At 44.5% G+C, this 258673-nt stretch overlaps 2 protein-coding genes across 4 annotated transcripts in view; one reads left to right on the top strand and one right to left on the bottom strand.

Annotated features, from left to right (window-relative positions):
• GTF2A1 (general transcription factor IIA subunit 1) overlaps positions 1-12746 on the top strand; it is a 61302-nt gene extending 48556 nt beyond the window's left edge. Inside the window, exon 9 of the mRNA XM_082275292.1 lies at positions 11069-12746. Within this exon, the coding sequence (XP_082131418.1) occupies positions 11069-11176 (108 nt within the window). The 3' untranslated portion in view covers positions 11177-12746. The remainder of the gene's footprint in view (positions 1-11068) is intronic.
• A 98002-nt stretch (positions 12747-110748) lies between these two features.
• On the bottom strand, positions 110749-236972 carry TSHR (thyroid stimulating hormone receptor). 3 transcript variants are annotated; one of them, XM_082242869.1, is made up of 11 exons: positions 236761-236972; positions 186103-186348; positions 171528-171599; positions 162365-162439; positions 153039-153113; positions 151929-152003; positions 146518-146595; positions 137102-137170; positions 118232-118309; positions 115945-116133; positions 110749-112775 (listed from the first exon to the last, which is right to left on the bottom strand). In XM_082242869.1, the coding sequence occupies exons 2-11, from the start codon at positions 186273-186275 to the stop codon at positions 111377-111379; spliced, it is 2283 nt and encodes a 760-aa protein (XP_082098995.1). In that variant the 5' UTR covers positions 186276-186348; positions 236761-236972; the 3' UTR covers positions 110749-111376. The 3 variants fall into 3 exon arrangements, with proteins under 3 accessions (XP_082098995.1, XP_082098996.1, XP_082098997.1); XM_082242870.1 differs by lacking the exon at positions 236761-236972 and adding an exon at positions 213398-213443; XM_082242871.1 differs by lacking the exon at positions 137102-137170.
• Between the last annotated feature and the right edge of the window lie 21701 nt (positions 236973-258673).

The raw sequence follows: 258673 nt of genomic DNA, 5'->3' as shown, positions 1-258673 counted from the left end.
GAAGTGCCTGAACAAGGACCTCCATGGCAGGATCGCCAGGGATAATTTACTGAAAGCTGCAGATTTAGAGAGATTGGAAATTATTTTTGAAATGACATTAAAGCGGAGCTCCGCCCAAAAGGGGAAGCCCTGCTTGTTTGCATCTTTCCCCCCTCCGCTGCCACATTTGGCACTTTTTCATGGGGGGAGTGGGTACCTGGTTTATTAGGTACCTGCTCCCAATTCTTGATAAGATTGCTGCACATGATCTATGTCATGTCTGCACCCTCTTCCAACCCCCCTTCCCCCCCCCCCCCCCGCTGCCTTCAGGGACCTGTGTGTGTCCCAGAAGACGGTGGGACAGTTTAGAGAGTGCATGCGCAGTAGGCCTGAAGGCTTCACTGCCAGTTTCCCTTACTTACTGCACCCGAAACTGATGGGACAAATCGGCTTGGGGTGCCGACATTGCGGGATCCCTGGACAGGTAAGAGTTTTTAAATTAAGTCAGCAGCTACAGTATTTGTTAATTTTATTTCCCAAGCGGTTTTTACTGATTGGGTTTAAATCTACATCCTATGTTTCATACTCCCCCCCCCCCCCCCCCCCCCCTTAGTAAATAGTTTAGTCGGGCTGAACACAATGCAAATAAAAATGATTTATGCCTATCCACACTGCAGTGTCCTGACCCTCTCTGATAGAGCCCCCCCCCCCTCTTTCTGCATTTTGCAGGTAGAGTGGCTGACGTAGAGTCTTTTGTGTCTCTTCCAGGAACAGTCAGCTGTGACCGTCTTGTGATCACACATTGCTTGTGTTAGTAGAGCAGTTCAGAGAGCAATGACACGTTCATGGCTGTAACCCCAAGCAACCAGTTAGACTTCAGTTAGCGCTGACCTCCAGCCTTCTCTTCAGTCTTGCACAGTTGTAGCGGCTCCTCTCCTGTACAGACATTGCTTCCTCTGATTTCACTGCACACTGTGAGCTTCTCACAATGTACATTGTATGTATGTATGTATATATATATATATATATATATATATATATATATATATATATATATATATATATATATATATATATATATACACACAGTACAGACCAAAAGTTTGGACACACCTTTGAATTAACACATGTGGAATTATATACATAACAAAAAAGTGTGAAACAACTAGGGGATTGGAGGACCTTGACTATGAAGAGCGTCTGCAATCGCTTGATTTATTCTCCCTGGAGAAGAGACGTCTGAGGGGGGACATGATAGCAATTTATAAATCTCTTAATGGGGATCCCAGCTTAGAAAAAAAGCTGTTCATTCGAAGGAATTGCATGAGGACTCGAGGACATACAATGCGATTTAGAGGAGAAGCCTTTTAACCTCAGGCAACGAGGGGGGTTCTTTACTGTTAGGGCTACAAGATTGTGGAATTCTCTACCACAAGAGGTGGTTTCTGTGGGAAGTATGGTGGCTTTCAAAAGACTCTTAGACTTGCATCTCAAGGATCAGAACATTCAGGGCTATGTGAGATGATTACGGCCACACACACCTACACAGGTTGAACTGGATGGACTATTGTCTTTATTCAACCTCACCTACTATGTAACTGAAAATGTCATATTCTAGGTTCTTCAAAGTAGCCACCTTTTGCTTTGATTACTGCTTTGCACGCTCTTGGCATTCTCTTGATGAGCTTCAAGAGGAGTCACCTAAAATGGTCTTCCAACAGTCTTGAAGGAGTTCCCAGAGATGCTTAGCACTTGTTGGCCCTTTTGCCTTCACTCTGCGGTCCAGCTCACCCCAAACCATCTGGATTGGGTTGAGGTCCGGTGACTGTGGAGGCCAGGTCATCTGGCGCAGCACCCCGTCACTCTCATTGGTCAAATAGCCCTTACACAGCCTGGAGGTGTGTTTGGGGTCATTGTCCTGTTGAAAAATAAATGATGGTCCAACTAAACGCAAACCAGATGGAATAGCATGCCGCTGCAAGATGCTGTGGTAGCCATGCTGGTTCAGTATGCCTTCAATTTTGAATAAATCCCCAACAGTGTCACCAGCAAAGCACCCCCACACCATCACACCTCCTCCTCCATGCTTCACGGTGGGAACCAGGCATGTAGAGTCCACCCGTTCACCTTCTCTGCGTCGCACAAAGACACGGTGGTTGGAACCAAAGATCTCAAATTTGGACTCATCAGACCAAAGCACAGATTTCCACTGGTTTAATGTCCATTCCTTTGTGTTCTTTAGCCCAAACAAGTCTCTTCTGCCACTCGTTTTCCTGTACTTGGCTCCTTTTTTCTTGCTATAATACAAATTCTAACCAGGGCCGTCTTTATTCTTGATTGGACCCTGGGCAAAAATTTTCTTGGGCCCTCTTGAATCCACTTATCAACTATTTGGAGGCTCAAGGGGCAGCTGCTTTGGGCCCCACAACAATGACTAGACCCAGGGCAGCTGCCCCTTTTGCCCTGTGTTAAAGACAGCCCTGATTCTAACAGTCTATTCAGTAGGACTATCAGCTGTGTATCCACCTGACTTCTGCACAACACAACTGATGGTCCCAACCCCATTTATAAGGCAAGAAATCACACTTATTAAACCTGACAGGGCACACATGTGAAGTGAAAACCATTTCAGGTGACACCTCTTGAAGTGTGACTCTACAATTTTCATAGTCATGAAAATAAAGAGAACTCTTTGAATGAGAAGGTGGGTCCAAACTTTTGGTCTGTACTGTATATGTGTGTGTGTGTGTGTGTGTGTGTATGTGTATATATATATATATATATATATATATATATATATATATATAATATATATTAGGGCTGCACGATATTGGGGAAAAAAATCACATTGCGATATTTGTTCCCCAACGATATATATTGCGATATTACCCACCTCTTCACCTCTTCCTGGTGTACATGGTACAGTCGCCTCCCCTCCGTATTTGGTACCTTCTTGGCAGCCTCGGCCCAGGTGCGCTCCCTCCGCCTCTTCTGTTTGTCCCTCATGATCGGGCTGTGAAGTCAGGGGGGGGGAATCTCTCTGGATGGGGGCAGACGGACACACAGGAAGCGGGGGTAACGCTGGGAGTTGTAGTCCTCTTCACCAGGCAGCTCCTTCGCACCGTAAGCACACTCCCAGTTCCCCACAATACACTTCCGCCCCACAGCACAGCGGACCAATCACGTAGTGAGTAGCGGCACAGCGAACCAATCAGGTGTGCAGGCACGCTTGATTGGTTCCCTGTGCCACTGCTCACAGCGTGCTGCTCACCGCTAAGTCAGGAGAGCTGCAGAACACCGGAAAACATGTGGGACGGCTGTATTCTTCTGCCTTCACTGTGAGTCCCCAATATCGCATGATCCGGCGATGTGAATATCGCCCACGGCCGCAGCACGATATTAGATGTTACATCGAATATCGTTCAGCCCTAATATATATATAAGACCTCATCAGCATATGCTGCAATCTTATGCTCTTTTTGTCCCACTTTTACTCCCCCCCCCCCCCCCCCCCCAATGTCCCTATTTTGCTTTTTTTTTTTTTTTTTTTGCTAATGATGGTTCTAACGCTAAAACGAACAATATGGGTGAGAGAGGGCATCCCTGCCTCGTCCAGTTGCTCATTTCAAATTTTGATGCTAATTTCCCGTTTACCTTAACAGTTGCGGTGGGGTTTTTATATAGCGTGACTATCCACTGTATCATCTTTGGTCCCATTCCAAGACCTTTTATTGTCTTGATCATGAAATCCCAATCCACCCTGTCGAAGGCTTTCCCGGCGTCTATTGACAACCAGGAGGGCCGGGACTCCAGAATCTTTTGTTTTATGTAATAACATTAAGGTTCTGATTGCATTATCCCTTCCCTCTCTCTCCCTGGGACAAAACCTGTTTGGTCTGCATGGATCCAGTCCTCCCAACAGCTTTTTTTTTTTTTTGTCTCGTTGCCAATACTTTTGCATATAATTTTCTGTCTACATTTAACAAGGCTTTTGGCCTATAACTGGAGCATAAAGTTGAATCTTTTCCTTCCTTCGGTATTACCCTCTTGTATGCTTGTAAAGATTCTCCCCTCATATCTCCTTTTATCCCAATCCCATTAATGTAAGAACATATCTTTGGGACTAATATTTCTCCAAATCTTTTATAGTAATGTACCTTATATCCATCAGGCCCCGGGTTTTTCCCATTTGGTGTGTATCTTTTAATGCCTCCCAGATATCAGCTTGGGAAATTGGTGACTGGAGCGCTGCCATTTTGTCCGCCGCTACTTTGGGTAGTCTTTAATATGTTTTTGTATCTCTAGTATTCTTTTTTGTTTTACCTGTTGTGATTCTTTCTGGCGAACATTATATAGGGCATTATAAAAGCTTTGAAAAGCTCTAGCTATTTCCATTGTTGAGTGTACCATTTCTCCCCTACTGTTTTTCATTCGATCTATAGAGTTTTAAAAATTTTTCTTAGTATTCTTGCTAAGAGCTTTCTTGGCTTATTTCCAAATTTATACCTATACCTGCAAATCTATTAAAGCTACGCCGGGTCTCGTCTTCCAATGGATCTTTCAGTTCATCCCCTTTTTAGTACTAGGTTTTCTTTTATCTCCCTAGCCATTTCCTTTTTATGTTTCCGTTCAAGCTCGTAAATCTTTGTAGTTATTCTATTTGTCCTTAGTCCTTTCCTTTTTTTTCTTTCCGTAAGCTATTGCTATTAATATCCCCCTAATACAGGCGGTCCCCGGGTTACGAACAAGATAGGGTCAGTAGGTTTGTTCTTAAGTTGAATTTGTTTGTAAGTCGGAACAGATACATTTTTTAAGTTTAGCTCCTGCCAAAAAAATAATTACGTTTTTTGGATAGCATTGGGAAGGGTTAACATCTCTGTAATGCTTGTTTTGCGGTCTGTACCCCTGTTCAGAAGATTTCACCTCACTTTCTGTCCCTATGACAATTGGATTTTGAAAATTTTGGGTTGTTGTGGAAAGAACGATTGGTGATAAAGCTTCAGTGGAGACAACTTTTTCCCATGAGAACTCTTACAGGAGTGAATTTCCCTTCCTAGGGGGAGATTTCCTCTCACTTCCTGTTGTCTCCCTCCATTTGTAAGTAGGAGTCGTTTTTAAGTCGGATGTTTGTAATCTGAAGGGGCATGATTGGATATAGTCATAAATCAAAAAAAAACCATAGTGAAGTCAGTTGTGAAAGAATTTAATGCTCATATAAAAAATTACTCACAAGAAGTACGTGAAAAAACGGCTTGTAGAGCACACAGGCTTTTCCGGGAATGCCGTCTAGCATGCGTTCCATGGAGGACAGGAAGTGACGTCAATAGTTTGGCGTAACCCGAAATATGTATGTCTGGTTACGCCGTTGATGTCACTTCCTGTCCTCCATTGAACACACACTAGACGCCGTTCCCAGAAGAGCCTGTGTGTTCTTCTACAACCTGATTTCACACGTACTTCTTGTGAGTAATTTTTTATATGCGCATTAAATTCTTTTAAAACTGACTTCACTATGGTTTCTCTCCATTTTATTTGAGCCCCAAAGATCCTTTGCAAGTCAATGTACAGCAGTGGTGTGGCGGTATCCAGCAGGTGTATTGGCATCCATCTCACCAGCTTTAAGCCTTACTGACCCCCAGACTGAAATACCTGAGGGTCCATTATTTCTGGTGAGTGGGGACACAGGAGGAGAGTGAAGCACTCCAGCACTTTTTAATCTTGAAGCACTTTAGCACATTCTGTGGATATTTTGGAGCACTTTCAGTGCTTGAATTAGCAATTTTATGAGATTTTTTAGAACACTTTAGCACTTTATTAATGTTATGAATAGGGATGCACCGAATAATCGGCGGCTGAACATTATTCGGCCGAAAATAGAAAAAATAGCACTTTCGGTGTTCGGCCGAATAAGTCAAAAGGCCGAATAATTTTGTGCCGAATAATAGGGCTGAACGATAGTCGATATGATATTGACTATCGTTCTGTGGCCGTAGGCTATATTTACAGGGGGAAGGGACTCGGAGGAGGACTCACAGACTTCCGTGTTAGGCAGGGGAAGCCGGGACACTTCAGCGGTGAGCATACATTACATTACTCACTCGTGCACTGCAGCCCGCCCCACACATTCAGTGAGTCTTACTCTCCTCCCTAGTTTTTTCAATGGCACATTCAGGAAGCCAATCACGCCGTGATTAGCTGCACAGCGAACCAATCACGCGTGCCTGCACACCTGATTGGTTCCGCTGTGCCGCTAATCACGGCGTGATTGGCTTCCTGAATGTGCCATTGAAAAAACTAGGGAGGAGAGGAAGACTCACTGAATGTGTGGGGCGGGCTGCAGTGCACGAGTGAGTAATGTATGTATGCGGCTGTGCTCCTTTCCAGGCTCCTACTAGTCCACCTCCAGCCTCCTACTACCACCACTATGAGAGACTGTCTGTCACTGTATAATCTGATCGAGTCCACACTGACACTGACTGACTGTCACTGAGTAATTGATGTTACCACATTAACCCTGACCTGCCCAGTGCCCTGTATCTGCAATTAAAATTTACAAGGCTGCCTGCATGCTTCCTGATTTCCATTCCCAGCATCCTTCCCAATCCCTACAGTGTCACTAACATTAACCCTATGGTACAAGGCTGCAGTGTGCACTGAATCCCATTCCCTACAGTAACATTTAGGGAGAGAGACATGAGAGGACGAGAGAGAGAGAGTGAGAGGACAAGAGAGAGAGAGAGAGAGTGAGAGGACAAGAGAGAGAGAGAGTGAGAGGACAAGAGAGAGAGAGAGTGAGAGGACAAGAGAGAGAGAGAGTGAGAGGACAAGAGAGAGAGAGACGTGAGAGGACAAGAGAGAGAGAGACGTGAGAGGACAAGAGAGAGACATGAGAGGACAAGAGAGAGAGTGAGAGGACAAGAGAGAGAGACACACGAGAGGACAAGAGAGAGGACAAAAAATTGGCAAAATAAATGGAAAAAATGCAAAACACCGCGTTCGGTATTCGGCCTTCGGCCAAACATTTTATTATTATTCGGCTTCGGCCAAGAATTTCATTTCGGTGCATCCCTAGTTATGAATATATTTTTTTGCACATGAACACTTTATTGTATAATTTCTATGATTGCTATTTTGTATTTCTTGTAAGGGCAAGCGCTGTTAATATTACTATTTTATATCTCTGGTGAACAGCAGCTTCACATTTTATTATAATATATTTTGTTGTATATGCCTAGCGCGGGTTTAGATTTGAATATTTTGATTAGCTGTGCAGTAAAGCCACTCGACCAGGCAGTTTGAGCCGGATGGTTGGCCGTGCAGAGAGGCTGATTGACCAAGCCGTCTTTCCGTGGGGATGAGAGGTATCCGGGGGATAAGGGCGAGAGCAGGCTCATACAGCCGCAGTGCAGAGCTCCGCCGTCGCAGCATCCGTGGACGGCATCTCCGCTCGCCCTGCTCACCCCGCCCTCACGTGCGTGTCGCACTGGATCTAAAATTATGGTACACCATGTACAAAAAGTGATATCTGCTCTGTGTAAGATCTCTCTGGTATGGCTGCTTACACCCAAAAGCAGTGTAACAGTGCTTCAGTAAAAATACACTGCTCAAAAAAAATTAAAGAAACCCTTTGAAGATGCATCAGATCTTAATGGGTAAAAATATCATGCTGGATATCTTTACTGGTATGGACTGGGCAATGTGTTAGGAATGAAAGGCTGCCACATTGTTTGATGAAAATGATCAACCTACAGAGGGCTGAATTCAAGGACACCCCGAAAATCAAAGTGAAAAAATTATGCAGCAGGCTGGTCCATTTTGCTGAAATTTCTTTGCAGCAACTCAAAATGGTACTCAATAGTTTGTATGGCCCACACGTGCTTGTATGCATGCCTGACAACGTCAGGGCATGCTCCTAATGAGACAACAGATGGTGCCCTGGGGTATTTCGTCCCAGATCTGGACCAGGGCGTCACTGAGCTCCTGGCCAGACTGAGGTGCAACCTGGCAGCATTGGATGGACCGAAACATTATGTCCCAGAGGTGTTCTATTGGATTTAGGTCAGGGGAGTGTGGGGGATATTTAATGGTATCCGTTCCTTGATCCTCCAGGAACTGGCTGCATACTCTCTCTACATGAGGCCGGTCATTGTTGTGCACCAGCGTAGGGTCTGGCAATGGTCCAAGGAGTTTATACCGATACCTAATGGCAGTCAGAGTGCCATTGTCTAGCCTGTAGAGGTCTGTGCGTCCTTCCACCATGGATATGCCTTCCTAGACCATCACTGACCCACCACCAAACCGGTCATGCTGAACAATGTTACAAGCAGCATTACATTCTCCACACCTTCTTCAGACCCTTTCACGTCTGTCACATGTGCTCAGGGTGAACCTGCTCTCATCTGTGAAAAGCACAGGGAGCCAGTGGTGGACCTGCCAATTCTGGTGTTCAATGGCAAATGCCAATCGAGCTCCATGGTGCTGTGCACCCTAATGAAGTCTGTTTTTGATTGTTTGGTCAGAGACATTCACAGCAGTGGCCTGCTGGAAGTCATTTTGTAGGGCTCTGGCAGTGCTCATCCTGTTCCTCCTTGCACAAAGGAGCAGATACCGGTCCTGCTGATGGGTTAAGGACCTTCTATGGCCCTGTCCAGCTCTCCTAGAGTAACTGCCTGTCTCCTGGAATCTCCTCCATGCTTCTGTGACTGTGCTGGGAGGCACAGCAAACTTTCTGACAATGGCACATATTGATCTGCCATCCTTGCAGAGTTGGATTGCCTGTGCAACCTCTATAGGGTCCAGATATCGCCTCATGCTACCAGTAGTGACACTGACCCTAGCCAAATGCAAAACTAGTGAAAAACAGTCAGAAAAGATGAGAAGGGAAACAAAATGCCAGTGGCCTCCAACTGTTAAACCATTCCTGTTTTGGAGGTCGTCTCATTGTTGCCCATCTAGTGCACCTATTAATTTAATTAACACCAAAGCAGCTGAAACTGCTTTAACAACCCCCTCTGCTACTTAACTGACCAGATGAATATCTCAGGAGTTTACCTGACTTGATACTATAATAGTGAAGCCCCTCACGGAGCATAAGCAGCAAAAAAACATAAAGCATAAATTAATCCTAAAATTAAAATCCAAATAATAAAACTGAAATTCCAATATTAAGTCCAATATAGTGACAAATATCCAACGATAACACCAGTGTTGTTGCAGCAATCCTCCTTAGAAATATTTTAGTGAACTCCCACCACCAAGTGAATTTCAAACTCACCAGAGCGAGTAGCTGCCATTACAGCAGCAAAAATGCCCAGAGAAGCATGTTGATCCAGCAACGAACATTGATGCTTAGGAACTCCAAAGACCTCTCCTTTGGACAGCCTCCAACTGTAGATGAATGAAGCTCACCAATAGCCAGGGAGAAAGTTCCTTCCCATAGTGTAGTATGGTTAAAAACATGCATACAGCAGGTAAAGGTAAAAAGGCCGCTGTTGACCCAGAATCGAGCAGCGGTTTGATGTCGGTACCAAAATCTCTGCTCCGATGCGTTTCGTCCAATAGGACGTTATCGATTCCAGGTCGACAGAGGCTCTTAAATGAGTTTATTGATTCACTATACTTTACCTGCTGTATGCATGTTTTTAACAATAAATACTACACTATTGGAAACTTCTCTCTGGCTCTTGGTGAGCTTCATTCATTTTTGAGGCTGCCCAAAGGAGGGGTCTATGGAGATCCTATGCTGCAATATTCCTTACTGGTTCAACGTACTGTTTTGGGCATTTTTGCTGCTGTAATGGCAGCTATTCGTTCTGGTGAATTTGAAATTCACTTGGTGGTGGGAGATCACTAAAGTATTTCTAAGGATGGCTGCAACTACACTGGTGTTATTGTTTACTTTTGAATTTCAATTTCATTATTTGGACTTTATTTCATGATTCACGTATGTTTTTTGCTCTGTGAGGCGCTTCGCTATTTTACATAATACATCATGTAATAGATTTTTTTTTTTTTTTTTTTAAATATTAGCATGGCGATGAGCGAGGAACCAAGGAAGGCAAAATATAGGCACATGAAACTTCAAATGAATGACCTAAAAGGGATAATAAAGCCTTGTGGTTTTTTTTTTTTTAATAAAAAAATATAAAAAACATGTCATACTTACCTGCTCTGTGTAATGGTTTTCACAGAGCAGCCTAGATCCTCCTCTTCAGGTCCCACACCAGCGCTCCTGGCTTCCCCCTCCTGCTGGGTGCCTCCACAGCAGGCAGCTCTGTGTTTCCATTCACACATGGAGCTTCGGCTCGGCCCCGCCCCTTCCATCTCCTGAATGGCTCATTGGATGTAATTGACAGCAGGCAATGGCTCCCCCTGCTGCCAAAAGCCAATCAGGAATGCGAGTCCCCAGACAGGAACGGCTCTTGTGTAGATCGCTGGATCGAGAGGGGGCTCAGGTATTAGGGGGGGGGGGGCTGCTGCACACAGTTTTTTTTTTTTTTTTTTTTTACCTTCATGCATAGAATGCATGAAGGTAAAAAACCTTGTGCCTTGGCAACCACTTTAAAGTCTCTTCTTTTTCTTTTTATTAAAATAAACATTTTATATTTACCTTCTCTGTGCAATGGTTTTGCACAGAGCAAGCCTGATGCACCTCTTCTGGGGTCCCCCACTGGCACTCTATGCCCCTCCTCTTCATCAGGTGCTGAAGCTACTTTCCACGGGGGCACCTGTGCATGCTCGCTCCCAAGCCCCGCTGCTGCGTCCATTGACACAGACAATGGGACTCGGCCCCGCTCCCATGTCAAAGCATTTGATTGACAGCAGCGGTAGCCAATGGCTCCCTCTGCTATCAATCTGCAGAATGAGGAGGAAGACAGCGGCTGGAGCCGCTGCTCCTGTGCACGTCGCTGGATCGGGCTCAGGTTAGAAAAAGGGGCGGGGGGAGCTGCAGCACTGAACGTTTTTCACCTTAATGCATAGAATGCATCAGAGTGAAAAACCATGAGACTTAAGAATGACTTTGAGCTTTAGCCCATACCTGTGAAATGCATTTTCTGATTTTTATTCCATGTTCTTTTTTTTTTTCCAGATCCACAGGAGTAAAAACAAGTGGAAGTTTCACCTCAAGGATGGAATTATGAACCTGAATGGTCGCGATTTTGTCTTCTCTAAAGCCATCGGCGATGCGGAGTGGTGAAAAACCTCCCCCCCACCCCACAGCCATCCCAATGAAGGGTGTTTTTCGAGTGGGGTGATGAAACTGAAAACTGGTTAAACTGAAACCAATCCCGACAACGTGGGAAACGCCCCTTTCCCTGGTACCAATGACAAGAAACTGAAGTGGCATGTCCCTGTGGGATTGGTGGATGGGCTGCACTGCAGGAAGAGACTATGCGGGATCGCTGCCCACCCCCCACCCCCCTTACATTTACATTACAGTCCCCGCCCCTTCCTCAGGCTTCACAAATATGGCTCCGGTGCATCGTCCGAGGAGTTTTTTACTGTTCTCTTTGCCTGATCCTTTCTGTCCTGTATATTTTGACTAATCTGATCACATGGTTTTATCTCCCGCCCGTAACCCCCACAAAGACCTAAATAAGTGCTTTTATTGGAAGTATTCTTCTCTCCCCAGCCAGTCATTGGTGTTCCAATGTTTTGTACAGACCGCTCTCGTCTCCCAGCAGTTCACTTTTATCCTTCCTGTCTCCCAAAGCCGATATGTTCTTCTCCAAGGTGTCACACCTCCTCTGGTCCTGACCCCCTGACATCTGTGTGTAGTTTCTGGGGTTGGCTGATTTCTTTGCCTTCCAGTTGATGTAGCTGTCCCCTGGGGAAGGTCATCTGGGTTGCACTGTGAGGAAAGGGACTTGACTGCTGTGACTTCCCTTGGGAACCCTACATACCCCCCCAGCCCCCCCCCCAGCCCATTTCTTGGTTAGCGGAAGTTGCAGCAGAGCTCGTCGAGCAGTGGTTGCCTTACGCAGTACTTTACTGTCCTGTACATGACGCATCACCAGGGGGGAGGGGACGGTTGCAGGGGGGGCATTAATTTTACTGCCTTGTGACTAGTGCCTATGCTAAAAAGACGGAGGCTACGGTTGACCAAAGCCCAGCTTCCTTATCGCTTATTAGAAGCGAAGCCCCATTTTTGCCTGCTGGGGGGGGTGGGTTGGGGGGGTTGTTGCAGTCCCAGAGCTGCCCCCGAATGGCCAGTGCTCACCTTACCTTCTGGTTTTTATATGGACTTTCAGAACTTTAAGGCCGGGCATGGCAGGTGGTTTTGGGGGAGCGCTCAGCGCATTGGGTTCCGCCAGCACAAGACACCCTAATCTTCCTGTTCTCATGCGGTATTCGATTACCTATCTTCTGCTTTCCAAAATAAAATGCAATCGACGGGGAGCTGAGAAGAAGCAGGTTAAGGTTTGTTAAATGTGAATTTCTTTGTACGTGGGCCCGCTCCTGTGTGACATGGGGGTTCCTAGATTTGATTTTTATAGGGGACTGACTTTTTTTTTTTTTTTTAATTTACGAATGTCAACTGCTGTTGTACATACAGTTCTGTGGAATGGGGAGGGGGGGGGGGCAAAGCTATTTATTATGTCTGTAAAATTCTGTACAATGGCAGACGGAGGTTGCTATTTTTTTTTTTTTTTTTGTCATGTTTTTAAATGCCACGCTTTAGACTCTGATTAGACAACTTATTTGATCTTTTATGTTTTAATATTTTACCTTTGCAAATACCTTTAATTAAAGTTATTTTAAAAACATGGTTGTGTCTGTTGTGATGAGCGGCTTCATGAAGAAATGTTGGGGGCAGCGTGAGGCCAAAATACGATGCTGATGCCAAGGCGTGCCTAGCACCCTTTTGCATCAATGACCGCTTGCAATCTGTTTTAAATGAGGCCCATGATTTTGAATCTGCCTATTTCTCTTGATGAAAATCCTCCAAGTCATGTAAATTCTCTGGTTGCTAGCATGAACTCCATGTCTGAGATCTCCTAAAAACAGTTTGAATGATGCTGAGGTCAGGAGATCCCTGATGACCTGACCACTACAGAACCTTCACTTTAGGAGATCCTGATGACCACTACAGAACCTTCACTTTAGGAGATCCCTGATGACCACTACAGAACCTTCACTTTAGGAGATCCCTGATGTCCACTACAGAACCTTCACTTTAGGAGATCCCTGATGACCACTACAGAACCTTCACTTTAGGAGATCCCTGATGACCACTACAGAACCTTCACGTTAGGAGATCCCTGATGAACACTACAGAACCTTCACTTTAGGAGATCCCTGGTGACCACTACAGAACCTTCACTTTAAAGATCCCTGGTGACCACTACAGAACCTTCACTTTAGGAGATCCCTGATGACCACTACAGAACCTTCACGTTAGGAGATCCCTGATGACCACTACAGAACCTTCACGTTAGGAGATCCCTGATGACCACTACAGAACCTTCACTTTAGGAGATCCCTGATGACCACTACAGAACCTTCACTTTAGGAGATCCCTGATGACCACTACAGAACCTTCACGTTAGGAGATCCCTGATGAACACTACAGAACCTTCACTTTAGGAGATCCCTGGTGACCACTACAGAACCTTCACTTTAAAGATCCCTGGTGACCACTACAGAACCTTCACTTTAGGAGATCCCTGATGACCACTACAGAACCTTCACGTTAGGAGATCCCTGATGACCACTACAGAACCTTCACGTTAGGAGATCCCTGATGAACACTACAGAACCTTCACTTTAGGAGATCCCTGATGACCACTACAGAACCTTCACGTTAGGAGATCCCTGATGACCACTACAGAACCTTCGCGTTAGGAGATCCCTGATGAACACTACAGAACCTTCACTTTAAAGATCCCTGGTGACCACTACAGCACTTTAAAGATCCCTGATGACCACTACAGAACCTTAAATTTTTTTCTTCTGCCGCAAACACTGAAGGGTCGGTGTGGCCTTATGTTTTTGGTCATTGTCATGTTGGAAAGTCTGCGTATGCCCAATGCACAACTTCCATGCCAAAGAATGCAAATTCTCCTCCAGTATTTTACAGTGAGGAAAATAAGTATTTGATCTCCCTTCATTTCTTTGTAAGTGGGCAAACTTACAAAATTTGAAGGTCTACAATTGTTATCATGGGTGTATTTTAAATGATAAAGACAGAATATCAACCAAAAATCAAGGAAAAACACATGATACAAATGTTATAAATTGAGTTGCAGTTCAGTGAGTAAAATAAGTATTTAATTCCCCTACCAACCAACAATAATTCTGGCTCCCACAGACTGGCTACAGCATGTGCTCATGTTGTTCACAGATTGGTCCTGTCAATTTAGGAAGGTGCTCCTAATGACAACTCGTTATGTGTATAAAAGACACCTGTCCACAGAATCATTCTTCCATTCAAACCTCACTATCGTGGGCAAGACCAAAGATCTGTCGAAGGACTTCGGAACAAGATTGTAGACTTGCACAAGGCTGGAATGGGCTACAAGACCATCAGCAAGAAGTTAAGGAGACAACTGTTGGAGCGATTTATTCGCAAATGGAAGAAATACAAAATAACCATCAATCGCCCTCAGTGTGGAGCTCTATGCAAGATTTCCCCTCATATGGGGTAAGGATGATCATGAGAAAGTGAGGGATCAGCCCAGAACTACACAGGAGGAGCTTGTGAATGATCTCAAGGCAGTTAGGACTAAATTCACCAAAAAAACATTGGTAACCTAATACGCCACCATGGATTAAAATCCTGCAGAGCCCTGCAAGGTCCCCCTCCTCAAGAAGACACATGTACAGGCCTGTCTGAAGTTTGCCAATGAACATCTAAATGAGTCGGAGAAGGATTGGGAGAAAGTGCTGTGGTCAGATGAGAGCAAATTTGAACTCTTTGGTGTTCGACTCACTGTGTTTGGAAGAAGGAAAATGCTGACTATGACCCTAAGACCACCATCCCCGCAGTCAAGCACGGAGGTGGAAACATTAGGCTTTGGGGCTGTTTCTCTGCTAAAGGTACAGGCCCACTTTGCCGCATTGAGGGGCCAATGGATGGGGCCACTTATTGTAAAATCTTGGATGAGAACCTTCCTCCCTCAGCCAGGAACACTGAAGATGGGTCGTGGATGGATCTTCCAGCATGACAATGACCCAAAACATACCTCCAAGGCAAAAAAGAAGTGGTTTAAGAAGCACATTAAGGTCCTGGAGTGGCCTAGCCAGTCTCCAGACCTTAATCCTATAGAAAGTTTATGGAGGGAGCTGAAACTTCGAGTTGCCAAGCGACAGCAAAGAAACCTTTAAGGATTTAGAGAAGATTTGTAAAGAAGAGTGGACCAAAATCCCTCCTGAGATGAGTGCAAACTTGGTGACCAACTACAAGAAACGTCTTGCCTCTGTGCTTGCCAGCAATGGTTTCTCCATCAAATACGATGTCATGTTTTGCTTGGGGATCAAATACTTACAGTATCTCACAAAAGTGAGTACACCCCTCACATTTTTGTAACTATTTTATTATATTTTTTCATGTGACAACACTGAAGAAATTACACTTTGCTACAATGTAAAGTAGTGAGTGTACAGCTTGTATAACCCCTCAGTGAAAATGTCCAAATTGGGCCAAAGTGTCAATATTTTGTGTGGCCACCATTATTTTCCAGCACTGCCTTAACCCTCTTGGGCATGGAGTTCACCAGAGCATCACAGGCTGCCACTGGAATCCTCTTCCACCCTCCATGATGACATCACAGAGCTGGTGGATGTTAGAGACCTTGCGCTACTCCAACTTCCGTTTGAGGATGCCCCACAGATGCTCAATGGGGTTTAGGTCTGGAGACATGCTTGACCAGTCCATCACCTTTACCCTCAGCTTCTTTAGTAAGGCTGTGTTCGTCTTGAAGTATGTTTGAGCTTGTTATCATGTTGGAATACTGCCCTGCGGCCCAGTCTCCGAAGGGAGGGGGATCATGCTCTGCTTCAGTATGTCACAGTACATGTTGGCATTCATGGTTCCCACAATGAACTGTAGCTCCCCAGTGCTGGCAGCACTCATGCAGCCCCAGACTATGACTCTCCCACCACCATGCTTGACTATAGGCAAGACACACTTGTCATTGTACTCCTCACCGGGTTGCCGCCACATGTGCTTGGCACCATCTGAACCAAATCAACTTCTTTGGTCGACCATGGCGAGGCCTGTTCTGAGTGGTACCTGTCCTGTTAAACCACTATATGGCCTTGGCCACCGTGCTGCAGCTCAGTTTCATGGTTTTGGCAATCTTCTTATAGCCTAGACAAGGGGTCTTCAAACTATGACCCTCCAGTTCTTCAGGTACTACAATTCCCATCATGCCCATGTCTGTGAATGTCAAGAATTTTACAATGCTTTATGGGATGTGTAGTTCTGCAACAGCTGGAGGGCCGTAGTTTGAGGATGCCTGGCCTAGGCCATCTTTGTGTAGAGCAACAACTTTTTTTTTTTTTTTTTTTTTTTTCTATTTTTCCTCTCAGATCCTCAGTTTTTTGCCATGAGGTGCCATGTTGAACTTCCATTGACCAGTGTGAGAGAGATAACACCAAATTTAACACACCTGCTCCCCATTCACACCTGAGACCTTGTAACACTAAGGAGTCACATGACACCGGGGAGGGAAAATGGCTAATTGGGCCCAATTTGGACATTTTCACTTAGGGGTGTACTCACTTTTGTTGCCAGTAGTTTAGACATTAATGGCTGTGTGTTGAGTTATTTTGAGGGGGACAGAAAATTTACACTGTTATACAAACTGTACACTCACTACTTTACATTATAGCAAAGTGTCATTTCTTCAGTGTTGTCACATTAAAAGATATAATAAAATATTTACAAAAATGAAAGGGGTGTACTCACTTTTGTGAGATACTGTATTTTACTCACTGACCTGCAACTCAATTTATAACATTTGTATCCTATGTTTTTTTTTTTTTTTTTTTTCTGGATTTTCGGTTGATATTCTGTCTCTATCATTTAAAATACACCTATGATAAAAATTATAGAACCTTCATTTCTTTGTAAGTGGGCAAACTTACAAAATCTGCAGAGGATGAAATGATTATTTTCCCCACTGTATGATATGCTGCTTTTGTCATTTCATCAGGTTTTAACTGAGTTCCCTGTAGCTCACACCCCAAAAACAGCAGAAATCCATCGTCATGCTTCACAGTAGAGGTCGTGCTTCTCTCCATAGTCTTTGTTGACTCCTCTTCAAACAGCAGAAATCCATCGTCATGCTTCACAGTAGAGGTCGTGCTTCTCTCCATGGTCTTTGTTGACTCCTTTTCAAACTTTGTATTTGTGGATGTGGCCAAAAAATGTAAATTTTGGTCACATCACTTCAAACTGACATTCTGTATTTTGCATAACTTTACAGTTGTATTGCAAAATGCATAAAATGCTTCACACTAGATTTTCTCTTAAGGTGCACAAGGTTCTGAAGACAACTGAGTTATATTGCCGCCCACAGGAGCATTTGATACTGAAAGACAAAAACTATTGGCCAGCCCAAGAGATCTCCTTCAACACCCAGCATGCGTAGTTTTTGTGTGGATTTTTATTTTCTTAGCTCTGCTGATTTTAGGATGGATTGCTTCATACCATGTTCTGAGGGACTGTTTTTCCTATGATGCCTTAAGTGGAACTTTAGTCTGAAAATTTAGTCCTGCTACATCCCTTCAGGCTGGCCCCTATTGCAAGTATAGCTATGTAAAACATTAACCACTTCAGCCCTGGTAGGTTTTACCCCCTAATGACCAGGCCATTTTTTGCGATTCGGCACTGCGTTGCTTTTACTGACAATTGCATAGTCGTGCGACACCGTGCCCAAATATAATTATTGTCCTTATTTTCCCACAAATGGACCTTTCTTTTGGTGGTATTTGATCACCTCTGCGATTTTTCGTTTTGCACTATAAACTATAAATAAAAAAGAGCGTCAATTTTGAAAAAACACCAATATTTTCTGCTATAAAACATTCCCAATAAAAATTTTTTAAAAATTTTATTTTTTTTATAAGTTTAATTAGGTCTGCTACATATTTTTGGTAAAAAAAAACCCCAAAAAGCGTGTAATAATTGGTTTGTGCAAAAGTTATAGCGTTTACAAACTACGGGATAGATTTATGGACTTTTTTTTTATCAGTAATGGCGGCAATCAGCGATTTTATCGGGGCTGCGACATTGCGTGGACAAATCTGACACTAAGTGACACTTTTTGGGGACCAGTGACAATACAGTGATCAGTGCTAAAATGCACTGTTACTGTATAAATTGCTCTGGCAGGGAAGGGGTTAACACTGGGGGTGATCAAGGAGTTAAATGTGTTCTCTAGATGTGCTTTCTAACTGTGTGGAGGGATGGATTGAACAGAGGCAGAGAGAGATCTGTGATTCAGCTTAGCTGAATCACACAATCTTTCCCTGCCTCTCTGACAGGAGAGCCGTCTTACATTGTTTACATTCCAGACGACTCTCCTGTCAGTTTTGCAGAAGATCGCGCCTGCTCCTCCCGCGGTCTGCAATCACAGCGGGGGCGTGACGCGCACCGCCAAAGCCGCGTGCACATAGTCCCGTAGATCTACGTGTTTATGCGCAGCCGAGCCGCCCTGCCGCAGTAAATCTGCATGGGGCGGTCGGCAAGTGGTTAAAAAAAAGTGTCTATACTGTTTAAAATCCAGTAATGCTTTGTCTCACCCTGCTCTGCACTGCTGAGTTTGTAGAGGCAGTTCTGCTGACAGTCTTAAAGAGGAATTAAACCCTCCTATCCTTTACAGCCAAGGAGCTGCTTCTGTTTGATCTGCAACTGCCATGGTGCTACAGATGTGATCAGTTATGACTCCAGCCATTTGATGGTTTGACAGTTTGGTTGAGGACACAATCAAATGTGAGGGTTTGCATTTCCAACATTACCGGAATATAAAGTTTTTTTGAAACCGGTAAATTGGCCCTGGGCTTTAGCAAAATGGCAGCCACCAGGCAAGAAGAAACCGGAGCGATGCTGAAGGAAATTTACAGCACACACTAATTTAGGTAGCATAATTATTAACGTGGAATGGATTTTTGCACTCAACCGTAAGGTCCCTTTTCTCAGAGCCCACTGAGGGGCACAGATCCCACTCCTCTGCACTTATTGCAAGTTCTTCTGGTACTGCTGGCTTACAAGGTAAGCATGCTGAGTGTGAGAGGGGTTTTACTGCAAGGGGCTGCTCTACAGATTTCTTTGTCTTCTAGTTTCCAATCCTATAAGCCGCAGGTTAATCCAGTGGTCTTCAGAACCCTGTGTCCTTCAATGGATGCTGGGAAAGATTTTATGGGGAGTACAAAAAGTTATTTTCCGAGTTGTAAGGGGATTAATGAACAGAGTTCTGTTTTTGGTAAAGCGGAAAGTCCATCTTCTGAGAAATTGGCAAGTATTACTGCCGTATAAAACTTGTTTGTAGTTCTAGTAACATTGTTGCGGTTTAGAAACTGAATATAAAGACTTCACCATTTTGTCTCAAGGCAGCCTGCCTATCCCATAATAGTGAGATTCCTTGAAGTAGTTTGTCTCTGACCCTCCCACAATGGTGAAGTTCGCCCCAATATTTTATCTCTGCCCCCTCCACAATGGTGAAGTTCCCTCCAATATTTTATCTCTGCCGCTTCCACAGTGGTGAGATTCACCCCAATATTTTGTCTCTGCCCCGCCCAGAATGGTGAGATTCGCCCAAATATTTTATCTCTGCCCTTTTCAAAATGGTGAGATTCACCCCAATATGTTGTCTCTTCCCCTCCCACAATTGTGTCTCTTCCCCTCCCACAATTGTAAGATTCACCTAATATTTTTGTCTCTGCCCCTTCCATAATGGTGAGATTCCTCCCAATATTTTGTCTATGCCCCTTCCACAATTGTGAGATTTCTTCCAATATTTTGTCTGTGCCCCCTTCACAATAGTGAGATTCACCCCAATATTTTATCGCTGCCCTTTCCAAAAAGGTCAGATTCACCCCAATATTTTGTCTCTGCCTATTCCACAATGGTGAATTCACCCCAATATTTTGTCTCTGCCCCTTCCACAATGGTGAATTCACCCCAATATTTTGTCTCCACCCCTCCCACAATAGTGAAAACACCCCAATATTTTGTCTCCACCCCTCCCACAATGGTGAAATCAACCCAATATTTTGTCTCCACCCTTCCCACTATGGTGAGTTCCCCCCCCCCCCCATTATTTTGTCTCTGCCCATTCACAATAGTGAGATTTCCCCCAATTTTTTTTTTTAAGATTCATACTTACCTTGGTGGATGCTGCATCTGTCCGCCGCCGCCTCTAACACTGAGAACTGAGCGACCAAACACAGCTGATTGCTTAGTTCTCACAGCTTCATAAACAGAGAGCTTCTGACTCTTTGCTCGCTCTCCCCCCCCCCCCCCCCAACCACACACACTCATTGGGGCACTGGGCTGTGGAGGGGGCGGGAGCAGCCTGCTCCTGCTCAGTGGCTTGCTGAGAGGCTGAGCCGGGTGCCAGGCCAGGCATGTGGGTGGCTTTTGACTCCATTGTCGTGATCTTGCCCAAGCCTGGACCGTCTCTATGACGGCAGCGGACTTCAGACCACTGTTTGATGAAAACGGGTCACAGGAGTGCAGTTCGTTCTGCATTCCTGTGATCCAGAGGCGAAGTACATCTCCTTTAAGGTTGATTTACATTAGCTTCTTAAGAGCAATTTGCTGTGGATCACTGTTCAAAGGGCATTTGACAGGTGGTGAGGAAGCAACAAATTGTCTCCTCGCTGCCTGTTAAATGCCCTCTGGATAGCAACCCACAGCACCATGCCACAACTGCATGCATAGCCCGTTGCTGGCGCAAGCGCGGCATGTGTCTACCCCTGTGTAAGTAGCCTTTGCAGCTTGGGAAGTGGGGGGAGGTTAAAAGAAATTGTTTACCTACCTGTCTTACAACCCCCCCCCCCCCCCCCCCCAATTGCAAGTCTAATGCCTTGTACACACGCATCGATTATTGGCCGGGAATTTTCAGCCAACGTCCGATTGGCCGATTTTCGGCTTGTTAGTATGATGCTTCCGACAACCGACTCCGACTTTTCGGCCGAAAAAAATCTGGTGTGCAGGCTATAAAATTTTTGTTGGCCGTCAACACAACGGCCCATTTTCCGTCAGTCAGTACAGATTTCGGCAGACAAAAATCTGATGAGCAAGACTGGGCATGCTCAGAGAAGAAAAAACACACGGAAAGTAAACCAGCACATGACATCACTTCTGAAGTTGGTTTTTGTTGGCCGAGAAAATTCGTGTGCAGTCTAGGCACATTTCAACCAACAAAACACCATTCTGGACAAAAGTCAGACGATCGGTCGGCCAATAATCGTTGCGTGTGTACGAGGCATTAGCTAGGTCTTACAGCTAGACTCCAACTATTTGTGTTTGGCATTATGGAGAATTCATCCATGGAGGATGGTGCCACCATTTGTCTTTTCCATGGGTGCAGGAGTTGGCATAATAACAGATCTATGATGGAGTCCCTGAGAAATAGCAGATGCCAGCATTGGATTCAGCACACCTGCAACCACACAAACCCAAAATATCAGATTTAGGGGAATCCACTTGCAAATTGAGTCATATCCTCATGTGCAGTCTGATAAGCCTAGAAGATAATGCAACCCCCCCCTCCATTACTATGATCTGGGATGGAAGGGGACAGAATTCGAAAAAAAAAAATACATCAACGGATAGAATTCAGAGTTTTGTTGCATTTATCAGCAAAAATTAAAATCACTTCAAGGTTTCAATAATTTGCCCTTTTTTTTTGTGTTGGATTAAATTTCAGAAAAAGTTTTGACTACGAAGTGTTGTTTTTAAATGTCTAGTAACTGTTCATTGTAGATGAGCCGGGAACAATAATGAGTGAATTCTTGAAGAGGTGGCCACTGGCTCTCTGTTCTCCTCTCATGAGAAACTCTCCTTCCTTTCTTTCCTGGATCTCTTATGAACAAAGCCCAGCCAAATTTAGAAGCTCTTCAGCATGGCCCAGCAATTAGTCATTGTAAACAAGCTTACTGGAGGACCCAAGGATGGGGATTGCTTCTTTTCTGTATATTCCTTTCTGATCCAGCAGCATCGCTCTGTCCTGGATAGAAGTTGGCAAATAGAAGCAGCTTTTAAATTTAAGGAGAATCTGCAGTTGCTAGAACTGGGACCAGTGATTACTTACCGGTCTATGTCCCCACTTTGCAGTTGCCTTAGTCACCAGCATAAGTTGGCCAGTCTGTGGCATTCAGAGGAAAAGGGGCATGGAGGGGTGCATTGGGCTAAACATTCCTGGGAGGAGAATGTGCGAAGTCTAGGCATAAGTGTATGCTTTTGGCTAGGCGGGGGGGGTGGGTGGGGAAAGTGTGCACTGGGCAAGGCATTGGTGGAGGGTATAACTTTAGACCAGTGTTTCTCAACTCCGGTCGTCAGGACACACTAACAGGCCAGATTTTAAGTATTACCTTGGGGAGATGCAGACTAGATTACTGCAATCACTGTGATGTATTTCATTTTTCTTGCAAACATAGCCTGTTAGTGTGCCCTGAGGACCGGAATTGAGAAACACTGCTTTAGACTATGCATGGGTGAGAGCAGTTGTATTGGGCTATGCATGAGGAAAGAGGATCCATTGGCCTAGGCATAGGAGGAGGGGTGTACTTTGGGATAGGCATGGGGGAGGGGGTGCAATGGCCTAGGCATTGGTGAAGGGTATACTTTAGACCAGGGATATGTAAACTGTGGCCCGCTAGGTGCTGCAAAACTGCAAGTCCCATGAGGCATAGCAAGACTCTGGATAGCCACAAGCATTACACCCAGAAGCAGAGGCATGATGGAACTTGTAGTTTTGCAACAGCTTGAGGGCCACAGTTTGCATATCCCTGCTTTAGACTATGCATGGGCAAGAGCGATTGTATTTGGATAGGCATGGGTGGAGAGTATACTTTGGGTTAAGCAAAAGGAAATAGGGTACATTGGGCTAGGCATAGAAAGATGGGTATACTTAGGGATAGGCTTGGGGCGAGGGGGTGTAATGGGCTAGGCTTTGATCAAGTGTATACTTTAGACTATGCATGGGGGAGAGCGGTTGTATTGGGCTAGGCATGGGTGGACTGTATACTTTGGGCTAGGCATAAGGAAAGAGGGTACATTGGGCTAGGCCTAGGAGAAGGTGTATACTTTGGAATAGGCATGGGGGAGGGGTATGCTTTGGGATAGGCATGGGAGCATCATGGGAGGGGGTGCATTGGGCTAGGCATTGGTGGAGGATATATTTAGACTATGCATGGGCAAGAGCGGTAGTATTAGGCTAGGCATGCGTGGAGAGTATACTTTGGTCTAGGCATAGGAGAAGGGGTATACTTTGGAATAGGCATTGGGGGAGGGGTGCATTGGGCTAGGAATGGTGGTGGGTACACATTGAATGTGGGGAGGGGTTGTATTGGGCTAGGCATGGTTGGAGAATATACTTGGGGCTAGACAGGGGAGGGGTTAGGAATAGGGGGAGAAGGTGCATTGGGCTAGACATGGATTGATAGTATACATTTGGCTAGGAATGGAGGAAAAGTGATACATTGAGCTGGGCATGGGGGGGGGGGGGAGTATAGGCATATGGGAAGGAGAGGGGGGGGGTACATTGAAATAGATATGGGAGGGCGTGGCGCAGGGTGATGAGGATGCATTGAGTTAGACTCATGAGGGGCAGGTTCTTTGGCTCAAATATAGATGGTCCATTGGTGGAGGAAAAATCTCATGCTGGATATCTATATTTATATGGACTGGGTAATGTGTTAGAATGAAAGGATGCCACATTTTTTGATGGAAATTAAAATTCTCAACCTACAGAGGGCTGAATTCAAAGATACTCCAAAAATCAAAGAAAAAATGATGCAGCAATCTAGTTAATTTTGCTGAAATATTATTGCAGCAATTCAAAACGGTGCTCTATGGGCTATGCAATGGTATCTATTCCTTCATCCTCCAGGAACTTGCAGCATACTCTCGTCACATGAGCCCGGGCATTGCGCACCAGGAGGAACCCAGGACCCACTGCACCAGCGTAGGGTCTGACGATGGGTCCAAGGATTTCATCCCGATGCCTAATGGCAGTCAGAGTGTAATAGTCGGTGCATTCCTCTATGGATATGCCTTCCCAGACCATCACTGACCCACTACCGAACTGGTCATGCTGAACAATGTTACAGGCAGCATATCGTTCTCCATGGCTTCTCCAGACCCTTTCACGTCTGTCACATACTCAGGGGGACCCTGCTCTCATCTGTGAAAAGCACAGGGCACCAGTGGTGGACCTGCCAATTCTGGTGTTCAAAGGAAAATGCCAATCGAGCTCCATGGTGCTGAGCAGTGAGCACAGGGCCCACTAGAGGACGTCGGGCCCTCAGGCCACCCTCCTGAAACCTGTTTCTGATTGTTTGGTCAGAGACATTCACACCAGTGGCCTGCTGGAGGTTATTTTGCAGGGCTCTGGCAATGCTCATCCTGTTTCTTCTTGCACAAACGAGCAGATACCGGTCCTGCTGATAGGTTAACGACCTTCTATGGCCCTGTCCAGCTCTACTAGAGTAACTGCCTGTCTGCTGGAATCTCCTCCATGCTCTTGAGACTGTGCTGGGAGACACAACAAACCTTCTGGCAATACCTTCTGGTATTGATGTGCCATCCTGGAGGAGTTGGACTGCCTGTGCAACCTCTGTGTAGGGTCCAGGTTTCATTTCATGCTACCAGTAGTGACACTGACCCTAGCCAAATGCAAAACTAGTGAAAAACATTCAGAAAAGATGAGTAGGGGAAAAAAAAATTCAGCAGACTCAACCCGTAAAAACCATTCCTGTTTTGGATGTTGTCTCATTGTTGCCCATCTAGTGCACCTTCATTAACACCAAAGAAGCTGAAACTGATTAACAACCCCCTCTGCTACTTAACTGACTAGATCAGTATCCCAGGAGTTTAACTGACTTGATGCTATACTCTGATTAAAAAGTGTTCCTTTAATTTTTTTGAGCAGTGTATAAAGATTGTCCCCCAATTGTTTGGGACTTTAATGGCAGAGATACTCCAACTGTTAAAAAGTTACATCAATCTTTGTTTATATCCACAATAATAAAAAAATATATAATTATAAATATATCTGTCAACTGTTATTTCTTCAAGTAAATACATTACACCACCATAGTGATAATACTACATTTTATTTATAGGCGCCTTTCAGAACACCTAAGGTCAACCGATTGCGGGTGGCCGGCAGATATTGGCTCCCCCTCTGGCCAATAGGCGCACGCACGCCCGCACTGGCTGTTGCAAGAAGCTGCGTACAGGTACATTGTTTCGTGCAATAGAGCCAACGTCCCGCATTATATGTGAGGTGGCTGGTCGGCAAGTGGTTAAACAGACAAAAGTTGACAACGCTGTGCTGGTGTTTGACATAGGTGTTAGCCGATCTAGTTAGGCTGCCGAAAACACTGTGGTCAACCCCACATCTGGTATTTCTTAAAGGACGATGAGATGATGACCAGATGGAGTGAATGGTGTAATGGAACCGCCGACCCACACTGTGTTTGTGGTCTTCCGTCAGTATACGGCTTCCTTGCAGTCCTGAACATATATACCAGATTTTCCCAGCCGCCCTCATACAAAGCTAGCCAACAACTTAGCTTGTACTGGAATCCCTCTTTATTGAAGAGTCACACGGAATTTATATACAGCATGGACCTCCCCCTTCTGATCATATTACCACACGCAGGTCGGAGGTTGCCTGATTATATTATCATATGCAGATGAAAATTGTATACAGAAACAGAATTAACCTGAACTAATTATCTAGCCACCTGGATAGAACAATGTGGGCTCATTAACCTTTAACAATGGGACCGGCAGACTTAACACAATCTACATTCCAAGTCAATAGATAGACAATAGGACCAGACTGCCAATGACAGTCTGTCCATCTCCTACATTGAAGCACATGGAATACACATCTACGTATTGCTATGATTATTTAGGAGTCAGACTTCATGGCAACAGGCTATAGGTCTTATAATGTAAAGTGGTAATAAATCTTCATATTTCTTGAGAGATATTGCTGACAAATATTACTGTCCCACTTGAAGCAATCCAAACCATTAAGTATCTGTCTTTCACTCCCAGTGATGGTGAGGACCGTCACAAAGGGGGTTGGAGCAGTTGATATAAAAAGCTCCATCGGGATCCACGGTGGGTGTATTTCTGACGGGCTGGATGCGCAATGTCACGATATAGATACAATGTCAGAGATGGGCTAAACAGGTGAAACCGTAGTTGCAGGAGCTCAGCAGCTGTGTATTGGAGTATTACTGTTGAATACAAAGCACAGGACAGTCCAGGCAAGCATGTAGGAGCATACATAGTTGTTACATGAAAATGTGAAATACAGAATTTATCCTATAGAAACCTACGCGTTTCAGTGTCAATTGGCTCCTTTTTCAGGGGTGGCTCTGTAAGCGGAGAGGTATAATCTACAAAATTTTAATTACATTTTTTTTTGGAACACATAATAAAAAAGTACTGTATCCTATTACATTTGTATGAGTGTATTATACCCACACTGTATTCAACAAGAGAGTAGAGAAAATAGAAAACCAGCTGTATCATAAAAACAAAGCAACCATTCCTTTGTCCGCACATGCATAAGGTCCTGGTCACCTGTGGCCCACCAAACAGTCACTAAGGCCACCTGAATGTCAACATGTGAGGAGAGGTGTATTCATTTTGAGGTATAAAAAAACGGAAAAATGGACATAAAATTTCTATAAGTAACCCACTAATGGATATCAATAGAACAGGTGTCTTCACAGATGGGGTTGTGATGTATCCATATGAAGTAATTGTAGCACCCTGCTAGGTAGGCGCTAGAGTGAGTGTACAGTCAGGTCCATAAATATTTGGACATCTACACAATTCTAATCTTTTTGGCTCTATACACCACCACAATGGATTTGAAATGGAACAAACACAATGTGCTTTAACTACAGACTTTCAGCTTTAATTTGAGGGTATTTACATCCAAATCAGGTGAAAGGTGTAGGAATTACAACAGTTTGTATATGTGCCTCCCACTTTTTAAGGGACCAAAAGTAATGGGACAATTGGCTGTTCCATGGCCAGGTGTGTGCTATTCCCTCATTATCCCATTTACAAGGAGCAGATAAAAGGTCCAGAGTTTATTTCAAGTGTGCTATTTGCATTTGGAATCTGTTGCTGTAAACTCTCAATATGAGATCCAAAGAGCAATCACTATCAGTGAAGCAAGCCATCATTAGGCTGAAAAAACAAAAAAACCGATCAGAGAGATAGCAAAAACATTAGGTGTGGCCAAATCAACTGTTTGGAACAACCTTAAAAAGAAAGAGCACACCGGTAAGCTCAGCAACACCAAAAGACCCGGAAGTCCACGGAAAACAACTGTGGTCCATGACCGAAGAATTCTTTCCCTGGTGAAGAAAACACCTTTCACAACAGTTGGCCAGATCAAGATCACTCTCCAGGAGGTAGGTGTATGTGTGTCAAAGTCAACAATCAAGAGAAGACTTCACCAGAGTGAATACAGAGGGTTCACCACAAGATGTAAACCATTGGTGAGCCTCAAAAACAGGAAGGCCAGATTAGAGTTTGCCAAACAACATCTAAAAAAGCCTTCACAGTTCTGGAACAACATCCTATGGACAGATGAGACCAAGATCAACTTGTACCAGAGTGATGGGAAGAGAAGAGTATGGAGAAGGAAAGGAACTGCTCATGATCCAAAGCATAACACCTCATCAGTGAAGCATGGTGGTGGTAGTGTCATGGCGTGGGCATGTATGGCTGCCAATGGAACTGGTTCTCTTGTATTTATTGATGATGTGACTGCTGACAAAAGCAGCAGGATGAATTCTGAAGTGTTTCGGGCAATATTATCTGCTAATATTCCGCCAAATGCTTCAGAACTCATTGGACGGCGCTTCACAGTGCATACTGCGAAAGCAACCAAAGAGTTTTTTAAGGGAAAGAAGTAGAATTTTATGCAATGGCCAAGTCAATTACCTGACCTGAATCCGATTGAGCATGCATTTCATTTGCTGAAGACAAAACTGAAGGGAAAATGCCCCAAGAACAAGCAGGAACTGAAGACAGTTGCAGTAGAGGCCTGGCAGAGCATCACCAGGCATGAAACCCAGCATCTGGTGATGTCTATGCATTCCAGACTTCAGGCTGTAATTGACTGCCAAGGATTTGCAACCAAGTATTAAAAAGGGAAAGTTTGATTTATGATTGTTAATCTGTCCCATTACTTTTGGTCCCTTAAAAAGTGTGAGGCACATATACAAACTGTTGTAATTCCTACACCGTTCACCTGATTTGGATGTAAATACCCTCAAATTAAAGCTGAAAGTCTGTGGTTAAAGCACATCTTGTTTGTTTCATTTCAAATCCATTGTGGTGATGTATGGAGTCAAAAAGATTATAATTGTGTGAATGTCCCAATATTTATGGACCTGACTGTATATAGCTATTGGTTTCTCTGCTTAACAGGAAGACAGCTAGGCAAATGTACATGCTGTCTGCTTACCGGGGAGCTGTGATTTATTGGTAGAGTCTGCTCAAGGTGCTCTGGTGCTGCTCATTCTGTCTTGAAAGTTTCACACTGGTCTGGTAGCAATGCAATGTACTGGACAGTGGGAGGAAACCTTGCAGATTAGACATAGATGTCTATACAGCCTTGGCCAATTAGAATAGGGTCTGCCCCAAGGCATGCTGGGTAACTGTATAAAACTCTAAAAAGCACATGGGCTCTGGGTTTTCCTCTAGAGAGAGAGGTCCAGGTAAGGGGGGGCTGCCCCACCTCAGTGTAGGCTGCCATGCGGCCTGAGGTGGGCGACCTACGGGCCTGAAACATTGAAGCTGCAAACAATGGTTCTTGTGAGGGCTGACTGAGGGAGGATGTCAAGTGATCCTGTCTGGTACTACTGAAGAAGGTTGCTGCTGGTGCTTCAGGAGCCTTGTGAGTACAGACCCCCACAAGGGATCCCTGGGACTTGTTCTGCTAGATCCTCCTGGGCGCTAGAAGTAAGCTGCTGGGTCCGCTTAAGAGGACACTGGCTAGTGTCGCAAATAGGCGAAGTTCACTGAGTTCCTTCTGCTACAAAGGGACTTGTTCTTTCTACACAGCTGCTGTATTATTGTCCTACTGATAATCTGCTGCACAGTTCTACTGAGAAAGTTGTCCTTACCTGTGAATAGGTAATTTGAAGTATCCTACTAATACCCTTCTTCTATCCAAGTTCTCCAAATAAAAAACAAAAACAAATCCCCTGGACTAGTGTAGCACTGCCCCCTTGAGGACTGCTGGATTTTTCACCTTGGGATCCCCCTGGGTTACCGACAGCAACTGCAGCATGCACAATTTAACTCTTCACATTCTGGCTCAGTCAATGAACAGTCTAGGGGATGTAGTTGTTTTTGTGGTTTTATTTAAAATAAGGGATGGGAGAAGGGAAGAGTGGGATACTCCAACTTGAACTATTCACAGCAAATGAGGACTCCTGTCTGAAGATGCAGCCAGGCTGCTGATTCACCTTGCCACTTAGATGAATTTAAGATTAAGACTCTGTGTATATGACTTGTTAGGATGAATTATCTTCAGGATACACACCTAGTACCCCCTTTCTCTCTACACTGCTAACACACGTCCTCTGACTATTCTACACTGGGAATGCCCCCCTCAGGTCAGGCCCCTAGACACGATCCCCTTTACTCATGATACTGTTTTTCGAGGGTCTCCAGTGTCTCTACCCCTCCAGTCAGCTCTCATAGACCTCTGGGTTCAGCTCCTTCCTTCTGGTCCCCAGGCCGACTGCCTGTGACCACATGCCACTGCTGCAGAGGAGGAGGCAGCCGTCATCCTCCCTCTGGGACTCTGCTCACCAGCCAAAGACCCCGCAGCACATGTGCTCCTGGCTTTATACCACACCCCACAATGCACCGAGACAATCAGTCTGTGCCAATCACTGGGGCTGTATTAAGGCCTGTGTACCCATTGGTCAGATTTCCTCCACTGTCCAATATGCCTCCCTATTGGACCAGTGTGAAATACTCCCTAGACCAGATGAATCACACACTGAGCACCATAAGTAGACCTCACTCACAGATCCTGTTCTCTGGTATGCAGAAAGCAATATAGATTTCCCTGCTGCTCCTCTGATAGGCAGACAGAGCCAAAACTATACTCACTCTCTAGTACCTACCAAGGAGGGTGCCACACAAGTCCTTTGAGATAACGAGCAGAAAAGTGTGTGACTGGCTGTGGATTATTCAGTGGGGGACCCGAGCATGAAACTTAAAGCGGCTCCTGTGGGGGTAGCGCTACACAGTACTAGAATAAAAAGTTATCTATAGAGAAAACTGTATAAATCACGGCCACTTTAATAGGTACACCTGTTCAATTGCTTGGTAACACAAAGTGCTAATCAGCCAATCACATGGCAGCAACTCAATGCATTTCGGCATCTAGATGTGGTAAAAACGACTTGCTGAATTTCAAACTGAGCATCAGAATAGGGAAGAAAGGGGATTTAAGTGACTTTGAATGTGGCTTGGTTGTTGGTGCCAGACGGGCTAGTCTGAGTATTTCAAAAACTGCTAATTTACTGTGATTTTCACGCACAACCATCTCTTGGGTTTACAGACAATGTTCCGAAAAAGAGAAAATATCCAGTGAACGGCAGTTGTGTGGAGGAAAATGCCTTGTTGATGTCAGAGGTCAGAGGAGAATGGACAGACTGGTTCCAGATGATAGAAAGGCAACAGTAACTCAAATAACCACTTGTTGCATCCAAGGTATGCAGAAAACCATCTCTGAATGCACAACACATCAAACTTTGTAACAGATGGGCTACAGCAGCAGAAGATCACACCGGGTGCCACTTCCATCAGCTAAGAACAGGAAACTGAGGCTACAATTTGCACAGGCTCACCAAAATTGGACAGTAGAAGATTGGAAAAACGTTGCCTGGTCTGATGAGTCTCGATTTCAGCTGCAACATTCAGATGGTAGGGTCAGAATTTGTCGTAAACAACATGAAAGCATGGATCCATCCTGCCTTGTATCACCGGTTCAGGCTGGTGGTAGTGGTGTAATGGTGTGGGGGATATTTTCTTGGCACACATTGGGCCCCTTAGTACCAATTGAGCATCATTTAAATGCCACGGCCTACCTGAGTATTGTTGCTGACCATGTCCATCCCTTAATGACTGCAGTGTCCCCATCTTCTGATGGCTCCTTCCAGCAGGATAATGCACCATGTCACAAAGCTCCAATCATCTCACCACTGGTTTCTTCACCATGACAATGAGGTCACTGCCCTCCAATGGCCTCCACACTCCCCACATCTCATCCAATAGAGCATCTTTGGGATGTGGTGGATTGGCATCATGGATGTGCAGAGATGTATAGTAACTATGTAGAACTACTTCACTACTGTACTTAAGTACGGAAAGGCGGTATCTGTACTTTCCTAGAGTAGAATTTTTTTCTCCTACTTCCACTTTTACTTCACTAAATTTTTTCAATGATTTCAATACTTCTACTCCGATATTTTTTTTGTGCTGCATAGTTACTCGTTACAATTATAAAAATTACCACTGCCAGAACAGTAGATGGCAGGTTTCATGAAGCTCAAAACGTGTATTATCAGCGCATACGAAAATAAATGCTACTGTATGTATAAATAAAAGCTGCATTTGAAATAATAAAAAAACAATATGATGTTCAAACTTTTGACTTCTTTCTTTAATAACTACATAACAGTACTTGTACTTTTACTTTCAGTACTTGAGTAGCAATTTTTTTTTTCAAAACTACTGGTACTTTTACTTTCAGTACTTGAGTAGCAAAATTTTTTAAAAAACTACTTGCAATACTTAAGTACAAAAAATGTTGAATACTTTAGTACTTCTACTCAAGTCACTTTTTGATAGAGCACTTCCACTTCTACTCAAGTATGGGTTTCGAGTACTTTATACAACTCTGTGGATGTGCAACCGACAAATCTGCAGTAACTGCGTGACACATCATTGAATCTACGCCACGAAGAATGAAGGCAGTTGTGAAAGCAAAATTCCAACCCGGTACTAGCAAAGGTGTACCTAATAAAGTGGCCAGTGAGTGTATATGTACATTATAAATTCTCATTTATTATTTCTTTATTACAGGTAGTTACATAGTGCCAACAATTTGCACAGCACTTTTACATATATATATTATACATTCATATCAGTCCCTGCCATCAATGAGCTTACACAGACTAAGGTCCATAACAAGAATTTATAATACACATGTTAGGGCCAACTTAGACAGACAGGAGCCAAACTGAGGGAGGAAACTGAAATACCCGGAGGAAACCCACACAGGCACAGGGAGAACATGCATACTCCAGGCAAGTAGTGGCGTGGGTGGGATCCGTTTCCAGAGATGCCATACAAATAGATGAAGCTTGTGATGAGAAGAAGCAGATGGAAGAGAGGTGCAGTGGGTTCTCGGCGGCGAGCGTCTAGGATAATATTTGTGCACAGAAGACGGCACAGACATAATAAGAGGTTGTAGAAGCACCTGAGCCGGATATCTTTCTCTATGCGGCGGCAGTTAGACCAAAAGGATTTGATGTCTTTTCTGACCCTGAAAAGCTCTTGGTCAGCAAAATGAGAGTTTGGGATCTTAGCCATGTTATTGCTCGTACCCAGCACAAATGAATCAAATTCTCCATTCATAGTTATTACAGCCCAAATCCAGACATTTTTTTGTTTTAGTGTTGAATGGATTTTGGAAGGATCACAAATGCATGGCTTAACCATGGGGTTCTGATGCCTCTCAAGCCCTAATTGAACAAGTCCTAACACTCCTCTCCCTTCTGTTTTTTTCCCTGATACATATTCCCAGGGCTTTTGTTCTCAGAAAAAAAGGTGCTGGAGCTCAAACACGACCCCCCCCCCGAACTGGTCAAAATTTCACTAACAGTGGGAGGGTCTTAAAGGGCCATCAAATATCAGGAATGCATTATGTACAGAGCGAAGAGTTTGGTGGGGTTACACACAGAGTGCAGAGTTCAGGGGTGTGCTATGTGCAGAAATCGGGAGTGTGATACGTATACGGTGCAGAGTTAAGGGGTGCGCTACACACAGAGTGTAGAGTTCAGGGGTGCGCTACATAGTTACATAGTTACATAGTAGGTGAGGTTGAATAAAGACAATAGTCCATCCAGTTCAACCTGTGTAGGTGTGTGTGGCCGTAATCATCTCTCATACCCCTGAATGTTCTGATCCTTGAGATGTACGTCTAAGAGTCTTTTGAAAGCCACCATACTTCCCGCAGAAACCACCTCTTGTGGTAGAGAATTCCACAATCTTGTAGCCCTAACAGTAAAGAACCCCCCACGTTACCTGAGGTTAAAACGCTTCTCCTCTAATCGCATTGTATGCCCTCGAGTCCTCATGCAATCCCTTCGACTGAATAGCTGTTTTTCTATGCTGAGATCACCATTGAGATATTTATAAATATTTATAAAGTGCTATCATGTCCCCTCTCAGGCGTCTCTTCTCCAGGGAGAATAAATCAAGCGATTGCAGACGCTCTTCATAATTAAGGTCCTCCAATCCCCTAATTTATTTAGTTGCCCTTCTCTGGACTCTCTCCAGCTTCAACACATCCCTCCTGAGGACTGGCGACCAGAACTGGACAGAATACTCCAGATGTGGTCGGACCAGAGTTTTATAAAGTGCACATAAAGCTACACACAGAGTGCAGAGTTCAGCGTTCTTCCACAGCTGCTTAGTTCTGCATCCCCCATCCACATCTCACTTTTACACCTCTTCTTTTCTAGTACCTCCCCTCACACTGTAGATGGCTTCACCTCTCTCACCTGCAGTAAAATCATCCAGTGTTATCAGTATCAGTATTCTCACTGCACCCCAGGCACCGGCCTCTCCTTTGTCCCCCATACTGCACTTGGAAAACACAGGAAGCCAGACCTCTGTGTTTACAAGTGATAGTGGTGAGCAGGAAGCAGAAGGCCCGAGCCAGAGGTGGTGGAGCTGAGTTCCACCAAGTTCAAGCTGAAAAAAAACCCCCTGCATTTTCTATTGAAATTCATTGAAATGCATCAAAATGCATGTCAATGCATGTGCAATAGGACAACAGCTGTAGGAGACTACTGCAAATATGTGTGGACTTTAAAGGCACATCATGAGATAGACTAAGACAAAAGGTATATAAAAGAACATATTTATTAATTCAATAGTTAAAATCAATGAACCATGACCGAACATACGGTCTAATCACCAAACATATATGTAAATTAACATGACTAATAACCATAAGTACATGTATGCATAAAGAGATGAATACAATACATATCAAGAAATGTGTGGATATGAAAAGTGCGTCTGCTCAAGGGTCAACGTGTTTCGCAGTAAGCTTCGTCAGGACCTTATACAGACAGTAATTTTCTTCAAACAAACAGAAAACAGTATTAATGGTTGTATATAATATCATTTGTATACACATCAGATCAAAAAAATGGTAAATACACATAAATGTAATTCTAACGTTGGACACGCCTCTTCCAAGCAAGCAAGACAAAAGATTGGCTTTGGGCGGACACAGGGAGTAAGTGGAACCAATTACCGATTGCTATCTTCACTAATATAGAATAAAAGGAAATATATGTATCTAGTGTAAACAAATTCAATAATTTATATAATCAAAAAGAAGAGAGGAGGATACAAAAAATAAAAATAAGAAAAAAGTTACCTTGTGAAATTGAGAGATGAGTATATCCCACTTATACAAATAAGTTATATAAGGGATCTAGTTGCTAGTCTGGTTACTAGGGGTAAACAAGTATCCATTATTGTAAATGGAGATGTATGTTGACATACATCACGATGTCTGTTTAACCTAGTGATCGGACGATATCGTTTTTTTATTGCCGATACCGATATTTTGGTCATCGCATATTGGTATCGGTCGATATTGGCAGATATTTTCAGACACTTAAAAAATATATATATTTTTTTTTTTACAGGTACTGTTGTGGAGGGATCTGGGGGTCTAAAAGATCCCAAACCCCTCCTCTGCACTTAAAAGCATTCAAAACTCCAAGCTTGGCTGTTTTGAATGCTGTAATTTTTTTTTAATTTGGCACCAGTACAATGGAAGTGACGTCATGACATCATTTCTGGGTTTTTACATAGAGACCCAATCAGAGCCGAATGTGGTTTTGATGGGGTCTTCAGCGGCCGTGCAGGCTGGTTGCCCGGGTCTCCTTGTGGGACGGGAGACCCGGGCGAGCCGCGGAAGGCGGCGGGAGGGGGGGTTTGGGACGTCCCCTCCCGCTCCTTGTAATGACAGCCAAGCGGCTTCTCAGCAGCATCGGTTGTCATTACAAGACAGCCGACCCTCGGCTATGGACGCCGGTACCGGGGTGATGCCTCTAGCTGCAGCACTTTCCCGAAATATCGGTAACCTCAGGGGCCGATACCGATATATCGGGGAAAGCACATATCGGCCCCTGATATATAAGATAATCGGTCGATCCCTAGTTTAACTCCTTTGCGCCTGAGGGTAAAACAAATCTTAATGCCTAAGCACAATTTTGAAACTTTGAAATGTGTTAGTAAAACTGTAGATATCATCACAACTACTATGTGTATCCAGGTGGATTATACCTCGTTCCTTGTATTTTTTTCAGCACGAATTGGGCTTTCATTTGGTGGTAAATGGTAGTAGATATCTCCTGGTTTTTTTTTATTATCAAAGGAAAACCCAAAATATTTAAAGAAAAATATCATTTTTTTAAACTTAGCTGTATATTTCTTACTACTGCCATAACCTTCCACCCAAGAGCAACCCCAAAAAAATGTTCCTGCTCCTGACGATCGCAGCGACACCACACGTGTATGTTAGTTGTTGTTTGTATCCGTAGTACTGCCCAGAAACAATAATGCGCAATATGCTTTTTTTATCCTCCCTAAACCACACTGATATTAATTATTAAAAAAAAAAAATCCTGACCCTGACTTTTCACCCTGATCTTTTACCCTTGACTTTTGATCTTGACCTTGACCCAAACAAAACCCTGACCTAGATTAAACCTTGATTTAGGTATTTTGTGTATTTTTTTTTCTTTTTTCACACTTTTTTTTCTCTCTGCAAGGAGAGAGAGATACAATGTATCTCTCTCCTCCATTCACAGAGAAAGAAAACATGTGGGAGGGCTTCAAAGTGACTGATCACTGTGGTAGCCAATCAGAGGCTATCACAGCGATCAGGTTACCTAAAATCGGGTAGGTCCTGATCGTTAGTACGGGGCCCGGGGCTCTTTGGGGGACCCCAGTCTCTGTCCCGGGAGTGCTCCATGCACAAAGGTGTGTTTTCAGCCTCAAAGTCTTTGTCCCTCCATGGTCAAGGTGGTGTTCAGGACTAAGTGATGATATTGGGGGCTTATTTATAAGGGAGTTGAAACCAAAATTAACCGCTTGCTGACCAGGCCATAGCCGAATGATTGCTACAGCGCGGTTGGCTTACTCTGGGAGGGCGTACAATGACGTCCTCCCATAATCGCGCTTCCCGCGGGCCCCTGGAGCGTGCACACGTAAGTGTCTGTGCATCACGGATCGTGGTAAAGGGCCAATGACAGCGGCCCTTTACCACGTGATCGCTCTGTCCAATAATGGAGCAATCACTTTTCAACAAACCGGCGCATTTCCAGTTCATTTATCTCCTCTCCTCGCACACTACACAACGATCGGTGCAGCGTGCGAGGAGAGGAGAGAAACTTTAGCTGCACCCATCCTTTGCCTCCTCCATACCTCAATTATACCCATCCGTGCCACATCCATGCCACATCCATGCCCATCCGTGCCACATCTGTGCCCACCCATGCCATCTCAGTGCTCATCCATCCCACATCCGTGCTCATCCATGCCATGCCAGTGCTCATCCGTGGCACATCCATGCCACGTCAGTGCTCATCCGTGCCACATTTATGCCACGTTAGTGCTAATCCATGCCACATCAGGGCTCATCCGTGCCACATCCATGCCACATCAGTGGTCATCTGATCCTCATCCATGCCACGTCCATGCCTGATCAGTGGTCATCTGTTCCTTCATCCATGCCACGTCAGTGCTCATCCGTGCCACATCCATGCCACGTCAGTGCTCATCCATGCCACACCCATGCCACATCAGTGCTCATCCATATCACATCAGTGCTCATCCATGCCATGTCAGTGCTCATCTGTGCCACATCCATGCCATGTCAGTGCTCATCCGTGCTACATCCATGCCATGTCAGTGCTCAACCGTGCCACATCTATGCCCACCCATGCCATCTCAGTGCTCATCCGTGGCTCATCCATCCCACATCCGTGCTCATCCATGCCATGCCAGTGCTCATCCGTGGCACATCCATGCCACGTCAGTGCTCATCCGTGCCACATTCATGCCACGTTAGTGCTAATCCATGCCACATCAGGGCCCATCCGTGCCACATCCATGCCACATCAGTGGTCATCTGATCCTCATCCATGCCACGTCAGTGCTCATCCATGCCACATCCATGCCTCATCAGTGGTCATCGGTTCCTTCATCCATGCCATGTCAGTGCTCATCCGTGCCACATCCATGCCACGTCAGTGCTCATCCATGCCACACCCATGCCACATCAGTGCTCATCCATATCACATCAGTGCTCATCCATGCCTTGTCAGTGCTCATCTGTGCCACATCCATGCCATGTCAGTGCTCATCCATGCTACATCCATGCCACGTCAGTGCTCAACCGTGCCACATCTATGCCACGTCAGTGCTCATCTGTGCCATGCCAGTGCTCATCTGTGCCACATCCATGGCACATCATTGCTCATCCGTGCCACATCCATGCCACATCAGTGCTCATCCATGCCACATCAGTGCCACTACAGTGCTTATCAGTGCCCTACAGTGCCTCACAAAATTGTAATGGAAAGTCAGGAAATAACAGCATGTTGGGCCTCTGTATGTGGCCAGGCTGTGTAAAAGTGTCACACATGTGGTATCGCCATACTCAGGAGGAGTAGCAAAATTTATTTTGGGGTGCAATGTTTGCTATGTACATGCTATGTGTTAGAAATATCTTATAAATGGACAACTTTGTGTAAAAGAAAAATGCGTTTTCATTTTCTTTCCACATTTTCCAAAAACTTGTGGAAAAAAATTACATGTTCAAAAGACGCATTATGCCTCGTAGATTGTGTTGGTGTTTGCTTTCCAAAATGGGGTCATTTTGTGGGCGTTTCCACGTTTCCATTGTCCTGGTGCTCTGGGGCCTTCAAAAGTGTGATAGGTTGTCAGGAAATTATCTTGACCTTGACCCAAACAAAACCCTGACCTAGATTAAACCTTGATTTAGGTATTTTGTGTATTTTTTTTTCTTTTTTCACACTTTTTTTTCTCTCTGCAAGGAGAGAGAGATACAATGTATCTCTCTCCTCCATTCACAGAGAAAGAAAACATGTGGGAGGGCTTCAAAGTGACTGATCACTGTGGTAGCCAATCAGAGGCTATCACAGCGATCAGGTTACCTAAAATCGGGTAGGTCCTGCCATGTCAGTGCTCATCTGTGCCACATCCATGCCATGTCAGTGCTCATCCGTGCTACATCCATGCCATGTCAGTGCTCAACCGTGCCACATCTATGCCCACCCATGCCATCTCAGTGCTCATCCGTGGCTCATCCATCCCACATCCGTGCTCATCCATGCCATGCCAGTGCTCATCCGTGGCACATCCATGCCACGTCAGTGCTCATCCGTGCCACATTCATGCCACGTTAGTGCTAATCCATGCCACATCAGGGCCCATCCGTGCCACATCCATGCCACATCAGTGGTCATCTGATCCTCATCCATGCCACGTCAGTGCTCATCCATGCCACATCCATGCCTCATCAGTGGTCATCGGTTCCTTCATCCATGCCATGTCAGTGCTCATCCGTGCCACATTCATGCCACGTTAGTGCTAATCCATGCCACATCAGGGCCCATCCGTGCCACATCCATGCCACATCAGTGGTCATCTGATCCTCATCCATGCCACGTCAGTGCTCATCCATGCCACATCCATGCCTCATCAGTGGTCATCGGTTCCTTCATCCATGCCATGTCAGTGGTCATCCATGCCACATCCATGCCACGTCAGTGCTCATCCATGCCACACCCATGCCACATCAGTGCTCATCCATATCACATCAGTGCTCATCCATGCCTTGTCAGTGCTCATCTGTGCCACATCCATGCCATGTCAGTGCTCATCCATGCTACATCCATGCCACGTCAGTGCTCAACCGTGCCACATCTATGCCACGTCAGTGCTCATCTGTGCCATGCCAGTGCTCATCTGTGCCACATCCATGGCACATCATTGCTCATCCGTGCCACATCCATGCCACATCAGTGCTCATCCATGCCACATCAGTGCCACTACAGTGCTTATCAGTGCCCTACAGTGCCTCACAAAATTGTAATGGAAAGTCAGGAAATAACAGCATGTTGGGCCTCTGTATGTGGCCAGGCTGTGTAAAAGTGTCACACATGTGGTATCGCCATACTCAGGAGGAGTAGCAAAATTTATTTTGGGGTGCAATGTTTGCTATGTACATGCTATGTGTTAGAAATATCTTATAAATGGACAACTTTGTGTAAAAGAAAAATGCGTTTTCATTTTCTTTCCACATTTTCCAAAAACTTGTGGAAAAAAATTACATGTTCAAAAGACGCATTATGCCTCGTAGATTGTGTTGGTGTTTGCTTTCCAAAATGGGGTCATTTTGTGGGCGTTTCCACGTTTCCATTGTCCTGGTGCTCTGGGGCCTTCAAAAGTGTGATAGGTTGTCAGGAAATTATGTGTATAATTGTTGCTCCTAGAACACCTTGAGGTGCTACTTGGATGTTGAACCTCTGTATGTGGTCAGGCTGTGGAAAAGTCCCACACATGTGATATTGCCATACTCAGGAGGAGTAGTAGAATGTATTTTGGGGTGTAGTTGTAAGTATGCCAATAAAGTGTGTGAGAAATAACTTTGTAATATGCCAGTTTTTTTTGTGAAAAAAAAAAAAAATCTTCATTTTGCAAAGAACTGTGGAAAAAAAATAACTTAAAAAAACTCACAGTGCCTCTAACGAAATACCTTGGAATGTCTACTTTCCAAAAAGGGGTCATTTGGGGGGTATGTGTACTTTACTGGCTTGTTAGGCCCCTTTCACACATACGGTTCGTTTGTCCGTTTTTCATCCATCCGTTGACGGATGAAAAACTGACATCAATGTATCTCTATGTAAAAACGGATGACAACGGATGATCATCAGTTAACATCAGTTTTCATCCGCTTCCTTCAATGTCCGTTTTTTTGAATGTATGAATGACCTATTTTTCATCCATCAAAAAACGGATCGGACGAAAAACAGATGACAACGGATGAAAAACAGATAACAACTGATGAAAAACGGATGACAACAAAACAATAGGGATAGAAAAAGATGGGGCTTTGCGGGCCAGTGGGAGTAGAAGGATCAGACAGTCTGATCCTTCTACTTCCCACTGGCCCGCAAAGCCCCATCTTTTTCTATCCCTATTGTTTTGTTAATCTCTCACAGGGGTAAGGGCCTATACTACACGGTAATTTTATATAAACGGATGACAACTGATGAAAAAAGGATGAAAAATGGATGAAAAACGGATGAAAAACTGATACATTTTGACGTGACTGAACTGATGAACTGAACGGACCGTATGTGGGAAAGGGCCTTAGGGTCTCAAGAAATGAGATAGGTCGTCGGTACATCAGGGTGTGATCAATTTTCAATGATTTGCACCATAGCTTGTAGACTCTATAACCTTCACAAAGACCAAAAAATGTATACCTATTTGAGTTATTTTTACTAAAGATATGTAGCAGTGTAAATTTTGGCCAAAATTTATGAAGACAAATTACTAAATTTACAAACTGATACGAAGAAAAATTCATTTTTTTTTTACAATATAGCGCAAAAAATAAAGAAAATCAATGATTGATTAAATACCACCAAAAGAAAGCTCTGTTTGTGTGAAAAAAAGGACGAAAATTTCATATGGTTATAGTGTTGCATGACTGAGTAATTGTCATTCAAAATATGTCAATGTAAGTGCCCAGTGGGTAAGTGGTTAAGGACCAAGTAACTGGAAGACAACAGACTCCGACAGTTTCCATGGTGACATGTCTTGAAAACTTTTATATATTAAATAAATAATATGATGGAATCTAAAATTGCAGAGCTAATGGTTGGAAATGGATTGGACTTAGCTCAACCCTGAAACAAGTGTTTACTTGAGCGGGCTGAAAACCCTTGAACAGGCTGAATTACGAAAAAGAGGAGGAAAATGTCAAAGTTACCACTTAAATTTTTTTTTTAAGAATTATGTAGTAGAATTGGAATTTTTAGTTCTGTTGTATCTGGCAGCAGTCGTGTTCACCACCAGAGGCAGCACTGATCTTATCTTCCATTGATGGTGCCTCTAATAGTCCCATAGGTACAAAACGGAAAATTCTCAACAAATACTGCAATTTTCCTTTCCTGACAAGCTCCACGTCCACACACTCAGGGTAGGTCCCACCCACCCCTACACTGACAGGGTCAAAGCTATAAATTTAGCTTCCAGCCAGACCATCATTCCGTAAGTACACTTGGACTAAAAGGGAAGCTGTGCTGCCATGGAGCTCATCAGAAAAGTAAAATTGCGCTAAGTATCTGTTGACAATTTTCTGTATTTCCTCACAGCTCCATGTCAACACACCGGGGAAATAAGTAGCCACAAAAGGGAGAGATACACACAGGAAAAACCTGGCACTAAGAGCTGACAAGTCTAGAGACCAGAAAAATTATTAAAACAGTAAAAATGGTGATTGATAAAAATGACCATGAATCACGTCAGGGATGCAGCTGTCCCATACTCAGTCCCAATTAGATGAACGACACAAGGAGCAAAAATGGGATAGAAAGCACTCCCCCAAACCAAGGACAAACCTTGCTTGAAGATTTGAAGTACAAAAGTCTCAGTTTTTGGAAACATCACAGCAGAAATGATCCAACTAATAAAATAAGAGACGCTGGCGAGATGTCACAGGAGATGTCAGCCCCAGCAGGGGATAGGATGGAACCTTTGCCTGGCACAGATGGAGGAGGACTTGACCAGAGGGATGCCCACATCGAAGAGGAAAGCCCGCAAGTGCCGTCCTGCCCTGGGGAGGAAATTTACAGGCACTTCTGTGTAGCCGCCGGCAGTATCTCCAGAGAGCGCTGGCGTCTCGTGCTCTCGTAGTCCCGCAGCTGCGCAGGGAGATGACGTCACCGGGCAGCCAGAGACCAGTGAAGGTGAATGCGGTGTCCACACTAAGCAGCAATGGTGTATTAGTGAGGCGGCCAGCTATTAAGGAGGAGAGAACACCAAATGAGACTACATGTATCGGGGTAGACCTGAAGAAAGGCATCAGTGTTGACCAGTCTTGCGGGTAAGATTGTTGGCTTGATTGCAGCATCACATGGCGGGAAGAAACGGGATAGATCCTCTTCACCTGAGCCACCCCCTGAGTCAGTTCAGGATTGGGCAGAGGATGTGGAAGAAGTAGCTGTAAATGACCCTATAGAAGGTCAAGCTGAGGTTTCCACTTCTAGGGAGTCAGGACCTACGGAGTCATACTCAGCCTCTCAATCCCATAGATTGTTGATTCAATCTCGAACTGCAAATGGTCCGGTTTGGATACAAATTACCTCCCTTAGAGATGTCTGAAGTCTCTTTTTCCTCTCTAGGCTCATTGCGCCCTCCTCATAGTCCTCAGGCTTTTCCCTTACATCCGCTCTTGGAGCAGGTAATGTATGCTGATTGGGATCATCCGGATAGGATTTTTGTTCCTCCCAAAAAGTTTTCACTATTGTATCCTTTGGAGGAAAAATTCAGGAGAAAATGGAGTATACCTTCTGTGATGCAGCCATTTCTTCTGTTAACAAAATTTTAACATGTCCTGTGGATAATGCCCAGGTTTTTAAAGATCCAGCTGATAAGAAGTTGGATTCTTTGCTAAAGGCTTCCTTTGCTGTTGCAGGGTCTGCGATACAACCAGCAGTAGCAGCTATAGGAGTTTGTCAGTCTTTAAAAAACAGTATTAAGTGAGTTTTCAGGATGGTTCCTTCTCAGGGAGAGTCTGTGGAAGATTTGACAGATCTACCTCGCACTTTATGGTTTGCAGTGATGCTCTTAAAGACTCCATACAACAAATGTCACGGTTTGCTCTTTTAATAGTGAATACGCGCAGAATCCTATGGCTAAAAAGCTGGTCTGCGGAACTACCGTGTAAAAAGTTGCTGGCTGGCTTTCCCTTTCATGGAGAACACCTATTTTGTGATGATCTGGATAAATATATCAAAAAGATTTCAGGAGGAAGAGTGCGTTGCTACCTGTTAAGAGGAAAAGCAAACATCCTTCTTTTAAGATTCCCAGCACTCAGACTCCCAGTGCTTCTAATCCCAGGCAGTTGCGATGACCCCAGCCATCTGGACCCTGGGCCCAGAGATCTACCAAGTCTACCTCTAAGCCTACCTTGTGAAGGGACGCCCCCACTCAATCGGATGGGGGGATGGCTGCTACGGTTCTCGAAGGTCTGGGTAGAAATAATTCAGAACAACTGGGTTATTTCCAATATATCGCAGGGATACAAACTGGAATTTTGGGTGTTCCCCTCATCCTCTGTGTCAGCGAGTCTGTGGTAGTGAGCCCTTGTAGATCCCCAGCTCAGGATTCCCCAGGGCATGGAATCTAAGCCCCAGCCTGCTTCTTCAGCAGGGCCCCTGATGGTGGGGATGGACTTGCAGCAGGCTGGAACCAGGTCGCGGCCCCCAGGTAGGCCCAGCTGAAGATGCGGAGACCACTGGCGTGTGCAGAGTAAACAGCAGACAAAAGAATATCCAAGAGACAAGCCTAGGTCAGGACAGGCAGCAAACAAACACAGACAGGAAAACGAAGCCGGAGTCGGTTCACAGTAAATCAGATACAATAGCCTAGGGGTATACAGATGGAAGCTCAGAGAACAGTGAAGTTGCTCAAGCAATGAGGGTTACATTGAGCAAGTCTTATATAGACAAGCCAGCTAGGAGTCGGGCCAGGAAGTGATGAAGGGACGGGAAATAAAAGCCCACAGGATAGCAGACGACACCCATAGGAGGTCACAGCCACATCACACAAGTGAAAAGAAGTAAGGTAGAAGCACTGCAGCAAGGAGGTAAGAGTATACAAACAAAAACTACAGGCTAACTTGTGACACTCGGTTTGTAAAATCAAACATACCTGCAGATCCTCTAAAAAGAAGATCTCTTTTTTGGGCTCTGGACCATTTAGGGTCTCAAAGAGTGATTACAGAGGTTCCAAGGGATGAAAGATTCGGAGGTTTTTACTCAAACATTTTTGTAGTAGCCCCCAAGCCAAACGGAGACGTGAGACCTATTCTGGATATCAAAGACCTGAACCAGTTTCTAAACATTCGTACTTTCCGAATGGAGTCAATTTACTCAGTCATTGCCTCCTTGCAGGGAGAGGAATTTCTAGCATCCATAGACTTCAAGGATGCATACTGTACCTTCACACGCCTATATTTTAGGCCCATGAAAGGTTTTTATGCTTTGTAGTAGAAAAACGTCATTTTAAGTTTGTGGCCCTTCGCCTTTTAACCAGGGCTCCAGGAGTGTTCACAAAGATCCTAGCTCCATTATTGGCCACTCTAAGGTCTGAAGGGATATCAGTGGTAGGATATCTAGATGATGTATTACTAATAGATCGATCTGCTTTGGCTCCAAGCCGGAATGTTTTCCAGACAGTTCAGTTCTTAGAAAGTCTGGGCTGGATTCTGAGCTTGGCAAAGTTAGCATTACAGCCGGTCCAGTGTCTGGAATATCTGGGTTTCCTTGTGGACACAATGCAGACAAAGATATTCTTGTCATCAAGAAAGGTCACAGACCTGAAGGATCTGGTTAGATCTGTAAGAAGGCAAAAGTATCCTTCGGTATGTCTTTGCATGAGGTTATTGGTGTCCTCATTCCTAATGAGGAAGATGGTGTCCTCATTCGGAGCAGTTCCATATACTCAATTCCATGCCATACCTTAACAGAACAACATTCTGTCAGCATGGACCAGAAAGGTCCAGTCCCTAGACTGGTGCATGTCTCTGGTTCCAAGAGTACGTCAGAGTCTAAGTTGGTGGTTGATGACCAGAAATTGGGAGAAAGGGAATTCCTTTCTTCCACTAGTCTGGAAAGTAGTGACTACAAATGCCAGTCTCTACGTCTGGGGAGCAGTTCTGGAGGAGGCCACTGTCCAAGGGAAAGTGGCCCGGGGCAGAAAAGAGTTTTCCCATCAATGTCTTGGAAATCCGAGCAGTTTGTCCGACTTTAAAGTACTGGAGCCCAGACTTCGGGATACCCTGTCAGGGTACAATAAGACAATGCCAGAGCTGTGGCTTATATCAACCATCAGGGAGGCGCCAAAAGTCAGTCAGCCCAGAAGGAGGTGGATATCATCCTATCCTCGGCAGAAAAATTTGTTCCATGTATATCAACAGTTTTCATTCCAGAAATAGAAAAGTGTCAGGCAGACTTTCTAAGTCGTCAACAGATGTTTTCAGGAGAATGGTGCTACACCCCAAGATCTTTGCACTGATCTGCCAACACTGGGGGGTTCCAGATGTAGATCTATGGGTATCCAGGTTCAACAACAATGAGATTTGTGTCCAGGACCAGGGATCCACTTGCAGTCAGAGTAGATGCCTTGGTGAATCCTTAGGAGTTTTCCCTGATCTATGCCTTTCCTCCAGTTCAGCTGCTGCCGCGTCTGTTACACAGAATCCCAATAGAGGGGAAACCAGTAATCCTGGTAGCTCCAGCATGGCCGAGGAGGATTTGGTATGCATAAATTCAAAAATTGGCAGTGGCAAGTCCTTGGGTTCTTCCACTGTGTCCGGACCTGCTCTCTCAAGGTCCAATATTCCACCCTGCTTTAAATTTGACGGCTTGGCCATTGAAGCCTTGATTTTGAAAGAGTGGGGTATATATGGCCCTGCAGTTTCTACCCTGATAAATGCTAGAAAACCAATCTCTAGAGGCATTTATGACAGAGTCTGGAAATCTTACATTACCTGGTGTGAGGCCAGGAAATGGCATCCCCGCAAATATATTGTCGGGAGAATTCTAGCCTTCTTGCAAGTAGGGGTAGATATGAAATTAGCATTAGGCACTATTAAGGGTCAAATTTCAGCCTCATTGTTTTTTTTTCCAGAGACCGATCGCTTCACATTACTTGGTTCAAACCTTTGTTCAAGGGGTATTACGTATGATTCCACTAATGGAAGCCACCATTGTGTCCTTGGTATCTACATTTGGTGCTGGCAATTTTACAGAAACAGCCTTTTGAGCCCATGGGGCATATTCCCCTGGTTCTTTTAACCAGAAAATTGGTCTTTTTGGTTGCAGTAACTTCAGCCAGAAGAGTATCAGAACTATCAGCTCTTTTTTGTAAACAGCCACTCTTGATTTTACAGGTTTTTTGCCCAAGGTGGTGTCCTCTTCTTATTTGAACCAGGACATTATCCTGCCTTCCTTCTTTTCAAATCCTCAAACAGCGGAGGAAAAGTTATTAAATTCTCTTGATGTAGTATGTGCATTCAAGATTTACTTGAAAAGGTCAGCTCAGATTCGAAAGACCGATCTTTTGTTCATGCTGCCAGAAGGACCCAGGAAAGGACAGGCAGCATCTAAGTCTACGATTTATCAATGGATTTGCCAGGTTATTATCCAGGCGTTTGGTTTGAAAGAGAAGATTCCACCTTTTCTGGTAAAGGCACAGTCTACCAGAAGAGTAGGTGTCTCTTGGGCAGTTCGCCATCAAGCTTTTATGGCTCAGGTTTGCAAGGCCACGATTTGGTCGTCAGTGCATACGTTCACTAGATTCTCACAAGTGGATGTTAGGACCCGGGAAGAGTTTGCATTAGGCTGCAGTGATCTGCAGGCAGCTATGTAGATCTTGTGGTCTGATGGCGGTATTTATGGTGTCCTCCTCCCCTCGAGTGCATTGCTATGGGACGTCCCATATGGTAATGAATATGACTCTGTGTCCCGTGATGTACGATAAAGAAATGCAGATTTTTCTTACAGCTTACCTGTAAAATCCATTTCTTGGAGTCCATCATGGGACACAGAGGTCCCTCCCCTCTTGTATGGGATGTTTATTGCTTGCTACAAAACTGAGGTACTTCCTGTGTAGGAGGGGTTATCTAGGGGACTTCCTGTCTGATTGGTTGCCAGTGTCGTGGTGTATAACCCGTATGGTAATGAATATGGCTCTGTGTCCCATGATGTACTCCAAGAAATGGATTTTACAGGTAAGCTGTAAGAAAAATCCACATTTTCTTGGCACACTTTGGGCCCCTTAGTACCAATTGAGCATTGTTTAAATGCCACAACCTACCTGAGTATTGTTGCTGACCATGTCCATCCCTTCATGACTACAGTGTCCCCATCTTCTGATGGCTCCTTCCAGCAGGATAATGCACCATGTCACAAAGTTCAAATCATCTCACCATTGGTTTCTTAAAAATGACATGGAGGTCACTGTACTCCAATGGCCTCCACAGTCACCAGATCTCCATCCAATAGAGCACCTTGGGATGTGGGGTAATGGGAGATTCGCATCATGGATGTGCAGCTGACAAATCTGTAGCAACTGCATGATGGTATCATGTCACTATGGACCAACATTTCTGACGAATGTTTTCAACACCTTGTTAAATCTATGCCATAAAGAATTAAGGCAGTTCTGAAGGCAAAAGGGGGTCCAACCCGATACTAGCAAGGTGTACCTAGTAAAGTGACTGGTGAGTGCAGTTGTTACATTGAAACTTGAAATGCAGGGTTTATCATATAGAATCCAACGTGTTTCAGAGTCAATTAGCTTCTTCTTCAGGGGTGGCTCTGCAAGAGGAGTGGTATAATCTACAACATTTTAGAACACACTTAATATAAATGTACTGTATCCTATTATCATAGTTGTATGGGTGTATAATACTCACACTGCATTCAACAAGAGAGTAGAGAAAATGGAAAACCAGCCGTATCATAAAAACAAAGTAATTTCCAACCATTCCTTTGTCCGCACATCCATAAGGTCCCGGTCACCTGTGGCCCACCAAACAGTCACTATGGTCACCTGAATGGCAATGTGCGAGGAGAGGAGTAATAACATCAAAGTATAACAAAATTGAGAAATAGACAAAAAAAAGACTATAAGTAACCCACCCATTGATATTTATATGTAGCAGAATTTCCAGCATTGGTCCTGGGGATGGGTCTACCAGGGTTACCGTTAACACCAACAGCACATTTAAGCTTGTTGCCCAAGTGTGAGAACTGAGACAATGAAAAGCCGGCATCTTTGTTTTTTTGGTTTATTTTATATGGGGATGGGAGAAGGGAATGAGTGGGATACTCCTCTGGCTCAACTAGTTACAAAAATGGGACACTTGAGAAAAAATGCCTTCTAGCGCTGACTTGCTGCCGGCTGAATGCCGGCCAACGCTTACTGGTGCTTGTGAACACTGACTTGCTTTTACTGAACTGAAACTGACGTCTGACACTTCTGTTAGCTCAAAAGTCCTTTGCATTGCTTCCTCCAGTCCTCCTTGACTGAGGTAGCCACTTGTAGCTACTGCTGCAACTCTCAACACTTTAACACTTCAGGGCCCAACCGCTGGCGCCCCCTTTACTCTTCAGGGCATACACTGGCACCCCCTTTGCTACACTTCCACATCGGCTAGCTAGCTCCTGGATCCCTCTGACCTTCTCCGGGTGGTCCTCTCTCCTAGGCAGACCCCAGGGGTAGTTTGCAGTACTCACGACTCAGAATGCTTTCCTGAAACTCTTCCCTAACAGCTCCGCTGGTCCTCAGCACGCTGGATCCTTCTCTGCAGCTCAGCTCTGTATCCCCTTAGACAAGCCACCTGGGACACCCGTTTCTTCTGACAGGAGGAGAGACAGCCGTCACCTCCCTCCTGGGACTCTGCTTCCTGCCAAAGACAATCTGACATGCGCGCCCCACAGACTTATACCGCCTCCCAGAATGCTGCACGGCAGAATCTGCCCTTCCAGGACGGATACAAGCCCTGGTGTACTATTGGCCAGGTTTCCTCCACTGCCCAATGAGAGCCCTCATTGGGACAGAGTGGGGAGACTCCCCAGCACAACAGTCACACCTGAGAGCACATGTCAGCCTAGCTGAATCATATGTTCCTGCTGATAAGCAGGCAAGGCCCCACTATAACTTTACCTAGCACCTACCTTGGAGGGTGCTACATATAGTAGTAGGTGTCTTCACAGATGGGGCTGTGAGGTATCCATAAGAAGTAAAGAGCACATTGATTGTATCCAGTAGTAGAGTAAAACGTTATCTACACTATAAAATTATATACAGTATACAGTATGTACATTTTAAATACTCATTTATTATTTATTTACTAGACATTAAGCCCGTTAAATTAACGGGCGCTAGAACATATGGCTGACTGAGCGGCTCTCGCTTATCTCTTTTTTTTTTCTAACAACGCGAGAGCCGCATGACATAGCCAGCTCTGCACATAGCGTCCCTGTTGCCCGAGCAACAGAGACACGCGCAAAGCTGACCGAGCGGCCCTTGCGTGCGAGCGCGTACCCGCCGCATGCCCGTGCATGCAAGAGTTTTGGCCGGCCGCCCTACTGGGGTGTATGTAGGATATCTATTCTATATTAATAATATGCAAGTGTCTCTGCGTCCGTCCCTGTGTCTGTGGGATTGCGCTACTGCGCATGTGCCCCACGGACAGCCGTTGGGACTGGGGGCGGGCACCAGGTCAGGGGCCCCAGAAGTAAGTCACACTGACTTGTGTAGGATGGGGAGCTCCTCGGTGTTGGGGGTTACCCCGATAATGGTGCTCTTCAAGGAAGTTCCTCTGAGCAGGCGGCTCCGGACCAGATCCATATTCCCCGGAGAGTCTACACTCACCCGCATGCTGGAGCCAGGCAGGAGCACCCCGTCATGGGTCAGGAGAAGAGGCAGGTGCCGGGGGATCTGGATAGAGCTGCTAGAGGCCATGACTGGCCACACACACAATCCGCACACCGACCGACCAAACTCACTGACAGCTCAGAGTCCGGGCAAAGAGCAGCAAGACTACAACTACGGAGAGCGGCCGGAGACAAATCATCTCCGCCTGAGGAAACCCAGTCCCAACGGCTGTCCGTGCGGCACATGCGCAGTAGCGCATTTCCACGGACACAGGGAATCTGGACGCAGGGACACTTGGGTTTTATTAATATAGATTACAGGTACTTATATAGTGCCATCAGTTTGTGCAGAGCTTCACATATACAGTATATTATACATTCACATCAATCCCTGCCGTCAATAGTTACATAGAACATAAGGTTAAATAAAGACAGAAGTCCATTCAGTTCAACCTATGTTGGTGTGTCAATGAACTTACAAACTAAGGTCCATAACTCGTATTTATACATACACACACTAGGGCCAATTTAGACAGGCGCTACTTAACCTACCAGCATGCCTTTGGAGTTTGGGAGGAAACAGAAGAACCCGGAGGCACAGGGAGAACATGCAAACTCCAGGCAAGTAGTGGTGTGGGTGGGATGCGTTTTCAGAGATGCCAAACAAATAGATGAAGCTTGTGATGAGAAGAAGCAGATGGAAGAGAGGTGCAGTGGGTTCTCGGCGGTGAGCGTCTAGGATAATATTACTGCACAGACTTCACAGAAAGAATAAGAGGTTGTAGAAGCACCTGAGCCGGATATCTTTCTCTATGCGGCAATTAGATTAAAAGGATTTAAAGTCTTTTCTGACCCTGAAAGGCTCTTGTCAGCAAAGGGAGAGTTTGGGCCCTTAGCCATGTTATTGCTCGTACACAGCACAAATTATTCTGCCTCCCTAAAATCTCAATTCATAGTTATTACAGCCCAAATTCAGACATTTTTTGTTTTAGTGTTGGATGGGCAGGATCACAAATACGTGGCTTCACCATGGGGTTTTGACGCCTCTCAAGCCCCAGTGTGAACAAGTGATAAAAATTATACAGTGATATATAAAAGAGCTGCGCTCAACCAATTTTGTACACTAATTATATAAGTAAATTCTTCAAATCATACATACTGTAATTAACAGGTGCAAACCTATTAATAAATCATATAGGCAAAAAAGCTAATAGTGTATATAAATATAATAGATATGAATTAAAATGCTCTAATCCAGTGCAATATAAATAAATGACACACTAAAGTCAATAATAACAGTCCTGAAAAAATTGGTGGAATATAGGTGCAATGTGCATAAATAAAAAACAAATCAATTGCTGGTGTACACAACCATAAAGCAAATTGTTGAATCCAGTGACACCATCCAAAATAAATCAAGTCTCTGGAGGGATCTCTCAAAAACACTTCTAAGATCTCGGTCAGTTCAGGCTGGAAAAGTCACCCGTTGTTCCCACCCCCAGATAGAGGGATCCCTCCCAGCATACAGTGCGGCGGACAGTGACGTGTTTTGGGGGAACTATTGTCACCCTTATCCGAGGAGAGAGAGAAGGAAGGAGCGGTCACTGCTCGCCTCCTATGTACTGGTGGATGTCTTATATTGGGTTGCAGCTACTTACTGGAAATTGAACCACTTGCCCTGTATACAACTTTTCCAGCCTGAACTGACCCCCTATAATTAAGGGGTCCGTTCATTCCGGTAAGCATTTTTGTGCACACCGGGTGGTCCTGTGTCTTGGTGGAGGTATTGAAGATCTTAGAAGTGTTTTTGAGAGATCCCTTAAGAGACTTGATTTATTTTGGATGGTGTCACTGGATTCAACAATTTGCTTTATGGTTGTGTACACCAGCAATTGATTTGTATTTTATTTATGCACATTGCACCTATATTCCCCCAATTTTTTCAGGACTGTTATTATTGACTTTAGTGTGTCATTTATTTATATTGCACTGGATTAGAGCATTTTAATTCATATCTATTATATTTATATACACTATTAGCTTTTTTGCCTATATGATTTATTAATAGGTTTGCACCTGTTAATTACAGTATGTATGATTTGAAGAATTTACTTATATAATTCGTGTACAAAATTGGTTGAGCGCAGCTCTATTATATATCACTGTATAATTTTTATCACTTATCACGGTTTCCACGTTTATGTTGCAGCTCCCATTTAGGATTTATTTCCTTGCACTTTAATTTAATAATCAGGGCTTTTTTTCTCAGCGAATAGGTGCTGGAACTCCCCACTTCTGAGTCACCCATCGTCTCCGCCCCTACCCACCTCCGAGCACCGTCCCTTGGTTCCACCCCCTACCCACCTCCAAGCACCATCCCTTGGTTCAGCCCCCTACCCACTTCCGAGCACCATCCCTTGGTTCCGCCCCCTACCCACTTCGGAGCACCATCCCTTGGTTCCACCCCCTACTCCCCCCCCCCTCTGAGCACCATGCCTTGATTCCACCCCCTACCTACTGTACCTCCCAGCACCAGCTAATTTAGAGAATACAGAACCAAGTATCATTTTGTTGTGCTAAGTATTTTGTATGGAATCTGTTAAATAAACAAGAAAAGCAGTAAAATAGATCCCCTGGAATCAGAAACAATAGACCCCCCCGACAATAGATCCCCCCAGCAACAATAACCCCGCCCACAACAAAATGCCCTCCAGCAACAATAGATTTACCCCAGCAACAATAGATCCCCCAGCAGCCAGCATCAATAGGCCATTCAGTTCATCCCACTGACCCCAGCACCCCTTTGCCATTGCATACATTCAGACTGGAGGTTCCGGAACTGTGTTCCCCCGCGTTCCCGCTGAAAAAAAGCCCTGTTAATAATTTCTCTGAGTTTTTTGATATTATTTACTGTTGCGTGGGTACTATTGGTGCTTAACGCCAATTCCTTTTCTAGTGTGAACAAGCCCTAACACTCCTTTCGTTTTTTTTTTCCTCTGATACATTTTCTATTAAGAGCAATGGAAATGCATTAAAACACATGTCAATGTATATTGATTTGCATCACGATGTGTGGTTTAACAAATTAGAAGGTGTATTGACTTGCATTTTGATGTATTTTAGGGCTCATTCACACCACACACTGCACAGTATTGTGCACACAATGTGCGTTGGACAACAATGCCCAATGCGGCTGGTCAGAATGAGTCCTTCATCAGGCAGAAGCAAAAACTCTTCATCCCCTGCAGCCCTGAAAGTGTTCAGGGCTAAATTATGATACTAGGGGTTTATTTATAAGGGAGTTGAAACCAAAATTAAGGACAGAGGAATTGAAAAGCAGCAAACAGTTTCCATGGCTATGGTGACATGTTAGTCTTAAAGACTTTTATAAATGAAATAAGTAATACTGATGGAATCTAAAATTGCACAGCTAATGGCTGGAAATGGATTGGACTGAGCTCAACCCTTGAACAAGTATTTACTTGAATGGGCTGAAAACCATTGAATAGGCTGAATTATGAAAAAGAGGAAGAAGATGTCAAGGTGACCATTTTAAAACATTTTTTACAATTTTGCAACAGAATTTGACTTTTTAGTTCTGTTTTATCTGGCAGCAGTTGTGCTCACCACCAGAGGTAGCATTGATCTTCTCTTCCATTGGTGGTGCCTCTCATAGTCCCATGGGTACAAAATGGAAAATTGGCAACAAATAAGTACCTCGATTTTCCCTTCCTGATGAGCCCCATGTCAGCACACCCAGGGTAGGTCCCACCCACCCCTACACTGACAGATATAAATTTAAGCTCCCCCCACCCAAGGCCAGCTCTGACTAAAGGTCTCCCATATGGGCCCATAGAGTAGGCACTTGTATATGCTCCGACCGGGTGTCCACGAACGTCCTCTCCGGATGGACGTTCGTGGACACTCGGTCGGAGCATATACAAGTGCCTACTCTATGGGCCCATATGGGAGACCTTTAGTCAGAGCTCTCTATCAGCACTTGCTTTGTTGATGACAGCCAGGCACATACTACTCCTTGGCGGCTACATGTCCAAGGCCCTTCTACCTACCAATTGTACCAAGCTCCTATAAACCCACGACATCCTCTCCGTTAATTACAAACATTGTTGAGACATCTGTCTCGGTCTATATAAACTGTACAGAGTTTTTCCACAAATAAGCTCCAGATGAAGTTTTGAAAAAGCCGAAACATGTTGAGCAATTGAACATATACATAAGATCTATTGAATACAGCATCGGCTGGTCTATCTGGACGGCTATTGTTCCCTCTGCAATCCGTCGGCAGGACTTTCCTGGTGCCAAATATACTGACCCTTTTAAGGATTTGTATGAATTTTCTTTACCTCTGTATGGAATTGATACTCCATTAACTGCTACATAGCTGTACATAGCTTTGGGCTTGTTTTCAAGCCATATGTTTTATACGTAATACCCTTCTTTCCTTGTTTTTATATGTATTGAAATAAAAAGTTATTTTATTAATCTGAAGTGCCAACAAAATCCTTGTCTCCCAATCCTCCATGTTCTAATTAATATTTAAGGATTTGGCATTAGTTAATACATAATTTATATGCTCAGATTGCTGCTATCCCTCTCAAACACTGCCTAGCGGTATTCCCGAGTGTGGCTCGGGGTTAATGTTGGAAAAACTTCAGGCTGGACACCGGTGATTTAGGAAAACAAGTAGATTAGCTTTATTTCATGCGCATTTAGGAGACACGATACAAACAAACATTCAGTCTGTGTGCGTGCAATCCTGCCAAAACAAAAGAGCTCAAAGTTTTTATAGTAATGAATATGCATAAGCCATAGGTGTGTTCTAGGTGTGATCGTATAATCAATCCAATCAGCATCCATATCTTCTTATGGTAAGTTAATAGTTAAATGGGCATTAACATCATGTGACTGACACAAAAAGGGAACTAGCAGCAGTTCGCAATGACAGTTGTTGGTTCAAACTGGTTCTGACCACAAATGTCTATTCTTTGATCAAACAGGAAGGTAGGTGGTTGGTTTTCATCAGGCGGCGAGCGTCACATCTTCCGCTTGAGATGATCAGACCTTCTCTTCCCGTTCTCAGATGTTTTCTCGGGTAAACACATTCATTAGTTTCATGCAAGCTTAAAGCATCCCTCTAGATATATTTTAGGTTCACACAAAACATGGTTTATTCAATTTACTTAACAGTTAATATAGAGTACCAAAAGCGGTAACCCCCGAGCCACACTTGGGATTACCCCACAATAAAACTTACCTTTCCCGGCGATCCCCCCGCCGTCCTTTCCCTGTCCACCAGGCATCCTCACGCTGTCCTCTCGCTGTGTGTTTGGCTGGCACCTGTCTTCCGTTTCCCTTCCCTGCGAGCGCCGCGATGCAGGGGGGTGGAACCGGCGGCAATTTCAAAAATTGTAAATAAAACAAATGACATGATACAAAGCTGTGATCCTAACGGATTACACTGTATCAAGCCATTTCACCACAGGATTTCACCTGGTGGCTTTTCCAGTTCTTTGTGCCTGGAAAATTGAGAATGACCATGGTGTCCAAAAAGCGTTCTTTTTGCTCAAAAGCACTTTTAGACAAAATGGAAAACAGCGACAGCGATACTGAGTTACTTGAAGAACTGAGCGATAGCGATTCGTGGGAAATTCGTCATCAGGTACGGAAAGTGACAACAGCGACGATTCTGCGACTGAGCGCAGTTATGTGCGGACCATGGGAGGTGTCGACAGAGCCAACCAAGCAATGACATTCTACCCAGCTATGAGGAAGCAGCAAAAAAAATACTATAAGAAGATCTTCAGACATCTTCTTGAGCAATGCTTGTGGAATGCATACATTCTGCTAAAATGAGTGAAAAAGCCTGTGATTCATGCGGACTTTATTTGGAAAGTTGCTGAACTAATCTTTCTGAGACACCACACACCATCAATGGCTGTGAACAGATCTGGACGTCGTGCTGTTGGCGTTGTCAACCCGGAACGCCTGACTGGTCGTCACTTCATGGAATACATCCCACCAACTGAGAAAAAGTCAGCACCTACATGGATGTGCGTGGTTTGTTGCTCGAAGTGAGATGACAGTGGAAGGAAAATAAGAAAAGAAACCAGATTCTATTGTCCCGATTGTGATGTCGGACTTTGTGCAGTCCTATGTTTCAAAATATTTCATACCTGAGATGTTTACTAAACCCTTATTACAGTGACAAGTAATATCGCACCCCTTTTTTGTACACATTTCAGTGTTTTTGGTTTGATTATGTTATTGAATATTATTTCCTGTTTCAAACTTTATCCTACCCGGGATGTCTACTAGACTCTTGTTTGGACAGATTTAATTGAGTTATTCCTAAGAATTACAGGCTTAAAACATAAAACAGATTTCCATGCAAAACAATGTACCGCATTTAGCACAAAAATTCTGACATAATCAGACCGCCAGGGAGGTTAAGTGGAACTTTGAGGCCACCTTGGGTACAAAGCCAATCATCATATACAAAAGCACTCTCTGACAAAAGTCATGAAGGGTTCTTTAAGTCTGGGTAAACACTATTGGGAATACAGACATCGCATGTCATTCACACTGCATTGCTGTACAGATCACATGCAATGTCTGTGCATTGAGAATTCAGCTGTACAGTATGTAGGGCTGAACTCACATTGCATTCGCATGAAAATGCTGCAGGAACCTTTTTTTCCCCCTTCACTGGAATCGGATCGCATGGGTGTTCTACAGCCATGGAAATGCACTGCAACCCTCAAGAGAGCGATTTACGCGCCGTTAGGCCGCCCCAGCAGAGGGGCTTCCTGATAAACAAGGCATTTAGCAGGCGAACACAGGGACCTCATCCCAAGCAGGATGGATGGCCTAAAGTTTTTCCCAGCCAGTTCGGAGATATGTGCCCATTTTCTGGAACCTGTCACATGCAAGGAGGGAAGAGAAGATAAAATGAATAATACAGTATAACGTATATATGCATAATACCTATCTATGCATCAGGTGGCGCTGTAGTATGATAGTGTAATGTACAAGTATGCTCCTTCCTATTCCATGAAAAGATATGTTGTGTTCCTGTCTCCATGATGCGAAGTCATGTATTGCTGTCCTGCATATAAGCTATATGTACCGTATTTTCACTACTATAGGGCGCACCGGATTATAAGGCGCAGTATCAGTGAACGGTAAATTTTCAAACTATTTTCATATATAAGGCGCACCGGATTATAAGGCACACTTTTTTTTTTTGGAACGTTGATCCGCGCGAGGTTTACTGGCAAGTGCTCATCGCGAACCCTCGGATGACAGTTCTGGCGGGTACTTTATGCCAGGCATCCACTATCCACTGGCACACAGTGGCATAACTGGCCCGGCGTTGCCTCCCGATCTTCGTGAAGGAGTGCTCTCCTTCCATTATCCAGTTTTCCAACATGATTCGCAGTTTCGCCTTGAAGGAACGATTGACACTTATGTCCAGTGGTTGCACCCCTTTGGTCAAACCATCCAGTTAACGGTAAATTTTCAAACTATTTTCATATATAAGGCGCACCGGATTATAAGGCGCACTGCCAGTTTTTGATCAAATTTTAGGATTTTCAGTGCACCTTATAGTCCAAAAAATAGGGTATTCAAGAAACTTCCAACCCATCATTTCAATACTCAGCCAACAGGTTATGGGCCCAGGCACTGCCGAGAATACTAAAAGTCAGTGAGTACTGACTGTATACAAGCTGCTGAAAGATAGCAAGCGGTTGAGATGTGACGTTTGGAATCACAAAGCTGAACAATGCCAATTACCAGCTGTGGAAGTTCAAGCTAGAAACGCTTCTCAGCAAGGATGACTTGTGGCAAGTGCTGAATACAGACAGACCACAAACGGAGAGACCGAGACATGGGACAGAAGAGATAGACACAGACAAAAGCAACTATAAGCTTGCTAGTGGAAGATGACCAGTTTATCTTATTAATGCTTTAGAAACCAGATCCGAGCAGGAGCTAACACTAGACTATGTCAAAGGCAAAAAATTGAGGAATATGATGATGAATATGACAGAAGTAAAAAAAATATGCACCATTAAGATGTACAAAGGCACAAAGCACAACAAAGAAAGAAGAGCCTGTTTTTGCTGTAAAAGGGCCAGTCACTGAAAAAAGGACTGTTCTATCTGGAAAGCCAAGCAGCGAAAGCTAGAGCTATCCACAAAAGAGTCAAAGCAGCCACAAAGGAAACTGCAGACACTTCATGGAGTGGCACCTATAAAGTGAAACAAAGCGGCAAGCCACATGGCTGGTGCATAGACTCAGGAGCGACAAGCCACATGACTAGCGATGAGACCTTCTTCACAAACATTGATTACAGTGTAAAAGACCACCTTTTTCTAGCAAATGGGAAAAGCATAACATCAGAAGGTAAAGGCCAGGGCTTCTTGAACTGCATTACACCATAAGGAGGCAAGCATAGTATTCTTGTAAAGAAAGTGCTGTATGTTCAAGAACTAGATGGCAGCCTTCTATCATTGAAAAGTCTGGCAAACAATGGTCTCAGTTAAATTCCAGGGTGATGAATGCAGAATTCACAATAATAAACGACTCCTCGCAAAAGGAAAACTGGATGATCACCAATACAGGCTCATCACCACAAACCAGCAAGCATTATAGTCTCTAATGACCCGCACAGCAAATGTATTAATTTATGGTACAGGCGACTGGGGCACAGAAGTCCAGGTCCAGCTATACAGGACATTATAAAGAGAGGCTTGGCAGAAGATTCGACAATAGTGCCTAGCAAAGTGCTCATGAAATGCAAGTGTTGTATAGAAACAAAAGCCACATGTGCTCCTCTTCCGCAGGCATCTCAAAGAAAAACCACCCATCCCCTGCAGTTCATACACAGTGACGTTTGCAGTCCAATGAATATCGCAGGGTTAGGCAACTGACTAGGTATCACGTTGGCCAGATTCTCAGAGACGTATGACATTTGATCCCTCAAGACAGTAGGCATCCCAACGCTGGGGTACCATGTGTCATCCACAAACTTAGCCCTGGGGTCATGTGACAACACCACTGGAATGTCTGGTTACAATTTTGTAGCTTGCCTGGTTTCCAGGACTTGTTCCACACATCAACGACCATCTAGGTTTCCCCAAGGCACTGGTTACCCGACCCAGGTTCCCTAATGTACCTGGAGTTGTGGCAATTGCAACCAGGTCGTGGCAAGGCACAAATGGTACTCTGCCACTCCCCTGGAGCTCACTACTACCAAGGTCGTGAAGGAAAATGTAACTAACAGTTGTGAAGGGTATGTCCGGACCACCAGGCTTCAGGACAACATACTGTGAGAGGGACCCAACCGAGGCGACTTGAAAAAAGAATCTCAGGCTAAATAGGTAACCCATACAAGGTTAACGGAGACTGAGGTGTCAGACCGAACGGAGGATGGAATCCGACCCTTAGCAGGACAATCCAGCTGAGCAGCAGGCACCGAATCAGCAGGCTGGTAAGCAGGCACCGAATCAGCAGGCTGGTAAGCAGGCACCGGATCAGCAGACTGAGCAGCAGGCACCAGAACGGAAGTCACCAGATCAACAGGCACTGAATCAGCAGACTGGGCAGCAGGCACCGGATCAGCAGATTGCGCAGCAGGCACCGGATCAGCAAACTAGGAAACAGGCACCATATCAGCAGGCACCGAATCAGCAGGCTGGGCAGCAGATCAGCAAACTGGGCTGCAAGCACAGAATCAGCAGACTGGGCAGCAGGCACTGAATCAGCAGGCTGGTAAGCAGGCACTGAATCAGCAGGCTGGGCAGCAAGCACTGAATCAGCAGGCTGGGCAGCAGGCACCGAATCTGCAGGCTGGTAAGCAGGCACCAAATCAGCAGGCAATGAATCAGCATGCACCGAATCATCAGGCAGGGCAGCAGGCACCGAATCAGCATGCTGGGCAGCAGGCACCGAATCAGCATGCTGGGCGGCAGACACCGGATCAGCAGACTGGGCAGCAGGCACCGGATCAGCAGACTGAAAAACAGGCACTGGATCAGCAGGCATTGGATTAGACTGGGCAGCAGGCACTGGAACAGATGGCCCCAGATCAGCAGGCTGGACAGCAGGCACTGAATCAGCAGACTGGGCAGCAGGCACCAGATCAGAAGGAACTAGATCAGCAGGCTGGGCAGCAGGCATCGTATCAGCAGGCTGGGCAGCAGGCACCGGATCAGACTGGGCAGCAGGCACCGGATCAGAAGGAACCTGGATAATCCGACTGGGCAGCAGGCACCTGATCAGAAGGCACCAGATCAGCAGGCACCAGATCATCAGACTAGACAGCAGGCAACAGATCATCAGGCTGGGCAGCAGGCTGGCGTGGAGGCAGTCTGGAGCAGATCGGCTGGCGTGGAGGCATACTGGAGCAGATCGGCTGGCGTGGAGGCAGACTGGAGCAGATCGGCTGGCGTCGAGGCAGACTGGAGCAGATCGGCTGGCGTGGAAGTAGGATTGGATAGGGGCAGGATTGTGCGAGTTGGAAAAAAACTTTTGTTTCTTTTTTGGTTTGGCCAGTGAGATTCAGCATGTGAAGGCAGGGCTGTAAATAGGGGGAGCAGCAGATAGAATAGAAGAGCTGAGGTATGGTGGAAAAGAGGGAGCAGTTGTTAAGGAGGATTTCTGAGGAATTGCTGCAGGCAGAGAAGAGGTAATCTTCAAGGGGTTAAAGGCAGGGTAGGTGCAGCAAGTGGAAACAGGATACTGACATAAACAGTGAGGGGAAAAAGTATTTGATCCCCCGCTGATTTTGTACATTTGCCTACTGACAAAATGATCAGTCTATAATTTTAATGGGAGGTTTATTTTAACAGTGAGAGACAGAACAACAAAAATATCCAGAAAATGCATTTCAAAAAAGTTATAAAATGATTTGCATGTTAATGAGTGAAATAAGTATTTGATCCCCTATCAGTCAGCAAGATTTCTGGCTCACAGGTGTCTTCTATACATGGAGCCCCATGTAGGGAGTGCTCCTAATCTCAGCTTGTTACTTGTATAAAAGACACCTGTCCACAGACGCAATCATTCAGATTCCAATCTCTCCACCATGGCCAAGACCAAAGCGCTGTCCAAGGATGTCAGGGACAAGATTATAGACCTACACAAGGCTGGAATGGGCTACAAGACCATCGCCAAGCAGTTTGGTGAGAGGGTGACAACAGTTGGTGCGAATATTCACAAATAGAAGAAACACAAAGCGACTGTCAATCTCCCTTGGTCTGGGGCTCCATGCATGATCTCACCTCATAGAGTTTCAATGATCACAAGAACCGTGAGGAATCAGCCCAGAACTACACAGGAGAATCTTGTAAATGATCTCAAGGCAGCTGGGACCAAAGTCATCAAGAAAATAATTGGTAACACACTACAAAGAAAAAAATATAGTGCAGCGCTAAAAAAATATAACACAATAAAGTGCATATAAAGTGAAAGCAATAGGAATAAACAAAAATCATAGAAATGAGTCCCATGTGAGAGTGAAGCATCCAAATTCATAAGGTGACAGTAGACTGGGAAGATCCCCGCACTAGCAAAATAAACATGAATGCGCTCATCGGAGGGTATGGACCCAAGTTACCATATAGTAAGTGGGTCATACAGATTGGATATCAACATAGATGTCCCCTTGTGTGACTGGATCATCGGATGTTCACAAAAGCCACGGAGTCTCCAATGAGGATGCCAGAAGTTCCCATTCAAATTTGCATGCATAGGGATAAGCCAGACAACACGGACATAGTGTAAAACTGCTTTTAAAATTTATTAAGAATACAGAAGTACACTTACAGACATCCAAGTGAAACAGTGCAGGGAGTACAAAAATATGGCACTTGTGACATTACTGACGCGTTTCGTTACAGTTAACATATTCATAGGAAATTGCCAAGTGCTTAGGATTATATCCAGTGTATTTTTAAAAAGTAAAATAAGCCACAAATTGATCACAGCTGTAGGAAACACGCCGCTGCGTCATCCAAAATGGCGCTGGCGTACGTATCAAGCCTCTGTTTGAAACCGGAAATAGTCATAATAACCGCGTCACTTCCGGGTCTTGAGAGGAGGCGGCGGGTCGCCGGAATTCTCCACCTACAACTCCAACGGCATCTGGCAGGTGCCAAACCAACACAAGCTGCTACACACAGCGATCCTCACCCCTTCTGAATCCGGAAGCGCAGACAGCACAGCCGTGACAACCAAAGCAGTGCACAGCCCCAGCTGCCACTAGCAGAAACCAGAGAGGCTGATAGTAAACATCTTTGCAGATTGTTATGGGATGATTATATCACATCAAGCCACTTACGTATCATCAGTTAAACGTTCATATATAGACAAAGCTTGAATCAAATCCAATCACAAATGGGATCAATTTTGTAAATGAATACAAATATCAATAAAACAAGTAAAAATTAATCCAATCTGAAAATAATCTAGATTTGGATATAGTAAAGGAAAATAATGAGATACAATAAGTTAAAATAAGTGTAAGTAGAGGAACGAGAACTATGAAATGTGATATTAGACACTAGGAACAAAATCCAGCCATTCGGGGAGTGAAAAAAAAACCCCAAAATAATAGTCATAAGACATATAACCCCCACGAACAGTTACATGGAATAAATACAAGAAAAAGCCACATAACGAATCTATAAAAGCCAAATTGGCAAGCATAGATAATAGAGATAATACCAGGATATCAGAAATGAGCTCAACATGGAATAAAGAGCTGGGGACAGCAATGTAATCATATCTAATCAAGAAGCATTTATGAAAGCATTGATGTCCCACTCCACGTTGAGCCCGTACGGTGTGTAGGATTGCAAGGTGTAAATCCAGTATGTCTCTAAACGTGAAACCCCACGTTTACTGGAACCACCTCTCCAAGGGGCTATGAACCGGTCAATAATTTGAAATAGAGTGCCCTTTGGGTCCTTATTATGATGAAATAGGTAGTGCTTAGGGACAATATGATTGATTTTGCCCTTGGTGATGTGTTCATTCACCCTGACTGAAAAAGATCTAATAGTGCATCCGACATATTGGTTTTTACACAGACATGTGATCAGGTAGACCACATGTGTCGTTAAAAAAATTGATGTAAAAAATGGAGCTAGTGATCGTGGACTGAAACAACAAAAATGTCCTCCCACGATCGCAATTCCATCTACAAACATTACACCTTCTGCACTGGAAAAAACCCAATAGATCATGGAAAAAAGTTGGGCTTAACTGGTGGATCAATCACATTAGGGGCTAATTGGCCCTTCAAAGATGGGGCCCCTCTGAAGGTAACCAATGCTCGAACTGGAAGGACAGGGCCCAGGACCCGATAGTTTTTGATTATATCCTAATGTTTGCAGATGATGTTTTTGATCAATTGATGTTGTATGGAAAATTCGGTAAAAAACAACCACTTAGGGAAGTCGGAATTACCAGATGTCTTAGTGGTATCAGATAGAATGGATAGGACATCACATTGGGATACCCTATTGATCTCCACTTTAAAAAAGCAGTCGACTTGCACCCTTTTGCTATAAACCTCTTTTTGAGGACCTTAGATTGTTTGAAAAAATCACTATCAAGGATACAATTCCGTCTGAGTCTAGTAAATTGACAAAAATCCTGCAATGCCCGCAAGGTCCCCCTGCTCAAGAAATCACCTGTACAGGCCTATCTGAAGTTTGCTAATGAACATCTGAATGATTTAGAGGAGACCTGTGTGAAAGTGTTGTGGTCAGATAAGACCAAATCAAGCTCTTTGGCATCAATTCAACTTGCCATGTTTGGAGGAGGAGGAATGCTGCCTATGACCCACAAGAACCCCATCCCCACTGTCGTACATGGAGGTGGAAACATTTATCCTTTGGGGGTGTTTTTCTGCTAAGGGGACAGGACAACTTCACCACATCAAAGGGACAATGGAAGGGGCCATGTACCTTCAAATCTTGGGTGAGAACCTCTTTCCCTCAGTCAGGACATTCAAAATGCGTTGTAGATGGGTATTCCAGCATGACAATGACCTAAAACACACAGCCAAGGAAACAAAGGAGTGTCTTAAGAAGAAGAAGCACAATAAGGTCCTGGAGTGGCCTAGCCAGTCTTCAGATCTTAATCCCATAGAAAATATGTGGGGGTAGCTGGAGGTTCTAGATACCAAACATCAGCCTCGAAACCTTAATGACTTGGAGAGGATCTGCAAAGAGGAGTGGGACAAAATCCCTCCTGGTATGTGTGCAAACCTGGTGGCCAACTACAAGAAAAATCTGACCTCTGTGATTGCCAACAAGGGTTTTGCCACCAAAGTCATGTTTTGTGAAGGGATCAAATACTTATTTCACTCATTAAAATGCAAATACATTTACAACTTTTTCTAAATGCGTTTTTCTGGATTTTTTTGTTGTTATTCTGTCTCTCACTGTTAAAATAAACCTGCCATTAAAATTATAGACTGGTCATTTCTTTGTCAGTGGGCAAATGTGCAAATACTTTTTTCTCCTCAATGTAGTTGGTAGTAAGGTATACTAGGCTGCAACTGTGGTTGCTGTGGGCGTGGCGAGAGAGATACTTGGGAAGGCAGGTGTCTAACAGCAGGAATAAATGGTTGCAAGCTGACTAAAGCCTCGTACACACGCAACGATTATCGGCCGACCGATCGTCCGTCTTTTGTTGGTTGGAATGTGCCTAGACTGCACACGAATTTTCTCGCCAGACAAAATTCTACTTCAGAAGTGATGTCATGTGTTGGTTTGCTTTCTTCGTGTTCTTTCTTCTCTGAGCATGCCCAGACTTGCTCATTAGATTTTTCCCTGTAGAAATCTGTACTGACTGCACGAAAATCGGCCGTGTTTTGACGGCGGACAAAAATTTTATAGCCTGCACACCAGATTTTTTTCGGCCGAAAAGTCGAAATCGGTTGTCGGAAGCATCATACTAACAAGCCGAAAATTGGCAGATCGGTCGTTGGACGAAAATTCCCTGCCGATTTTCGACGCGTGTGTACGAGGCTTGAGGATGAGGATATATCTGCCCATGCTTGTAGTAATGGTTGAACAAAATTCAGCTTACACTTTGCTTGTCTGACAAGAGACTGCACTGCGTTAAGACACTCCACTGGCACCTGTTGGGAACATGCTGAATAGTGCTCAAAGAAATAAGCTGAGTCATCCTCCAATAACTATACCAGTGATTCTACCTGAGCCATACTGAAGGGGGGAGAAAAGTCATCACTGCCTTTACAAGTACTGGACAAAGCCAAACTCAATGGCTGAACGTTGGCAAACAACATCCTGCCCTGATCAACTAGGGAATGAGCAAGATGAATACATTTAATCAGCTGGTCACTGGCCCACTCCTTCAATATCCGACAGCAGTATTCTCTTTCCTCTGTCACTAGCAAAGCAAAGTATATAACCTCCTCAGTATGCATCTTGCCACAAACAACAGCAGAGCCTAGATGGCTTCCCTGTGCACCCACTTCTGGTCAGGACTGGCCTTGGTGTTATGTTAGGACCCGGTGTTACCCAAAATGTGTGGACTTCCACAAATATTACCAGTGTAAAATAATATAATTTTTAAAAAATAAGTGAACATAAATGTAAACGCACATCCAATATATTGCACTGTGTAAAACAAACCAGAGAACCAAACCAACAGTGACACACAATGAACAACTGCATAAACCAAATATATACAGCAAGTACGGAATGCAAAGCTTAGTCGTAACAAGCCAGGGTCATACACAGAAGATCAAGCAGAGGGAGCTCGGAGCAAGATAGGACAGAGAGGGGGTACCCGGAGACAGAGAGCAGGTGGGAAGGGATCAGGCTGCAGGGTCGGGGTCAGGGTCCAGGAACTGGAAGCAGGTTGCAGTAACACTGGAATGCAGGTCAGGGGCACATGGAGACAGAACACCAAGATAGTAATGAAGAGTATTCTCGAGAGGGTTTAAATACACTTCCTGCAACCAGCATCAGGTGATGACTGATTGCATGAGATGATGTTAGCTTCTGGTTGCTGAGGGACACCCACGGGTTGACATCGGAATTGCAGCCTATAGATCTGAGAGCAACAGTGCCACTAGCAGGTGAACACTACTTCCCTGACATAGAGGTTAAAACTGCTTTCCTTTATGGAGACATTAGGGAAGATAACTACATGGAGCAACCACCAGGGTTTGAACAAGGAGACAACCTTGAGTGTAAACTTCAGAAGAGCATCTATGGTCTTAAATTGATTGTAAAGTCTCGTTTTTTTTCCCCTATAAAAATAACAAACATGTTATACTTACCTGCTCTGTTGCTGTGGATTTGCACAGAGCAGCCCGGATCCTCCTCCATTTTGTTCTCATGGGACTCTGAGAGGTACCATCAATGGAAGAAAAGGTCAGCGCTGCCTTTAGTGAAAAACACAGCAATTTCTGCAAGATACAATAGAACTTTGAATTCCAATTCTACTGCATAATTCTAAAAATGTTTAAATTGGTCACTTTGACATTTTCTTGCTCTTTTTTCATAGTTCAGCCTGTTCAAGTAAATACATGTTTAAAGGGTTGAGCTCAGTCCAATTAATTTTATATATCAGAAAGTCCATATACACCAACCTCAAGCGTCTTTCATGCTACCATTAATTATATTATTCACAAAAAAATGTCTAAAGTGACATTAATTATTTTATTTATTAATCATTTGTTATACAAACAAAATTAATTTCACATTACAAGCCTTTTTGTATGGTGTCATCTTAATTTGGAACTAAACTGTAACTGAGTAACTGAGCCCCACAAACCGAAAACACTATTTAGTTAATTTTAATATATGCAGAGCAACCCCCCCCCCCCCATGTCTTCATGCTTTATTTTCACTCTGAATCCCCCCTCCCCCTGGCATTTCCAGCCACAGCCATCTTGAGTAAGAGCAGATGCTTAGTGTAGCATTTACTTCTTGGAATTCATCTGCCCTTAGTTTAGGCATGCAGGCAGAAGGGTGTGCTTGGCTAAGAATCCCCCCCCCCCCAAAAGACTCCTGGGATGTATGATATAATTTGCCTCCGGAAACCAGGAATGTAAAAAAAAGAAAAGGAGAAAAGGTAAAAATAAATACATATAGTATACTTTCCAATCTATTTACTAATACTAGCAGCATAATGATAAAATAGTCACATTTGATTGAGAGAGTGAAGCTGTGCTTTTCAAATTATATTATTGCTCATTTCAATTCCCCAGTTCTCCCACCTGGAGGCACTCCAGCATTTTTATTTTCTGTACACATAGCTTTCCCCCATGGCTCTTCCACCAGCGCAGCCATCTATGAAGATCCAGTGGATGCGTCCATGCACAGAAGGGACCTGGCAGATCCCTGTGGCACATCTGCTCATGCTCCAAGGTTTCCCCACATTTGCACATAAAGAAGATCCGGGAACTCCTTAGATGTGCTGTTTTCACACATGCGTGAGGGGAAATCCCACGTGTGTGCGGATGTACAGAACATCTCTGCCAAGTCCTAAAGACCATCTAATGGAAAAAAAGAAAAATACTGGAAGTTGCACATCTCTGCAAAACTCCGTAAAAAGGTGTATTACTCAGCTCGGGCTCCAACCAGGCCCACCGGCTCGAATGTTCATATTTGTCTAACAGGCGGGGCAGATTCAAATCCTTCAAGATGTTCATGGCCATCACCGCGGCAGGTCACCACTACTCTGACCGACTCCATGTTCTCGATTTGAATCTTCACCCACGTGATGCCTTTGACTAGGATAGGCAGATTATTGGCAGGTTGGAAGGACAGCCAACAGGGGTCCAGCTGTTCCTGGGCTCCAAATCTCTGCAAATAGAAATCCTATTTCATCACCGTGACCTTGGACCCAGTGTTGATGAAGCTTGATACCTCTTGCCCATTGACTAGGGTGGATATCACTGGGCTCAGAGTGACCATGCCTTCAGACTTGTTGAGATTCTGAACTGACTGTCCCCGCACACTGTGAAAGGAAATAATGGGCTGTACTTTAACTTCGGACCGAGCCTGCCTTAAGACCAGTTATGAATTGGTCCCTCAGTATGTGATCTGAATCAGTGTTGTCATCACAGCCACGGACATCCCTCTTTTCTAGGCCTCTCCAGAGATTCTGCATGGCCACCATATACTGGGTGAGGCTCTTGTCTTCCTGCTGCTTCCTTAAGAAAATTCTCCACCGCAGCTCCGGCAGCGGTAGCTTCTCCCCAAACAGTGTGACACAATCAGCTCTAGGATGGCCTACTTATTTCATGGCAAAAAGAGAGAGAAGACCAAGCGCCAATCTAAGTGTAGCAATGCAGTTGATTTATTGGCAATTTAAAAGAGTATTACTCACAAACGTGCGTTAAAAACAGGCATCTCAGATAGTTCAGGGCATCTGGGCGCTATTCATCCAGGGTGTCATTCCGGATCCCTTTGTGGAGCTGACGCTGTGGGGGATGAGCGGCGATCTCCTGTTGTGAGGCAGGGGACGTGCAGATCCTTCCCCTGCCTCACAACAGGAGACAGGAGATCGCCGCTCATCCCCCACAGCGTCAGCTCCACAAAGGGATCCGGAATGACACCCTGGATGAATAGCGCCCAGATGCCCTGAACTATCTGAGATGCCTGTTTTTAACGCACGTTTGTGAGTAATACTCTTTTAAATTGCCAATAAATCAACTGCATTGCTACACTTAGATTGGCGCTTGGTCTTCTCTCTCTTTTTGTCTTGGATTTATACAGGGTTGCTTCACCCTACAAAGCCTGCAGCCATCAAAGTGTCTAGCAATTCCACTGGACTCTATCATCTGCAATTTTGCCCATATCTAGATTATCGCAGCAGCTCGTGCAATCCGATTGCGCCAATCTCCCCCCCCTTTTTTACTTATTTCATGGGAGCACTATCACAGCGTGGAGGACATTGGCCTCTAAAGAGTTTTCTCACCTGGGTGCGTTTGGCGCCATGGGTCTATCCAGCCCATCTCCCCAGAAGGGCTGTGATTAGTGTCAGTAGATCAGTGGACGGTGTCAGTAGAGCGGTGGATAATATCAGTAGGGCAGAGTTTGGTGTCAGTAGGGCAAGGGACTATATCAGGGACTATATCAGAAGAGCAGTGGACGGTGTGAGTAAAGGAGAGTTTGGTGTCAGTAGGGCAGTAGACAGTGTCAGTAGGGGAGAGGTTGGTGTCAGTAGAACAGTAGACGCTGTTAGTAGGGCAGAGGTTGCCATCAGTAAGGCAGTGGATTGTGTCAGTCACAAGAGCAGTGGATTTTGTCAGTAGGGCAGTAGACGGTGTAAGTCGTTTTTTTATTTTTATTGTATTTTTTTTTACTATTTTTTTTTTTACAATTTTTTTTTTTAGCCCGTTGGGAGGATTTGGTAAAACATTAGGGATCTAAACAGACCCCTGATGTCTCGCTTTTAAGACAGAGAAAGGAATTAGGGACACAGGTTCTTCAATTCCTTTCTCTGCAGCCTGAGCTAAATGAATGGGAAGTGCTCTGTGCTGAGCAGCTTCCCATTCATTCACAAACTGAACTATAGTAAACGACACAGTTTACTATGCTTCAGTTATTAATAAACAGAGTGAGTGATTAGTACAGTATGTTCATTCAGAAAAGGAATGGGCCAGCAAATGACACATTTTCCCTGCTCTCCATCCTGAAAGATACAGCAGGAGTCGGTGGGAGAGGTGAGAGGGGGGAGCCAGCAGTGCTGTGGGGGGGACAGGGGGGACCCAGGCAGCAGAAAGAGAGTAGAGGAGGGGCAGAGGGATTACATTTACCTGCTACAATCGCCATTGGCTGTATTTTCCACCTGCAGCCACTGAATCTGGCTTTCAGCGGCTTCAGGAGGAAAATACAGCCGATTGGTTCTAGCAAATGCAACCCCCGTCACCCCTCCTGTCCAGGTCTGACTTTAGGGTAGCAGGTGGAATCCCTGGGGTCCAGATACTGGCTCCACTGGCACCAATGGCAGTGCAGGCTCACAGAGCCACCGGTGATGTGATTGCAGCTCAGCGGCCCAGCCGGGTCAGTCCAGCCCGATCCAACCTCCCAAATCCCAGCTAGTGTCAGCACTGCAGGCAATTTTGTGCCCCCCCTCAAGTTCGCACCCAGGGCAGGTGCTCCCCTGCCCCCTCCCCTCCCCCACCCCCCCAGTTTCAGCCCTGTCAACAAATGTGGGTATGAGGACATCGGTGTGGAGTGGAGTAGTTTGAAGACACAATTGGTTACCTGGGGTATTGGAAGTTTAACAGGCAGCCTGTTGGTAGCATGTACCTGTTATCTGCTAGCGGTCTGTCTCCCAGAGAAACAAGAGCGATTCACGCCACAGAGGTACCCATCCTGTACAATGGTACGGAAGCTAAAGAGTTAAGTAAAGTGCACATGTGGCCAGGTGGATGTGGACAAGGCACAGCGTGTCCTTCATAAATGGAGATTACAGAGAAGAAGTACATGGTCACAGGGAACTGCGGGTTAACTGGAGAACAGTTACAGTGCAAGTGTACATGGTGTACAGAGTGGAGGCACGCCTTAAGGTCAAGTTTTCCCCCACGGCACCCTCAGCCTTGGCCCAGGGCACAGATGAAGGTGGCACAGAGCAAAGGTACCCATGTGTAGTAGTAAAGGTACCCTGTACAAGGTGCCCGGTGGAGCCCAGAAGAACTCACCCTGGGGGAAGGCCTCTCATGTAACCCTTCTTTGGCACCCACCAAGGAGGGAAACACAGGATGTGATGACTAACCACCCTCCTACCATTACACGCAAGTCAAAACTCCCGCCGGTAATAACCATGCATCGGCATCCACCCGCATAAAGTGTGTTTACACTAATCCACTGCTACTGCCATGGAAATGCACTGCACCCCTCAAGAGAGTGATTTACACGCCATTAAGCCTCCCAGGGATTAGCAGAGGGGCTCCCTGATAAACAATGCATTTAGCAGAACACAGGGTCCTCATCCCAACCAAGCAGGATGGATGGCCTGAAGTTTATTCCATCCAGGTTGGAGACATGTGCCCATTTTCTGGATCCTGTCACGTGCAAGGAGGAAAGCGAAGGCACACTGGCCTTGGGGGACCTAACATTTATAGCTACAATCCTATCAGGCTGGTGGGACCTACCCCAGGTGTGCTGATATGGAGCTCTTTAGGAAAGGAAAATTGTGTTAAAGTGGATGTAAACTCCATTCATGAAATCTGACCTGGGCACATATATAAGTAGTGTTTACTTATCTCTCTCCAAAGCACTAAATCCTGTGTCTTTCTGCTGCTCCATTCCTCTGTTATTAGCATGATAAATTCTAACAAGTTCTACCCACACAGGAGATAAAAGCAGCTGAAAATTTGTGTTGGGGGAGGGACTTAGAGACAGATAAACAGAGAGCTGGTCTTTTCACAGTACAGCTCTCCTAGTTTCTTTGTTCCTCTGCCTATGTGGAGGGGGGGGGGGAGGGGTGTGCCTTTCCTCCAATCAGCTCACACACAGTGTATTCCCAGACTCTCCTACCACTGCTGAAACAGGAAGAAACATTTCTAACACGATGTGCATTTTCTAAAGAATATAGAAAGCTGAAGACTGCAGATATGCATGTAAAACTTATGTAGGGAGATTGTCTTATCTCTGTGTATCATCCAAGGCTGTTCACTTCACTGGGTATATGTGAGGGTTTACATCCACTTTATGTATTTGTTGACAATTTTCCATTTTGTACCTATGGGACTCTGAGAAGCACCATCAATGGAAGAGAAGATCAGCGCTGCCTCTAGTGGTGAATATAGCAACTGCTGCAAGATACAGCAGAATTACAAAATACAATTCTACTGCATGATTCTAAAAATGTTTAAATTGGTCACTTTGACATTTTCTTTTTCATAATTCAGCCTTTCATATAAAACCTTGTTCACAAGGGTTGAGTTCAGTTTAATCTATTTTATATATCAGACAATCCATATTCACCAACCTCAAAGGTCTTGAATGGTACCACTAATTATATTATTCAGAAAAATAATTCTAAAATGTTTTTATTAATCATTTATTATGCAAAGAACAACATTAACGATAAAAATAATTTTCCATTGCAAGCCTTTTTGTATGGTGTCAAGTGGAACTAAACTGTATCGGAGCACCACAAACCAAAAACGCTATTTAACCACTTTCACCCCCTCCTCCCAGGCCAATTTTCAACTTTCAGCGCTATCACATTTTGAACAACAATTTTTTTCCCTAAACAAACAAAAACAAGACCAAAAATTTTGAAAAAAAAATGTTTTTCTTAGTTTCGGTTATAGGTTTTGTAAATAAGTAATTTTTCTCCTTCACTGATGTGCACTGATAGGCTGCACTGATGGGCACTGATGAGGTGGCACTGATGAGGCTGCACTGATAGGCGGTACTGATTGGCACTAATGGGCACTATCGAGGTGGCACTGATGAGAACTTAGGCATTGATGAGGCTGCACTGATAAGCAGCACTGATGAGGCTGCACTGATGGGCGGCACTGATGAGGCTGCACTGATAGGTGGCACTGATGGGCACTGATAGGTGGCAATGATAGGCGGCACCGATTTGCACTGGTGGGCAGCACTGAATGTCTGCACTGGTGGGCACTGATTGTCTTAGATTTGCAGCACTGGTAGGCATACATTAGCAGCACTGTTGGGGTTACACAGATAATCAGATCACTGATTACCAGTGCAGATGTCCCCTGTGTGGATTTGCTGGTTTTTGTCTCTCCTCTCCTCACGCCCTGTCAGCATGAGGGGAGGATTGCTGATAACCGGCAAATCCTGTTTACATCCGTGATCAGCTGTGTTTGGACACAACTGATCACGTGGTAAAGTGCACCTCGATTGGCTCTTTACCAAAGCCATCACATGCCGTACAGTGTCATTGCATGCCGTACAGAGCTATCACATGCCATACAGTGTCATTGCATGCCGTACAGAGTCATGGCACACATGTTTCAATTTCTTTGAAAATATATATTACAGTATCTCACAAAAGTGAGTACAGCCCTCACATTTTTATAAATATTTTATTATATCTTTTCATGTGACAACACTAAAGAAATTAGACTTTGCTACAATGTAAAGTAGTAAGTGTACAGCTTGTATAACAGTGTACATTTGATGTCCCCTCAAAATAACTCAACACACAGCCATTAATGTCTAAACCACTGGCAACAAAAGTGAGTACCCCCCTGAGTGAAAATGTCCAAATTGGGCCCAATTTGCTATTTTCCCTCCCCGGTGTCATGTGACTCGTTAGTGTTACAAGGTCTCCGGTGTGAATGGGGAGCAGGGGTGTTAAACTTGGTGTTATCGCTCTCACTCTTACCGGTCACTGGAAGTTCAACACGGCACCTCAAGGCAAAGAACTCTCTGAGGATCTGAAAAAAAGAATTATTGCTCTACATAAAGATGGAGGAATTGATACCATTGAATAGCCCCACACGCTCGCCTGACCTAAAAACAATAAGACCAAGGTTGACCAGTGTTAGCTCAATTCTCGTCAGGAGGCAATCACGATGATATTACAGCCCTTCAGTTGCTAACGCCCCCAATCAATAATGGATTTCCCCTCCAACCAGCTGGGAGTTATGACGACACACAGCACTCAAACTTGGTGCAGTCACAACTGTTTATTTCAAGTTTCGTGCTCCCATTTAAAGGGTATTTCGGCGGCAAAAACGGCTTGAAACTGGTTTACAAGCCGAAGTCAATTGAACAGTACAACATCACTCATAGAAACAGTTACATGAAAAGGATTTTGTGTCCTATACATCTGTGACAATATGTGGGGTGTCGTGTGTTTGGAGATTGTGTCTTGTGGGGCAGACACTTGGTCTGCGTTCAGCTGTCATGTGTTAATGTAAGCAATTGTCAAATGTGTACAGGTGGAGTCCGTAATTTCCATGCGCAGACTTAACTTTGTCAAGTGTCCCAATGAATGAATGAACAGGTGTTTACATGTCGTCTAAATGCAAAACATAGCTGTCTGCTGACCAAGGTGGATGAATGGCTGTCAGTGCCAGCTCGTTAATATGTAAATGCAAGGGCCTACACTTCATCACAGAATGGGCACAAACCGAAATATATCTAAAAAATCATAAGGCATATTAATACAACCTTTCAACCCAACCTTTGATCCCAGCTTATTCATAATGGTGGGATCACTTAGAGTCTCTGAATAGCACAAAACAGGTGACATTATATTCCAAGGTGTATGTAGGCTGGTGACTTGGTTGTGTGCACATAGGGCTATAACTTCTTAGAATTCTATCAAATCAAAACAGACATGTTCAATGGGGAGGGCCATAGCTTGCAAGAGTCCATGGCCTGAAAAATCCAACTCCATTATTATGGCAATAAAGTCACTACAAAATAGACCATGGCAGCACATACCACCTGTTGACGATGGCATGTGATTTTTCAACATGTCCTAAGGCCTTTTCCAGGAAAGGGCAAAAAATAAACCTCCCGTTTTTAATGAGAGGAAAAAAATTTCCTTTCAACCCTCATTCAGAGCGCTCAGACCATGTCCCTGGCGGCTATAACGAAAAAACAATGTCCTTTGTGTCCAATCGGCTTGACTTTGACTGTAAAGTGGAGACATGAATGTCTCGTGTTTCTCTCTTTTCCTGGGGTGAGCAAGGGCAAAATGAGGAGAGGTTCTCGAGTGGTGAGCACATGTTGCAAGTAACCAGACAGTGGCTACTAGTGCTCAGCTTGCTACAAAGCATACCACTGTCGCACAAATGCGAAGTCTTCCAGGAGTAGGGGTGTCCGTTGGCATTGTACCAATGCGTCTGTCTGGATCCAACTGGAATTCGTCTGGTGCGCGTCACAATCTCCGGTCCGTCGTCGTGGGGTCCAGGGGTGGGGCTTCCTTCAGTCGCGATGCGTGGATCCAAACCGGGGAGTCGTCTGTCAGTACCGCTGTTCTGGTCACTGCTTGAACTATTGCAGGGGGTCCGTAGGATCGGTCTAGCGACGTCAGCTTATGGAGGGGCCTTCACCAGGATTCTGTCACCAGGCTTGAATGGGTGGGTTGGTGCACCTGTTGGCAAAGGAAACGAGAGCGAGAGATCACCATAATCACTGTTTAATTTTCCAATTAATTAATTCTGCCACATTTTCCTCTTGCAAAATCTCTAGATATGAGAATAAATGGACTCATGGGGTTGAGACGGGTCTGAAGTCATTCTGACTTTAGCAAGAATAGCAGGTAAGTACAGAGACAAAAATACAAGTTTTACAAGAATGGCAGGAGTATTTTGCGCCACTTGGCGTCTGGCCTATAGACAGGCAGCAAAAAATAAATGCTAGTGAAGCTACTCGCAGCACTGAGGTTTAGGGCCTACAGGAAGGCAGGTAACAGGAAGGATACTTAATGGCACTGTTGTGGGAGAACACAGCATGTCTACACATGCAACAATGGTGAGGACCCTTGGAGGGGTTGAACTGCCTTGTATTCCTCCAAAGGTGGAGATGGGTTAAATTGCAGTCCTCTGACTCACCCAAGCAGGAAGCTACCTAGAACTGAGTATCCCTTGCATGGCTAAGATGCTGTGATCACTGAACAACAGGGAGTGAAATTCAAGCTGTCTTGTGTACATGGACACATAGAGACACACAAAACAGCTAGAAGTCAGTACTCATGCAAACATAAATTTATAAGAGATTGCACAGTTTGCTTGGTGACACCTGAACAGGAAATTGAAACCAAATGGCCCTGGAGACACAAAATCTGACTTCAAGAACCATTCATATGCAAAACCTGGGCAGTGAGTCACTTTCAGGATGAAAAGAGATCAACTAATTGAATTCACCGCAGGAGGTTTACCTTTCAAAGTAGTAACGCTGGCATAAATTCATTTTAATTCTTAGCATACTATCAACAAGCCAACCACTTCCATCCTATTTTTTTTTTTTTTTGAATGACAGCTTTCTATTCTACTATTTAACAATACAGATTTAACATACTGCACATCTGATAACGTGCTGTGACATATAAGTGACAATCAGCTCACTAGTTTCCAGAGCTACATATGGTATATGTACACAAATCTGTAAAATTTCATTTGTATCCAAGATCATAATATAAGAGTAGTACTACAGTATCTGCCTGAGCACATTATCCCATACCAATAATCTTGTCAAGAGAAAAGGTAGTAAAAGCATAAGTGCATAAATTCAAAAATTAGTGTTTAGCACCAGAATACAAAAGTATGTACCAATATACCAAAGGAAAACTCTAAAAAAAAAGACCAGAGATGCTTAATTATCTAAAGCATAGCACCTCATTTATGCCAGAGCTCATATATGTCAAATTAGAACACATCAAATATCTGACACCCAATAAATAAAAACTTTCTAACACCCATAAAAATAGTCTAATCAATCAGAAAAAAATCTATTTGGAAACAATACTCCCATATGATTGGTTGTTGTTGAAGGCTGTGCTTGGTCGTTCTGAAAATCTCAAATTTCACTTATCTGAGGAATAAGCATCAGAAAGGTTTAGTAACAAAACATTTTACTTTTCCTCCTAAAAATAAACCAACGGTTAGAGGAATTGAGCATACAGTAAGCATATCAAACATTTCCTTCCTAACAGTGCACTTTTCTAATACCAAAAATTGTTGACGTCAAATTAAGTATTACCACGTGGATTTCTATATTTTTTGTTATTATTATGGTATACCATAAACTTAAAGAAAAAAATTATTATTGTTCACCATGGTTGAAAAAAAAAATGAGCAGCTCAAAACATTAGTAATTTCTCATTTGAAATACAAGAACCCATACGTCACCCATTCTTTAGCAATTCGGAACATTCCTTAAAACTTGTTTTCTCTAAAAGGCAAAACTGATCGTTAATTTGTATGACAATACAGCTGTTTACAGTCCCTTTGCAGTTACCTGTGTCACAGACCAAAAGAGGTGGGGGGGGGGGGGGGGTTTGTTTGCTAAAAGGGCACTTAGAAAATATATATATTTTTTTTTAAAAAAGCCAGTGAAGAAAGAAAAGTTGGTGACACAAAACCTTAATGATGAAAGTTCAAAATTGCTTACGATTTTTTTAAGGATAGAGATACAATTTTTAGTCCTTAAGGTCACACTTTACACACCAAATATATATTTCCTTGCTTCTAAAAGCTGCCATGACCAGCATAGTACGGCAAAATCACATCACTTTTAAAACATAAGTAATAACCACAAAACAAATTATTATGCAACCAACATTCATTCAATGTTATGAAATGCTTTGTTGATACAGCAGCACCTATAGGAACAAATGTTAAAACAAACACAACATAACGATTTATGGATCTAAGGTTGCCCATACATGATACAATTTTCATACAATCTTCCTAAACGTAAATTTCATCATTTTCCCGGAATTCTCCTTACCTTGAAAATTTCCCATTATCTTAAGCTCAGAATACAACGTGAGATCAGCTGAGTTTGAAAGTTTATATATCTATGGGTAGTGACATCAGTGTTTTATACTTTATTGGAAAAACCTAGTTTCCCAATTTATGTGGTTTGCTGCGCCTAAATAATCAGATTTATACATATCCAACTCATGGTCTGCTGATTAACTATCCTTGGTGGGCAAGACTATACCTTCAAGCTCAGCTTAATATCACATACAATTTCCACATACATCTATACAATGGCATGCAATCTTATATAACGACTAAATACACTTAAGTGTCTATACAAATATATACAAGGTTTTTGGAGGGGGAATCCACCATCACACACAGTACTGCTTTGTAACCGGGTTCCAGACCCCTTTTTATCTTTGGCGCTCCAAGCGCTGGAGTATCAAACCCCATCTTTGGGAATTTCAGATTCCCGGGAGTTGCTAAAATTAGCGGTTAACTGGGTACCGTTTATCTGCTCTGACAGTATAGGGTAGTAATAATAATAATAGAAAATATAATCACTTACCCCATACTGTGTTTTTTGGCAGATCCAACTTTCTGACACCAAACTGTTAGCTCAATTCTCGTCAGGAGGCAATCATGATGATATTACAGCCCTTCAGTTGCTAACGCCCCCAATCAATAATGGATTTCCCCTCCAACCAGCTGGGAGTTATGACGACACACAGCACTCAAACTTGGTGCAGTCACAACTGTTTATTTCAAGTTTCGTGCTCCCATTTAAAGGGTATTTCGGCGGCAAAAACGGCTTGAAACTGGTTTACAAGCCGAAGTCAATTGAGCAGTACAACATCACTCATAGAAACAGTTACATGAAAAGGATTTTGTGTCCTATACATCTGTGACAATATGTGGGGTGTCGTGTGTTTGGAGATTGTGTCTTGTGGGGCAGACACTTGGTCTGCGTTCAGCTGTCATGTGTTAATGTAAGCAATTGTCAAATGTGTACAGGTGGAGTCCGTAATTTCCATGCGCAGACTTAACTTTGTCAAGTGTCCCAATGAATGAATGAACAGGTGTTTACATGTCGTCTAAATGCAAAACATAGCTGTCTGCTGACCAAGGTGGATGAATGGCTGTCAGTGCCAGCTCGTTAATATGTAAATGCAAGGGCCTACACTTCATCACAGAATGGGCACAAACCGAAATATATCTAAAAAATCATAAGGCATATTAATACAACCTTTCAACCAGTATCACAATTTTAATACTCGCGTTATCATAGAGGAACATTATACATCCGATAATTTGTGTATCTCATCCCAAACTTTTCACTAATTCTGAAAGGATTTCATGCCTTGGTTACTAATTGCTAAGAACCCTTCGTAATAGAAATAAGCATGGACCCTGCTTATGACTTCTGAAATATTGAGTGCCTTGGAGGTTTTCTATGCGGAAGTTATATTTAGTCTAGCTGCTATTAAGATATGAGATACAATTGTTCTATATTGAATAGGGAAGGAATCTATTTTTAAGCCTAGTAGTGCTAAATGCAGAGGCGGATTAGTCAATATTCCAGTGACTCTGGAGATCAGGGAGAACACTAAGTTCCAAAAGCTTCTAAGGGATTTGCATAACCATAATATGAGCATTAGGTTGCCCGTGTGGCCACATTGGCGCCAGCACAAGGGAGATGCTTCCTCGTGCCATTTGGATAGTTTGTACGGAGTGAGGTAGCTTCTATATAGGATTTTTAAGGCGTTATCCAAGTGGTTTGCACAATGCGTGACCCTAATTGACAGTGCCTTCTGCCACTCATTGGGAGAGAAGAATTGATGAAGGTCCTCCTACCACTTGAGCATCTGTGAAGATTTTGCAAAAGGTTCTGAGTATTGGAGGTATCCAAAAAAACCAAGAGATACCTCCTCTACTAGGACCATCCAGGGTTAGGTACTGCCACAGTTTGGTATCTATAGAGATACTAGTAGTGGGGTGTATGCAATGAAAATTGGAATGCCTTAGAAAGGTAAACTCCCTATGGTACTTGCTATTCCCCAATAGGTGTCAAGGCCCCTATTGAGGGCAAGAGGTGTTCATAGGCTCTCAAGGGAATCTCTATCTGTTCTTTTTTAGGTGCCTTGTTACTCTGCTTTTTGTGTTTGCATAATGTTATGTATGAAATACGCTGCCTTTTCCCCTGCCAAATAAAGCTCCTAACGGCTGAGTCCAAAGAACGGAAGAAGCCGTTAGGGACAGGTATAGGGACCTTTCGGAAACAATACAGCAGTTTAGGCAGAAGTAGCATTTTAAATGCTGCAGGTCTTCCCAACCACGAGAGTGGGAATTTTCCTATCTGCCTCAGTTCATTAAGGGCCGTACACACTTGACGAAAATCGGACGAAATATCCTCCGATTTTTCTCTGTCTTCTCAGCGCTCATTACCGTTTTAGTCGACAGTGCATAGATGTTCACGAAATTTCTCGTCCGATTTTTCTCTTTTTTGGCACATTTGTTCCTAGACTTCCGGGTTGTCAGCAACTTCAGATCATGCGCGGTCTTTCGTATCCGATTTTTCACGGACGTACTGCATACACATTAAACGAAAATTGGTCGTCTGGGGACGGACGAAAAAAATGTTGGTGTTTGTCCCTCCGTTTTTTTTCGTTGAAAATGTCGGCATCGGCTGCTGAAAGTTGTGTACACACTAGGCGAAAATCGGACTATTTCACATCGGGCGGGAATTTTCGGCAGATTTTCTACTGGTGTGTACCCCACTTTAGTTATAGATTTCAGTAAGGCACCATAATTGGTTATATAGGTCTGTGATGAAGGGTAGGTAAGTTTAGTTCCTAAATAAGGAAGGTTGCTAGTCTCCCAGTCAGGGCAGCCATAAGAAATTTTGGGGCCCCTTACACAGCTTTAGGCCTGGGCCCTCTGGGCCTGACCACCAGGTTACATCCTCCTCCTCTGCGGGGGCCTGTGAATGCATATGATTGGCTGCTAGGTTGCCAGGCGGTCCTAGCAACCAATAATTTTGACAGCAGTAGCCAGCGGCAGGATGGGAGTCAGGAGCCAGTGCAGCGGGTGGCACCAGTGGGAGTCAGACTAGTTGTCAGTGTAGGGGAGGAAAGGAACAAAAGAGGTGCCAACTTGGAGCACGGGGCATCCCGAGGGACTGGGCCCTCCGGGACACCCGGGCCCCCTACATCTGTATGGGCTGTACCCCCCTGATGGCAGCCCTGCTCCCAGTTATAGTTAAACTGTCCCTTTAGCTCTTTCAGAGCTTTCTCCCTAATTTCTACCGGTAGTACCGAGGATTTAGGAGGTCTCAGTTGCTTTAATTGGGAGTTATTAAACGTAGAATGACTATTTCTTCTCCTTATTCTTAGTGAATTAGACCCTTAGTGTCAGATTTGTCCGCCGCAATGTCACAGTCCTGTTAAAAATTGCTGATCTCTGCCATTACTAATAAAAATAAAAAAAAAATCCATAAATCTATCCCATAGTTTGTAGACGCTATAACTTTTGTGCAAAGTTGCAAACCAATCAATATACACTTTTTGTGTTTTTGTTTACCAAAAACATGTAGCAGAGTACATCTTGGCCTAAATTGATGAAGAAATTTGATTTTTTACATTTTGCTATTGGGTATGTTTTAATGCATAAAGTAAAAAATGTCTTTTTTTTTTCAAAACTGTCTGTTTTTGTTTATAGCGCAAAAAATAAAAACCGGAGATGTGATCAAATACAACCAAAAGAAAGCTCTATTTGTTGGAAAAAAAAGACTTAGCTTTTATTTGGGTACAGCATTGCACATTCACGCAATTGTCAGTTAAAGTAACGCAATGCCGTATGGCAAAAAATGGCCTGTTCATTAAGGGGGTAAAACCTTCTGGGGCTGAATTGGTTAAGGTACAAGCTCTTCCCATTCACATAGATCCCAACTGTCCCTGATTTCGAGGGACTGTCCCTGATTTGGATTAAAGTCTCTGTCCCTCTTTCCTCCTCATTTGTCCCTCATTTTGGTCTGATCTATATAGTTGTATATAAAATGCTCTGTTTATGTTACAAAAAGTCTTTCCCAGTGCTAAACCTTTCATCCAATTTCTAAATTGCTGCATTTGTAAATTTCAAAAGCCAATATAAAGGAATAGTAGAGGTAAAAAAGCACTTATGTGCTTAAAGTGCTTGTAAAATCGTGTGTTTTTTTTTTTTTTTTTTAAACTAACATACATGTAGCAGGTTTTCCAGGCCTGATGTGGGTCTGCCACTGTTACCGGTTACCTTTCCAGGCCATGTGAGCTGCGGCCCTGGATGTAGAGACTGAGACATGGACAACTCCGGCATCTTGGTTTTGTTGTTTTATTGTAGATAAAGGGGATGGGAGAAGGGAATGAGTGGGATAATCCTTTAGGCTTCAACTATGTACATTGGGACTTGGTTCCTGAAAAATGCCCGTTGGCGCTTCCTTGACGCCAGCCAACGCTCACTAACTCTGAGAATGTTCTGTAGCTTAATAAAAGGTCTGAATCCTTGACTTAAAGTCCAAAAGATCCAGGACTGTGAAATTGTAGAACCCCCGACACTGCTACACTGCAACAAGTCACTGAATACTTCCCTCCCGCCTTGCTCTGGCTTGAGGTAGTATTCTGTAGAACTGTAAATCCCAACTGGCACACTCTGTACAATTCAGGGCCCAATAGTAGATTCCCCCTTTAACCTTGAATTCTTCGGGGGTTCACGGTCTATGCACCCCCCTTTGTAATTTCAGGGTCCTCAACCTAGGTACCCCCTTTCCGCTAGCTGGCCCTGGATCCTAGAACCTCTTCCGGAGTGGTCCCCTTTAACTCAGGCAGACCCCCAGGGGCAATCCTCAGTACTCACGACCTGTGTAGGCTTTCCTGGGACTGGACCCCTCTCTCTCTCTCCGCAGGCTCTCCGCACACCGGATCCCCCTCAGCTCAACTCAGCACTCTCTGGACACTCAGGCGACACCTCGAGACATCCTCTTTTCTCAGACAGGAGGAGAGACAGCCGCACTCTCCATCCTGGGACTCTGCTCCCGCCAAAGACAACCTGTCATGTGCCATCCCCAAAATTATACCCACTCCCAGAATCCTTTGCAGCACAATCTGCCTTCTGGGGTGGGGATGTGTCCCCTGATTGGGTTTCCTCCACCGCCCTATGAGAAACCTCTCACAGGTGCCAGTGGGGAGACTCCCCCTTCATCAGGCACACCTGGAAACCATGACACCCTGACTAATAAATCACAGCCCTGCTGTTAGGCAGATAAGGCCCACTATACCTTTACCTAGTGTAAGGGATGTCAGGTACCCCATTAAAAAATAATACATTTCTGTTTTATGGCATTTCTATTAATTTACCAGTAGATGGCAGCACAAAGCACAACTGCAAGCAAGGCATGGGAGGAACTAAAAAGTTCGACGTTTTGTTCCTGGGGGAACAGAATAGCAGTTCCTGTCCTTCAGAATAAAAAGTCACCTCACTGATGTCCTTGTATTTGCAGGTAAGAGGGAGTATATTTAGGGTTATAAACAGGGCAAAGTCGATTTAATGTACATCCCTGTGATCAGTAAAGGCTCCTGTCACTACTGTGTGATTGAATAACAGACTGCACAAATGTTAGTGGGTCACACTGTCGCAACATGACTACAGTGTACCAAGAATGGGGTTATTATAGTGTTATGTGTTTATATCTGATATTAGATTGTTTTATGAGACCCCTGTGATGCAGAAGGAGTAACAACATTTCAGCACATGTTTAATTGGTTGTTATTTTCTATGAGGACGTTATTCCTGTATATCAGAATGTTGATATTAATATATATATAGTTATGTAATACTGTAGTATGTATGGACAGAATAGCAGTTCCTGTCCTTCAGAATAAAAAGTCACCTCACTGATGTCCTTGTATTTGCAGAAACTTCTCAATAAAAATAATTCTGATTTCACCCGGTCCGATCCCTTCGCACATTGGAATTATTGACCATACTTTCAGCATATGTGCAACAAAATTGGCGCCCGAACAGGGACCGGGTGAAGGAAACGCAAAGGTCACGGAAGTGGAAGAGAGCGGTTACGCTGTCCGTGGCGAAGCTGAGAGAAGATTTGATTATTAACCGTTGCTGCACAGGAATCGCACACAGATGGATATAGAAAAGTTGCAAGACGAAATCAGTGGGCATCTGATTCACATGACAGTCAGTGATCTCATAGAGACTTGCCAGTTTATCAAGGCCTCCGAAGCAAGTATGGCGAAAGGAAAAACCCGGCGCCACTACATGCGGATAGTCAATGGGGTGATAGATGAACTGGTCGAGACTGAAAGTGAAGAAGCGGTGACACAATTTCTCCAAGCAACTAAGATATTCGTCAGTGAGCTAGAGAAGAAGAGGGACAATGCTGAAGCACCAAACACCAGTAAGAAAGACCCCCAACCAGAACAGCAATTGGCCAATCTGAAACGACAATACCACACTATGCAGGAGAAGTTCCAGGAAACGTCCAGAATGATCGAGGATCAGATAAAAGAGCTGAGTACTAAAAGCCAGGACTCAAATGACAGCCATTCAAAACAAGAACCTATACCAGTTACTCAGAGACTTCACCATGGTAACTTGCCAGAGGTGACAATCAGGAAGGACTTTAAGATTGCTGGTCAGATAGGTGAAAAGGAACAGAAAGACAAGTTGTCCTATACAAACCTTATGCACCAGATCGACATGGGACTACAAAAAGGGTATCCTGAGTCCGAGATTGTGGAAGCTGTGGTAAAAGCCATTAGTCCCGGCCTAAGTCTCAGAGGTATGCTGGAAATGAAGAATGGACTGACCCTAGTGCAACTTAGGAGAATCCTAAAAAGCCATTACAAGGAGGAAAATGCCTCCGAACTGTACCAACAACTGATAAACATCTCACAGAATAGTAAGGAAACTCCTCAAAATTTCCTGTTCAGAGCTATCGAATTGAAGGACCGCCTGTTGTTTGTCTCACAAGGAGAAGGTTCGGATGAACACTTCAGCGCTGAGCTGATACAAAAGAAATTCCTACGGTCAGTGGGTACTGGACTGAGAAGTGACCACATCAAGTTCCAGTTAAAGCAGTATTTAGATGATCTGTCAATTCCAGATGAGGTGCTCATAGAGAAAACAAATGAAGCCACTAATATGGAGATGGAAAGGGAACAGAAGCAAAAGAAAACTCAGCCCAGCAATTCAATGAAAGGGAAAGAGTGTCAGTCCAATGTCTTACAGTGTCCTCAGGAACCAGATGTCCTGACAATGACTGCTGACACAAGATCAAGTAGCCCAACCATCCAACAGCTTTCAAAGAGCAACGCTGAACTGGAAAAGCTGATACTCCAGATGCAAAAAGAGATGATAGAGATGAAAACACTTTTCCAAGGTTCGAGAACTCTGCGAGATTGTGAATTTAGAGGGCCTCAGGTAACAATGGACATGAGCAATAGAGGTTGCCAATCTTGTAAAAGAACTGGTCGGAGAACTGCTTGTGACCATTGCTTTCATTGTGGTCAATCTGGACATATAGCGAGGTACTGTAAAATGACCAGTCCCAACCAGTTAAACGGGAGAGGGTTGCTGTCAAGGGACCGACAGTAACCTGTGCGAGAACCAACCCTGTGTCCCAAAGTGCAACTCCTGTCGGTAGCAAAGCAATAAGCTCTCAAACCACCATCAGTGCCATGGCTGGAAGGGTGAGCCAAGACCCCTTGCAAAGGGTACCCATCCGCAGTAACCAAAGACTCTACCAGATGGCTGAGGAAGTGCCAACTCACGTAGACGGTGTTACCATGAGACAAAACAGCAAGTTACTGAGTCTCATTGGGAAAAAGTGCCTTGTGAACTGTGAAATAGATGATACTCCTGTCCAGGCCCTATGGGATACTGGCTCTCAGGTTAGCATTATCAATGAGAGCTGGAGACAGCGGGTTCTGCCACATACAGTGCTCCGATCTTTTGAAGAATTGCTTGGGCCCGGAGTCCTCCTAGGAAAAGCAGCTAATGAAACTGAGATTCCCTTCTCCGGGTGGATTGAGGTCGTTTTTCAGCTAACATCGGGAATTAACACCTGCCAACAGTTAATAGTGCCCCTTGTGGTATCGGAGGATGAGAAAGTAGCTGAAAAACCCATCATCGGTTATAATGTCATTGAAGAACTCTTCAAGGAGACATCTGCCAAGGGAAAGAAAGCCATTCCAGGTTTTGTAGACGTACTAGGAACAGCATTGGAACTGTCGACCACCAAAACAGAGATCCTTGTAAGTCTACTACAAGCCAGTCACAGGGAAACTGATGGTGCTACACTAAAGACTGGTACTAAGAGCCAAAGAATTCCAGCAAACACTGGGACGTATCTCAGGTGTAGGGCTCACGCCAAACCAGCACTGCAAGATCAGACAGTTTTATTTACACCTGATGAGGCCCATCATTGGCCTGATGGACTGCATGTAGGTGAGACATTAGTATCACTTCAAAAGGGACAATTTTCCAAACTATCCATCCCGGTTTGGAACACAACTAAGCGGGACATTATTTTATCAGGTCAGACTAGGATGGGGTGCCTCGAACCCATAAAGACAACGTACCCAGCTCAGGTGAAACTGAAACAATCAGTGAGTGTGGCCACTCACACAGTAACTCATCGGCCACCGACATCGAGACAAGGGCCAGAAGGTCGAGTGGAAAACCTAAACACGAGTCCATCACCGGTAAGCGATGCTAATCGAGAACACTGGGATCCACCAGTGGCTATCGAACACCTACCGGAGGAGGATCAACAGGTAGTGAAGACGATGTTAAGGGAGGAATGCAATGCTTTCGCCAAAGATGACTCTGATGTAGGATGTATCCCTTCCCTACAATTGCAACTTCGCCTCAAAGACTACACACCAGTTAGGAGGACTTACATGTCCGTACCGAAACCACTGCACCGGGAAGTGAAAGAGTACCTGCAGGATCTACTGAACCGTGGATGGATTGCGGAGTCAAAATCTCCATACTCATCACCCATTGTGTGCGTAAGGAAGAAGGACGGTAGTTTAAGACTGTGTTGTGACTACAGAGAATTGAACCAGAAGTCCATCCCTGACCGCCATCCAATCCCTAGGATCCAAGACATGCTGGACAGCCTAGGAGGAAGTTCATGGTTTTCGGTGCTAGACCAAGGGAAAGCCTACCATCAAGGATTTGTGGAAGAATCCAGTCGACCACTGACTGCATTTATCACACCTTGGGGTCTGTATGAGTGGATCCGAATACCCTTTGGCCTTAGCTCTGCACCAGCTGAGTTTCAACGCAGCATGGAAACCTGTTTAATGGGACTGAGGGATGAGATCTGTCTGCCGTACCTAGATGACAACCTTGTTCACAGCAGATCATTCCAAGAACATGTGGAGCATGTCAGGTTGGTACTGCAACGATATCAGCAACATGGAGTCAAGTTAACAGCTAGGAAGTGTGAACTCTTCCGAAACAAAGTCAGATTCTTGGGCAAAATCGTGTCCAAAGATGGTCATTCCGTGGATCCAGCAGACACTGCGCCTGTGCTGGCATTGAAGAACAACCAGCCAAAGACTGTTGGAGAACTCAGAAAACTACTAGGATTCATTTCCTACTATCGCCCTTACGTCCAAAACTTTTCCAGAATTGCAAAACCTCTCTATGAATTACTGTCAGCGGATACAACACCTGCTGCATCATCAGCACCAACTAGCCAGTCCAGGAAGAAGAAGAAGCCATCACCAAAGCTAAGAGGTCAACTACCCTCTCATCAGTCTATAGTCTGGACTGACCACCACCAGGTAGTGCTTAACCGGCTTATTGAGGTGTTAACTAATCCTCCAGTGATGGGTTACCCTGACTACAGCAAATCCTTTGTTCTACACTGTGATGCCTCGCAAGAAGGACTAGGAGCTGTGCTGTACCAAGAGCAAGAGGAAAAGTTAAAGGTAATTGCTTACGGGTCTAGAACTCTCACTCCTGCCGAGAAGAACTATCACATGCATTCGGGAAAACTAGAGTTCCTAGCAATGAAGTGGGCCATATGTGATAGGTTTCGAGACTACCTATACTACTGTCCATCCTTTGTAGTATATACTGACAATAATCCCCTAACCTATGTCCTCACTACGGCTAAACTAAATGCAACAGGTCATCGATGGGTTGCAGAATTAGCTGACTTCAATTTTACCATCAAGTATCGTCCAGGAAAAAGAAATGCGGACGCAGATGTACTTTCCCGTATGCCATTAAGTCCTGAACAATACATGCAAGAGTGTTCGCAAGAAGTTGACCCCAAAATCGTCGGATGCATAACACAAGCACTTCAAGTACGTCAGAAGGAAGAAATGCCTTGGCTGTGTCCAGTAACCATCGCCCATATGACATCAACAATAGATGGTACCCAAACGAATGTAGCTCAAATACCCAAAGGGACCATTAGGACAGCCCAAAAAGAAGACTCCGTGATTGGCCCAGTGTGGAAGTACAAGAGCCAAAACCGGTTCCCATCAAAACAGGAACAACAAGGTGGACCACTTGATCTCTTCATACTAATGAAACAGTGGACCAAGCTATACCTTGATGAAGATGGAATCTTGAGACGGAAAACATCATCAGGTTCTCAACTAGTGTTGCCCAAGTTGTATCATCAATTGGTATTGAAAGAATTACATGAAGATATGGGACACTTAGGAGTCGAAAGGACTGTAAACCTGATCAGAGAAAGATTCTTTTGGCCACATATGCAGAGAGACGCTGAGCAATACATCAGCCACCAGTGCACTTGTCTGAAAGACAAACGCCCACATAAGCCTACTAGAGCTCCATTGAACAGTATTGCCACCACTTATCCTTTTGAGCTGGTCTCCATTGACTTTCTCCATCTCGAGACTTGTAAAGGAGGTTATGAGTACATATTAGTGGTAATCGACCATTTCACCAGGTTTGCTCAAGCCTACGCAACCAAAAACAAGTCTGCAAAGACTGTTGCCGACAAGATATTCAGTGACTTTGTCTTGAAGTTTGGATTTCCTACCAGAATTCACCATGACATGGGTAAAGAATTTGAAAATCAATTGTTCTTGGCATTAGGGAAACACTGCCATATCCAGAACTCTCACACAACTCCATATCATCCAGAAGGCAATGGACAATGTGAAAGATTTAATCGTACCCTGTTGTCTATGCTTCGAACCCTGTCACCAGATTCCAAGAAAGACTGGAAAAGTTCACTTGCACAGGTCGTACATGCATACAATTGCACCAAGAGTGAAGCTACAGGGTATTCTCCATTCTTTCTACTGTTTGGGAGGTCTCCAAGATTACCCATAGATAGCATGTTTGACACTCCAGTAACAGAAAAATACAAGACTCACTCTGAGTATGTGAAAACGTGGACAGATAGGATGACTGAGGCCTACCAAGTTGCTTCAAAGGTAGCTACTCAAGCTGCACAAAGAGGAAAAGAACACTATGACAAGAAGACTCATGGAGTTGAACTTGCACCTGGCAGCAGAGTTCTTGTAAGAAATCTTACTGAAAGAGGAGGACCAGGAAAATTGAGATCGTTCTGGGAAGATGCCGTACATGTTGTCCTTAGGAAAAAGTGTGAAGATAGTCCAGTGTATGAGGTCCAGCCAGAAATTGGAAAGGGTCGAACAAGGATTCTACACCGCAATTTGTTATTACCATGCGATTACCTACCCGTCGACAGAGATCAGAAGATACCTGACAGACCCAGTGCCAGAAAACAAGGTAAAGTTCCAAAGACTACTCAACTGCCTACACAGATATCTGAGGAAGTATCAGAAGATGAATCCGATCATGAACAAGAGCAATGGAGATCTTTCATCCCTGTAACTCAGAGAGATCACACAAGAGAAGACACAGAGTTGAATCCAGAAGCAGCAGAGTTCTACCCCTGTGAGTTTGAAACAAGTGGGGAAGTTACAGAAGAAAGTACAGCGGAAGTTCAAGAAGAAAGTACAGAGGAAGCTACAGCGGAAGTTACAGAGGAAACTACAGAGGACAAGCCTGTGGGTCAACCTGAACAAACTGCATGTTTACCAGGAGATATAGAAGAAGAAAATCCTTCACCAGGAAAGCCAACAAAGACAGTTGACTGTGACGAAGGCGAATATGAGGACACTTCGAATGCCCTTCCTCTACGCAGGATACAACCCAGCAGGAATAGGAAACAACCAAAAGTTCTGACTTATGACACTTTGGGTCAACCCAGTAGTACTGCCAGAAATGCAGCTGTACAGGTCATAGACTGTATTCATACACTACCCATTTGCCCTAGCTGGTATTTAAGTCCAGAATGTTTTGCTGAGGACTCAAAAAACTGGTAAAAATAGTCACATATATATTGATACAGTCTATTAATTATCACTAGGTTACAGTTGTTTACGTATTTTGAAGATGTTAGCTCTTATTTTCTGTAGTTAACAAAAGGACAGTTCTTGCACTCTCACAGCAGATTTTCCAGGTCAAGCAAAAATAGCTTCACGTGATGGAACTAGGTAGTTAAGGTAAAGTCGGCCGACAACAAAATGGATTGAGAGTATTAGGTGGTTATGCTGTATTGTATTGATAACGTACCATGGGTATTCCACCTTAAATAATGGACAGAAGTAATAAGATGTTCCCTAGTTCTCCATCAAACCATCTTCTCAATAGCCTACACAAACCTGTGTTGTAGAGGTTTACTAATTAGTTGGCTATATGCAACAATATCTCACCAGGTACATGAGCGCTCTGGACCAGGTGGGAAACTGTGACATAACTGGGAGTAGATGTCGCAGGGAGGATGGTTCCTCCATTAATGGGATTACTACTTAACCTTGGCTCCCAATGGCTATTGTGAGATGGGGAATGGAATGGTTCTAATACTAAATCTGCATATGTCTGGGACGACATCAAATTTTGTGGGGGAGAGTGTAAGGGATGTCAGGTACCCCATTAAAAAATAATACATTTCTGTTTTATGGCATTTCTATTAATTTACCAGTAGATGGCAGCACAAAGCACAACTGCAAGCAAGGCATGGGAGGAACTAAAAAGTTCGACGTTTTGTTCCTGGGGGAACAGAATAGCAGTTCCTGTCCTTCAGAATAAAAAGTCACCTCACTGATGTCCTTGTATTTGCAGGTAAGAGGGAGTATATTTAGGGTTATAAACAGGGCAAAGTCGATTTAATGTACATCCCTGTGATCAGTAAAGGCTCCTGTCACTACTGTGTGATTGAATAACAGACTGCACAAATGTTAGTGGGTCACACTGTCGCAACATGACTACAGTGTACCAAGAATGGGGTTATTATAGTGTTATGTGTTTATATCTGATATTAGATTGTTTTATGAGACCCCTGTGATGCAGAAGGAGTAACAACATTTCAGCACATGTTTAATTGGTTGTTATTTTCTATGAGGACGTTATTCCTGTATATCAGAATGTTGATATTAATATATATATAGTTATGTAATACTGTAGTATGTATGGACAGAATAGCAGTTCCTGTCCTTCAGAATAAAAAGTCACCTCACTGATGTCCTTGTATTTGCAGAAACTTCTCAATAAAAATAATTCTGATTTCACCCGGTCCGATCCCTTCGCACATTGGAATTATTGACCATACTTTCAGCATATGTGCAACACTAGCACCTACCCATAGGGTGCTACATACATATATATATTATACTTACCTGCTCTGTGAAGTGGTTTTGCACCGAGCAGCCCAGATCCTCCTCTTCTCTGGTCCCTCTTCACTGCTCCTCGCCCCCGCCTCCCGTCGAGTGCCCCCGCAGCAAAGGGCACCCTTGCCGAGCTGCAGCTCCGTGTATCCATTCAGACACAGAGATGCCATTTGGACCCCTTTCTCTCCTTATTGGCTAACTGAGTTTTATTGACAGCAGCGGCAGGAGCCAATGGCACCTCAGCCAATAAGGAGGAAGAGTCCTGGACAGCTGAGGGACTCGTGGACATCGCTGGACAGAGATGAGGCTCAGGTAAGTATTAGGGGTGCTGAGGAGGTTGCTACAAACAGAAGGCTTTTTGCATTAAGGTAAAAAAAACCTTCTGACTTTACAACTCCTTTAATTAATCATTTTTTTTGTATAATTCACCTTTGAGGGTGAGGGGGCATGGTGGAGGGGCGGTTTCCTATGGCTATATACCTTTGCTATTTGGTGTCCCTCGTTCCCATCATAAAAAGTTAGGAGGTATGCATTCATGTGCATAAGGCTTTTTCCAAGAAAGTTATTGCCATTCCATGAACCACATCTAGAAATGAGCAATTTCTAGCAGAATAATCCATTATCTTTGTATGGATACTGTGTATGTACTGTGTGTATGCAAGTTGTCCATGTGCTATCAAAGTATTATCTCTACTGTTCTTCTATGTAAATGGATGGAAAGTCCCTTATACATACACTGTATTACCAAAAGTATTGGGACCACACACATGAACTTTAATGACATCCCAGTCTTAGTCGGTAGGGTTTAAAATTGCGTTGGCCCACCCTTTACAGCTATAACAGCTTCAACTCTTCTGGGAAGGCTGTCCACAAGGTTTAGGAGTGCTTCTATGGGAATGTTTGACAATTCTTCCAGAAGCGCATTTGTGAGCTCAGGCACTGATGTTGAAGACAGTTTCCGCTCTAATTCATCCCAAAGGTGTTCTATCGAGTTGAGGTCAGGACTCTGTGCAGGCCAGTCAGGTTTCGCCATTCCAAACTCGCTCATCCATGTCTTTATCCACTTTAAGACCGGAAGGATTTTCCCCCTTAATGACCAGGCCATATTTTGCGATTCGACACTGCGTTATTTTAACGAACAATTGCGCGGTCGTGCGACGCTGTACCCAAATAAAATTGACGTCCTTTTTTTCCCACAAACAGAGCTTTCTTTTGGTGGTATTTGATCACCTGTGCGATTTTTATTTTTTGCGCTATAAACAAACGAAGAGTGACAATTTTGAAAAAAAATATATATATATATTTTTCACATTCTGCTATATGGCATTCTCAAAAAAAATTAAAAAATCCAAATTTTTTAACATTTTAGGCCAATTTGTTTTCTGCTACATATTTTTGGTAAATAAAAAATCGCAATAAGCATATTTTGATTGGTTTGCGCAAAAGTTATCGCGTCTACTAACTATGGTAAAGATTTATGTCATTTTTATTGTTTTATTTTTTTTACTGGTAATGGCGGCGATCTGCGATTTTTTGCGCGACTGCGACATTGCGGCTGACAGATCGGACCCCTAACTGACATTTTTGACACTTTTGGGGGGACCAGTGACATTACTACAGTGGTAAAAAATATGTACTGTTACTGTAATAATGACACTGGCAGGGAAGGGGTTAACAGTGTGGGTGACCAATGGGTTAAATGTGAGCCTAGGGAAGTGATTCTAACTGTGGGGGGGCATGGCTTGTGAAATGATCATAGAGACCTGTGATCCTATATAGAAGGATCACATGAGGTCTGTGATCATTCCAGAGAGAAGAACGGTCAGCTGTGTTTACAACAGCCGACCGTCCTTCTCTCTCAGCGGGGAGCGATCACAGGTGTCTGGCGGCAATCGAAGCTGCCTGACCCGTGCATCGGCTTCCCCGTCCCCTAGCTTCCCACGCGCAACAGACGTAGACCTATGTCGGTTTGCGTAGGAGCAGGGGCGTAACTACAGGGGTTGCAGGGGTTGCAATTGCTACCGGGCCCCATGCTCCAGGGGGCCCAGTAGCAAACCAGTGGGTGAACTTCCAGGACCTCAAAGGTCACACTTGCAACCGGGCCCTGCCATTGCACCACTGTGGGGAGGCCCCAAGATTGCAGGAAGTGGGCCCACTGCAAAACTTGTGAAAGGATCCTGCTGCGGGACCGTAATAAAAGGCCATGCAACGAGAGTAAAGAGCCCCAGGATTAGTGGGAAAAGCCCCGGGCTTGAAGGGAAGGGCCCCGGCCAGGGGTTTGGGGGGCCCTTCATGGTTTCTTGCATCGGGGCCCTGAAGGTTCTAGTTACGCCTCTGCGTAGGAGAGCCACCCTGCCACAGTAAATAGGCGGCAGGTGGTCAGAAAGTGGTTATGGACCGTACTTTGTGCAGTGGTGCACAGTCATGTTGGAACAGGAATGGGCCATCCCCAAACTGTTCCCACAAAGTTGAGAGAACGAAATTGTACAAAATGTATTGGTATGCTTACGCCTTAAGAGTTCCCTTCACTGGAACTAAGGGGCAAAGCCCAACCCCTGACACACAACCCCACATCATAATCCCCCCTCCACCAAATGATTTGGACCAGTGCACAAAGCAAGGCCCATAAAGACATGGATGAGCCAGTTTGGGGTGGAGGAACTTGACTGACCTGCACAGAGTCCTGACCTCAACCAATGTGCTTCTGGAAGAATGGTCAAACATTCCCATAGACACTCCTAAACCTTGTGGACAGCCTTCCCAGAGGAGTTGAAGCTGTTATAGCTGCAAAGGGTGGGCCAACTCAATATTGAACCCTACGGACTAAGACTGGGATGCCATTAAAGTTCATGTGCGTGTAAAGGCAGGTGTCCCAATACTTTTGAATACTTTTGGTAATATAGTGTATTTAAAACCTCTTGCCTACCAGGCCTATTTTTGACACTTGGTGTTTACAAGCTAAAATCTTTTTTTTTTGCTAGAAAACTACTTAGAACCCCCAAACATTATATACATATTTTTTTTAGCAGAGACCCTAGAGAATAAAATGGAGATTATTGCAATATTTTTTATCACACCGTATTTGCACAGCGGTCTTCCAAACGCATTTTTTTTGGAAAAAAAAGTCACTTTTTTTAATTAAAAAATAAGAAACCAGTAAAGTTAGCCCAATTTTTTTCCATAATGTGAAAGATAATGTTACGCCGAGTAAATAGATACCCAACATGTCCTGCTTCAAAATTGCGCACAGAATGGCGACAAACTTTGGTACTTAAAAATCCCCCTAGGCGACACTTTAAAAATTTCTACATGTTGCCATCTTAGATTTACAGAGGAGGTCTAGGGCTCAAATTATTTCTCTCGCTCTAACGATTGCGGCGATACCTCACATGTGTGGTTTGAACACCGTTTACATATGTGGGCGGGTTTCCGTATGTGTTCGCTTCTGCACGCGAGCTAAGGGGGACAGGGCGCTTTATTTTTTATTTTTTTACTATTTATTTTATTTATTATTTTTTATTTTTACACCGTTTAAAAAAAAAAAAAAATGATCATTTTTATTTCTATTACAAGGAATGTAAACATTCCTTGTAATAGAAATAGGCACGATAGGACCTAGTTTTTGTGAGATCTGGGGTCAAAAAGTCCTCAGATCTCACAACTACACTAAAAGATGAAGAAAAAAAAGATAAAATGAAAAAAAAAAAGGGACCTTTAAACCGGTTGCTAGGCATCAACGTTTGCCGTCGCTCCGGTCCTCCAAGACCATAGAGTCGAGTGAGGGCAAGCTTGCCCTCACTCGACATCCTGTCTGTGAGGATCCGGGACCGGATCATTTTCCCCGCTGCTGGCGGGTCCGGTAAGCGGGGAAAAGGACCGGGACGCGGCGGGAGGGGGCACCTCTTCCACCATGCCGGAAGGGTGATCCTGCGGCGAATCCGCCGCTGGGACCAACACTAAACACTGCGCGCCGCCAAGAGAGGGAGGAATCTGGTGACGTAGGTCTACGTCACCAGACCCAGAGCTGCCACCTTGCTGCAGTAGCAGCAACGTGAGCAGTGGTAAAGTGGTTAAGAATTCACATTTATTATCTAGCTCATTCTAACATTGGCTGTATGTTTAGGGTGTCCTGCTGCAGAATAAATTTAGAACCAATCACACGCCTCCCTGATGGTATCAGAAGATGTCTAGCAGTGCCATCAGCACAGAACTGGTGGAAACCAATGGAACCCTGGTGCCCCATCTACTGTGCAGAGAAGTCTGGCCAGAGTTGGTCTTCATGGAAGAATTGCGGCTAAAAAGCCACACCTCTGATGTGGAACCAAGGCTAAGAGACTCGACTATGCATGAAAACATAGAAACTGGGGAGCAGAAAATGGCAGCCGGTGCTCTGGACAGATGAGTCAAAATGTGAAAAATGTGGCTGTAGCAGGAGGCAGTTTGTGGGAGAGCAGTACAATAACAAGTGTCTGCAGGCAACTGTGAAGCATGGGGAAGGTTCCTTGCAAGTTTGGGGCTGCATTTCTGCAAATGGAGTTGGATATTTGGTCAGGATCAATGGTGTCCTCATGGCTGAGAAATACAGGCAGAGGCATGTGATTTCCCTCAAATTTATTCTGCAGCAGGGCAGCGACCCCAAACATACAGCCAATGTCATTAAAGCGGAGTCCCACCCAAAAGTGGAACTTCTGCTTTCAGGCCTCCTCCCCTGCTCCTTACGCGATCGGAAGCAGAAGTTCTCCTTCCCCAAGTCTTCTGGGACACATGACAGGTCCTAGAAGACTTCAGGACCAGCCACAGAGCACAGCACCACTCGCACATGCGCAGTGGGCACCCAGCTGTGAAGCCACAAGCTGTCACAGCCAGGTGCCCATAGTAGAGATGCAGATGCCGCAGAGGGAGGACCCTCTGCGGCACCTGCGACCCCCGAGTGACGTTCGCAGGGGGGTGGAACTAGCGGCAAATTCAAATGTAAAAAAACAGGAAACACACTGATACAATGCAAAATAAAAAAAAATCACATTAGTTTGCCCCCCCAGTGCCCTTTCCTGCAGTTTTACTGTACTTTTTATGTATATATATATATATATATATATACAGGGCTTTTTTTCAGCGGGAACGCGGGGGAACGCAGTTCCGGCACCTCTAGGACTGACTGTATGTAATGGCAAAGGGTGCTGGGGTGTGCTGCAGGGTCTATTGATAATAACTGCTGGGGGATCTATTCTAACTGGAAGGGATATATTTTTGCAGGGGGGGGGGTCTGTTGTTACTGAGGTCTATTGTTGCTGCTGTGGGATCTATTGTTGCTTGGGGTGGGTCTTATGTTGCTGGGGGGTTAGTTGTTGCTGGGAGAGATCTACTGTTGAGGGAGAGGCCTATTGATGCTGGCTGTAGGGAGATATGTTGCTGTTGCTGCTGGGAGTCTATTGTTGTTGAGGGGGACATTTTGTTGCGGGTGGCCCATTGTTTTTAGAGGGATCTATTGTTTCTGGCTGCAGGGGATTTATTTTACTGCTTTTCTTGTTATCATTCCCAAATTCCATACACATTACTTAACACCACAAAATGATACTTGGTTCTGTATTGTCTTAAAGGGCAGTATTGGGAGGTGGGTAAGGGCTGGAACCAAGGAACGGTGCTTGGAGGTGGGTATGGAGCGGAGAAAAGAGGTACCTCTAATGCCTCGTTTCCACTGAGCGGAACAGTTCGGGTCGGTTCGGTACGGTACGCTATTTTGGGTGTTTCCATTATGAGAGTGGCCCATACAACCGAACCAAACCGCACCATTCCTGGTCCTGCTTCAGATGTAGGGCCATAGGAGATGGTACGGTACAGTTAGGGCGGTGCTACTGGCATCACACTATAGATTCCACTGATTGGCGGACAGGAAAACTTCAATGCTCACGTCAAATGAAAGAGCAAAACAAACACCTCATTTGGTGTAAACCCCGCATGGTCCCTGGTGGCCCGACTTGCAGTGGAAACGCTCACCTGAATAGACCGGACCATTCTAACCCTCCCAAACTGTACCGACCCGAACCGTTCCGCTCAGTGGAAACGAGGCATAAAAGAGGGAGTTCCTGCACCTATTCTCTGAGAAAAAAAAGCCCTGTATATATATATATACATACATACTTTAACTTTTTTATAGTTTTTTATTATATTATAATTTATGATTTTGTGTTTCAAACTTTATCATACCCGAGATGTTATAAAGAAGAACGCACAGTAAAAAAAAATCATATGTAAATAGTTGGTTTGGGCTGCTCATTCTTAAGAATTACATGCAAAATAATGGTACCGCTTCCAGCACCTAAAATCCGAAAGAATCATACCGCCAGGGAGGTTAACCTTCATATATATATAATATATATTTATTATATCTTAGTAACTTGTAGCCCCTTCCTGCCCTCTGATAATGGTTGGGGACCTGTTCTATGAGAGGCTCTGAGCCGGAATTCCACTTGCATATGGATTATTCCTGCAGTTAATTCCAATCGCGTGAAACAAATTAGCGATGAGATAGGAGCAGCCATTCAGCGTTGTAATGTCCTCCACCGCCGCGACATTCCTGGAGGAAGATGGAAACGAAAAAAACATACTGGGACAGCGAGTACCGTGAGCTCAGCCAGATCATGACCACAATCTCTATTCAGGAGCCCTTTAATCACCAATGTGAACACAAAGCACGCTGTTTCCAGGCCGGTCAGATAATGGCGTCCAATTTTGTTTGAAGTGGGTTTTGGAAGAGGAGAGGTAGTGAACAAGGAACAAAGTGAAGGGGTTTTCTTTGTCAATTGATCCTGTGTCCCCTGCTTGATGGGAATTGTCTCTCATTGTCGCTCATGGCAAAATCTAAAAGGTGAGGAACAGAAGAATGTGAGGAGAGCCACCTTTAGGCAACGCCATTTTTAAACGGATGAAATTAAAAGGAGCCGCATCATTTTTATTTAAAGTCTCAGAAGATATCAGCACTTGCCTGACACAAAGTGGTTGTAAACCCTTACACATACCCAGTGAAGTGACTGGCCTCAGGTGCTACACAGAGATGAAACCAATCCTCCTGCATAGGTTGTACATGTTTATCTGCAGCTCTCTCTCCTCTACAGCCTCCTAAAGCACACATTTTACACATAATTTCTCAGCTTCAAAAGGCAGGGGGCAGGGATCTGACGTCACACTGCACAGCATACAGCAGGGAGCTGAGTGTAATCTGAAACCTGAGTGGAGGAGATGGACTCACCCCCCCCCCCTTCACACAGTCTCATAGGGAAATATGCATAGCTGAGGCTGTCAATTACCTGATGTGTTCTAGAGTTCCCTTCCCCGTTCTCCTGGATCCCTTGGAATCATCATAATCTGTCAGAAATGAATCATGCAGAAAGCAGAGGAAGGGGATAGAAATCAGACATCCTCTTTAGTACCAAAAAAAGTGCTTTGGAGCTGTTGGTTCTGCCATTTATCTAGTAAATTAGACAGGATGGTGGATATTACCAACACATATGACACCACTATAATGCTTAGTTTCTACGACTAAAGGTTAAAAAGGGTATTTCTAGTTAGGGATGGGCGAATCTGCCCCGGTTCCATTCACGGAGAGTTTGGCAAACCCTGTTTGAGATTCGGCAACCCCAAACTTAGCGGCAAATCCCACTGAATCCTAACAGGGAAGTGGAGAGGGGAGGTGAATTCTGTTAGCAAATTATCGCCATTTTTGGGCTAAATTACAAAGTAACGTAAAAAAAAAGGCATAGGAAGCTGGGCACTGGCACAACGCAAAAAAAATAACCATAAAGTGAGGAGAGGGTCTTACCATACAGCTTTGAGGGCAACATAGAAAATATCTTATACACAATATGCTTGCTGGATGCCTTAAAATGTTACTAAACCCACAACAGTAAAATCAGTCTGTATATGCAGTAAAGCATGCTTGTTATACTCTCTGTGGAACCTAAGGGGTTAATCCTCCATATTGTGTAAAAAGGCTGTTTGATCCTGTCTTCGTTGGTCCTCCCCTTCTTCCACTGTTCCTAATCCTTCTCCTGATAGTACAGAGCCTTGGAGGCACTCTGCACATGCTCAGTTTGGTGTGTATTGGTAGAGATTTTTTAATTTTTTTATTGGGAGGGTGCATGTGATCGGCACAGGGTCAATCAGAACTGTCCAGACAGAGGGTCAGGGGTCCTGCAGCCTCATAGGACAGTCAGAGGACAATGAAAACTCCTCCTACAAGCTTTAACCGGACACTCATAGAAGTCACAAGACTGCTATATACTGGTAATGAGAAAAGGTATATAGCAGTTTATATCTACAAAAATAATTGCATTTCCATGTTCTGTGTACTGTGGGAGACCAGATATAGTGACTGCAGGCTCCTGGGTTTAGTAACACTTTAAGGCTGGCCATACATGTTCAATATTGTATCTTAATGCATTGTATGTATTAAGATTAAAAAAAACCTTCTGTGTGTAGCAGCCCCCTTCAGACCCCCTATTACTTACCTGATCCCAACTTTATCCAGCGATGTTGCAGGAATGTCTAAGCTGCTTGGGACTCCCCTTCTCATTGGCAGAGGCAGCAGCACGGGGCAATTGGCTCCCGCTGCTGTCAATCAAAATCATTCAGCCAATCAGGAAAAAGAGGGGATGGGACCAGGCCATGTAAACTTTATGAGACTGCAGATGATAAAGCAGTGTAAAACTGGTGGCTAGAAGTAGGACAGTTCCAATGAGCAAGACTAGGCCGTTTAAATTGGTCAGCAGAAGGACTGTTTTAATCAAGGATAATAGGCCTAACTAAATAGGCCTAACTAACATATACCTAACTTTTATTTTATCTATAATAAGGGGGTAAAGGGTGCTGTGAATGTGAGGTGGTTTAGGTGCACACTGCTTTTTTTTTCTCTGTCAAGCAATGCAGTGGTGTGCTGTCAACAAACAAAAGGCAGCCCCAAAACAACTTGGTCAGATGATGCTACATTTTGCGCACCCCACATTTAAAAAAATACCCTATCAATAAAAAATAAAAAACGATAATTCCCTCCCCCCCCCCCCCCATAAAAAAACAAAACAAAACCACAAAATACTATCCTTGAAACAAAGGTCCACTTTTTTTTTTTTTTTTTTAGGAAAGTCTTGCAGAAAAAAATAAAAAGCAGTTTGCTATGGACAGGGCAGCAGGTTAAAGTAACCTTGAGGGGTAACTCCACTTTTGTCGGGAAAAAAATGCAAATAAAATCATTTAAAATACAAATGCTACACCAGCCATATTGTAATTGAATGGTTTTAAAAATGACCTTTCCTTTTCAATCTGAAGTGCTGTAATTTTCTGTAAAACTCAAAGGAATATGGCAACCAATAAGGTGTAGACTGTTGATGTACAGAACTTCCCCAGAAATGTAATTTCCTGCTCATTGTTTTTCCCAGCACTAAGATACAAGTCAGATTTTAGGCATCCTCTTCATTTCATGGATGCTGAAACTGTAACTTTCATTGAAACACTGCAAGTGCATCAATAATGAAACAAACAGCTATTTCTCCAGAGCAGAAACAGGTGGGAGTTTTCAATTAAAATTGTTAAAATTCTTGCAATGTACATTGATCACCCAAAAGTTGTTACTCTTTAAATCAACTACAAATTAAAATTAAGACTAAAAAGGCTCCCAGTAATAACCAAAAAGTCAGCTAGGGGTTTTTTTGCCCTAAGAGCTAGCAATCAAAATTAAAATATAGACCCTAATCTCTCCCTGCGCACACTGACACTATAGAGTTGATTTACTAAAGGCAAATAGACTGTCGACTTTGCAAAGTGCAGTTGCTCCAGAGCTTAGTAAATGAGGTTCTGCTGACTTCCATCATCCAATCATGTGCAAGCAAAAATGCTGTTTTTTAATCGTCCTTGCTTGTGGTTGGGTATTCTTTACAAAGTAAAGCTTTGCCTCATTTACTAAGCTCTGGAGCAACTGAACTTGCAGAGGGCAACTGCACTTTGCAAAGTGCACAGTCTTTTTGCCTTTAGTAAATCAACCCCTATGGGTGCTCTGTGCCCCCCTCCAATGTTTAACTTAAAGGATCTGGTTTATGAAGAAGCCCCCTTATGGCCCTTCTTAGTTTCCTGGCCATAGTTTAAAGACCATGCAGTGCATTTTGGTTGAAACAAATATGCCTGGAGGATTTCAGACATAAACTTTCCAGGACTGTGAATTTCAAACCCACAAAACAAACACTAAAAAGGAAAAAAGTGATCAATAGATAGAGCACTCAAAGCCGATTGATCAAAAGGCCCTTTCCCGACACAGAAATTGATTATATGTTCTCATGTGTTTGTCAGTTTGGATACATTTGTTAATTCTTCTTTTTCCATGAAAAGTAAAAAAATAAAAAATGCTTTCATTACTTAATTGAAATCCTAAAAGCAGCTTAATGTAGAAATTGTGAGATTTGTCTATGAAGTGGTTAATGGGAGTCCTGGACGGCTGAGCGGTCCTCTGCACATTGATTGCCTTCCAGTTCTCTTTGTGACGTTAACGGGACACTCACACCCCATTGACCCTAAACACTGGCGGGTCTTATCACAACATGGCCTCGGTCTCACACCGACACCTGCGTTATGAAACTGCTTGACGCACAGCGGCCGCCCTTCCTTATACCAACCCCTGTACAGCGCAGGAATGCCTGTGAGATGGGGAAGATAGGGGAATCCATGGACAGGCCTTTGTGTGCTCTTGCCATATTCTCTTAATTAACAATCATAGAGTCAGAGCAGGAAGACACAATTGTGCAACATTTCTGCTCCAAACTCCAGCCAAGGAAGCTCTACTGCCCAATAGGTTGTAACTGGACCTGGAGGAGCCTACTTCAGTGCTTCACATACTAAGGCAGTCCAGCTGTGCACAGAGAATGTATAGGGTACCCATAGATCGATTTTAGAAGATCATCGACCCAAGTAAATCATCAGTTCATACGTTTCTCTACAGGAGAGGAAATTGCCACTGCCTGGACAGACCTGCAGGAGGATAAAATGGTTGAGTCATTATGGCCACCAACTTTGCCTCCCTAAAGATCAGGGTCGTTGGGCTTTCGTTCATGTCAGAACTATTTTTCTCCCTATGCAAGTCAATGGGAATGCCCAATGCCCACTGGACCACCGCAGTAACCACAGGCAAAGTTCTCTCTTAGAGTCATGTCTCAGATCAGTGTTTGTTTTTGGTATCTTATTATAACCTTATTTATGCACATTACCAATTTACCTTCTACTGATGGACCAGAGCAATTTTTACATTGTAGTTATTGATGCAGATATCACCTTATACTGTAAATGCCTTTAATGTGGATGTAGCAACCTCCAAGGGTGCTACATCGGAAATTTAGGTCTTGGATCCTTCTGTAATCAACAGAGCAGTAGCTGTTTGGTTTGGCCTGCTCAGGGGTCTAATAAGCTGGAAGTTTGATTGCTTCCCCCAGTCTCTGGAAGAAGCTTCCAGAGCTTAGGGTGGGATATTGAAAACAATGGTTTTGTTTTTTGGGGAGTTTGATTTTTTGATTCCGTTGAGGTTGTTCTAAATGTGTGTTTCTACATAAGTTAAAGACAAAAATAAGAACAAAAATAGTTAGGAATTATGCCCCATTGTTGGTGTCAATGGAAGAAATTATGCCCCATTGTTGGTGTCAGTGGAAGGAATTATGCCCCATTGTTGGTGTCAATGGAAGGAATTATGCCCCATAGGTGGTTCCATTGGGAGGAATTGTGCCCTTTTTGGTGGTGTCAGTGGGAGGAATAGTACACCACTTTTGGCGTCATTGATAGGAATTATGCCCCATTGTTGGTGTCAATGGAAGGCATTATGCCCCATAGTTGATTCCATTGGAAGGCATTGTGCCCTTTTTGGTGGTGTCAGTGGGAGGAATAGTACACCACTGTTGGTGTCAGCAATAGGAATTATGCCCCATTGTTGGTGTCAATGGAAGGCATTATGCCCCATAGTTGGTTCCATTGGATGGAATTGTGCCCTTTGATGGTGTCAGTCGGAGGAATAGGACACCACTGTTGGCGTCAGCGATATGAATTATGCCCCATTGTTGGTGTCAGTGGATGGAATTCTGCCCCATGATAAAGGCAAGCAAAGGGCCGCATCTAGCCCCCAGGCCACAGTTTGGAAACCACTACAGTAGATTAAAAGGGCAAATTCATGCTTTGTCCCATACATCATGACATTAACCACTTAAGCCCGGAAGATTTTACCCCCTTTCTGACCAGGGCCTATTTTGCGATTCCGCAGTGCGTGACTTTAACGGACAATTGCGCGGTCGTGCGACGCTGTACCTAAACTAATTTGACGTCCTTTTTTTTCCCACAAACAGAGCTTTCTTTTGGTGGTATTTGATCACCTGTGCGATTTTTTGATCATGCGCTATAAACAAAAAAAGAGCGTCAATTTTGCAAAAATAACAATATTTTTCACATTTTTTTATATGAAATTCCCCAACAAAAATGTAAAAATTTTTTAACATTTTCGGCCAATTTGTTTTATGCTACATATGTTTGTTAAAAAAATTGCAAAAAGCGTATTTTGATTGGTTTGCGCAAAAGTTATCGCGTTTACTAACAAAGGGAAATATTTTTGTCATTTTTGTTGTTTTTTTTTAACGCGTAATGGCGGCGATCTGCGATTTTTTTTGCGGTACTGCGACATTACGGCGGACAGATCGGACCCTTGACTGACATTTTTGACAGTTTTGGGGGTACCAGTGACATTACTACAGTAATCAGTGCTATACATATGCACTGTTACTATAAAATTACACTGGCAGTGAAGGGGTTAACTTTTTTTGAGAGGGAGGGGTTATGTGTGTCCCTAGGGGTATGATTCTAACAGGGATTGGCTGTGGCTTGAGGTGTAGGAACAGTGATCAACGGTCCTACATAGTAGAACCGTATGATCACGATTCCTACACAGGGGAGAATGACAGGCGGCTTGTTTACATCAGCCGCCCGCCTTTCTCCCTCTCCACCGACGATCGCGAGTGACCGGCGGACGATCGGGTCCGCCGGTCACACGCGCGGGGGGGGTCCGTGACCGAGCGGGAGCGCGCATCCGGCGGCGCTCGCTCGCTTCCTAGAGCCATCACAGGCTAGCGACGTAGACCTACGTCGTTTTGCCTGTGAGGGGCTGACTGCCGCAGTAGATATATACTGTGAGCAGTCGGCAAGCGGTTAAAATGATGCATCTGGCACAGACAAAGCATGGTGAGATTAGTCAAAAATACTTTTACATTTTTTAATGCAACTCTGCAATAACAGACAGATGAACAAAAAAAAAATTTGGGCGAAAAAAAGATTTAAAAAATCTGCAAAGCTAAGGGGAGCTACTGTAAATGGGATAATTAGGATTACTAAAGGATAAAAAAAACTTTCCTTTTTAATAGAAGAAAATACTTTTTTTTATTTTTATTTTTATACATTACAGTAAAGGGCTAGCCTTCAACCTGTCATAAGCATTACAACAAAATACTTTCTAACAATATTGTTACAAATAATAAACTGTATAATTGAAGCACACAACCTCTGTTTAAAGGGTTAAAGCGTTTGTTACCCCAACATTTCATATTCCTGATATGTGGCTGCAGTACCATGCACTTGTATGAGAAAGTATCTACTTCACTTTGTATTGCTTCCTTTGTGTGAAATCCCTGGTGTTCCTGCCAGCTTTCCAAATAAAAACTGACCCCACTAAGCAGGAGAGCACAGCGTGGGTCAGTTCTCTAGCTGTGCTGGGAAGCCAGGCTGCTCTCCTTCAATGATCAGGCTGGTCCTGACTCGCCCCCTGCTGGACAGACATTCACTGTGAAGCTCATTGTTCTTCTGCTTCTCCTCCACCCAGCTCTTATGCAGCTGAGAACAGAGGGAATGTGATCACATTTATAAAAAAGGGAATAAAGGTATTTTATAATTGTAGCAGGTTTTCTAGGCCTTGAGCCTAAGGTGGGTCTGCCATTGTTACCGGTAACACTCTCAGCCCATTTGAGCTGTGAACACAAGTGTGAGAACTGAGACAAGGACCAGTCCGGCATCTTTGGTTTGTTTGTTTTATTGTAGTTAGGGGATGGGAGAAGGGAATGAATGGGATACTCCTCTGGCTCAACTAGGTACAATTTTGGGACTCTTCTAGAACAATGCCTGTTAGCGATGTCTTGATGCCAGCCGAAGCTAGCCAACGCTTCCTGACGCTTGAATATACCGTATCACTGAAAACTGTGCTGGAACCTCGACTCTAATTCAGAAGATCCAGGACTATAGGATACTTGACTTCTGACACTGCTTTAGCTCAAAAGTCACTGAACAGCTCCCTCCAGCTCTGTACTAGCTTGAGGTAGCGCTTTGTGAATTCCTGTGCTGCTGCAACTCTCAACCTGTACACTCCACACTGTACACTGACTCTTCAGGGCCCAAACTGCAGGCACCCCCTTTAGCACTTTCAGGGTCCTCAACCTAGGTACCCCCTCTAACACTTCAGGGTCTTCCAACCGGGCACCCTCTTTACCGCTAGCTGACTCTTGGATCCCAGAACCTTCTCCGGAGTGGTCCCCTCTGACACTAGGCAGACCCCCAGGGGCAATCCACAGCACTCACGACCAGGGCTTTTTTTCTCATAGAATAGGTGCAGGAACTCCACCTTTTAAGTTACTTTGTGTCTCCGCCCCCTACCCACCTCCGAGCACTAACCCTTGGTTCCATTCCTTCCAACCTCCGAGCACTAACCCTTGGTTCCACCCCTTCCAACCTACGAGCACTAACCCTTGGTTCCACCCCTTCCAACCTACGAGCACTAACCCTTGGTTCCACCCCTTCCAACCTCCGAGCACTAACCCTTGGTTCCACCCCTTCCGACCTACGAGCACTAACCCTTGGTTCCACCCCTTCCAACCCCTGAGCACTAACCCTTGGTTCCACCCCTTCCAACCTACGAGCACTAACCCTTGGTTCCACCCCTTCCAACCTAAGAGCACTAACCCTTGGTTCCACCCCTTCCAACCTACGAGCACTGACCCTTGGTTCCACCCCTTCCAACCTACGAGCACTGACTCTTGGTTCCACTCCCTACCCAGCTTCCAGTACAGCCACTTTTAGAGAATATAGAGCCAATTATAATTCTGTATTGGAATGTATAGAATTAGGTTATGATAACAAGAAAAGCAATAAAATAGATCCAGCAGCAATAGACGCCCCCCAGCAGCAATAGACCCCCCAGAAGCAGCAAAAGATCTCCCAGCAGCCAGCATCAATAGACTCTCTAGCAGCCAGCAACAGTAGACCCCTCCCTAAACAGTAGATTCCTTTTAGCAATAATTAACCCTCAGTATCAAAAGATCCTCCACCAGCAACAGTAGATTGCCAGGCAAAACTAGATTCCCTCCAGCAACAATAGATCTCAAAGCAGCCAGCATCAGTAGATCCTCCAGCACCCATTGGAGGCGCCGGTTCCCCCGCGTTCCCGCTAAAAAAAAGCCCTGCTCACGACCTTTGTAGGCTTTCCTGGAACTGGACCCCTCTCTCTCTCTCTGGTTCTCGGCACACCGGATCCCCTGCAGCTCAATTCAGCACTCTCTGGATACTCAGGAAGCACCCAGAGACATCCGCTTCCTCTGACAGGAGGAGAGACAGCCGTACTCTCCCTCCTGGGACTCTGCTTCTCGCTAAAGACGCTGAGTCATGCGTTCCCTTTCAAACTTATACCCACTCCCAGAATCCTCTGCGGCAGAATCTGCCTTCTGGGGTAGTTACAAGCCTGAATGTGTCTCTGATTGGGTTTCCTCCACTGCCCTATGAGAAACCTCTCACAGAGCCAGTGGGGAGACTCCCCCCCCCCCTCAACAGACACACCTGGAAACCATGACAGCCTGACCAAAAGGAAAATAATGGCCCTGCTGTTTAGCAGACAAGGCCCACTATGCATTTACCTAGCACCTACCTGTAGGGTGCTACATCATGTTTTTTTATACATATACATATACAAAAATGGAGTGGGGGGACACTCTGGGTGCTCAAAGGACAACCAAAGTCTGTTGGTGACTTTTTTGGGTGTACCTTGTATGCCCGGGATCTAAATTTACAAATTGCATGTAAGGAAAGCTTTACATGGGTTATAATTATTTTCTATGGAAGGTCGTTTTTAATTTAAACTACACCAATGATGCAGCAAGCAGCAATATCTTATATTCCTATATTTTCAATGAAATCTAGGCAAAAAAAAATTGCAGAGATGTGAACACTGGACTGCGATTTCAATCCGGTTTAATAGAAGTCTATGGAGCTGAAATCCGCACTGCACTACACTATGCTAGCAGAGGACCCTTTTTTGAACCAGATCAAATTTGCACAGCATATACACTATATTACCAACACTATTGGGATGCCTGCCATGAACTTTAATGGCATCCCAGTCTTAGTCCGTAGGGTTCATTATTGAGTTGGCCCACCCTTTGCAGCTTTAACAGCTTCAACTCTTCTGGGAAGGCTGTCCACAAGGTTTAGGAGTGTCTATGGGAATGTTTGACAATTCTTTCAGGAGCACATTTGTGAGGTCAGGCACTGATGTTAGACGAGAAGGCCTGACTCGCAGTCTGTGCTCTAATTCATCCCAAAGGTGTTCTATCGGGTTGAGGGCAGGCCAGTCATGTTCCTCAACCCCAAACTCGCTCATCCATGTCTTTATGGACCTTGCTTTGTGCACTGGTGCTGATGCCTTAAGAGTTCCCTTAACTGTAACTAAGGGTCCAAGCCCAACCCCTGAAAAACAACCCCACAACATAATACCCCTCCACCAAATGGTTTGGACCAGTGAAGAAAGCCAGGTCCATAAAGACATGGATGAGCAAGTTTGGGGTGGAGGAACTTGGGATTGAGGTCAGGACTCTGTGCCTCCACCCCAAACTTGCTCATTTGCCGTGCTTTTTGCTGTGCTTTCCACGTTTTTTTTACCGCGATTTTGCCCCAATTTGTGTTTTCAGTTTTTATGCTTTTTTTGGGGGAAACTTTGTTGTTGGGCAGATTTAAAAACGCAAAACGCAAATTATGGGAAAATGCGGTAAAAACGCAATACTTGCATTTTGGTTGCGGGTCCATTAAAGTCTATTTGGCCTGGTTCACACCTATGCAGGTTGCAGTTTGCATATTCCAGGTGCATTTTGCGTTTTTCAATACACATGTTTGATCTATTGAAGTCTATGGAACAAAAAAAAAAAAAAAAAAACAGAAAAAAGTCCCTGGCCCTTTCCACAAAATGCACAGATGTGAACATGACCCGTAGAAAACCACGTTAAATGGACTGTAGTGTGTTTCTGCAAAACTGAAAATGCACTAAAAATTGCATAGGTGTGAACCAGGCCTTACAAACAAAACGCTGCATTTTGCAGGAAAAAAAAGTCCCTGACCTTTTCCAAAAACGCAGAGGCACAAAAATGCATTGATGTGAACGTGTTCCATAGGAACCCATGTTAAAAAAAATAAAATGCATTTCTGCAAAAAGCATGAAAAAACGCATTAGTGTGAATGGAGCCTCAAACTGTTTAAAGAGAACCAATTATAATTGGGCTAATGCTAGAATCGAACATTCCAGTCTTACTTATGACAGAATGTTTCTAAAATCTCAATGAAGGGAATGTTTTTTTGTTGCAGTAAAAATGGTGTTTTGCTTTAAATTTACACTGTGAAGCGTGTTTCCCTGACCATTCTTCTTTTTACTATTTCTACCATGAAATTTGGATGTGTGGATGTGAATAACAAACACAAATACCACCAATTTCCACTGCTGACTACTAAATACGAATTTATATAGGCTACAATACTTCTTCCTGTGTCATCTCCTATCCAGAGCTATAACCCCGACTATGATTGGCCTATGGCAACCAATCAAAGTATTTTTTTCATTTGGAAGATGTAACTTAATTGGCTGGTGTGGAAAACTCCTCTTTGGATCCAGCTGTCATAGATCAGCTCTTATGCCTCGTACACACGCATTGATTATTGGCCGGGAATTTTTGGCCAACGTCCGATCGGCCGATTTTCGGCTTGTGAGTATGATGCTTTCGACAACCGACTCCGACTTTTCGGCCGAATAAAATCTGGTGTGCAGGCTATAAAATTTTTGTTGGCCGTCAACACAACGGCCGATTTTCCGTCAGTCAGAACAGATTTCGGCAGACAAAAATCTGATGAGCAAGACTGGGCATGCTCAGAGAAGAAAAAACACACGGAAAGTAAACCAGCACATGACATCACTTCTGAAGTAGATTTTTGTTGGCCGAGAAAATTCGTGTGCAGTCTAGGCACATTCCAACCAACACAACTCTGGACAAAAGTCGGACGATCGGTCGGCTGATAATCGTTGCGTGTGTACGAGGCTTTAAGGGCCATACACACTATAAGATTTTCTGAAGACTTTTTCCTTCAGATTTACCTTTTCTATGTAGTTCAAGGGCCTGCCAGATTGCATACAAATTGAAAGTGTTTAGGTTTGACCTCATATTATATGGTTTTGGTAAATCTAAAGGAAAAAATCTTCAGAAAATCTTATAGTGTGTATGGCCCATTAGTGTCAACATCAGAAGCACTTTGTGCAGAAAACCACCTGTGTACAAATCTAATATAAACTGTTCGGCTATAGACAGCATTTGGCCTTTATAGGTGAGCTGCCTGAGCGAGCCACAGTAAGTTCCATATTCACCTGGCAGTTGAAACGAGTCTAATGCCCCGTACACACGCACAGATTGTTGGCCTACCGATCGGCCGTCTTTTGTCCAGTGTTGTTTGTTGGTTGAAATGTGCTCTAGACTTGCACTGGACTTTTGTTGGCCAACAAAAACCAACTTCAGAAGTGATGTCATGTGATGGTTTACTTTCCCTGTGTTTTTTCTTCTCTGAGCATGCCCAGTCTTGCTCATCTGATTTTTGTCTGCCGAAATCTGTACTGACTGAGGAACAATCGGCCGTTCTTTGTTGGCCAACAAAAATTTTATAGCATGCACACCAGATTTTTTTCGGCCGAAAATTCGCAGTTGGTTGTCGGAAGCATCATACTAACAAGCCTACAATCGGCAGATCGGACGTTGGCCGACAATTTACGGCCAACAATCTGTGCGTGTGTACGGGGCTTTAATCAATATATTTTTTTTTCTTGTCAAATATGGAGCCGTAGTTAAGCTGTAATGTTGATGTGAAATGCCACCCCTCTGTACCCTTCATTTCCAAGAATCTTCTACAGATCACCCCGTTCCTAAAAGAGGACCATTCCACCACCTGATATAAATTTGTGCTCGGAAGATGCAAGACTGCAATATAACCTCGGTGAGATGTTTGGAAAAGAGGGTGTTAGACTTTAGTTTTCTTACGGAAAAATAAATTTGCGCAGCTGAAATTCTATATGGATAATCCATATCCTTCAGCAGGATGTTGTCCAATCAAGGTGGCCTTTCATAGTACGATGATGTCTGAGATGGGGAAAAAGAACATTCTGAAGACAGTAAAACGAATGGAAAAGGTTTATTTTTAGTAAGACGGCTTCTGTGAAGCTATAATGGATATTTACAGAAAGTATCGTGTCCTCAATTTCCACCTCTCAGCATAATTTGAGGCTATAACATTTAGTTTTTCTGCATAGGGTATCTGGTGGTTGGACCCTTGTTGATTCATTCCCACAAATTGTCGTAGAGCCCACTAAAGCCGTCCAAAGCACAAACCCAAACAGTGTATTCCCAATAAAGTATATTACCGTGAATGCCCCTTAACAGAACACCGTACAATCCATCATCTTATCATATGTCCATTAGTGCCCAAACCTACGTCTCTGATAATGCCTAGTCCTCACATGGAACGTCTCATCTTGAAACCCTAGACCGGTACTCAAAATTAGTACTGGTTACTGCAAAATGTTTTTTACTTTAGCGGTTTACAACACAGTCTGGCAGTTGTCTTCGAGTAGGGCCGTCTGAGTTCCCAGTACAGACTGCTCTTTCCTAAGGAAGTCCGGAACATTGGCCAGAGTCTGTCCGGTACTACCACTACTTTTCTGACCATAAGAGCCACTGCTGTTTTTAGCCGACACAGTCTGTCCACGATACACTTGGGCTTGGTGTTCACAGATGCCGAACTTGCTTAGAAGGATGAAAACATCTCTTCGGAAGGCCTTGGTAAAGATGGCATACAGGAAAGGGTTGGCACAGGAATTAAGGGGGTAGAAGAGCACCAGAAGTATCTTAGAGTTGGATACCGTGATTAGTGGCTTGTTCATTATGGCAGACAAAGCATAGAAGGAAATTGGCGCCATGCAGAGGAAGTCTGTGAAGATGAGAACCGCCATACGCTTAGCAATTTTGGTGTCTTTGTCTCCAGATTTGTAGTGGGGGTTTCGTACAGTGATGTAGATCTTGATGTAGCAAGCACAGATTATAATGAACGCTATGATGTTAAGCATTAAAACAAAGACGATGTAGGCCTGGGACAACACTGTTTCTGTGTCCATTGGTAAGCAGATGCTGACCTTCACATAGCTGCTAATCCCAACCAACGGCAGAAGAGCCAGAAAACAGCAGAATGCCCACCCACCCACCATGATGAATGAGGCATGTCTGAGGCGAATCTTGCGATCGAGACGCATGGCAAACGTTATTGCATACCAGCGCTCTAAAGTAATCACCGTCAGGGTGTAGACTGAGAGCTCGCTAGCAAAGACAGTAAAGAACCCTGCTGTGTTACAGCCTGCTCCTGTCTGCCAGCTAATGGCATAGTTGTAGTATTCAGAGCGGGTGTGGAGGTCCTCTGAGGCTATGAGGAGAAGGTAGATGCCCATGCAAAAGTCAGCAAAGGCCAAGTTACACATAAGAAAGCGAGGCACGGTCAGCTTATAATGGCTTGTTACCAGAATGAACAAGACAAACACATTGCCCAAAATGGCCAAGAGATTGACAAACCACACTATGATCCGTAGGAAGTTGTATCCCATGATGTCCTCACATGGGTTGAACTCGTCAGGTTCCGGAGTACACACCAACTTCTCATTGCCACCGCAGATAATATACTCATAATGATTCTCAAAAGCTTGCGTATAATGCTCCTGGACATTCTTTATCTCCTGCCCAAAGCCCACCTCTTCTTCTCCCTGGTCCTCATAGAAGACAGAGTAGTGCCTGTTGCTGTGAAAGTCTTTGAATTTGTTATTCTCAGTCTGGTCAGAATCTCCATCCATGTAGTCTTGGAAGTATGGACCAATGCCTGTGTAGGCCCTCAAAGAACGCTTCTTGTGGGTGTTCTGCAGAGATGTCCGGTTGCATAGAAAAGCCTCCAGATCACTGCAGGTGGAAACCAAGTACAAAAGTAAAATATTCAGCTACTGAGAAATGTGTGAACATCAAAACAAACATTTTATCTAGCAGAGGTACAACTTTATCTAAATTAGTGTTCCCAATCTGCAACATCAGCCAGTCTTTTATTTTGTTAGTTGTATCTGGCATGTTCTTCTGTCTACCTCCCCGTTTTAGAACTAGTTAGCAGAGGCGTAACTAGAACCTTTAGGGCCCCGGTGGAAGAAACCATGAAGGGCCCCCCGGACCCCTGGCAGGGGACCCTTCCCTTCAAGCCTGGGGCTCTTCCCCTGGGGTGACCAGGGGAGCACACAGGGGCCCAGAGACAGCAGAACACAAGTTAACTGGATAGGAGGAGTGGCGGGGGCAGCATACAGAGGAACCAATCTCCTCTATTTTCCTCCTGCAGCTACAGGAGGAGAAAGGAGGACAGTGATTTCTCTATATGCTGCCCCCACCGCCCTCCCTATCCAGGTGTACAGGGGAGCCGCACAGGCCCCCTGGAGCATGGGGCCCGGTTGCAATTGCAACCCCTGTAGTTACGCCCCTGCTAGTTAGTATAGTCCCAGCTAGACCCTCCCCACTTTTCTCATGTTCCCTCGGTTATTTTCAGTTCATTGTAGAGACAGGGGTTAGGAAAGTCATTGTCTTCTTACATTTCAAATGACTGGAAAAGCCTAATCTGTATTGCAGTTATCTGAAGTAAAATGGCATTGGATTCAACTGTGTCTTATTGAGGTGTTAACCCACAACAATAAAATCAGTCTGTATATGCAGTAAAGCATGCTTGCTATACTCACTGTGGGTTAATCCTCTGCATTGTGTAAAAAGGCTGTTTGATCCTGTTTTCTCTGATCCTCCCCTTCGTCCACTGTTCCCAATCAATCTACTAATAGAACAGAGCCTTGGGGACACTCTGCACATGTATTGCTAGAAAGTTTTGTTTTTTTCGGGAAAGTGCATGTGATCAGCACAGCAAAGTGGATAGGAAGGAATCTGAATATGTGGACCTGTCTATGGTGAAGATTGTGACATCCTGTATAGTTAAATCTGTGTTGAATTAGTAGAAATAGGAACTGTATATATCTGCACTTAATAGTACAGATGGTACACCGCCTGGTAATGGCGACTTTGCGGATACACATCTGACCAAAGTCTAGCTGAAACTTCCCTGCATTCTTGGCACTTCATATACCGCCATGTTTTGATCAGCCTTTCTAAATCTTTTCTTGAACACCTAAAAACAATTTTCAAGTCTTCAGGAATCCCTGCTTATGCTGATTTATCAGGGGTCAATGGAAAGAATGTTCCTTACAATGGTGATCGGTGGGAAGAATGGCCCTTTTATTGGTGATCAGGGGGAACAATGCTTCTTACAATGGTGGTCATTGGGAACAATGCTTCTTACAATGGTGGTCATTGGGAACAATGCTTCTTACAATGGTGGTCATTGGGAACAATGCTTCTTAAAATGGTGGTCATTGGGAACAATGCTTCTTACAATGGTGGTCATTGGGAACAATGCTTCTTACAATGGTGGTCATTGGGAACAATGCTTCTTACAATGGTGGTCATTGGGAACAATGCTTCTTACAATGGTGGTCATTGGGAACAATGCTTCTTAAAATGGTGGTCATTGGGAACAATGCTTCTTACAATGGTGGTCATTGGGAACAATGCTTCTTACATTGGCAGTCAATGGGAAGGACGCAACTCCTACAGTTGTTTTCAGAATGCCACCCTTACGGACGAAAAAGATCTTTCTGATGGCTCTGGCAAGTGACGTTTTACCCAGAATTGTTCACTGTTCTTCCTCAAGTATGCTCCAGCTCTGAGTTCTGACCTGCTCCAGTGTACTCTGCAGTCCTAGTCCCTTCCCATAACACAATGCTCCTGCGCTCAACCACTTCTGCAAGGGCAGGTTAGTCTCCACATATCAGAGCAGAGTGAACCTAGGAGTCATGACATGGGGTCAATGCCTGGTTGAACACCAGCTGGCCCTTAGATTCTGCTCTCTGTGGGACCCCATGTGACCTTCATGCTCCACCAAATAGGAGGTCAATCGGCCACAGCTCAAGGAACCCCTAGCTTCCTCTGGAGGAATTCTACAGTTCCACAGAACCCTGGTTTAGAATGGCTGGTTTGGATTATGCTGTGTATGTTTTTTAGATAACCAATTTCATAGAAAATCTTCAAGTTTGGTAAAATATTATGAATCAACTTTAGGCAGATTTAAAAGGTCATAATTTAATTCAGCACAGTATTCATTCAATCATCATTTAATATGATTTAAATCAGGGGTCTACAAACTACAGCCCACAGACTACACCTGTCTCTCTACGAGATTTTATCCAGCCTGCAGCTAGGGTCAGTGCTGTAGCCTCAATGTGCACAGATTGGGGACTAAGGTCACCAGAGGCTTCCTATGGTTTCCACTTCAACATCCACCCCCCAACCTGCAACCAGACTCCGTAAGAGGGAGACACTGATGGGAACCCTGATGTAAGGGGGACTATGATGAGGACTCTGATGTAAACAGGTACTCTAATTGACCCCCTGATGGAGGGGGGAGTCTGATGAGGATCCAGATTTAAGGAGGACTTTCATTTAAGGGGAACTCTAATGGGGACTATGATGTAAGGGTTTGGACTCTGGGGTAAGGACTCTGATGGAAATTCTTCTCCAAAGCGGAGTCTTATGGGGATCCTGATGTAAAAAGGAATTTAATGAGGGCCATGCTGTAAGATAGGGGCTCAGATGAGGATTTTTTTTTCAGCCTGGGAATATTTATAAAATATTCAGTGTGGGCTTCATACTACTGCATTATATGCATGCATAAAATTACATTATTCTATCCTTAGCTTGCTGTAGTTTGCTGCACTGCTGAACTGAAAGAGGGGTAGTACTGGTAGCCAGTCAGGCTTTTTGGCATCGTACAGTATTTTCAGTCTAACACTGGAAGCCTCCCAACAAGAGGAGAGAGCAGAATGACCAGAGCCATGACCTCGGTAATGCTGGAATGTTCTTTTGGCAGGCTGGGGGCAAGTCTGTGATCAGGCTATCCTGTTACCTGCAAGGCAGGTAAAATGTCTCTGGTAAGAGGTAAAAACATATGAAGAGTCATGTTATCTTACTGTACTAGCTGGTGGTCACTCACCTCTTCTTCTTGGTCCAGTTGGTGAAGGCACAGCAGTGGCTGGGGTAAAATAGGTCAGCTATCTCCAGGTGGACAAAGGTGTTTAGTGGGGGGAGTTTCTTCAGGTACCAGGTATTTCTGGCCAATAGGTGCCTTAGGTTCTCCAGCCCTTTGGAGGGAAGAGAGGAGACAGCTGTCCTTGAGATGTCCCTAAGCAAAAAAAAAGTACAGAAGTGAGATGCAATCTTCAGCATATCCAGTGATTATAATTTAATCATATCATTTGCAGTTCAACAAAACCATTGCTGTAATTGCATGAAAAGTTTTAGCAAACATTGGGCTTTAACATGTTTGTCTCCTACTTAAAGGCCCAAAGCAGGAGTCTTAGCCGCAGCACAGAGCTCTGAAGTAACGGGACGAACATGCTTTTCCTTCTGAGTGCATGCGCTCGGTGACATCACCGGCTGCAGAGACACTGAATATCTCCTAAATGGTGCAGGTTTAGAAGATATTCCTTGAACCTACAGGTAAGCTTTATTATAAGCTTACCTGTAGGTACAAGTGTCCATTGGGAGTTTACCACTACTTTAAGGCTGCCCTGTCCATAGCGTGTCACTGTTACTCTTGCAGAAATTGTAAAAATAATGGCGCTAATGGCAGAATCCAAGTTTTAGGTCCCATTCACTCCGACACAGTGTGGGATTTGCAGCGACTGCTGTGCATTTCCCGTGCGGCATCACAATCACATGCCGTTCATGCGAACTGCAGTGGGTGTCAATGTTAAGTTAATGACACCCCAGAAACCATTCGCAAAAGTAGTGTGATTGGCTGAATTGGGTGTGAACTCCCATGCAATCTAATTCCAGTGCGGAATTTTTCATGCTGGCGCAGTCCAATTTGAGCCATACAAAATGAATATGCTCAAATCGCACTGCAAAAAATTGCATGTGATTTGAACAGGAATCACATGCAGTTCCCTGCACCCCATCAGTGTGAATGGGGACTAAAACAGAACTTTAATTCTTCCCCCCATCCCCCCTTACCTGTTAAACTTGGTTAAATTCAAAATACACACTCACCTGCCCAGCGGATCCATCGTTGTCCTGCATCGATCTGCTGTTTAGCTGTCTGTGCCTGTGTCCCGCACCGCTATTTTGGCATTCTTGTTTAGCCAGCTGTCTCTTCCGGGTTCAGGCAGCCCAGCCCTCCCTTATGATGTGGCTGATTTTCCCCATGGCCGTGCTATGAATGGGGTCCCACGGTCTCCTGGGATAGGTGACAGGGGTTTCCCAGGGGCTGCAAGACCAGGCCAGAATGGTAACACAAGACTGGGCTACCAGAAAAAAATATCAAAGAAAAAAAAAATCTGAAAAGCCCCTCCCTCCCAAAAAATATATATTTTTGGGAGGGGTGGGGAGGCTAGGGGCAAAGGCATGGACCAACACTTCATTTGAAGATCTCTTTTAACATATTAAGACTATGTAGGCAGGGCCGGTGCTAGACTATTTTGCGCCCTAGGCAAGACCAGCTACTTGCGCCCCCCCCCAAAAAAAAACTGTACATATTGCCCCCTTTCCTACACATAATGCGCCCCTTTAACCCTACACTCCCCTTCCTGTAAACACTGCCCTCCTTTAATGCTACACCCACTTCCTGCCCACACTGCCCCCCTTTATTGCTACACCCCTTTTAATCCTACACCCCCCTTCCTATACACACTGCCTCCCTTTATTGCTACACCCCTTTAACCCTACACCCCCCTTCCTGTACACACTGCCCCCCTCTCTAGAGGTGACATCCACTGGGGATAAGGAGGTGACAGGAGAAAAATGTGGCACTGGCCATGGCTGCGCCCTAGGTGGCAGTACGCCCTAGGCGGCTGCCTAGTTCGCCTAGTGGTAGCACCGGCCCTGTATGTAGGTTTGATTTACTAAAACCGAAGCGTGCAAAATCTAGTGCAGCTCTGCACAGAAACCAACCAGCTTCCAGGATTTATTGTCAAAACCTAATAGAAAAGGCTGAAGTTAGAAGCTGATTGGCTATCATGCACAGCTGCACCAGATTTTGCACTCTCCAGTTTTATTAAATCAACCCTGATATATATTTTATAAAGTGGGAAGAGAGACATGGAGAAAAAGCAAAGAAGGGTTATACAGACTCAAGCAGGGCAGAGTAGTGATCAAGAAAGAAAGATAAAAGATGAAGTGACTGTTTATTGTGATAAATAAAATTAATCATTAGTGAGTCAGAAAGTGGCCCAAAATCTGAGAAATTAAGAAGTTTGAATTTACAGAATCCCTTTACTTACAGCGTGGTGGGGCCGCTCAGAACACCCGCTAAGACCTCTTCGTGGAGTCCGCCCAACTGTTGATTATTGTGCAAGTCCCTAAAAGATGGCGAGAAGAAAAACCTATTACTTCTTGGAGCTGAAGACTTGTTGCGGTTAACGGCCTGGCTCCGTCAGCGGGACATGGACCAGGCTGGGTGTTACCCCTGGCTGCAGCCTCTCTGAACTTGTTTAAACACATTGAAGCATTAGTAGCTTTGCAGCATCTCGTTCTAGCCATGGACCAGGCTCAGGTCATGTGTTTGGTCATCCGATGTATCCTTAGATGACCATCACCCTTGTAACCTGGTGAAAGAACTGCGGTCACTTTCTAACCTAACAGACAACATAACAAAAGCTAGCTGGCATGGAAGGGGTTACCCGACTCACGGCCTAGAACTGCTGCAGCGTGGGAAGGAGGAAACACGAAGAAACCCCAGAACCCTGGCAAGTGGAGGCCTCAATCCTTTCCTACATTTTTAACAAGCCTACACCCTCTCGGCTTCCTGGCTTTGACTCTCCAAGAGTCTGCAAAATTCCAAATGTTTTCCGGCTAAGAAAACAAAACATTTCAGAGCCTTTATCCTTCTAATTTTTTGGAGAATTACTCCTGATGGGGACTGTTTGAGGCGACTGACATCCCTGCTGTCTGCAGAGGGAAAACACTTATTAGCTAAAGTCAGATTTTGTGAAAGGAATACAGTGGGACAGGTAGGAAAAAGTGTCTGCAATGTGCAGAAATGCAGATCAAGGTGAGTCCTAAGCCCCGTACACACGATCAGATTATCGAACGATCTGTCGTCCATTTTTTGGGGCATGCTAGTCTGATGTGGAAAGTGAAGAGGTTATTTTCATACGAATTTTCCCGTACGACAGAATTCTACTGAGAGCCGGTTCACATAGGAGCGACCCGACTTGCCGGGGCAACCTGTGAAGTCGCGGTGCACAGCGCGCACCGCGACCTCGGAGCGGCATGCAGGGACTTCATATCATTGAAGTCAATGCAGGTCGCTCCAGGTCGCAACAAAGTAGTACAGGACCCTTCTTCTAAGTCGGAGCAAATTGTGTCGCTCCTATTAGAACGGGTCCTGTGCTAATCTATGGCAGGCGACCCACGGCGACTTGTCAGGCGACCAGGTCGCCTGACAAGTCGCCCCAGTGTGAACCAGCTCTAAGAAGTGATGTCATGTGTTCTTTTGTCTCTGAGCATGCCTAGTCTTGCTCTTAAGATTTTTTTCCATCGAAATCTGTACTAATGAGACGAAAATCGGACGTTGTATTACGGACGACAAAAATTTTATAGAATGCACATCAGGATTTTGTCAGCCGAAAAGTCGGAGTTGGCTGTCGAAAGCACCATACTAACAATCCGAAAATCGGCAGATCGGTCGTCGGACTAATTTTCCCTACAGATTTTCTAATCGTGTGTACGGGCCTATAGAAGGGATGAGCAAAACGGAGAGACTTCCCTGAAAATTTCCGCTTCCCCATTCATTTCATTGGAAATCAGAAAGGCAAAATAAAGGTGTTTTTGGTGGTATTTAGTGGAGAATTGGCTTTAAGCACTTGCCGTCTGCTCACTCGAGCACTACTGCGGCAAAGTGGATCGTTATCGTCTGGCGACGTAGACCTACGTCGCCAGACACTCCCCTTTCTCGGCGGCGCGTGCGTGCCGCCGGAGGCTCGCTCCCGCTGTATTCAGTCACAGCGGGAGTCGGGCCAGGGGAGGAGCAGCGGTGGTCGCCTCTGCTCTTCCCCGATCGTCGGGGAATCGAGTGTGGAGATCCGCCTGCTTGTGTAAACAGGCAGGGTCAGATTGCAGGGTTCAGCATAGCTGAACATGCGATCTGTCCTTGTGTCCCTCAGTCACCTCCCCCCACACATGTTAGTAAGCACCAGGCATACATTAACCCCTCCCTCTCCAATAAAATTAAATTAATTAATTTAGATTTTTAAATTTTTTGGGGGGGAATTTCATATAAAAAAATGTGAAAAATATTGTTATTTTTTCAAAATTTACACTCTTTTTTTGTTTATAGCGCAAAAAGTAAAAATCGCACAGGTGATCAAATACCACCAAAAGAAAGCTCTGTTTGTGGGAAAAAAAGGACGTAAATTTTGTTTGGGTATGGCGTCGCACGACCGCGCAATTGTCAGTTAAATTAGCACAGTGCCGAATTGCAAAAAGTGGCCCAGACGTAAGACAGCAAAATCCTCCGGTGGTAAAGTGGTTAAAGTCAAATTCAAGGCAAACGCATAGCTCCAAAGTGTCCCTAGTTTGGAACCCTCTTTCCTCCTCATTTGTCCCTCATTTTGGTCTGATCTATATAGTTGTATATAAAATACACTTTTTATATTTCAAAAAGTGGACCTTGCTTTGTGCACTGGGGGTGGGATTATGGTGTGGGGTTGTTTTTCAGGGGTTGGGCTTGGCCCCTTAGTTCCAGTGAAGGGAACTTTTAAGACATCAGCATACCAAGACATTTTGGACAATTTCATGCTCCCAACTTTGTGGGAACAGTTTGGGGATGGCCCATCCCTTTTGCAACATGACTGCGCACCGGTGCACAAAGAAAGGTCCATAAAGACATGGATGAGCGAGTTTTGGGGTGCAGGAACTTGACTTGCCTACAAAGTCCTGACCTCAACCCGATAAAACACCTTTGGGCTGAATTAGAGCGGAGACAAGCCTTTTTGTCCAACATCAGTGCCTAACCTCACAAATGCCCTTCTGGCCAAACATTCCCATAGACACACTCCTAAACCTTGTGGACAGCCTTCCCAGAAGAGTTGAAGCTGTTATAGCTGAAAAGGTTGGGCCAACTTAATTTTGAACCCAACGGACTAATGGGCAATGGGACTAATCCCAATACTTTTGACAATATAGTGTATATTACATTATATATATATATATATATATATATATATATATATAATTCTGGTGCCCCTTGTGTAGCTACATAGAAAAGATTTACATCGCAGGAACCATTCCAGAGACTCTCAAGGTTGAAGCATCTTCATACTTTGCAATGTATTAAAGCGTTTATTGAAGGGTAGGGAAGAATGAACTCCTCTGAAGCTGACATTCGGAGTGTCACCACTGGTATGGTGATGATGACTGAGCTTAGCTATACATACATGCAAGGGATTATGTGTCCCAGTAATGGATTTCCCTATAGTAAATAGTGAAGGGCACAGAGCACAAAGCTGGGGCGTTATTATACTTGGATTCACTGGAAATTGCAGGTAATGAGGATAATAACAGGATCTTTATCTCAGGAATACAGAGAGCTCCACATGGAAGGGTCGGCTCTCCTGGTCTTTGTTGGAAGGGCGGAGGTCCTGCGTCTTACAAGGGTATCCAATGACATTTCATATTCCTGCCGAGCTCAGTGGGGCTCTTCGCTTTTCTTTAGGCAGCACATCACACAAAATCTGGGGAGGATGGAAAGAGGATCTGGCTGAGTTCTAATAGGAGGAGGCCTGGCAGAATAATTGCCTCATAAAACCGCTGATCACAGCACTTGGAATGGACATGCTGAGATATGTAGTTCCACAGCTGCTTGTGACCTGTTGCTGTTCACTAAGCTCAATGTTAAAGCAACAATAAGACGATTTGTGCTGGGACTTGTGGTTCAGCCAGTATAAGATGCAGGGGCCAATTATTTAGTACCTAACGATGGCTTCTGATTGGCTTGTGTTCTTCGCAATCTATTTATGGGGGGGGGGGGGGGTGCAATTTCCTTCTTTTTTTGTTTCTTTTTTACACCTTTCACCTATTTATGAAAGTCTATCAGCCTGACAAGTCGCGGTCCGCCGCGGTCCATTGTGTGCTACAGGAACGGTTCTAATAGGAGCGACACGAGTCGCTCCGACTTAGAAAAGGTTCCTGTACTACTTCGGGGCGATCTGGAGCGACTTGCATAGACATTCATTATATGAAGTCCGTGCAAGTCGCGCCAAAGTCGTGCCGCGGTAGTGTGAACCGGCACTTAGAGTAACCTTACAAGTCTCAATAGATACATTTCTGACATAATATAACAGTATCAATTTCCAGAAGAAAAAGGTTTTATTGAATTTTTGTGAAAGGTTGACATAATTGCATGTAAAAACATAGCAAGAGATTTGGTATTCATGACATTAGTCGGCCCAGGTGAAGTTGCATAACCATTTAACCTCTGGAAGATTTCCTACCCCCCTTCATGACCAGGCATTTTTTTTTGGCGACACGGCACTGTGCTACTTTAACTGAAATTTATCTCACTTGTTTCCCACAACTAAAGCTTTCTTTTGGTGCTATTTAATCACCACTGTTTTTTATTTTTTTTATTTTTGCGCTATAAACAAAATAAGAGCAACAATTTTTTGGAAAAATAAACTATATTTTTTACTTTTTGCTATCAAACCTATCCAATAAAAAATAAAAAAATTGAATTTCTTCATAAATTTAGGCCATTATGTATTCTGTTACATATTTTTGGTAAACAAAATCCCAATAAGTGTATATTGATTGATTTGCGCAAAAGTCATAGCGTCTCTATACGCTATATATACTAGAATTTTTATTAAATTTTTTTTACACTAGTAATGGCAGCGATCAGTGGCTTGTAGCGGGACTGCGATATTGCAGCGGACAATCTGACACTTTGAGAACCAGTGACACTAATACAGTCATCAGCGATAAAAATATGCACTGTCGGTGTAGTAATGACACTGGCTGGGAAGGGCATTTAAAGGGTTAAATGTGTGCCTAACCAATGTTTGTGTGTACTGAGTGAGATGCTTTCACTGAGGGATATAATGGATTTTATTCCCTGCTTTTCAGGGAAAGAAAATCCATCACTTCCCCTCTGTCAGGACAGAGCTCTGTCTTGTTTACATAGGCAGAGCTCCATCCTGTGTCTCTGCTTGACAATCAGTGGGTGCCAGCGGACATCCATTGGCTGGCACCTGCTGATTGGCTTCTTCTGTGATGAATCATAGCAGAAGCAGTACGTGGGCCCCCTACCAGGAAGTACAGAACGGCCACCTTGTAGCAGTAAAACTGCTATAGGGTGGTCAGGAACTGGATAATTGTGTCATCTCTGAGCTGGCATCTTAGTCCATAAAAAAGATGGTGACCATTGATGATGGCTGAACAAAGATGGTGCTGTTCTTATAAAGAGAAGGCATGGCCAGGGGTAGTACTGCGATCTCGGTGAAAGGCAATAAATATCTGGAAGTGTTACAATGACACATTGGGGGGGGTACATGCAGAAGACAGTCTCTAAGTGGGGGTGCCCATGCTTATTTAAAATAAATATGGCAATTTCCATAGGTGTGCGCAGCCTACTGCATTAGGGTGTGCACACCAAAGATCCAACACACATCTTTCTCTGCAGCCTGAACTGCACAGGGCAGTGAATGAATGGAAAGTGCTCTGTGCTGAGCGGCCTCCTGTTCATTCACAAACTGAAGCCGAGTAAACACAGTTTACTCGGCTTCAGTTATGCTTGAAGACAGTGAGTGAGTGTGTTCACTGGGTTTATTTAGAAAAGGAAGATGCCAGTAAATGACATACTGATTAGCCCCTTCCCCCCGCTCTCCATCCTGAAACATTCCCGCAGCAACTGGGGGAAGAGCAGGGATGGAGGGGGGTGCAACACAAGGGGAAGCCCGAGCAGTAGGGGGAATTGGCACTGCACAGAGTAATAAGAGTGTGCCCAGGCACACCTGACACTCCCCCTGCGCATGCCTATGGCGATTTCACACCAGGCATGAGGGCAACCACAACTGACTCCACTCACTATTGTAGCAGGTAGAGAAAAAAGAATCAGTGAATCTGGTTGGTTGGATTTTGTCCTCTGCTTACACTGTGGCCAAGTTACGGTCACATTACAAACCCCATTTTCACCTAAATCCTGTATTTATTACAAATTTTATTTTGATTCTGCCATTAGCAGTTTTTTTTTTTTTTTTAACCCTAATCAAGGGGAGGCCTACCCCGAAAACCATTTAACCAATCCAGGTTTCCATGATTTCTTCATAAACCATTTATTCTAGTCCTGAAGCCGGAGAGGCCCATCCTCCAAAATGCATTATCTGTATCCAGGCTTTATAGCGAATTTCGTCATGATCCCTCCATAAACCATTTTTTCAGCCCTGAAGAAGGTGAGGCCTATCCCCCAAAACACGTTTACTATATCTGATGTTCTTTGAGTTCCCAAGCGAAATGCTAATTTTTACAAGATGCTCCTCACCACCTATTCAAGATTTGTTCTGATGAGTGATCCTTATTTTAGAGATGATGCAGTCTAGGACCTGAACAAGGTCTACACACACCATATTTCTCACCGGGCTCACCTCCTCCAAGGAGAGCACACCCTATCTGGGATTTACACTAGAACCAATCCTCATTCTTATTGATCCAGCGCAACCACATTCTACCAGATCTACTTGAAGAAAACACAGGCGCCACTCTAAGTGCAGTAACTTGAAACATTTTTATTGTATAAACCACTAGATAGGGGGGTACTCACAAAAGGGATGAATAAAACAGCTCATAAAACACATTCCGGTAAGGATCAGGATGGCTCAAGCGGTGACAAGTAGACAGGCTGTAGCGGTAGCTGCCGCACTTCCTCGTCCAGGGGACACTCAGATGACCGTCCGTCGTCACTTCCGCGAGCGTGATTACGTCATGGCGCCGGTGACGCGTTCTCGGAGCATGCACTCCTTCCTCAGGCAGGTCGGTCATCTGAGTGTCCCCGGGACGAGGAAGTGCGGCAGTCACCGCTACAGCCTGTCTACTTGTCACCGCTCGAGCCATCCTGATCCTTACCGGAGTGTGTTTTATGAGCTGTTTTATTCATCCCTTTTGTGAGTACCCCCCTATCTAGCGGTTTATACAATAAAAAAGTTTCAAGTTACTGCACTTAGAGTGGCGCCTGTGTTTTCTTCTAGTTGGCCCCAAGCAAATCTTCTACTTGTCACTAGAGCTGCCTCAGGAGTGCACCTTGAGCTTTTTATGGACTTTTATGGACTTTTCCATGGACTTTGCCATACATGGATTTTTTAATTTGTCCTTTTTACTGATTATCATTCACTCTGGTTATTTGTGTGTCTAGTACCACTGGTATAGCCCCTGGTGATATTTATTCCCCGCTGTGCGCCAGCTATTTTATTTTTGGTCTACCAGATCTACTTGGTTGTTGGAATTCTTCAAGGCACTCATTGAGAAATGAGATTTAGAGACTTGTTCAGGTAACTTGTCCCTGACTGGCTGCTATGTTTCTATGTGCGATAATGGAATGTTCTTTATATCTGAGGAGAACTCCACTTTGTTCCTCTCTCCTAATACTGCCCATTGCAGTTGTTAGGTGGAGGCTGTATGGACTTCCTTGAAGAGATGAGGTTTCAATGATCATCTAAAGCCAATGTAGGAGATAACTGGACAGATTGGGGTAGGGAGTTCCAGTGGATGAGAGAGGGTCCCAGAGGTGAGAATGGGAGAAAAGTGATGAGGGAGTTGAAAAGAGACAGTCTTGGAACAGAAACTGGGTAGGGAGTTCCAGAGGATAAAAGAGGTTCTAGAGAAGTCCTGGAGGTGAGCATGGGAGGTGTTGATAATTGGAGCCAGAAAGCAGGAGATGTTGAGACAGAAACTGGAGTAAGGTGTTCCAGAGGATAAGAGAGGCTCTGGAGAAGCCCCAGAGGTAAGCATGGGAGAAGGTAACAAGGGAGTCTTGGGACAGAAATTGGGGTAGGGTGTTCTAGAAGATGGGAGAGGTTCTGGAGAAAACCTGAAGGTGCATATGGAGGAGGTGACAAAAGAGCTATAGAGCAGGAGATCTTGGGACAGAAATTGGACTAAGGTGTTCCAGTGGGTGGGAGATGTTCTGCAGAAGTCCTGGAGGTGAGCATGGGAGGTGGTGACAAGGGAGATAGAAAGCAGGAGATCTTGGGACAGAAATTGGAGTAGCAAGTTCCAGAGGGTGGGAGAGGATCTGGAGAAATCCTTGAGGTGAGAATGGGAGGTGGTGACAAGGGAGCTGGACAGCAGGAGGTCTTTGGGCAGAAATTGCAGTAGGGTGTTAAAGAGGGTGGGAGAGACTGACTCTGGAGATGTCTAGGAGGCGAGTACAGGAGGAGGTGGCGAGGGAGATAGAGAGTGGGTCTTCCAAACCATGGGAGAGGCTCTGGAGATGTCCTGGAGGTGAGTATAGGAGAAGGTGATGATGGAGCTAGGAAGCAGGGGGTCTTGGGACAGGAATTAGGGTAGGGAGTTCAAGAGGATGGGGGAAGCACTGGAAAAGTCCTTGAGGCAAGCCTGAGAGGAGATGACAAAGGAGCATGTAGTCTTGAAAAGAATGGATTGGTGAAATAAAGTTGGTGATGTAGCTTGGGGCAGAGTTGTGGATAGCTTTGTATGTTGTTGTTATAATTTTAAACTTTATTCATTAGGTGATCAGAAGCTAGAAGAGGGCTTGGCAGAGAGGGGCGGTGGACACGGAGCAGCTCTATGTAATATTGGTCTGAGGTCTCTCCATGTACCTTTGCTCCCCGTTTCCGTGTTTTGGGCTTCAATGCTGAGAGTTGCTGTTCCAATGTAGTACGACTTCGTCTGTCTGCTCTACCAGAATGTGTCCTAATCTTCTAAAGGCCTGCACACATGAGTGGAAATTCGGCCGGGAATTTTCGTCCGACGACTGATCTGTTGATTTTCGGCTTGTTAGTATGATGCTTCCGACAACCGACTCCGACTTTTCGGCCGAAAAAATCCTGGTGTGCAGGCTATACAATTTTTGTCGACCATCAAAACACGTCCGATTTTCGTCTCATTAGTACAGATTTCGATGGGGAAAAATCTGATGAGCACGACTAGGCATGCTCAGAGATAAAAGAACACATACAAAGCAATCCAACACATGACATCACTTCTGAAGTAGAATTCTGTCGTGCGAGAAAATTCGTGTGCAGTCTAGAGCACATTCCAACCAACAGACACGACTCTGGACAAAAGACGGACGACCGGTCGGCGGAAATTCGTTGCGTGTGTACGAGGCTTTAGGGTGTCACTCTCACTCACTTGCTCTCCTCCCTATCTCGCCCCATCTGAACTTCACTCGCTGGGTTTCCATCCTACAACATTAGCAGCTGTTTTGTTTGGTGGACCTGAGGTCAAAGCAGGTATTAGGCTGTTGATATTGAACTCCAATTCACGAGAAGCAGCTATTATCCGGATAATCTCTCCGCCAACCACTCGCGCACACACACAGATTAGCGGGAATCTGAGCGGTGGGCTCAGCTGAGCGGACTTCTGTACACACAGCGCTTTTAGCAGCAATTATGTCAGGACAAAATAACAGTCGTGTTTATACGCAGGGTACGAGGCGCAGGTTTCGGTTTCCGTAATTACACAGCCTGGTTTTCACGCTCAGTTTGTTTTGACACGTTAGTACATAACATCTGTAGAGAGGAGCTGGAACAGATCGCCTGGCAGCAGAGCATAACACAGCTGCCAAATTGTCTGCGTTCCGCAGGCTGGCTGGCGATGCCACGAATGCCATCCCTGGGATTCCAGCCACAACACCGGAGAAACCCAACGTAGGCGATCTATATGACATCGAGCAAATGACATACCAAAAAAATGATCCTTTCATAAATAGGAACAATCTTCTCTGCTGGGGAAATTTGTGTGTGTAAAACACGTGGTGACAACAAACAATGAACTCAGAAGAATGCTATGGTCTACAGGACAAATACATACAGTGCCTGGAAAAAGTATTCATACCCCTTGAAATTTTCCACAATTTTGTCATGTTGCAACCAAAATTGTAAATGTATTTTATTGGGATTTTATGTGATAGACCAACACAAAGTGGCACATAATTGTGAAGTGGAAGTAAAATGATAAATGTTTTTCAAAATTTTACAAATAAATATGTGAAAAGTGTGCCGTGCATTTGTATTCAGCCGCCACCCGAGTCAATACTTTGTAGAACCAAAAAGAAACGAGGATCAGTGCGCTACTGGAGGGGTCTGATACTACAAACAATCAATCAAATGAATAAGTGAAAGTAAACGCGAAAAAGCTGCCAATCTGAATCGGTGTCCCCACCGTGAAATAACAATGTGTATAGTGAGCAAGATCGGCGCTAATTCAAATAAATCTGTTGTATAATGGGTGTGCTGGTGGCCAAATCAGTGCTAATACAAATCACGATGAACAATGAAAATAGTGCAAACAGTAGAAAAATCAGCATAAGTCCTTCAAAGATATGGATGTGATATATCAAGGAAATAAAAAATCAAATAACACTAATGTATTAATTAATGATGTGCAGCAAATATAATCAGTCACACAAAACACACGTGTGTGACAATAAGGCTTCCTTTGATATCCCTCAGATTCCTCAGTTGTGGATGGATGGTGGAATCCCAAATAAAGGCAGCACCTTCCTCTTCACTAATGACCTCTGCTTTCTATATGCCTCTATTTCCGTGCCAAGGTGTCTCATGGAGAAAGTAATAAAAGAGGGGCCATCATGGTGCAAAAAGAGTTTAATAAGAAATGTAGTACACGATAACAAAAAACGCTGACCGCCAATGTGGTAAAATCACAACTTCCGGTCACGGCCGTAGACCCGGAAGTGACGTCACCCGGCTTCTCCCGACGCGTTGCGTCACTACGCACGTGACTTTATCAAAGGAAGCCTTATTGTCACACACGTGTGTTTTGTGTGTATTGAGGTAAGCGGCCATTACACACTATTTCATTTGATGACAAAGAAGGACACTTTATCTGGTGATACTAGAACATCAAGATTCACTGTTTATTTGAAGAAACATCACTGTCACACATTTATGAGTTTTTGATACACCATTTGGAATTATTTGGACTTTGTTTTTGTTGCACAGGACTGATTATATTTACTGCACATCATTAATTAATACATTAGTATTATTTGATTTTTTATTTCCTTGATATATCACATCCATATCTTTGAAGGACTTATGCTGATTTTTCTACTGTTTGCACTATTTTCATTGTTCATCGTGATTTGTATTAGCACTGATTTGGCCACTAGCACACCCATTATGCAACAGATTTATTTGAATTAGCGCCAATCTTGCTCACTATACACTTTGTAGAACCACCTTTCGCTGCAATTACAGCTGCAAGTCTTTTTAGGTATGTCTCTACCAGCTTTACCATCCTCATTTGCAGAGGAAGGAGGTGTGGCTTGCCTCCAAAACGCATCCTGATTGGCTCTTCTGCTTCTGGTTGACAGACTGAGCTCTAGGCTCTGACAGCTCGCTCTCCAGCGTCCTTCACCATCCACCTTCACTGGAGCCACCACTGCGGCATGGACTAATAGCCCCCCCGCGGGCAGGACATTTTTGTATTCTGAGCCTTACACTTGCTCTGAACACACCTCTGTGAGTGACATTTTTTCACTTTCCCTCTTTGTATAATTAACCACTTCTGGACCGGAAGATTTTCTCGCTTAATGACCAGGCCATATTTTGTGATTCGGCACTGCGTTAATTTAACGGACAATTGCGCGGTCGTGCGACGCTGTACCCAAATAATATTGAAGTCCTTTTTTTCCCACAAATAGAGCTTTCTTTTGGAGGTATTTGATCACCTCTGCGATTTTTATTTTTTGCGCTATAAATAAAAAAAGAGCGACAATTCTGAAAAAAAATATATATTTTTCACTTTCCCAAAAAAAAAAAAAAAAATCAAAAAAATCAAAATGTAACATTTTATGCCAATTTGGTTTCTGCTACATATTTTTGGTAAAAAAATAGGCGTATTTTGATTGGTTTTCGCAAAGGTATCACGTCTTCTAACTACGGGAAAGATTTATGTCATTTTTATTGTTATTTTTTTTTACTAGTAATGGCGGCGATCTGCGATTTTTAGCAGGACTGCGACATTGCGGCAGACAGATTGGACCCCTAACAGACATTTTTGACACTTTTGGGGGGACCAGTGACATTACTACAGTAATCAGTGCTAAAAATATGCACTGTTACTGTAATAATGACACTGGCAGGGAAGGGGTTAACCCTATGGGTGATCAAGGGGTTAAATGTGAGCCTAGGGGAGTGATTCGAACTGTGGGGGGGGGCGTGGCTTGTGAAATGATCATAGAGACCTGTGATCCTACATAGAAATGGGGAGCGATCCCGGGTGTCAGACGGCAATTGGAGCCGCCTGCTGCCGAGTGGGCGCGGGAGCGCACCGCTGGCGGCGCATGCTCGCCCCCTAGCTGCAGGCGCGTGACCGACGTAGGTCTACAGTGTTTCACGCAGGAGGGCTGCCCTGTAGCAGTAAAACTGCGGCGGGTGGTCCGGAAGCGGTTAAACGGTACTATACTAAAAGTCTGCTCGGCGCTTCTCTCCCCTCTTGCTCATGCACATCTAGAGAGTGAAAGTTTCTTTGCAAAATAGCTCTGTCAGACTGGATGGAGAACGTCTTTGAGCAGCATTTTCAAGTCTTGCCACAGATTCTCAATTCTCAGATTCTCAATTGGATTTAGGTCTGGACTTTGACTGGGCCATGCTACCACATAAATATGCTTTGACATAAACTATTCCATTGTAGCTTTGGCTGTAGGTTTAGGGTCGTTGAGACTGGGGCGGAGGTTTCACCTTTCAGGTTCACCTTTCAGAAAGGTGAACCTTCGCAGCAGTCTCAAGTCTCAAGTCTTTTGCAGACTCTTTTCTTCTAAGATCGCCCTGTATTTGGCTCCATCCATCTTCCCATCAACTCTGATCAGCCCCATGTCCCTGGTGAAGAAAAGCATCCCCACAATATGATTCTGCCACCACCATGTTTCACGGTGGGGACGGTGTGTTCAGGGTGATGTGCAGTGTTAGTTTTCCACCACACATAGCATTCTGCTTTTAGGCCAAAAAGTTCAATTTTGGTCTCATCTGACCAAATCACCTTCTTTCACATGTTTGCTGTGTCCCCCACATGGCTTCTCGCAAACTGCAAACAGGACTTCTTATAGCTTTCTTTCAACAATGGCTTTCTTCTTGCCACTCTTCCATAAAGGGCAGATTTGTGGAGTGTGGACAGATTCTCCCACCTGAGCTGTGGATCTCTGCAGCTCCTCCAGAGTTCCCATGGGCCTCTTGGCTGCTTCTCTGAATGCTCTCCTTGCCCGACCGCTCAGTTTAGGTGGATGGCCATGTCTTGGTAGGTTTGCAGTTGTGCCATACTCTTTCCCATTTTTGGATGATGGATTGAACAGTACTTTGTGAGATGTTCCAAGCTTGGGATATTTTTTTTATAACCTAACCCTGCTTTAAACTTCTCCACAACTTTATCCTTGACCTGTTGTAAGATTCTGGTACCTTTGGTACCTTTGGTACCCTTATTTACCATTTTCCTTTCAAAACATTGCGTCCCACCTTTCTAGTTAGGTGGAACGCATACACCTTTAAGACGGATGACGTCATCGCTGAGCGCCGCTGAGCGGCTATTTCAGTCGCCAGCATTCTCTCTCACGTTGTTCGTTCAATGTGTGTCTACATGCTCACAAGCCTTGTCTTGCTGTCGGAACCTCCAGCTATTTGCCTTTACCTGGAACAGACCGGAACCTCGCAACTGATCTCGTATCTCGCTACCGGATCACTCCCTCACTACTGGACCCCTCTACTTACTAAACCTTACTAGTGATAAGTACCCCACAGGGGAATCCTCCATAACTAACTTACACTATCATCTTCTGCACATTAAGGACTGTTACTATCTATGCATACTAATTCTACCATCTGCACTGTTACATAGATTGCTAGCTCTTGAGTCTACTACCATCTATCCTTGCACTGGGTTAGTCTATCCTGTCTATGTCATCTGCTGTCCTTACCACCTGTTACCATACATGATTACTAACCTATCTGCATTCTACCTATTACCATCTACTACTCTCCTGAACATTACTATCAAGTGCTTACCATTACTGTCACTGCTCACACCTGTCCCTTCAGCACATCACTTCCATACTATCATATACATCCTATCACTCCAGGAACATCTTATTGAGTGTGTGTATATCTGTATGCTGAAGCAGAGAGGCCCACAGTGATGAGTCTGGAGAGTTGGATCTGGTATTCCAACACATCTCTACATGACTACTGAGTGGAGATTCTGCAGCTGCAAATCCAGCTTACAATAAAAACGCAGGAGCGTTACACCTGTCTGGTGTGTTCCTTGGCTTTCATGGTGCTGTTTGTTCACTAAGGTTCTCTAAAAAACCTCTGAGGACTTCACAGAACAGCTGTATTTATACTTCACAGAACAGCTGTATTTATACTGAGATTAAATTACACACAGGTGGACTCTATTTACTGATTGGGTGACTTCTGAAGGCAATTGGTTCCACTAGATTTTAGTTAGGGGTATCAGAGTAAAGGGGGCTGAATACAAATGCACACCACACTTTTCAGATATTTATTTGTAAATTAAATTGTATTTATTTTCCTTCCACTTCACAATTATGTGCCAATTTGTGTTGGCCTATCACATAAAATCCCAATAAAATACATTTACATTTTTGGTTGTGACAAAATGTGGAAAATGTTAAGGGGTATGAATAGCACTGTATGTATTGTGCAGGAGCAAAAATGGCAGAAAAATGCTATCTCTATCAACTGGCAAATGAGTACCTCAAATTTTTTTCTATGAAAAATCAATTACAGGTTAACCATATATGTTAAATTTTAACCATACAAATTATGTTCAAGAGGTATTTGGCCCCAAACCAAAAATGATTATATTGCAGTTTATCAATTATTAGATGTGGTGGCTGCTTTAGTTTTCTTTTCCCTCTGTTTTCACCTAATGATCTGGCAAGTAATTCCCCTCCTGTATTACTAAGATGCAACTCTGGAGGAATGAGCACATGAGGCACAGCAGAGAGCAGTATTGTCAGTCTTGGTGGGGAGCGGGGGGAGAGGGAAGGATAGTGCTAAATGTGTTAGCAGATTTATTGAAGCCAAACTCCAACTAACACTTTATAATCAATTAATGCAGCCAATATTGTTCCTTTTGGGATATAGGTTTTGCATGAATAAATAAAAGCGTTTCATTGTGAGCACCCCTGTCAGTGTTAAGAGGTCTGTCTCATCCATGTAAACGGATTCATTCTGCTTAAGAGTTTGTGCTGTGAAAGACTGAAGGGAAGGCTGGAGTTGGTATTTAACCTCCCTGGCGGTCTGATGATGTCAGGATTTCTGTGCTAAAAGCGGTACATTGTTTTGCATGGAAATCTGTTGCTTTATATTTTAAAACTCACCTTCCCCTGCGATCCCCCGCCGTCCTCCCCCGCTATCCTCCAGCCATCCTACCACTGTGTGCTCAGCCGATGCCGGCACCTGTCTAACGGTTCCCTTCCCTGCGAGCGTTGCGATGCAGGAGAGGGAAACCAGCGGCAATTTGAAAAATGTAAATACACCAAATGAGATGATAAAAAGTTGTGATCCTAACGGATTACATTGTATCATCTCATTTCACCACAGGATTTCACCTGGTGACTTTTCCAGTGCCCTGCCTGTGCTTTTCCAGTTCTTTGTGTCTGGAAAATTGAGAATGACCATGGTGTCCAAAAAAACGTTCTTTTTGCGCAAAAGTGCCTTTAGACGAACTGGAAAATAGCGACAGCTAAACTGAGTTACTTGAAGAACTGAGCGACAGCGATTCGTGGGAAAATTCATCATCAGGTACGGAAAGTGAAGACAGCGACGATTCTGATGTCTCTTTCTGGCACATCGCTCCATTGGAAATTCTGAAGAATCATTTGATATACTTCCCAAATTCCACAAGCTATGACCAGAAAAAGACATCAGAATCGTTGCTGTTGTCACTTTCCGTACCTGATGACGAATTTTCCCATGAATCGCTATCACTCAGTTCTTCAAATAACTCTGTTTCACTGTCGCTGTTTTCCAGTTCATCTAAAAGGACTTTTGCGCAAAAAAGAACACTTTTTGGACACCATGGTCTTTCTCAATTTTCCAGGCGCAAAGAACTGGAAAAGCACAGGCAGGGCACTGGAAAAGTCACCAGGTGAAATCCTGTGGTGAAATGGGATGATACAGTGTAATCCGTTAGGATCACAGCTTTGTATCATCTCATTTAGTGTATTTACATTTTTGAATTTGCCGCCAGTTCCACCCCCCTGCGTCGCAACGCTCACAGGGAAGGGAACCGGAAGACAGGTGCCGGCATCTGCCAAGTACAGAGCGAGAGGACAGCAAGAGGATGGCTGGAGGACGGCGGGGGATCGTAGGGGAAGGAGAGTGTGATTCTGGGGTAATCCCGAGTGTGGATCGGGGGTTACCGCTTTTGGTACACTGTATTAACCCCGAGCCACACTCAGGAATACCACCAGGGAGGTTAATGCTAGGTGGGTCTATGCTGCAAGTTCTGTAATACTCAGCTTAGTAGTTACATAACAGAGAAGTCTAATCCCCTCCATATTAGATGTATGGGATGGAGGTAACTCCTAGGATTCTCCACTTACTGCAGTTTTCAGTTTTATTGCTTTTTCTCATTTTCACATAAATTCACACAATAAATCGTGGCAAGTCCTGGCAACCGTCTTGTGTGAATTGTGCAAAAATGTCAACCGACCCAACCACATTTCCCACATTCTGCCCGCCAAGGTTTCCATCACAGAGCTGCATAGGCTTTGCTTTTCCTGACATTTCGAGGCTGATGTGCTGGATGTTCTGATCAGACCAGATCATCCAAAGATTTAAATCTGATCTCTGGCCTTCCCTTCAGTCTTGCACTGTTGTACCGGCTCCTCTCCTCGACTGAAATGGCTTGCTCTGATCTCACTGCACACTGTGAGCTTCTCACAATGTGCATTAGAAGCTGCAGCAAGTCGGATAGAGCCCACTTCATTTGCAGGCTGGATGACGTCCATCATCTGGCCCTTTCCTCCCCTGTCTGACGTCCCTAGCCCACCCCTTTCAGTCATTGGATTGCAGTTTTTGCAATAATGAAGGCTCACATGTGGGTGTTTCCTAGGGTGGTCTCTATGCAAATGCAGCCTGCCAAGGAACGCCCACTCCTCTAGACTAACAGAAACTTTTCCCAAGAGCCAGCCCGCTGCTTGCATCAGGACTAAGGAATCTTAGGAGTACAGAGGCAGGGTGCTTTGATGATTTCAGGATGATACATACAGCACCCTGTCAGCCCCTCCCACCAGCCATGATCTGCCTGCATTGCAAAAGAGAAGCACAGAGACCCAGTGATGATATCACTGGGTCTATAATAGGGTATTTAATGAGAACGGAAAAGATTTTACTTAAAAAATGTCATTAGTATGTCGATGAGTGGCATGAGGGAACCAGTGAAGGCAGATATATAAACAGGCCCACAAAAAACATATATTGCAGAGTATTCTTCCCATTGATCACCAATGTAAGGAGAATTCTTCCCACTGACCACCATTGTAAAGGACATTCTTCCCATTGACCACTAATTTAGGGACCATTATTTCCACTGATCACCAATGTAAGGAACATTCTTTCCACTGACCACCAATGTAAGGCATTCTTCCCACTGATCACCAATGTAAGGGACATTCTTCCCATTGACCACTAATGTAGGAACCATTCTTTCCACTGACCACCAATGTAAGGGACATTCTTCCCATTGACCACTAATGTAGGAACCATTCTTTCCACTGATCACCAATGTAAGGAGCATTCTTCCCAGTGACCACCAATGTAAGGAGCATTCTTCCCATTGACCACTAATGTAAGGACCATTCTTCCCACTGACCACCAATGTAGGGAGCATTCTTCCCACTGACCACCAATGTAAGGAGTATTCTTTCCACTGACCACCAATGTAATGGACATTCTTCCCACTGACCACCAATGTAAGGAGCATTCTTCCCACTGACCACCAATGTAAGGAGTATTCTTTCCACTGACCACCAATGTAAGGAGTATTCTTTCCACTGATCACCAATTTAAGGAGCATTCTTCCCACTGACCACCATTGTAAGGAGCATTCTTCCTATTGACAACCAATGTAAGGGACATTCTTTCCATTGACCACTAATGTAAGGAGCGTTCTTCTTACTGTCCACCTATGTAAAGAACCTTCTTCCCACTGACCACCAATGTAGGGAGCATTCTTCCCACTGACCATTTGGTGGCTTCAATCATAATCTTTCAGACCTTCTTTCCATTATTTTTGCCCGGTGGTTCTGCCAATAACACACTTCCTGTCCTAGGGTGACAACACTCACTCACTCTACTGTATTCTTTGAAGGAGCATCATTGCCCAACCAGGCTGCTCTCCTGATTTGGACTACAAACACACCCCACCCCTCCTCTTCTCCTCATCTCCCTTATTTGGGGGGGATTGTGTATTTCTCATAAAATAGCTGGGAAAGCTGATAACTTTGTTTGAGATTTCAATGAAGCTCACAGGAAGGGACCATGAAACTAGATTTCTGGCAGGATCAACAGCTATTTTCTGTACTTGCAGAAATATGTTCCTAGCCTGAAGAACACATTTTAGTAGCATGTGTTTAAATAAGACAGATAGGGGGCAGTAGATTTGCTTATAGCTTGCAGCAAATGCCCAACTGCTGCCAAGCCATGGTGGAAAACCCGTGATAAGGGGTTCTTCCCTTTTCTCCATGAAGAAGGGAAGGATTGGCACTGGATTGTATGACAGATCTGCAATAAGTGCTGCTGTGATTTCTGTTATCTGTCAATCTTTTACAATCCTCAAGTCTGTCTCACTGATTGCTGGTATTGAGCCCCCCCCCCCCCCTGGCTGTCCCATCTTTTTGCTCTGAGTGTGATGATGATGATTGTACTTACACAGTTGTTAGGTTGGTGCAATTGAACGCAAATTTGTTCAGCTCGGTAAATCCGTTGTTGTAGAGTTTTCTGAAATAGAAGAAAGATTAGGATCAGGGCCATCATCATGATGCATTATTCTCTGGGCAATATGGCAGTGTGGACTGCCCCTTCCCCCAGTATGCAAGGGGCATTATTCCCACTATTCACCTATGTAAAGTACATTGTTCCCATCGACTACCAATGTAAGGAGCATTCTTCCCATTGACCACCAATGTAAGGAGCATTCTTCCCATTTACCACCAATGTAAGGAGCATTCTTCCCATTGACCACCAATGTAAGGAGCATTCTTCCCATTGACCACCAATGTAAGTAGCATTCTTTCCACAGATCACCAATGTAAAGAGCATTCTTCGCATTAACCATCAATGTAGAGAGCATTCTTCCCACTAATCACCAATGTAAGGGATATTCATCCCTTTGACCACCAATGTAAGGAGCATTCTTCCCATTGACCAACAATGTAAGGAGCAAACTTCCCACTGATCACCAATGTAAGGGACATTCTTCCCACTGATCACCAATGTAATGGACATTCTTCCTATTGACCACCAATGTAAGGAGCGTTAAAGTGCTGAAGTCCTCCACATAAATTAATTTCGTGATGTGACACACACCCCCTTTTGTGTTTCTCCTTACCAGAAACTATGGACACCCAACTTTTCAGTCTGGGAGTCAATCAGGGTGTATTTAAATAAGACTGATGGGTCACAAGGAACGGATCAAGAACTCCTCAGTAGACTCTAAGATGTTCCAGTAATCCTCAAGTGCGGAACAAAGAGAAGGAGCCAATAGTGAAGCACCGTAGGGTTGCAGGTTATTGGCGCAATAAAAACATAAATACAAAATGGTAGCAATAAAACAGCATGCAAACAGCAATAAGCTTCAGCGAACGCCGTAACCACCATGCGTTATACGGCAACTGAAAGTCACCTCGTTACAACTTGATACCGGAAATTACGTCAACGTGTTTCGCCCTCCCACAGGGCATCATCAAGGACCTCATTTCTGGTTAGTGCAAGCCTCTATTTATATCCTGAGAACAGCCGCCTCTTCCTCGGTAACCAATCAAAAAGACATGGCAGCCATATTGGAAGCGAGCCCAAAAAACCATTATTAGAAATATACCAATATATCCACTTGCTGAAAATAGTCTCAACAATGTCACTTATGGCTGAATTTACGTATCATCAAAAAACATTATAATCAAAACACATTATAAATCGCTAAAAACAATCAATGTCAACTGTAAATAACCAGCCGTGTATAAAATCATACAGAAATATATATGAATAAAGTTTATTATGAAAAATACTATTAAAAGATGAGAAATAGAGTTGGGCAAATAAAAATAGAAAAATAAAGTATAAAACAAAAATGAAAATAAATAGAAATGAAAAAAAAATGAAATAAAAATAAATAAATAAATAAAATAAAAATTAAAATATAAAATAATATTAAAATATAAAAGATGAGAAAAAGGAAGATGAAAAATAGAATAATATGAAATATAAAAATGAAAATAAATATACGATATATCGCTTTCTTTCACCAATTAGAAATGAAACAATTGAGATCTAACTCAATGTTTAATCCCAAAGGGCTCATAGTTCCCAAACGATAGATCCATTGTATTTCGTTTTGGAAAATGGCCCTTTTTAAATTTCTTCCCCTCCAGTGGGGCTCAACCCTGTCAATCCAACAATAAGTCTAAACAGCAGGATCTTTCTCACGATGGAGCCTGAAATGGTTCGATAGGATATGATTTCTATAGCCCTTTTTAATGTTATTTACATGTTCTCTAAGCCTGACTCCCAGTTTCCTAGTTGTTCGGCCCGGCCCACATACTGGAGCCCGCAGGGACAGGCTAAGAGATATGTGACATGCGTGGTTTGAAATTTGATAATTTTTTTTTATTTTATAAGACTCACCACCTGAATGTGATTCAAAATGTGTAGTTTTCCTCTTTCTAAATTTGGAAGTTCTACAAATCATACATTTGCCACAACTGTAAAATCCCACTTGATCAAAAAAGGTGCAAATCTTTTTAGGTGGATCAACTACATTATGAGCTAATTTCAAACGTAATGTTGGGGGGTTTAGTAAAAATAAACTGTGGTCTATCTGGCAAAACTTTCTGTAGTTCTACATCTTCTAACATTATCGGCCAATGCTGTTTGATCATTTTCTCTATCGGTTTGTATTGTCGGGTAAAGCCTGTCATATAAGCAACTCCAAAATCTTTTTTTCTTTTTTAAACAAATCCTCTCTATTCATATCACCTACTGTTCTTTTAACTCTTTAGCCCTATAAAACCTTTCCACCGGAACATTTGCCTGTATATCATAATCATCCCTTTTATTACAATTCCGCCCTACTCTCATCATATGGCTTTTTGGGGATGGCTCCCAACCATCTGGGGTGGTGGCAACTCCCCAGAGGGATGTAACCATTCCTATCAACTTCCTTAAAAAAGGTTTTGGTTAGAAGTTGATTATTCTCTTTGTCTAAAAGACCCCAATTCCCTCCTTTGCACTTAAAAATATTCAAAACGACAGAATCTGCGTTTTTGAATACAGTAATTTTTTAAAATTGGTGCTATTGGCAGCCAAGTAAACCAGAAGTGACGTTGTGACGTCGCTTCCGGGTTACATCATCGGAGACCCGATCAAAGCCGAATCCAGCTTAGTTCGGGACTTTGACCAGCCGGCGGACGTGTCGGCCGGTCCCTTGGGTTTCCTGGTGGGATGGGAGACCAGGGCAGAGCGGAAGGCGGCCGGGGGGGGGGGGATGAGTCAGTCCCCTCCCGCTCTTTATGATAACGACTGATCAGCAGATGAGCCGCATCGGTTGTTATCACAAGAAAGCTGACCGCAGGCTCTAAAAAACTGTACCAGGCGATGCCTCTAGCTGCAGGCATCACCCCGGTACATCTACTTCTTCAAGCTGAGGTGCAGGTATGATGGTTTGCGGGAAGTGTACCTTTCTTTGCGTTACTGCACGTTTAATGCAGTATATTTCTGTACGTTACGTGCCGTTTAAGTCTGTATATTTCAGTGCGTTACATGCCGTTTAACACAGCATATTTCTGTGCATTATTGCACGTTTAACGCAGTATATTTCTGTGCATTATGTGCCATTTAATGCAGTGTATTTAAGTGCATCATGTGCCATTTAACACAGTAAATCTCTGTGTGTTAGTGCACGTTTAACGCAGTATATTTCAGTGCATTACGTGCCATTTAGCGCAGTATATTTCTGTGCCTTACTGCACGTTTAACGCAGTATATTTCTGTGTGTTACTGCATATTAATGCAGTATATTTCTGTGCGTTAGTGCACATTTAACGCAGTATATTTCTGTGCGTTAGTGCACATTTAACGCAGTATATTTCTGTGCGTTAATGCAGTTTTACTTCAGTATATTGTAGTGTCGGTGGAGTGTGTCTGTGTAGTGATTACTCAGGTTAAAATGCACCACACCCATCTTTCCATTAATTAAAGTGCATCCACGTACACATTTCCATATCTTTATTATATTTTGTTAATAAGCACCTTCCCATCATGTTTAGGAAGCCAACAAGAAGAGGCAGACATTCCCATGGCACTGTGAGGGGACAAGCAGCGTATGTGTCCACAGGTATACAGGTGGTCAGTCCTCATGCAGGACATCATTTCCTCGGTTTAGTGATGTTGCCCATGCTATCCAGCCACAGCATGCAGAGAAGGTAGTGGTACTAAACCATCCTTATCCTACTCATCCTCTATCACCCAAGCAGAGACTAGAGCACAGTCCACTGCAGCTACCAGAGTGGCTAAATCTGCTTCCTTGTCCACAGCTATTCCTGTCATAGTCCAAGCACCAGGCATGGAAGAGTCAGCTGAGTTATTTGAACTCAGCATCAGCCACTTGCTCCTTGACAATGCACAGCCATTACTTTATTCAGATGTTGGTTCTGAGGTTGAGGAAGGTAGGAACATGAGCCTACAGAGGGGGGGGGGGGGGGAGAACACTGGTCCACAAATTGGCAGTCATGTTCCCCCAGCTGCAGCGTGTTGCCAAGTTGTCTCCAGTGGTAATGAGGATGGAGGAGATGATGATGATGAGGTCACTGATGTGACTTGGTTGCCGGATATTGAAGAGTAGGAGTGAGGGTGAGGCACAACCCCAATAAGGCAGCCATCGTGGAAGAGTAAAGAGCAGCCACCCTATTCCATCACATTGTAGAGCAGTTAACTCCCGACACCCTTCCCACAGCTCAGCTGTCTGGGCCTTTTTTTTAGGACACGTGCAGCCAATTGCACTGTTACAATTTGCAAACTTTGTCTCAAGCACATCAAGCATGGCAACACCAGCCATTAGGGTACCAAATGCTTGACAAGGCATTTAGCCTCCCACCACTCAGCCCATTGGCAAGAGCACCTGAAAGCCACATAAAAGGGACGCAATTCTAAGGGATGCAAATCCTTACTCACCTCAGTCTACCCCCGTTATACCTCATGACCTCTCAGCAGCCTCCAATGAGAGGAATGATGGTATAGCGCAGGGTGTCCCAGGTCTTTGCAGCACATCTGCCAGTAGCACACCACCAGCTGTAGACTATAGCCGGCACATTTCTCTGCCCCATCTGCTGCAGCGTAAAAAATATAAGTCACTGCCACCCACATGCCCAGCAGTAAATGCAAGCTTGTCAAAGCTGCTGGATTTACCACTTCTGCCTTTCCGTCTGGTATATTCTGCCCCCTCCAGTGAATTTGCAGAATTTGCTGTACCACAATGGCAAGTTCTCAGTTGCTATTTCTTTTCACGTAAGACCATTCCAGCTCTGTACCATCACGTGGAAGGCAATGTTGTGGCATCATTGGGCAAAGCAGTCAGCTGCAATGTCCATGTTACTGCTGACATGTGGTCCAGTAGGCATGGTCAGGAATGCTCTATTTTGTTCACAGCACACTGGGTAACTCTGCTTGCAATTTAAAGGATGCAGGACAGGGCTTAGTGTTGCAGCTTGTTGTGCCTCCAGCTCTACCCCCTCCTCCTTCTCCATGCCCTCCTCTGCTTAATTGTCCTACCAACCACAAGTACACCCTAAGCGTTCAAGGGCCTATTCAATGAGTCAGGCTAAAAGGTGCCAAGCAGTGCTTCAGTTGGTGTGTCTAGGTGACAGGAACCACACCGGAGCAGAGATTCTTGCAGCATTGCTGGGGCAGGCCCAGAGGTGGTTCAAGCCACACCAGCAGGAGCCAGGAATGGTGGTGTGCGATAATGGTACAAACCTCCTTAGACAGGGAAAGGTGACACGTGCCATGCCTGGCGCATGTCCTCAATTTGGTGGTGCAGTGTTTCCTAAATAGGTACCCAGGGTTGGAAGATCTGCTAACGATGGCCAGAAGAGTCTGTAACCATTTCAGGCAGTCATACACAGCCAGTGCTCGGTTACATAGTTACATAGTTACATAGTAGGTGAGGTTGACTAAAGACAATAGTACATCCAGTTCAACCTGTGTAGGTGTGTGTGGCTGTAATCATCTCACATAGCCCTGAATGTCCTGATCCTTGAGATGTACGTCTAAGAGTCTTTTGAAAGCCACCATACTTCCCGCAGAAACCACCTCTTGTGGTAGAGAATTCCACAATCTTTTAGCCCTAACAGTAAAGAACCCCCCATGTTGCCTGAGGTTAAAACGCTTCTCCTCTAATCGCATTGAATGCCCTCTTGTCCTCATGCAATCCCTTCGACTTAACAGCTTTTTTTCTAAGCTGAGATCCCCATTGAGATATTTATAAATTGCTATCATGTCCTCCCTTAGGCGTCTCTTCTCCAGGGAGAATAAATCGAGCGATTGCAGACGCTCTTAATAATTAAGGTCCTCCAATCCCCTAATCAGTTTAGTTGCATTTCTCTGGACTCTCTCCAGCTCCAACACATCCCTCCTGAGGATTGGCGACCAGAACTGGACAGAATACTCCAGATGCAGTCGGACCAGAGTTTTATAAAGTGGAAGGATTATAGTCTTATCTCTGGAATACATCCCTTTCTTTATGCATGCTAATATTCTGCTGGCTTTGGCAGCTGCCGCTTGACATTGCATGCTGTTGCCTAATCTATCATTAACCAAGACTCCCAGATCCTTCTCCATTTTTGATTCCCCCAAGGGTTCCCCTCCTAACGTGTATTGTGTTTTTATGTTTTTAGTCCCCAAGTGCAAAACCTTACACTTCTCCACATTAAACCTCATTTTCCATGTCGTTGCCCACTCCGTTATTTTGTCCAGGTCATTCTGTAGGATATCTGCTTCATGCTCTGCAGTTATTGCCCTGGCCAATTTTGTGTCATCTGCAAAAACTGATAATGAACTACTGATCCCGACCTCAATGCTGTTTATGAATAAATTGAACAAGGTTGGTCCCAGGACTGAACCCTGGGGCACCCCGCTTACTACCTCAGACCAGTCTGAGTATGCGCTGTTTATTACCACCCTTTGGACACGCCCTTTTAGCCAGTTCCGTATCCAAGAGCAAACTGACAGGCCTATAATTTCCCGGCATATGCCTCTGCCCCTTTTTGAATATCGGAATCACGTTAGCTTTCATCCAAACCCCGGTTGGCTGAAATTCAGCGGGAATTGCACCTGCCCGTAAATCGCTTGATTTGTGACATGCCCACCAAGTGGAACTTGACTTTGGCAATGCTGCAGCAGCTGCATATGCAGCAGAGAGACGTCAACGAGTACCTGTGTGAGTGTGGCACAACGACAGCCTCAGTCTGGCTTGGCTTTTTTTTACTACGCCAATGGCTGCTGATAAAGGATGCATGCACTGTACTGTCACCATTCCAGGAGACCACAAGGATGCTGAGCCGTGACAATGCATGCATCAGTGACATAATCCCTATTGTGTTTCTGTTGGAGCAGACTCTGCGTGGCATTATGGACAGGGCACTCGAGGCAGAGCAGTGGGAGGAAGAGGAGGACTTCCTTTCCTCTCAAGGCCCGCTTTATGCAGACACTATCCTTCCTACGCCACAGAACTCAAAAGAGGAGAGGGAGAAGGATTAGGATTCTGGCAGTTTTGGAGGCATTGAAGCAGAGGAAGACATACGTTAACCCTCAAGAGATGGTTTTCCATCCCCAGAATCCTTGGGAGTAATACATGGCTGGAAGGAGGCAGTTCCAGATACTGTAATCCTCAGTGACCCAGAGGAGTCTGCTTCTCATGCCTCCACAAACTTGCGGTACACGGGCTCCCTCATGCTTCAAAGCCTGTGAAAGGACCCAAGAATATGTGGCATCAAGGAGAAGGATCACTATTGGTTAGCAACCTTCCTTGACCACCGTTACAAGGAGAAAGTCTCAGAACTCATCCTGTCCCCACAGAGGGTGCGGGAGATGAAATCTCTTAAGGGCACTTTAAAGAGGAGTTTATCTAATGCTTTTCCTGACTCTGGTAGGTTACAATCCTGACTCAGGTAGGTTACAGTGTCGTGGAAAACATGGTTTTGAGGCTTCTGTTGGTCAAGAGAGGAGCAGTGGAGAAAGGGGGATGCATTTCACAATTTCTTTAGTCCTCACCACCCAGGGCTCTCAGCTTCCACATCCCATCGGCAGCGTCTGCATGATGGTAGACAATTATCTAGAGGCGAAAGCAAAGATGGGGAGGTTTCCAGTTGACGATCCACCTGGTTACTGGCTCATGAGAATAGACCACTGGCCAGAACTTGCCCAGTATACAATTGAGCTGCTAGGCTGCCCTGCATCCAGCGCGCTTTTCGAATGGGCATTCAGTGCTGCTGGAGGTTTTGTTACTGATAATAGAACGCATCTGTCTACAGACTCCATGGACTATCTGACATCAAAATGAATCAGTCCTGGATTACCAGCAGCTATGAAGCCCCTGATGCCAATGTCACTGATTAGGTTTTTAGTTTTTTTGGGATGTGGAATATCTGCAAGACTTCTAGGCTGCCTAGTGTTGTGGGTGTTGATTTCATCTGGGAGAATTTTTTAAGTGTAGTTTTCATGGGCACAAGTAACACCCAAAGACCAATATTTCCACACCTGTTTGACAGATGCATATCATTTAAATTTCCCTTTTGTTCACTGATGGACACAGCTCCTATAGTGCCTATAGCAGAGAGAGGGAGTATACCCCCTGGGACTGCCCATGGGCGTAGCCAGACCTTTTTTTTCTGCCTAGTGTCCAACTCCTGTAGGGGGCAGTATAACTCAATGGTTATGAAGATCAGGAGCTGTGTCCGTCAATGAACATCAGAGAAATGGATTTTACAGTAGGTCAAAAATCCAATTTTTTGACAGCAAGGCCAATTCCTACTTTCATCAAGAGTACCTCTATAGGGTTACGGTGTGAAGGCGCCACAGACACCCAAAGACCAATTTTCCGCACCTGTTTGACAGGTGCATATCATTTAAATTTTCGACAGCAAGGCAATTCTTGCTTTTATTAAGAGTACCTCTATAGAGTTATGGTGTGAAGGCACCTTCTATCCAAAGTCTGCGGAAGAGACTAGAATTTATACAAAAAAACTCTAATCTTGTTCCCAATGCACTACATTGTGACCTCATCATACAGACTGGCTCCCCAAGCCGTTGTTTACAAAAAAAAAGCGTGCAGGGAAAATGTCATTTTCTTTGGCTTTATAAATGCAATTATTTCTGCAGCAGCTTCTAAACACAGTACAGATGTGCCACTTTACAGGTAGGCTAAGGGGACCCTCCAGGCACTATGTTGAAAGGAATTTTCCATTTTTATTGTTATTTCTCATTTTTTATGCTTTCATCAGTAAATCACTGCTCATTTAAAAATTAAGTTTTTTTACAAACTTTTTTCATTGATACATGTCCCCCCAGGGCAGTACCCGGACCCCCAAAACCATTGTATGCCCAATTACTTGCATATAAGCCTTTAAGATGGGCACTTTTCGTTTTCTAGTTCAGGTCCCATTGACTTCAATAGGGTTCATTATTCGGTTCCGAAATTTCGCGATGTTCAAAAGTTCTGGTGAAAACTGAACAGGGGATTGTTCAGGCCCATCCCTACTGACCACTAATATATGGTTTGCCCCTCTCCCCAGGCTTCCCTGATTACTTTGTACCCATATCTTCCTCTTTTCCCACATACATTACATGTAACACCTGTGACCAGCTTGATGCTTCATGATCATGGAGATGCCATGGCTGAATGTGGATCATCTCACCATCTATTTAGTTAGCAACTCTCTTTCCAGAAGCTCATTAAATGGTGGAGTGTCCCACTGGCTTTAGGATGGGGAAGATCTCATCAAAATCAAGTGTCCTGCAGATTTTCCCTGCAGGCTAAAACCTCCGGCCACCTATAGGTGTAAACCTCTGATACTTACAAGGTCAGGAAACCGTTGCCCAGTCCCTGAAATGCGTTGGCTGGAAGGGACGCCATATTGGGATTATCTGCAATCTCCCTGTAAAAAGAGAAAAGATCAGTTCAACCCCAAACTGGACAGAATTCATATCTAGAGAAGTCATTTGACTGAATGGTTAGTGTGATTTTATACAAGGAAATAAAGTAATACAATGTATATCAGTGTTATTTTAATGTATACAGACAGCACAGGCACATAAAGGGTGACATTTACTAAAACTGGAGCACTCAGCATGGTAGCCATTTAGCTTCTAACTTCAATTAGGCTTGGACAATAAAACCTGGAAGCTTACTGTTTTTTATGCAGAGATGCACCAGATTTTGCAAACCCCAGTTTTAGTAAATCTCCACTCCCTCCCTAATTGTGCCTACATCAGCCAATCTTAGCCAGGAACCTCCTTTTTTGATAGTTTTGGGGCCAAAAATACTTGGCAGAGCCAGCGGCACGACATTAAAGTGAAATTCCAGTCAAAAATAGAATTTTTCCTATTAATAATATGTTAAATATTTTTATCTTTGATATTATTCATTTTCTGGCTAGCTGCTTGTGTAGCTTAGAAAGTCTTATCTAAACTAGACAATCAACTTCTTCATGTTCTTCACCGACAACGCTATCTGCCTTTTATCTGAATTTGATAAGCTGTCTTTCACTTCCTGAAAAGGTTGTCAGTCTTTCTTAGACAGGCATGCCTAGACCTGCCCAGCCCGCCTCCATCCCTCCTATCCTTCACCATGATCTCCTTCTGTCTTCATAGAGAAAGAGAGAGGAGGGGGGTCACGTGACCAGTGCACTATATAAGGTAGAAAGGAAGGAACATTTTTGAAAGTTTAGTAGGATACAGATCGATTTCCAGTGCTCATTATACGTGAGTAATGAGTTTTATGCTCTGTTTCCATTAGTGCAACTTGTCATGCGACTTTGTACACATAAAGTTACATGACAAGTCACAGACCATTGATTTCAATGGCACCCATTCCCATCTATGCCACTGTGAAAATCAGCGACGTTGAAAACGTGCCTGCACTACTTTGATGCGACTTTGATCCAGAGAGTGCAAAGTTGGGTCAAAGCTGCACTCAAAGCTGCACTCTAAATTGCACAACTTAAGAGTCGCACTAGTGGAAACTTAGCCACTAGGCTAGAGTGCAACTTTGGAGTGTGACTTTGAGTGCAGCTTTTACCCAACTTAAGACTCTCTGGATCAAAGTCGCATCAAAAGTTGCATCAAAGTAGTGCAGGTACCTTTTCAAGGTCGCTGATTTTCAAAGTTGCATAGATGGAAATGGGTGCCATTGAAATCAATGGGCTGTGACTTGTCATGTGACTTTGTGTGTCCAAAGTCACATGACAAGTCGCACTAGTGGAAATGGAGCTTTAGTCTACATTTCCACTAGTGCGATTTAGAGTGTGACTTTGACTCAACTTTACACTCTCTGTATCAAAGTCGCATCAAAAGTTGCATCAAAGTAGTGCAGGTACCTTTTCAAAGTCACATAGATGGGAATGGGTGTCATTGAAATCAACGGTCGGTGACTTTTCATGCTGCTTTCTGTGTCCAAAGTCGCATGAAAAGTCGCACTAGTTGAAACTGAGCTTTGGTCTGTGTTTCCAGTATTGTGATTTAGAGTGCGACCTTGATGCGACTTTTATCCAACTTTACTCTCTCTGGATCAAAGTTGCATCAAAAGTTGCATCAAAGTAGTGTAGGTACCTTTTTCAAGGTCACTAATTTTCAAAGTCGCATAGATGGGAACGGATGCCATTGATTAGTCACACTAGTGGAAATGTAGACTTTAGTGTGGTTGCCTGTACTAAATGATTGTAGTGTCCTGAGTGAATTATTTCTTCATTTTCTCATGATTTAGGATGTACAATGCATCCTTACTGATGAGAGAACACTGGGCGGGAACCTATGATCAGCTCCTCCCATCCTGTATGCGCCCACTGGCTACACAGGAACAGTGTCCCTTCCTGGAAGTGATGTCACTAGCTTTCAGTAACCACACCCACTTGCTGCTCTTGGACTCAGCAAGAAGAAGGGTTGAGGTAATGTGACAGCGCTGAATACTGAAAAATAAAGGTAAAAAACATGGATTTCTTCATTTTGACATATAAGGCTGAATTTAGCTCACAAAAATGATTGCAGGGGAGAATTTAAGGTATTAGGCTTTACTTCCGCTTTAAATATTTTCTTACCTGTCTAAAACTTTGGCATTCCGATCACCAATGTAAGGAGCATTTTTCTAAAATGCTTTCAGCAGGTGTTCCCTGATACTAGAAAAAAGGCTGGTCTACGCCACTGATGTTAGCTAAATGCTGCAAGTTTGAGGCAAGTAGGGCGGTACAATTGTTTTAATTTTAATTGAAAAAAATTCTAATGGATTGTAAGATTAATGTGATTTATTTAACAGTTTGTTTCTAATATATCAAAAAAGTCAATAACCACTTGGGCTACGGAAAGTTTTTTTCCCTTCAGGACCAGAGCATTTTTTGCTATTCGGCACTGCACTACTTTAACTGGTAATTGCGCAGCCATGCAACACTGTAAGCAAATTAAATTTATGTTAATTTTTCACACAAATATAGCTTTCTTTTGGTGGTATTTGATGACCACTAGATTTTTCATTATTTAAATGACAAAAATGTCTCCAATAAAAAAAAAAAATAATAATAATAAAAATTCTTCATAAATGTAGGCCAAAATGTATTCTGCTACATGTCTTTAGTAAAACAAATCCCAATAAGTGTATATTCATTGGTTTGCATGAAAGCTATAGCATCTACAAATGGTGGTATATATATATACACTGGGATTTTAATTAATGTATTTATTTTTTTATATATACTAGTAATGGTGGTGATCAGTGACTTATAGAGGGAATGGGATGTGCGGTGGTCAATCTGACACTAACTGACACTGGGTGGGAACTGACGGACCCTGACATCACTAGTCACACTAATATAGCTTTCTTTTGGTGGTATTTGATGACCACTAGATTTTTCATTATTTAAAATGACAAAAATGTCTCCAATAAAAAAAAAAAAAAAAATAATAAAAATTCTTCATAAATGTAGGCCAAAATGCATTCTGCTACATGTCTTTAGTAAAACAAATCCCAATAAGTGTATATTCATTGGTTTGCATGAAAGCTATAGCATCTACAAATGGTGGTATATATATATATACACTGGGATTTTAATTAATGTATTTATTTTTTTATATATACTAGTAATGGTGGTGATCAGTGACTTATAGAGGGAATGGGATGTGCGGTGGTCAATCTGACACTAACTGACACTGGGTGGGAACTGACGGACCCTGACATCACTAGTCACACTAATACAGTGATCAGTGCTAATTATTTACACTGTCACTGTACTAATGACACTGGGTGGGAAGGGGGAAAGTTAAACTTTAGGCAAAACATTTTTTGACTCTCTGCCTAATGATCGAGTCCATCGGACCCACAGATCAGCCGGTGACACGCATGAGCGCCCCAGACCTGGGGATAGGAGATGAATCTTCAACAAATGGTCCTTGGTCTCCTGGTAATGCTGGTCCTCGAATCTTACCAATAGATAGGGATGCGATATTTATAAGTTGATACTGGGAATATCCAATTGCCTCTCGGGGGATCAGGAAGGACGTTTTTCCACTGCTGTAGCAAATTGGATCATGCTTTGCTAGGGTTTTTCTTCTTCGCCTTCCTCTGGATCAACTGGAACCTAATCAGATGCCGATGTTAAACTGCAGATGTTAATTCTTCATTTGAAGACAAAGCTGATCAGCACACTTTTTTCACCTGCTTGTCCGGTGCCCGCCCCTCTCCTTCCACCTTGTCTCCGCCTTATCCCTAAGTTAAAGTGTTACATCTGTGGGAGTATTGGAGTATTTTGATTGGAGGAAATCCTCTAACACGCTCATTTGAGTGTGTGGAGAGCGGCCACTGCACACATTTTTTGGATTTCAGGAGTAACGCTTTGTTTATTCACTATATCACTGAAGATTCACATTTGTTTTAGAAGTCACTTTTATTGGATTGTTTTATGAAGATCGATACCTGTACTTTGTGATGTCATTCTACTTCTATTGACATTTTTTGGACTCTTCACATTCCCTTTATTATTTTTTGGACATTTTTTATTGAGCTTTATATTCACTGATTTGAGGAGCATTACTCACCATATGGGAATTGGATGTTTTTATTATTCAGCTGTTTATTTATTGTTCCTGAAGCACTTGTTTGTTTGCTCTGAATATTTATTTTATGTTTGGATTAAGCCCCCGTTCACACTGGGGCGACCTGTGAGGCGACCTGGTCGCCTCACAGGTCACCGCAGGTCGCCTCCCATAGGGAAGCTGCGGACCCGTTCTGATAGGAGCGACACAAGTCGCTCCGACTCAGAAAAAGGGTCCGGAGCTTCTTTGGGGCGACCAGGAGGCGACCGCCATAGACTTCAATGTTATGAAGTCCGTGGCGGCCGCTCCGAGGTAGCGGCGCGCTGCTCGCACCGCGACCTCGGAGGTCGCGGTGCGAAGTAGCGTCGCCCCAGTGTGAACGGGGGCTTACTTCACATTACACCCTTTGGATACATTATTATTTTTTGAATTAGCGCCGATTTTCATTTATTTATTTTTATCACATTCAAAAGTTTGGCTGTTTTGAATGCTCACATTTTTTTGAATTTGCCGCCGAGTACCCGGAAGTCATGACATCACTTCCGAGTTTTTTACATGGAGACCCGATCACAGCCGAATGCGGCTTTGATCGGATCTTCTCTTCAGCGGGCGTGAAGGTAGGATGCCTGGGTCTCCCGGTGGGACGGGAGACCCGGGTGAGTCGCAGAAGGCAGCGGGAGGGGGGAGACGTCCCCTCCCGCTCCTTGTAATGACAGCCGAGTGGCTCCTCAGCCACATCGGTTGTCATTACAAGACAGCCGACTGTCGGCTATGGACGCCGGTACCGGGGTGATGCCTCTAGCTGCAGGCATCACTCCAGTACAGCACTTTCCCGAAATATCTGCAATATCGGTAACCTTAGGGCCGATTGCGATATATCTGGGAAAGTGCATATCGGCCCCCGATATATCGGCATTGCCGATATATGGGCATTGCCGATATATGGTCGATCCCTAATAAATATATATATTCTACTTCTACTTCTACTAAGTGACATGAACAGGTTTATTGTTCAACGTTTCAGCAAGGCATTGCTTATCTTCCTCAAGCCTTTCTGGAGAAAGAGGAGCATTGCTTTGTTGAAAGGTCAACTAATAAATCTATTTATGTTGCTTCAATAGAAGACATGAGTGCCTCCTCCATCAGACTGTTTTTATGTATACATATAAAATATAAGATTGGTTTTACTAACACAAACACGGTGATGGCCAGGGACTGAATTCTGGAAAAATCTGGGAAGTCGGAGAGTCCGGTGTTCAAAATGACTCTGAAATAAGAAAGAAAAAAGGTCAAATGACATTACAGGCTATGGAAAGACCTCACCTCCAGCCTCCCTGGGGTCTGCTATTACTATCTCCCAAACTTCTAGGAAGAGAAAGAGGAGAAAGGGAGGTAGGTGGGGGATGGGGAGAGAGATGTGGAGGTAGGGTGGAGAAGGCACCTTGGCAATGCTAAAATGTATTTGGTCCTGCTAATAAAGTTTATTTGAAGTGAATTTAAATTTGAGAAAGAGAGAGAATAAAGAGCAAAGGAAGGAACCCCTTAACAGTTTATTCCTCACCATACCTGCTGTGTGCTCCTGGGTCTGCATACCTGCTGTGACCATTATAAGGGGCTCCCACCATCCCTGTTCAGAGTTCCAGAGTCTGCACACCTACTGTGCCCATTATAAGGGGTTCCCGCCATCCCCGGGCTGAGTTCCAGGGTCTGTGCACCTGCCGTGCCCATTGTTATGGGTTCTCCCCATTCCTGTGCTGAGTCCCTGGGTCTGTACACCTACTGTGCCCATTGTGAGGGGTTCTCACCATCCCTGGGCTGAGTTTCTGGGTCTGCACCACCTACTGTGCATAATATGGGGGGTTCCCAGCATCCCCAGGCTGAGCTCCAGAGTCTGTACACATGCTGTGCCCATTATGAGAGGCTCCCACCATCCCTGGACTGAATTCCTGGGTCTGCGCCACCTACTGTGTCTATGTTGAGGGGCTCCCACCATCCCAGGGCTGAGTTCCCAGGTCTAAACGCCTGCTGTGCCCTTTATGAGGGGTTCCGCCATCCGTGGGCTGAGTTCCTTGGTCTGCGCTACCCACTGTGCCTATTATGGAGGTTTCTCACCACCCCTGTGCTGAGTTCCTGGGTCTGTACACCTGTTGTGCTCCTTATGAGAGACTCCCACTATCCCTGGGCTGAGTTTCCAGGTCTGCACCCTTGTATCTATTATGCGGGGTTCCCACCATCCTGAATTCCTGGGTCTGCATGGCTTTTGGTAAGCTGAAGCATTACACCCAATGAGGCTGATACTTACAAGTAATTGAGAAGCGGAAGGTTCTGGAATGCGCGAGCTTCTATACATTTCAGATTCATCAGGCTCCTCATTTCTCTGTAACAAACAACCTTAGTGAGGGTCTGACACTTCGACATTTCCATTTCCACACTCAGCTGACAACTTCCTGCGCTGCACCCTTATTGGTTACATTGGTCTCAACAATCTCTGAGGAGTACAGAACACCTTCCATCTCACCCTGCTCACCTCCTGTCCTAAGGTGACAACACTGCTGCTCCATAGGTATGGTCTGTGAGTGTTGTCACCCTAGGATGGGAAGTGTGTTACTTGAAGGATCACTATGTAAAGAAAAGAAAATAGGAAAACTAATGCAGCCATCACATCTATGGAACTGAAAGCCAGAACATATTACATTTTTGTTCTTAGGTTTAGATACGCTTTATGGGCTGTATTTTAGCAAAAAAAAAAAAAAAAAAAAGCTGTACTGAGCTTTTTCAAGCTGCAGTGTGCCTAAGGGTAATGCTAAGGCTGTCATTCGTCTAGGAGAGTCCTAAAAGGGTCTATTCAGGGGAATGTAGCTTATATGAAAGAACTAGCAATGTGATCAATATAGTCAGTACCCCATCTAGGTATAGGATGCACCATAGCAGTAATACCTCCATCTTTGTTTTTTTTGTTTTTTTGGCTGACTGAACATGGGTTTAATCCTTTCTCTGCCAATGACGTATGACATACGTCATCAGCAGTGGGGGGGGGGGGGGGGGCTGCTGCAGAGGAATGTATGTATATCTTACAGGCAGGGCAGCCATCAGAAATTTTGGGGCCCCTTATACAGCTTTAGGTCTGGGCCCCTCTGGACCTGACCACCAACATTCCGCAGGGCCTGCCCTCTAGTCGTCCCACCGAATCCTCCCATTGGCCATCCCACCGAGTCCTTCGGTGCACCCACTTCTATTTTAACACTCTTACAACCTAATAAATGAAAATGAATCCAAACCATCAAAGAGACATCCCCATATATTCAGCAACGATACATCCCAATCCAGTAAAAAGATGGCCTCATATATTCAGCAAAGAGACATTCTAATCCAACAAAGAGACAGCCTCATTCATATATTCAGCAAAGAGACATCCCAATCTAGTATAGAGATGGCCTCATATATTCAGCAAAGACACATCCCAATCCAGTAAAGAGACAGACTGATATATCCAGCAAAGAGATATCCCAATCCAGCAAAGAGACATCACAATTCAGCAAAGAGATATCCCGCAGCCGCCATGCTTTAGCAATTGCTAGTTACTACAGCAGCAACAACTCAGTCTCGTTGGTTGGGGCCTGGGCGACCGGGCCCCTTGGAACGCCTGGGCCCCCTACATGTGTATGGGCTGTCCCCCCCTGATGGCTGCCCTGCTTACAGGCTGACTGTCAGGGGAAGTGATCAGGTGACTTCACTGCCGTTTAATCCCATCCACCCACCCCTGATACGTTTTGGGGAGTGTTGGTCCCCCTAATAAAGTTTAGTGAAAAAAAAAAAAGAGTAAAAAAATATGGTTACACCTAAGCACTTGAACCCACCCCCCACCTCCACATATATGCACATGCAAAAGTAAACACACGCTGGGGCGCCTACATGTGTATACATCAATTGTGCTACATGTTACATATCGCCCTGCAAGCCAGAGTGAGAGCAATAATTCTAGGCACAATAATCACAGTTCACTCTAAGCTGATGATCTGTTGGGACTTTTAAACCATCACCTACGGAAAACCTGAAGAACCAAAGTTGTTTCCTGTTTCACAGGCGCATGCGCACGGGGCGTATGCCCAGCTCTTCTGAACGCCTTTCTCCTGGTAGGAGAAAATCAATGTAAAAAATGTGCCTGGATGGCTGACATCTCGTTTCTTAACCTCCCTGACGGCATGATTATGTCAGGAATTACATACCAAAAGCGGTACAATTGTTTTCATGGAAATTTGGCGTTATGTATTATAGGCCTACAATTCTTAGTAATTACTGACTTAAACCTGACCAAAACAAGAGTCTAGTAGACATCCCAGATGTGATAAATTTGAAACACAAACGCGTGAATTATAATCGAATCAATAATATTATTTTATTATTTAATATATAATATATATAATAAAATTATATTATTGATTAGATTATAATTCATGCATTATATATTATATATAGATATATGTGTGTGTGTGTATGTATATATATATATATATATATATATATATATATATATATATATATTATATATATATATATACACACACATATATATATATATATATATATATATATATATATATAAATAAAACGCATGAATTATAATTGAATCAATAATATAATTTTATATATATATATATATATATATATATATATATATACACCGGTATATATATATATATATATATATATATATATATATATGCATATATATATATATATATATATATATATACACCGGTATATATATATATATATATATATATATATATATATATATATATATGCATATATATATATATATATATATATATATGCATATATATGTATATATATATATATATATATATATGCATAGATATATATATATATAATATAAAATGTGTTTTGTGTTTTGTGCAACGTTTTTTTTTTTTTTTTTTTGAATTTCCCTCCCTAGTTCCGCTCCCATGCTGCAGGGAACGGAACTAGGAAGTGATCAGACCGACGGTGGACGGAGGAGCGGCGGGACTCTCGGCTGGCGATCTCAGCAATGAGAGATCATGGCTGGATCGCCAGGATAAGGTAAGAGAACACCGCTGCGCTCTCTGCAATCCACCCCGAGCGTGACTCGGGGTTACCGCTCCTGCAATGAAAAATCCACCCCGAGTCACGCTCGGGATTACCGCCTAGGTGGCTAAAGACCTGAAAGCGCCATAACAGTACAAATACCCACAGATAACCTCTTTTTGGAAAGTAGACAGTCCAAGGTACTTAGTAAGAAGCATGGCATGTTTTTTTAAAGTTACGGTAATTCTTTTTTTTTTTTTTTTGCACAATGTTTTGGAAAATAAATTAAAAAAAAAAAAATGTTTTTTTACATACTTTTACCAGTGCAGTAAAGTGTTATCATATAACTGGTGTGACAGTGATCAGGGACACTGAATGGTGACAGTATGTAAAAATGTTATATTTAATAATTTTTTTTTTAATTTTTTTTATTACATCTTTTTTATTTTTTTTATTATTTTTTTCTTGTAACACACTGTATCCAGAGCAATACAGTGTTACCATACATTGTACCATTACAATTACGGTGCATCCTATAGCTAGATGAGGCATTACACGTTATGGTTGCTTATACCAGTGAATTTCATAGGTGTAAGCAACCATTTTTACGGAATGAAACGGATTCTATTAATTTAATTATTACTGATTTATTCAGTGTTTTGTTGTGATTAGCTGTGATTGGCCAACGCTAATCACATGGTACAGATGGGCTGTTATTGGCCCTGTCTGTACCATGTAATCACTGTAATCAATCACAGCTAGCAACACTATGCAATACAATGAATTGCATGAAAGGAAGCCTTCCATTGTTTACAACTGTAATGTGATATGGTGTGATTGGTCACAGCGATCACATGGTACTGGCAGCGGGCTGGTATAGTGATCAGTCATTGGCTGTGTCTGATATGACGCGTACGCAGATAGACAAAAGTCCCGCCCACCTGGAACTGGCTATAGCTAGCCGTATATGGATCAAAATTCAGGTGGTTTAGAGGGGTTTGAACCGCGGATGACACCCGCCAAAGGGGTGACACCATTAGGTAGGGAGTAGAAAGGGGGGGTGACACCATGTTTCATCGTGGAGGGGGGTGACGCCATGTTTTACTGCGGATGGGGGGGGGGGGTGACACCTTGTTTTACCGCACCAGGTGACACCAACCCTAGTGATGCCACTACCCCATTCACCTCAAATGTGTGCATGGGGGAATCAGGTCAGTTTTTTTCGTTTAGCCTGCTGGTTCAATGAAAAAAACCAGACTCATCTATGGGCTGCCTTATTCTTCATGGTGTCTGCTTTTAGAAACTCTGTAACGTTTCGGGGGTTTGACGTAATCTTCAGGTCTAAAACTACTTTTTTAACACGTGCGCATAATAAAAAAAATGTAAAAATGGCTCTGGCAGTGAAAGGGTAAACCTTGCCTGCAGTGGCCATGGATGTTCCCCATGAGAGGGTTAATAATGAGGTCCATGCGATACGTCTATATATAACGCACTCCATATGTGTTTATAAATCGCATTATCACTATAATCCCGATCGCTATGATGTCAGTGGGCGTAGAACGGCGCAGATTTTGGCTGACCCTCCTCCGCTCCGTCTGAAAGTGACAATATATTTAGGGCTGAACGCACAACACGCGGTATGAAAGCCTGTCCCGTGGTCGAAGACATCTGGGTCCACTTATTCCACATGATACACATCACCTACGGTCCTGAGAGGGGCCGCGATCCTCCGTTATTCATTAATGACTGCATCATCAGCACATGTGATACTTAAAGGATCAGTCCACCCAAAAAACGAGATTTAATTTATTGGTGGATGCTGGAGAGTAAACCCCCTGAAAGGTTCTTCTATCTCTTGGGGACTCTATTGGCATGGGCGTCCGCAGAATTTTTTTTAGGGGGGGGGGACATCATTTTAAGGTCACCGCCCCTTTTCGACAATGTCATGAAGGCAACGAGTATTTATTTTTAAACAGCAGAATTTATTTTTATTTTTGTAAAGCATTTGTAAACCTAACAAAAAGTATTGATCCTGGTTCCTTAAAGCATGTTATACAGCACAGTGCTTGTGCTGTGTAATTTGGCCCCTTCTATCACCTAAAATACCTGGCTGATCCTGCCTGGCTATGTCCTCCCCTATGTAAACTGACCACGGTATGTCAGGGTTCATCAGCCATGATATACCGTGGTCAGTTTACATAGGGGAGGACATAGCCAGGCAGGATCAGCCAGGTATTTTAGGTCAGTCTACGTGCCTCCGTCAAATACTTGCCTCTTGTATTATCTGTCTAGGTCACACATATAAGCCTGATATCCGGGTGAAAGGATTCTCTCCCTCCATGGATACTGTACCCATTGGCTTTAGGAGGGGACCTGGTTACCCTATATAGCAACCCATTATCCGGATACCCTGGTTCTCCGGCTTTTCAGTGGTTGTATGGTGATCTTTTTCTTATCCTTTATATTTATATCCTTAATGGTGGCTACCCCTGCTCTACATGGTCCCGACGCCTTCCCGGGACATGATATGCTCTACCCTTGACTTCATGGGGTTAGTCAGAATTTTTATATGTGTATATATATGGAAGTGTATTCAATATGATGCTGTTATGTACACTAAGTTCTTCTTTCTGTGATTTAATAAATATGTTTTTTATGAAAATACTGTCGCTCTATTTGTGACCATCCCTCCTACATTGGCCCTTTAAAGTCCCACTGCTCTTTAGGATTGTGTTTTGTCATCCGCAGCCCTCCTGTCCTCCTCTGTCCTCTCTCCCCCCTCCCCCCCTCCCTCCCTGCCTGCTCCTGTGTCAGGGCCCGCCCCCTACCCTCCTGCTGCTATAGTCTACAGTCTGTTTAATAATCCTGTGTGCCCCTGTGTATGTGTTTTAAAAAAAAAAAGCTGTTCTTTACCAGTTTTCAGAGGGCCAATCGTCGCTCAAGTGACCTGTCTCCTCTCTCCTCCTCTCAGCCTCCCCTCCCCTTCTCCTCCTCCCGACTGACGTCAGTGGGGAATCCTCGGCCCCGCCCACTGTAGGCAGCTGTCAGACGGGGAGAGGAGAGAGCCGGCGGGTCACGTGAGCGGCGATTGGTGCTCTGAAAACTGGTAAAGAACGGCCTATTTTTTTTAAAACACATACACAGACAACAGGGCACGGGCACACATAATTATTAAACAGACCAGACAGGATGGTATAAGGTGGCTTAACAACCTCTTTAAAGGGGAAGTTGAGATTCCGGGGATTCCCCTCTTGCGGACGCCCATGTCTATTGGTGAGTTCCCAGGTCTGCACACCTTTCATGTTTCACACCTATGGCGCTGGCAGTGAGGTGGCGCTGTGAAGCCCGGTGGAGTAGAATAGATTCCCCATCTCTTTTTTTTTTTTTCCACACATTCCTCCAAGCTGGAGGCTGGAAAGTGTCAGATGTTTCTGGTTTTCTATAATTGGCCCACAAGCCGCCAGGTTAGCGCCTGACAAACATAACCCGCCGGCCGCAGGTTTATTTTCATCTTCTCCTCTTACACAAAGTTTTCACAGGCCGGCAGCTTGGAATAACACGGCCGCCAATTAACGAGAGGATGGTGGAGGGAGTGCAGACTCCGCTATCATTCATTGATGGGAGAGTAAAGGGGGTCCCATAAATCTCAATATCACTCTCTGTTGGGAGCATAAAGGGGCCCTCACCAACTCAGCTACTATTCTCTGCCAGGAGGGTAAAAGGGAACCCCACCATCTCGGCTGTCATTCTCTGCCAGGATGGTAAAAGGGAACCCCACCAACTCTGCTACTATTCTCTGCCAGGAGGGTAAAAGGGAACCCCACCATCTCGGCTGTCATTCTCTGCCAGGAGGGTAAAAGGGAACCCCACCAACTCTACTACCATTCTCTGCTAGGAGCGTAAAGGGAAACCCCGCCAAATCTGCTACCATTCTCTGCCAGGAGGGTAAAGGGGACCTCCACTATCTCTGCTACCATTTTTTGCCGGGAGGGTAAAGGGGGCCCCCATTAACTCTGCTACCATTCTCTGCTGGGAGGGTAAAGGGGACCCCTACTAACTCTGCTACCATTTTCTGCTGGGAGGGAAATAGGAACTCCCACTAACTCTGTTAACATTCTCTGTCGGGAGGGTAAAGGGCACCCCCACTTACTCTGCTACCCTTCTCTGCCAAGGGGAATGGGGACCCCCACTTACTCTGCTACCATTCTCTGCCGGAAAGAGTAAAGGGGATCCCCACTAACTCTGCTACCATTCTCTACCAGAAGGGTAAAAGGGACCCCCACTAACTCTGCTACCATTCTCTGCCAGGAGAGGGGGGAACCCCCACTAACTCTGCTATCATTCTCTGCCAGATGGGTAAAGGGAACCCTCAACAACTCTGTTAGGAGTATAAAGGGACCCCAACACTCTGTATCTTTCTTTGTGGGGAGCATAAAGTGGGGTCCCACTAACTCTGTATGACTCTCTGTGGGGATCGTAAAATGGGGCAGCACTAACTGTAAAGGGTACTCCCTGCAGACTCCACTACCACACTCTGCTGGGAGCATAAAGAGGACCCCACCAACTCTGCTACTACCTGCGTGGAGTATTCTGAGGCCCCGACAAGCCGCTCCCTCTCCCTGCAGTAAGCTCCAACGGGACCCCCACCAACTCTTCTACCACTACCTGTGGGCTACCACTCTCCATGGGGGAGCAAAAAAGAGGACAACTCCATATCTAACCGAAAAAATAAAAATAAAATGTTAACTGATAAGGGAAGTAGCGTACCTCCATTAATATACATGTGGCGGATGGGAAGGGGTTAAAAAAATGAGGGCAGTCATATTTTTATGTGTATGTTTTGGTAAAGTGCGTTAATTAGCGCACAGCTGCACGCCTGTTACTACTCGGGAAATCGTCTGCACATCTATGCGTGGTAACAAAGCGCAGACAATGCACAGTGTTCAGCATTGCTACTCTGGCAATTGTCCCCCACTGTGTCCAAAGAGTCGGCCACCATTATTTTCACTGCCCCCCCCCCCCCCTCACCCTTGTCAGTTGCAAGATGTTCCCCTCCATGAAGCTGATACAGACGATGACACAGGGCTTCTGTCTACACATAAGAGCTCTTGAGGGCCAGTGGAAGATCTTTACCTCCTTATTAACTAATCAGCATAATCTAATTGCTCCTTATATCACTGCTGAGCCAAAGTGCCAGCTGTAATGTTCTAATGGAAACAAACATTTCAATGTCTCAATTCTATTAAAATCCAGAGAAAAAGAATAACACCAATCATAGGTTCACACTGATCCGACATCAAAGTCATGCGGCTTCTGATCCGACTTTGCCCTGCGACTTCATGTCCAACTTCAATGCGACTTCAATTAACAGGATCCGACTTTGATCCAACCATACCAGGCCCTTTGAGACTGGTATAAATTTTGTGGGGAAACCCCACGACAAAAGAACAGCGTAGGGTCCCCCCCAAAATCTATACCAGACCCTTATCCGTGCCTGCAGCCTGGCAGGTCAGGAAAGGAGGGGGGGACGAGCGAGTGGTCCCCACCCTCCTGGACCATACCAGGCCACATGCCCTCAACATGGGGGGGAGGTGAGTGCTTTGGTGCTCTGCGCCCCCCTCCCCAAAGCACCTTGTCCCCATGTTGATGGGGACAAGGGCCTCTTCCTGATAACCCTGGACAGTGATTGTGGGGGTCTGTGGGCAGAGGGTTTATCAGATCACAGCCCCCCCGTGAATGAGTATGGGGCATTTATCAAAAAGAAAAGTGTAGTGTTACAAAAAACAAGAGATGGTTTTTGAAAAGTCCTTTGTTAAAAATGAAGAATGGCCCCCCTCGTAGCTCCATATCTTCACCCTCCGGTCTCCTCCGCTTCTTCTCCCGGTTCTTCTCCCTCCACTTCTTCTCCAATTTCTTCTCCGTCTGCTTTTTGTCCCGGTATTTCTCCCTCCGCCAATGACTTCTTCCTCCGCAGATCCAGTCCTCAAGTCGCTCCGACTTAGAAAAAGGTTCCTGCACTACTTTGGTGCGACTTCAACACAACTTGCATTGACTTCTGTTAAAGAAGTCATATGCAAGCCGCGATAAAGTCAGGCAGTGATGTCGGATTCAAAGTCACATGGCTTTGAAGCCGCGGCAGTGTGAACAAGGACTTAGTGTCCGTAGTTCAGTTTTAATGATGGCATTTAATAATAAATATTGTAGATTTTATATTTGTACCGGCTGTATTTTTATCTTATTGTTCAATACTTTTGTTCGATAAATGTAATGTTGCACAGAGCTCTGTGCAGATGCCAGTCACCCCCTGCACCCTGTGATCTTTACTGGGACCCATTTCTCAGATGTCTGAGGGGAAGAAATTGTATAATGCAGTAGTGTGATGTCATTATTTATTGTGATGTCACTCTGTGTGCCGTACGCTGTGCTGTGTGATATCACTCTGTGTGCTGTGTGTATTTTATTCCAGGTGCTCTATTTTGTGTTGTGTGGTATCATTCTATGTGCTGTGTGATGTTGTTCTGTGTTATGTGGTGTCATTCTGGTACATGAGCATTTACTTACATCTGGCTGATTTTGGTGAGTCCCTGAAAAGCTCCGGCCTCCAACTTCCTCAGCTCAGTGTCCAGAGTAATGAAACTAGGGGACAGAAGGTTTATATTGTCAACATATACATCTATAGAGCCTGCTGTCATTATCACTATAAGGCCCCATTCACACCTGAGTGTTTCATAAATGCACACAAAATTTGTATTTTTACAAACCGTGCAAAAAATGCCTGTTAGATTGCAGTGATATTCATTGTTAATGGCACCTGAGATACGGCCAGCAGATGTGCATTTTTCTGTTTGGAAAAACGTGCAACAAATGCATCAAATTGCACAGTTAAAAATGTGCAAGGCTCAATGTGCAAAAAGCTGCATGAGCTTATTTGTCATGTTTGTTGCAGGTAGGGCAGCCCATTGAAAAATATGAGCACAGAAAAAAGTCCAGGCGCTAATCCTACAGACAAATCCCTAGGTAATCATAGACCCAAATGCTGTGATATCATGGCGGTGACCAATTGTGATCTTGCTATACCAAGGCTGCCAGACCCTTAAAGAGGTTGTAAACCCTCTTGTATAACTTTTACCTATAGGTAAGCCTATATTAAGGCTTACCTATAGGTGCTATAAATATCTCCCAAACTTGCACCGTTTAGGAGATATTTACAGCGCAAACTGCCGATGACGTCATCGGCGCAGGCGCTCTGAGGGAACGGCCACCCGTGCCGTTCCTTCAGAGCTCAGTGCCGTGAACGGCGGCTCCCGCGCACATGCGCGGGAGTGATGTAATCGCGCCTCCGGCCAATCAGATGGCCGGAGGACGTGAACCCGGAAGCGGGACGGCAGGACATGTCGCCGTCCTGTCGCTGAGGTGGCGGCACGGCGGGGGCTTCGTTTTAAGGTAAGTACTACATATTGAGCTAGTATGCGATGCATACTAGCTCATTATGCCTTTCTCTTTACAGGGCTTTTTTTTTCTCTGATTTTTTATTGGACTTTACTTGATGTCACAAACTGTTTTTACTAGAAAAGAAGGGTGGCGCTCACTGGTATCTATGTATAGTTTGGCTCTATGGATGACAAACTGGAGAGTGTCTCTGAATGATCATAACAATTTATTGAAATCAAATAGTAAAAATAAGCATATAAAATCTGCCAAACCAGTCCCGGAGCTCCCGAATCTCCTTAAGGTGCTGTGGGATTCCCTGGTGGTGAAAAGAAGGGAATTCTCATTCTCATAGCATCAGATGGTGCCAAGTGGAGGAAAACGATCCCAATACGTCACTGTGGTGATCCCCGGCTGAACGGGTACTGTGTGCGGCCGCTACACAGACCCAGAGTCGGGTTGTCCTACGTTCGCCGGATCTTCCGCGGTGACCGGAAGTGATGCACGGAAGACGTCACCGGAAGTGACGGCCAACAGATCCATAGGAAGCTGGGCTGGTTACAGGCATTGACTCGCAAGCTTTCTGGTTGCCGCAACTACATGTTTCGCGCGCCTGCGCTTTGTCATTTCCAAAGTTGACAAAGCGCAGGCGCGCAAAACATGTAGTTGTGGCAACCAGAAAGCTTGCGAGTCAATGCCTGTAACCAGCCCAGTTTCCTATCGATCTGTTGGCCGTCACTTCCGGTGACGTCATCCGTACATCACTTCCGGTCACCGCGGAAGATCCGGCGATCCGGAGAATGGAGGACAACCCGACTCTGGGTCTGTGTAGCGGCTGCACACAGTACCCGTTCAGCCGGGGATCACCACAGTGACGTATTGGGATCGTTTTCCTCCACTTGGCACCATCTGATGCTATGAGAATGAGAATTCCCTTCTTTTCACCACCAGGGAATCCCACAGCACCTTAAGGAGATTCGGGAGCTCCGGGACTGGTTTGGCAGATTTTATATGCTTATTTTTACTATTTGATTTCAATAAATTGTTATGATCATCCATAGACACTCTCCAGTTTGTCATCCATAGAGCCGAAACTATACATAGATACCAGTGAGCGCCAGCCTTCTTTTCTAGTACAAACATTGAAAAATATGAGCTGCCTTTTGTGCTGGTGAGAATCCCTTTGTAAAATGCATACAACTGCAGTGCAATTTTGCGCACATTCTCAATATGCCTAGATGTGAATGCAGCCTAAATGACACCCTGCACCATATCTATCCTTTACAGTGCTTTGTCTATCCTGCTTTTCCTTCAACTGTGCATTTATAGACAAATACAGTCAGGTCCATAAATATCGGGACATTGACACAATTCTAATCATTTTGGCTCTATACACCATCACAATGGATTTGAAATGAAACAAACAAGATGTGTTTTAACTGCAGACTTTCAGCTTTAATTTGAGGGTATTCACATCTAAATCAGGTGAAAGGTGTAGGAATTACAACAGTTTGTATACAGTATGTGCCTCCCACTTTTTAAGGGACCAAAAGTAATGGGACAATTGACTGCTCAGCTGTTCCATGGTCAGGTGTGTGTTATTCCCTCATTATCCCATTTACAAGGAGCAGATAAAAGGTCCAGAGTTAATTTCAAGTGTGCTATTGGAATTTGGAATTGGCATTTGGAATCTGTTGCTGTCAACTCTCAATATGAGATCCAAAGAGCTGTCACTATCAGTGAAGAAAGTCATCATTAGGCTGAAAAAAACAAAACAAACCCATCAGAGAGATAGCAAAAACATTAGGTGTGGCCAAATCAACTGTTTGGAACATCCTTAAAAAGAAAGAACACACCGGTGAGCTCAGCTACACCAAAAGACCCACCCAGAAGACCACAGAAAACAACTGTGGTGGATGGGATAAAAGATATAGTGCGCTCAACACAATCAAAAATTGTAAACATGTAAAATCTGGGTTGTCCCAAATACTATAGTGACCATCATACAGTGTTAAAAAACCATATGTGAAAGTTCTTTATGAACAAAAACATATAATCTTTAACAGTTGTGAAAGAATATAATTGATCCAGATAATGATGATAATTGATCCAGATAATCTCAAATAGCCAAAGACCAAGCTTCCATCAATAGTGGATCTCAAATCTTGCTAATCTTAGACCGCTATGTGAGGGTGAAATACCTCTTACCAGATAACACAAAAAAGTAAGCCTTATTGGTGAATAGGCACTTTCCACACGTGAACAAATAAAATCAAGTGAGGTGACACCTCGGTGGTACTGCAAGTTTCTTACCAGAAGTATGTAGAGGGTAGGCATGAACCACTGTTGTTTAAACGAATGCACAGGTATAGGTATCTAATGGCGGCTTCAATGCGTGGGCTGAATGTTTCTCCACTCCACCATATCCAACTCACCGATGTGGCTGGCGATACTGTACTCTAATGTAGCTTCCCCATAAACAAAGATATAAAGTGCCAATAGTGCATTATCCTTTTAAAAAAAACTTTATTGCTCCGGTCTCAGCTAAAGCCTGATAAGGAGAAACGCGTCGGGGGGAGCAGCCACGCCGTCACGCCACGCCACATGTTCTGCACTGCAAGTGGTCACGTTCGGTACACTTGGAACCATTGTTTATGCTTAGTTTCTTCGACTTGCCATGTAAGTGTGTTTCTTTTTTAATAAAGTTTTTTAAAAGGAGGGTAAAAGAAGGGTGAGAGGGGGATGCTGACATTGCTATAAGGAATGCATTATTGTATAAAATGTTTAGGCCAGTGTTTCTCAACATTTTTTCAGTCCAGGCACCTTTTAAAATTATAGGCAATCTCAAGGCACCCTCTAAAATTATGGACAGTCTTGAGGCACCCCATTCTAAAATGTAAAAAACTATTCTAATAGTTTAACATAATGCAGCAACATCCACACATAGGACACCCAACGTTAGAGGTGATTTATTCTTCCAAAGCAAATACACTTTTGCACACTTTTGTTACTGACTAGTATTCCAATGTTTCTCTTCACCCTCAATTTCTCTCCATCAGTAAGCTAATGTCACCCCAGTGCTAAGGGAGAGAGGCAGAGGAGGGTCAAACAAGGATGCTGTGGATGCAACGGACATCCTCCTTATCAACTGATGATGTCAGAATGCCAGTGTCTACAAAGCCGTAATGGTGCATAATGAAAACCTGTGGCTTTGTGTAAATAAAAGGAAGGCTTGAACCACCTGCTGGCTTGTATACAATTTTTTTATCAATTTTTAGGCAGTGCCAAAGCACCCCTAATGAAACCTCAAGGCACCCCATGGTGCCTGGGCACACTTTTTGAAAAAGGCTGGTTTAGGCTTTACAACCACTTTACCTCATCCCTCCCTTTCTCCCTTGAGGAAATTATTTTCCTGCGATTTTTTTTTTACTTATTTCTGTTTTTCTAACCATTAGGCCTCATGTGCACTGAGCATTTGTCCAGCTCTTCTGAACTCTATTCTCCTGGCAGAAGAAAACTGTGTTTAGGTGCGTTTAGACACGTCAAGCATTTGGGCATTGATTCATTTAATTGGACAGAATATTTAAGTAATATAATCAGTTCCTTTTTTTATATTAGGATAATAAACCTGTCATACTTACCTGTTCTGTGCAGTGGTTTTGCACAGAGAAGCACCTATCCTCCTCTTCTGGGGTCCCTTGCTGGCGCTTCTGGCCCCTACTCTTCGGTAAGTCCCCCCATAGAAAACCACTATCATGCGGGCTCACACCTTGCTGCCTTGTCTGGGTCTATTGACACAGACTGGGTGGCTTGGCCTGGCCCCACTCCTTGTCACAGCATTTGATTGACAGCAGCAGGAGCCTTTAAGAGGGGGGACAGAGCCAGGAAAGCCTTGGCTCTTATGCACAGCGCTGGATCATGAATGGGTTCAGGTAATTATAAGGAGGGGCGGAGGGGGGGATTCTTTTACAAAGAAGGTTTTTTACCTTAATGGATACAATGCATTAAGGTATAAAAACCTTTAAGCTTTAGAGCCACTTTAATTTATTCTGGTGTTTAAAATAATGAACACTCAAGTGCTAAATGCACCTAGCCTTTGGGTGTATTTACAAATGTTTAGGCACATTGTGTTCTTTTTCTGCCGAAACACTCCTCTCCTGAATGCAATTTAGATCTGCTCTGATTCCTGCCCCAAAACACTCCTTCCTCTAAACACCTATAAAACACCTAACATTGTGGGGCATTTAGAGTCAAACGCCTATAAAACTGCAATTTTTTAGCTGCAGTGTGCACGAGGCCTTAATATATTTAAAAGAGAAGTATGGGATTTTTTTTTTCAAGAATCATACTTACCTAGGTGGATGCAGCATCAGTCTGATGCTGCATCTGTCCCCCACCGGCTCTAAGACTGAGAACCGAGCGATCAAACACCCCCAAACGCTCTGTTCTCAGAGCTCCATGAGCAGAGAATGGGTGACTGTCAGTCACCTGCTCTCTGTTCTGCCCCCCCCCCCGGGGTATCTGGAGCACTGGGCTGTGGAGAGGGCGGGAGCGGCTGGCTCAGGCTCCCAGCAACTCACTGAGAGGCTGAGCCAGGTGCTGGTCTAGGTATGTGGGCGGATCCCGACTATATGGTCACGATCTTTCCCTAGCCTTGACCGACTCTGTTGCATCAGCCTGCTGTCTGCTGAAAACGGGTCACAAGTGCAGAACGAACTGCACTCCTGTGATCCACAGGAGAAGTACAGGCTTTGGCCTTTTTTTTATTTTTTTTTATTTTTTATTTGTTTTGTTTATTCATTTTTTTAATGCACTTTTGTGATCCATTAAAAAAAAGCACAACATTGAAAAAAAAACCTGCATTCTATTTGTAAATAACTTTGCAATACCTTGGGCTAGAAAATATATTTAGCATACCTGTATGTAGAACAATCTATAGACTACCATTTATACCATTTATACTTTTTACCTACAGTAGTAACTTTTTTTAAAACTACCATGGATCAAAATAAAAATGTGTGTTTGTTTTTAATTTTGTTACATTTTTTGTTTATGAATAAAGGCTTTATAAATAAAGCCTTGCTCGTCCTTACAAAGAAAAAAAACCCGGTGTTCCCTGAGGAAGTAACGTGATCGTGACGACACACGTAGGGTGGAGCGAGGTGACACTGCTGAATACCGGAAGTGACGCGGAAGTCTCGGAGCCCCGCTGACAGTTTTTAGGAGTTGGAAGTTTTTAACCTAAAGTTACTATTTTTATAATAAATATCAATTTTAAAATTACTACACATAGAGGACCCCCTTTTTTGCATGAGCCACCACACAGGTGAAACCACGATTTTAAAAGGCCATACACCCGATCACAGATAGAGTGTCAGGATACCAAGTGGCATAAAGGAGGAGGAGGAGAAGGAACAAAGAAGAGTCCAACACTACATGCCTCAGCATAGGGGAAAGCGTGACTTGACCTAGTAGGAGAGGTCAAAAGGAGAGGTGAGCGCATAAGTTGACAGGTGGTGGGAGTCACCGAAGCACTTGCACTTTATTGTGGAAAAGTCCTCTGTGGATTCACTAATGAATTGTATCACATGATTTTAATTTAAAGGACATTTTGGGATTTTCAATCTTTTATGTTTTTCGCTGTGTATTTGAGTCACCTATTTTTTCACTGGATGAAGTATAATATATACATTTACCAATTTTGTTTTTTGAGGATTTTTAGAAGATTCCGGTCACATTTGAATAATATATAATAATGTATATGATTTGCTGTGTTTATAATGATTAACACATAAGTGTAAGGGGTTAGGCAAGGCAACATTCATTTATTTGTGTTTTACTTTGTTTTCTTACTCACTTGCCGACCACCTAACTGTAAATGTACGTCATGATATTACAGTTAAAGTGGCGGTAAACTCCCATACATGGCTTTTACCTATAGGTAAGCCTATACTAAGGCTTACCTATAGGTATTGTAAATATCTCCTAAACGTGCAATGTTTAGGAGATATTTACTGTACATACATCCAGTGACATCACCGGCGCATGCACTCTGAAGGAACGGCCACCAGTGTACTGTGCCGTAAATGGCGGCTCCTGCGTGCATGCGTGGGAGAGACGCCATCGCGGCTCTGGCCAAGCACACAGCTGGAGACCACAAGCCTGGAAGGAAGACGGGTGAAGATGGAAGCTGTCTCAGCAGTGACAGCTCACCGCTGGAAGGGCTTTGTTCTAAGTTAAGTTTCACATAATGTGCTAGCGCATTATTGCTTTGCCTTGCAGGTTAAAAAAAAAAAACCATCAGCGGATTACTATCTCTTTAAATACCGGGGTTATGACTGCAACTAGATGCCATAACCCCGGTATCTTTTTTTTCTTTAGGTGGTTGGCTTTCTGATAAAAGTGATCCCAGTGGCGGATATGGGATCACTTTTATAGGCGACAGGAGAGGTGCCCCCCACCCTTTGCTTCCCAGTCATTTCCGAGATTGCAGGAACCATCGGTAAGCCCTGAACTGATCCGGTGTGGTGGATGGCTAGGCAGGAAGTCAAGTGACGGCAAGATAGCCCCCACTTGGCTTTGTTCCCCCCGGAGGACCGGAGCCACGTCTGACATCATTTGACAGGCAGACTGAGAGGATCTTTGACCCCCAGATCTCTCAATGAAGAGGACCTGTCATGCTTATTTCTATTACAAGGGATGTTTACATTCCTTGTGATAGGAATAAAAGTGCTGAAAGAAATCTAAAGGGACAGTGTAAAAATAAAAAGTAAAATAAATAAGAAATAAGAGCTTGCGCGCAGAAGCGAGCGCATACGTAAGTCGCACTTGCATATCTAAAAGGTGTTCAAACTACACATGTGAGGTATTGCCGTAATCGTTAGAGCATTTCTAGCACTAGACCTCCCCTGTAACTCTAAGTGGGCAACGACTTGGCAAATGAGGTTTAACGTAGAGAAGTGTAAGGTTTTGCACTTGGGGACTAGAAAAGCACAATACACGTTAGGAGGGGAACCCTTGGGGGAATCAAAAATGGAGAAGGATCTGGGAGTCTTGGTTGATGATAGACTAGGCAACAGCATGCAATGTCAAGCGGCAGCTGGCAAAGCCAGCAGATTATTAGCATGCATAAAGAAAGGGATGTATTCCAGAGATAAGACTATAATCCTTCCACTTTATAAAACTCTGGTCCGACCGCATCTGGAGTATTCTGTCCAGTTCTGGTCGCCAGTCCTCAGAAGGGATGTGTTGGAGCTGGAGAAAGTCCAGAGAAGGGCAACTAAACTAATTAGGGGATTGGAGGACCTTGATTATGAAGAGCGTCTGCAATCGCTTGATTTATTCTCCCTGGAAAAGAGACGCCTGAGGGGGGACATGATAGCAATTTTTAAATATCTCAATGGGGATCTCAGCTTAGAAAAAAAGCTGTTCAGTCGAAGGGATTGCATGAGGACTCGGGGGCATACAATGCGATTAGAGGAGAAGCGTTTTAACCTCAGGCAACGTGGGGGGTTCTTTACTGTTAGGGCTACAAGATTGTGGAATTTTCTACCACAAGGGGTGGTTTCTGCTGGTAGTATGGTGGCTTTCAAAAGACTATTGGACGTGCATCTCAAGGATCAGAACATTCAGGGGTATGTGAGATGATTACAGCCACGCACACCTACACAGGTTGAACTGGATGAACTATTGTCTTTATTCAACCTCACCTACTATGTAGCTATGTAACTAAACAGGTAACCTGTAAAAAATTTGAAAGCATCGCCTTACATGTTAGTTATCTATTTACTCGGCATAACATCATCCTTCACATTATACAAAAAAATTGGGCTAGCTTTATGGGGAGTCTTTCAGACTTCTGTGCCAGCCGTCTTTGCACATTCGCGGGAAACCCACACGTGTGCGCAGATGGATGGGGAAACCCATGCATGCGCAGATGTACTGCGGGGCTGTCAGAAGCCGAAGCCCTATGGCACATCCACGCTTGCACAGAAAACGTGAGGGGGAAGGGGAGATCCCAAACATCCTTCTCGGCTAGGAGAGGAATGCGGAAGTGCTGCTTTTCTGCACAAAAATGTTTCAAAATATCTAAATGAATGAATTAAATAATTAGATATCCAATTTGAATAGAAGGAGGGGAGAGAGGGCAGGACATGGGGTCATTGGGTTTAGGGTGAAGGTGTCTCTCCAGCTCCCCAAATTGCTCTGGGTGTCGGAGGCCTTCTTGAGCGCAGCCCGAGGGCTCATTTACACTTGTGTTTGGGCATTCAATGGCGGTCTGCGAAGCAATACTTACATCCGAGTGATGTTGGGAATGCTGGAGAAGGCTCCTCTGGGAATAATGGCGATTCTGGTCTCCACCAGTCTCCTGTAAAATAAACATATTGTGTTAGATTGCAATGAAAGTCTACAGTTAAAAAAGTGTACTAGAACCTAAAGCTGAATTCTGGGCACAATATTTTTTTTATATAAATCTATTCCTCAATAGACACAAAGAATACAGTGGATATAAAAAGTGTAAACACCCCTGTTAAAATGTCAGGTTTCTGTGATGTAAAAAAAAAAATGAGACAAAGATAAATCATTTAAGAACTTTTTCCACCTTTAATGTGACCTATAAAACTGTACAACTCAGTTGAACAACAAACTGAAATCTTTTAGGTGGAGGGAAGTAAAAAAAAAACTAAAATAATATAGTTGCATAACTGTGCACACCCTTAAACTAATACTTTGTTGAAGCACCTTTAATATTATTACAGCACTACAGCACTCAATCTTTTTGGGTATGAATCTATCAGCATGGCACATCTTGACTTGGCAATATTTGCTCACTCTTCTTTGCAAAAACACTCCAAATCTGGCATCTCCTGTGCACAGCCCTCTTCAGATCACATATTTTCAATTTGATTCAGGTCTGAGCTCTGGCTGGGCCATTCCAAAACTTTAATCTTCTTCTGGTGAAGCCATTCCTTTGTTGATTTGGATGTATGCTTTGGGTCGTTGTCATGCTGAAAGATGAAGTTCCTCTTCATTTTTAGCTTTCTAGCAGAAGCCTGAAGGTTTTGTGCCAATATTGACTGGTATTTGGAACTGTTCATAATTACCTCTACCTTGACTAAGGCCCCTGTTCCAGCTGAAGAAAAACAGCCCCCAAGCAAGATGCTGCCACCACCATGCTTCACAGTGGGTATGGTGTTCTTTTGGTGATGTGCAGTGTTATTTTTGCGCTAAACATATCTTTTGGAATTATGGCCAAAAAGTTCAACCTTTGTTTCATCAGGCCAGAACACATTTTCCCACATGCTTTTGGGAGACTTCAGATGTGTTTTTACAAAATTTAGCCGGGCTTGGATGTTTTCCTTGGTAAGAAAAGGTTTCTGTCTTGCCACTCTACCACATAGCCCAGACATATGAAGAATACGGGAGATTGTTGTCACATGTGCCACACAGCCAGTGTATGCCAGATATTCCTGCAGCTCCTTTAACGTTGCTGTAGGCCTCTTGGCAACCTCCCTGGCCAGTTTTCTTGTCTTTTCATCAATTTTGGAGGGACGTCCAGTTCTTCGTGATGTCACTGTTGTGCCATATTTTCTCCACTTCCTGAAGACTGTCTTCACTGTGTTCCATGGTATATCTAATGCCTTGGAAATTATTTTGTACCCTTTTCCTGATACCTTTTAACAATGAGATCCCTCTGATGCTTTGGGAGCTCTCTGCGGACCATGGCTTTTGCAGTAGGATGCAATTAAGAAAATGTAAGGAAAGACCTCCTAGAACAGCTGAACTTTATTTGGGGTTAATAAAAGGCACTTTAAATGATGGCGGGTGTGTACTGACTCCTATTTAACATGAGTTTGAATGTGATTGCTTAATTCTAAACACAGCTACATCCCCAGTTATCAGAGGGTGTGCACACTTATGCAACCACATTCTTTTTTTTTTCTACCCCCCCAAAAAAGATTTCAGTTTGTTTTATTGAGTTGTACAGTTTATAGGTCACATTAAAGGTGGAAAAAGTTCTGAAATAATTTATCTTTGTCTCATTTTTTTACATCACAGAAACCTGGCATTTTAACAGGGATGTGTAGACTTTTTATATCCACTGTATATATCCACTGTTCATTCACTGCCTTTACAAACCCAGATTTTATCTTGTAAAAATTGCAGTGACAGCATCACTGTGCTGTACATAGCAGAGCTGTGGGAAGATCTCAGCACTTTTCTGGTAAACACTCAGCTGTGTGTGGCTGACATAAGAGCCTCAAAGGGTATGTAATTAGTTTTTCTAATTTGCTCCATTTTTGTCCATTAAATATAGAATTGTTTTCTATGTGCTCCGTTCACACTGCATCGCAGCCCGGAGGTGCAGATATGCTGCATTTTATCGTAGCACACTGGATGGCCCTGCATTCCACTGCACAGCAGAGCAACGCACCATTCTGCTATGCGGTGACATGAAAAGGGAACTGTATAATGGGATGAAATGTGCATTACACTGCCCCCCTACCGTGGCTCGCTGCAGCCAAAATGGACAGCTGCCCGCACACTAAACCGCTCTGATTTAGTATGCAAGCAGTGTGAAAGGACACTGAAAGTGATTTTTTTTTTTTTATATTCATTCATTAGGTGCAAAATAAAAAAATGTAGATCCTTTTCCAGAAATCTAGTGCATAGATAACGGAAGTTCAGGATTTGCAGAGACAGTCCCGTATTTTGGCTCTCTGTACCACCGATGCTGTGTCCTGGACCATATGGGAGCATTTACATTTGTAAATTCACCCTGACTACCATATGTATGCACGGCCTATTGCATCAGAGTGTGCACCTTAAAGCTCAAACATACATGCGTGTGTGTATATATTTATAGGGCAGTAAGACAATGAACAGTACTGGACGATGTCAGTAGGGTAGAGGTTGGTGCAGGGGCGGATCTGGAGGGGGGGGGGGGCAACGGGGAAATTGCCCCACTGAGAAAATATTACCAACTCCAAGGCACTCAGCGCCACTTCCTGCTCTGGGATGGCGGGTCAGCAAGCTGGCCATCCCCGAGCATCAGTGTGAGAAACAGAGCCTGCACTAGAGGAAACAAAGTCAATGCTTCCTATATAGCGTCAGCTCCTGTCACAGGAGGAGTGATACCAAATGTACTCCGCCTGTGAGAGGAGCGATACAGGAAGCATCGACTCTAGCACCGGCTCCTGTCACACTGATGCTCGGGGATGGTGGGTCAGGAACCAGCCAGCAATACCCACCAACAGTACCCAGCAGTACTCACCAGCAGTACCAGCCAGCAGAACCCGCTAGCAGTACCAGCCAGCAGTACACACCAGCAGTACCAGCCAGCGGAACCCACCAGCAGTAACAGCCAGTAGTACCAGCCATTGGAACCCACCAGCAGTACCAGCCAGAAGTACCCACCAGCAGTACCAGCCCTGGAGGGCAGCCAGCAGCAGCCACCAGCCATACCCGCCTGGGAAACCTGCAGGAGTCCTAAATAAGAAGTGAAGATATGAGGTCAGCTGAGGTGCAGGTAAACTGCAGTGCATCAGTTTTAAAGCAGCCTTAGGCCCCTTTCACAGGATCGGTCCGATCGAGTCCACCTATCTGTTTTTCCACGTGAAGTCCTTGGTCCTCGTGAAGTATTTCGGGGATAATCTCCCCTGGGAACCATGATCTCACTGACACAAATTATTTGTGGGGGTTATTCTTCCTTGGGGGCCACAATCCTATTGACACCCATAAATTGAAGGGCTATTCCCCCAGGGCACACAATCACACGTAAACCAATTAATTGAGGGTCTATTCTCCCCTAGGAGCCATGATCCCACTGGCACCAATTATTTTGGGGCTATTCCTCCCTGGGGGCCACTATCACATTGACACCAATTAATTAAGGGGAAATTCTCCCCTAGGAGCCATAATCTCACTGACAATAATTTTTTGCGGGCCATTTCTTCTTTCGGGGGCCACTATAACATTGACACCTATAAATTGAAGGGCTTTTCCCCCCAGGGAACACAATCACACTTATATCAATTAGTTGAGGGGCTAATCTCCCCTAGGAGCCATGATTCCACTGACACCAATTATTTTGGGGCTATTCCTCCCTGGGAGCCATTATCCCCCCTAGAAGCCATGATCCTACTGACACCAATCTTTTTGGGGCTCTTTCTCCCTGGGGGTTATTATCACATTGACACCAATAATCAAAGAGCAATTCTCTCCTAGGAGCCATGACCTCACTGACATTATTTATTTGCATGGTTCTTCTTCCTTAGGGGCCACAGTCCCATTGGCACCAATAAATTAAAGGGATAGTCTTGCCAGGGGGCCACAATTCCACTGACGCTGATGAATTAAGGGGTTCTTCTTCTCTGAGGGCCATGCTACAAGTGACACCAATGATTTGGGGGCTATCCTACCCCAGTGGCCACAATTCCAATTAACTCAATGGTTTGGGGGGGCTGTTCTCCCCTGGGGGGCCACAATCACATTGATTACTATTTTACGTATTTTGAATTCTTTGTACTTGTACTGTATGATTAAAAACTTTTTCCTACTGTTGGAACATGGAAAGTTTTGGAAGAACTTACCTGGCCCTGAACTCACTAAGGTTAGGGACCTTCCTCGAGCTTTATATCCTTGTGTCTTCCAGTACTGGCGACCCAAGAGAGATTTGTCCAGCAGTATTCAGCTGCGGGAAGAGGGCTAAAAAAGCCGGAGATCTCTAGAGTCACAGGGCCTGAGGAGTTAACTCAATCGGGTGAAACTCTGGAAAATAAAAAGTCCAATAATAGCCATAGATCGCGTTTCCTGCCAGGGCTGAAAAAACGTTGATTTTGTTGTGCAGAGGGAAGAAAAGCCTTTGTATGTTCTCTTTTGTTGCTGCTGCCAGCTCTCCGGCTACAAAAACAGAGCGCCAACTCCAGGTATAAAATGCAGAGGAGCAGCCAGTACGTGCGCTAAGTGCGAGCACAAAGAAAAACCGGCGCATTTTAGAAAATAACCAGCAACTGCGTAGCTGCAGGGAGAGCAAAAAGAAGGGGGGAGTGCAAGGACTAGGAAGGAACAAAACCTGTAGAAGATAGATTTAGAAGCACAAGTTTAAAGCTAAAATCCGGGCACAAAAATGTTCATTGAAATATACACTTCCCGGCCACCTTATTAGGTACGCCTGTTTAATTGGCTTAGTAATACAAATTGCTAATCAGCCAATCACATGGTAGCAACTCAATGAATTTAGGTCTCTAGATGTGGTGAAGACGACTTGCTGAAGTTCAAACTGAGCATCAGAATGGGGAAGAAGGGGTATTTAGGTGACTTTGAACGTGGCATGGCTGTTGGTGCCAGATGGGCTGGTCTGAGTATAGTAAAACCTTGATTTGAGAGTAACTTGGTTTGAGAGCGCTTTGCAAGACAAGCAAATTTTTTAAATAAATTTTGACTTGATATACAAGCGATGTCTTGATATACAAGTAGCGTCATGTCACAACTGGGTATAAAAGAGAAGAGAGGCCTCAATAAGTGTAGCAATACAATACTAAGTATGCAGGGATCCGGGGTAAAGCTGTCCATATAGACCATCCTCCGCACTGCCATCTTCATCACACCCTTCCACGCTGCGCTCCACGAGCGATTCAAAGCCTTGCTTTCAGATCACTCTACTGCAGGGTAGTCTTCCCAGTCACGATTGCAGACGGACATCGGTGAGAGCCAGTGGTTCAGAAGATGATCTATGTGGACAGCTTTACCCCGGATGCCTGCATACTTAGATGTGCCTCTTTAATCATCAACCATGTGAGTTGCTAAATGTTGTACCCTCATTAAATGTCCCCATACTGCTACACTTAGAGGCGCCTCTCTTCTCTTTTATACTCTGTAGCTCCTGCTGGATTTTGCTTTTAATCCCCTTGTGGAGGCGCCATTTGTGGATGGACTTTTTATGATGACACAACCTATCACATTGCTATAATCTTTGTATGTAGACTATCAACTGAAAGACTTATGAATAATGGTTGTGGAACGAATCATCTGATTTTCCATTATTTCTTATGGGAAAATTCGCCTTGATATAAGAGTGCTTTGGATTACAAGCATGTTTCCGGAACGAATTAGGCTCGCAATCCAAGGTTTTACTGTATTTCAAAAATTGCTGATCTACTGGGATTTTAACACACAACCATCTCTGGAGTTTACAGACAATGTTCCGAAAAAGAGAAAATATCCAGTGAGTGGAAGTTGTGTGGAGGAAAATGCCTTGTTGATGTCAGAGGAGAATGGTTCCAGACAGGGCCGCTGATAGGGGGGACCACCAGTCCTCTTGTAGGGGGCCCTAGCACACAGGGGGGCCCACACAGAGAGGGGGATTAGTGATGGACAACAATTACAGAAATCTTCCTCCAGCACCTGAATCTGATCTGTCCCTCTCCCTGCTATCAGCTTTATCTGTTGAGAAAGAGACAGTCGTCCCTCACTAATCCCCCTCCCTTGTGTGGGCCCCCCCTCCCAGCACTTATCTCTGCTCAGGAGTTTATTTGTAAATTGTAACTTTGTTTCTCTCTCTCTGTCTCTCTGATCACTGAGCTCCAACTGCCCAGCCTGTATATTTTTCTCATCTCATCTTCTTTTTTATTTAACATTGTTTTTTTTTTTTAGATTTAGCAGGAATTATGCGAGTCATGTTATATTTGTGTCTAATAATAGTGATTTTGTTGTAATTGTAGCTAAATATATCTTTAATATTTTTTTGAGGGGGCCCTGCCAGGTAGTCTGTACGGGGCCCCGCGATTTCTAACAGCAGCCCTAGTTCCAGATGATAGAAAGGCAACAATAACTCAAATAACCACTCGTTACAACCAAATTATGCAGAATAGCATCTCTGAACGCACAACACATCGAACCTTGAAGAAGATGGACTACAGCAGCAGAAGACCACACCGGGTTCCACTGGTAGACATGGAGGGAGGATAACAATGTCACAGATCCCAGGGTCAAAGGTAGACATGGAGGGGGGATAACAATGTAACAGAGCCCGGGATCCATGGTAGACATGGAGGGAGGATAACAATCTTCATCTAGAATTAGAGAATGTGAAATGAGATCCATATGTCAGAGCGGATCATCACTGACAGAGCCGATGGAAAGAGCCAGTGATTGACCCGTCACCGGGAGAAGGAAATCTGTGCAAACACTCCGTAGTCTCTCTCGCCTGCACAAAGGATGCATTGAGCGCTGGGGCCGGCGCGGGCTCACCGCTCACCCAGCCATGGAGCCAAATCAGGGGGCGCCCTGACAGACTTAAATAAACACCCCGGAGATTAAACAAGACTCTCCACGGAGAAGGCAAGGCCCCAACAGCCACAGATATTTCCCCCCCAGTTTCCAATAATGACAACAGGTAGAATCGCTCTGCTCTTCAAATAAACTGCAATTAGCGGCAGCCCATCACCGCCGAGCTACGCCGGGGGGGGGAAACCATCCGAAGCCATTTCCTTTTTTAAGGATAAACCAATTTATCAATAAATGGGCCTTTATCCACGGCTATACAACTCTGGGATAATTCGCTACTTTGTATGCACGGAAGTAATGTGAAACTGCTTATTTTATAGGCTGAACCTGTCACAAAGCAAGATGTCAGTGTGAGAAGCCTCAGATGGAAGCTGCATTCCTCTGACTCCTTGGGAAGTGATGGCACTCGCGGGGTTCCTGAGTAAATTCAGGTTTTCTGTTGCAAAATTACCAGGCAGCGCCGAAGTCACGAAATCTGAACTCCATCTGATGCTTCTCACACAGGGACTTTTTGTATAAGAGGCACAAATGAATGCAGCTCTTCAATCATTATGACATCACTAAATGTATCCAAGCAGTATAAGTACCTGAGTCTGACCTAGTATCAGCCTCATGCATTCCCTTTACAGCAGACGAGGAAAGGGGCAAGCATGCTGATAGAAGGAGGGATCAAAGTGACAGAGAGATGAGCTCATCATTGTGCTGCTTCTCCTTTCACTGTCCGATCACAGGCTGGGGGCCTGTCTGGGGTTACCTGGGCTCAGAATACATGAAGTTGAATGCTGCTGGCCATTAGACTGAGAACATCTTGTGGCAGAAAAGAGGTACTGCAGAGGAAATCCCAAGATTATCGCAATAAAAATTTTTTTTTATTATTTCATCATTTAACCACATTCCGCCCAGCCATCATTTTGCTATAGATGGCTCTCCCGTTCTGGCTGGACGTCATATGATTTCCTTCAGAACAAGCCGAGCCGCTCGTGTGCGGTGATCGGTAGTGGGGAGTGTTGCTCCCACACACCACATCTCTGATCATGGTAAAGGCCCTTTACCATGTGATCAGCTGTGTCTAATCACAGCTGATCACAGGGTTACTAGGAAGTGCCTGTTGCCGAAGTTCCTCTATTCACATTGACAGCGCATGAGAAGAGGAGAGCCAATAAGCGGCTCTCCTGACAGGGGGGATCTGCACTGATAATCATTGCAGTGATTATCAATGCAGCCCCATCAGCAATGCCCACCAGTGCTGCCAATCAGTGCCCATCAGTGATGCCTGTCAGTGCCCCCTATAAGTGTCGTCTATTAGTGCTGCCCATCAGTGCTCATTATTGCCCATCAGTGCTGCCTATCAGTGCCCATAAAAGCTGCCCATCAGTGCCATCTATCAGTGCCCATAAAGGCTGCCCATCATTGCCATCTATCAGTGCTGCCTATCAGTGCCCATCACTGCTGCATATCAGTGCCACCTCTTCAGTGCTGCCTCATTCAGTGCCCATCAGTGCCGCTTATCAGTGCCTGTCAGTGCAGCCTCAGCAGTGCCCATTAGTGCAGCCTCATCAGTTTTTATCAGTGTCCATCAGTGCACATCAGTGAAGGAGAAAATTTACTTATTTACAATATTTTATAACAGAAACAAAGAAAAACTTTTTTTTTTTTTTAATCTTCAGTCTTTTTTAATTTGTTTAGCAAAAAAAAAAAAAAAAACCACAGCGGTAATTAAATAACACCAAATAAAGCTCTATTTGTCTCATAAAAATGGTAAAAATGTTGTTTGGATACAGCATTGCATGAGCGCACAATTGTAATTCAAAGTGCGACAGCGATGAAAACTGAAAACTGGCCTGGGCAGGAAAGTGCCCAATATTGAAGTGGTTGATGAGCTATTTAATTTTGTCTTATTATTTTTGGCTGGGGTTTTGGTTTTGAGGTTTTGGCTGGGGTTTTTCTCGAAGTCTCTGCTCTAATTCATCCCAAAGGTGTTCTACCGGGGGGGGGGGGTAGTTTTTCAGGGGTTGGGCTTGGCCCTTTAGTTCCAGTGAAGGGAACTCTTAAGGAGTCAGAATACCAAGATATTTTGGACAATTTCATGCTCCCAACTTTGTGGGAACAGTTTGGGTGTGTCCCCCTTCCTGTTCCAACATGACTGCGCACCAGTGCACAAAGCAAGGTCCATAAAGACATGGATGAGCGAGTTTGGGGTGGAGGAACTTGACTGGCCTGCACAGAGTCCTGACCTCAACCCGATAGAACACCTTTGGGATGAATTAGAGCGGAGACTGAACCCTATGGACTACGACTGGGATGCCATTAAACTTCAAGTGCATGTAAAGGCAGGCGCCCCAATACTTTTGACAATATAGTGTATATGCAGCAGTGTGGGTGGGCCTTAAAGTGGTTCTAAAGGTTCCTTTTTTTTTTTTTTCTTTAAAATTATAAACATTATAACCACCTGCTCTGTGTAATGCTTTTGCACAGAGCAGCCCTGATCTCCCTCTTCCGCTTCTGGCTCCTGCACTTTTCCAATTGCCCCAGAGCAAGGTGCTTGCACGGGGGGCACTCGTGTGTGCTCGCTCCCAAGCCACCTCTGTGTGTCTCATAGACAGTCCTGCCCCCTTCTCACTGGTTGTGATTGACAGCAGCAGGAGCAACTGTCAGTGTCTCAGCCTATGAGGCGGGAGAGCCCCTGCTCTTGTGCACATCACTCAATTGGGATGGGGCTCGGGTGGGTATTAGGGGAGCTGCACACTGAAGGTTTTTTTACATTTATGCATAGAAGGATTTTCTGAAATTCTTCCTGAAAAGTAAACTTATACCTTAAAGAGGAAGCAAAAAAATGAAAGAAAAAAAAAAAAACCCTGTAAGACAAAGGCATAATGAACTAGTATGCATTGCATACTAGCTCATTATGAAATACCTTAGAACGAAGTGCCGCCCACTCAGCGACAGGACGGCCGACATGTTCGGCCGTCCTGCTTCCTAGTTCGCGTCCTCCGGCCATCTAAATTGGCCGGAGCCGCGATTACATCACTCCCGCGCATGCGCGGGGGGAGCCGCCATTCACGGCACAGGGCTCTGAAGGAACGGCACGGCTGGCCGTTCCTTCAGAGCGCATGCGCCGATGACATCATCGGCTGCATTAAAAGTAAATATCTCCTAAACGGTGCAAGTTTAGGAAATATTTACAGTACCTATAGGTAAGCCTTATTAAAGGCTTACCTATAGGTACAAGTTTTAAGAGAGGGTTTACAACCACTTTAATGCTCTGAAATTGGTGCTCATCTCAGTCATGCAGAACGTGGGAAATCGAGACCAGCCGCACAGAGCAGAAATAATATTCCAGAAACGCGGTGCCCATCCTCATTTTGTAATTATTTTTATTTTCTCTATCTCTTCTCATTGTCATGAAGAGTGATAAAATAGTCATCTGTGTTTCTGGATTTTCTGGTGAAGCAGAAAAATCGCACACAACTGATTCAGATGGGGGAAAAAGCCCAAAAATCTTTATTTCCTTCGAAAAAAAAAAAAGAGTGAATTGTTGATTTTTAACCTTTTTCAGGAACAGGCCCCAAATTTTCACCTGGTTCCATTTAATGATGAATGAACGTATAGATGACGCAGGCTCACTGCCGCCACCTAATGGAGACAACGATTGTGTCCTATACAGCCAGCTGTCTGTCCTCAGGACATTCTTCAGATACTTTCAATGCGTGTTTTCTCCATACATGGAGTGCGCTAATAACCGATGAGAAAACCAAAAATTAAGTCACAGCCGACATCTCTGCCGGGGGGCATAAAGAAGAGGCAGAGGGACAATGTGACATGGCTGGGACAAAGAAGGAAGTCGCGTCCCATGGATGAACCTAATCCGACGGGAGGGGAGATGTAGGGATGGGTGACCTGGGTGGGTATTCATGATGTAGTTTTGCTGTGGGTTGACAAATATAATGAAGGTGCTTCTATTAATGTTCTTATATAGCTGTGACGGCAAATATTGCCCCACCCAAGTAGTGAAGAGCTGCTCTATTTTATTCTTACTATTCTGAGATATTTTTGAGAGATTCTGATGCAAGTTTTTTTAGCACTGAAACAGCTTTTATTACATTGCGCCATATATTTCTAAGAATAGTGTAGTGAATAGCACTGTGAAATGAAAACCGTAGCTACACTCTGTACATATATAAAGTCTTTTGCAATAAACATTCAAAAACATGTAGCAACCCCTCACCCACTGAAGACTGTTAAATCAGTACTTAACTCCCACTTTCCCCCATGCTGTTCCCCCCCCCACCCCCCTCTTACCTGTAGTGCCGAGTTCTCTTTAAAACACATAGGGGTTGATTTACTAAAGGTAAATAGATTGTGCACTTTGCAAGTGCTCCTGCTCTCTGTAAGAGCATTTGCTCCAGAGCTTAGCAAATGTAGCATCCTCCTAGTATAGAGTAGGCTGCTAGGTAAATCTGGTTTAGCGCCTCTGTAATCAGTAGAGCAGGGTTTGATTGCCTAGGACTGCTCAGTGTTTCGCAGGCTGCGTAGAACAAGCTGCCTGAATATTTATAGAACTCCAGCCAATCCCTAGGGGGATTTGCCCAGAAGGTGGAGGGAGAGCACATAAATAGCCTGAGGCATGGGCAGCAGCGGCATGGTTCCTGGGTCACGTACTGCAGGAGGAGGCCCCTGTGCAGGGTCTTACCTTGGGGCAGGAGTGCTAGAGAAGCCTTTGTGAAGACACCAAGGTCCCAGCTAGGCTTAGCTGGGGGACCTATTTGCAGATCCATTGTCCAGGGATTGAGCTGGGTCAGGTGGAAGCTCACCAGAGAAAGCCAGGAGGAAGTTGGTTGGAAGAGTCCAACTGTCTTGCGTAGGTGTGAATCTAAATCTCCCTCACTAGGAAAAGTCTGTGGATATCAGCAGGAGGTAAGCGGTGATCCTGTGGCTAAGTGAGTAAATGACCCCCAATGCTGAGGATAAGTGACAGTGTGTAGCTTTTAAACGTCCTTCCTTCTTCAAACACCTGTTTTCCTCAATAAGCAGGCATGGGAGGTCAAAGAATAGCTACCTTTTTATCCTCTCCAGCAACGCAAGAGAGCTTTCCGAGGTCACTCCTTAAAACTTATACCTCTTCCCACATACATCACTGGCAATTAACCCCCCCCCCCCCCCAAGTGGTTGGCCAGAGGGACATAAATATATGTAATTCAAGCTCTTACACCAGTGGTCTCCACTTTGCTTGCCTTTATCTAATCCTTGGGGCACTATTTCTCCCACTGACATTAACAATGGGGCATTGTTTCTGCCACTGACACCAACAGTGGGACACTATCCCTCTCACAGCCACCAAAGATGAGGCACTATCCCTCTCACAGACACCAACAATGGGGCACTATCCCTCTAACAGACACCAACAATGGGGCACTATGCCTCTCAGGGTCATTATTGACAGGGCACTATTCCTTTCACAGCAGGCACCGTTGATGGAGCACTATTCCTCTCATTGACAGCAACGATGGGGCATTATTCACGCCCACCGACGTCAGGACATTTTGTACTCCCACTGGGCTAGGGCTGCCAACTCATCCTTTTAAAACCGAACACTTATTAAATACATAGGTACTGTGGCTGACTGATTAACCACTTAAGCCCCGGAAGATTTTACCCCCTTCCTGACCAGGGCCTATTTTGCGATTCGTCACTGCGTGATTTTAACGGACAATTGCGCGGTCGTGCGACGCTGTACCTAAACAAATTTGACGTACTTTTTTCCCACACAAACAGAGCTTTCTTTTGGTGGTATTTGATCACCTGTGCGATTTTATTGATCATGCGCTATAAACAAAAAAAGAGCGTCAATTTTGCAAAAATAACAATATTTTTTAAAAATTTTTTATATGAAATTCCCCATAAAAAATGTAAAAATCAAAATTTTTTAACATTTTAGGCCAATTTGTTTTATGCTACCTATGTTTGGTAAAAAAAATCACAAAAGGCGTATTTTGATTGGTTTGCGCAAAAGTTATAGCGTTTACTAACAAAGGGAAAGATTTTTGTCATTTTTGTTGTTTTTTTTTTAACGAGTAATGGCGGCGATCTGCGATTTTTTTTGCGGGACTGCGACATTGCGGCGGACAGATCGGACCCTTGACTGACATTTTTGACACTTTTGGGGTTACCAGTGACATTACTGCAGTAATCAGTGCTATACATATGCACTGTTACTGTAAAAATGACACTGGCAGTGAAGGAGTTAACTTTATTGGAGAGGGAGGGGTTAAGTGTGTCCCTAGGGGCGTGTTTCTAACTGTGATTGGCTGTGGCTACTAGTGTAAGAGCAGAAATCAACGGTCCTTCATAGTAGAACCGTGTGATCTCCATTCTTACACAGGGGAGAATGACAGGCGGCTTTGTTTACATTAGCCGCCTGCCTTTCTTCCGGTGTAACGGACGATCGCGAGTGCCTGGCAGACATCCGGTCTGCCGGGCACACGCGCGGGGGGTCCGTGACCGCGCAGGAGTGGGAGCGCGCCTCCGGCGGCGCACGCTCGCTCCCTAGAGCCTCACAGGCTAGCGACGTAGTCCTATGTCGCTTTGCCTGTGAGGGGCTGACGGCCAGAGTAAATAGTCGTGCGGCGGTCGGCAAGCGGTTAAGGTGGTATTTAAACTCACTTAGGTCTGAAGGGCAGGGCTGAACAAAAAAACCTGACAGCTCAGGAGAAGCTACTGTACTAACTATACAATGTTAGTTAGCACATTTGTGAGGTCAGGCACTCATGTGGACGAGAAGGCCTTGCTCTAATTTATCCCAAAGGTGTTCTATCGGGTTGGGGTCAGGACTCTGGGCAGGCCAGCCAACTTCCTCCACCCAAAATTCGCTCATCCATGTCTTTATGGACCTTGCTTTGTGCACTGGTGTGCAGCCATGTTGGATCAGGAAGGGGCCAACCCCAAACTGTTCCCACAAAGTTGAGAGCATTTATTTGTCCAAAGTGTCTTGGTATGCTGACGCCTTATGAGTTCCCTTCACCGGAACTAAGGGGCAAATCCCAACCCCTGAAAAACAACCCCACACCTTAATCCCCCCTGCACCAAATGATTTGGACCAGTGCACAAAGACATGGATGAGCGAGTTTGGAGTGGGGGAACTTGACTGGCCTGCACAGAGTCCTGACCTCAACCCGATAGAGATGAATTTGAGCAGAGAATGTAAGCCTTGCCTTCTCATCCAACATCAGTGCCTAACCTCACAAATTCGCACCTGGAAGAATGGTCAAACATTCCCATAGACACACTCCTAAACCTTGTGGACAGCCTTCCCAAAAGAGCTGAAGCTGTAATAGCTGCAAAGGGTGGGCCAACTCAATATTGAACCCTACAGACTAAGACTGCGATGCCATTCAAGTTCATGTGCGTTTAAAGACAGGCATCCCAATACTTTTGACAATATAGTAAATAAACTATATATATATATGTGTGTATACAGGTATATATATATATATATATATATATATATAATCTAAGTGCCTGCTATTGTTGACTTTTTGGATTTGTGATAAAGCACGCACAGTTGGTAATACAAGACAGGTACTTACAATATCTCTGTGTTTCCCGGCACTTCAGGCACGCTGGAGCGATTCCTGCAGGTGATGCTGTAGCTCATCTCCTGTTCACATTTACAGTTTTCTGGACAGGTGGCCCCAGCCTGGGGTAACAGGAGAAGAAGGGGCAGCAGACAGCAGGACAGGCAGGGTATCCCAGAGGACATGGCTAGCCCAGACCTCACATGGGTCAGTACACGGTACCAGCAGGCAGAAGTCACGATATGCTGTGGTTCAGTCCTGTGGGGTACAGTGGAATGTTAGCTCTGCAGTTCACATCATCCATTATCACTAGGAAACCTTTCAGTTATGCTTATTAGCTGCTCATTTCTTCCAGTGAACATCTAATGGTGGTCATACTGAACTTTAAATTTATTATCCGATTGATGTACAATTTGATTAAAAAAATCAAATCGGCAAACAATTAAATAGTCATCACGTCCCTTTTGATCGACTGAGGCTCGAGGTAGATTGTATTCGATCAAACTGAGTCGATTGGCTCAAAAATAGTTTTGGCTCAATTGGCAGGACTGAAATGTTTTGGTCATGAATTCAAATTACAATTGATCAAATTGTGAGATTGCATGGTGGAAACAGAGATGCGATCGATAACTTATGATCATGTCTTTCAATATAACCAACTATCCTGTGTGGCAAAGCGATTAAATTGGGTTATCTTCTACAATTATAACAATACGTGCAACGCTAATAAATTATAAATGATTACCCATAATGTAACCATCAACACATTAATTAAATTGTGATAACTAAAATGTGTGAAATTTCATATACAATATGAAAATAATAAAGATATAGTGTGAATATAAATAAAGAGATTAACATAAGCACAGATATATTAGAAATATCCATATGGGCATTACATTTATTCCATTTATTAAAAGTTCAGAACACTTACAATTCAGTCATTAAAAAGCACTTTCAAATATAACCTGTATACAGCGTGGGTACGCAATGGCAGAGACAGAACTGGACCCGATGCATTTCGTCTACTTAGACATCATCTGGGGCATTTTTTATTGACTGAATTGTAAGTGCTCTGAGCTTTTAACCACTTGCCGACCGCCGCACGACTATTTACGGCGGCGGTCAGCCCCTCACAGGCAAAGCGACGTAGGGCTACGTCGCTAGCCTGTGAGGCTCTAGGGAGCGAGCGTGCGGTCACGGACTCTCCCGCGCGTGTGCCCGGCGGACCCGATGTCCGCCGGGCACTCGCGATCGTCCGTTACACCGGGAGAAAGGCAGTCGGCTAATGTAAACAAAGCCGCCTGTCATTCTCCCCTGTGTAAGAATGGTGATCATACGGTTCTACTATGTAGGACCGTTGATCACTGTTCTTACACATCAAGCCACAGCCAATCACAGTTAGAAACACGCCCCTAGGGACACACATAACCCCTCCCTCTCAAAAAAAAGTTAACCCCTTCACTGCCAGTGTCATTTTTACAGTAACAGTGCATATGTATAGCACTGATTACTGTAGTAATGTCACTGGTAACCCCAAAAGTGTCAAAAATGTCAGTCAAGTGTCTGATCTGTCCGCCCCAATGTCGCAGTCCCGCAAAAAAAAAATCGCAGATCGCCGCCATTACGCGTTAAAAAAAAAACAACAAAAATGACAAAAATCTTTCCCTGTGTTAGTAAACGCAATAACTTTTGCGCAAACCAATCAAAATAGGCTTTTTGCGATTTTTTTTTACCAAACATATGGTAAAAAAAAAAATTGGCCTAAAATGTTAAAACATTTTGATTTTTAAATTTTTTTGGGGGGAATTTCATATAAAAAAATGTGAAAAATATTGTTATTTTTGCAAAATTGACGCTCTTTTTTTGTTTATAGCGCATGATCAAAAAATCGCACAGGTGATCAAATACCACCAAAAGAAAGCTCTGTTTGTGGGAAAAAAAGGAAGTCAAATTCATTTAGGTACAGCGTCGTACGACCGCGCAATTGTCCGTTAAATTCACGCAGTGCCGAATCGCAAAATAGGCCCTGGTCAGGAAGGGGGTAAAATCTTCCGGGGCTTAAGTGGTTAATAATTCCCTTCATTGTATGGTTTTACACTATGTGGATGTTTTTTGTTTCCTTTTTCTGATGATCTACCCACTGAGGGGCTGTTGGAGAAGAATACATCTGTGCTTGACGGTGATGCTACCAATTCCCTACTGATACCTTCTACTGTGGGTAAATAAGGTGTATCCAAGTGTACGGAGAGTGGTGAGAGAAACTACAATATCGTTCTCCCCATCCCTACCAGGTGTGAATACACCACCCCTTGAGTTGACCCAATAGGCGTACGCCAAACTGGGTCCACTTGATCCGGTAAGCCTTTTTTCACCTTGGTGGTGGATTTCTTCAAAAAAATTTTAGGTCGGGGGTTTTCATCCAGTATTCACTTGGAGCACGTTTTGAAGATTTGTTTTACATACACTCATTTGGATTTAATCTGTGGTCTATGCTTTTTGAATTTTTTATAATTTTAATGTTATGTCACTTATATTGTGATCTGTCGTGTCACAGTTTACTATATCACTTTTATTGATGTCACTCATGTTTTAATGCCCATATGGCTATTCCTAATATATCTGTGGTGATATTAATCTCTTTATATTCACGCTAGATCTTTAATATTTTTATTTCAAATATGAATTTTCACACAGGTTTTAATTATCACAATTTAATTTGTCTGTTGGTTACATTATGGGTAATCATTTATAATTTATTAGCGCTGCACCTATTGTTATAATTGTTGCTTACATTCGTCCTGTGTTGTGCTGGCTGCTTATTGGGACATTGGCGCGGTATTCTCTCTTGTTTTTTTTTTGGTTGTCTTCTACAGGTTGATTATTCCTATCAAGAGAGATTGATTGAAAAAGAAATTGATCATTTAGCCTGGGTTCACACTTGTGCAGTGGCAGGACACCGCGCCGCATTTCTGTGCAATTCACATGCGATGTCTGCGCAGTGCAATTTAAGCCATTCATTTTGTATGAATTAAATCGCATCGCATCCATACCAAGATGGTGCAGGACCTTTTTTTTTTTTTGCTTCACCTGAATGTTTACACCCATGCGATCTGATTCTGGCAATCACACTGCATTTTGCAAGCTGTTTCGGGTGTCGTTAATTTAACATTGACACCTGCAGCAGATTGCATGAACGCCAAGCGATTTCATTGCGGTGCGGGAAATGCACAGGGTTCGTTGCGTTTCCCACATTGTATCAGTGTAAACCTAGGCTTATTGAAGCATGTAGGGCCACCATTAGACCGAATATATGGCTACAATATTTCAACAATACATGGAAAATGTAACCCTTCCCACCCAGCCCGCTGTCTTTTTACAGGGTTATTACACCCAATGTAGTGGGATAGCCTGTTCAGTTACATCACCACTATGACTGGCTATCACAGGGGTCACATGATTGGATGCATGCCCTGATGGCCCCCAATCAGAAGCCTAGACCAACAGAAATGATGAGCTCTGGAGTTGGAACCCACCTGAGCTATCCTATAGGAAGCTGCCAAAGTTGATAGCCAATCATGGGCAAAGAAGGCATCCCCCACATTGCAGCACCCCCCTTGCATACAAATCGGCTGTGGGGCGGGGAATGCCTCTGCTGCCTATGATTTGCTGTCGGCTTTGACAGCTTCCCAACGGGATAGCTCAGGCGGGTTCCGACTTGTGTCTGAAAATGCTTGAGCTCTTCCCTATCCAAAAACTGTTGGCGACAGCTCGGTTAGTGTGCCAGGAGTGTGCACTTTCAGCACACAACCTCCTGCTGCACATGTGCGGCAAATGTCTGTTAAAGCCCTCCTTTCCCATTGGCTCTGGTTCATTCCTAGAGACAAGGAGTTGTCTGTGACAGCTCAGTCACTGCCCTCAAACCTGTGCCGCCCATCGATGCCTATGGGCGGCATGTGGAAGTTAAAGCTCACCCTTTTGCTGCCGCATATACACTATATTACCAAGTATTTGGACACCTGCCTTTGCACGCACACGAACTCTAATGGCATCCCAGTCTTAGTCCGTGGGGTTCAATATTGAGTTGGCCCACACTTTGCAGCTATAACAGCTTCAACTCTTCTGGGAAGGCTGTCCACAACGTTTAGGAGTGTGTCTATGGGAATGTTTGACCATTGATGTTGTATGAGAAGGCCTGGCTCACAGTCTCCGCTCTTATTCATCTCAAAGGTGTTCTTTCGGGTTGAGGTCAGGACTTTGTGCAGGCCAGTCAAGTTCCTCCACCCCAAACTCGCTCATCAATGTCTTTATGGACCTTGCTGTGTGCACTGGTCCAAATCGTTTAGTGGAGGGGGGATTATGGTGTGGGATTGTTTTTCAGGGGATTGGCTTGGCCTCTTAGTTCCAGTGAAGGGAACTCTTTAGGCATCAGCATATAAAGACATTTTGGACAATTTCATGCTCCAGACATTGTGAGAACAGTTTGGGGATTGCCCCTTCCTGTTCCAACATGACTGCACACAAGTGCACAAAGCAAGGTCCATAAAGACATGGATGAGCGAGTTTGGGGTGGAAGAACTTAACTGGCCTACACAGAGTCCTGACCTCAACCTGATAGAACACCTTTGGGATGAATTTGATCGGAGACTGAGAGCCAGGTCTTTTCATCCAACATCAGTGCCTGACATCACAAATGCGCTTCTGGAAGAATGGTCAAACATTCCCATAGACACACTCCTAAATCTTGTGGACAGCCTTCCCAGAAGAGTTGAAGCTGTTATAGCTGCAAAGGTTGGGCCAACTCAATATTGAGCCCTATGGACAAAGATTGGGATGCCATTAAGGCAGGCGTCCCAATACTTTTGGTAGTATAGTGTATGTGTTATGCAAACAGAGCCATCCTGATCCTCAATCAGACCAAAAACAAAGTGAGAGGAAGAGAAACACTGATCACCCAGATATCACCTCCATAGGCTAGAGCTGTGTAGATTCTGCGTCTGCACTGATAATATCGAACCCAATCACATCTTCGATCAATGGCTCCAGGCTGACCAAATTAAATCCACCAATATAACGGTTTTTCCAAATCAGTTACTTTTAAGGCAAGCAGTGAATGATAACTGTTACAGTTGTAATTGTGCTTATGTAAGCTCGCAACAGAACTGTCAAGCCATTGAATGGCTGGTGATCACATGCGCAGCACCATGGCAACCATGGCCACCATGCAGATCATGCAGAGGCCAAGGCCTCATTCACTTGTTAAAGCATTAGTTCACTTTTACCAAAAAAACTGCCTATGCAGATAAGTGATAAAAACAGGCTGGGCAGCTTTGACCAAAGTTGAATAATGCCCTTGCTATAGGTGTAGCATAGGTGTAGCAACAAACAGTGTAGCACTAATCAGTCTGGCATTTTCATGTGTTTCATGGTGCATGATGTTATTTATTACTTACTCCAACAAACTGTAATAAAGGTTGAACATTTTTTTTCTATATATTAATATTCATTTTTTATCACTGGCCACATGTGCTCACCTCATCTAAAGTCCCCTGGCCAATTTCTTCTTTTTATTGCTATAGGTGTAGTAGGCCATTTACACACCTCCTGAAGCCTAATGCCCCGTACACACGTTCCGATTATCGTCCGATAATCGTGCGACTAAAGTTTCGCAATTGTTGTATGTTACTAAAATCGAAAGCAACTCTGCGTAAAAACCATTCGACTTTCTTCGTACGATTCACTGACCAAGTGTATTTTTCATAGCTACGTAACGGAAGTGATGTATATACGTCTGACCACTGCAGCTTATTTTACTGTTTCCGATCATGCGTGGTATTTGTCGATCAACTTTTAGTGTACGAATACTGTACTGACAAAACGATTTATCGTTCAAGAAGATGTCGTACGACAGAAGTTTTCCTGTTTGTCCCTTCGGATTTTGTTGGACCAACTGTCGAGATCGGCTGTCGAAAGCTGTGTACTAACGATCAGATTATCGTGAGACCAGGTCGAAAGCGAGTTTTGTCGTACGATAATCGGAACATGTGTACGGGGGCCTTACTGAAAAACTAAAACTCAAATGTAAAACCAACTGTGCTCGGTTGTGGTGCTCAGAGTGGGTAAATCTGTCTCTTTTTCTCTGCCCAACCGGTGCATGTGATGCTACCCTCACAGGACTTGCGGGCATCTTTACAAGCACTAGAGACAACAACAAAGAAAGGGTGCACCGACCTAGTGGTTAAAGGAATAAAACATGTTATACTCACAGACGCATAGCAAGCATAAGCATGTGAAGGGTGCCAACAAGATCACATTGAAGTCTTGAAAGCCTACACGTTTTAAGCGTCAAACCCTCTTCTTCAGAGCTTTGGCTCTAAAGAAGAGGGCTTGACCCTTGAAAAGCGTTAGCCTTTGGATGCTACTGAGGCTTTTCACACCAATAGCTGAGCATTGTGGACTATGCTTGCTAGGTGTTCGTAAGTATAACTTGTTCGTAAGTATAACTTGTTTTATCCTTTTAACCACTTTAATCCCGGGCACTCTACCCCCTTACTGCCCAGGCCAATTTTCAGCTTTCAGCGCTGGCACAATTTGAATGACAATTGCACGGTCATGCAATGCTGTACCCAAATGACATTTTTATAAGCTTTTTCACACAAATATAGCTTTTTTTGGTGGTATATAATCATGCAGAGGCCAAGGCCTCATTCACTTGTTAAAGAATTAGTTCACTTTTACCGAAAAATTGCCTATGCAGATAAGTGATAAAAACAGGCTGGGCAGCTTTGACCTAAGTTGAATAATGCCCTTGCTATAGGTGTAGCATAGGTGTAGCAACAAACAGCGTAGCACTAATCAGCGTAGCACTAAGTTGAATAATGCCCTTTTTTTTTTTTTGCTAAAATTAATGAAAAAAGACCAAAAGTTTTGGAAAAATAAATGTTTTTCTTAGTTTCTGTTAGAATATTTTGTAAATAGGTAATTTTTCTCCTTCAATGAAGTGCACTGATAGGCTGCACCGATGGGCACTGATAAAGCAGCGATGATGGGCACTAAAAAGATGGCACTGATATGCAGTACTGATGGGCACTGATAGGCGGCACTGATGAGCACTGATAGGCACAACCGATGGGTACTGAACTGATAGGTGACACTGATGGGCACTGATACGTGGCACTGATGGGCACTGATACGTGGTACTGATAGAAATCGCGGAGCCCTGTACAGACTGCCTGACAGGCTCCCCCCCCCCCCCCAAAGAAAACATTAAAGCTTTATTTAGATAAAAATACAATAAAATCATTACTAGCAGACACAAATACAACATAACTCACAGGATTCCTGCTAAATCTAAAAGATGAGTTTGGTCCTCAAACTAAATCTCTCTAAAACTGAGCTGGTAATATCCCCCCCCCCCCCTTTCTGCCCATGCCCCCCTCCATGACTTTTCCACCAGTAATCAGTAATGCAACCATCAATCCCTCCCCTCATGCCAGGGTACTAGGTGTAATCCTAGATTCTGACCAGTCCTTTCCGCCCCAAATTCAATTGTTGTCAAAAGCTTGTAGACTTCACCTCTGTAACATCTCTAAAGTTTGCCCCTTTTTAACAACTGAAACCACCAAGCTACTCATTCACTCCCTTGTTATCTCTCCCCTTGACTATTGCAACTCCCTTCTCATAGGCCTACCTCTCCAAAGGTTATCCCCTCTTCAGTCTATCATGAATGCTGCTGCCAGGCTTATCCACCTAACCTACCGTTCAGTGTCTGCCACCCCTCTCCGCCAATCCCTACACTGGCTCCAGATTTCCCAGTGAATTAAGTTCAAAATACTGACCACAACATACAAAGCCATTCACAACTCTGCCCCGAGCTACATCACCAAACTTGTCTCCAGATATCACCCAAACCATCCTCTCTGCTCCTCTCAAGACCTCCTGCTTTCAAGCTCCCTTGTCTCCACCTCCCATCATCTCCAGGTTTTCTCCAGAGCCTCTCTCATCCTCTGGAATGCTCTACCTCAACCGGCTATCTCCTTCTCTAGCCGCCTCAGGTGATCAGTTAAAACTCATCTGTTCAGGGAAGCCTATCTCTCCTCCAACTAATCTTTTACCTCTTCCATCAGCTCATTCCCCACAGTTACAACCTCTTGTGACACCTGCCCCACCCTATTAGATTGTAAGCTCTTCTGAGCAGGCCCCTCTTAATCATATTGTATTCTATTGTATTGTAACTGTATTGTCTCCCTTTTATTCTGTAAAGCACTGCGTAAACTAAAACCTGTATCTTAATAATAAAATAATAAATAATAATACAATTTTAATAATATTCTGTAAAGCACTGCGCTATATAAATCCTGTATTTTAATAATAATAATAATAAATAAATCTGTGTGTGTGAAAGAAGTCTTGGGGCTCATGCACATGGGTGCTGTAATCTGTGAATCAGTGGTTCATTTATGGGGCTTGAGCCACCTGGAGCTGTACAAACACAGCTGCAGGTCATAATTTGACAGGTGTGGGGTGCAGGTGTATGGTCCGATTACAGACCGTGTGCATTTAAGGACCGCTTACCTGTACACCTATCCAATTAGGGCTTTTGGCTGTGTTCCTACTGGCGCTGCATCCCCATAGAATGACAGATGGCTCCAGGCCAAACCCCTCCTTCACACAGCTAGAGTACCTGTGTGAATGAGCCCCTAAATATTTTTTTCTAACCTAAAAAACAGATCTTCCCAGCGATGTGCTGTCACTACTAAGAGGGATTCCATCTTCATCTGGTCTTCTCTCTGGCTTCTTGGGCTCCAGTCGTTTGGCCAAACTGCGATGATGTAACTCACACACATGTGCGCAGGTCTCATGGTCACAGCACAGCTCCCTCAATGGATTGTATGTAATCCATTGAGAGCTCAGTGCACATGCGCTGGTGCTATCACCGGCTGCTATGTTTAGGAGATATTCACTGTACCTACAGGTAAGTCCTATTATAGGCTTACCTGTAGATACAAGATAAAAAATGGAGTTTACTCCTGCCAGATCAGTTAGTAAATGGTAAATAGAAGGAGTTGACACATGGATGCAGAGGGAACTGACAGTGAACGGGAGAAGAAGAAAAGTTGCATAGGTAAGGAAGCAGTCTGGGGGAGAGGAGTTACATAGTTACATAGTTAGTCAGGTTGAAAAAAGACACAAGTCCATCCGTTTCAACCCAAAAAAAACAGTATTGAAAACCCAACCATACAATCCCATATACACAATCCTATACCCGCTGTTGATCCAGAGGAAGGCGAAAATAAAACCCAGCAAAGCATGATCCAATTTGCTACAGCAGGGGAAAAAACTCCTTCCTGATCCCCCGAGAGGCAATCAGATATTCCCTGGATCAACTTTACCTAAAAAAAATTTTTAGTACCCATTTATATTATCTACACCTAGGAAAGAATCCAGGCCTTTTTTAAAGCAATCTAGTGAGCTGGCCAGAACCACCTCTGGAGGGAGTCTATTCCACATTTTCACAGCTCTTACGGTGAAGAAACCTTTTCGTATTTGGAGTGGGAAGCCCAGCTACATAAAGCACACTAAACTGCACTGGGACAAGATAACAGACAGCTATGGAATTGGTGTAACAGTAAATTCTTCATCCCATGGGAATGCAGCTCATCAGCTGTGACTGTGTCAGGAAGACAGAGCAATGGGGGGTGATGAAAAAAATATACAGGCTGGAAGGAAGAACTGCAGTGAGAGAAACAAAGTTACAGAGATAAAAAACTCAGGAGCAGAGCTAACATTAGAGCTAGTGCTCGGAGGGGGGGCCCACCCAATGAGAGAGATTAGTGAGGGGACAACTGTCTCTTAATCAGCAGATAAAAGCTGGCACCAGGGAGAGGGGGGAGAGATCAGCTTTCAGGTGCTGGAGGAAGATTTCTGTAAATGTTGTTCATCACTAATCCCCCCTCCCTGTGTGGGCCCCCCTGTTTTCTCGGGCCCCCTACAAGAGGACTGGTGGTCCCCCCCTATCAGCGGCCCTGATAGGCAGCACTGATGAGCATGCACTGATGGGCACTGAAAGGCAGTACTTACTTGCATCACTGTTGGGCACAGGTTGGCATCACTGTTGGGCACAACGTGGCATCACTGATGGGCACAGATTGGCATCACTGAAGGGCACTGACTGGCATCACTGAAGGGCACTGTTGGGGCTGCACTGATGATCAATGCCCTGATTATCTGTGTAGGTCTCCCCTGTGAGGAAATGCCGCTGATCGGCCCCCTCTCCTCACACTCTGTCATTGTGAGGCAAGGAGAGCCAATAACTGACATTTCCTTGTTTACATGCAATCAGCCTTAGATTGGACACAGCCGATCACATGGGTAAAGAGCCGCGTCATCGGCTCTTTACCAAGATCAGGGTTGTGCCCGTGTCCCAGGGACACAGTGCGCTCGTGATCGCCGCGCTGCGCGCCAAGACTGGGGCGATGTCACATGACGTCTTTCCAGAACAAGAGAGCACATTGCCCACCGTCATTTGTCTATATAGCAGGCGGGAGGTGGTGAAATAAACATTTATGCTGGTAATACACTAGGACGGTGCACACTTTCTTTTGTTGTTGTTCCTAGTGCTTGACTGAAAAACTCCCAGTGATGGCATCATTATCTGCCTGGTTGGAAGGATGTTGCTAAGACACTCCCAGCTGTTACCTTTCACCTCCACCATCACCGGAGCAAACTATTAAATGCTGAGCTCAGAGCTACTGCATCAGAAGAGAGAAAACCCATTGTGGGGGGGGGGGGGGGGTGTTCTGAATCAGAGAAAGAGCTCACTCCTGTGATGGTGGTGTGACGGGAGTGACTTTGGGTGGGGAGCCCATGGAGCCCAGCTTACCTGAGAAATTGGGAAATCCCTATCTCAGTTCCCCAGGTCTCTCTTATGAGTAAGTCACCACGTGTCTGTTAGGGGCACAGGGTGACCGAGAAAATGATGGACAACTGCTTAATGGATAGTGAGACTATGGTCTGGATTACTTCAAATGGGATAGTAATATTTATCAACAATATCCCTTAAGAAACATATGAAAATGTAATCCCACTTTACATTGAGACTTAGAGCATGTTGTAGACCCTTGCCATGAAGTCTGTGACTCCTGAATAATCAAGCATTGCTTAGATGTGAATTCCATGGTTAATTGTGTCACCTATTGTTTGTCTGTCTGCTAGTATTGTGTGCACTCCACCTAGGCTGGTTTAAGTGACTAGTTAATTAGCTCAAGTTAATTAAATCACTGTCAGCTATTTGTTGCTAGTGGGAAAGTAGTATACTGTTTGTGTTGGTTATTCCTTAGATATGTTAATTATATTTCTGAATACAATTTCATATACATACGATAATGTAATCAGGCACCTGACCTGGTGGGGTATATATTCTGTGTGAGTTTGTTCAATAAAGGAGTTCCAGATCTCATACAAGCTAAGTTGTTGGCTAGTCTTGTATGTTATGCAGCTCTAATATCTGATATCTACAGTATGTTCAAGACTGGAGGAAGCGGTATACTGAAAAGTGCACTAAAGCACAGTGTGGGTCGGTTCCGTCACAGGTGGAGGTGAGCAGTAAGAACAAGTAGACTCTTAGTGACGTCTTAGCAACAGGGCAGAACAGGATGATGCCATCTCTGGAGGTTTTTTGGACAGACCTCGGGAGGTATGTAATTGGCCTTCACCTATAGCAGGGGCATTCTTCAACTTTAGTCAAAGCTGCACAGTTTGTGTTCATATAGAGGCACCCCTTTACCCGCATAGGCAGTTTGTTTGGTAACCCTTTAAGCGCTGTTTTTGTCTGCAAGGGACACACAGGTGTAGGCATGCAGGAAATTCCATTCATATCTACCATGGGGAGAATTTATAAAAACTGGGGCAGACAGAATCTAAAACAGAATCTGATTGGTTGCCATGCACAGCTATCTTCACTTTTTTAGTGAAGTGTCATTAAATTCACAACAGTAAAATCAGTCTGTATATGCAGTAAATCATGCTTTTTTATACTCACTGTGGAACCTAATCCTGTGCATTGTGAAAAAGGCTGTTTGACCCTGTCTTCTTTGATCCTCCTCTTCTTTTACTGTCCCCAATCCATCTCCTAATAGAACAGAGCATTTGATGCACTCTGCACAAGCTCAGTTTGGTGTGTACAATTAGAGCACATGTGTGAAACACAATTTATATGGCCCTCGCAACCAGAGCAAGGGGTGAAAGTGAGATGTGAACAGCCTGTGAAAGAGAACTGATAACTGCACACTGTGCATAGCACACCCCTAAGCCCTGCACTCTGTATGTAGCGTACTTCTCAATACTGTACTCTGTACACAGCGCACTCCTGAACTCAGCACTCTGTACGTAGTGCACCCCTGGACTCTGCACTCTGTACGTAGTGCATCCCTGAGCTCCATACATATCGCACTCCTGGTATTTATAGCCCCTTTAAGACCCTCCCACTGTTATTGCAGTTTGGCCACAGCCATAGTTCAATGCAATTCAGTTCCTTCACTTATTCTCTGGGGAAAAAAGCCCTGCATAAATGCATATAGTCTTACAGACACAACCAGCCCTTTGAGGACAACCATAATGCTTGTGCGGCCCTCAATGAAATTGAGTTTGACGCCCCTCTGCTAGAGATTTTTTTTTTTCTTGGGAGGGTGCATATGATCAGCACAGGGCCAATCCGCACTCTCCAGACAGAGGGTCAGGCATCCTGCATCCTGCAAGGACAGTCAGAGGAGAAGGAAAACTCCTTCTACAAGCTTTAATCAGTGCTCAGCAGGACACCAATAGAAGTCACAAGACTGCTATATACTGCTGATGAGAAAAGGTGATTAGCATTAGTTTATATTTACTAAAATATATGGATTTTTTACAACAGCTTACCTGTAAAATCCATTTCTTGGAGTACACCGTGGGACACAGAGCCATATTCATTACCATATGGGTTATACACCACCAGCAGGTGAATGGACACTGGCAACCAGTCAGACAGGAAGTCCCCCTATATAGCCCCTCCTACACAACAAGAGGGGGACACCATAATATCGCCATCAGACCACAAAAGATCTACATAGCTGCCTGCAGAACACTTGGGCCAAATGCAGACTCCTCCTGGATCCTAACATCTACTCGATAGAAACGAGTGAATGTATGCACTGACGAACAAGTTGTGGCTTTGCAAATCAGAGCCATAGAAGCGTGATAGCGAACTGCCCAGGAGGCACCTACTCTTCTGATAGAGTGTGCCTTCACAGGAAAAGGTGGAACCTTCCCTTTCAAACCATATGCCTGGATGATTACCTGGCAAATCGAATGAGAAATCGTAGACTTAGATGCTGCCTGCCCTTTCCTGGGCCCTTCTGGCAGCACGAACAAAAGACCAGTCTTACGAACTTGAGCCGACCTTTCCAAATAAATCTTAAGTGCCTGTACTACATCAAGAGAATGTAATAACTTTTCATCCTCTGTTTGAGGATCTGGAAAAAAGGAAGGCAATATACTGTCCTGATTCAAATGAAAAGTGGACACCACCTTGGGCAAAAAACCTGGGAGTGGACGTAAAACCACCCTATTTTGATGTAAAATCAAGAATGGTTCTTTACAAGATAGAGCTGCTAGTTCTGATACTCTTCTAGGTGAAGTTATCGCAATCAAAAAGACCAGTTTTTTGGTCAAAAGAACCAGTGGAATATGCCCCATGGGCTCAAAAGGCTCTTTCTGTAAAACCGCCAGCACCACATTTAGATCCCAGGGACACAATGGTGGCTTCACTGGTGGAAGCATACGTAACATCCCTGGTAGGGTTTTAGAGATATAGTAAAAGTAAGGTTTATTTTGTTGCCATCATCCCTGTAATCAATACTGAAGAAAGGGGTTTGGTTCCTCAAGCCAAAAGGGGAGAAAAAGGTGGGATTTTGTAGGCAAATAGAAAAATATATCAAATTTATTGAAAAGTTTATATACATCAAACAAACAAAAAGAAAGGTTGGGTAATATGATACATGGCCATATGAGTATTATAACAATCAACTTGTGAACCATTTTACTTAATATTCTGGGAAATGCGAGTATGAGAGCAGTATACACATATACACCCCAGGATTTTCACCCCCACCCATTTGGATACATCATCCGTAGGCTACAGTTAGTTAATTCAATTTTCCTCTTTAATTTTTATTTAAAGAGAATTGGCAATATTGTTTGCCTCAACACTCAATTTACTTTCCAGACCCAACCCGCTCAGGATCCAGTAGCAACCTTGGGAACTACCGACTGCAAAACCCTCCCACCAATTCTTATGGGGACAATTATCTCTGCAATTTAGGTACACAACCAGAAAAAACAATGTTATTATCATATAATTTGTTTTGCACAACAGTCACTAATTTTTTGTTATTTCTTCACTTTTCACTTCATAGAGTTTGGTGATTTTTCCTTGATAAAGGCTATAGATTAATGCTGAAACGCGTCGGGAACCCCAGTTCTACAACCGGGAATCACCACTCCGAATATTAAGTAAAATGGTTCACAAGTTGATTGTTATAATACTCATATGACCATGTATCATATTACCCAACCTTTCTTTTTGTTTGTTTGATGTATATAAACTTTTCAATAAATTTGATATATTTTACTATTTGCCTACAAAATCCCACCTTTTTCTCCCCTTTTGGCTTGAGGAACCAAACCCCTTTCTTCAGTAAATAACATCCCTTGGAAAAAGGTTTGAACCAAGGAATTCAAAGTGATCGGTTTCTGTAAAAAAAACCGACATGGCTGAAATTTGACCCTTAATAGTGTTCAAGGCTAATTTCATATCTACAAGAAGGTTAGAATTCTCCCGATAATATACTTGCGGGATGGCATTTCCTGGCTTCACACCAGGTAATGTCAGATTTCCAGAGTCTGTAATAAATGCTTCTAGAGACTGGTTTTCTAGCATTTATCAGGATAGAAACTGCAGGGCCAAATATACCCCGCTCCTTGAAAATTAAGGCTTCAATAGCCAAGCCATCAAATTTAGAGACTGTAAAGCAGGGAGGAATATCGGACCTTGAGAGAGTAGGACCAGGCGCAGTGGAATAACCCAAGGCCTTGTCACTGCCTCACAAATGCGCTTCTGGAACAATAGTCAAACATTCCCATAGACACACTCCTAAACCTTGTGGACAGCCTTCCCAGAAGAGTTGAAGCTGTTAAAGCTGTAAAGGGTGGGCCAACTCAATATTTAACGCTACGGACTAAGGCTGGGATGCCATTAAAGTTGATGTGCGTGTAAAGGCAGGCGTCCCAATACTTTTGACAATATAGTGTATGTTAAGCAGCTCATAGGTGAGTCATTTTTTTTTTCATCCAATCAAAATAATTACTTGATTCCCTCATTCACAAACTCGATGTGGATGAGTGAATCACCCTGCTGAGCTATTGTATTCTGACACGGGGGAGACTTCTGACCAGGCTAAAAATAAGGTATTATTCTGGACTGAAATATATTAGCGTGGGTTTTGCTATGGAACATTTTACTCCTTGTTAATAATAAAGAAGATTTTTAACCTTAACCTTGTTGCTGATGTTTTGTAAAATGCAGCTCAGATCGAGCGGGAAAAATCCTGAAGGCTGGTTGTACAGAAGTCGATCAGTAGATCAAATTCTGTACAAGCAGCCAGCCCATACATGGATCGAAATTTTGCCATTCCCTTTCAATCGATGTATGGCCAGCTTTAGACTCGTAGATAGTAGATTGCGTCCTATAGCAAATGTCAAACTACTTGTGACTAATTATTCCCAATAGCAAGTGTTATTTTAATGAAAAAATATATGCATCATTCGTATGTCAGCGCATTTATCGTATCCAAAATACCCAAACATGAATAAAAAACATAATTTGAGAGCTTAGCACTGAGTGTTCCGAACTCCTTTGTTCCAGCAAACCGTAATTAGTGGAATGTAGGACGTCCATCCACAGCAAATAGTTTAACCACCTAAATACTGGACGCTTTCACCTCCTCTTCCTCCCCAGGTCATTTTTAAGTTTTCAGCGATGTCACACTTTGAATAACAATTACTCAGTCATGCAACACTGTACCCAAATTAATTTTTTTAGCACTTTTTTTGAGACAGATATAGCTTTCTTTTTTGTTTTTTCTTTTTTTTTTGCTATATAAATTTAAAAAATACCAAAATTTTGATAAGAAAAAAAAACACCCTGTCTGCATTTCTGTTATAAAATTTTGCAAACACAATAATCTGTATTCTGTATTCTTCTACATCTCTGGTAAAAATACCCCAAATCAGGGTATATTATTTAGTCTGCGTGAAAGTTATAGAGTCTACAAACTATGGGATATACAGTATACAGTATTTGAAAATTGATCAATCCTGATATACTGACTGTCCATCTCATTTCTTGAGGCCCTACTTTATGCCAGGACAGCACAAATACTGCTCAAGTGACCTCTTTTTAGAAAGTAGATAGTCCATGGTATTTAGTAGTTAGTTTTTTTAAGTTGTAATTTTTTGTCCAAATTTTTTGGAAAATGAAGAATTTAAATTTTTTTTTTTTTCACAAAGTTGTAATTTTAGCAATTTATTTTTCACACACAGCATAGGAATACTTAGCATTATACCCCAAAACATATTCTGCTGTTCCTCCTGAGTATGGGGATACCACATGTGTGAGACTTTTTTACAGCCTGGGTGCATTGAGTAGCCAAAAACCAAGGAGCACCTTTCAAGGAGAATAAATAAATGTAAAATACGCATCTCATTTCCTGACTACCTATTACATTTTTGGAGGCTCTGGAGCACCAGGACAGTGGAAAAACCCACAAAATGACCCAATTTTGGAAAGCAAATACTCCAAGGTATTTTCTAAGGGGCAAAGGGGCATAATGAGTCTTTTAAAAAATGCCATTTTTTTGCCATATGTTTTCGGAAAATGCAGAAAAGAAAATGAAAATTTCTTTTTTTTTTTTACCCAAAGTTGTCAATTAATAAGATGTTGCTAACACACATCATAGACATACTTAGAATTATACCCAAAATACATTCTCCTCCTTAGTATGGGGATACCACATGTGTGAGTGTAAGATCCTGGCACTCTCAGTGCCTCCTATCACATCATTTCCGGGTGCGTTCCATCTACCTAGGTAGATGGAGTGCATATAGGTGTGTTTCCCTTTAAGAGTGCTGACATCATCATGAGGCGCCGGACTGAACAGCTATTTAAACCACCGGCTTTCACTCACATGTGTTCGTTCAATGTGCCTTGATGCTTACCTTGTCTTGTGCTGCCGGAGCTTCCAGCTATACCCTTTACCTGAACTGAACCGGAACCTCGCTACGGATCCCGTATCTCGCTACCGGATCACTCCTTACTACTGGACTTTGCTACTGCTAACTATCTAGTGATAAGTACCCCACAGGGGATCCCTTACTAACTTTACTTCACTATCATCTACTGCATATATCAAGACTATCTCTATCTAAGCTACTCCTATCATCTGCATAGATTGTGAGCTCTTGGGACTACCATCAACTATCTTTGCACTGGGTTACTCTATCTTCTATACATGATTGTTAGAACCTATCTGCATACTACCATCACCTGCCACTCTCTTGAATACTATTACTGAGTGCTCACCATATCATAGCCTGTCTCTCACCTATATACTCTCTCATATTCTATTACTCCAGTAACATCATATTGGGTGTATGTATATTGCATAAACAGGCTGTGCACGATGATGAAATCCTGAGAGTTGGATATGTTGTTCAACAGAATCTCTACACGACTACTGAGTGTAACAATTCTGCAGCTGCAAATCCATTCATTAACCAAAAACGCATAGAACGTTACAGATTGAACGAACCTTAAAAAAAAAATATGGATTCAGCAGAATTGTCCACTCAAGTGACACAGTTAACACAACAAGTAAATGAATTAATACTTGCTCTTACTGAGGTAAAAGAGGAAAATCAGACATTGAGACAGCAGATAGCCCGTATTTCACAGCCTACTGCCGCTCAACCCCCAGAACCTCTTGTCTTTCTACCAGACAGGTTTGATGGTTCCCGTTCCTCTTTTCTTTTTTTCCGGATGGATTGTGAGCTCCTATTTATCCTTAAACCCAGGACCTATCATAATGACTTTATTAAAGTTCATGCTGCCATTAATTTGCTTTCTGGCAAAATGAAAACATGGGCATACCAGAAACTGCAAGAAAAAAGTCCGATCCTAGACAATTGGGAGTCATTTGCAATTGCGATGCACTCCCAGTGTCTCCCCTCCCAAAAATCTACTCCTAAACCTGCTCCAGATATCCGCAGACCCCGGGTACCTAGGGAAAAAAGAAAACCAAATGAATATGGTGATCCTGCCTGGTCATGGTACAAGCCTGCCTTAAACAGTCAGCCTTGTCACTCTGACACATCCCATTTGAACCCTGATCCTACAGAAATTGATGAGGAGCCTATGGAGATTGGTGCCGTACATACTAAGTTGTCCTTACAAAAAAAAGATCACAGGAGAATCTGTGGCCTTTGTTTTTATTGTGGAGAAGGGGGACATTTCATTACATTTTGCCCAACCCGACCCCCTAGGCCTAAGGCTCACCCAATGGAGGCCAGGCGAATCCGAACTGTCTTCCCTGAAAAACAGCCTGGAAATTGCCAAGGCTGTTGCCAGCCCTGTCCCCGTTCTATATCAGAGAAGGACACCCAGAAATTGGCAGATGTCGGTATAGATACTCCTATTTTGGCAAGCACACTTATAGCTCCCAATGAAAACATTGAGATTCTAGCACCTGACTGCGTACGCGCTTCTAATGGCACAGTGGTACGTAGGAAGGATCTGAGGTTATTTGAAGAAGCATTGGTTGCTATGTCTACTTCGGATGTTTATGCGTCCGATTTTAGTGAGGGGTTCATATAGCAGCCTACCTGATCCGATTCTCACATCGTTTACCAACCTGATCCGATTCTCGTATCGGCAACAAGCCCTATCCGATTCCCACATCGGTTACCAACCTGATCCGATTCTCGTATCGGCAACAAGCCCTATCCGATTCCCACATCGGTTACCAACCTGATCCGATTCTCGTATCGGCAACCAGTTTTTTTTTCCGATTCTCGTATCGGCAACCAGTCTTATCCGATTTTCTCATCGGCAACCAGTTTTTTCCGATTCTCACATCGGCAACCAGTCTTATCCGAGTCTCGTATCGGCAACCAGTCTTATCCGATTCTCGTATCGGCAACCAGTCTTATCCGATTCTCGTATCGGCAACCAGCTTTATCCGATTCTCGTATCGGCAACCAGCTTTATCCGATTCTCATATCGGCAACCAGTCTTATCCGATTTTCACATCGGCAACCAGTTTTTTTTCCGATTTTCACGTCTTATCCGATTCTCGTATCGGCAACCAGCTTTATCCGATTCTCGTATCGGCAACCAGCTTTATCCGATTCTCGTATCGGCAACCAGTCTTATCCGATTCTCGTATCGGCAACCAGCTTTATCCGATTCTCGTATCGGCAACCAGCTTTATCCGATTCTCATATCGGCAACTAGTCTTATCCGATTCTCACATCGGCAACCAGCTTTTTCCGATTCTTACATCGGCAACCAGTCTTATCCGATTCTCACATCGGCAACTAGTCTTATCCGATTCTCATAATCGGCAACCAGTCTTATCCGATTCTCACATCGACAACCAGCCTTAGAGGCCTTCCGGAGCCGGCCTTACGGGGGGGGGGGGTACTGTAAGATCCTGGCACTCTCAGTGCCTCCTATCACATCATTTCCGGGTGCGTTCCATCTACCTAGGTAGATGGAGTGCATATAGGTGTGTTTCCCTTTAAGAGTGCTGACATCATCATGAGGCGCCGGACTGAACAGCTATTTAAACCACCGGCTTTCACTCACATGTGTTCGTTCAATGTGCCTTGATGCTTACCTTGTCTTGTGCTGCCGGAGCTTCCAGCTATACCCTTTACCTGAACTGAACCGGAACCTCGCTACGGATCCCGTATCTCGCTACCGGATCACTCCTTACTACTGGACTTTGCTACTGCTAACTATCTAGTGATAAGTACCCCACAGGGGATCCCTTACTAACTTTACTTCACTATCATCTACTGCATATATCAAGACTATCTCTATCTAAGCTACTCCTATCATCTGCATAGATTGTGAGCTCTTGGGACTACCATCAACTATCTTTGCACTGGGTTACTCTATCTTCTATACATGATTGTTAGAACCTATCTGCATACTACCATCACCTGCCACTCTCTTGAATACTATTACTGAGTGCTCACCATATCATAGCCTGTCTCTCACCTATATACTCTCTCATATTCTATTACTCCAGTAACATCATATTGGGTGTATGTATATTGCATAAACAGGCTGTGCACGATGATGAAATCCTGAGAGTTGGATATGTTGTTCAACAGAATCTCTACACGACTACTGAGTGTAACAATTCTGCAGCTGCAAATCCATTCATTAACCAAAAACGCATAGAACGTTACAGTGAGACTTTTTCACAGGCTAGCCGCACAGTGGGGCCCAAACACCAAGGAAAACCTTTGGGCTTTCAAGGAGCATAAATAAATGTAAATTATGCATCTAATTTCCTGACTACCTATTACATTTTTGGAGGCTCTGGAGCGCCAGGACAGTAGAAAAACCCCCCAAATGACCCAATTTTGGAAAACAAATACTTCAGGGTATTTTCTAAGGGGCATAATGAGTCTTTTGAAAATGTTATTTTTTTTGCCAGAAGCTTTGGAAAATGCAGGAAATAAAATTAAAATATATGTTTTTTGTTTTTACACAAAGTTGTTGAATTAATAAGATATTGCTTACACACATCATAGGCATACCTAGAATTACAACCTAAAACACATTTTGCTACTCCTCCTGAGTATCAGGATACCACACGTGTGAGAATTTTTCACAGGCTAGCCACACGGAGGGACCCAAAATCCAAGGAGCACCCTCACGCTTTTTGGGGGCATAAATGATGCATCTAAGCATAAATGATGCATCTAATTTTCTGACTACCTATTATATTTTTGGAGGCCTTGGAGCACCAAGACAGTGGATACACCCACAAAATTACCATATTTTTCAAAGCAAACACCCCAAGGTATTTCCTAAGAGGCATGGGGAGTCTTTTAAAGATTTAATTTTTTGCCACAGGTTTTTGGAAAATGCAGAATTAAAATATTTTTTTTTTACACTAAGTTGCCAATTTATGAATATATTTCTCACATACAGCATAGGCATGCTTATAATTAAAACCTTGAACACATTCTCTATGCATTGCAGGCAGATTGTGGCTGGTGGGAAGGGCCAGCAGGGTACTGTACACAGCTTCCTGAAAACATCACAGCACCCTGCCTCAGTACTCCTCTACAGAGCCCGCAGCCCTTATGCAAGCAGTGGGTGGGCTCTTGGGAGGAGTTATGCAAATATCAAAATGCCTTGATGGATGGCTGTTAGTCTGGAGAGGTGAGGAATCCTAGGCAGGCTGTATTTGCAAGCAGATCATACTAGGTATTGCCCACATTTGATGCTGTGCCTTCATGATTGGAACTGAAATCGAATAAATGAAATGAGCAGGTTAGTGACAATCAGGCTGGGGAGGAGAAAGCTAGATGAGGCTGGGTGTCCTCCAGCCAGGAAATGAGGTGAGCTCTATGTTACTTGCTGTAGCTTCTAATGCACATTGTGAGAAGCTCGCAGTGTGCAGTGAAATCAGAGTACGCCATTTAAGTACTCTGAGGAGGAGAGAAGCCAGTACAACTGTGCAAGACTGAAAGGAAGGCTGAGGGTCAGCTTTAAGAGTCCTGTTTAAATCCCATAACAGCAACTAGACTCTGGCACTCCTAAATGTATCCATGTCATCGATATTCGCTGCCGTCAGCATTACATTAGCATAAATATTACAGCAATTTCCACGTCTGGAAACACTCATATTGTAGAAGGGAAATGGCCAGATTCCAATTTCAGGACCACGTGCAAAAGTCTCACCAGCTGGGCTTAGAAGGCTTTGAAAACACTGCCAGACTAAGGGGACTATTTAAAAAGCATTTTTGGACGAACATCACAAGCATTTGTCCAGACTGCACAAATGTTACTCATATTTTCTTTAATACTATGACTTCCTGTGATCGTCACCTCCATCTAGTGGCAAAATAGGAGTATACTTTTCTGAAATACCGCAATCAGAAAAAAAATATACAGAATTTCGGCCACTAGATGGAGCTGCCAATCATAGGAAGTCCTAGAATCAGAGAAAATATGTGCAGCCTGAAAGAATGCTTGTGATATATTCGTCCAGGAAATGTTTTATAAATAGACCTCTAAGAGCCAGTGTTCTGTCAGAAAACCATACCCCATCAGATTTCCCTACCTACGTAATTTCCGGTGCGGCTTCATCATGCACAGCTTGTAGCCGCGTCACACGTCCTATTGGGCATGCGCAGAATAGGTAGGGAATTTTGATAACATTGTAAGGGGTCAGGCAAAAGTCCTACTGTGCATGCGCACCAATGGGTCGGGCAGCGGGATCTCTTATAACAAACATACATCCGATCTCCATGGCACACACTGCGCCGAGGCGACAATGGGACAATCCTATTCTCTACCCACACATGCACGCCCACTGTCTCATTGTCGGGTCGGCGCAGTGTGGGGGATGGAGATTGGATTGTCGGTTCGGTGCAGTGTCGGCTCAGCGCAGTGTCGGCTCAGCACAGTGTGGGCCATGGAGATCGGATTGTCGGGTCGGTGCAGTGTGGGCCATGGAGATCGGATGGATGTTTGTTATAAGAGATCCCACTGCCCGACCCGTTGGTGCGCATGCACAGTAGGACTTTTGCCTCAACCCTTACGATGTTATCAAAATTCCCTACCTGTTCTGCGCATGCCCAATAGGACATGTGACGCGGCTACAAGCTGCTGCCTGACGAATCCACAGCTGATCTCAACCGGAAATGACGTAGGTAGGGAAATCTGACAGGGTAGGGAAATCTGATAGAACACCAGTTCACACTACTCCGACTTATGAATAACACACTATATTACCAAACGTGCTCACCAGTGCACAAAGCAAGGTCCATAAAGACATGAATGAACGAGTTTGGGGTGGAGGAACTTGACTGGCCAGCACAGAGTCCTGACCTCAACCCGATAGAACACTTTTGGGATGAATTAGAGCGCAGACTGTGAGCCAGGCCTTCCCGTCCAACATCAGTGCCTGACCTCACAAATGTGCTTCTGGAAGAATGGTCAAACACTCCCATAGACACACTCCTAAACCTTGTGGACAGCCTTCCCAGAAGAGTTGAAGCTGTTATAGCTGGGTGGGCCAACTCAATATTGAACCCTACGGACTAAGAATGGGATGCCATTAAAGTTTATATGTGTGTAGAGGCAGGCGTCCCAAAAGTTTTGGTAATATAGTGTAGGAATGCGGGAGGCAGCCTCCCAAGCATTAGGGCCTCATTCACACCTGCAAGACGAAATGCGTTGTGCCATGTTTATCATGCGACAGCATAGGGAGGCCCATTCACTTGAATGGGCTCCCCTGTACCCATAAACGCATAAAAGAAGCGCAAGCACCTTTTTGTTTTTTTGTCGGCACTGAGCTAAATGTGTTTTGTGTTCCGCCTTTTGTCACATGACAAATGCACAACAAAACACGGGACTGCTGACCACGTTTAGAGGTTGCCTTCAAGAAACATTGACATACAAGTGCGTTGCATGCTTTGCTGCATTTTTAGCGCATTTCCGAAAATGAGGCCAGAAAGGCGAATTTCTGTCTGCGTTTCCTGCTAAGGCCAGCCATACACGGTTAGAATCTCAGCTGGTTCAGCAGGAACCGGATGAGATTTGAACCGTTAGTGGATAAGCTGAATGCACCAAGTTGATCGATTGATCAGCTTGGGTACAACCAGCCTGCCAGATTCTCTTGCGATTACTGCTAGCGGCTGCTATAGCTGCTAGCAATAGTCACTGTCTTCTCCCAGCGGGGGCGGCTTCCACCATCCGCCCCCACCTCCCAGCGGGAGAAGACAATTGCTCTGCAGGAGGGATTCCCCTGTCAACACTGACTGTGTTGATGGGGAAATCATGCGGATGGTTGCATGAAAGAAATTTGCACCGGGCCACTGCAAAGCAGCATTGAAGCGGTATTAAATCCAAAAACAAAATGTAATATATTGCAGCTTACCAATCATTAGATGTGGTGGCTGCATATGTTTTCTTTTTTAAGGCTTTTTTCCCCCCTCTGTTTTCACCTGGTGATGTTTTCATCTGCCCAGTAACACACCTCCTGTATCAGAGCGCCACCACTGGATAAAGGAGAAGACAGACATCCCAACCTGCAAAAACTCATTTCAGGGAGGTGGCAAAGTCAATTCAGGGAGGTGAGCCCCCCCCACACGCCGCTGCCCCCCCCCCCCCACGCACGCCTGCGCCGCACCCCCCCCCCTTTCCAATGTAACACTACCAGAGAATAATGAAATGAAATGTAATCAGTATACCTGGTCACTGGTGCTGGTCACTGATGCTGGTACTGTTCACTGGTGCTGGTACTGTACTGGTCACTGGTGCTGGTACTGGACACTGGTGCTGGACACTGATGCTGGTACTGGACACTGATGCTGGTACTGGCCTGGTCACTGGTGCTGGTACTGGCCTGGTCACTGGTGCTTGTCACAGGTGCTGGTCATTTGCTGGTACTGGTCTCAGGTGCTGGCTCTCCGGTGCTGCTCTCAGGTTAGGTCACTGTGTCTGTCACAGAGTGGGGTGTCATGATGATTGGTCCCGCGCGCGCCAAAATGCCTCCTGGAGTAGAAGATGTGGCTGTAGTAGAGAGCAAAGCCGCTGCTTGCTCTCTCCAGCTCCTCCCACAGGCGGAGTGCATGACTCATATCACTCCGCCTGTGAGCCGGCACTACTTCGGCTCCGACATGATTTCTCTGTGCAGGCTTGCTGACAGCTGACACACTCTTCTGCCTGCATCGATGAGTCATCTCATCTGACTCACTGTGACTCACACACAGAGCCGGGATATTGCCCTGAGCTTGCGGGTGTCCGTGAGCTCAGGGTGGAAAGCGGGAGTCTCCCGCGACTTGCGGGAGACTTGAGATGTCTGAGAAGAGGAGCACCTTTGTACAGCAGCATTGTCAGTCTTGGGGGGAATAGGAGTATTAAATGTAATAGTAGTAGTGATCGACCGATATAGTTTTTTTACCGCCGATACCGATATTTTGGTCATCGGATATCGGTATCGGCCGATATCTGCCGATATTTTCGGACATTTAATTTTTTTTTTTTTTTCAATGTCTACCGGTACTGTGGTGGAGGGATCTGGGTGTCTAAAAGACCCCAAACCCCTCCTCTGCACTTAAAGCATTCAAAACGCCAAGCTTGGCTGTTTTGAATGCTGTAAATTTTTGAATTTGGCACCGCCAGTACTCGGAAGTGATGTCATGACATCACTTCCGGGTACTCAGCGGCGCCAAATTCAAAGAAATGGAGACTCGGTTAGATGGCGGTGGTGCGGCAATGAAGGTAGGATGCCCAGGTCTCCCGGTGGGACAGGAGACCCGGGCGAGCGTGGAAGCGGCGGGGGGGGGGGGACGTCCCCTCCCGCTCCTTTGAATGACAACCTTTGGATAAAGGTTTTACATAAATTACTAAAAGCTGATCATTTTAACCACCCCTTCCAGTGTCAAATGGTTTGGCCCATCCATGTAAATCGATGCATTCTGCTGGAGAGCTTGAGCTTTTTAAAAAAAACAGACTTGCTGGCTGGATTACCAGATGAAAACAGAACAAAGAAAGACTAATGCCCCGTACACACGTGCAGATTATCTGCAGACTTTTGTCTGCAGACTTACCTTTTCTATGTAGTGCAAGGGCCTGCCGGATTGCATACAAATTGAAAGTGTTTAGGTTTGACCTCATATTATATGGTTTTGGTAAGTCTGCAGACAAAAGTCTGCAGATAATCTGCACGTGTGTATGGGGCATTAAAAAGAAAATGAATGCAGCCATCGCATCTAAAGCCCCGTACACACGCAACGATTATTGGCCGACCGATCGTCCGTCTTTTGTCCAGAGTTGTATTTTGTTGGTCGGAATGTGCCTAGACTGCACACAAATTTTCTCGCCCATCAAAATTCTACTTCAGAAGTGATGTCATGTGTTGGTTTGCTTTCTTTGTGTTCTTTCTTCTCTGGGCATGCCCAGACTTGCTCATCAGATTTTTCCCTGTCGAAATCTGTACTGACTGCACGAAAATCGGACGTGTTTTGACGGCGGACAAAAATTTTATAGCCTGCACACCAGATTTTTTTCGGCCGAAAAGTCGGAGTCGGGTTGTCGGAAGCATCATACTAACAAGCCGAAAATCGGCAGATCGGACGTTCGACGAAAATTCCCTGCCAATTTTCGACGTGTGTGTACGGGGCTTAAGAATTGGTATATCAAATGTTTGCTTTTGGGTTTAATATTGCGGTTTAATAATTATTTATTTCACTAGCAGATAAAGCCCTTGCGACACTTTCACCTCATCATCACAGATCAGCAATATCCTTGGGAGCACACCATGTGTTGCAGTCAGATAGAACAAGAAACGATCTCCGGCCCTATTTCATACCGTATGATTGGATCCCAAAAACATCAACACACACACAATGCAATCATTGAACTGTCAGGATTGTAAAAAAAAAGAAAAACAATCTATCAAAACAAGAAATCATATCCAGATTGGAACACATGTGGGAGTTATAGAAGAAACAGGGATCTGCCTTTATAATATACCCAATAAGATTGTTGCTATGTATATAATTTTTGTTCTCTATGTTATTTGTTCTCTCAGTTTTTCATGATACGCAATCCTCACTGTCCAGAGCAGCGTTATTGTGTGATTGGGCAGCGGAGAGGAGTGACCGTCTCCTGGCTGATGAAGAAATCATCTGGGCGCTGGAACGAGACGTCCAACATGACACCTGATGAATGGAATCTTGTGCAACCTCCAAGATGATACAATCGCTCCCTTTCCTGACAATGTACAACGGCACACAGCACTGTCAGCTGTAGTAATGGAACTAATAATAGAAAGAGATTAATGAAAAACTACACTAAGAACTATTTGTATCTACGCTGAACCCGTAACAGAACCCCAGCGCAGCATCGGGAAAATAATGACGTGTTCCGTAAAAAGCTAAAGGATAGAAGAAAGACACTTACTGCCCATGGGGTCTTCATGCTTTCAACAGTCAGGCACGAGGAAGGCTGGACTTAGACGGCTCAAATTTCATCCTATTCCTGCTGAATTGGCCGAAATTCAAGCTGTGGGTGGCAATGCAGGCCTCATCCGGCTCAACAAAAGTACATTTTTTTAAATTTAAAATCAACTGAGACAGGTGGAAAATTATTGGCCGAACAGTGCCTTTGTCCTATCAGATGCAGTCACTGTTCAGGTATTCAGACAGTCGTGGGTGCTGTGGTATGGTTCTTATATACAATGGTAGGTCACCCAATGGTTCCTATATCCAATGGTAAGACACCCAATGGTTCCTATATTCAATGGTAAGACACCCAATTGTTTTTATATCTAATTGTAATACACCCAATGGTTCCTATATATTTAATGGTTAGACACCCAATGGTTTCTATATCTAATGGTAATACACCTAATGGTTCCTATATTCAATGGTAAGACATCCAATGGTTCCTATATCTAATGGTAAGTCACCCTATGTTTTCTATATCTAATGGTAAGACACCCAATGGTTCCTATATTCAATGGTTAGACACCCAATGGTTTCTATATCTAATGGTAATACACCCAATGGTTCCTATATCTAATGATAATACACCCAATGGTTCCTATATTCAATGGTTAGACACCCAATGGTTTCTATATCTAATGGTAATACACCCAATGGTTTCTATATTTAATGGTAAGACACCCAATGGTTCCTATATTCAATGGTTAGACACCCAATGGTTTCTATATCTAATGGTAATACACCCAATGGTTCCTATATTCAATGGTAAGACATTCAATGGTTCCTATATCTAATGGTAAGTCACCCTATGTTTTCTATATCTAATGGTAAGACACCCAATGGTTCCTATATTCAAAAGTAAGATACCCAATGATTCCTATATCTAATGGTAATATAACCATGGTTCCTATATTCAATAGTTCAACACCTAATGGTTCCTACATCCAATGATAAGACAGCCAACGATTCCTAAAGCCAATGGTAAGACACTCAATGGTTCATTTGTCTAATAGGAAGACACCCAATTGTTCCTATATCCTTTAGCAAGACATCCAATGGGTCCTACAATATATCAAATGGTTAGACACCCAGTGGTTCCTATATCCAATAGAAAGGCACCCAATGTTTCCTATATCCTTTGATAAGTAAGCTCTAACAAGCAGGGCCCTCTGATTCCTCCTGTATTGAATTGTATTCTAACAGTACTGTCTGCTCTCATACTGTAAAGTGTTGCACAAACTGTTGGCACTATATAAATCCTGTATAATAATAATAATAATAATAATAGGACACCCAATCTTTCCTATATCCAATGGCAATCCAGATAGCAAGGATAACTTGCCACAAATTTTTGGCAGTGTTGAATTGTAATTATGTTTACTTGCTGCACATTTTCACTGGCAAGTTGTATCTTTGCAGAGTACTTGAAGCACAAGTCCTAGTTGACACTTTTCCAATTTGTAGCAAATTTGCGTGGCAAGTCTCTAGCAAGAGCAAAGTTGCAGTGGTGAGTCTAACACGAGTCTACAGCATGAAAATTCAACCACAGTGACCCCTATGGTAGGATGACTATTGTACAACATACCTATACCAAAACTGCAACAGACTTGCATAATGTTTGCAAAAAAAGTTGACCTGGAGTAATACAATAGCGGACTTGCTGCAATTGTGCAACAATCTTGTGAAGCCTAGAAAGTCTAGTAATAACTTAGCAAGTCATTTTCAAACTTGCAGCACAATTGCTTGCTATCTGGGAAGACACCCAATGATTCATACATCGAATGATAGGGCACCCAATGGTTTCTATATCTAATGGTAGGAAACCCAAAGGTTCTTATATCCAGTTGTAGGACACCCAAATGGTTCCTATAGCCAATGGTAGGACACCCAGTGGTCCCTTTAGCCAATGGTTGGACACCCAGCAGTTCCCATATCCTTTGATAGGAAACCCAATGTTTCCTATATCCAGTGGTAAGACACCCAATGGTTCATATATCCATTTATAAGCCACCCAATGGTTTTTATATTTAATGGTAAGATACCCAATGGTTCTTATATCTAATTGTAGAACACCCAATCGTTCCTATATCCAATGGTAAGACACCCAGTGGTTCCTATATCATTTTAAAAGACACTTAATGTTTCCTATATCCAGTGGTAAGACGCCCAATGATTACTATATCCAATGGTATAACACCCAAAGGTACCTATATCTAATGGTAAGACACCCAGCGGTCCCTATATTCTTTGATAAGACACCCAATGGTTCCTATATCCAATGGTAGAACACCCAATGATTCTTATATCCAATGATAACACACCCAATGGTTCCTATATCCATTAAATATAAGAACCATTGGGTGTCTCATCATTCCCCTATTCACACATTACCATTGGATATACTTGGTGTGAATTTGCCTCAGCAGCAAAGCTCCAATTGGGTTATCATTAAACAAACGTATTCTCAGCGAGGAAGAATTACAAATATTGTGGACAATGCAGCAAGGGCTTCTATTGGACAGGCAACTAACATTCACTTTGCAAATTGAACATTCTCCGCTCCTATAATAAATAACCCACATTTTGTATAAAAAATAATTGGATTGCCTATTTAAAAGTTTATATGAAGGGGGCAGAGCTTGCCGGAGACCGCAATGGAAGCTTAACCGCGGAGCTCTGGTAATTGCAGGAACACAGCAACTCCCAGCAGCCCGGCGAACCACGGGAACAACTCCTGACAGCGGCGATCTGACTCCTGGTCACCCAGGGAACAAAGCTGTGATAACAAGGCGCAAGAAGGAGAGTGGCCACCCGCAAAAACTAACGGCCTTCTTCCACCAAGGGCCTAGACAAGATGGCGCTGACCCTCTCCTCCACAGGAGGAATGTTTCTCATAGCAACAGAAAAATCAAGGCACAGCGCAAAAAAGAAGTAGCCCACAGCCCAGCCCGCAATCATCATCAACTACACCAGTGTCCAGGAGCCCAGAAAAGTTTAGAATTAGGAGGGATGCCATGGATGCTGACTAGGTGAGCAACCAGGCTTCAGGGGATGATACTAGAGAACTCCCAGATTCCATAGATCTTTTTCCAACTACCAACCAACCAGTCCTAGATACTGTTCTAAAGGGTATGCTAGTATCCCTATGGAGCTCTTTACAATTAGATATGATTTCATGTGTACACAGATTTTTTCAATCTGTCTCTTCTAGAGTGGAGCACATAGAAACAAAGATGGGGGAATATGCATCCACAATAAATGATCTGATAGATGAAATGATAGTCATGAAGAGGATATGGATAAGATCAAGGCCAAGTTGGCAGATATGGAGGATAGATCCAGAAGAAACAACGTGAAGAAGATCAGGTTGATCCCTGAGTTTGTCCAGCAACATGCTCCGTTAGTATGTGGCACAGCTATTTGGCTCAATTATGTCAGACCTATCTGCCCTGGATTTAACGGTAGATAGAATACATCAATTACCCAAGCCCTCTTTAGTAGATAAATAGTTGCGCTAAGTAAAAATCATTAAAAATCTTAAAATATATCAAACAGCCGGTACACTGACCATATACTGATAATATGTTAGAATAATAAAAATGTAAATATGTAGCGCTAAAACGAATGGTTAAAAAAAGTCCATAGACAGTTCATATAAAATTCCAGAGATCCCAGTGAAAAAGGTGCTCAACAACCAGGTCTGAGTGAACCAGTGAAGTAGATCCGCCACCAAGTAGAGTGCCAAAACAGGCTTACCAGACGGATAAGACAAGCAAGCAATCAAGCTGAACCTCTGCTAAGCTGTAGATCACTGTCTCAGGGACTTCATCTTAATCCAACTTCCAACGCCTCTGAAGACGTCATTTGCGTATGACGAAACGCATTGGGCCGCTCCCGATTGGATGCCTTGACGCTCATGTGCAGTAGAGGACAACTGCGGCCATCTTGTCGGCTAAGTCCGGAACCACGCAGGTCGGCGTTTACACGCTATGATACCTCCTTTTCAAATGTGAGTTGTATTCTTATGTGCATTAATAAATGTTTATTGACTACATACTACACTATGAGGAGATTTATCTTGTTTCTATGAGTGGTTCCTGATTTGGTATGACGTTCAGTGTATACACATGAGATTTCCCTCTGGAAGTTTGATTAAGATGAAGTCCCTGAGACAGTGATCTACAGCTTAGCTGAGGTTCAGCTTGATTGCTTGCTTGTCTTATCCGTCTGGTAAGCGTGTTTTGGCGCTCTACTTGGTGGCGGATCTACTTCACTGGTTCACTCAGACCTGGTTGTTGAGCACCCTTTTCACTGGGATCTCTGGAATTTTATATGAACTGTCTATGGACTTTTTTTTTTTTTTTAAAGGTATTTTATTGGTATTTGCATAAAATAAAAAAAAAAACACACAAACAGTAATTCCAGACCAATGACAACGAATAACAGGTACATCAAATAATAAACGATAGCAGATACAAACCAGGAGTACATACCATCCAAACAGCCATCACAATAAAACAGCAAGGAATGGAATCAACAGAAAAATAACCAACCCAAACCCGCCCCCCCCCCTCCCTCCCTACCCAACCATCCGACCATATAGAACCAGAATCTAACAGTAGTACCAGCATAATAGCACATCACACAGGACTAGGCCAATGTCTGACCAACCCCCGTAACATAGGCTCTCCATGGGGACCGCCCAACTACACCTCCAAGGAGCCTGAGACCGAGTTCACCCATACCAACCAAAGCTTGTTAAATTTTTTGGGGCAACCCCTAGCTAGATAGGTAAGTTTATACAGAGGTAGAGCGCCATTGACAATAGAGACCCAAGCCTCCACAGAGGGAGGGTCAGGACTCTTCCACCGTAGCGCAATCAATTTTTTGGCATAAAAGAACAAAATTCTAGTCAGTACCCTCTGAGACTGGCCAAGGCTCTCCTCTGACAAGTTGCCCAGGAGGCACCTATCCGGAGAACAAATATTCGGAAGAGCCAATTTCTCCTCCATTAGACGACAGACCCCTTTCCAAAAGACCTGAATCATAGGGCAGGTCCACACCATATGAAAAAAGTCCCCCCTAGGGGCCTGACATCTGGAACATGCAGCAGAAGGGAGCCTACCCATACAGTGTAGTCTATGCGGAGTGTAATAAATCCTGTGCAAATAATTAAGCTGAATCACCCTATCACCTGCCGCAATAATCCCTTCAAACTGGGATTCCAGTAGTTCATCCCACGCCTCCTCCTCCAACTGTGGCAAGTCCCTGCCCCACCTTTCCCTAATTTTGGCCATCCTACCGTCTCTATCCAGACTGATCAGAGCATAATATCTGGAAATAAGCTTACAGTGATCGTCAGCCAAGAGCTCCTTCTCCAGGCGGGCCACGGCCAGGTGCACCCCTCTAAGACCAAATTGTACCGCCACTGCATGCCTAAGTTGCTGGTACAGGAACCAGCAAGAAGAGGGAACCCCAAGCTCCAGCCTCAAGATTGGGAACGACTTGAACTCATGGCCTTCGAACAGTTGATGAGCATACTTCAGATCAAAGGACGCCCACCTTCGGGGATCAGATAGCTTGTACAATTCAGGGAGACCAGGGTTATACCACAGCGGAGCATTAGGCGAATTATTAAAGGAGGAACCCCCAATACGTTTGTTGCAGATCATTGTAATTTTATATGAAAGCTTCAGAATCTCCGCACCCCCCGACGGATAGGGACCCCTCCGGTATAAGGAGTTGAGAAGGGCCTCATAGGAACCCATCACCGCTGCCGCGGTCGTAACCGCAGCATTGGGGAGGTCCGGGAAGAACCAGGCATGGACATGGGTCAATTGGGCCGCCAGATAGTACGCCTGAAGGTCAGGGACCGCCAGCCCGCCAGCAGTAGCAGGGAGCTGCAGAGTCCGGAGTGATATCCTCGCCGGCTTCCCCCCCCAAATAAACGTTAGTAATAGAGACTCTATAACCCTAAAAAGAGACTTGGGTAGGTACACCGGAGCCTGCCAAAATAGATACAGAAAGCGGGGTAAGTATACCATTTTAAAAATATTGACCCTCCCCATCAAATTCAGGGGCAACTTGGTCCACGTGGACAGCAGTGACCACATGTTTAACCGAGCAACCCAAGGAGCGAGCAACCAAGACAGACACTCCCCTAGCATGAGTAGAAAACGTAGCATGAAAGGTGTACGCCACAAAGGCCCGTTTAAGAGCCATAGTCTTGGAGCCAGTCAAATGAGTCTCTTGCAAAAAAATTATATGCGGTTTGTATTTCTGAATATAAGTAAATACCAAAGCCCTCTTAACACGGTCATTCAGTCCCCTGACGTTCCAGGACAGGAGTGTCAGCGTCTCCTCAGCCATCCGAGCAGATGAGACAACAACAACCCCCGCCAGGGAAGGCAGCGCCCCCACGGGGACCACAGTAGGAGCTCTCCATAAAGGCCTCCGGGAAGTCAGCCAGACAGAGAAGAAGAAAAAAAAAAAGCATACTGGTATAGCACAAAAGTACATAGGTCGGATAAAAGTCCCCAAAAAAGAAAAAGAACAAACCCCTCCCTCCCCCCACCCTGTTCATGACCCCAACTGTCACAAACCTACACCCCAAACCAAACCAAAGGTAGAACCGTAGGAAAAGTACACGAATACTCATAGATCAAGTGGACCTCCGGGGCCACAACAAAGTTCACGGATATGTAGCATCCAGCTTGCAGGAGTATAGAAGCCTCAAACACAGGAGTCCATTGGTTCAAGCAGCCGAGAAAAAAAAATAATAATAATAATAATACAAAGATCAGTGCTCATTAATGTCCCAAAAACAACAAGACTGTGGAAAAGGAACCTGGGCAACAAATCTCCCGAAGCAGTAAAGCCTCCCGGCAAGGGAGGAAGCACAGCACAGTAGGTATCGCATGACATTCAGCAAGGGATTAGGCTCTACCCAGCGAATCCATCCATTGGTCAGCATCAGCAGGATCCAGGAAAAAATGCACTTTGCCTCCGTGCACCACTCTTAGCTTCGCAGGATAAAGCATACTATAGGGGAGATGACGGTCCCGAAGCCTTTTCTTCACTCCCATAAAGGCCGCACGCTGTTTTTGCGTAGAAGCAGAGAAGTCAGGGAATATGGTAATAATACTGTTGTTGAATCTCAGATCAGGAAGGTCCCTGGCTCTGCGCAGGGCCGCGTCTCTATCCCTGAAGTGCAGGATACGTGCCAGTAACGGTCTGGGCCTAGCCCCGGGGACAGGGGCCCTGGAGGGGACCCGGTGTGCCCTTTCGATTGCAAAGAGCGGGGAGAAAGTGTCAGGACCCAGGGACCTACGCAGCCAGTCCATCAGGAAATCCACTGCCTGTCCCCCCTCAGCCCCCTCAGGGAATCCTAAAAAGCGGAGGTTGTTACGGCGCAGGCGGTCCTCCATATCGCCCAGCTTTGCAGCCTGCGCCCTCTGCTCATGCTGTAGATCCCGGATGGCAGCGGGGAGGGGGAAGACATCATCCTCCACAGCGCTAATCCTCTGCTCCGCAGTCGTCACCCTCTGCCTAATTTTACTCACGTCTTCCTTAAGGAGTGAGAAGTCCACACGGAGGGTGTCTATCTGAGACGTCAGGGAGGCCTGGCACCCCTTAATAGCGTCCATGATCTGGCGCAACGTGGGCTCTACCGACCGTCCAGACGACTTGCCACTCGCCCCCCCCGGAAGGCCAGGGGAAGGCGACAGTGCCGGCCACTCACCCCCCTCATCCGACCACGGCAGGAGTGGGCTATTAGAGGCCTCCAGGCCCGGCGACCGCGGGTGGCCGCCATCTTGGGCCTGCTCCGGATGGTCCGAGCTGCAGCCTGCCGGGGACGGGGGCACATCCCTGCCGTATTTTACCATCTCTGTACAGGTCCGGGTGGTTCCAGGAGTAGAAGAGAGGCCGATCCAGGTAAGTATATCGGCGGATGGAGCAGGATTGCTGAAAGGATTAGTCAGTGGCAGCGGAGCTCTCTAGAAACGCTCCTCACATCCCGGAAGTCGGACACGCCCCTCCTATGGACTTTTTTTAATCATTCGTTTTAGCGCTACATATTTACATTTTTATTACTCAAGCCCTCTCACCTCTCAGATAACATACCCAGGGATGTTATTTTGAGGCTGCATTTCTTCCATATCGAGGAGAGACTAATGGCTATATCAAATAAAGATTAGCTCCCTGCTCCCTACTCCAATTTTAATTTTTTGCTGATTTGTCGCAATACACACTCCAAAAGTGCAAAAATCTAAACACTATCTCTCAAAACGCTCAGAAATCATAAGACTGGCTATAAGTGGGGGTTCCCGACTAAACTTATTGTGACAAAAAATGGAACAGATCATTTGGTGGATTCGGTGGATAAGGGAATGGCCCTCTTGATGACATGGGGTATTATCCCTGAGACTCAAACTCACTCTAATCAACCAAGAAGTCCGAATGCAGTTGAACCTAGATGGCACACAGTGACAGCCAAAAACGCTCGTTCACACATGTAGCAAGCTAATGGGCATAATTATCTACTCATGTCCCTGCACAGGAGGAACTCCTCTGATCCGAACTTTTGTTTTTTTCCCCCAGTTGCAAGGGTCAGCGACTATGTGTTGCACCCATGCTAAACCTTTTACAGCTTGGCAGATTGCCGTAGTTAACTATTGTTACTGTTTCATTAAACTTTGCTTACTTATGTTCACAGCCATAAGTCTTATTCTCTTGTCTTCCGTTCTGGATACCGCAGAGCACCAATCCCACAGGGTCGCGAATTGAGTGCACGAATGTATTCCATCCCTTCAAGGTCTGCTAAGCTAACCACAGTATAACCGCACTATATACCGATAATCTTTATTTACTGATTCTAAAATGGCAGTAAACATTCTCACTATTAGCTCTAAAGGCTTAAATCACCCTGCAAAACGCAGGTTTCTCTGGACAGAGGCCTTGCAACAAAATTGTTATATACTGTCCGTGCAAGAGACGCACTTTAGCAGCTCTGCGCCCCCTAAATGCACCCACCCTAAGTTTCCCTTCATATATACAGCAAATGCAAAAGGGAAAAAAGGGAGTTATGGTGGCTACAAGAGTCTCAGTGGCCTTCAAGATCCACAAGGTGTTGCCAGACCCTCAAGGGCGTTATATAGTATTACTACGCGACATCAACTCATCCACTTATACAGTGGCGAATGTCTATGCCCCCAATACCAATCAAATTAGTTTCTTCCACAAGATCATGAGGAAAATCCGCTCAACACAACGAGGCCTGTTGCTAGTTTGTGGGGATTTAAATGTGATTCCTGAACCATTCCTTGACTCCACATCCAAGACTAAAAGGCTTTCACCATCGCTAAAAAATGTGCTGAAGATTTATGAACTATATGATGCCTGGAGATGTCTCAATGCTAATGATAGAGACTACATTTTTTTCCAATAGTCAGAAATTGTATAGCAGGATTGACCTATTTCTAATGCACAAGTGGTTACTGTTTAAGACCAAATCTTGTGTCATCAACAATATCACTTGGTCAGATCATGCCTCGGTTAAGGTAGTAGTGGGGTATTGCTTTCCAGATAGGCTTGCATATATATGGCGGGCTAATCCAAGGCTCTTTCAAAATGCTCTGACCAAGGCTAGAATAGAACAGCAGATACGGGATTTTTTTTAACAGAACCGCGGGTCGGTTGATGATCCATTTATAGTGTGGAATGCCCACAAAGCATTTGTTCGAGGCATTCTTATACAACATGGGGCACGGGCTAAAAGGTTGAGGCAGCAGCAAAACCAAGATCTGACATCAAAAATCAGTACTCTCGAAAATCAAAACAAATTGAATCCCTCTCATACATTGACAGATCTATTAACGAAAACTTGCAATGACCTTAGACTTCTATTCTTAGAGGAATTTAAAAGGACCTCCAGGAGACTCAAGATGTCTTATTACATTAGTGGTAATAGAGCAGGGAAACTATTAGCTAAACGCCTTAAAGGCCATAGATACAAAACTCATATCCCATACATAAACAAATAAAAAAACCAAACAGTTTAATCCTCAAGCAATTGCAGATGCTTTTAACAATTACTATGGTTCGCTGTATAATCTAAAAAACGATCCCAACACACCACAGCCCACTCCAGACTCAATTGAAGCCTTTTAAAACCGTTCAAACTCCCCAAGCTTTCGGACGAACATCTTGAAATTCGTAATTCTCCTATAACTATACCTGAAATCCAATGTATTATAACTTCATTGCCTAATAATAAATCTCCGGGTCCAGATGGCTTTTCTGGAGAATACTACAAAACTTTTCAAACCGTCCTAATCCCTCACCTACTGATGATCTTTGATGCTGCTGCTGCCTTTTTCTCATTTCCTCCAAGAGATAGCCATGATTGTTGCATTGCCTAAGGAACCGACCACACCAAAGAATTTTTACCCCGTATCGTTACTTAATGATCTTAAAATTTATGCCAAATTACTGGCCACTAGACTGGTGGATATATTACTATCCCTTATACATACAGACGAAACAGGCTTTACCAGAGGACGCATGCCATCAGACGCCTCATAAATTTGATTAATCTAGCCGAAAAACGGAAAACGCCTTCTCTGCTCCTAGCTTTGGATGCGGAGAAGGCATTTGTTAGGATTCATTAGGAATTCCAGGCACAAGTTCTTTCCAAATTTGGCTTCGCAGGCCCAATTTACTCGGCCATTATGGCATTGTATTCTAAGCCTTCAGCCAAGGTATATATATCTGGGGCCATGTCAATGCCTCTTGAGATTTCCAATGGGACACGCCAGGGGTGTCCTCTCTCCCCATTGATATTTAATAAACTGATGGAACCGCTATCAACGTACCTACGAACTCACTCCCATATATATATATGGTCTTGTGGTAAACAATACAGACCATATAATTAGCTTGTTCGCTGATGATATCATACAGATGGTCACTAAAGTTGAGTCCTCCCTGGCTTTGGTTCATATGGCGTTAGATAGATTTAATGGTATTTCTTATTACAAAATTAATGCAACAAAATCTTACATTCTTAATTTGGGTGTCCAGAATGTCATTAAGCAAAAATTAGATCAACAGTTCCCATACAAGTGGAAAGAGGATGGAATTAATTAACTGGGCATTACTTTAACCCCTAAAACCAAAGACCTGTTAAATGCAAACTATATTCTCTTTCGGGATACATTCAGGTCTAAGCTAGACAAATTAGTTCAGGTCTGATTGTCATTTACCATTATTATACCTATTTAGGTCACTGCCAATTCCACTACCTAACTCATATTTCAGTAATTTTCAAAGCATATTGAATAAATATCTGTGGAAAGATAAGAAAGCTTGCTGTGCATTTACTAAACGAATTAAACATAGAAAGGTGGGTGGGGTGGGGTGGGGTGGGATGGGCCATGTCCATTTACAAGACTACTATTATGCGGCAATTCTGGCACAATTAAAACACTGGTTCTCTTTGGAGTCCACCTCTTTGTGTGTCTTGAACAGTCCCAAATCCCCAATGGAAGCCCACAGGATGTTTTACTAGCAGCCCCTCATGTACAAGCTCTCGATAGCAAACACCTATAATAGTATCAATCCGCTCCGGGATATATTTATGTAAATACCAACAATGGAGCAAAACTACAACACCACTGAGACTCTCTATGGTGTACGTTTAGTAAACTGAGAAGTTTTCTCTCAGTTCACTTCTTGGCAATTCTCAGAGAAAAATTATCAACTCTGGCACCCAGTTTAGGTGGTCGAGAACTTCAATTCCCAAAGGGTGATCAGAGGAGAATTTTTTTCTCTGAAAACGGCCGTGATCCCTGTATAACTGGGTGGACTGCCTGTAATCTCACGAGATTTTGTGAGATTACAGTGCCGCCAAGTTTTAAAAGTGAAACCAAAGTTTAAAAGCACTCGTAATGACATGTTCTGACACATGAAAACTTACTGAATATCTATCGATCTATACACACACACACACACACACATACACACATATACAGTATACATACAGTGTATATACATATGTACATACAGTATATATATATATATACACCAGTACATACAGTATATATATATATATATATATATATATATATACACACCAGTACATACAGTATATATATATATATATATATATATATATATATATATACCAGTACATACCGTATATATATGTATATATAGTATATGTATATATATATATATATACATACACCTATACATACATACCATATATACATATATATTTTTTATTTTCTTTATTTTGAACCCCCTGGTGCTGATATATAGGAAGAAAGAAGTCTTCTTCCTCTGATCACACAGCTTCTCCCCCTGATTCTCCACCTCTGAGCTGGAGAATCTGGAATGGAGATATTTCAGAATAACGGCTGTGTGATCTTCAGATCTCACTTTTCTAAACTGGCCGTTTGTGACAGAAACGGTCATGTACTGTGATGAGAAGAGAAGAACGTGTTCTCTGCTCCTCATCTCAGCAAACTAAACGGTAACTCATCAGAGATCAGTCGTGATCCTCAGGATCACGGCTTTTCTCTGCATATTAAAAGTACACCTATATCCGTACTATCACATTTGATCCTAGATATGAATCTAAACAATTGGAAGGACAAGGGTATTAATTATTGGAAGACATTAGTGGGTCCAGCACTTAAAACTTTTAGGACCCTACAAATAGAATACAATCTCCTCTCCAGAGAATAATATAAGTACACTCAGATCACCCATCTTCTACACAAGGACAAGTATATGCAGATATCACTACCAACACACCACAACTTTAAATAAAGGCATATCACTAGTTTATTCACACTTGCAAGAGAAATTGGTAGGCGTTAAAAACTTCTTAATGATGGCTTGGGAAAATGAAATTGGGACAGAATACACTACAAAACATTGGATAGAGACCTTAACCACTTGCCGACCAGTCACGTTCACTGTACTGCGGCAAAGTGGTTCGTTATCGTCTGGCGACGTAGACCTACGTCACCAGACATTCCCCTCTCCCGGAGGCTCGCTCCCGCTGTATTCAGTTACAGCGGGAGTCGGGCCAGGGGAGGAGCGGCGGTGATCACCGCTGCTCTTCCCCGATCGTCGGGGAATTGAGTGTGGAGATCCGCCCGCTTGTGTAAACAAAGTGGGCGGATCTCCTAAGTGACAGACAGGGTCAGGTTGCAGGGTTCGGAATAGCTGAACCTGCGATCTGTCCCTGTGTCACTCAGTCACCTCCCCCCACACACGTTAGTAAGCACCAGGCATACATTAACCCCTTGATCACCAATAAAAATTAACCCCTTCCCTGCCAGTGTCGTTTTTACAGTAACAGTAAATATAATAAAACAGTAAATATTGTAATTTTTTCAAAATTTTCGCTCTTTTTTTGTGTATAGCGCAAAAAGTAAAAATCGCACAGGTGATCAAATACCACCAAAAGAAAGCTCTGTTTGTGGGAAAAAAAGGACGGTACGGCGTTGCATGACCGCGCAATTGTCAGTTAAAGTTGCACAGTGCCGAATCGCAAAAAGTGGCCTGGACGTAAGACAGCAAAATCCTCCGGTGGTAAAGTGGTTAAACACCATGTACACCTCTACTAAAAGTGTCAACCTTTGGGAACTACACCAAACAATATTGCTAACGATGGTACTTAACGCCACATCGACTATCCAAAGTTTTCCCACATACATCCCCAACCTGTTGGAGGCTATGTGGACAAACCGGTACCCTTTTCCAAATCCTATGGTCCTGTCCAAAAATACAAATATTTTTGTTACAGATAGAGAAAATGATCATTACACTTATAGGCCTTGACCTGGACTTATCCCCAGGAATGGAGGTTCTATCGTTGGATCTAAATCTAATCTCTGTATCTCATAGAGTAGTGATATCACTGGCTGCACGATTATCTCTACTCAGGCACTGGAAACAAGTAAAAGTCCCAGAGATATTAGAGGTGATCTAAACAACTTATACATATTGCACCTACGAAATTCTATTTTCATTCTCAGTGTGGAAACAAGAGGCAGTCTCAGAATGCTGGGCACCATGGCTTAAGTGGTACTCTGAGAGATTTCATTTCTGATTCTTGTTAACTCTTTCTAAGTCTTGATAAACCTTGTGGGGAACCAATTACTATGCAATATATGATCCAAGCTGGTGCAAGTAATTCTAACCTGAATCTGACTAGTTTTGTTCTTCTGTAAATCCGATAATTTGTTTGTCAATATTTGTTTAACTTGTGGTAAAATTGTATATGCTATTCACACGAAATAGGACAGAGAGTTAGACTCGATTCACACTAGCGCGCCTTGTCAGCCTGACAAGTCGCACTCCCTCGCGGTCCATTGACCGCTACAGGAGCCGTTCTAATAGGAGCGAGACAAGTCGCTCCGACTTAGAAAAAGGGTCCTGTACTACTTAGGGGCGACCTCGGAGCGACTTGCATAGACTTCCATTATGTGAAGTCCCTGCAAGTCGCTCCGAAGTCGTGGTGCATGGGAATGCACAAGTCGCCCCCAAAGTAGTACAGAGTCGTGCCGCCCCAGTGTGAACCGACTCTTAGTGTGACTGGGATTTTGGGAGGTGAACCAGTACATAATGATCATTTTAATTTTTGTACATCCCTCAATTCAAATAATAACATTGAAACAAGGTAACAGATAGCTGGCTTGTCCCCCTTAGCGACACAGTATGTTACCAGATGGGGTGTCAGGATGGATAAGACAGGTCTGCTATACTACAGACTAGGGATCGACCGATTATTGGCAAAGCCAATATATCGAGGGACGATCTGCACTTTCCCTGATATATCGGAATCGGCCACCAAGGTGACCGATATTGCCGATATTTTGGGAAAGTGCTTGTACCGGAGTGATGCCTGCAGCTAGAGGTACCGGCGTCCATAGCCAACAGTCGGCTGTCTTGTGATGACAACCGATGCGACTGAGAAGCGCTCGGCTGTCATTACAAGGAGCCTTCCGTGGCTCGCCCGGGTCACCCGTCCCACCGGGAGACCCGGGCAACCAGCCTGCACGGCCGCCGAAGACCCAATCAAAGCCGCATTTGGCTCTGATAACATGATAATGTTTACTTCTCTGTTTTGTATGTTAAACTCTAATTAAAACATTGAAATATAAAATTTGATATAGAGTTTGTTTAAAAAACATGAGAACAGATTAAGCAGGCCATACACAATAGGATTTATATGTCAATTGCCCCATCCATGCTAAACAGTGTGGATGTAAGAATCCTCCCTGCCAGCTATTGTATCCTGAAAGCCGGTGTAACGTGAGAATTACCTACCCGTGAGAAAAGCCTACCCTCGTCACTTCCGGCCAGGAACAGCTGAGCAGCGCAGCAGTGCGCATGCTCACAGCCCCGGATACCTAATGGAACAACTGAGGAGCTGACTAGTGAGCTTGTGCACTAGTATGAAAAGATCACGGTGTACCGTGAAAAAAACCTACCCACGCGGCGGTTACATAAAACAGCTGTGCTGCAATATGAGTCATCTCCGCTCCTGTCCCTGTCATTTCCCTGACATGGGCTAGTAAATATAAAAGTGGCTCTCGGCTCCGTGATTTAGGTTTGCATACACCCGCCGCTGCTTTAATATTTACTTGCCGAGAGCAGGGAAGTGACAGTGACAGGAGAGGAGATGACTCGTATTGCAGCACAGTTGTTTTAATTTAACCGCTGCATTACATACAGTGCCGTGAACCGGAAGTGACGAGGGGTAGGTTTTTCTCACGGGTAGGTAATTCTCACGGAACACCGGCACCTGCCAGAATACCCAAACAGTGACTGTAGCTGCTTAGATGCAGCCACTGTTTGGTCAACAATCTTCTGCCTGACTCCTTTCATTTTTCAATTGAAGAATTGGCCGACACTTCCACCCACACAGGACCGGGATAAGGGCTGAACAGGAGGGGCAGCTGCCCATAGCACTGTGGTATTATGTGGGGTGGGGGGAGGGAGGCACAAGGGGATTGGGGGCAGGGGATTTGGGTTGAAATTGGGAATTTGGGGGTCAAAAGGGGGTAAGCATTGTTCAAGGAGGGGGAATTTGGGGGGGGGGGGAGGCGCTAAGAGTGATGATTTAGAGGGATATGTGTTGGGAGGGGTGATGGAGGGAAGAAGATTTGTGCATGGAGGGGGGATTGGGGGGGGATTAGTGCTTGGGGGGATTTGAAGTAGGGGGGCAGAAGATGTGGAGAGGTGATTTTTTTTGGGGGGAGGGCATTTGAGCTTGGGGATTTGGGGAACAAATATTTGTGCTGGGGGGGGGGGGGTTTATGCTTGTATGCTTGGAGGTAAGAATACAGATTAATGCTCAGTGGGGGTGGGGGTATTTTTGCTGACGCATAATGCTCATATACCTCTTGGGGGGGGGGGTGCAGTTTTGCATGTTCGTCCTGGGCTCTAGTTGATCTTGTCCCCGCACTGCACCCACGGCTCGAATTTTGGCAGGAACTGGCCAAAATTTGCTCTGTATATGGCCAGGTTTACTTATAAAACATGAATACATGCCTAAGATGTGGACATATTCATACAGACGTATTTAAACTTACAGTATTTACATTTATATTGCATTTTAGTGACTTTTCTATACAGTGCAATAATATACATGTAATACACTTTAATTTCCCTTAGTGGATCACATGCTTATTTTAGATGCATTTAGGTGCCTTATCCTTTGGTTCAGTTCAATGTGATCACATGGAGTGAACTCACAGATATACACTATATTACCAAAAGTATTGGGACGTCTGCCTTTACACACACATGAATTTTAATAGCATCCCAGTCTTAGTCTGTAAGGTTCAATACTGAGTTGGCCCACCCTTTGCAGCTATAACAGCTTCAACTCTTCCTGGAAGGCTGTCCACAAGGTTTAGGAGTGTGTCTATGGGAATGTTTGATCATTCTTCCAGAAGCGCATTTGTGAGGTCAGGCGCTGATGTTGGACAACAAGACCTGGCTCGCAGTCTCCACTCTAATTCACCCCAAAGGTGTTGTGTCGGGTTGAGGTCAGGACTCTGTGCAGGCCAGTCAAGTTCCTCCACCCCAGACTCACTCATCCATGACTTTATGGACCTTGCTTTGTGCACTGGTGAGCAGTCATGTTTGAACCGGAGGGGGCCATCCTCAAATTTAGCCCACAAAGTGGGGAGCATGAAATCGTCCAAAATGTCTTGGTATGCTGAAGCCTTAAGAGTTCCTTTCAGTGGAACTAAGGGGGCTAAGCAGAACCCCTAAAAAACAACCCCACACCATAATCCGCCCTCCACCAAATGATTTGGACTAGTGCATAAAACAAGGTCCATAAAGACATGGATGAGCGAGTTTGGGGATGGAGGAACTTCACTGGCCTGCACAGAGTCCTGACCTCAACCAGATAGAATACCTTTGGGATAAATTAGAGCACAGACTGAGAGCAAGGCCTTCTCGTCCAATGTCAGTGCCTGACCTCACAAATGCGCTTCTGGAAAAATTACAAAAACATTACCAAAGACACACTCCTAAAACTTGTTGACAGCCTTCCTAGAAGAGTTGAAGCTGTTATAGCTGAAAAGGGTGGGCCAACTCAATATTGAACCCTACGGACTAAGACTGAGATGCCATTAAAGTTCATGTGCCTGTAAAGGCAGGTGTCCCAATACTTTTGGTAACATAGTGTAGATCCAGGTCAGCCTAATGGCAGCCATACACATTTCGATAAATGATCAATTTATTTTATGATCGATCCCTCATTAGGAATAATCGATCTATAGTGGACAATCCATTTGACTGGTATGTTACACACATACAGTATGTTTGATAACAGGTAGGATGGGATTGAAGCTTACAATCGAAAATGATCAATTACTTTTTTTGTTTTTACTATGTAATCTTATTTATTTATTGATTAAAATACAATCGTATTGATGAACAAAGTATCTTAATATTGTCAATCAATGCAAAACAATCAATAATTTTCCACCCTGGCCATTTAACTAAGCAAAGCTTACACAGACTGAAAATCGGGCAATTTAGCAGGAATCGGTCGAATTTTGGTCCATGTGTACCACTGCCTATTTAACAAAAAGGTTTCCGTCGTATGGTCATGCTGGAAAACCAGTTGGATCAGCGATTGCAACCAATCGCTGCAGCTCTGATCTGTCTATTCTGATACGGGGAGGGGGGTGGGGGATCCTCCGCTGTCAGAATACAATAGAACAGCGATGTAGATCTCTGTATCAGACGTAGATCTCTGTATCAGTATCGCTCGTGTTGATGCATCGATCTGTCAGGTTTTTTTTTGTTCAACCTCATGGTTGAACGAAAAAATTGATCATATATAGTGGGTACGGAAAGTATTCAGACCCCCTTAAATTTTTCACTCTTTGTTATATTGCAGCCATTTGCTAAAATCATTTAAGTTCATTCTTCTTCCTCATGAATGTACACATAGCACCCCATACTGACAGAAAAACACAGAATTGTTGACATTGTTGCAGATATATTAAAAAAGAAAAACTGAAATATCACATGGTCCTAAGTATTCAGACCCTTTGCTGTGACACTCATATAGTTAACTCAGGTGCTTTCCATTTCTTCTGATCATCCTTGAGATGGTTCTACACCTTCATTTGAGTCCAGCTGTGTTTGATTATACTGATTGGACTTGATTAGGAAAGCCACACACCTGTCTATATAAGACCTTCCAGATCACAATGCATGTCAGAGCAAATGAGAATCATGAGGTCAAATGAACTGCCTGAAGAGCTCAGAGACAGAATTGTGGCAAGGCACAGATACGGCCAAGGTTACAAAAAGATTTCTGCTGCACTTAAGGTTCCTAAGATCACAGTGGCCTCCATAATCCTCAAATGGAAGACATTTGGGACGACCAGAACCCTTCCTAGAGCTGGCCGTCCGGCCAAACTGAGCTATCGGGGGAGAAGAGCCTTGGTGAGAGAGGTAAAGAAGAACCCAGAGATCACTGTGGCTGAGCTCCAGAGATGCAGTCAGGAGATGGGAGAAAGTTGTAGAAAGTCAACCATCACTGCAGCCCTCCACCAGTCGGGGCTTTATGGCAGAGTGGCCCGACGGAAGCCTCTCCTCAGTGTAAGACACATGAAAGCCCGCATGGAGTTTGCTAAAAAACACCTGAAGGACTCCAAGATGGTGAGAAATAAGATTCTCTGGTCTGATGAGACCAAAATAGAACTTTTTGGCCTTAATTCTAAGCGGTATGTGTGGAGAAAACCAGGCACTGCTCATCACCTGTCCAATACAGTCCCAACAGTGAAGCATGGTGGTGGCAGCATCATGCTGTGGGGGTGTTTTTCAGCTGCAGAGACGGGACGACTGGTTGCAATCGAGGGAAAGATGAATGCGGCCAAGTACAGGGATATCCTGGACAAAAACCTTCTCCAGAGTGCTCTGGACCTCAGACTGGGCCGAAGGTTTACCTTCCAACAAGACAATGACCCTAAGCACACAGCTAAAATAACGAAGGAGTGGCTTCACAACAACTCCGTGACTGTTCTTGAATGGCCCAGCCAGAGCCCTGACTTAAACCCAATTAAGCATCTCTGGAGAGACCTAAAAATGGCTGTCCACCAACGTTTACCATCCAACCTGACAGGACTGGAGAGGATCTGCAAGGAGGAATGGCAGAGGATCCCCAAATCCAGGTGTGAAAGACTTGTTGCATCTTTCCCAAAAAGACTCCTGGCTGTATTAGATCAAAAGGGGGCTTCTACTAAATACTGAGCAAAGGGTCTGAATACTTAGGACCATGTGATATTTCAGTTTTTCTTTTTTAATAAATCTGCAACAATGTCAACAATTCTGTGTTTTTCTGTCAGTATGGGGTGCTATGTGTACATTCATGAGGAAGAAGAATGAACTTAAATGATTTTAGCAAATGGCTGCAATATAACAAAGAGGGAAAAATTTAAGGGGGTCTGAATACTTTCTGTACCCACTGTATATTCAGCTTTCGTTTGATCAAATCCAATCTAAATCTACTGGAGGGGATGCTATGTCTGTTAGATTGTTTGTGGAGTCGATCGTTTTATTCGACTTGCGCATTGATTATATAATAAAATCAAAGCCACTATTAAAAAAGAGGCTGAAATTCTTCCGAAGCATGTTAGATTTTCTGAGGAATGACACAAAATTTAGAAATGCTATATTGCAGGCAGACACATGAATGTGAAATGCAGAGCAATTAATAACTTCTGATCGCATCTTTTTAACTATCGATCAAAATCTACTTCCCTGTGTGTGTCCTATCGATCAAATGGGTTGTCGAATATGGATCAGGTATTCATTTTTTGTTCTTCGCACTGGAAAAAGCCTGTTTGATGGCTCATAATGGGAAATTTCTTTTTTATCAGAACTCAGTTAAAACTTAGTTTTACAAGACACCTCAACCTCTTCGTCTCAGGACTTGTAGTACCATACGCTGCTCTATAAGAAACCTCCACTTCTTCATACCAGGACTTGTAGTCCCATACCTTGCTCCAAGGACACTTCTACCTCTTCATACCAAGACTTGTAGTTCCATACCCTGCTCTATAAAACACCTCTACCTCTTCATACCAGGACTTGTAGTTCCATACCCTGCTCTATAAAACACCTCTACCTCTTCATACCAGGCTTGTAGTCCCATAACATGCTCCAAGGACACTTCTACCTCTTCATACCAAGACTTGTAGTTCCATACCCTGCTCTATAAAATACCTCTGCCTCTTCATACCAGTACCATACGCTGCTCTATAAGACACCTCCACTTCCTCATACCAGGACCGGTAGTTCAATTCCTTACCCAATATGACACCACTACCTCCTCTTACCAAGACTTGTAGTTCCATGCCCTGCTCTATAAGACACCTCCACCTCTTCATACCAGGACCTGTAGTTCAATACCCTGCTGTTTAAGACACCTACACCTCTTCATACCAGGACTTGTAGTTCCATACCTTGCTCTATAAGACACCTCCAGCTCCTTATACCAGGGTTTGTAGTTCCATATCCTGCTCTGGAGGATACATCCATACCCTTTTTTTATAAGACACCTCCACCTCTGCATACAGGACTTGTAGTTCCATATCCTGTTCTATAAGACACCTCCATTTCTTACACACCCTGCTTTATAAGACATCTTCACCTCTTCCATATCCTGCTCCATAAGAAATCTACCATCCCATCATACCAGGATTTGCAGTTCCATATCTCTATAAGACACCTTTACGTCTTCATACTGGGACGTGTAGTTCCATACCCTGTTCTATATGACACCTCCACCTTTTCATACCAGGACTTGTAGATTACTACCCTGCTCTGTAGGACACCACCGCCTTTTTTACACCCAGCTTTATAAAAAACCTTCACCTTTTCATAATCGGATATACAGATCCATACCCTGCTCTATAAGACACCTCCACTTCTTCATACCAGGACTTGTAGTTTCCTACCCTGCTCTATAAGACATCTCCACCTCTTCATACCAGGACTTGTAGTTCCATACCCTGCTCTATTAGACGCCTCCACTTCTTCAAACAAGAACCTATAGTTCTAAACCCTGCTCCACAAGACATCTCCAGCTCTTCACACCAGCATTTGTAGCTTCATACCCTTCTCTGTAAGATATCTCCACCTCCTCACACCAGGACCTGTTGTTCCATAGCCTGCTCTACGGGACACCTGCACCTCTTTATACCCAGGCTTGTATTTCTATAACCTGCTCTGCAGGACACATCCATCTCTTTATATCCAGGCTTGTAGTTCCATACTCTGCTCTACAGGACACCTCCACCTTTTTATATCCAGGCTTGTAGTTCCATATACTGCTCTACAGGACACCTTCATACACTGCTCTACAGGACACCTTCATACACTGCTCTACAGGACACCTCCACCTCTTTATATCCAGGCTTGAAGTTCCATACCCTGCTGTACAGGACACCTCCACCTTTTAATATCCAGGCTTGTAGTTCCATAACCTTATCTATGGACACCTCCACCTCTTTATATCTAAGGCTTGTACTTCCATACCCTGCTCTACAGGACACCTCCACCTCTTTATATCCAGGCTTGTATTTCCATACCCTGTTCTACAGGACACTTCCACCTCTTTATATCTAGGCTTGTAGTTCCATACCCTGCTCTACGGGACACCTCCACCTCTTTATATCTAGGCTTGTAGTTCCATACCCTGCTCTATTAGACACCTCCACTTCTTCAGACAAGGACCTATAGTTCTATACCCTTCTCCACAAGACATCTCCAGCTCTTCATACCAGCATTTGTAGTTTCATACCCTTCTCTGTAAGATATCTCCACCTCCTCACACCAGGACCTGTCGTTCCATACCCATCTCTGCGGGACACCTGCACCTCTTTATAGCTAAGGCTTGTAGTTACATACCCTGCTCTACAGGACACCTCCACCTCTTTATATCCAGGCTTGTAGTTACATACCCTGCTCTACGGGACACCTCCACCTCTTTATAGCTAAGGCTTGTAGTTCCATACCCTGCTCTACAGGTCACCTCCACCTCTTTATATCCAGGCTTGTAGTTCCATACCCTGCTCTACGGGACACCTCCACCTCTTTATAGCTAAGGCTTGTAGTTACATACCCTGCTCTACAGGACACCTCCACCTCTTTATATCCAGGCTTGTAGTTCCATACCCTGTTCTACAGGACACCTCCACCTCTTTATATCCAGGCTTGTAGTTCCATACCCTGCTCTACAGGACACCTCCACCTCTTTATATCAAGTCTTGCAGTTCCATACCCTGCTCTACGGGACACCTCCACCTCTTTATATCCAGGCTTGTAGTTCCATACCCTGCTCTACAGGTCACCTCCACCTCTTTATATCCAGGCTTGTAGTTCCATACCCTGCTCTACGGGACACCTCCACCTCTTTATATCTAGGCTTGTAGTTCCATACCCTGCTCTACAGGACACCTCCACCTCTTTATATCCAGGCTTGTAGTTCCATTCCCTGCTCTACGGGACACCTCCACCTCTTTATATCCAGGCTTGTAGTTCCATACTCTGCTCTACGGGACACCTCCACCTCTTTATATCCAGGCTTGTAGTTCCATACCCTGCTCTACGGAACACCTCCGCCTCTATATACCTGGGTCTGTAGTTCCATAACAGCGGAATAGCTGTAAGCTAAAAGTGCCCAATTCTGAAAGATTGTAGTGAGGCTATCCTGTGACTTGTAGTTCCTCAGAAGCTGGAGAAGAACACATTGTGCTGAATTACCTGATCGCAGAAGATGTGACTTTGTCCACCGGTAATGCCCAGCGTGGTCGTGTTGTGGGGGGTCAGCTCTGCTCAGGTACCGGGGGAGATGGCTGGATGTGGTGGAAGCTCCTGGCTCTTGGGATGCCTCCGCTTCACTGCAGGTACTTTAGGTTTCATTGCAGCAATTCAAGTGCTGCTTAAAAACTCAAGTTGCGTTTTCCACACAAACACTCTTCGTCCCCCTTAGCCTGTCTGCAGGGAGAAGGGAGGGAGGGGGTCCCCAAGCAGCCAAGTCTGCCTCACTGAGACCTCAAGGACTGTGCTGCTCACAACAAGAAGGACAGCGGCGCCCTCTTCTGGTCACACCAGGTACCTGTCACAAATGGAAAAATAAATTATATCCAATGCTTAAGAAAACATTTTTTGAAGCTGAGCTTCAGGCAAACGGCTTTCTACATAGCCAAAATACATATAATACATAATACATAAAATACTGTTTTACCTGCCAAAGAAGTTGTATTTCTGTCCATCCAGTCCTGAGATTTACACAGCTCCGCCACGTATCACAGCCCTGTCTGACAAGGCAGGACACCTGACATTTTTCTATTGCATTTGTTACCCAAAACAGTAAAATCAGTCTGTAAATGAGTAGATCATGCTTGTTATACTCACTGTGGAACCTAACAGGTTAATCCTACGCATTGAAAAAAAAGGCTGTTTGATCCTGTCCTCTCTGATCCTCCCCTTCTTCCACTGTCCCCAATCCATCTATTGATAAGACAGAGCCTTTGGAATCACTCTGCACATGCTCAGTTTTGTGTGTATTTCTAGAAAGTTTGTTTTTTTCTTGGGAGGGTGCATGTGATCAGCACAAGGCCAATCAGCACTGTCCAGACAGAGGGACAGGGATCATGTAGTCAGAGGAGAATGGAAACTCCTCCTACAAACTTTAAACAAACACTGATAGAAGTCTCAAGGCTGCTATACTCTGCCGATGAGAAAAGGTATTTAGCAGTTTATATTTAATAGAATAATTGCATTTCCATGTTCTGTGTACTGTGAGCAGGGCTGGTGCTAGACTATTTTACGCCCTAGGCAAGACCAGCTACTTGTGCCCCCCCCCCCCCCCCCGCCCCCAAAAAAATAAAAGGGAAGGGGTTAAAAACTCCCCTGTCATACCCAGTGACCCTGATCTGATGGCTCCTCTATGTTATGCTGTCATACCCAGTGACCCCCATATTCCTCTATGACACACCTGGGGACCCTACTGTCCCTCTATGCCACACCAAGGGACCCCGATGATCCTCCATGTCACACCAGGGACACCTGATGTTCCTCCATGTCATACCCAGAAACCCTGATGTTTTTCCATGTCACACCTGGGGACCCTGATGTTCCTCCATGTCACACCTGGGGACCTCAGTCCCCCATGGCACACCCAGGGAACCAAATTCCTCATTGCACACCTGGTGACCCCAAAACCCTGTTACACCCGGTGACCCCTATCCCCCATGGCACACGTGGTGACCCTGATTCCCGTTCACACCAGGGAACCTCCATGTCACACCCAGGGACCCTGATCCCCTGTTCTGGGGACACTCACTGGGCGGTATGAAGAGAGTGGCCTGCACTCTGCCCTCCTTCACCATGATCCTGCTTATTCCTTCTCCTAGGATGCTCCTCTTCTGGACCACAGTGCTCACCACAGCTCCAACCGGCTCCTGGTGAAGGGAGAAGCAGCAGTCCGAGAACTCCGCATGTCCTTCATCACCAACCTCCTCAGACCATTCTGGTGCCTTGTCGTTTCTGCTCTAGTAAAGGTGCCACCCTCCAGTTTCAAGCTTGGGGTCAGGTTCAGCTCTCCTCCGCTCCCTGCTTAATACCGACCCAGGAAAATGAACGGCTGCCCACCAGCTCAGTGCAGAGAGTCACTTCCTGCCCAGGGTTTACACCATTCAGCTCCAGCCAAAGGGGATCATCATGCAGGCAGCACTCCTGTGGGCTCCCTTATTGCCTCTTGGCCCCCCCCCCCCAACAGTAGTGGAAAGCCAGGGCCTGGTAGTTCAGCCACTGCCCCAGACACCTGGCATCTTCCTCTGTCCATTCTTCCTCCCCCACTGCTGCCCCCTCCCCTCAGCTCACAAGGATCATTCATGATGGACAGAGAGTGCCAACTCATGGCTGCGCCCCTAGGTTGCAATGCGCCCTAGGCGGCTGCCTAGTTTGCCTAGTGGAAGCACCGGCCCTGACTGTGGGAGACCTGGGTTTAGTAACACTTTAAAAACCACTTACAGGTCTAGTCCCTCCTCCTGCCTGTGATTCGACAGTGAATGGAAAAAGCAGCAGACCGATGAGCTTAACTCTGTAACTTGGCTCTCTCCTCCTGTCAGCATGCTTCATGTTAGCATGTCGGAGGTTATTTTTGACCTGCTTTGCATTTTCACATGGAGCTATTTTGCATGAGTGGCAAGCAGTGGAGTAAAAACCCCTAGTATTGGTGCTAGTTTACGCAGTAATATCTCCTAGTATTGATGCCAGTTTATGCAGTAATAGCCCCTGGTAATGGTGCCAGTTTATGCAGTTAAAGCCCCTAGAATTGGTGCCAGTTTATGTAGTAGTAATCCCTAGTAATGGTACCAGTTTATGCAGTAATAACCCCTAGTATTGGTGCCAGTTTACGCAGCAATAACCCCTAGTATTGGTGCCAGATTATGCAGTAATAACCTCTAGTATTGGTGCCAGTTTATGCAGTAATAACCCCTAGTATTGGTGCCATCTGGGACTCCTTCCCTCCGCCACACACAGCAGCAAAACGAAGGGGGAAGGCTGCTAAAGCGCACCTCTCTATCCGTGACTCATGCCCCTACAGCAGGGACGCCCAACCTTTTCAGGAGTGATGGCAACCAGTCACGGGCCACCTATGAGTGGAGCGGGCAGATGACAGGTCCGTGTCCACTCTGCATATGCAGAACAGACATGAACACAGCCCGCTCTACTCTATGGGCCCTTTGCTCCCCTTCTGTTTTTTAAGTGGATCTGATTGGAGATAAGCGAATGTAAATGGGCACAAGTTTGTTTACATCTGCCACTCTATAGAGGTGAATGGAGGGTCTGATTGGGTCCTCTTGAAAAATAGACAGGCGTACTCGATCAGACCGATCCTGTGAAAGGGACCTAAGGCTGCTTTCACATGGATGCACTGTGGTTTACCTGCACCTCAACTGACCTCAAATTTCACTTCTTCCTCAGGATTCCTTCAGGTATCGCTGACTGCTGCTGTCCCCCAGAGGGGTATGGCTGATGGCTGCTGATGGCTGTCCTCCAGGGCTGGTATTGCTGGCTGATACTGCTGGCGGGTACTGCTGGCTGGCATTGCTGGTGGGTACTGCTGGGGGGGGGGGGGTACTGCTGGCTGGAACTGCTGGTGGGTACTGCTGGCTGGTACCACTGGCTGGGACAGCTGACTCCTCTGAAACACCAACAGAGTGAGGCGCTGAGGAAGCATGCGGCTGTAGTAGAGAGCAGAGCTGATGCTTCTTGTATCGCTCCTGTCACAGGCAGAGTACATAAAAACACCTCTGCATGTTATTCTACATTACATTACCAAAGTATTGGGGAGACTGCCTTTACACGCACATGAACTTTAATAGCATTCCAGTCTTCGGTTGGCCCTACATTATACAATTTTCTTACAATTTTCTGTACAATTTTCTTTAGATTTACCTTCAACTATGTAGTACAAAGGCATGCTTAATTGTATACAATTGAAAATGTTTTTTAGTTGTAGCACCCTCCTAGATATTGTATCTACTGGCCACATATTAGGTATGCCTCATTGGCCCTGTACATTTGTTACTTCCCTTTTCCCCTTTTCCAAGTTTGTGGGATACTCCCTGGAAAGTTTTGTAAATCATTTTTGTAGGGGCGGCTGCCCAGAGCCAGTGAGGACATGGCTCGGTTTGGCGGGGGGTTAAGTGTAGCACCCTCCTAGGTAGGTGCTAGTGAGAGAGTATAGTTTTTAGCTCTGTCTACCCATCAGAGGAGCAGCAGGCAAATCTATATTGCTTTCTGCCTACCAGAGAGCGGGATCTGTAAGTGAGGTCTGCTCAGTGTGCTCAGTGTGTGATCCATTGAGTCTAGAGATTGTTTCACACTGGTCCAATAGGGAGGCATGTTGGACAGTGGGAGGAAACCTGACCAATGGATACATAAGCTTTGATACAGTCCTGGTGATTGGCAGAGACAAGCTGTCTTGGGGCATTCTGGGATACTGTATAAAAGCCAGGAGCACATGTGCCGTGGGTGGCGGCTGCCTCCTCCTCTGTAGCAGTGGCACGTGGCATCAGGAGGTTGTCCTGAGGGCCAGAGGAACGGAGCTGAACCCAGAGTTCCAGGAAAGCTGACTGAGAGGGAGACACTGGAGACCCTAGAAAAACAGCATTGTGAGTACAGGGAATCGTATCAAGGGGCCTGACCTGAGGGGGGCCACCCCGGAGTAGGATAGTCAGTGGACAAGTGTCAGTGGTCAAGAAGGAGGATACTAGGAGAGTGCCCTGAAGATAATATTAGTTCATCAAGTCATCTGGACAGAGACTTAATTCTAAATTCACCTAAATGACAAGGTGGATCAACAGCTTGGCTGTATCAACAGATAGATGTCCTCCAAATTTTGTGCATAGTTAATCTGGAGTATCCCACTATTCCCTTCTCTCATCCCTATTTAAAATAAAACACCAAAAACAACTACAAACCCCTGGACCGATCATTGACCAAGAAGTAAAGTGTTAAATTGTGAATGCCAGTGTTGCTAACGATAACCCAGGGGGACCCGAAAGTGTAATATCCAGCAGTCCTCAAGGGGGCAGTGCTACATAGTTTGACCTCATATTATGTGGTTTTTGGTAAATCTAATAAAAAATTGAACATGTATGGCCAGCCTTAGTCTGTAAGGTTCATTATTGAGTTGGCCCTCCCTTTGCAGCTATACCAGCTTCAACTCTTTGGGGGGGCAAGTTTGGGGTGGAGGAACTTGACTAGCCCACGCAGAGTCCTGATCTCAACCCGATAGATAACTTTGGGATGAATTAGAGTGGAGACTGCGAGCCAGGCCTTCTCATCCAACATCAGTGCCTGACCTCACAAATGCGCTTCTGGAAGAAGGGTCAAACATTCCCATAGACACTCCTAAACCTTGTGGACAGCCTTCCCAGAAGATTTGAAGCTGTTATAGCTGCAAAGGGTGGGCCAACTCAATATTGCACCCTACGGACTAAGACTGGGATGCCAATAAAGTTTATGTGTGTGTAAAGGCAGGTGTACATGGTCTAAAAGCTTGGTTTTACATCCGCTTTCTCCTAGCGTCGGTACTGGCTTTGCAGCTCTTTTTTTTTTTTAACGCCCTGTTTGCATGAAGCCTTAAAACGGTACTAAACTCATTGAAAACAGTTCTATTCTAGACATGCGGTGATCAATATCTGTCACATTTCCTTGTGCAATGAACTGCGCTGATAAACCATCAAATGGCTGGTGTCATAACTGATCACATGTGCTGCACCATGGCAACAGCAGATTAGAGACAGAGGCTAAGATGCCGGCTTCCTTGGCTATAAAGGATAGGAAGGTTTAGTTCCGCTTTAAGGCCCCATTCATACCCGAGTGTAGTGGGAATGCACATTCTTGCTAACATATTTTTTGCCCATTTTTCATGTGTTAACACCCGTCGTGCCATTCAGGTGAATGGGCTGCCCTATGCACTACAAACACCCCAAACTAACTCCAGAAGCTTTTTGTTTGTGGGTGTTTATTTAGTGCACGTTTTAGTGCATTTGTAGCACATTTTGTCGATAAACGTGCATCTGCTACCTAAACTTGGGGAGCAATTACCAATTGCACCACATGCGTGACCTGTGATTTCAGCGCATTTGCAGTGCATTTCTGTAATGCAGCTTGTGTGTTTTGTCGTACGTTTAGGAAATGCGCAGGTGTAAATGCAACCAAACTATTGCCCAAAACAGTTTCATTCAAGGCATTTTGTAAATGGTAATCATGGTAACCATGCGTGTTACTTGACATGTTCTCTGTGGTCCTGTTCATTGTGAAAGGAACCCTAACACACTTCAGAAGGCCGAACCAAAATCTTATCCCTACTTACGGTGCCCCCTAGTGATAAGGCATTTCAACGCATGTACTGTATACAATGTATATGTGCATTGGAATGCCATTAGGAATAACGCATACACAGCGCATTATTGTGCACCGCTGTAATGACTATTACCACATGCACTGTGGTGTGAATCAATCTCAACCCCTGTTCACACTTATAGCAGGAATAAACGGTTCGAATATCGGCCGATCGATTGGTCGAAAACGTCGCCAACATTAAACAATCAAAAAAAATTGTTCAAAGAGCAATCGATTACATACGTAGTGTTCACGTTTCAAGTCCAAGATAATTCACTGAATCCGTATTGAAAGAATCTACGTGCATTCGTTGTGATAGTCTTCGTGTTCACGAACGTACGGTCGATATTTAATATGGATGAGGCCCAGAGTTCAAACATTTGCATCATTGCGCTTGGTGTTTTAGCCATCCATAAATATCGACAAAAGAGCACCAGAAAGCGAAGAATTTGGACAACAAATTGGCTTCAGAACCGGGATCAATATTCACATATTGAACTAATTTGAGAGTTAAAAGAGAACAATCCAGATGACTACTGGAACTACCTCAGGATGTCTGATGCCTGTTTCCAACAACTATTATCTGTGATTGGTCCCCATATTCGAAAACAAGACACAGTTATGAGGGACTCCATCACTGCTGGGCAAAGACTAATTGCCACTTTGAGGTTCTTAGCAACTGGAAGAAGTCTGCAGGACCTAAAATACACCACCGGAATATCCTCTCAATCTCTAGGAAGGATTATCCCTCAAACTTGCTGTGCAATTATCAAGGTCCTTCAGAAGGATTACATAAAGGTAATATACTCTACTTTAATATCATAACATTCAATCCCTCGACATATCTCTTGTAATGTCTCGTAAATTTTCTTATTCTGTTATAAATTCCCTTTTTTATTTATTTATTTATTTCCTACTTATTTTTTTAATTAATATTGTGTAGGTGATAAGCATCAATGTTTTGTAGATGTAAAAGGCCATTATCTGTTCAACTTGAGTAACATGCAGCGCTTTATGTATTAAGGTCCACAAAGGATCAAGTGGAAAGAAAAGTTCATATAAAGTCCACACACATATGAATGAATGAGGAATCCAGTGTTAACGTGGTTCAGACAGAGTAACAATAAACTGTGAATCCAGAAGCCACCACCAGCAAACACCAGGTGTCCAAGCCTCTTACCGGATCTGACAGACCCCCATTACATCGTGCCCCCCTGATGACGTCTGTGTACGACGAAACATGTAGGCGGAGCTTGGCTGGCGTGACGCTTGTTGCTGTGGAGGATCCGGCGGCCATCTTTTGGGAGCCCAGAGCTACTGTTACATCGGTTTACATGCCGTTATATGCTGTTACCTACTGGACATTGTGTGTGTGGCCAATTTACTTTTCAATAAACCTCTAGTTTTGATGTACTATACCATGAGGAGTCTCTGTTTATATCTTTGATCTGAGGTCTACTAAGCACTTTTACTGGGCTGCTTAACACAGAGGACTTTTGGATCTGGGACCGGCTCCACATGAGGGAATGTTTATTGGGCACGCTTGACTGATCTCTGTAATGGGGGTCTGTCAGATCCGGTAAGAGGCTTGGACACCTGGTGTTTGCTGGTGGTGGCTTCTGGATTCACAGTTTATTGTTACTCTGTCTGAACCACGTTAAAACTGGATTCCCCATTCATTCATATGTGTATGGACTTTATATGAACTTTTCTTTCCACTTGATCCTTTGTGGACCTTAATACAAAAAGCGCTGCATGTTACTCAAGTTTATTTACATCCATATTTCAGGATTGGTGCAAGCTACTTTTTTTCACTTATAAAGGGTTTTGTTTATTTAGCGCAGTATTTTAGCCCCCGTTCACACTGGGGCGACCTGTTAGGCGACCTGGTCGCCTGACAGGTCGCCTGCCATACAGAAGCTATGGACCCGTTCTAATAGGAGCGACACAAGTCGCTCCGACTTAGAAAAAGGGTCCGGAGCTTCTTTGGGGCGACCCGGAGCGACCTGCATAGACTTCAATGTTATGAAGTCCGTGCCGCCCGCTCCGAGGTCGCGGGGCGAGCAGCGCGCCGCGACCTGTGAGGTCGCCTGGCAAAGTAGCGTCGCCCCAGTGTGAACGGGGCCTTAACCTTTTTACCCATTATCTGTTCAACATTACAATAACTTAATTTATTTTAATGTATCCATTGATTCCAGGAACTCAAGAGGATTGGATGGAAACTGCAAAGCAATTTAATGAAAATTGGAACTTCCCAACTTCCCAATTTGTGGCGGAGCAATAGACGGGAAACATATTAGGATTTCACCCCCAGCACAGTCTGGATCCTTCTATTACAACTACAAAGGATTCTTCAGCAAATTTTGAATTTTTATTTGTTGATGATGGCAAAAATGGTAGGAACTCGGATGGAGGGGTTATCGAAGAAACTGAGTTCTATCAACGTCCTAAAAATGGAACACTAAACTTGCCCACATCTCAGGAAACGGTGGAAAACGTAAATTTTGCATCTTTTGAAGCCTTTTCCTTTTCGCAATCTTACAAAAGAATAAAGAATTTTAATTACCGACTCTCAAGGGCTCGTCGAGTAGTTGAAAATGCCTTTGGAATCATGGCTAACAGATTCCGCATCTTCTTGACTACAATAAATTTGTCTGTTCATAAAATTGATCAAGTAGTGCTTTGTTGTTGCATCCTCCACAATGTCCTTCGATGCAATGCTGCAAAATATATTTATTTTCATACATCACGGGACACAGAGCCATCAATCATAACATATGGGTTATATAGGCCACCTATAGGTGAAGGACACTGGCAACCAATCAGAATTGATGACCCCCTATATAACCCATGCCACACAGGAAGTACCTCCGTTTTATCGCCAGTGCCTAAAAGGTGAATATCGCTGTGGAGTGGTGCTCCACATGTTTGTTATGTTTCAAAGAAGAAGAAAGAAGATTATGCTATCATACCCCAATCAAGATCATTGAATCTAAGGGGTTAGCTATGGGATCCATCTAAAACAATCAATGGACTAAAAAGATGGTACCCCAGCCTCGGGAAGCAGATACGAGGTTTTGCCTGTAACGCTGTGCTTTTTAGGCACTGGACCCTGGGATCCGGACCCTTGGAATACCAAACCCCAAAGGCGCTCCGTGCAGGGTGCTCTACAGGTCCAAGGCTGTGGCCCCTCTTATATAGGGGACCCTGTCCTTGAAGGTCTTTAAGGCTATGCTCACCGTGAGTAGTGAAGATTGGAATCTTGCTTATAGCAGTTTCCTGTGGCAGGACTGGTGAGTCCATTTTAAATATTTACACAGCAAACAAAAAAACCTTCAAGGGTTAAAAATTGCAAAAATGTAAATATTTTATTCACTGTTACCTTTATTAATATTACAGAGACTCGTGCCAAGTGTATTACTGCTTGTATTCACATCGTAGCAGATTATGCAAAGTATGTTTAAAGTTTGTTTAAACCATATGGTTACACTGTTTTTTCTTACCCTGGGCTGATTATCTGAAAAGCTTCAGCTGTGACAAACAAGACTCAGCCTAAAGTGCTCTCTCCTCATTTGTTTGTGTTAGCCCTGGCACATAAGCATTTGCATGGTCGCCTCTGCTAGACATTGTAGCAGGTTTATGCAGGGTATGTTTAAAGTATGTTTAAATCATATTGGTACTTTATGTTCTTACCCAGTGCTGAGTATCTGAAAGGTTTCAGCTGTCTCAAACACAATTCAGCCTAAACTGCTCTCTTTCCCCATTTGTTTGGGTTAGCCCTGGCGCATAAGCGTTAGTATGGTCGCCTCTGCTGCATCGCGTGCCACGTGTCTATGGCGTTTGCCCATTCGCGCATGTGGTAAAAAAAATCTGCATTTAAATATAGGCGCTCGCCACATGGTGGGCGTGGTCTAACGCGGTTTGGCACGCACGCGAACGCCACGCATGCATAAAAGGTCGCGTTCTGCATGGAATTGTTTCCAACACACTTGCCTCTGCCAGGCTGAAAGGGGACACAGAGCAGCAGCAGTTGGGTTGCTTGAGTCACTGTGGGTGTATGTTACTGGCACTAATAGGTCCTGTATCTTTGGTAAATCAGTGTTGTGTGTATTAGGCTGTATAAGCTTAGCACAGACCTTGAGTATACTTTAAAGGTAGTACCTCCAGTTTGTCTTGCTATAAAGCAATGTCTGCCCAAAAAAGGGCTGGAGGGAGCACAGTTGGAAAAGGCACTGTGGTGCCACCGTCAGGCCCTGAAGGCCCTAGTCGTGCTTCCAGTGTGTCTACTCCTCCTGGTAAGCCAGAGGAAAGTAGCCAATCTGAGCCATTATGGTTGTCTGGCATAGTAGCTACTTAGTGTACTTCTGCCACAGCCTATGTTATCAAGGATGATTTGGCATCGGCATTAGCCTAGAGGGTAGGATTGCTGATATGATTGCAGCAGCACATGGAAGAAAGAAGCAGGTTAGATCCCACTCTCCTGAGCCACCCCCTGAATCAGTTCAGGATTGGGCAGAGGATGTGGAGGATGTGGAAGATGTAGCTGAAGATGTAAGCTGAAACTTCCACTTCTGGGGAGTCAGAGTCAGAGGAATCTCTATCAGCCTCCCAATCCCAAAGATTGTTTATCCAGTCTCTTGCTGAGATGGTCCGGGCTTAGTTTAAACTCCCACCCCTGGAGTCAACTGAAAACTCTTTTTCCTCTGTTGGCTCACTGCGCCCTCCTCAGAGTCCTCGGTCATTTCCCATGCATCCACTCTTGGAACAAGAAGTGTATAATGTCTGGGATCATCCAGATAGGATGTTTGTTCCTCCTAAAAGGTTTTCATTGTTATATCCTATGGAGGATAAGTTTTCTAAGAAATGGAATATTCCCACTGTGGATGCAGCCATTTCTTCGGTTAACAAGAATTTAACCTGTCCTGTGGATAATGCCCAGGATTTTAAAGATCCAGTGGATAAAAAGCTGGAATCTTTATTGAAAGCCTCCTTTGCAGTTGCAAGTTCTGCAGTACAACCAGCAGTAGCAGCCATAGGAGTGTGTCAGTCTTTGAAAGACCGCATAAAGCGAGTGGCCAAGACTGTTCCTTCTCAAGGAGAGTCGGTGGAAGATCTGTCAGATCTACCTCACACTTTGTGTTTCGCAGTAGATGCTCTTACGGAATCCATAAGGCAAATGTCACGGTTTGCGCTGATGACAGTGCATATGCGCAGAATCCTGTGGTTAAAGAGTTGGTCTGCGGAATTACCATGTAAAAAATTACTGGCTAACTTCCCCTCAGTTTGTGAGGTCAACAGTGTTGGGGTAGTTACTCAAAAAATGTAACTAGTTACTTCTGTAAATTGTAACGAGATTACTTTATTAGTTACTGCATTTGAAAAGTAACTTCACTACTTATTACTTTACTGTCCTCTTTCTTAATTGACCGTGTAGAAGAAGATACATGACACTCTTTCTGCATAGAGTTTATTGTATAAACACAGGCTTTGGGAAACATGAGAGCAAAACCTGAAAAAACAGAATAAAACAAAGTGCAACAAAAAGTCATAAACTTCATCCCTCTCTATTCTTCAAAATAACGATTGTATCGCACGGCTTGGGTAACGCAGGAAAGCGCGTTCCTATAGCCTAGTAAAGTAGTGTAGTTACCTCCTATAGCCTAGTAAAGTAGTGTAGTTACCAATATTAGTATTGTAACTAGTTACGTTACTTCGTTACCAAAAAAAGTAATGTAGTTACTGTAATCCGTTACTTTGTAACTAGTTACCCCCAACACTGGAGGTCAAGTATACCAACAGATCCCCTAAAAGAAAGCTTTCTCTTTCAGGCATTGGACCAGCTGAGATCTCAGAGGGTGATAACCAAGGTCCCAGAAGACGAAAGGTTTTACTCAAATCTGTTCGTAATCCCCAAATCAAACGGGGAAGTGAGACCTATTTTGGATCTCAAGGGGCTGAATCAGTTTCTGAACGTTCGTTCGTTCCGCATGGAATAAAGTTGTTCAGTCGTAACCTCCCTGCAGGGAGAGGAATTCCTAGCATCCATAGACATCAAGGATGCATATCCTCATGTGCCCATATTTCAGACCCATCAAAGGTTCCTGCGTTTTGCGATTGGAAATCATTACTTTCAGTTTGTGGCCCTGCCCTTTGGTTGGCCACGGCACAAGAGTGTTCACAAAGATCCCAGCTCCAGTATTGGCTGTTCTAAGGTCCCAGGGGATATCAATTAATAGGATATCTGGACGATCTATTACTAATAGATTGATCAGCGTCAGCTCTAAGCCAAAATATCCTTCAGACTGTACATTTGTTGAAATGTCTGGGTTGGATACTGAACTTAGCAAAGCTAGCATTACAGCCAGTCCAGCGTCTGGAATACCTGGTGCTTCTTGTCCACACAGTGCAGGCAAAGATATTCTTGCCAGCAAGAAGGGTCTCAGACCTGAAGGATCAGGTTCGGTCTATAGTAAGACTCAGATATCTGTCTTTACGTCTTTACTGGGGAAGATGGTGTCCACATTCGAGGCAATTCCCTATGCTCAATTCCATTCCAGACCCTTGCAGAACAACATTCTGTCTGCGTGGAATGGAAAAATTCAGTCGTTGGACCGGTTCATATCTCTGCTACCAAGAGTACGACGGAGTCTTAATTGGTGGTTGTCGACCAGAAATCTGGAGAAGGGGAAATCCTTTCTTCCAGTGTCCTGGAAGGTGGTGACTACAGACGCCAATCTTTCCGGCTGGGGAGCGGTTCTAGAGGAAGCCTCTGCCCAGGGAAAATGGTCTTGGGTAGAGAGTCATCTCCCCATCAACATTTTGGAGATTTGTGCAGTAAGTCCGGAACTGAAGTCCTGGACGCCCAGACTTCAGGGTCACCCTGTCAGGGTGCAATTCGACAATGCCGCGGCCGTGGCTTATGTCAACCATTAAGGAAGAACAAGGAGTCTATCAGCCCAGAAAGAGGTGGCTATCATCCTGTCCTGGGCAGAGAAGTTTGTGCCATGCCTGACAGCAGTATTCATTCCAGGAATGGAGAACTGGCAGGCAGATTACTTGAGCCGTCAACAGATGTTTCCGGGGGAATGGTCCTTACATCCTGAGATTTTTCAATTGATTTGCCTATGCTGGGGGGTCCCAGACATAGATCTGTTGGCATCCAAGTTCAACAACAAATTGGAGAGATTTGTGTCCAGCACCAGGGATCCACTCGCAGTCGGAGTGGATGCTTTGGTGACTCCTTGGGAGGAGTATTCCCTGATCTATACCTTTCCTCCGGTACAGCTGATATTGCATGGGGTGACTGGATGCTCTGGGTGACAGCAGTGGGGTGACTGGATGCTCTGGGTGACAGCAGTGGGGTGACTGGATGCTCTGGGTGACAGCAGTGGGGTGACTGGATGCTCTGGGTGACAGCAGTGGGGTGACTGGATGCTCTGGGTGACAGCAGTGGGGTGACTGGATGCTCTGGGTGACAGCAGTGGGGTGAATGGATGCTCTGGGTGACAGCAGTGGGGTGACTGGATGCTCTGGGTGACAGCAGTGGGGTGAATGGATGCTCTGGGTGACAGCAGTGGGGTGACTGGATGCTCTGGGTGACAGTAGTGGGGTGACTGGTTGTTGGTGACTGTGGTGAGGTGTCTGCTTGTTATGGGTGACAGCAGTACAGTGATTAGTTGCTATGGGTAACTGCAGTGAGAAATTCTGGTTCTATAGTTACCCAAACTGCAATGAGGTGACTAGTTTCTATTGGTATCTGCAATGAAGTAACTAGTTGTCATGAGTGGTTACAGTAAAGTGACCAGTTGCTTTGGGTAACTGCAGTGAGGACATTGGTTGTTTATGGGTAACTGCAGTGAGGACATTGGTTGTTTATGGGTAACTGCAGTGAGGAAACTGGTGGTGATGGCAGTGAAGTGATTGGTTGTTATGGGTGATGGCAATGTTGCCATGGGTAATTGCAGTAAATTTACCAGTTGCTATGGGTAACTGCAGTGAAGTTAGTGGTTGGTATGGGTAATTGCAGTAAAGTGACTGGCTGGTATGGGTAACTGCAGTGGGATGACTAGCTGGTATGGGTGATGGCAGTAAAGTGACTGGTTGCTATGGGTGATGGCAGTAAAGTGACCGGTTGCTATGGGTGAAGGCAGTAAAGCCACTGGTTGCTATGGGTGAAGGTAGTAAAGCCACTGGTTGCTATGGGTGATGGCAGTAAAGTGACCGGTTGCTATGGGTGATGGCAGTAAAGTGACTGGTTGCTATGGGTGATGGCAGTAAAGTGACCGGTTGCTATGGGTGATGGCAGTAAAGTGACTGGTTGCTATGGGTGATGGCAGTAAAGCGACTGGTTGCTATGGGTGATGGCAGTAAAGTGACTGCAGGTTAGGTGTTTGATCACTATGGGTGACTACACTCTTCTTTATGGGTGATTTTAGTGAGGTAACTCTGGGCTGCTATTGGTAACTGCGCTAAAATCACTCTAGTTGCTATGGATAACTGCTGTGAGCTGTCCTGTCACCAGAAGGGGCGGAGCCAAGAGGTAATAGGCAGGATTGGGGGGTTATATATACAATAAGGTGGGAGGAGTTTCCTCTTTTAGCAGGGTCAGCTGCTTTTGGTTGCTATGGCTGACATCAGTTAGCTACTTGTGCTTGCTATTGGAGACTGCAGTGCGCTCATTCTGTTGCTAGAGGTAATAGCAGTGCGATGACTGGTCGTCATGGTTACCACACTCAAGAACTCGCTCAAGCCGCTATCACTGCTAAAGTGTGAAGCTCCTCTCACATGGGCGTGTCTGGTCGCATATGACCGCCAATCCTGCCGCCTAACCTCTTAACTCCGCCCCGTTTACAGCGTATGTCGGGAGTTGTAGTCATCACTCCGCCTCTGTCAGGTCAGACACCCGCCCCCCGCACTACGTTTCCCGGCACCCTGCGCGCTACCTCTCTTTTTCCTCAGCTGGGCGGCGGCAGCTTTGAGTTGCCATAGAGGCGTTATTGACAGTTATTGCAGGATGGAGGTGAGAGAGGACCGGGGGACGCTGACTGGGAGAGGGGCCCTGACTAATAAAGGGGGCCCTGGGAGGGGCTGGAGGCATGAGGGGCTCCTAAAGGAAATACAGGCTGGAAGAGGGGACGGTGAAGTCTGCCGGGGACTAATGGGGACCCCAGGAGAGGGGAGCACTGACTGTAAGAGGGGACACTGTGGGGGGAGCACTGACTGTAAGAGGGGACACTGTGGGGGGGAGCACTGACTGTAAGAGGGGACACTGTGGGGGGGCACTGACTGTAAGAGGGGACACTGTGGGGGAGCACTGACTGTAAGAGGGGACACTGTGGGGGGGGGGCACTGACAGTAAGAGGGGACACTGTGGGGGGGCACTGACTGTAAGAGGGGACACTGTGGGGGGAGCACTGACTGTAAGAGGGGACACTGTGGGGGGGGGGCACTGACTGTAAGAGGGGACACTGTGAGGGGGGGGGCACTGACAGTAAGAGGGGACACTGTGAGGGGGGGGGGCACTGACTGTAAGAGGGGACACTGTGAGAAGGGCACTGACTGTAAGAGGGGACACTGTGGGGGGGGGAGCACTGACTGTAAGAGGGGACACTGTGAGGGGGGGGGGCACTGACTGTAAGAGGGGACACTGTGGGGGGGAGCACTGACTGTAAGAGGGGACACTGTGGGGGGGCACTGACTGTAAGAGGGGACACTGTGGGGGGAGCACTGACTGTAAGAGGGGACACTGTGGGGGGGGCACTGACTGTAAGAGGGGACACTGTGAGGGGGGGCACTGACTGTAAGAGGGGACACTGTGAGAGGGGAGCACTGACTGTAAGAGGGGACACTGTGAGGGGGGGCACTGACTGTAAGAGGGGACACTGTGAGAAGGGCACTGACTGTAAGAGGGGACACTGTGAGAAGGGCACTGACTGTAAGAGGGGACACTGTGAGGGGGGGGCACTGACAGTAAGAGGGGACACTGTGGGGGGGCACTGACTGTAAGAGGGGACACTGTGGGGGGAGCACTGACTGTAAGAGGGGACACTGTGGGGGGGGGGGCACTGACTGTAAGAGGGGACACTGTGAGGGGGGGGCACTGACAGTAAGAGGGGACACTGTGAGGGGGGGGGCACTGACTGTAAGAGGGGACACTGTGAGAAGGGCACTGACTGTAAGAGGGGACACTGTGGGGGGGGGAGCACTGACTGTAAGAGGGGACACTGTGAGGGGGGGGGCACTGACTGTAAGAGGGGACACTGTGGGGGGGAGCACTGACTGTAAGAGGGGACACTGTGGGGGGGCACTGACTGTAAGAGGGGACACTGTGGGGGGAGCACTGACTGTAAGAGGGGACACTGTGGGGGGGGCACTGACTGTAAGAGGGGACACTGTGAGGGGGGGCACTGACTGTAAGAGGGGACACTGTGAGAGGGGAGCACTGACTGTAAGAGGGGACACTGTGAGGGGGGGCACTGACTGTAAGAGGGGACACTGTGAGAAGGGCACTGACTGTAAGAGGGGACACTGTGAGAAGGGCACTGACTGTAAGAGGGGACACTGTGGGGGGGGAGCACTGACTGTAAGAGGGGACACTGTGAGGGGGGGGCACTGACTGTAAGAGGGGACACTGTGAGAAGGGCACTGACTGTAAGAGGGGACACTGTGGGGGGGGGGAGCACTGACTGTATTAGGGGACACTGTGAGAGGGGGGCACTGACTGTAAGAGGGGACACTGTGGGGGGGGGGAGCACTGACTGTATGAGGGGACACTGTGAGAGGGGGGCACTGACTGTAAGAGGGGACACTGGGGGGGGCACTGACTGTAAGAGGGGACACTGTGAGAGGGGGGGCACTGACTGTAAGAGGGGGCACTGACTGTAAGAGGGGGACACTGTGAGAGGGGGGCACTGACTGTAAGAGGGGACACTGTGAGGGGGGGCACTGACTGTAAGAGGGGACACTGTGAGAGGGGAGCACTGACTGTAAGAGGGGACACTGTGGGGGGGGGGAGCACTGACTGTATGAGGGGGCACTGACTGTAAGAGGGGACACTGTGAGGGGGGGGCACTGACTGTAAGAGGGGACACTGTGAGAGGGGAGCACTGACTGTAAGAGGGGACACTGTGGGGGGGGGGAGCACTGACTGTATGAGGGGACACTGTGAGAGGGGGGCACTGACTGTAAGAGGGGACACTGTGGGGGGGCACTGACTGTAAGAGGGGACACTGGGGGGGGGCACTGACTGTAAGAGGGGACACTGGGGGGGAGCACTGACTGAAAGGGGGGACACTGGGGGGGGGGGGAGTGCTGACTGGAAGAGGGCACACTGGGGGGGGGGGAGGCAAAGCATTGACTGGAAGAAAGGACACTGGAGGGGGGGGGGGGCTCTGACTGAAAGTGGGGGGCACAGGGACACCAGGGGAAGGGCAGATTGGGAACCTCAGAAACTTGTGAGTGGGACTGAATACTTTTGGGGGACAGATAAAAGAAAGGGGACTCTGGGGGATTAGAGGGGGCTCAGTGATTACATGATGGGGGTTGTGGGGGTCATCAAAGGAGCTCCTGGCTGTGCGGTCATTCTATATGAGGATACAGGCTGTCTCTCTGTGCGGTCATTCTATATGAGGATACAGGCTGTCTCTCTGTGCGGTCATTCTATATGAGGATACAGGCTGTCTCTCTGTGCGGTCAGGAGGTGGAAGGTCTGAGATGTTACTACAGATGAAGAGGAAGTGGAGGTTTCTTCTGTTCTGTGACAGGAAATGGCAGAGAGAAGTTGTTATCTGCAGCTGTGATGTGACACCCCAGTATTGGATAGAAAGATGTCACCATAGACACCTTGTATACCGGTCATTGAGGATCCATGTGTGTGAGATTTAATGCGGTCTTCAGGAATTACGCAGGTTGGGCTCATTTACACCAGTGCAGGTTGTTCATACTGCAGTGATGTGCGGTGACACCAGTGGAGGTTGTTCATACAGCAGTGATGGGCGGTGACACCAGTGCAGGTTGTTCATACTGCAGTGATGTGCAGTGACACCAGTGGAGGTTGTTCATACTGCAGTATTGTGCGGTGACACCAGTGGAGTTTATTTATACAGCAGTGATGTGCGGTGACACCAGTGGAGGTTGTTCATACTGTAGTGATGTGCGGTGACACCAGTGGAGGTTGTTCATACTGCAGTATTGTGCGGTGACACCAGTGGAGGTTGTTTATACTGCAGTATTGTGCGGTGACACCAGTAGAGGTTGTTTATACAGCAGTGATGTGCATTTTAGTATGTATGCAAAAAATGTAGTTTTAATAACCATAAACTAAAGTGATGTGTAGTTGTGTAGCAAATGTTCAAACACTTACGTTTGTAAACAGAAATAGAGTTTAAAAACACATTAGGCTCCTTTAAGTCCCGGTTCACACTGGGGCAACTTGTCAGGTGACATAGCCACCTGACATGTGGCGCTCCATTCAGTGCAATGGAAACGTTCTGAACGGAGCAACTCAAGTCACTCCGCCTTAGAAAAAGGTTCCTGCACTTCTTTGGGGGCGACTTGCATTGACTTCTATTAGAGAAGACGTTTGAAAGCCACGCTGAAGTCACGCTGCACGGGGCGGCTTCAGAGTTGGGCGACTTTGAAGCTGCCCCAGTGTAAACCCAGCTTCACAGTTGTGCTACTTATCATGCAACTCTGAACACTAAATATGCATGATAAGTTGGCCTCCATGTTTTTCAGTAAAAAACGTTTAAATATGTGAGACTTAAAGGTTGGTGCACTACTTTGGTCTGACTTTGTTGTGACTTGAGTGCCATAGACTGCAATGTAAACCCTCAAAGGTTGCTTGAAAGTCGTATCTGAATGTTATACATGTGACAGTTGTGCAACAGTTGTCCATTATCATTGGTCAAAGCCAAAGTTGCACCCATCCAAAGTTGTTTCAAAGTTGCACTCCAAAGTCGCACAAGTGTAAATGGAGCCTCCCAACGGAGGTGGAGGAATGTGAATGAGCCCTGAATATACTGGACTTCATTGTATGACGATGATTCTTTGTTTTTCCTCCACCAAATGTCATTGTGAGCTTTCTATATGTGGTCATGCACACTGCAGCTTAACCACTTGCCGACCGCCGCACGACTATCTACGTCGGCGGTCAGCCCCTCACAGGCAAAGTGACGTAGGGTTATGTCACTAGCTTGTGAGGGTCTAGGGAGCGAGCGCGCGCGCCGCCAGAGGCGCGCTCCCGCATGGTCACGGACCCCCCCCCCCCCGTGCGTGTGACCGGCGGACCCGATGTCCGCCGGTCACTCTGCGATCGGCGGGGGAGAGGGAGAAAGTCAGGCGGCTTGTGTAAACAAGCTGCCTGTCATTCTCCCCTGTGTATGAAGGATGATCATACGGTTCTACTATGTGGAACCGTTGATCACTCTTCATATATCTGAAGCCACAGCCAATCACAGTAGAAAGCACACCCCTAGGGACACACATAGCCCCTCCCTTTCAAAAAAAGTTAACCCCTTCACTGCCAGTGTATTTTTACAGTAACAGTGCATATGTATAGCACTGATTACTGTAGAAATGTCACTGGTACCCCCAAAAGTGGCAAAAATGTCAGTCAAGGGTCCGATCTGTCCGCCGCAATGTCGCAGTACTGCAAAAAAAATCGCAGATCGCCGCCATTACGCGTTTAAAAAAAAAAAATGACAAAAATCTTTCCCTTTGTTAGTAAACGCGATAACTTTTGCGCAAACCAATCAAAATACGCTTTTTGCGATTTTGGTAAAAAAAAAAAAAAAAACATATGTAGCATAAAACAAATTGGCCGAAAATGTTAAAAAATTTTGATTTTTACATTTTTTTTGGGGGGGATTTCATATAAAAAAATTTGAAAAATATTGCTATTTTTGCAAAATTGACGCTCTTTTTTTGTTTATAGCGCGTGATCAAAAAATCGTACAGGTGATCAAATACCACCAAAAGAAAGCTCTGTTTGTGGGAAAAAAAGGAGGTCAAATTCGTTTAGGTACGGTGTCGCACGACCGCGCAATTGTCCGTTAAAGTCACGCAGTGCCGAATCGCAAAATACCCCCTGGTCGTTTAGCAGCCAAATCCTCCGGGGCTTAAGTGGTTAAAGAAGCGTCTCCTACAGGCTTTTGAGCTATCTTTTTTTTTTTTTTTTTTTTCCTGCCTAGAAACTCCCCTCCATGTTAGCCAATGTGTCCATGCACACTTTGGCTTTTTCCCAAGTCATCCCCCAGGACGGTCACATGAGAGAGATAGGCTCCTCCTCTTGCAGGAAACCCTAGCACAGATAGAATTAAAAAGGCCACCCACCAGCTGACCCTCAGTTCTTGTGTTTCCTGTCCTGCAAGCATGAGCACTGAAGATGACATTCATCCCCAGTTTATTTTTTACTTTGTCCAAGGCAGGCATCCCTGGACACCTCCTCGCTCTGCCTGTATCCAACTGGTGAGGCAGCCAGTTCCAGGCACCTTTAGGGGAGGGATGGAGGATACCCAGAGGAGAGCTCTGGGGTTTTCACAGGGTTCCCCCTCCCTTCTGTTGATTTTTCCTCCTTGACATTTCTGCACCAGGGGGTGTTGAAGTAGTGGCAGGGGAAGGGGGTGCTTGGCTTACTCTTAAGGTTTTTTCCTCACTCACCCCTGCTTCAGGTCAAGTGTAGGAAGGTGAAGAGCCCAGAGGTCACTCATCAGCCAGCTGGAGGTTCCTGTGTTAGGCTGCCTGCCATCCATCGGGCTCAGGCTCACACGAGGGACTCCAGGGAGCCTGGGGATCTCTCGCTCAGCACACCAGCATGTTGCCTTCCGATCGGTTGCAGTGGAAGTGACGTTTTCAAGATGGTGCTGCTACCGGAAGTAGTCTGGCGGCCATCTGGAATAAGGGGGAAAAAAGCAGCGGTCAGCACTGGGGAAACTTCTCTTGCAGTGATTCGCCGGCGGCTGAGAGGGGCGGATTGGTCTCGCCCCTCCCTCTCTACTTCCCACTTCTATTCATACATATATATTTATTTCATGGCGTCTACAAGATGGCAGCTTTTCTCTGGGGAGGCTGGCGTGCTCTCTTCCCTCCAGGCGATCTTAATGGCGGAGGACCTAGCCCCTGCAGAACCAGGTCCCAACCTTTTTAATGGTAAGTGGAGGGAAGGATGTGGATGGCGTACTGCCTTATGTGGGCTGCTGCTCTGGGGGGGGGATGCATGACATGCGGGGGGGGGTCCATGCGTGACATAGGTCTGGTAGAACCCGCCCCTCTGTGTTTTTTTTTTTTTTTCCTCTCCCCCCTCTTTCTCTCAGCCCCCAAAACCAAGGAAGCTGCAGAGGTAGCAGACAAAGAAAAAATACTGCCGTACTGTACTCGTGGCGTAAAGATTCCCTCGGACGGATACCGACAAGCGGTTATGCCATATATGCATAAAAAAGATCATCAACAAGGAGACTCTGCCATTGACAAAAGACTTCATCTATCCATCCATTCATCTATCCATTAGCGAAATCAGAGTGCGGATCAACCATCAACATTGTTAGCCAATCCGAGGAGTGCACATTGGGAGAATACTCGGAAATCTCCAGCCGTGCCTCAGCCGCAGTTGACCTCCTTCAACTCTGAATCTGAAGAGGAAGGGGAGCTCCTCTTTCAAGATAGCTCTGATCCTGATGGCGAACTAGATCGAGCAGAGCCCCAAAAGATACCTAAACACCTGTTCCCAGCAGAAGAAACGGAGGAACTCCTTAAG

This window comes from Pelophylax lessonae (assembly GCF_965119305.1).
Source record: "Pelophylax lessonae genome assembly, chromosome: 13".
Lineage (NCBI taxonomy): Eukaryota > Metazoa > Chordata > Amphibia > Anura > Ranidae > Pelophylax > Pelophylax lessonae.
This window is presented reverse-complemented; position numbering and strand designations above follow the sequence as displayed.

Coding starts and splice junctions, on each gene's coding strand:
- TSHR (XM_082242869.1), bottom strand. CDS start 186,275: ATGTCCTCTGGGATACCCTGCCTGTCCTGCTGTCTGCTGCCCCTTCTT. Junction 162,440..171,527: donor ATTCCCAACATCACTCGGAT/GTAAGTATTGCT, acceptor TCTGTCCCCTAG/TTTCATTACTCTGGACACTG. Junction 118,310..137,101: donor TGCACCAACCTAACAACTGT/GTAAGTACAATC, acceptor GCCATCTTTTAG/GGACTTGCACAATAATCAAC.